The sequence below is a fragment of the Anoplopoma fimbria genome, chromosome 15 (assembly GCF_027596085.1).
Source record: "Anoplopoma fimbria isolate UVic2021 breed Golden Eagle Sablefish chromosome 15, Afim_UVic_2022, whole genome shotgun sequence".
Classification (NCBI taxonomy): Eukaryota; Metazoa; Chordata; class Actinopteri; order Perciformes; family Anoplopomatidae; genus Anoplopoma; species Anoplopoma fimbria.
The window spans coordinates 6,437,046-6,677,146 of record NC_072463.1 but is presented as its reverse complement, the minus strand read 5'-3'; the positions used below and the strand labels follow the sequence as shown (position 1 = coordinate 6,677,146).

At 39.0% G+C, this 240,101-nt stretch overlaps 17 protein-coding genes and 1 non-coding gene across 27 annotated transcripts; 9 read left to right on the top strand and 9 right to left on the bottom strand.

Moving 5' to 3' along the window:
* The first annotated feature begins 1,215 nt into the window (after positions 1-1,215).
* Positions 1,216-5,339, top strand: rmnd1 (required for meiotic nuclear division 1 homolog). Of its 3 annotated transcripts, none has more exons than XM_054614221.1 (12): positions 1,216-1,322; positions 1,736-2,209; positions 2,310-2,415; positions 2,525-2,600; positions 3,045-3,084; positions 3,189-3,289; positions 3,385-3,491; positions 3,579-3,643; positions 3,783-3,859; positions 4,181-4,301; positions 4,391-4,507; positions 4,708-5,339. In XM_054614221.1, exons 2-12 carry the CDS (start codon positions 1,763-1,765, stop codon positions 4,738-4,740), a joined length of 1,290 nt encoding a protein of 429 aa, XP_054470196.1. In that variant the 5' UTR covers positions 1,216-1,322; positions 1,736-1,762; the 3' UTR covers positions 4,741-5,339. The 3 variants fall into 3 exon arrangements, with proteins under 3 accessions (XP_054470196.1, XP_054470197.1, XP_054470198.1); XM_054614222.1 differs by lacking the exon at positions 1,216-1,322 and adding an exon at positions 1,347-1,408; XM_054614223.1 differs by lacking the exon at positions 1,216-1,322 and adding an exon at positions 1,439-1,491.
* Positions 5,340-13,063: 7,724 nt separating this feature from the next.
* akap12a (A kinase (PRKA) anchor protein 12a) lies at positions 13,064-19,525 on the bottom strand. The gene is made up of 4 exons (XM_054614291.1): positions 19,427-19,525; positions 15,819-15,918; positions 13,389-15,658; positions 13,064-13,162 (listed from the first exon to the last, which is right to left on the bottom strand). Exons 1-4 carry the CDS (start codon positions 19,523-19,525, stop codon positions 13,064-13,066), a joined length of 2,568 nt encoding a protein of 855 aa, XP_054470266.1.
* A 4,835-nt stretch (positions 19,526-24,360) lies between these two features.
* On the top strand, positions 24,361-25,230 carry LOC129103704 (syntaxin-11-like). Its single transcript, XM_054614290.1, has one exon. The coding sequence runs from the start codon at positions 24,361-24,363 to the stop codon at positions 25,228-25,230; it is 870 nt and encodes a 289-aa protein (XP_054470265.1).
* A 1,972-nt stretch (positions 25,231-27,202) lies between these two features.
* stx11a (syntaxin 11a) lies at positions 27,203-31,098 on the top strand. 2 transcript variants are annotated; one of them, XM_054614042.1, is made up of 2 exons: positions 27,203-27,366; positions 28,932-31,098. In XM_054614042.1, exon 2 carries the CDS (start codon positions 28,937-28,939, stop codon positions 29,807-29,809), a length of 873 nt encoding a protein of 290 aa, XP_054470017.1. In that variant the 5' UTR covers positions 27,203-27,366; positions 28,932-28,936; the 3' UTR covers positions 29,810-31,098. The 2 variants fall into 2 exon arrangements, with proteins under 2 accessions (XP_054470017.1, XP_054470016.1); XM_054614041.1 differs by having other exon boundaries at positions 28,902-31,098.
* Positions 31,060-31,141, top strand: trnal-uaa (transfer RNA leucine (anticodon UAA)). The gene has a single exon. It is a non-coding gene; the product is annotated as a tRNA-Leu (tRNA).
* Positions 31,142-34,144: 3,003 nt separating this feature from the next.
* fbxo30a (F-box protein 30a) lies at positions 34,145-39,845 on the bottom strand. Of its 2 annotated transcripts, none has more exons than XM_054614337.1 (3): positions 39,665-39,845; positions 36,790-38,859; positions 34,145-36,653 (listed from the first exon to the last, which is right to left on the bottom strand). In XM_054614337.1, the coding sequence occupies exons 2-3, from the start codon at positions 38,800-38,802 to the stop codon at positions 36,450-36,452; spliced, it is 2,217 nt and encodes a 738-aa protein (XP_054470312.1). In that variant the 5' UTR covers positions 38,803-38,859; positions 39,665-39,845; the 3' UTR covers positions 34,145-36,449. The 2 variants fall into 2 exon arrangements, with proteins under 2 accessions (XP_054470312.1, XP_054470313.1); XM_054614338.1 differs by having other exon boundaries at positions 36,790-38,836.
* Positions 39,846-43,899: 4,054 nt separating this feature from the next.
* Positions 43,900-46,197, bottom strand: si:dkeyp-110a12.4 (uromodulin). The gene is made up of 4 exons (XM_054614339.1): positions 46,000-46,197; positions 45,444-45,538; positions 44,559-44,727; positions 43,900-44,332 (listed from the first exon to the last, which is right to left on the bottom strand). Exons 1-4 carry the CDS (start codon positions 46,090-46,092, stop codon positions 44,174-44,176), a joined length of 516 nt encoding a protein of 171 aa, XP_054470314.1. The 5' UTR covers positions 46,093-46,197; the 3' UTR covers positions 43,900-44,173.
* Positions 46,198-51,135: 4,938 nt separating this feature from the next.
* On the bottom strand, positions 51,136-64,661 carry shprh (SNF2 histone linker PHD RING helicase). The gene is made up of 30 exons (XM_054614108.1): positions 64,521-64,661; positions 63,191-63,784; positions 62,866-62,995; positions 62,553-62,771; positions 62,301-62,379; positions 61,704-61,854; positions 61,411-61,513; positions 61,058-61,317; positions 60,307-60,960; positions 59,464-59,715; positions 59,135-59,213; positions 58,857-59,020; positions 58,230-58,486; positions 57,857-57,978; positions 57,531-57,619; positions 57,278-57,370; positions 57,037-57,144; positions 56,359-56,501; positions 56,097-56,270; positions 55,859-55,921; positions 55,548-55,773; positions 54,998-55,135; positions 54,350-54,451; positions 54,157-54,228; positions 53,584-53,772; positions 53,337-53,429; positions 53,150-53,236; positions 52,101-52,279; positions 51,773-51,853; positions 51,136-51,643 (listed from the first exon to the last, which is right to left on the bottom strand). The coding sequence occupies exons 2-30, from the start codon at positions 63,773-63,775 to the stop codon at positions 51,547-51,549; spliced, it is 4,989 nt and encodes a 1,662-aa protein (XP_054470083.1). The 5' UTR covers positions 63,776-63,784; positions 64,521-64,661; the 3' UTR covers positions 51,136-51,546.
* A 2,756-nt stretch (positions 64,662-67,417) lies between these two features.
* Positions 67,418-87,064, top strand: grm1b (glutamate receptor, metabotropic 1b). Its single transcript, XM_054613953.1, has 10 exons — positions 67,418-68,162; positions 70,058-70,307; positions 76,353-76,588; positions 76,854-76,868; positions 77,470-77,481; positions 80,070-80,316; positions 81,744-81,912; positions 82,566-82,692; positions 84,492-85,419; positions 86,218-87,064. The coding sequence occupies exons 1-10, from the start codon at positions 67,463-67,465 to the stop codon at positions 87,062-87,064; spliced, it is 3,531 nt and encodes a 1,176-aa protein (XP_054469928.1). The 5' UTR covers positions 67,418-67,462.
* Positions 87,065-88,890: 1,826 nt separating this feature from the next.
* On the top strand, positions 88,891-91,777 carry rab32b (RAB32b, member RAS oncogene family). The gene is made up of 3 exons (XM_054614514.1): positions 88,891-89,104; positions 89,809-90,086; positions 91,613-91,777. The coding sequence occupies exons 1-3, from the start codon at positions 88,891-88,893 to the stop codon at positions 91,775-91,777; spliced, it is 657 nt and encodes a 218-aa protein (XP_054470489.1).
* Positions 91,778-96,466: 4,689 nt separating this feature from the next.
* On the top strand, positions 96,467-127,985 carry stxbp5b (syntaxin binding protein 5b (tomosyn)). The gene is given in 30 exon segments (XM_054613299.1): positions 96,467-97,036; positions 98,895-98,992; positions 102,971-103,052; positions 103,400-103,500; positions 104,739-104,873; positions 106,944-107,007; positions 109,789-109,872; positions 110,885-111,008; positions 111,234-111,312; positions 112,793-112,947; positions 113,057-113,129; positions 113,893-114,040; positions 114,159-114,226; positions 114,366-114,406; positions 115,088-115,308; positions 115,553-115,737; positions 116,074-116,199; positions 116,428-116,579; positions 117,808-117,870; positions 117,958-118,014; positions 118,111-118,158; positions 119,708-119,758; positions 119,992-120,123; positions 120,874-121,113; positions 122,101-122,458; positions 122,553-122,718; positions 123,859-123,970; positions 124,179-124,238; positions 124,241-124,398; positions 124,499-127,985. Coding segments are annotated over 30 exon segments (3,579 nt in total). The 5' UTR covers positions 96,467-96,880; the 3' UTR covers positions 124,541-127,985.
* A 919-nt stretch (positions 127,986-128,904) lies between these two features.
* sash1b (SAM and SH3 domain containing 1b) lies at positions 128,905-173,135 on the top strand. 4 transcript variants are annotated; one of them, XM_054613945.1, is made up of 19 exons: positions 128,905-129,009; positions 129,407-129,949; positions 159,540-159,668; positions 160,004-160,054; positions 160,561-160,610; positions 161,950-161,990; positions 162,424-162,510; positions 162,661-162,773; positions 163,190-163,291; positions 164,433-164,565; positions 165,396-165,793; positions 166,305-166,379; positions 166,478-166,618; positions 166,717-166,849; positions 167,147-167,316; positions 167,410-167,616; positions 168,132-168,291; positions 170,272-170,400; positions 171,733-173,135. In XM_054613945.1, the coding sequence occupies exons 2-19, from the start codon at positions 129,467-129,469 to the stop codon at positions 172,605-172,607; spliced, it is 3,477 nt and encodes a 1,158-aa protein (XP_054469920.1). In that variant the 5' UTR covers positions 128,905-129,009; positions 129,407-129,466; the 3' UTR covers positions 172,608-173,135. The 4 variants fall into 4 exon arrangements, with proteins under 4 accessions (XP_054469920.1, XP_054469921.1, XP_054469919.1 ...); XM_054613946.1 differs by having other exon boundaries at positions 129,324-129,949; positions 168,132-168,282; XM_054613944.1 differs by having other exon boundaries at positions 129,324-129,949.
* A 59-nt stretch (positions 173,136-173,194) lies between these two features.
* Positions 173,195-176,102, bottom strand: ddo (D-aspartate oxidase). The gene is made up of 4 exons (XM_054613949.1): positions 175,860-176,102; positions 175,546-175,654; positions 175,271-175,447; positions 173,195-174,736 (listed from the first exon to the last, which is right to left on the bottom strand). Exons 1-4 carry the CDS (start codon positions 176,029-176,031, stop codon positions 174,178-174,180), a joined length of 1,017 nt encoding a protein of 338 aa, XP_054469924.1. The 5' UTR covers positions 176,032-176,102; the 3' UTR covers positions 173,195-174,177.
* A 1,937-nt stretch (positions 176,103-178,039) lies between these two features.
* On the top strand, positions 178,040-183,964 carry zbtb24 (zinc finger and BTB domain containing 24). 2 transcript variants are annotated; one of them, XM_054614327.1, is made up of 7 exons: positions 178,040-178,121; positions 179,501-180,354; positions 181,275-181,442; positions 181,762-181,845; positions 181,942-182,025; positions 182,112-182,193; positions 182,836-183,964. In XM_054614327.1, the coding sequence occupies exons 2-7, from the start codon at positions 179,529-179,531 to the stop codon at positions 183,689-183,691; spliced, it is 2,100 nt and encodes a 699-aa protein (XP_054470302.1). In that variant the 5' UTR covers positions 178,040-178,121; positions 179,501-179,528; the 3' UTR covers positions 183,692-183,964. The 2 variants fall into 2 exon arrangements, with proteins under 2 accessions (XP_054470302.1, XP_054470303.1); XM_054614328.1 differs by lacking the exon at positions 178,040-178,121 and adding an exon at positions 178,272-178,440.
* A 7,805-nt stretch (positions 183,965-191,769) lies between these two features.
* LOC129103703 (coiled-coil domain-containing protein 162-like) lies at positions 191,770-199,658 on the bottom strand. Its single transcript, XM_054614289.1, has 16 exons — positions 199,650-199,658; positions 199,360-199,559; positions 198,663-198,801; positions 198,450-198,570; positions 198,242-198,351; positions 197,661-197,810; positions 197,383-197,430; positions 196,659-196,826; positions 196,038-196,190; positions 195,651-195,785; positions 194,657-194,809; positions 193,654-193,863; positions 192,921-193,041; positions 192,752-192,805; positions 192,346-192,503; positions 191,770-191,928 (listed from the first exon to the last, which is right to left on the bottom strand). The coding sequence occupies exons 1-16, from the start codon at positions 199,656-199,658 to the stop codon at positions 191,875-191,877; spliced, it is 1,983 nt and encodes a 660-aa protein (XP_054470264.1). The 3' UTR covers positions 191,770-191,874.
* A 5,359-nt stretch (positions 199,659-205,017) lies between these two features.
* On the bottom strand, positions 205,018-210,216 carry LOC129103702 (uncharacterized; the record flags this gene model as incomplete). Its single annotated transcript, XM_054614288.1, has 10 exons — positions 210,133-210,216; positions 209,100-209,420; positions 208,624-208,824; positions 207,951-208,072; positions 207,613-207,841; positions 207,328-207,530; positions 206,507-206,659; positions 206,233-206,326; positions 206,021-206,155; positions 205,018-205,071 (listed from the first exon to the last, which is right to left on the bottom strand). Coding segments are annotated over exons 1-10 (1,596 nt in total), but the record flags the coding sequence as incomplete, so codon positions are not given.
* Positions 210,217-211,049: 833 nt separating this feature from the next.
* On the bottom strand, positions 211,050-216,351 carry LOC129103701 (putative uncharacterized protein C6orf183). The gene is made up of 9 exons (XM_054614287.1): positions 216,340-216,351; positions 214,951-215,061; positions 214,719-214,832; positions 213,636-213,830; positions 213,121-213,169; positions 212,569-212,711; positions 211,873-212,025; positions 211,468-211,569; positions 211,050-211,241 (listed from the first exon to the last, which is right to left on the bottom strand). Exons 1-9 carry the CDS (start codon positions 216,349-216,351, stop codon positions 211,050-211,052), a joined length of 1,071 nt encoding a protein of 356 aa, XP_054470262.1.
* Positions 216,352-217,087: 736 nt separating this feature from the next.
* LOC129103275 (forkhead box protein O3-like) lies at positions 217,088-237,576 on the bottom strand. Of its 2 annotated transcripts, XM_054613657.1 has the most exons (14): positions 237,442-237,576; positions 237,118-237,329; positions 235,753-235,804; positions 235,563-235,664; positions 234,200-234,330; positions 233,961-234,060; positions 233,286-233,344; positions 233,122-233,204; positions 232,962-233,032; positions 232,736-232,836; positions 231,267-231,407; positions 231,052-231,162; positions 229,980-230,111; positions 217,088-220,393 (listed from the first exon to the last, which is right to left on the bottom strand). In XM_054613657.1, the coding sequence occupies exons 1-14, from the start codon at positions 237,569-237,571 to the stop codon at positions 219,080-219,082; spliced, it is 2,739 nt and encodes a 912-aa protein (XP_054469632.1). In that variant the 5' UTR covers positions 237,572-237,576; the 3' UTR covers positions 217,088-219,079. The 2 variants fall into 2 exon arrangements, with proteins under 2 accessions (XP_054469632.1, XP_054469633.1); XM_054613658.1 differs by lacking the exons at positions 229,980-230,111; positions 231,052-231,162; positions 231,267-231,407.
* Between the last annotated feature and the right edge of the window lie 2,525 nt (positions 237,577-240,101).

Sequence of the window (240,101 nt, the reverse complement as noted above, 5' to 3'; positions counted from 1 at the left end):
ATGTTTCCACGTGGTCAGTACTTTTGGCATGGAAGAAACACTTCAAAATGACTCAAAACATACTATAGTGGACTATCAACAGTTCCTGAACATTTAAAATTAGATAATGTCTCCATCTGACATCTTATCACATTTAATTTTAGCTTTAGTGTGGTGCTTATTTACTGCATATATCCAGTATTTCACAAGAAAATGCTAACAATTTGAGAAAAGTCAGAAAATATGAAAAATGTTGTGTACGATAAATTACCTTGGTCCCAAACTGTAGCCTAGAAACCACTGGCCTGTAAATAGTTTTTAAATATGCTATTTTTGGGGGGAACATTTTGTGCATTTATCAGACAGCCAACAGTAGAGAGATGACAGGAAATAAGGGGAAAGAGAGACGAGGAACAACATGCAACAGACGTCCCTGGTTGAATGTTCACTGAAGATGTTTATTTGAATAAATTCATACCTGGATATTTCAAGGACCTCTTATATTGCAACTTATTCTTGTATATTGAAAGTTAGCTTTGGACATTCTACTGAGCTAATAATTACTCAATAAGTTGATATTTACAAGCAAACACTGAAACACAGCTGTCAAACATTTAAACCAACTTTTAAAACACTTTATTGCATCTTTTATAACACAGCACTCACAGTTAGAGTTCCTGAACTTCATAAATTAGAAGAAACTATCGCATCTTGTCTTCTTTTTCTGCTTCTGGTGTTTCAGACACAAAAATAATGTCACATGTTGAAGTGAGTCCCTGTCCTCCCTTAAAAATGTGTATCTTTCATACTAATTGATTCATAACCTTTTGCAAATATCGTAAATATTAAATGAATGTTTATTAAACACATAACTTCAGCAAACAAAACAAAACAAAAAACATAGTGTGTGGTCAGCTGATCTTAAAGTTTAAAAAGTCCCACTGATGCACTTAGTTTTGTGCCATGATCTTCAGCAAACCGGTATAGAGATGGTTAAAAAAAAAGAAAAGAAAAAGGAATATAAATTGATTGTGTGTTGTTGAATCTTATTATTACATCTTTTATTACACAGCACTCATATTAAATATGATCATTTGCTTCTACAGCCCTGGTTAAGAGCCTTGCAGCAGAGCACAACCTGGCAGTCAGAGATCTGGGCAAAGCGTTTAACACGTTGTGACGTCATTCCAAACAGGAAATGAGCCGATACAAAACTTTATTAGCAAACAACAAAACCCCGCAACAAACACGCCTCCCGGGTCCATCTCTGTCATGTCGTGTTGTGACGTCGCAGCGCTCGTTTTTATCACTCTATGAATCAGTCGACTCTTGCTCATTAACCGGTAAGATAATCAACGGCTAACGGCTACGTTCAGTCAGTTAGCGTCAACGTTCCACGCTGATCTGTGACGTCAGTGACGTATATGACGTAAGCTCCAGGAGCAGAGCTGTGTTTACTGTTCTGTTTTGCTCTCACAGTTGATTTAATGTGTTTATTTTAACAGACTAAAGGTACTAATATGTAAATGTATCTGTAGATAATGTAGTCAAGGTCAGTCAAGCTTGTCTGGGCTCCTTTTTATTATATTTACATTGGATTAAAGATTTCTCAATTTACATATTTAAGTGTATGTATTAAGTGTATGTATTAAGTGTATCTTCATTTGTTAATAGATCCAGGTTGTGGTTCCAGAGTGCTTTGTAATGCATATAAATAAGATAATAATACATCATGATGTAACTTCCTGTTTTGCAGCTCACCTGTACATCTTTAGATGCTAAAATGATTCTCCGGACGTTGTGGTCCAGATTGGGAGCCCAGCGACCAGTACAGACGAAACCAGTCTGCATCTGGGCCTCTGCCGGTCTGTCCCAGTCCGTCCAACCACACAAGCATGGATCCAAACCCAGTACTCGCTCAGACTGGTCTGCACCAAGGACCTATCATTTAAACCATCTTCACCAACAGCTGAAGCATACAAGACATGTTCTGCCTGCTTTAGCTGGATTTCAAAGTAAAAGCACCACTTTGATAACCGACCATGGGATGCTGAATGAATGTGGAGGTGGACAGAAGCGTTTTTATTCTCCTGACCTTGTGAAGTCGGTGTTAAAACCAAGTTTAAAACCAAGTTTGAAACCAGCAGCGGTGCCTGGGAAAAGGGTTCCCAAAGGACCAAGAACTAAACAACCTTCCAGAGCCAATCAGCCTTCTTTGAACGTGGAAAAGGTGATTCAGCCAGACGTCTGATAATGACCGATCTTTTTAAGTGTTGATACATGTCTTGCTAATGTTTTTGTGATTAATTGAACCATGTGTTTCTCTATAGGATATGATGCAATGTATTGCCTTTGCAACAGCAGACCAGTATCATTTGCCAACACTCTGTCACGACTTGATAAACCACGGCTTCCAAGAGATAGATTTACCAAGAGGTAGGATTCAAAAATGATTCATAGATTACAACTTTCCTGGGAAATGAAATGTGATATATGCTGCTTGGAACAACTGCCACATTTTATGACAAACATGTTTTAATTTCAGATGCCTCAAACGTGCTGGTGATAAGCACAGACATGGCTGCAAAACCAGACGACGATGCTCTAATGTTCTTCTTCAGGTAGAAATAAAGTAATCTGTTTTCAAAGTGCTTTGTTTAAGGATATTTCTTGAATATACATTTTCAGATGTTACCTTTTTTTAAACTCAATGCAATTTAAGAAAATGTTTCCCTCGCATCTAGTATCAACAATACAAAGGAAAAAAAACAAAATTTTTCTTTGGTCAAATATTTCCATACCTCCTCTAAGTTTGTATATTAAGATATTTTTTATTTAGGCAATCTGTTGTTGATGCACTGATAGTTTGGTTTGTTGGGTTGTAAAACATTTTTTATTGAAAAAGTTGTAATTACTATCATTAATAGAAATAAATGAATTGTATTAGCACTGGTTTAAAAAAAAAAACTGAAAATATATCCAGATGCAATTACTATTTCATGGCAATTATTTAAATGTATTATTGGGGGTAATTGAAGACTGACTTTCTTTATCTGTAATTTCAGGGAAGGCTCAGTCGTTTTCTGGAATGTTGAAGAGAAAATGGTAAGAAAAAAAAAAGTATAATATTTAATAACTTGTAATCCTTGTTTAATTTGTAATACTTTGTAATACTTCTTTAACAATGTACATTTTTTCTGTCTTTACAGATGAAAAGGGTGATGAGAATACTGGAACATCATGAGATCCAGCCCTATGAAGTAGCATTAGTCCACTGGGAAAATGAGGAGATTAACTACACTGTTGGAGAGTATGTACTCACTCAGTACAAATACGTTGTATTCACTTTAACAGTACTTTCTGTATTGAATTGATTTTAATTAAATTTAAATCTCTCATCTACAGGGGAAACACAAAGCTTGAGAGTGGTGACTTTATCCTGAGTGACCAGATGGATCAACATGAAGCTGTTCTGGAGAAATTTGCATTTTCAAATGCATTATGTTTGTCAGGTGAGAACCGGCGCTTGGACTATAAACCACAAGGATTTAATTTGTTATGTTCTAGCACTGAGTTTAACCTCATTCTTTCTTTTCCAGTGAAGCTGGCGATATGGGAGGTGTCTTTAGACAGCTTTGTAGAGTCAATTCAAACAATTCCAGAGGTACATTGGACACTTAACAGCATGCAGAAAGACATTCTGAATAATTGATTGTCTTTAATGGTTGTTTGTTTGTGTGTGAGGTAGAGCATGCATCAGTGCTCCACTTAATGCTAATGTCCTAATCTCTTTATCTCGTTAGACGCTGAAATCTGGCAAAAGAGTGAAACTGTCCTCTGCAGAGGTTATGAAGAAGATAGGTGAACTTTTCAGCCTAAGGTAAATTCTCTTTTCTTTAAATAATCTTTTGTTCAGAGGGAACTGCGACCTTTCCTTTGTTTTCAAGGTTTTGCAGTAAGCCAAAACTTTCCCGTTGTTTCTGCTTTGAACCTCCGACTGGTCATTTATTTTGTCGATTCAGTTTGTATTTGTCAGGTTATCAGTAGCAGAAATGTATTTGCATCCGTGTGTTTTGTTTTTATTGCCACTTATTGTTGTAATGTAATTCTGCAAGGTATTTTCAGTTGCAAGAACTATTATCAGTCTGCTGGGATGACAGACTCTGTTTAAAACCTTTGTATTCTCCTCATTCTCTGACAGACACTGTATAAACCTGAGGTCGGACCTGCTCATCACACCTGATTTCTACTGGGACCGAGAAAACCTGGAAAAACTCTACGATAAGACGTGCCAGTTCCTCAGCATCAACCGCAGAGTCAATGTAAATGTTGTAATGTAGATTTATTCTGACACTTGTGGTAAAAGGCACTTTGTTTCTGATCTAAGTGAGAAACATTTGTATGTGTTCAGGTTGTGAACGAGAAGCTGGAACATTGTTCACAGTTAACAGATTTGATGAGGAGCCACCTGAGTGAGAAGCACAGCTTGAGGTTGGAGTGGATGATAATCATCCTCATTGCTATCGAGGTAAGGAGATAAAAGAGATCCTTTGTGCCCTTTTGTTTTTTTAACCTTTATTCATCACATCAAACCATTAAAAATCGTCCTCTTTTAAACATTGGTTAGTCGACTTGAGTTGTTAAATTAATTATTCGGTTATATAATTCAATAACTTTCTCAAAATGTTTGTTTCAAGCTTATTTATTTGTTTGTTTGCTTTCTTGTAGGTTATGTTTGAACTTAAAAAAATGATCTTCTAAGCCGGCTCCTCCAGCAATGCACAAATCTATTAAGGACACTGGGAGCTACAAAAGGAGAATGCTGATCTAAACAAAGGTACCATGTCAGTGAACTGTGACAATGTTTTCTGGAAGAAGCTGCAATCGTGAAGCGGACCTGAATATTTTTGATTGTCTTACTTTTCCTGGTTCACAGTACAAACATTTCAACAACACACAATCAATTTATATTCCTTTTTCTTTTTCTTTTTTAACCATCTCTATACCGGTTTGCTGAAGATCATGGCACAAAACTAAGTGCATCAGTGGGACTTTTTAAACTTTAAGATCAGCTGACCACACACTATGTTTTTTGTTTTGTTTTGTTTGCTGAAGTTATGTGTTTAATAAACATTCATTTAATTTTTACGATATTTGCAAAAGGTTATGAATCAATTAGTATGAAAGATACACATTTTTAAGGGAGGACAGGGACTCACTTCAACATGTGACATTATTTTTGTGTCTGAAACACCAGAAGCAGAAAAAGAAGACAAGATGCGATAGTTTCTTCTAATTTATGAAGTTCAGGAACTCTAACTGTGAGTGCTGTGTTATAAAAGATGCAATAAATGTTTTAAATGTTGGTTTAAATGTTTGACAGCTGTGTTTCAGTGTTTGCTTGTAAATATCAACTAATTGAGTAATTATTAGCTCAGTAGAATGTCCAAAGCTAACTTCCAATATATAAGAAGAATTTGCAATATAAGAGGTCCTTGAAATATCCAGGTATGAATTTATTCAAATAAAATTATATTTTATACATAAATCACTGATTAATATACAAACACCTATAAATCAGGTTTATGTTTTGCATTTTGTAATTATCTAACATCACACATCAGCAAGAATGTTCCATTAAAGTCAGTTTATGTGGAAAGAAAACAGCTGACACAGTCTGTCATCACCTTAAGATGATTGAGGTTTACACACAAACTGCTGGCAAATGAAACGGGATGAGTACATCTTTATTTAAGGCTCTGCTGATTACAATTTAATTTTTGATAAATACATATGTGAAGATTAACTTCAAACAAAACAAATGGTAAATTATTACTTTTTAAAAGACAAAGATGTGATGCTCCAATCTTAAAACCTGAGTAAAAAGTCTTGTAGATTAAAAATGAGTATATTTTTTGCCTGTATAAGCGTTAAACCAGTCATTATGTACAAGATAGTATACATAAAATAGTAGTATGTTCCGCGCTGCCTATAGTCTTTACCTGCATAGATCTCATGGGAACATGTTTTTAAGTGAAATGATTAAACAAAAGTAGAATGCCAAAACAATTTATGAACACAGATGATACAGTGAAATATCTGCATATACTAATAGCATCCTTTTGGGTCATAATAAATGAAAATTGAAACATTATGAATCTTTTTTAATACTTAGACAAATGTATTTGAAGCACAAAACTGCTAACAACATTGCTGTATTATACTCTTATATATATTAATCTAAAACAAGATCAAGAAAGATCTTTGCAAAAACATGATTTATAATAGAAAAGCAGTCAAATCATTGGAAGAGTGCTCTATATAGAAACAACTTGTGAGGATTACTGATCGATGCCATTAAATAATTGATGTAGTTCACTGTCAAACATCTAGAACCACACTGCATGCACCCTGAGCCAAGCTTAGCATATATCCTGTTAGTGTTGCTCTTACTAGATCTCTCTCATTAATCACACACATTATGATGATAATAATATACGTTGAACATAATGTAAAAATAAAAGCAATAGAATGCTGTTTCCTGTAAGGTTCTTCTACCACTGTCAGTGCTTCTCTTAAGGCTTTTTGAAACCTTCTTAGAAAATTCAGTGACTCTTTTTGATTGTCCAACCTTGAAAGACAAAAAAAGTAACATCATATTAATTCATTTGGATATTCAAGAAGTTGAATAATGGGACAAATCTTGCATAAATGACAGTACAACAAAAGTAAAGGTATAGACTTACCCGTTAGTGACATGGAAGTTGAGTAGATTAATCTCACTCCATTGTTGTGACACTCACAGTTTCCGTTCCAGGATGCTCAAGAGCAACAGCAAAATCTTCACCTTTACTATCAGTTTCACATTTTTCTTCTGTTTTGTGCATTTCCTGTTGACTTTCTTCTTCCTCAGTCTTGGAATTATGAACCATTTCAACCTCATGTTCGAGTCTTGCCTTTTCTTCTTGCTCACTTTCGGTAGGAGGTTCAAGAGATTCCTTCCCCTCAAGAATGGACACCTCTGTTTCCTCTTGACTGTAGATGTCTTCCTCAGCATCCATCCACACTTTCTGGTCCTCCTCTTTTCGCTTAACCGGCTCTTCTGCTTTTGTTTCTTGCTCACAAGCTTCAGAGAGTCCTGGCTGACTCGGGGACTCTTCTATTTTCTCTGTTTGACTTACTGGTTGTATTGTTTCTGATGTTTGGACCCTGGACGTTACTCTCTCTGATGATTGGATTTGTTCTTCTGGTTCCATGGCTTGGATTACGGGTTGAGTCGTAATCACGACTGTGTCCATTGAATCTAAGTTTGCCGCTAGCTCTGTGGTTTCTGTAGCCTGAACAGCGACCTTCGTTAGATCTATCTGTTTGATTGTCTTTACGGGTTCTACTACCTCTACTGTCTGAACTCCCACCTCGGACACGTCTGTCTTTTTCACAGGTTCAGACCTCTCTGTTGTAGTTGTTGGGGAATCTGGTTCATTTGTTTGCCCAAACTGTATGATAAGTTTGAATTCAATGGAATGACTTGAAGGAGGGGACTCCATGCTACCTTTTGACAAGATGATTCCCGTGTTTTGGGGGGCTACTAATTCAGCGTTAGGAGGTGTTCCAATCGGAGTTTGGATTGTTTGTGATTCTTTGTCAATCATTTGATTTGATTTAACCTCTTCTTCTTCAACACCTTCTTCTGATTTCTCCCGTTCAGCTTTAGTTTCCTCCAAACCGTCTTTTTGATCATGGATAGAGACATCCAAACATGGTGTACTATCAGGTGTGTGCATGAGAGCCTCAGTCACTTGCTGTCCAGTTGCAGCGACATCACTGGTGATCGTAGACATTTCATCTTCTCTTTCCAGGAAAGATGCATTACTATCATCCATCTCTTTTTGTTCCTCTACTACTTTTGATTCACCTTCAACCATCTCACTCACATCTGTCACAGCATCTGGCTGTTTTGTACCTTCTTGTTCCAAGTTGACAACCACCGATTCAGGTGCTGTCTCTGGTAACTTTTCATTTACATGTTGAATAACTTCTTGAATGGTCACCTTGGTTTCCTCATTAGTTAATTCCTCTTCAATCTCTAGAGTTGCGGAGAGATTGTCTACCTTTTTAACCTCTAAATGACAAACATCTATGACTTCTTTCGCCTCTGTTATCTCTACCTCTAGCAATGTGTCCACAATTGTCTCAGCTGATTTAATATCATCATCATTGATCATCTGTGACTCTACTGATGGCACATGCATCATCACACCCACACTGCCTTCCTCTGCTGTCTCAGCCTTATCGTCTCTCACTAATGGTGTGGCAGTCTCGACTTCCTCCTTGAACACTTGCTCACTGGTCAGTCTATCTATCAAGGGTTCAGTACTGGGTGATGTTTTCTCTATCAAAACATCAGGTATTGCAACTGAGATATCTTTTATATCACATATGACTACTTGCGCCACTACGGCACGCTCAGCTGCAGCAGTCTTTACCTCAGTGCCTGGAAACTCACTTTCTTTTTCTCCCTCAAAACCAACTTGCACTGCGCTGAGACGCACTTCATGTTTGGGTTCATTTGTCACTGCAGCGTTGTCTACACATGGAGTTTCTTCGCTTAATACAATCTTTTCTAGGACCTGAACATTACTTGCTTCCTCATTCGCAGATAATTCACAAACTGCTGTTAATGTTTGTAACTCGTCTATGACTTCAGGTATGCAATCTTCCTGCTCACCCTTAACATCTTGTGTAATACTTGCTGTTTTCTGATCCTCTGCTATCTCTAAAGAGAGACCCAGATGTGCCACACCTTCACCCTTAGGCCCATCTGTAACTGAAGCAATGCCACTATCAAAGTTTGGTTTAGGAATGTCATCTAACAATATTTGCTTTTCAAATTCCTGAGCACTACCTCCCTCAACACTTTGTGTGACTACATGCACACACATTGATGTCTTTTCATCAGTGTTTGTTTCCGTTACATGATCTTTTACATCAGATGGTAATACTTCTGGTTCTTGAGCATGTCCTGTTTTGGCAGCTTCTACTGATAGTTTTTCTTCATTTTCCTGTTGGGGCTCATCTGTAACTGTTTCCACTGCTGGAATATCCACTGATATTACTTCTTTTTCAACTGAGAGAAGGCTACCCGCCTTTGGATCTAATGTGGCTGCTTGTTCAGCCTGTTGTACATCTGGTTCTTGAACATGTTCAGTTTTGGAAGCATCCACTGGCTCCAGATTTATTTCAGTGAGACATATTGTTTCCTCCTTCTGTTCATCATTAACAGTTTCTCCTTCTGGGACGTCTTCTGATATCACCTCTTTTTCATGTGATTGAACACTGCCCTCCTCTGAATCTAATGTGGGTGCTGGTACAGATTGAACTACTTCTGGTTCTTGAACCTGTTCAGTTTTGGAATCATCCGCTGACTCAACACTGACTTCAGTGAGATGCTCTGCTGTCTGTTTGGGTTCATCTGTAACTGTTCCTTCCTCTGGAACGTTCTGTGATATCACCTCTTTTTCAAGTGGTTGAACAATGCCTTCCTCTGAATCTAATGTTGGTGCTTGAACAGCTTCGGATGCTTGTAGTTCTTGAACATGTTCAGTTTTATCAGCATCCACTGGCTCAAGATTGTCTTCAGATAGAGGTTTTGTTTCCTCTTTGGGTTCATCTGTTTCTCTTTCTGATATAACTTCATTTTCAAGTGATTGAACACTGCCCTCCTCTGAAACTAATGTTGGTGCTGGAACAGCCTCTGATACTTCTGGTTCTTGAACAGTTTTCATATAATTTGCTGGTAGTTCTTTGTTCTCCAGCTTAACACTGACTTCATTAAGAACCTCTGCTAACTGTTTGGGTTCATCTGTAACTGTTTCTACTGTTGGAATGTCTTCTGATTTTACTTCCTCTTTTGGTGATTGAACACCCCCGTCCTCTGAATCTAATGTTGGTGCTTGAACAACTTCCGATGCTTGTAGTTCTTGAACATGTTCGGTTTTGGCAGCACCCACTGGTACAAGATTGTCTTCAGTGAGAGGTAATGTTTCCTCTTTGGGTTCATCTGTTTCTCTTTCTGGAACGTTCTCTGATATAACCTCTTTTTCAAGTATTTGAACTATACCCTCCTCTGAATCTAATATTGGTGCTTGAACGTCCTCTGATACTTCTGGTTGTTGAAGAGTTTTCATAGGATACACTGGTAGTTCTTGGTTTTCCGGCTCAACACTGACTTCAGTGAGACCCTCTGCTGTCTGGTTGTATTCATCTGTAACTGTTTCGCCTGCAGTTAGAATGTCTCCTGACTTTAATTCCTCTTTTGGTGTTTGAACACCCCCGTCCTCTGAATCTAATGTTGGTGCTTGAACAACTTCCGATGCTTGTAGTTCTTGAACATGTTCGGTTTTGGCAGCACCCACTGGTACAAGATTGTCTTCAGTGAGAGGTAATGTTTCCTCTTTGGGTTCATCTGTTTCTCTTTCTGGAACGTTCTCTGATATAACCTCTTTTTCAAGTATTTGAACTATACCCTCCTCTGAATCTAATATTGGTGCTTGAACGTCCTCTGATACTTCTGGTTGTTGAAGAGTTTTCATAGGATACACTGGTAGTTCTTGGTTTTCCGGCTCAACACTGACTTCAGTGAGACCCTCTGCTGTCTGGTTGTATTCATCTGTAACTGTTTCGCCTGCAGTTAGAATGTCTCCTGACTTTAATTCCTCTTTTGGTGTTTGAACACCCCCGTCCTCTGAATCTAATGTTGGTGCTTGAACAGCTTCTGATGCTTGTGGTTCTTGAACATGTTCGGTTTTGGCAGCACCCACTGGTACAAGATTGTCTTCAGTGAGAGGTAATGTTTCCTCTTTGGGTTCATCTGTTTCTCTTTCTGGAACGTTCTCTGATATAACCTCTTTTTCAAGTATTTGAACTATACCCTCCTCTGAATCTAATATTGGTGCTTGAACGTCCTCTGATACTTCTGGTTGTTGAAGAGTTTTCATAGGATACACTGGTAGTTCTTGGTTTTCCGGCTCAACACTGACTTCAGTGAGACCCTCTGCTGTCTGGTTGTATTCATCTGTAACTGTTTCGCCTGCAGTTAGAATGTCTCCTGACTTTAATTCCTCTTTTGGTGTTTGAACACCCCCGTCCTCTGAATCTAATGTTGGTGCTTGAACAGCTTCTGATGCTTGTAGTTCTTGAACATGTTTAGTTTTATGAGCGTCCACTGGTTCAAGATTGTCTTCAGTGAGAGGTAATGTTTCCTCTTTGGGTTCATCTGTTTCTCTTTCTGGAACGTTCTCTGATATAACCTCTTTTTCAAGTATTTGAACTATACCCTCCTCTGAATCTAATATTGGTGCTTGAACGTCCTCTGATACTTCTGGTTGTTGAAGAGTTTTCATAGGATACACTGGTAGTTCTTGGTTTTCCGGCTCAACACTGACTTCAGTGAGACCCTCTGCTGTCTGGTTGTATTCATCTTTAACTGTTTCGCCTGCAGTTAGAATGTCTCCTGACTTTAATTCCTCTTTTGGTGTTTGAACACCCCCGTCCTCTGAATCTAATGTTGGTGCTTGAACAGCTTCTGATGCTTGTAGTTCTTGAGCATGTTTAGTTTTATGAGCGTCCACTGGTTCAAGATTGTCTTCAGTGAGAGGTAATGTTTCCTCTTTGGGTTCATCTGTTTCTCTTTCTGGAACGTTCTCTGATATAACCTCTTTTTCAAGTATTTGAACTATACCCTCCTCTGAATCTAATATTGGTGCTTGAACGTCCTCTGATACTTCTGGTTGTTGAAGAGTTTTCATAGGATACACTGGTAGTTCTTGGTTTTCCGGCTCAACACTGACTTCAGTGAGACCCTCTGCTGTCTGGTTGTATTCATCTGTAACTGTTTCGCCTGCAGTTAGAATGTCTCCTGACTTTAATTCCTCTTTTGGTGTTTGAACACCCCCGTCCTCTGAATCTAATGTTGGTGCTTGAACAGCTTCTGATGCTTGTAGTTCTTGAACATGTTTAGTTTTATGAGCGTCCACTGGTTCAAGATTGTCTTTAGTGAGAGGTAATGTTTCCTCTTTGGGTTCATCTGTTTCTCTTTCTGGAACAATCTCTGATATCATCTCTTTCTCAAGTGATTGAACACTGCCCTCCTCTGAATCCAATGTTTTCATAACATTCACTGGTAGTTCTTTGTTTTCCGGCTCAACACTGACTTCATTGAGACCCTCTGCTGTCTGGTTGGGTTTATCTGGCATAGTTTCTGCTGGTGGAATGTCTTCCGAATTGACTTCCTCTTTTGGTGATTGAACACTGCCTTCCTGTGAATCTAACGTTGGTGCTTTAACAGCCTGTAATACTTCTGGTTCTTCAACATGTTCAGTTTTTGAAATATCCACTGGCTCAAGATTGGATTTCTGGTTGGGTTCATCTGTAACTGTATCTGCTGGAGGAATGTCTTTTGATTTTACTTCCTCTTTTGGTGATTGAACACTGCCTACCTTTGAATCTAATGAGGAAACTTGCTCAGCTTCTGATGCTTCTTGTTCTTGAACAGGTTCAGGTTTTGCATCATCAGTTTCTAGTTCATCTTCCTTTTCTGGCTCAGCACTTACTTCAGTTAGCAGCACCTCTTTGAGTTCATCTGTAACTGTTTCGCCTTCTGGTATGCCCTCTGGTATTATGTCCTTTTTAAGTGATGAAACACTCCCCTTTTCTGAACCTAATGTGAGAGCTTGTACATCTGCTAATTCTTGTAAATCTTCCACCTCTATTGGTTGTTGATCGTCATCTTCAGCTTTAATCCAATCAGTGATATTGTGCATTATCTGATCTTCCTTATTTGTCAGAGATTGGACCTCCTGCTCCATAGCCTCATCCTTAGTTTCATTTGCAACTGTTGCAGCCGAGTCTGCTTCTTGAGAGTCTAGTTTTGGGGGCTCTGTTTCAGTTTGATGTGCCTCAACTAGATCACCTTTATCTGGGACAATCTCGTCCCCTTCAGGTAATTTATTTGTAGACCCGGCCACATTTACCTCCGATAGGCATTCCACCAGATAATGGCCCTCATCAATACTTTCTAATTCTGTTAAGCTAACTTCTGGATGTGTAACGTCAACCTCTTGTACTTCATCTTCAGCGGTTTCAGCCGTGTCAAACTCCTCAGTAGGAACTTCGGATGTAGTCTCTGTGGAAACAGAGTCATTGCTTTCAAATATGCTCTCTATTTGGGTGGTAGCTGCTAGTTCATTATTTGCGTCCAGTTCTCCAACCTTTAGGCCTGTGTTAATTTTAGTAGCATCAAAACTTCTGTGTAACTCAAGAATCTTTGGCTCTTCCTTAACAAATGTTCCAAGTGTTTTATGCGAGACAGAAACAACTTTTCTTTCTGATCTTAACTCATCCGAACAAACTGGAACTGCCTCTTGGTTCATGGAGATGGTCTCGACAACCTGATACAGAAGCACATCTGTTTCCTCAACAACATATTCTGCTGGAACCGGTGTTGTGTTGCCGGACGTCTTTGAAGACTCTGAAGTTAACTGGGAAACTGCAGAGATCATCTCAGTTTCATCTGCCAGCGTATTGTCTGAAGGTTCTTGAGCTGTAATGGCCTCAGATGTGATCTCTATCAGGTCCTCTGCTATGGTGTCATCTCTAGCTGCCTCCTCGGTGACTGAAGCTGGAGTGGCCTCCTCTGGAATGTCACTGAGTTGTGGTTTACCGATTGATTCTGTAAGATCATCAGGTTTTTCATTCGTAGCAGGGGTTGTAGTTGCCTGATTCTCTAAAGCATCATCATTGCCTTGGACTTTCTTTTCTTCAGTTTGCAGATTGTCACAAGGTAGGACTGGTTCGGCCATCTGATCAAGGAGGTCTTGCTGGAGTTCAAAGTCTGCTTCCTTTGGTATATGACTTTCTACTTCTGCCTGTGTTTGTATCTGAACCTCTGTCTCAACTGTATCAAACTCAGACAACGGAACCACAGCTGGTGTGTCAGAGTCTTCATCGCCCGAAACTGCTTCCTTATCAGCCTCATCTGAAGATACTTGGTCTTGCTTTTCGGCAGACTTCCTCGTTTTTCGTCCTGGTAGGAGTTTCTTTATTGAAAAGGAGGACTCATCTTGAGTAATTTCACTATCAGATTGTACATTTTCTTTGCTTTCATCGTCATCCTTGGCTTTTCTTTTAGGGGTGACAAGTCTTTTCAGTGATTTCCATGTTGACGCTCCATCCCCCTCCGAAGGACTTCCTGCTTGTTTGGGGGAATAGGCTAAAATTTCATCATCCTCATTTTCTTGGGCAGATTCTGTAGCATGTTTAGATCCACCGTCTTGCTTGTTTATATCATTATCAATTTGTGGAGTTTCTTCCTCAGAGTCTGACGTTTTTCGGCTTCTTCTCCTTCCTGATCTACACAAAACAGATTCCCATGAAACAGATGAGTCTTTTCGTTTTTTGCCCTCTTCTGTGCTGTGATCTGATATTTGCCCTCTTTCGCTTGGTTTTGGTTCTTCCACTGAACCTGGGATTTGTGTCTCTTCATTACTTAAGGAGGATTTCTTAATGCGCTTTTTCGGAGTCAATAGTCTTTTGAAGGAAACCCATGCACTATCCTCCTCCTCTGCTGTCTCTGTAGGGGGTTGTGCACGACCTTCTTCTTTCTGATTCTCAACTGACTCAGTAGATGATAGGCGCTGATCTGAAACGTGTTCTCCAGAGTCTGACAACTTTGCATCACTTGATTTCCTGCCTCTTTGCTTTTTGGATAGCTTCTTTAAACTAGACCCCGACAGCAGCCTTTTCAGAGGACTTGCTTGAATTTTGTCCTTCTCTTGAGAACTCAGAACTTCAGGCTCAGTGACAATAATGGTTGATGGATCCGTGGATGCATCCATCGTCTGAGCTGCAGACAGGGTCTCCCCTTTTAGTTCATTTTCCTCATGTTCCGTCTCAACTGCAGCTGCCTCAACACCGAGACTAATGTCCTCTTTATCCTGTTGTTGGTCTTGTACAGTTTGTTCTGTCTTCTCTACGACCTGCTTTTCGCCTATATCTTCTATTTCTTTGTCAGTTATCTCATCCTCTGCAGGCTTCTTTTTCTTCCGTAGTCCAGAAAAGATTCCAGTCGTAAAAAATCTTTTAATTGGAGATACTTCTTCAGGAATAGAAGGAGATGTAGAACATGGTTCTTCTTCAGTTGTGGCATCCTGGTGTGCATCTTCTCCTACAGGTGAAGTCATCGCTGCATCTGCATTATCAGATTCAACCTCTACTTTTGTTTCTGTTGCTTTCTCCTCTGCATTGTCAAGAACGTCCTCCGAGGTAACGTCTGTCAGGGTTGGGCATGTTGTTGAATCATTATCATACGTCTCCTGTGCTATGTTCATATCGGTATTCTGTTCAGCATTCTCACTTGTTGTCTCCTTTGTGGTATCCTCAAGGTCTTCTGGTTTGTCTGGTTCTTCTTTGTTAGTATCATTGGGCACATCTGTTGGGATTTCACCTGAGACCCTCTTTACTGTCAATTTCAAACCAATGTTACTGAAAAATCTCCTAAAACTTTCATTGATGTCATTCTGCTTTGCATCCAGTTCAGTCATTTCTAGGGGTACATCTTCATTAGCTTCAACTTCAATAGGTGAATCTGTTTGTGAAACATCTTCGTCTGGTGAAAGGACAGCTAAACAAGGAAATACATGAATTATTAAATACTTGGATTGCAAGAACTGTAATATAACGATGGCGAAGATGAAACTCAGCTAAATTAAACAAGTTGTGCATCCGTTGAAATTATGCTGACATTGTCCGTCAATAAGCAGTAATAGTTTTAGAGTACCTACCCTCTGCAGTGATCTCATCCTCACAATGACCATTGAATTCTGCTTTAGAGCTGTCTGCTTTTGGATCGATCTCAGAGATCTGCCCATTGTTTTTGAGGGGCTGAAACAAAACACAGAACTTAGAATGTACAACGTAACTTTGCTCTTCTGTCAAAGATTAGCTTGTATGGAAACCAGACAATCGGACAATTTCTCATCCTTTAGAACTCAATTATAAACATTCCCTTTTTTGTAATAGTAATTTCCACAGCACTGGTTTCAGTTCATCAATTGTAGCATCAACAACCTTTTGCTTGTATGCTCAAAGCTGGAGAATTATAAAACAAATACATCAGACTCTGTTCTTATATGAAACAAACAATTTCAATCTTTGATTAACTGGGGCTCCAAAGTCCTAGTTAACATAGTCCAGTCAGTGTTGATGGTAGTCTTACAGTTAAACAACCCTAATTGTCCAAATCTCAAATCCTTGAGCCAGATTAGTTGGGAATGTCTGAGCAGGGGAAAGGGAACAAGAAACGTGTTCTTCACCTTGAGAAACTCAATAATTAAGAAACTATACAAATAGCTGTAGGGTTGTTTGGCACCTGCTAATACCTCCTAAGATTTTGTTTTGACATTTATAAGGTAGATTCATATCCAATGTTTTTTTTACATGTTTTCCCACATCATGATACACACAGAGAAGTGATGCACACTCTTTGTGTGTAATCATTTTGATGAGTCAGGTATAGCTCTTTTTTTTTCAATCGCTATAAAAAAAATTGACGTTTATAATCCAGCCTAAGTAAAATGTTCTGAGGGACATAAGAACCAGCTTACACTCCCTGAAGTGGAGCAATAACAACACAACATACACTCTGAATTAAAAAGTACAGTATGGGAAAAGATAAAGCCCCATAATATGATTATGGATGGATGTGAGCTGATTTTCCAGTTAAGAGTTAAAATTTCACATGCATACACCTACCCCATAATATGTGCTGTACACAGGCATCGCTTTGTTTTCAGTCAGCCATGAACCAGGTTACACTCCCCAAAGTGGAGTAAGCCTGCAAATTTCCCTCCCCAAAGTGGAGTAAGCCTGGGACTAATAAAGGATTATCTTATCTTATCTTATCTTATCTTATCTTATCTTATCTTATCTAACAACATAGCATACACTCTGAATTAAAAAGTAATGTATGGGAAAAGATCAAGCCCCATAATATGATTATGGATGGATGTGAGCTGATTTTCCAGTCAAGAGCTCAAATTTCACATGCATACACCTAATCAGCCATGAACCAGAATGATTAATAGCCTCTAAATGGACCTTGCTTTACATATAGAGCAGTTTAACTTCATGAAATACAACCAAACTTTGGGACTTGACTTTGCAGACAAGAAGCTCATAAAGTTGTTGTTTTTTGTTTGTTTTTTTCAATCTATTTGTAAAAGGAAAATGAATGATTATTGTTCTTTATTCAACAAAATACAACATGGCATTGGGAAAATATGTTTGCTTATTATTTCCTCCTTGGAAACTTGAGTCATTAGACTTTATTCATGATCGCTTGTGACATTGGTATACATACAGCGGGTAAAATAAGTATTGAACACGTCACCATTTTTCTCAGTAAATATATTTCTAAAGGTGCTATTGACATGATATTTTCACCAGATGTTGGTAACAACCCAAGTAACCCATACATACAAAGAAAACAAAACAAATAAGTTCAGAAATTAAGTTATGTGTAATAAAATGGAATGACACAGGGAAAAAGTATTGAACACATGAAGAAAGGGAGGTGCAAAAAGGCATGGAAAGCCAAGACACCAGCTGAAATCTATCAGTAATTAGAAAGCAATCCTGCCCCTTGTCAGTGCAAATTAATATCAGCTGGTTCAGTCCCAACTGATGGCCTATAAAAAGGTGTCTCACTACCAAGGTGTCACACAAGAAACATCTCATGATGGGTAAAAGCAAAGAGCTCTCTCAAGACCTTCGCAACCTTATTGTTGCAAAACATACTGATGGCATTGGTTACAGAAGGATTTCTAAACTTCTGAGTGTTCCAGTGAGCACTGTTGGCCATAATCCGGAAGTGGAAAGAACATCATTTCACCATAAACCGGCCACGACCAGGTGCTCCTCGCAAGATTTCTGACAGAGGAGTGAAAATAATTATCAGAAGAGTTGTCCAAGAGCCAAGGACCACTTGTGCAGAGCTTCAGAAAGACCTGGAATTAGCAGGTACAATTGTTTCAAAGAAAACAATAAGTAATGCACTCAACCGCCGTGGCCTGTATGCACGCTCACCACGCAAGACTCCATTGCTGAAGAAAAAGCATGTTGAAGCTTGTTTAAAGTTTGCTGCACAACATTTAGACAAGCCTGTGAAATACTGGGAGAATATAGTCTGGTCAGATGAGACCAAAATTGAACTCTTTGGATGCCATAATACACACCATGTTTGGAGGTCAAATGGCACTGCACATCACCCCAAAAACACCATACCAACAGTGAAGTTTGGAGGTGGGAACATCATGGTGTGTGGCTGTTCACACCTGAGCAATGCATGTGACTAGTTTCTCCATACAGGAGGCGTCTTGAAGCTGTCATTACAAACAAAGGCTTTTGTATGAAGTATTAAATAAATTTCAGTAAGCGTGTTCAATACTTTTTCCCTGTGTCATTCCATTTTATTACACATAACTTAATTTCTGAACGTATTTGTTTGGTTTTCTTTGTCAATAGCACCTTTAGAAATATATTTACTGAGAAAAATGGTGACGCGTTCAATACTTATTTTACCCGCTGTACATACTTACTCCATCCAAACATGTAATCACCCAAACACAAAGGCTACAGCATGCCATTAAATCAACCCAAACTTCTGATTATAGCTCATAAGACATTCATAGCTATTTTCATTCACACATATAGTGCAGTCTAATTGACTTCCTACTCTGTATGACCAAGTGATGATGTTGTACATTAGTGATCGATGTTGCCTTCTGCTGAGTGCAGCAAAAGAGGAAATTCCATCTCTCTCCCGGGCTTTACTCAGGTTCCTCTAAGAATGAAAGCTCAATATTCCTCCACACTGTTTCCGTTCATCTACGATAAATGCAAACCTTTGCTGCATCAATGAAACAGTGAAAACAGGGTGTTCATAAGGCAACTAACAGCTCCTAGCAGGCTTAACCTGACACTACCAAAGCAAAAGTCAATAACCAACGGGACAGATCCCAACCTCTGACAAAAAAAGACAAAGAGGACACATTTTGAACTCCTTTCTGCACCTTAATTAAGTGAGTTTGACGTGCTCGATGGCATTTGTTCAAACGGGACAAGGACTTTTTCTATTCGTGGGGGTTAATGAATGAGTTGGCAAGCAGCAGCTGCACTGTCCTTCCTGACAACAACAATAAACTCCAGCCTCAGCATTTCAATTTTTTTTTATCACATGAGAAAATGTACAAGTCTTTATACAAAATTGTGTTGCTATGTAAAATGCATATATAAGGAGGAACAATCATTATAGATAACTTCAGAGTCTCTAAACATGACAGGAGTTATGAGCAGTATGTCAACAATCTGGATGTGTGGGATGAGATGATACCTTGTCTTCGGTGTTGTGCTCAGCCTGAGCATCCTCCACCTCTCCGCTCTCCTCCGCCGCCGCTGCATCCTTCAGTACCGCAGACTGAGCGTCTCCCATGATCGGAACTGCAGCGCGTCACTGTCCGGAGTTAGTGATGGAAATATCCCAAAATGCGCACCGGGGAGAAGAAAAAAAATGAAGAAGCAATCCGGTAGCTCCGCGAGAGACGGTCAGCTCTCAAATGCAAGCTGGATGTTTTGAAAAAGTCCTTTTTTAGCCAAGCATGAAAGCCTATGAGCCGAGCCTGGTCCGGCCCGGCTCGGCCCGGCACGCCTCCCGATGCATCAAAAAAGGGAAGAGGGGGGGGAGTCTGCAGGGAGATAACCATCGCGTCGCCAGATCACAGATACAAATACACAGATATGCATGAAGTTACAGGGCTGTGAGATAGTATGTTAAAGGCCTAAAAGGATCAATGCATTGGAAGTGAGCAGCCGCATCACATGAGTTGTTTCTAAGGTTTATGCAAAACAACTTTAAAAGGGGCTTACTTTTCAGTGTAGCGTTTTTATTTTTGACCATTTGTTTTTTTTAGAAAAGACAGTAATTTGCATACACACATTAACATGAAATGCACTGTTGCCTGACAGGGAAAATTGCATCCACAATTTTCAGTTTATGTGATTAGAATTATAAACGAACTGCATAATGAAGTAATGTGAAATAAAACGTCTTGATTATAAATAAAGTCATTTTGTTTCTTTCGTGCACATAATTCATACTATTCTTCAGTATCTAAAACCTTCCAGGTCACTGTGTAACTTGAACTTGGTCTTTTTAGGTGGGAGTTGGAGCTTCACTTGTTTGACAAGTGAGCATGCACTTTTCTTAATGAGGTCTGGCATGTCAGCTCATGACAGGGGAAATTGGTTGCTTATGATGCTGCCGGATCTTTGTCTGTCAGTCATCACCTCTCACATAATTTGTTTATGTAACTGCAACTTGGACAACAGTTGTCCTCAATAAGGTTGTCCAGTTTTTTAGTTTTTTTTATAGACTTATTTTTATGGTGTTGAAATTGATTGAATTGAGACACAAATATAATGTATTGAATCAAATTGCTAATTAGATGGAGATGGTTAATACATTTAAAGCAATACTGAACAAAATGCTTTTTTATTAATTCATTTTATTTTGTCTCAGTCAACTCACTAAAAAAAAACACAAGTTTTCAGTTGTCAGAAAAAGATTTTAAAAAATCTAATTTTACTAACCAATTTTTACTTCATCTTTGTGATAATTTAATCAGAGCAGATATTATTTTCTGTCAAAAATAACACGCACCTTTTAGAGTCTTCTTTCAAGACAATATTGTGAGTCTTAAAGGGTCTAACAGCTAAATGTTTTATGACTTTACACCGTTAAATATCACAGTCCTCCTTGTACTGCAGTAACCAGCAATGGCTTTTTCTTTGACAGGTCAATTTTGAAACAATAGTAACATGTCACCTCAGTTGAACAACGTGAGAGATTGGGAAATGTCAGAGGAGAAAACATTCCCTAAACTCATGACTGACATGTTAATCCGGTCAGATGCTCAGAGACACTGCTGCTTTCATGTGAGTCTCAGTCTGAAGCCAATACTTGAATCAATTGGAGTCACATCTTTATTTAACTGGAAACAGCTGATGTTTTCTCCACTGATTACAGTAACCTGACCACCTGAGGCCTGATGCAATATAATGTAATCATAAAGCATGAAGGGATCAAATGTAGGTGCACAGCTGAAATTCAAATCTGATGAATGAGTCTGTTTTTTATGCTTAGCTTAAGTTTCTTGCTCTGCACTTAAAGTTGGAATAGAAAACATAAAGCTCAGCAGAGTTTTGATATTGTAGTTTTTGTTTCTTCTTTGTTTTTTGCAGTTGTTTGTGTTTGAGAACAAAATCAATTAGTTTCAAAGGTAGAAGAACAAATTACATTAGGCATGGTTTGTTATAAAGATAACCATCTTAAAATCAGAGACGAGATACGGAAACCTTTGATCGCTTTAATTCCTAAAGTGACACAATCGATCATTTATACATATTTCTATTTGTATACTTAATGTTCCACTTAATTTAAAATGATTCCCACAATATGTTTCATTTAGCAGATTCATAAACAGATAATCAAATGACTGTGAAGAGGAGATATCGATCTCTTTAGTGGGAAGCAATTATAGTGGCATATTGACATGGAGGAGGAATGTCAAAGGTAAAACAAACCTAATGACATGTACAGTTCCTGACCGATGAACATCTACATCAATTATAGTGGCATATTGACATGGAGGAGGAATGTCAAAGGCAAAAACAAACCTAATGACGTGTACAGTTCCTGACCGATGAACATCTACATCAGCTAATCGCAGCTCAGTCAGTTGATAAATAACACGCTGCTCAAATCAGAACCACCTGACTGAAAAAAAGAGATAACTAGATTTGAAAGTGAACTTTAAGCTGGTGGTGTTGTTCAGGGTTTGTTTAGTTCTCGGAATCATTAAAGTAAAGCTTTTTTGGAAAATAATAAAAGTTTGTGAGACATAAAAATTGATGAAATTTATGAAAGGTTGACCAAAACAATTCCTGGTTAAGAACAGTGGTATGATTGTTTCTCACATATTTAGTTTTAGTACATAACTGTCTTTGTATTTATAAAAAAAGAAAATAATCAAAACACCAATTCTATATATAGTTTTAAAGCGAATTGCCTTTGGGGGTTATTTTTGGTTCTTCAATTAACAGTTTTTTTTTTCTTATTCTAAATGTTAGTCCATACAACAATCATTTCAATTGAACTGACCTTAAATGGCCTTCAGTTTTGCTTTGATTTGTTGCACAAACACATGTTAATATTGTGCAAACACAAGCAGAGAGTTATTTCTTAATTACCAGCCAGGTGATGAGACATTTCCTCCTGAATAACTCAGGCGTTGTTTAGGTGAACTAATGCATCTAGTTAAGATAAGGTCATGAACTGCATGCGACAGAAGGTACTGTTGTACCACTGACATCTGCTGGACAAAATACATACTCAGTTTTAAAGAAGAATGAACTATAAAAGCATTGTATAATTTGGTGATTTAACAAAATAACTTTAACTAAGTTTAGTGTTGCAGTTCGAGAAGAATATAACAAGAATATATCTATAAAAGCTTTTTCCTCTGTGGAAAAGTAGCAATCAGATAATTCTATCAGGCCATGTCTTGAGTTGATTCCCACAAGAGGGGGACAAATGAAACAGAAGGACTTTACGTTGTGTTTAAAGGGATATTTCAGCCTCATTCATGGAGTATTTTGTTCCCTCAGAACCAAGTTTCAGACGCTGAAAGAGTGAACAACCACAGCTGAGTGATGCGTCAACTTTGCCAAAAACACAAAGCCACAGTGACTCAAACTCATTGGAGGGCCGTTGGAAAGTCCTAATCACATACAAACCACTGCTGGCTGTGGAAATGACACAGCTTCCTACGCATCAACTGAAAAATAGATCTTCTTTAAATACACTTCTTTTTCTCTGGCTGAATGACTTATAGTCACCTGACAGTTGGTGGTTTCACAGCGAGTTGTACAACAACGAGAACTTAGGTGAGATTACATTTCATGAAACCGAAAGCTTGTGCTACTGCAAGACTTCATCACTAGTTATCATATGAACACTTCAGTCCCACCCCCTTTAAAAGATAGCTGATCTGAAATACTTCCTCTTTACTCTTCTTCTGCTTTGAGTGTGACTTCTGTCCTTGATAATATCTCACATATCTGCTTTTATTTGCTTGTTAGAGATATTGAGCTTAACATTCGTCTCTTTTCACGACCCTTCATGGCCTTATTAGACGTGAAAGATAAATAGCAAAAACAAAAAGTTCTCTAAGGTGACAGATGCATTGAGAATATAAAAGAATGTAAACACAAAATATATCAGTCATTATCTTTATAATGTATCCTAAAGAGGCTTGGCTTCACCTTTCTGTACGTCACTGCATGCCTCCATGTGAGACAACAGGAATGCAGAAAGTTTTGTTTCTAAAAACATCTCCTCTCAAACAGGTGTATAAGCGATGATGGATGACATTTATTTTAAATCATTCTCTCTTAACAGTCACGCTGCTTATTGGGCTGCACTATACTTTCTATGATCAGCCTGAAGAGACCGCAAACTGCACAAACTCCCATAAGAGTAAGGTATGTTTATTCTCTTATTATGAGTTCACATATTCAATATTTGAAAGGCTAGCCTGAGATGGCATTTTAAATGTTAGAAAATCGGAACTGAAAATACAGTTCAGATAAGAAAATGTTGAATCGAGGCCTCTTTACACTGACTCTTGTGGAAAAGTGTTTTGAAAATAATGAAAAACATACATTAAATTATTGTACAAATCAACAAACCAGACTTGTGCCGCTGGTTCATGACTGCTTTTTGTTAAAATAATAAGTATCTCCATTACTTAAAAGCAGATTACACACATGCTGAAATACTTTAGTACTTTTCTGCTTTTAAAACTTGTTTGGTAAGTCTTTAAAGGAGATTAAATGTCCTGCCCGATCACATGCAGTCATCTAAGATTGCACGATACTGAAGAAGTAGAAAATGCTCCCAGCTGCTTCACATATTGATTACAAAAGCTTTTGATTGGTTTGTGCCTGACTGAGTCCAAGTCTGTTAAACGTATTCAGTCGTGCTCAGGAAACATTCAACACAAGAACAAGTAGAAGCTTGTTTGTTGTGTCACTCCTTGTTTTTTTATGTCTGTGTTTTAGTTTGTATATTATTTTAGTGTTTTCCTTTTAAACATAAATGATGACCCTGGGAATCACTGCTCTAGTTTACAAAGAAGATGGAGAGATTCTCGCATCCACGTGAATACATCTAAGTCTTTTTGTGTTGTGTCATTTTTCCGTTCAGCCATGAGAGACCAGCTTAGTCACCTCCATCAGGTGCAGACTGACTCTGAGGGTTTCAGCACGGTGGAGCTGGACAATTTGTCAGATCATGAGGCAGCAGCATCATCACATCCTGTCCCGGACCTGGACGAGGTCCTGCAGGAGGCCCAACGGATACGTCTGGAGATCCAGCAGATCCAGAGCGACGTCATGGAGCTGAAAGATGTGAACTACCAGGCCTTAAACAAGACCTCGTACCCTCTGGCAACAAAAAGAGACTCCAATGCAATCGGGGCGGATGTCAAACGCAGAGGAGAGGCGGTGCTGCAGCGGCTGCACATGATGAATGCTCTCAGCAGAGAACTGGAGGCTCAGCGTGGCGGCTCCGACCCGGAAGCCCGCGTTGCTCGAACACAGTACCAGTGTCTCAGCGGCACCCTGCGGGAGGTGATGTGCAGCTACAACGACACCGAGATGAGCCACAGGGAGGCCTGCAAACGGCAGATCCAGAGGCAGATGGAGGTGGTGGACAGGGAGCTCAGCGCGGAGGAGCTGGAGGAGATGATGGAGAGCGGCGAGTGGAGCGTGTTCGGCGCCCAGGTGGAGGGCAAAACGGCTCGCTCGGCCTTCCTGCAGATCGAGAGCCGACGAGAGGAGCTGCTGGAGCTGGAGACGAGGATCCAGGGGATCCAGGAGCTGTTTCTGGACGTGGCTTTGCTCACAGAGGAGCAGGTGGCGATCGTCGACAACATCCAGAAAAACGCACAAAATACGGAAGTGAGCGTTCAGGATGCCGTGGTCCACCTGGACAGAGCGGTGGCTTATGATAGAAACAACCCCTTCAAGAAGATGTTCTGTTGCTGCTTTCCATGTATTAAAAGTTTGATGTCTTGAGGGTCAGTGGCTCCTCTGGTCCATGTGGTGAAAGCTGCACCACAAACTAAAGGAACATTGCTATAAAATGATCTGTTCCTTAAAAAAATCTGTTTTGATATTGACAATCTCACCACTAGCTCCATTTAGTAGCTGTTCTGGAGCTTTTGATCATTGTATCATGAGACTCTTACTGAATAACACTGGTTCCAGGGTGTTAGAAGCTATGGGTGTGATATTACAGCCCAGGATCATGGACGTTCGTCAAATAGGGACGAAATTTAATCTATTGGTTAGTGTCCAGAGACACAAATTGTCTTTTTTTTTTCGTGTCGCTCAGAACAAAAATTAAGCCAACGGAGAGTCAATTAGGAGTGTTATTCGTGGAGGAGACACAAATAACTGTAATAAGTGACTAAGCAACAGTCAATCATTTCCAAAAAACACTAGTCAGGGCGAAGCAACCTGGAGACCGGTGTTCGATATCTTGTTGTGCCTTAACCTAAGAGTTTGTTGATTTCTTGCCTAACCCTAAGCCCAACCATGTTGTTTTTCATTAACTTAACAAAGTGGTTTTGTTGCCTAAACCTAAGTCCTCACGAGAAAAAAGTCATGACAAGTGACTAAAAATAAAAACTGCAATTCATGTCCCTGAACACAAAACTATTTCACAAATAGCAGTGAGACTGGATATTTAAAAATTGCTAAAAAGAAAGTAACCATGACAACTGAGGCTCCATCTGCTGATGAAGGTCATGTGACGGAAGGTCAAAAAACCAGTGGGGGAATATAAACTCACTCAAATAATGTATTTATGTACAAATCTAATGTACTTGGACTCAACTTGTGTTTCCTTTCATGTTACTTTAGTAAAGTTTTCTTTTCTTTGTATATATATATATATGTGTGTATATTATTTTCTTGAGGGTTACTTAATTGATAAGAATGTAGGATAGGGTTATATAAGCATTATGCTTCTGCCTATGCCTTCTACTCATATTGTATACAAGATTGTATAAAGGTTATATTTATTGTATTGTGGATGATGGCTGAATAAAACACTACTGCTACTACTACTTTATACTTTATCCTCCACAACAATTCAGAGGCAAATATTTAGTACTTTTTATTCCAGTACAATTATTTGACAGCTTAAGTTACTTTGTTATTAAAGATTTTTACCTACAAAACATATGATAAACTGATAAAATGTGATGCACTTTTAAATATGAAACCGCCCCACAGTATGTAACTCTGCTCACACGTACAGTACCAGTCAAAAGTTTGGACACACCTTCTCATTCAACTGCTTTGAAGAATCTAAAATATAAAACATATTCTGGTTTGTTGAGCATTTGTTTGTTTACCACATAATTCCATATGTGTTCCTTCATAGTTTGGATGTCTTCAATATTAATCTACAATGTAGGAAAAAATAAAAATAAAAATAAAGAAAAAATCATTGAATGAGAAGGTGTGTCCAAACTTTTGACTGGTACTGTAAATGCATCAGTAGCTATAATATATAATAGTAAAACACTTGCATGGGTCATTTTTCAGCATTATGTTTACTTTTTTAATATTTAAAGTACACTTTGCTGATGATACATCCTTAATATTGTATTATAATGTATTATGTTACTTTTACTTACAGCTATTGAACTTGTGGGGAGACTATTTTGTCCCCTGCGGTTTTATGCTGTTTATGTCAGAATAATAAGGTAAATTGTTCCTCAAACAAGTTTAAAAAGTATTAAAAGGCTCAACGCTTTGATATTCATTATAACCATGAGAAGAAAGCGATGGTCGCCTCCTTCCTGGTGTTAGATGTGTGTGTGTGTGTGTGTGTGTGTGTGTGTGTGTGTGTGTGTGTGTGTGTGTGTGTGTGTGTGTGTGTGTGTGTGTGTGTGTTGTGTGTGTGGTGTGTGTGTGTGTGAGGGCGTAATCTTCCGTGTTGGCACCTGCTGCAGACTGTAAGTGTGTCAGTGAGTAATGTTTGTGTGACTGCGAGGAGCCTGGGGGTTAGTTCATTCCTCTACATGTTGAAATTGAACCATATAACGGAGAGAAAAAAGAGGAAATGAGTGTTTCCGTGGTCGCCTCTTCTGTTTCAGCGAGTTGAAGAAGTGTAGGACCGGTGGAGGATACCGCAACAAGGTATTTGTACTCTGTATTGTATTATTGTTGAGGTATAAACACTCAATTATTCCATTCATAGAGCCATAACTGCTTCAGGCGCATACATATAACCGCTTGCTGTTGTTGTCGAGTTTTTTTTTTCATTGTTATTTTCATCAAAGATGCTTCAAGGTTGTATTAATGTGGTCTATTTGCTTTTTATCAAACATTTATTTTACATTACACTAAAGTAACAGTTTGTCTCGATAAAAGAAATAACTGAGTCTTGAGTCGACGCTGATGGAAGCGTCACAGCTGAGGAAGTAACCATCAGTTTCCTCTTGAGTTTAAACAGATGCTATCATGTGTGTCTTCAGCAATACATCTTAAATAATTATTGATAATAATGCTTGTTGAAATGTAAGAATAACATTGTCTTGATTGATTTTTTTCCTATTTTTATACAAAAAAGTGTCCTAAACAAGTCCACACAACACAAAACAATATGTTTAAAAGATTAAATAATAAACTACAGGAATAACAATTTAAATTCAGATAAATTACTTATTTGAATTGAATTGAATTGAATTGAATTGAATTGAATTGAATTGAATTGAATTGAATTGAATTGAATTGAATTGAATTGAATTGAATTGAATTATAAAAATGATATGAAGGTGTCCAAATGTTCCTAGAATTCTCATCTCTTTCTCTTCTGGTCAATAAGATTTCTCTAAATGCAACATGACATCTTTCAACATCTAGTACGGGAAGGAGGGGTTGAATATTTTCAATTAAAAAGGATAAAGCTAGTGGTGGAGGAAGTATTCAGATATTTTACATAAGTAAAACTACCAGTACAACACTGTAGAAGTACCCCAAGACATTACAAGTAAAAGTCCTGCATGTATAATATCAGTAGAAGTACGGATGTATTTTTTGTAAGCAGACTGTACTTAAAGTATAACGAGTATATGTACTTATTTGCAGAAAAATGGAGACTATGAATGATTACTCTATAATATTGACGCATCATTGTGAAAACAGCATTATAATGTGTAGCTGGCAGAAGATGGAGCTAGTTTATAGCTACTTTACAGTTAGTTTAATCCAGTTTGGTTCCCAAACTGGGGTTCGGGGCCCTCAAATGGGTCAAAAAATTAATTCTGAGGGGTCATGAGAGAAGGTATAGGACAGGAGTAAATACAAAGTTCTACTAGACAAATTTGTATTAATCTTTGTATGAATTATTCTTGTTTTATGGAGGGGTTATGTGCTCCACTGTTGTTGGGACCAGTAACTTGCTGGGGTCTCCACTGGCTGCCTGGCAACACACATGACACCCTGTTTGTTATGTTTACACTTTGTTTTTGTTCAGATTAAACAAATAAGTTATCATATGTTCATTTATGAGCTTTAGGGGAGCTGCTAGGTGGATTGTGTTACCTTTAGACAGAGCCGTTTCTCTCTGTTTACAGTCTTTATGCTAAGCTAACTAGCTGGTTTGTATGTAACGCACAGGTATGAGAATAAACAGATTTACCCAAAATGTCTATTTTATCTCATGTCTAAAGGTCAGTAAAGGCTCCTGACTCCTCTTGCAGGCAAGATGAGGGACCGACTGTGTGAGCTGGTCAAGCCCACAGGAGAGGAGTACAGGCCCGCTGAGAACCCCGACCACAGCGCTGAGGATGAGGAAGTGGAGCAACAGGCCATCGTGTTTGAGGGAGAGGACGTGATGGACAACATCTACAAAGAGGCCCAGGTGATGAGGAAGGAGATGGAGCTGCTCAAACTGGACGTGAAGCGCCTCGGGAAGCAGAACACCAGGTTCCTCACGTCCGTCCGCAGGTTCAGCAGCATCAAACGGGACTCCAACGCCCTCGGCCGGGACATCAAGGCCAGAGGGGAGGCCATCTACGCCCGGCTGGAGAAGCTGAGGAAGCTGAGCAAAGAGCTGGAGGAGGAGCACGGGCCTGCGTCCGCCGTGGCTCGCATGGTGCGTTCACAGTGTGTGTCCTTAACCTCCGCCTTCCACAACGCCATATCCGAGTACAACGAGGCGGAGATGGTGCAGAGGGAGAACTGCAAGACTCGCATCCAGAGGCAGGCGGAGATCATGGGCAAGGAGGTGAGCAGGGAGCAGATCGACGAGATGATCGAGACGGGCAAGTGGAACGTCTTCTCGGATAACCTCCTCCTGGAGGGGAGGACTGCCAGGTCGGCGCTCAACGAGATGGAGACCCGGCACAAGGAGCTGCTGGAGCTGGAGGGCCGCATCAGGGACATTCACGAGCTCTTCTCCCAGATGGCGCAGCTGGTGGAGGAGCAGGGCTGCATGCTGGACAACATAGAAGCGAACGTAGGGGCGACCCAGGACTACGTCGCCAAGGCAACCGTTCATATCAAACAGGCGTTGGTATACAAGAAAAACAATCCATGCAAGAAACTCTTTTGTTGCTGCTGCCCATGCTGCAATTGAGACCACACAACAGTGTTATTTTTACTTCTCGATGTCACAAGACTAATCAAGGTTAGATTCAAATCAGCTTCCTGTGCAACAATGGTTGTAATAAATTGCTTTTTTTTAATTTATTAAACTCAAATGAAGCATTGTTAAGTAGTAGGCCTGTCCAAATTTCACACTCTTGTCGCCAATAGTTTGAGCTCTTCTGAGAAAAGGCCAACATTTCACACCACATAACCGTATGCAAATCTACGATGAGTTATGGGTGTTACATTTCCTCATAGCTACTGAAAATAATGTTTGCATGATTACTGTAAAGACACCCTTAATTTAATGCACAACCCCCAGCTTTGTTCTTCAATTTTCAGCAATTTGCAGAATTTTGTAATTTATATGAGATATTTAAGTAATGTGATTAAATATAAATAGACCAGTTTTCACAGACTAAATGAAGCTACTCTGTTTACTGGAACTGTAAGTAGGTCTATTTCTTATAACAGCCATTGCTTAACGAGCCCTTAAGAAACTCACAGCTTCTGGTTGTGGTTAGCTGTGGATGCAAGATAGATTTGAGTGGATTGTGCAACGACATGTCGGCCACCCCCATGTATAGTTATCACCGCCTTATAGGCCGGGGCGTTGGTTTTCTCAAGATCTGTTGCTTCACATGAAAGACAACTCTATTTGTAATGCCTCCACTTTTTCAGAGATTAAACTGGGTCATCTAACAAGCCCTTGCTTTCCTCAAGCTTCACTGATTTCTTTTTTTTCTCAGTCAATCAGATTTGCAATATGAAGCAGGTTGTTCTCAGATTGACAAAAAGAGCAACAGAATGAATGTGTACATGAGTGTTTGCTCAGGTAGAGCAAACACTAGATAGAGAATGGGAAAGTAATCCGGTCAGGGTACCCTCTGTTTGCACAGCCGGACCTATCTCATTGTTTGAGTGTACTGATAGCACAATTAAAATGTTCCTGCGTGTGGCAGTCCATCATCCACCGGGGGATTCCCAGTTACAAACAGTAAGTAGACTGGAGCTTAGAGGCCATCTTCAGTCTCCGTACTGTGACCTACATGTACTGACACATCAGTGGGTGTTTTCAGAATAACTGCTCATCCTTTGCTCTGTGTTGAATGGCACTTCCTCAGCACCGCTGTGTGGTTAGTGGTGGGCAGCGTGACTTCATAAAATGACTCAGATGAACCTACCTGTTGCTCTGACAACTGTCTTTATTATTTAGGGAGACGTTAGGGATGATTTTGAACCAGGATGGCCGAGTGGTTAAGGCGTTGGACTTAAGATCCAATGGACGTAGTCCTCGTGGGTTCGAACCCCACTCCTGGTAGAAATGAGGTTTTAAACGTATTATAAGTGTAGAAAAAAATAAAGAAATATAAATGTTATGATATCTGGTTGAATCGATTTGTGTTCATCATCTGTATTAAGCACTTACTTCTGTCCGCTATTGGGTCTGTGTTGACATGTTTACCTCAGATGAAAGCTTAGGTTATTCCTCATTTCAGTGTTTTATTTAACATTAAATATCGCTCCCTCCTTACATATAGCACCATAACGTTAACATGGGACTATTTTCCAGGCTCCTTAGTGTTTAAACATTGCGACATGCTAATTATCTTACTGACACACACCTGCAGACAATTAACTAATCAACGGAGGTTCAGAAACCGAGAGGAGACGCACCACGACGCTGATATATCAGGTAAGATTATGACATTTTATTTCCCTTTGCAATTATGATTTTTGGGTAAATAAAGACAGCACACTTCATTCACTTAGTAGCATATCTCGGCGTTAAATCAATATTTGAATGCATAATCTGGTCCAAGTGTAAATAAAACGGTAGTCCAACCACAACTTGAATGCATCCCTCCCGTGTTGACTGACAGGACTTCTAACGCAAGAAAACAGCAACAACGTGTTTATTGATGATTTTCTTAAGCAGTAAATGTTTTTATATAATCTTTGATGGTCTTAATAAGAGGGACATTGGCCTTTAACACTTAAAATCTTTTCTGGTGTCACTCAATTACACGTGAATATATATCTGTATGTTCTGCTTTAAAAACAGATTTTGCCTTTATTTACCATGCACTGTGTTTTTACATAAAAATGAGACAAAACCAAGTCACATGCTGATTTATCACAGTGGAGGGTGTTGACTAACGAGACTGTCTTCACAGAATGTTGCTCCTCCGTTGTTTGGATCTGGCGCCCTCTGGCTGTAAACAGGTAGAACTCATAATACACAGCACAGTTATAATATAAGGGGAACATTAGATTAAAGACTCTAAAACTTCAACTTAAACCGTTTGCAAGAAATTTGCAACTGTTTTCAATTATATTATTATATATCTGGATGGTCTTATTGTTTATGTATTTATGGATGTTTTTATTAACAATTCAATTCAATTCAGTTTATTTTGTATAGCCCAGAATCACAAATTTGCCTCAGAGGGCTTTACAATCTGTGCACATGCGACATCCTCTGTCCTTCCCTCACATCGGCACAGGAAAAACTCCCCTAAAAAACCCCTTTAACAGGGAGAAAAAAGGAAGAAACCTATGGGAGAACGACAGAGGAGGGATCCTTCTCCCAGGATGGACAGAATGCAATAGATGTCATGTGTACAGAATGAACAGCATAACAGAGATACAACACATTCAATGTATATGACATAAATGATTCATATAATAAGACTACTTATAATAACAGCAGCAATTATTACAGTAGAATTATAGTTATGAAAATAGGGATAGTAATGTGATTAATAATAATAATCGAAGTAGCAGTGGGTGTCAGTCGGCTCACAGCAGGAGGCACGACTACGGTCCAGGTACCACACGATTCATGGAAACCTGCAGAACGAGAAAGCAAAAGGGCTTCAGGGTGGAAGTAAAGCTAAAATGCTTAATGGTACAGGTAATAGTAATGTGACTAGTAATAATAATGGTGGTAGCAGTCGGTGTCAGCAGGGCCGTAGCAGGATGCACGACCACGGTCCAGGTACAGCCACGATTTATAGAAGCCTGCGAAGCGAGAAAGCACAAAGACTCCAGGGTACAAGCAAGTCAATAAGCGTAATAGTACAGGCAATAATAATAGTAATGTGACTAATAATGATAGTGGTAGTAGTAGTGGGTGTCAGCAGGGCCTCAGTAGGTGGCACGATGACAGTCCAAATATAACCCCGATTCCTGGGAACCTGCGAGGCGAGAAAGCACAAGAACTCCGGGGAAGAAGCAAAATCAGTAATGTGCATAAATAGGAGATTAATACATAAAGATGGAGGGAGAGAAGAGGAGAGAGGAGCTCAGCGTATCCTAGGTAGTCCCCGGCTGTCTAGGCATATAGCAGCATATCTAGGGGCTGGACCAAGGCGAACCTGAACCAGCCCTAACTATAAGCGCTATCAAAAAGGAAGGTCTTAAGCCTGCTCTTGAAAGTGGTGAGTGTGTCGGCCCCCCGGACTGAAACTGGAACCTGGTTCCACAGAAGAGGAGCCTGATAACTGAAGGCTCTGGCTCCCATCCTACTTTTATATACTCTAGGAACCACAAGTAACCCTGCATTGATTGAGCGCAGCTCTCTAGTTGGGTAATATGGAACTATAAGTTCCTTAAGATAAGACGGTGCCTGGCCAGTTAGAGCTTTGTAGGTAAGTAAAAGAATTTTAAATTCTATTCTTGATTTAACAGGGAGCCAGTGCAGAGAAGCTAATACTGGAGTAATATGATCTCTTTTCTTAGTTTTTGTTAGAACACGTGCTGCAGCATTCTGGATCAACTGTAAAGATCTAAGAGACCTATTAGAGCAGCCTGATAAGGAGTTACAGTAATCTAGTCTAGAGGTAACAAATGCATGAACTAGTTTTTCTGCATTGCTTTGAGACAGGATTTGCCTGATTTTCGCAATGTTACGTAAATGAAAAAAGGCTGTCCTTGAGATCTGTGTTATATAAGAGTTAAAAGACAGATCCTGGTCAAAGATAACTCCAAGGTTCTTAACGGTAGTGCTGGATGCTAGAGCAACAGAATTTGATGACCTCCCATTTGGTCACATTGGCCATTAGCCTGTTGAAGACAGTAGGGTTGATTCATTCCTGTCAAAGTTTTACAAGCTTTAACCCAAATACTCACTGTTCACTTTTTAATAAAATTTCTTATCTTGTACCCGACTTAAATATTTGAAAGTGTGCACAGCTCCCTTTCTACAATTGTCTCTGTTAACACTTTTGTCAGATGTAAAACCTTTTAGGGAGTTAAGTTAAAACAAAGCACTGTGAAGCAGCTGATCTATTTACAAAATAACTCAAACAACATTTAAAAACTGAGATCCTCTTTATTAAAATGCTCCAAAAGTCAAACAAATGAGGCTGGCATATTGTAGTGAAAAACACACTTCAGCAGGAGTGAAAACAAAGTGCCTGCAATGCATTCCTAAAAAAACAACAAAAGCGGTGCTCTGCAGATGAAATGCATTTTTTTTTATTATTGTTGTATGAACCTCAGTAGAACTAAAGATTAATTCAGTTCTCAGGTCATCCATTCAACTCCATCCACTAAACCTGAAGAATGAGGGCATGTGATCAGATCTGGCTGAGGTTCACTATGACACAAGTTTTATAAAGTTATTATGATGTTTAAAACCGATGCACTGTGCCTGAGGAATAATCTGTATGAAAACTGCTTGGAGTTAAACTGATGAAACAATCGTTCAAAGACATTAAACTCACATGCAAAACATGAGGGAGTGAAAATCTGGCTACTTTAGCAAAGACAACCTTTCAGCATTATAATTCAAATTTTACAGTACATGCCTTCATGTGCAAATCAATAATTCAAATACAAATCTAAACATTACAGTGGCAAATAGTTTTTTTTTTTTCTAAATAAAAGTACCAGTACAAGAAAATAAGTAAAAAAACCAAACATGGATCGGGACTTATTAGAATAAAAAGACAGCTTATCTCTGTCGTCACTTGGGCTTTACATCAAACTTCAAAAATATAAAAAACAAAATCACACAAATTCCTTCAAAGGATTATTCATTTTCTTCTTAGCAGTAATCGGTTACATTTTCAAACAATCTCCAATTCACATTGCAAAACATGTTAACATAAGTGAGCAAAATATGTCATGTTCATGTTTTGTTAGAACGCGTTTCTAAATCCAAACAAAAAAAAATATATAAAAGGTGTTCAAGTCTGATCGCTTCATAGAACGTCCACGCAGCATTTCTGGTGACACGCTATTTTCAGTTACTCAGTTATAAACACAACGCTGATGGATGACAAACATGTAAATTTGTTCGTCCATTAATGCAACACACACCGTTATGTTATTAGAATACTGAGCGGTACACCAGTCAGGTCCTCTAAGACCCCCACAACAGTCAAGCAGCTGACAAGTCTCCATGTCGTTCTCAGCTGGTTCTGTTGACTACACATAATGTGCTGCGCGACAAAGCTTCATGCTATAACCCTGAGACGCCAACGACATTAGAACACAGTGGACATGTAGTGAGAAAAACATACAACCATGATAAATAATGACTATGAACACGATTAGTGATGCTCATTTCTGGAGGGAAGCGTGTGCCCGTTTAATTTCTTAACACCTGGCCTGCAGGGTTTTTATGAGGTCTGACGCTGAGGGAGGCAAACCGAGCTGACCGCAGTCACTGATGGAGTACATTCATCATGTTGCTACATTTGTTTTGTTTTGTATAAAACCTACTAACAATTGCTGGTTAAACATAGCTGGTAGAACAGACAAACCACAGGCCAACCACAGCTAAAAATGTTTTGCTGTGGGGCTGTTGAATGGTGTTGCTTCATCGCTCATCTGACTAACACGCCAGCCCATTAGTCAGAGGCAAGATAAGAGAAAAGGGAAGATGGACCGCCTTTTGTTACTGCTATAACGTGCCAAACCACACTACATTTAAACACCAAACATGATGATGGTGAACAAATGATCAACACCCACAGTGAGGACAGTCCGGTAAAGTGGCCTAACACAGATGTTTGGTCAGTCTTTAAAATGTAGAACTCTACGAGCAGTTAGCAGAACACACGTGGTCACTCTAGGTATCAGGATAAGATATAAAAAACCGTGCAGGATACCAGTAAACTGTAAATCTCACTGAGATGTTCAGAACAACCTCATGACTAGAAAATCAAGTGTATCATAAGTTAAGGCTGTACTCTTACCGCCATTGTAGCACAGTACTGACTTCTTGATATAAAAAACAAATCTACATCAAAACATCTGGTTATTTATACAATGTCGGGGTAGATAAGAGTAAAACTTCAGTACACTGCTATTAATAAATCCATAAAAGTGGAAGATACAAGGCGAGCATTTACTTTGCTTGTTTACAGTCCTGATCTGTGACTGGAGCACGACAGCCTCTGCTATCGGACACATCAGCCTGCTACTAGCTCTGCCTTATTTAGGGGAGTGAAGATTATTTCCACTGTGAAGCAAAGGGCAAACAACAGTTTACAATGTTCAACTAGGAAGAGTTTTGTTTTTGAGGCTGGAAGAGACTTATGTCTGTAAACACTGGAGGAAACTACACGTGTATTTGCAGTTGTAATGGTCTCAGAAGTCCAAAAGATGCCTTCATCTTATGCTACTGGTTTGAGAACTGAGCGTAAACACCTTCCCTCTTTCGTGAGCTCCCGTGTGAAGCACATGCAGGGCAGAGGGATCGCCTCTTCCCGCCGAGTAATCTTATTGAACTTGCACTTCTTGAGGTGGTCGGCCATGCTGGCGATGTTGGCAAACTTCCACTCATTCACTGTGCCAAAGGCTGTGCTGAATCGCCACACCTGAATGACAAACAAAAGAGAATGGGTCAATGACTTCTCATGCTGTGACAATGTACAGTTGTACCATAGTTCCTTTAAAGAATCCAAGTGAAAACAGTTATCAAACTTATTTTTAAATTTGCAAATAACTACCAACCTTGTCTGTGATCTGCCATGAAGGAGACCCATCAGCACGCCGTTTCTTCTCCCACAGCAAGACGACCATGCCGCGCATCTGGAGCAGACTAGCGCACACGTCCCTCATGGTGCGGGACACTCTGGACAGTTGGCACAAGCTGAAGCTGTCCAGGAAGCTTGCTACATGTTGCAGTATTTCGAATGGGAGATTGCTGAGTTGATCGCACCGAGAGCCAAAGCGATAGGGTCTACTTGGGAGGTTGTCGCCAGCATTTAAGGGCAAACCCGGTTTCACCCCAAACGAGCCGAGGTGCCTGTCGTGGATGATTCTGAAGCCCTGTACAGACGGGCAAAATCGTCTTTGGGAGAAGGTGCAGCCGTAGTAGGCCAAGGGGCAGCGCTGCTCCATCCAGCCATTGAGTCCGGCGTGAATATCCCCGTGAACATTTTTGAAATGAGACGAAAACTCATCCCGCCGGAACAGCTGCCCACAAACAAACGTGAACATGGAGCGCTGCTTTGTTTGGTATCGGGCCACACACTCGAGCACCAGGTCCAGTCTGAGAGTGTGGAAGGGGCTCGGATTGGAGAGCTGTGGGCTGGCGTGATCGCAGGCTGAGGCCGAAGCGATGTCTCCCACCATTGTGTTGGTCGCAAGAATGGCTGAAGGGAAGGAGAACGTCTGAGTACCGAAGTCGATGTGGTAGCCATCGACAAACCTGCTGTCAGAAATTCCTCTGCCTCCTGGAGAGTCACCGAGGCAAAAGAGCAACGCCGCAGTGATGAGATCGATGCCGTGGAGCCCCATGGGGTCATCTGCTACTTCCAGGTCCGATGTGTCTACGGACTTGTCCTCCATCTTTGCTCGAAACAAGTAAGGGTCTGACAGCAGAGCCCGACGTCCATTAAATGTAAACATACTTATTCCTCTGAGCACTTCTACATTCTGTAGTTTACGCTCTAAACACCTATACCTGAGTTCAGTGGGTAACTGTTGTAAGAAATTATTTCTCACATGTTCGGACAGCAGGAATGGCATCGGACGTGGAACTGGTGCTTGTTGTAGCACCGGAGGCTCCAGTGCGACAACAGGCACGTAATTCTGAGGCACCTCAGGCCAGACGCGGTTGGACTCATTTATTGGCTCCTCGATTATGTTTTCCTTCTCTTCAAAAAACAACTCCACAAAATCGTTTTCTTCCACCCAGCTGATGGCATCTTCCTCTCCATCCGTCCCGACTGCGCAATCCACTCCACCTACGGCTCCAAGCTCGCATTCTGAATCAGAGTCGCTCTCCTGCATATCTACATTCTTCACACCCTCCGCGACATAAACATCACGACTGTCACCATTTTCTCCATTGTGGAGGGCTCCGTTCTTCTCAGTCTTTTCGCCATTTATATTCCCAACAATTACTTCAATATCCTTGGCATTAGCAAGGATGTCCAAGGCCGCTGCTAAACTTCTGCTCGTATCCACTGAGGCTCTGTACACCCCACTATAGGGCTCCTCTTCCATTTCAACTGTTCCATTACCTAACACTGTCTCTGGTAGACTTGATGCAGTGGCCATTTTGTCACTTTCAGCTGCTTCCTTATCTCCATTCCTTGACACGGTGGTCGTGACCTTCAGGGACTCCAACAACATCCTCTGATCCTGCAGAGCCAAGGCCATGTCTAGCTGCTCCACCTCGGCAAAGTCTTTGCTCAAGTTTTCATAGGACTTCTGATCGGAGTAGCTCACGGGCCAGCGATTCCACTCCATAGTACAGCACACTATACTGGCCGGGCACGTCGCAAGGTGCTGTGCCATCCTGATCCTCGCAATGGTGAACGGGCAGCCAAAAACGCTGTTGAGGCACGGCAGCCGTTCATATGGACACAGCAGACGGTGTTCCTCTAGTTTGCACGAGTGAAAAACTGCCCCGCAGACAAGAGGACAGCAGATGAGGTTGCAGCAAACGTCGGCCTCTGGTCTCACCATGCATCTTCTGTTGAAGCATTTGAGGCAGTGGGGGTGCAGGCCCTCCATTATCTTTACTGTGTCGCTCCTTGCCCAACTGGTTCTGGCAGGAAAAAAAGTTCAACCCTGAAAGGTCAAAACAATAAAATACTTATTTCGCAAGTCTTAAACTAAATACAAGCCATAACAACAAAGCCTAAATAGGAAGCAGCCGGCTGTAACAAAGCATGCTGCTGTTACTTGAGCCCATAAACAGTATTGCAACAGACATAACACACGAGGTGCACTGCCTTCTCACTGCTCTGTAACTTAGTCTCATGTTTACTAAACATAAAGTCTGTTCACTAATCTTTCACAACACCCCTCTTAGGTTTCCTGGTAACTTTAGGGCAAACCTGACCCCCTCACCTTTCTGCTCTGAAAACTGCCAGTCAATTTCAGATTTGTGAATTTCAACATCTTCAGCAAACTAAATGTTAAATCAAATCCCTCTGAATCATCAGCCTCTGGTTTATTTGGTAATGTTACTGGTGTGAAGGGATTTGCAGGATGATGAATGCTGGCTAAAGGGCCACCAAACAGTAATTTAAAGCCCTCCACCATAATCCCCCACAAGACACCTCCTGTATTGTTGAAGACTTTGCAGCCATGGTGAGCAACAGCTGGTTAAATTACATAAGCACAGCCAGCAAGTTAGCAAACAGCTAAAAACACAAACAACCGGCTCTAATCATTATAAACTATTATAATCTGTATATCAATAACACCACCATGCTCTAATGTACTGTAATAAACTGTCATCATGATGAGTTCATAAGTCAACAAAACTTTATGAAGTGAAACAAAAGAGCATCAACAACATGGCCAGAGAGTTAGCATTAGCAGCTAAACTTCGTTAGCACACTCGGCTAGCTAGTTAGCTGCTGCTTACCCGAGTCACGTGGTTCTCCGGGTGTCTTTTATCGATCCTTCTGTACTTATACAAGTCCCGTCGTCATCAGCAACGTGACATGAACCTTTTTTAAATGTACTAAATGTGTCCCAACTCTTCTGCTGCTGTGAACTGGCTGCGGCTGGTTCCTCGGCTGTGAGTCCTGCTGCTGCTCTGAGTCGGCGTGTGTTGATCCTGCTGGTGTGCGACGTCGCCGTGCTACGTCATCACGTAAAGGGACGAGTCATTAGGTTTTTTTTTGACCTATTAAAGGGGGCCCTGAAATAGACAGAGGGGGGGAATACCCCGAGGACAGTTTTACATTTAATCACTGGTGAAATGGATCTGTGCTGGTATTTATGGGTGCAGACTCTGCACCCATTCAATTTAGAATGACTTTTATAAAACTATATAAAAGTGTGTGTATATATATATATATATGTATGTATGTATGTGTATATATACAGTGGGTACGGAAAGTATTCAGACCCCTTTAAATTTTTCACTCTTTGTTTCATTACAGCCATTTGCTAAAATCGAAAAAGTTCATTTTTTTTTCCGCATTAATGTACACTCAGCAACCCATCTTGACAGAAAAAAACAGAAATGTAGAAATTTTTGCAAATTTATTAAAAAAGAAAAACTGAAATATCACATGGTCATAAGTATTCAGACCCTTTGCTGTGACACTCATATTTAACTCACATGCTGTCCATTTCTTCTGATCCTCCTTGAGATGGTTCTACTCCTTCATTGGAGTCCAGCTGTGTTTAATTAAACTGATTGGACTTGATTAGGAAAGGCACACACCTGTCTATATAAGACCTTACAGCTCACAGTGCATGTCAGAACAAATGAGAATCATGAGGTCGAAGGAACTGCCCAAGGAGCTCAGAGACAGAATTGTGGCAAGGCACAGATCTGGCCAAGGTTACAAAAGAATTTCTGCAGCACTCAAGGTTCCTAAGAGCACAGTGGCCTCCATAATCCTTAAATGGAAGAAGTATGGGATGACCAGAACTCTTCCTAGACCTGGCCGTCCAGCCAAACTGAGCAATCGTGGGAGAAGAGCCTTGGTGAGAGAGGTAAAGAAGAACCCAAAGATCACTGTGGCTGAGCTCCAGAGATGCAGTAGGGAGATGGGAGAAAGTTCCACAAAGTCAACTATCACTGCAGCCCTCCACCAGTCGGGGCTTTATGGCAGAGTGGCCCGACGGAAGCCTCTCCTCAGTGCAAGACATATGAAAGCCCGCATAGAGTTTGCCAAAAAACACATGGAGGACTCCCAAACTATGAGAAATAAGATTCTCTGGTCTGATGAGACCAAGATTGAACTTTTTGGCGTTAATTCTAAGCGGTATGTGTGGAGAAAACCAGGCACTGCTCATCACCTGCCCAATACAATCCCAACAGTGAAACATGGTGGTGGCAGCATCATGCTATGGGGGTGTTTTTCAGCTGCAGGGACAGGACGACTGGTTGCAATTGAAGGAAAGATGAATGCGGCCAAGTACAGAGATATCCTGGAAGAAAACCTCCTCCAGAGTGCTCAGGACCTCAGACTGGGCCGAAGGTTCACCTTCCAACAAGACAATGACCCGAAGCACACAGCTAAAATAACAAAGGAGTGGCTTCGGAACAAGTCTGTGACCATTCTTGACTGGCCCAGCCAGAGCCCTGACCTAAACCCAATTGAGCATCTCTGGAGAGACCTGAAAATGGCTGTCCACCAACGTTCACCATCCAACCTGACAGAACTGGAGAGGATCTGCAAGGAAGAATGGCAGAGGATCCCCAAATCCAGGTGTGAGAAACTTGTTGCATCATTCCCAAGAAGACTCATGGCTGTACTAGCTCAAAAGGGTGCTTCTACTCAATACTGAGCAAAGGGTCTGAATACTTATGACCATGTGATATTTCAGTTTTTCTTTTTTAATAAATTTGCAAAAATTTCTACATTTCTGTTTTTTTCTGTCAAGATGGGTTGCTGAGTGTACATTAATGCGAAAAAAAAAAAAAATGAACTTTTTCGATTTTAGCAAATGGCTGCAATGAAACAAAGGGTGAAAAATTTAAAGGGGTCTGAATACTTTCCGTACCCACTGTATGTGTGTGTGTGTGTGTGTGTGTGTGTATATATATATATATATATATATATAACTATATTTCGTAGTAATTTGCCTCTGCACTATACTTTTGCTCTGGTTTATGCTTTAAGATGCTTGTTTAAGAAAGGAGATGCACTTATGACTTCTGGTGACTAGTAGTTCTCTTGAATACCTATGTTGAATAAACTTCCTGTAAGTCGCTTTGGATAAAAGCGTCTGCTAAATGACTGTAATGTAATGTAATAAAAGGATAACATAGTGGTTGATGAAGTGCTAAGGAAATGGCCTGTGTAGTCAAAGCATGATAAAGCATATTTACATATTTTCATAATTACAATTCTACTATAATAATTGCTGCTGTTATTATAAGTAGTCTTAATTGTTTTTTTCCTTCGTTACTCTGCTTACTACTGTGATTATATGAATCATTTATGTCATATACATTGAATGTGTTGTATCTCTGTTATGCTGTTCATTCTGTACACATGACATCTATTGCATTCTGTCCATCCTGGGAGAAGGATCCCTCCTCTGTCGCTCTCCCATAGGTTTCTTCCTTTTTTCTCCCTGTTAAAGGGGTTTTTTAGGGGAGTTTTTCCTGTGCCGATGTGAGGGAAGGACAGAGGATGTCGCATGTGCACAGATTGTAAAGCCCTCTGAGGCAAATTTGTAATTTGTGATTCTGGGCTATACAAAATAAACTGAATTGATTTGAATTGAATATTCCTCTGCTATTGTCCAAAAAACTATTAAACATACCACTGTTCACTGGCTGCTTCCTAACCCCCTCCACGATACGGGAGTGGATAGATATAGTAAATTACATTTATGTTATGGAAAGGATTACTTTTTCCCTTCGTCTTCAGAAAACTGTGTTCATTCAATTATGGAACAAGTGGGTGAGATATGTAAAACCCTTAAGACAAGATTTTGTGGAGGTACTGAATGAATGACCCTGTAATGTTGCCTTAATTTAGCAAGCCTCGTCGACCTTTATTTCATTCTCTCTCAAGTCACCCCCTAACATGTTATTATTATTTTTTTCCTTTGACTTTCTCTCTTTTAATCTGTACTTATTGTCTACATGTACACACTATACCTCTCCCAAAATGTACAAAGTTACCCAATTTTGAAAAAGGTTGACAGCAGAAGAAAGAAAATTGCCCTTGGGCTGATGTGTGTTTTTGAATATAACTGTCAAAAAAATAAAGAATATAAAAAAAACATACCACTGTTGCACTGGATTACATGGGCAGTGTATTATTTTTTTTTGATCCCACATTTCTTGTCCTGTTATGTAAATGTTCATTCATGTTCACGTGTAATCAATCTGCTAAAATAATCCACAACAAATTCATTGTTTACTCCCTTTTGAAAAAACAAACAAGTGACGCAGAGACGGTGAGGATATAAAAGTATTGAGACAGACAGTTATTTTTGGTCTTTTTAACAGGATTTTTTGACAGTGAGAAAAGTGAAAATAAAACCAAATACTATTCTCCTGTCATAAGTAAAAGTAATGCAGTTAAAGTATTAAAAACCAAATAACTTCTTAGTTAATACCAGAAAGTACTCACTTTTTCACCCTGTAAAAGTGTATTATATTATTATCTTTATTTTTTTACTATGTATTGTTGTGTAAACAGCAGTTTAATCCTGTTGCTGGCGGAGCTAATTTGAACTATTTCATACTGTTGGGGGGTTTAATATAATGATTCACCTTTTTTTATGGTCATAACAAATGCTTTGCAGATTCAGGTTTTAGTTTAATACATAGTAACTATAGCTGTCTGATAACTGTAGTGGAGTAAAATAACAATATTTCCCTCTGAAATGTAGTTAAGCGGAAGTACAAAGTAGCATGAAATGGAAATACTTGTGAAGTACCTCAAAATGGTGCTTGACTACTTGAGTATAACCTTTTTCACCACTGGAAAAATAACAATCAAGATGACACTTGAGGGAGACCTTTTATTAAGTTGATTTCTTACAATTCATAAAAAAAAAGATTCTATAAAAAGAAACATGCAGGATTTTCATCATTATCATTATTATAAATCACACCTGTACCTGTGTGTCTGTATTTTTTTACATGTTTATGTGTTTGTGTGTGCATTTCTTAGATCAAAAAGGTCCGTGATGCCCTGATTCATGAGGCCACCTCTGAGATGTGGTGGATGTTGGACAGAGTGAGCTGCGCCTCCCTCGCTGGGTAGAAACGTCTGGAGCGAAACCACAGCCTCCCAAACACTCCTGAGATCAGCAGCAAGATGACCAGCAGCCCTCCGAGGACAAAAGTCTCCACGTGAGGGAATCCGCCTGCATCTACAGAGAAAAGGACACAGGTGGAACCACACTTTTTATATGAATTGGATACACTTTTATCTAGAAGATTTAATAGCTAAAGCTCTAAGATCCATATGAGATACAGAGATGAAATAAACCTACTCGGACTGGGCTGTTCACTGTTGAGTAGTCGTCTGATTGGTCCATAAGACACCGTATGGGACAGAGGGATGTCTCTGCGTGTCCTGATGAATTCTTCTTCACTGGAACAGTTCTGTTTGGCAAATATATGAGTAAACCAACAGAGAAACAGGTCCGTATGTCAAGCAGTGCACATAACAAATTAAGACAGCTTAACTACTCAAGATCATATGGCTGAAAAACAATTCTGGGCCAATGGGTCTATATTAAGGACATAAGCTGCACATATAGCAGGCTACTTGTCTCAACGGGCCTCTGACTACCAGTTTGAGGAATGGGTGTTGCACGAGTTCACTCACAGGCTGACACAGCCCCGGGGTGTTGTGGCAGATCTGGATGTTGCAATGGAGGAAGACGTTGGTGTAAGAGCTGCCAACAAACTTGAACATTTGTATCCTGAACGTGGCCTCTGGGCCCTGGCCATTCTTTGGCACACTCAGGGTCTGTTCGTTTGACAACACGGGGCAGCTACGGGGAACGGAGACAAAGAAGTCAGGGAGGCCCGGTGTTAGTGAGAATGAAATACTGTACTTTAAAAATAGAGACAAGGAACATATTTCAAGTAGAAATAATTAAAATACTATCCAAGAGATTCAACACAGTGTGAGATAGAGTTGTATTTTACTTTCCCTCTGGCATTTAAAAAATCATTGTGCATTTCATTGCCCTGCTGTTGCTTACAGTTCCAAATACTGCCTGGTTGTCAAGGACATGCACAGCTGTCGAACTGAAATGCACGTGGCCTCTCAGACAGGCGTCACATGACCAGGCTCTGAGAGTGTCTGGCCAGCTCTCTGAGCAACAAATTCTCTAATTTCAGATTTCAACAGTGTGCCTGTAAGAGGACTTAGAGGTGTGTGTGTGTGTGTGTGTGTGTGTGTGTGTGTGTGTGTGTGTGTGTGTGTGTGTGTGTGTGTGTGTGTGTGTGTGTGTGTGTGTGTGTGTGTGTGTGTGTGTGTGTGTGTGTGTGTGTGTGTGTGTGTGTGTGTGTGTGGAAATAGCACACATGCCGGTTGTAAGCAGGTTTCAACATAACAAATACAAAGTATCTCAACCTATTTTGTTCATATGGAAAAGGACAGTTTATGCAACTGTCTTGCTGCACTATGAGATGTTTCTTTTTTTCCCTATTTGCACAAATTGCATAAGAAATCTGCTTTTATTTGAACTGTTCTAGGGTCTACCTGTCTCGGATGAAGGTGTACTGAATATTGCTGTATGGGTCGCTGGTCGGTGTAGCCCAGCATCTGTCCATACGCAGCATCAGTTGCGCCGGTATCTGTCAGACAAAAAGAGTACAGTCGTTCTTTACATAAGGTTATTGCTCTTCCATGCTTGGCCACAAACTCATGATTCATATTAAGTAAACAACAGCTGTAGCCTGTACCAAGAGGTTATAATGACATAGGAGAGAACAGGAGCAGCACTCAAATTACTATCTGGTCATGGGTCCAGTGTTAGATTTCTACCATTGATAGGAGCATCCATAAAGTACTGCTTAATGTTGTGCAACAACATGCTTAATCTACTCCAAAAATAGCTGTCAATAGTAAGAACACTTAAATGTGTTTTTCAAAGCTCAAAATAAAAAATCTCTGGACTATTATTACATTTTACTACCATTTATCCTTTATGGCATATCATCAAAAACAGAAAATACTGCCCTACATGACTAAATTGTACACAATCATCAGTATGTAATATCTTAATACTCTGTAGTTTCACTCAGGGTGATTTTACCATGAAGACTTTCACAAAGATGTTATCATCCAGCGTCAGTGACGGCACAGTGGTCCATCTGTCCTCAAACGCTGCGTCTTTGTACAGTAACATCGACACGGAAAAGTTCCCATCCTCTGTGTTCAAAGTGATGGTTCTGTAGATAAACAGGATTAAAGACGCCACATGTTAAAAACAAATAATAAAAAAACATTCAGGAGTCGGTTAAATTTAAACTAAACACTTACCTGACGTCAACTCTGATCATGTTTTCACCGTTGGGTTGTTGCACCAGGTAGTTGAGCGGGTAGCGACACACAAATGTTATGTTGATATAGTTCCTCGTTATAACTTCCGAATCGTTGTTGTGTATGGTGTTTATGAACATGATGTGTGTATCATCTGAGGCCTGAGGAGAGAAGATTAAATAAAGTCAAGTTAGACACATTTTATTATCTGAGTGCAAAACATTTCTGCAACAGTATTTTTCTTTGCCAGAACAGGAATAGATTTCCACTCAGCTAATTTGTGTGTGAACAACTGCAGAAGTGTTAAGTGAAAGGGAGCTGGAAGAGAGCAGGTTTCTTGTATCATGAGGGCGTCTCTTCTTGCATTTTTCATTTAATTAAGTCAATCAAAACCTCCGGCAGCTCAACAATCCTGGTGGTGACACACTGACCTACACTCATCTACATGGGCCAAACATTAAACAGCAAAGTCTTTCCACTCTTTTAAATTCCTATAACTGTATGCAACTATAATGAAACATTATTATTGATTAACTTGCTGATTATTGCTTTGTTTAAGTTATTATTCATTTGATTTATGTAAATTGTTAGAGCACTATTTTCCTTTCGTATAATACATAAAATAGCAGCAAAACCTCATATCTGGAGAATGTTTGGTATAATTGCTTGAAAAATGATTTTTAATGACAATTATTCAATTATCAAAAGGACCCCAGGAAGATAAGCTGTTAGAAACTAATCCAAATTATTAAATGAAACATCTGCTGATTAATGTTCTCAACAGACCAAATGATTGATTTGACTAATTGTGTCAGTGCTTCAGCATTCAAAGGCTAAAGAGATGGTTGACTGACAGTACTGACTTGGCACTGTGCAAGGACAGCAGTACATGACCTAACGGCTGCAACTAATAACTATTTTCATTAGTAATTAATCTGCCAGTTATTTTTCTTGATTAATTAATTAGTCTTTGGTCTATAAACCATCAGATAAAAAGTAAAAAAGATAGCCCAAGATAGTATCAATAAATGTCTTGTTTTGTTTAACCAACAGTTCAAAAACCCAAAATATAAAGTTAACCACATTGTAGGACCAAGAAAAGTAGCAAATACTCACTTTTGCAAACCCAGAACCATCAAAAGTTGTGCTTGTAAAACAAGTTAAATGATTGATTATTAAAATAGTTGCTATTATCATCCTTTCACACAATGTAAATGTGAGTGATACTGCTCAATATTAAACTGTTTGCAGCTGACCTAGGTGAAAATGTAAAAAGTGGACGAAGAAAAGATTGTGTCCAAGGTTCGTCTGGTCTCCTGCTGAGTGCAGATGGAGGATGACTTTCCTTGAGCTCTAACATTTGAGACATCTTTTACTACCTCTTTGTAAACACAAGCCCCCCCCTATGAGCACCACTGACGGGTCTCTGCAGCGAGCAACAGGTCTTCAATACGCCACAACAGATCCCCACTGGCACCTGCACTTATAACTGGGCAACATGAAGGCCCTCTGTCTCACAAATGTTGAAACCTGACCGAGGACGCTGTCATGTTTCCATAAAAATGGCTGACCTTTAAACCAAACAATTCCATCATTTCTTCTGTTGACGGCAGGTTTCAAAAGTTTTCAAGGTGAAAGCATGATTGACAGCTATGGCATTCTTCTCCTCTAGCAACAGCCATCTAATCCAGAGCCGGCTTACTTTTCTCAGCGGCGTATGCAAAAAAAACTTGTAAAACTGCTGAGGTGGAGCACTGGGAGATTTCCTCCCTGTTGAAAGCTGTGTTAACCTTTTGCTTGCTTTAAAAGAAAAAACGTCATGCATTCCAGACGAGCAACTCAAGGCCACTCGTGTGCTGGAGTAGGGATTTACACGTTTCCCAAAATCCACGAGTGGCTGGATTGAAATAATCAGGAGTCTAGTTGGCCAATAATGTATGGCCTTCCTATTCAGTAAACATCAACAAATAATCATCATTTCCATGTAAATCCTGATAATTTAGAACCACAGGGCCATTCAGGGTTTCCTTGCTGCTTTGAATAAGGTCCTGCGTTGTTGTAGGGAAAAGGAACAACGCCGCCCTTCTTTCTTGACATACACGCCACCCCCCCTTCTTTTCACTTCACTCCTTTCTGTCTGGGCTCAGAGTATGTGCCTCTTTTCTCTGTCCATCTTATTGTACTTGCTATGAGCTAATTCCATAGTACCCGTCTGAACACAGTCCACATTTACGTCACAGCAGAAAAAAAATCGTCTGGTCTTATTCAAGTTATCTTTTACTGTTATGTAAAGTGCAATAAATCGGCTGAAGTAGCTCCGTTTTTTTGGCAGTGAAAAAGATCCTGATTGGGGGGCCCAGTTCCCACGGCAACCGTAGACATCGTAAAATAGTTGATTTATTATGATGGGGATCTTATGTCGTCAATAATGGAGATACCAAGTGTAATTTGTCTTCATCCTTTGTTAAGGGTTGTTCTAAATGTCTGAGTTCACGTGCAGTATTTGATTAGTTAGACTCTTTGACTAGTGCAGACATGGCCGGACTAAAGTTGGCAAAGACTTTAATGCAAAAGAAGGTGAATACCATTATTGTTCCACAGTCAGAGAGATTTGTCTTAATGCTGAAAACGTAGTCATCTCCGACCTCAACGCCACGGCACTCCGGATCATTTAAATGCAAATCCCAAACCTAAACAAACACAACAAAAAAATGAATAAATAATTGATCAAAATCACACTGCACATAATTTAGGACATCAGTGAAATAAAAAAAGAGAAAATAGTTTTTTTGGTGCTCACTTACATAAACTGGAGGCACTTTGTTGAGGAAAAAAGCACTGGGAATAACAACCTCCATATGGTCGTTGGTACAAATCACAGTGTCATTGAGCTCTAACAGAAAGAAGATAAAAACAGATTAAATCCCACACAAAACAAACATTAGTTTTTCCCTGTTTTTCCCATTTTCCCTCCAAAGTAAAGATATTTATATTCACTTTGTGTATTATCACATATTTTAAGTCTCATAGAAAATCTGTATGTTTTACACACAAAGGCCAGCCACTGATATCTAAATATCAGTGGTGAAACGTTACTAAGTACATTTAGTCAAGTACTGTAGTATTTCCATGTTCTGCAACTTTATACTTCCACTCCACTACATTTCAGAAGGCAATATTGCAGCTAAATATACTTTTCAAATAAGATTTTACAAACAAATAATATGATTTATTCTTAGAATATAATGTATTTTTTAGATTAAACTACCCGAATAGTATACATAGTAGGTAAAATTAGCTTCACTTCAACCATCTCCAAAATTAAAATACTGCTCACCCGTTAATGCATCAAAAATAATGATCAAATATTATGTCTAGTAAGATTTAGTCAGATGAATCTTTCTGCTGCATAATGATTACTTTTATTCTTGATACTTATGTACTTGTACTTTAGTTTTTTTAAAGCATGACTTTTATTTTCGATTTATATTGTATTTTGCTACTTTGACCTAAGAACAATATCTGAATACTTGTTTCACTCCTGCTAAATGTTTAATTCCAAATTATACTGGTGCTGTTATGAAATAAGATAGATAGAGCATTTTTACTTCACTTGAAGAATTCAATTATCACTTTTTGAAAGAACACTTTAAAGCCAGGGAGGCCCATGTTAAACCAATAATCGTTAATATGAAAAACTACTCTCTGACTTATTGAAGGAATTATTTCCCCCCCCACATAAAGCAGTTTGTTTGACCCTTGACACTTCATTCCCGGTTGTATGTGATGCGAGGTGTGAGCTCACCCTCCTCCTCCGGCTCCAGATACACTGCCGAGGTGACCATCCTCACGGTGAACAGTAACCAGGCAAAAACCAAACTGGCAGGTGCCATCTTCCAAGGACTCTCCCTCTGGTTTCTCTCAGCTCAGCCACTCCACTACCTTTTGGCCCTCTCCCCGAAAACTCTCTGTAAAATCCCCCGGGGACTTTTCACCACAGCTCGCTGTCACCACAAGACGTAGTGCCCCTGTCTTACTCCAACCCTCCAAACACAGCTCTAATGAACTGGGAGCCTCCCTCTGGCCTTAAAACACCAGCTTGAATGATGTCCCCACCAACAATGAGATTCCACACATGAATAGGGGGAGCTGAGGGGAGTCCAAGGTAACACGTATGTTACCGCCTACCACGTAGATGTCCTATTAGTAAACATCTTACAACCGTTTCTTACCACAGGGAGCAACAACGCGTCCGGTAACCATGTAAAGAGGAACAACAGTACAGGGCCAGCACTTCTTTGTTGTCTGCATCCTTTGTCTCTGCATTTTAAAATCTTTACTGGTGCGGGAATCCCAGTCAGTCAGGCGAGAAGAAAGTCATTACGAGTCAAGGGCAATTCAGTCACGATGCCAAAGACCCGTGAGTGTACGTGTGGTGGAAGAGACCATAAAACACTTGAGCAAGCAAACACAAGAAGGAAAACATCATTTTCATCCCTTTACCAAAAAAGCTTTGAAACAGAAGAATAGTAATTAAACAGCCATATATCTGTTAAAGATGTGCAGACAATTTGTAAGTGGTGATATAAGAAATACATGAGATAATGTGGCAGAAAAAGCCTCACACTCTCTGCTTTTAATGAGTTTAATTTACAAGATTAGTTTCAAAGACACTGAATCTTGTGCTTTTTTTTGTTTTGCAAATAAGACTGGTGCAAGTGTTCGGCTGAACCGCTTGGCATTGTTTTGGCAGACAAATAGCTTTAAGAAGATTGTCTGGCAGAAGAAAATCCTGCTATAATCTCACTGCCATTGTAAAAGAGAGTTAAGATCAATGGCTTCCTTCCTGCCTCCATTTTTACTGCACAGAATAAACCACAATAAAAGCACCAGACAAAAAGAGTTGGTCACAACAGGTTGACATCCTGCCGTCAACAGATGTTTATTTCCTGATAGTTGTGAGGAAACCTCAATCACTGCATGAGTTCCTCCATTTTAACTTAGAGTGAAGTTGTATATAAATGCATAATACATAATATTAGATTAAAACAAGCAACAAAACTGTTCAGTGTGAATCAGTAAATTACAACTGTGACAATGATCCAAATACACAAATACTCCAAAGAGATTAAAAACTTCAATACAATTAAGAGACATGTTGTAATCAGCTGTCAGTGATCTGATAAAATATCTTTTTTGGGAATGTATTCGATAAATTCATGCTTTTATAAAAAGGTTGAATGTGCAAAAATCAGAGTACTTCTATCGCCACTGTGTATCTTCAGCAGGTGATCCTCCACGGTTATCCAGATGTTCAGATTCACTCCAGATGTTCTGTGTCTTCAGTGAACAGATCAGCCAGGTCGGCTACTGTCAGCACGGCAGCCTCCGAGTGCTTCATGGTTGTGCTGGTGTGACTGGAATTAAAATAAAAACTATTATCAGTTCCCTCAGTCAGCTGTTACCTGTGAACAACTCTGAATTTATGGGTTTTAAATATAAAGATGTCTAAAGTACTATTGACTTTATTCTGTTAGTATTCTTACCTTTTGTCTGCAGTTTTCATCATTGCCTGCATTCTTTCTTCAATGGTGGATTTGATGAGGAATCTGTGAACAAATGTTGGCCTGGCAGACAGAGACAACAACTGGAATTACACAAAATGTACAAAATAATGGAGGTACATGTCATTAAGTATAATATTAAAGTATTGATTAAAGCATTAAAACCTCTGAAACTTCAACGAATATGAAAAACTTTAACTGCATGTAGGTCTAAATACCGTCCCATCTATGTTTGCAGGTCTAAACTGCTGGAAAAGTTCCTTATTAAAATACCGTTGTCTCCTGACAGACTGAACTCCCAGCATCTTACTTGGTTTGGCCGATCCGGTGCACTCTGCCGATGGCCTGGAGCTCGTGAGCGGGGTTGAGGATCGGCTCCACCAGCAACACGTGAGTCGCCTCGATGATGTTCAGGCCGTTGGAGCCGGTGTGGAGGGGAAGGAGGAGGATGTTGATATTTTCGTCGTACTTGAAGGAGCACAGATTTTCCTGGAAAATGTAAGTCAGTACACTCATTACAAACAATGAAGTTATTTCCGTCTTGCGCTTAATTTGAGCTCAAGTTTTATTACAGCAATCTCTAATGTAGATATAAGCGTTTTTAATTTGCGTCTTAATAAATATGAAATGTGCTGATAAACATTTTGTTACACTATTCATTATTAATTTAATTTTTTAATGCTGAAGCTACAAGTATTCAGTGTTAACCCCCCAAATTTTACAAAATAAGTTCCTCTGAAACCAAATCAAGATCACAAGGTGCCATAATGTAGCGGGGCTGAATCTTCTAAACTCTAGAAAATTCTTCTTTGATCAACCATTTAAAGAAAGTAAAAGAAGAATTGGTGATGGAGGTTTTTTAGAATTTTTACAAATTAGTTTCAGAGAGAAACATCCAATATAATAAGCTAAGGTCTTGTCTGTAAGGATATCTCACAAACTTTGGAATGGATTTCCATCAAGTGAAGACAAGATGGCCTTGGTCCAAATAACTAATTAGAAGATATTGGTCGTAGGCTGGACCTTTGTTTTCCATCCTTATGGGATTAGTGCTAGTTTTTTTATCCAGAGGGTATGTTTGCAGGTCAAAAAAATCTATTTAACCTAAAAATAGAGTCGTAGGAATGATGTGTTTGGGTGTAGTGGCAAATTGGAGAATTACTATGTTGGTGGAGGACATACTTCAGCATCAACCTTAAAGGTATGTGAATGTATTTAGAGAAGTTTTCCGTGACGAGTGAATTGTCCTAAAGTGGTAAACTCCACCTGGTGAAGTTGTGCAGCTCACTGAAGAGAAAAGCAACTATGTGGTTAAGTGTGATATGCATTTTTAGAAACGGTGACAATGAAAATTAAAACCTGAAATTTGTGAATCCCGTTGATTTGAGAAAACTCCATGTTGTTGTCAAACAAGGCCTTAGCGATAATGTCCAGGACACTCAGCCACTGTTCAGAAGAGAAACAAGAAACAACCTGGGGTCAGATCCAAACTCCATATCATCAGAGTAAATCACCATCTTCCAGAGCGAGGCTAGTTTACAGTTACCGTGGAGAAGACCAGACACTTGGCCCCGGGGTCGGTCAATTGAATCTTCTTCAGTGTTCTCACCACAGCCTCCACTTTGGTAGAGTGACTTCCCTGACAAACACAGGAGGAGGAAAATGAGGCTTTAATGTTAATGCGCCCTGACCAAAGCTGTGTTAAATCACATTTAGTTACATAACAAGGCATGAATCGAAGTATAATCCCATAATAAGTGCAACTTATGGACAATTAAGCAACTTTTACTGACCTTGACTGGTATGTCCTGGTCCTGACTGGATGACTGTGTGGTGAACACGTAGGAGATCTCTGCGTGAGACGTGGTCTGCCTACAGATGGCACATTTGATAGCACGCCGCCTCGAGCCCACGCTGTACTGCTCCACGATGATGGCAATGCACTCGTTGCAGAAGCAGTGGCCGCAGGTCAGCACTGCCCACTGGAGAAGAAAAGAAAATCAAACTGTTAAATATAGAACCTGATAAGTGAAATAAAATGATCCAGGATATTTTAAGTTGTTTTTTTTGCTGAGTTTTATCTAGTTCTATCGACTTCAGTGTGCGCCCCTGAGGGCTTTATAGGACCAAAATATAGCTATATCAATTTAACGCCTTTTAAATAGTTTTTTTCTTATGTATTTGAAGCAATGGTAAGCCAAAAAAGGGAAATCTCCTTGATGCACCAGGAACATTATGACCATCAATTGATTGTTTTGTACACAAACCTGACAGTACACTAAATATCAACCAATGTTGCATAAACACAGATACAAGTAGAATATGTGATACATTTAATATCGCCCTCACATCTAATCAACGCTCACCTCTTGTCCCAGAGGCCGAGCACAGATGGGACATGGCTCTGGGTTCAGCCCTCCAGTGGATTTGTCCTGGGACTTAAACAGAGGAATGTAGGTCATTTGAAGTGAGATAATACCACAAAGTTTAAGATAAAACCTTCTGATTTACATGGGAAAGAATTTATGTACTTTGTAGTTACAATCAAATGTGAATTACCTTCTCCAGATTTGTGAGATACAGAAACTGGCCAAGCTTCTTTTGGAGTTGAGACTTGGCCACCGCCTGGTCGTTTAAAAGCTTGACTCTGTTCTGCTCCACCTGGAAAGCAAAACAGCCGAGGGCGGAGGTCAGGAATGCATTAAAAATAGTTAAGGCAGAATAATACATCCCTGGAAACAATCAGCGACAAAATGTCTGATACTGGGTCAGCGGCTAGACTTCATCTTTTAATTTCTCCATGAACAGCTTAATATTTAGGACTGAAAAAACGTGTGCTCATATGAGTGGCAAATTGCTGAAGAAAGTTAAGTTTTAGATGATTAGTCCTTTTGTGTCTACTGATTAAGAAACACTGCTGGACATCACATTAAACAAGCAACTCTGCAAATCAAGTTTTGGAGTGGAAATTAAATACGTAAATACATATAATTTCAGTTATTTTAAAGCTCTTATAACACGATATTCCTGATTTTAAGACATGGATCTACCTCTGTTGCCGTTTCTTTTCAATGTTTTTTCGTCATTTTTGTGATACAGGGCTATAAAAATCAAATTGACCAGTTTTTAGTTCCTAAACAGGATAAACTCGCTTTAGCATGTTGTTTTAATGTATAATAATAAGATGTTTCATTGTCTTTAACTCACCTCATGTGGCTCTATGATGTGCAGCAGTTTGGGCTTCGGTTCATCGGGCAGACGCACACGTAGTCTCTCTGTGGCCATCCCCAGCTCATCGATGGCCGACACGTGGTTCCTCAGCACCATCCAGTACTCATGCAGCACCTGAGAAGGCACAGAGGTATCGGTCACAACAGTGCTATCTTTCTCTTCACTATTAGCACTTTAAAGGGGCAATATGTATATTTATTTTACAGCCAACAAAATCACATTGTGCATGATGGAAATTGTTGGTAAATACCAATCTTTCATTGATTAATACACCCGCTGTTTATTGCCTTTCCTAAGTCACTCAACAATTTTCTGGTTCGGACTGACAGCTTATGATCTATTTTCACATTTACAAACTGCCTCATGATACTATTTACAATTTATAACAGATAACAAACAGGAAATGGACAATACATTTGCTGTCATGTGTTTGTAAACCTCTCTTGACATTTCATCTCAAAAAATGAGACATCATTTTTTTTTAACAGCTGTAATTTTAATGCAAACTTATAGGTTGTGCTTGTACCTTGTACTCTTTCTTCCAGTTCTCAAACAGCTCCATGAAGGTGTTGCCCTCCTCCACCAGCTCCGGGTCCATGCGTTTAACTTTGGCAAAGGACAGGATGGCTTTCAGAGAGCGCTCCGTCTCACTGGCTGCCCAGAGACCTCGGCTGGTGGTCGGGAGGCGGTCGTCCATCAGCCCGTCTTCATCTTCAATCATTTCTTCAAAGATGGCCGTCTGACCCTTCACCCTGTTGGGTAATTTATTTTTTATTAAATCAGCAATTAAATTTGTCATGCAATTTGACAGATATTTTAAAATACTGCTGTACTTACGTGTGAGAAAACAACTTGGACTCATAATCGATGAAAAGTACATCCGCTTTGCAAAAAACACAACTAAAATATGACAAAAGAGATATGAGTTATAATTTAAAAAACAAACACAGGTACTGCCAAAATTTAAAAAACAGGGTTTCATGTATTTGAGCTTATAAACATTCAAAAGGTGTATTGAAATATTACATGGTGTGTATTTTCAGTCAAAACAAGGCTAAAAATGCTGATGTCTCACTTATTGAGTGGCAGTCTCATCGGCCTGAGGTGACAGATGGTGACCTCATCAATCACTTTCTTTGAAGCCGGGCCTTCGAGACTCTTCACCGCGTCTTGCACGGTCTTTTGGGATTTCATCAGATCTTGCATTTGAGTGGTGAGTATGAACTGCAGACCACAAGCGTCACGGAACCTGCAGCACACCACATTTTGCTTTCATCACAATACTGTAAAGACAACTATTAACCATCATCCTGTTTTTAAATAAATCCACGGTTTACTTTTCTGCCATGGTGAGCTTGTTGGCTTGTTGTTTGTAGCTGGACGTCAGCTCATTCTTGATGCGCGACACCAGATCGTCGTCGTTGGAGCACCGGATCGCCTTCTCAATAACATCTAGCCACCAGGGAGTATTCAGGTTGACCTTGAGAGAGAAAGTCAATCACATATGCAGAAAATATGTTAATTCAGTTATACTACAAATACAGATCAATCTGACTTCAGTGTGTCTAAATATCAAACCATTTCTCAAAACAATGCTATTAAATATTCTCATTTATTGAATCAGAAACTAAACTCAAAGTAGAGCTAATGTACCTTAAGTCTTGGAGATACGGTAGGGAATAAAACAATACAATGAACATCAACAATATAAAACAACTTCATAAAACATAATTTGCTTCCATTTGAACAAGGAATCTTTTATGAATGACTAAGGTGTGAAACAAAAGTATCTTAGTATATTTTCTGAGTTTCCCTAAATCCCCTTAAATCAGGTTTAATTGCAGGTTAATGGCCGATGCTTTTATTAGAAATGTTATTATCACTAATATATTTATCCACATACATTGACTTGGCACAAAAAAGTATTATAAGTCATTCTGTATATGTATTTGAGAAATGATCGGTTATAATACGAAGCAGAATTTGCTTCAGTGTCGATGTAAAGAGGTTCTCACTTTGCGTTTCAGCTCTTTGATGTTCTGTAGCACCGGCTGCAGAGCCTGATGGGCGTCTGCGACCTCAGAGTCGTATTTGGTCATGTAGTGCTGTCGCAGTTGCTCCCCCTGCAGAGACACGGAACGTTAAAGCAGAGGCCATTCATACATTTTTTTATAAATGGATACGTTTGTTACTGAAATTAACACATTTCTAATTGGAATAAATGTTTTCTGCGTGAGATAAATATTCATGCATTACCTCCTCACTCAGTCGGTGATCTCTCAGCGTGGGAGGTATCCCAGGATGCTTTGCACTGAGCAGCTCCATCAAATTGTGGGTAGCATGAAGTCTCTATTTTACCACAAATGCAAAAAAGACCTTTTAATATAAGCTTGCAAGGATCATATAGGCTCCTTTCTCTTGTCAGATGGTGTCTGATTTCAGAATTGAAACCCTTCATATGTTAATCACAGACATGAGAAAAAGACATGAATGGGATGAGGCCATGTACCTGTAATGAATCTGTTTTCAGTCGGCCTTTGTGCTCCTCTGATGAACGAAGCACTTCTCTATACATCTCTGTCGCCTCGAGGAACTCATCTGCGGGGTTGTCAAAGGAGGCGGTCATTATTAGCGACACTCAACATGTTCCCGTCACATGTGCAGTTAATGAGACGTGCTACACAAACCAACCCAGTGCACTAAGCCACATTATACATATCGCCTAACAGAGACAAAAAATCTCGATACACAAAGACGAGATCATGTCTTGTGTTCTGTTCGAACTGATTCCCATGGGAAACTGGGAGCGCAGGGAGCACAAGTGGGGTTTCTTACTTCTGATGATGTGGATTCCAGCCAGGCCATTGAGCGCGCACACCAATTGTCTGTGTGCTTCTTCACACTCCACTCGACATTTCTTCTGCAGAGACTTCAGCAGCTCCTCCATCGTCATGGTGCTGTGAGAGGGGGGAGACAAATCCATTCAACGGACCCTCCAATGCAAATTACACAGAATGGGTCAACATTAAATAAACACAGCTACACATTGTATGAGGTTAAAGAGGTTGCTGCGGTCTATTACCGTTACTAATGATGTGATACTCTAATTAGTCTAGCTTGATTGTTAATTAACCGTTGCAGCTGCTCACAGATAAGACCTTTCTTGTCGCCTGTGAGCGCCCTATAAACATATTCAAGTGTGGTCTACCTTTTCTGCAGAGGCAGGAACTCCCCCCTCACTGCCTGCGGATGGCAGCAGGCCTGACGTAGCCTCAGCAGCGGGCACAGGATGGTGTGGACGGTGCGGCGGTCCAGGCTGCCAAGTTTCAGGCTCCAGTCGGAGATCTTCCTGATTTTGACCAGAGCATCCTGGGAGCAGACCTCATGCTGACGGTGGTAGAAGTGACCCTCGACGGGGGAGAAACGAAGCCAGTGCACCTCCTCTGTCTGAGGGGGAATCTGGATCTGGAAGAACAGAGAACAGATAAGATGGAACTTAATTAATCCTGAAGGGAATTCTGATGAGATTGATCAAGGACTAAAACAGAAGAATAAGAAAAAACAATCTAGTAAGAATATAAACGTATTTAAACAATAGAACAATAAATATTGAGTGTATGACAAGTACTACTGATACCAGTGCAAAGGTAAATTTAGTCAAAGAGGTAAACTAAAATAGATATAGTGAATAAAAACAACAGTAAACTGAACTACATATTCTGAAGAAGAAACATTGCCATTCGTCATTATTCAAATCTTTCTGACTACATGAGATTCTTTAAATAAGTAAAAATGATGTTGAAATGTTGGTGATACAGAACTTTCGTTGTCCTACCTGATCAATGACGTCTTTTTTAGCTGATCGCCACAATAATTGAGCAATGACGTTGTACAGCGGCTCTGTGTTCCCACGTCGATAAGGGCGATAAAGGAGCTGGTCCCACCAGTGTTTCACCCAGTACGGGTCAACTCCAAGGAAAAGCATCAGGCCGTACAGATCTGTGCAGAAAACATCAGTTTACAGAGTCAGTTTTGATGTCTTAATCAGGTTTTTAATGATTTTTAAACAATAATTGGGGTATCATTCCTACGTCATGATTTTTTTGTTTTTACCTTCTAAGCCTCTCTGGACAGGAGTACCACTGACACACCAGCGGTTGACGGATGCGAGGCGTAGAGCCATTTCTGCAGCCTGAGAGCAAAATAAAAGGAAGCATAAACAAAGTTCCAATAGATAAACTGAAACAAAACATTGTATTAAACACATAGACTAACATCTCACATACAAACTATGAATATTTAAGATTCTATTCACAACTTTGATCAGGATAAATACAGTATTCTGATATAGAAGTAAGGTTTTTAAACACTTAAAATCCTAATGCTTCCTCCTGTAACTAACCAAACCACAGGTTCTGATTTCTGGATTCCCTTCCACTCACCTTGGCAGTGGGACATTCAACCATCTGAGCTTCGTCCAGACAGATGCGCCACCACTCCACCGCCACCAGAGGACTGGGTATGGCCATGTAGCGCTTCTGGTTGCGGAAGCGGCGTCCGTCCTTGCTGTTGGTGTGGGGAATGTCGACGTAGTTGAGCTCCGACCGCAGCACGTCGTAGGTGGTGATGACCACATCCTGCTCAGCGAGCATGTGTGGCTGGATGAATCCATGCTTCTTCACACCCTGATACACCTGAGATTAAAGAGGAATATAAATTAGCAAAGTACTTCAAACTGTTTTGTGCTTTTCCTGAAGTGCAAGAGAATGCATGTTATAATGTGAAAGAGACGAGAAGTGTACATACTTTAACAAATGATAAAAATAAATGCAGGTGAGACAACAAATTAAACATTGTGTACTGAAGTGTGTGTAGAAGGATAGCTGTAACATTCAGAATGTCAAAAATGTATCTGTTGCAGAGAACAAAGACCCTACTTATCTCACTAATTTTATCAAACTAACACTTAAGATAAAGGGCTGATTATACTATATACATTTTACTTGTGCATGTCAACTAATGACGTTTCCTAAACTTGGTGCTTGTTCGCAAAGGAATTCTGATAACTGTGTCAGGGTTAGCGAGATGACTCTTCTAGTGCCTCGATCAATGATATTTATAATAAATATATGTTGTTCTGATATTTTAAGACAGTGGTAAGGGAGAAAAGCAACATCCAGACATCTGCAACTAACTTTGTATTGCCGATATGTTAATGTGTGATTTCTACCCTGCAGTTGAATCAGCTAGCCAAAGACTCATATATATCCATTCTACTTCCTCACCAGCACTCGCAGTGAGGACGACCTGATGTGCCGGTTGATCTCCTCCACCCACTGGTGGCAGATGGAGCTGGGGGAGATGATGAGGGTGGCACCGGTGGAGACGGGTTTCATGGCGACGAGGCAGTGAGGGCAGTAGAAAGGTGTCGTCTCAAGGCTCTCCTCTTTATAGTTCACACAGTCTGCATGCTGCCACAGCTGGCAGTTCATACACTGGACCCGAGCCTTGTAGTCAAGGATTCCCAGCTCACCACAGATGCACTCAAAGCGGTAGTCCGGAGTGTTGAACGGGATGACAGACACTCGGGTGGGGGTTTCTACCTCCTGTGATTCAAGCTGAGGAACTTCTCCGCTTTCCTCATGTAGATCATCCATTCTGGGTGAGCCCTGTGTATCGGACTCCCTTTTATCCTGAGACATCTGTAAGGCTGCGGTGGACGTATCCAGCACGTCATCTGACTGATCTGCTTTCTTGTCCAGACTTTCATCCCATTCCTTGGTTGTGTCTGTCTCATCTGGTGCTAGACAGTCCGATGCAGGCGAGTACTGATCTCTTTGATCTTCTGTTAGAAGAGAGTTTTGCAGAGCGGCTTCTGCTTTCTCTTTTGCTCGCCTCTGAAACATTTTCCTGGGCGTGCTCTCTGTGTTTTTGGAGTTCTACCAAAAAGAAAAAAAAGTGAACAAAAGTTCACTAATACAACCAAATAAATATTTGCAGCATAAAACATTTATATTTGGAGCGCTTTATTCTTACAGACTTGGCTGCTCCTACTGATGTCTTCTTGGTTTCTTTGTAGTTCTTTCCCAGTTTAAATGACCCTGCCAAGCCACGACCTTTGACCCGGTGGACCAGGCCTTCATCTATCAGCTTCACCAGCGTCTTCTTCATGTGGTTGCGGTTTTTTAGGAGGTCGTAGCCGTAAGTGGCCCGGATGTAGGTGAAGATGGCGTTGACGGAGGCTCCTTTTCCAGATCTCATCTCCTTGATGGCAGTGAGGAGCATGACACGCACAGCTGCACAAAAATAAAGAGGTTTGTTTAAAATATCTAAATCAAATTGCATGGAAGTAAAAGCTGTGATGTGTGAGAGGATGGTGAGTGACATACTTGGGTAGGATATTTTCATTTTAGGCTGAACTTCAGACTTGCAGCGGATAACTTTCTTTCTCTCCAGAGGAGGAGGAGGTACAAAATAATTTACAGATTTTCCCTGCAAGACCAAAAGTGATAAACTATTAAATATTTTCAGAACGATGCCGTCTATACAGAGCACATTAGAATGAATAGAACAGTAGACACAAATCCTACATTGTATGACTGTTAATAATCATCCATGGCAATAATATGGTGAAGGTTAAGAGAGAGAAATTCTGTATTTTTAGCTGTAGGTGTCTCCTCACCACAGGCAGGGTTAGGGCCTCCTGCTTGAGGTCCTGTCGGGTGTGATACAGGATGAGAGCCAGAACTTCCACCGTCTTTCCCAGCCCCATTTCATCAGCCAAGATCCCACCGGGCCACTCCACACCCGCCAGGGGAAACTCTCGGATTAGGCTGAAAAATAAAAAGATACAAAACTGCTGAAAAAATACTTAAATGTATCACTAAAAAACTCCTTGAAATCACATCCAAAGGAAGATTACTGTGCTTCCACAAAAAGACATTACAGGGTCAGTTTTTCCAAATTCAAAAATACATATTTTCCAAATTACCTTTTAATTGTATCTATCCATGCAGATCTGTTTTGGTTTTATGTGCTGAGCTTTTGAGATATCAGTTCATGACAGCTTTGCTGCTGACCCAACACAATAGGGATGAAAGGAATTTAACTTGTGCTCCTCAAAGCATTAAAAAAATGCATATAAAGATGTCTGAGTTGTGTCCAATCCTCAGCACATAAAACTTAAAACAATGTGCATGGGCAGACGGTTCTGGTGGTAACATAGAAAATATGTTTTTGTGATTCAAGTGAACTGACCTGTTAACATTCAAGTTCTTACCAGCCGGTAAAAGGGTTGTAGAACATCTTCTTTCCGCACAAAGTGATCAACTCCCTCCAGAGGAAATGCAGAATTTGTTCTGCAAAGAAATGGAAAGTATTGATGCAGCTATCAAAGTCCTATCGTAGGCCTTTTTCACTAAAGGAACTTAACTTTTTTATCGTTTCCACTTTACTCTGCACACTTTGGTGGTGAGTTCCTGAACCTTGATTTCGGGTATTTCTGGTATTGTACCAGACAAGAAGTGAGTACCTTTAGGTGACGTGTTCCTGTATTTCTCTCTCTTCAGCATCCAGTTGACGGCCTGGCTCTGATAGGGTCTGAGAACAGGGATGAGAGCTTTGTGCTGCACATCATAGGTCACCTCCCGGTTCTCTCTCTGGTGCAGATGCCTGATGTAATCATAGAGCTCCTCCACATTTTGCCTCTCCAGGTCAGTGTCGCATTCCTCCTCCTCATTCTCTACAACTTCTGCGTGGAAATAACAGCAGAGAAATCGGTTTGTGTTTTAGGAGAACTTGTGACACACAGGAAGCCTTAAACCAGACCAGGATCAGACCCTTACCGGGGATAATGAAATCGTAGAAATACTCCATTAACTTCTGCATTAGTTGGTTTGCTTTCTTCATCCGAGCGTTTCCTTCACTGAGGAACTCCAGCTTCCCGAGCCCAGTTTCCAGCAAGTAAATCCCAACCTGCCAGATGCAAACAGATGTAAGAAACGTCTGCCTCTTTTTCATTACTGCTGTGGAAACATCTTTCACACACATTTATTATTACCATAACCACATATGCAGTTAATCTTAAGGTTTATCTGGCTATCTGATGATGAAGAAAGTGAAGTAATTGGTCATAGTTTTCATTCCATCCTCTCTGAAATACCTCCATACCTTGACTGACCCCTCTGTGGTCTGGTGGCAGAGCTGCACCACCCTCCTCTTCTGCATCCAGTCGAGGTCCTCCAGCGAGATCACACGGAGGCTGCACTCCGCTGTGCAAGTGTCCTCATCAGGCCTCCACTGTACTCCCGAGCTCTCATCGCAGCTGCTGTAACTGAGGCAGAGCCGCTCAAGCGTCCTGTGGAGCACGAAAGCTCTCTGTTCACAGTCCGACGGGGTCCGAGCCGGCCGGACGCTGAACTCCCCAATGAGCGCCTTCCAGATGTGGCCGAGCTTCAAAACTGGCTCCACGGTGAGGGCCAGGGAGGCCGAGGTGGAGGTGCTGTCTGACGACGTGCTGGGGAGTTCCTCTGTAAACCGCACAGAGCTGCTACAGGCAGCCTCCACCACGTCCTCGCTGGTGGAGGGAAAGGAGCTGCCAGAAGGAGGGTTGACAGGAAGAACGGAGCAGGTCGGCGTCTGGTCGTCCTCCCGGATCTCCTCGTTCTTGCGGTCGTCCAGCATGTTCCAGTTCAACCTCTTCTTGGCGTCTTCATCCACCCTCACAGGAGGAGCCCTCTTTCTTCGGCTGCTCATGGTTACGCTCTACACAGAAAGCAAATAAATAGTTAATAACAAAAGTAATTCTAATTTAAATGTGTTTATTACAATATCAGTGGCATAATGTGTGACACATTCATATTTGGTCGACAAAGTGAGCTTCTTTTTAACACCAAAATGATGATTGCTGGTACTATACTCTTATGACACCAATACTTCCTACATAAAGATTAAGATAATTAAACCTTTCCCACTTACATTTGGTTTAGGTTTGTTGGTTTTCAGTTTTTTCCTCCCTCCTAAAATGTTTACATATTTTCTACATGCACTTTAATATGCAGACATGAGTTGTGAGCAGTTCAACTAAAGAGTTGTTTTTTATTCTCAGATTATTTGATTGGGTTTTAGGATTCTTTGAATTAGTATTCAGTACTTCACAAGTAAACAGAAAAAGAAACGTTTCTTTCTTAGTGTTTATGTATGTTTTCAATACAGATAATGTTAGAATTTTCAAAATAAGAGGTGAAAAATTATTTGGTTAATTGCTATTTACCACCTTTTGTCATCTTGTGTACATGGTGCTGGTAATCAGATTACTAACTAACATGTATATTTACATGCAGGCTGACTGATTACAGTTTTAGCTATTTTAGGTGAGAAGAAAGCAGGGATTGTATGAACACTGATGGCGTTACACAATGAAAACACTTTCTATCTGAGTGCTGGCTGCGAATTTTATCGTTTGGCTGCAAAAATGCGAATAAAAAACGAGCAGATTTACTTCCAGAGCCTTCCTCAAACGGGTCCTGTTTCTATCGCTGCATCAGAAGTCGTTTCAGGTCCCGACAGCTCCAGATATTCAGGCTGAAACGCACCAAAACACACATTTACCGACTCCAATGCTGCTGTTCGCCATTTTTAAATACAGGAAGTGACGTCAGAGCAGAGTGTTGGCTTCAAGTGGTACTGCAAATGTACTACTTTTATTATTATACTATTTTATTATCAGTAATTATGAAATGTACTACTTTATTATCAGTAATTATGAAATGTACTACTTTTATTTGTTTACTATTTTATTATCAGTAATTATGAAATGTACTATTTTATTATCAGTAATTATGAAATGTACTACTTTTATTATTATACTATTTTATTATCAGTAATTATGAAATGTACTACTTTTATTTGTATACTATTTTATTCAGTCAGTAATTATGAAATGTACTACTTTTATTATTATACTATTTTATTATCAGTAATTATGAAATGTACTACTTTTATTATTATACTATTTTATTATCAGTAATTAATGAAATGTACTACTTTTATTATTATACTATTTTATTATCAGTAATTATGAAATGTACTACTTTTATTTGTATACTATTTTATTATCAGTAATTATGAAATGTACTACTTTTATTTGTTTACTATTTTATTATCAGTAATTATGAAATGTACTACTTTTATTTGTATACTATTTTATTATCAGTAATTATGAGTAAATGCAAGTCGTGAATCTATATTTTCACATATTTTATTTTTTATTTAATTTTCTGGGCACATTTTGTTCTGCTTTCGACCTATTTTTAGCCCTTTTGATGAGATAAAAAGCCCTGATTTAATAAATTATTAGAAATTAGAAAAAATAATAATAAATTTACAACATTTTTAACAGTGTATTGAATTAATAATTTCATTAACATTCAATGGTTTTTCTTTATTTTTTATTTTTTTTCTACATTGTAGATTATTAAATCCAAACTATGAAGGAACACATATGGAATTATGTGGTAACAAACAAATGCTCAACAAACCAGAATATGTTTTATATTTTAGATTCTTCAAAGTAGTTGAATGAGAAGGTGTGTCCAAACTTTTGACCGGTACTGTATATATTTACATCTCTTATTTTTTCTCCTTTCTCTATCTTCTTTTACGTTTTTTTTAAATTATGAATACGATATAATTTACATAAAAATAATACATTTATTATTGAGCATTATTGTCATTACATCTTATGTTGTGACCAAACAACAGTATTGATTTCTATTTATGAATAAAGTTTTATTTAAAGATCATGGTGCAGGACGCAGTTCCTGTTACCAGCCACAAGGTGGCAGCAGAGCACCAGATCTTCACAGCTGCAGCGGCGGACTGCAAGCGCATCACATCTGTCACTGACAGGCACGACGCAGCGGTGCTCATTATTTGAAGTTTGACCAGTCTCTTGACACTTTGCATGAGGAGAATAAACAACCTTCCACCTCATAAAGATGTGGTATAGATATATTTGTTTTCCAGGTTACCAGCTCTCCTTAAACAGCCTCCTCCTCCCCTTCATGTGCACTTGCACAAAAAAATGTAATTAATCGGTGTTGCATTGTCTGACACATCCTCCTGACGTGCAAGGACTGTGGCTCCAAATCAGGGGCACTGCAGCGAGTGTGACCCGCTTACAAGATGCAGGGAGGAAGAGGAGAATAAGGGGGCACCTCATGATACAGAGAGAGAGAGAGAGAGAGAAAGGAAGAGAGAGAGAGAGAGGGGGTGTCAGTCCCACAGTGTTTTTTCTGCAGAAGAGTCCAGTCCGGCTGCTTCAGAGGAGACACAGACCCGTGATGTCCCGTATTGCCTGCTGCAGGTAGGTAAAGTGATGCCGGTTATTAGGTGCTTTGCAGACACAGACAGTTTACTTAACACTGCTGCGTTTTCTTAGTCTGCTCTATTAATTAAGCTCCACCCTGTAATTGGGATGCATGTGCAGAGAGGTAGGTGACGATGTTGAGAATTGTGACACAGGATTTAGAGCTGCGACTGAAGAGCCATTGATGGAGTCAAGCTGTCAGACGGGGGGACAATATCAATCAAATAAAGCCCATCACTGTGTCCTTGTGTGATGCTTTCAGGGGCAAAAGTTGAAGAAACAGTCGCAGGTTGAAATGGATTGATTTGCATGAAGGAATTCAGCTGGGAGATGCAGGCAGCTGTCTGTGGTGCTGAAACTCAAAACGTTTCTCCAGTTACAGAGATAACTTTTTATCTCTCAGATCTACAACTTGGTGTCATTAAAGCTTGTCATGTATGATCCCTGCTTATATCAGTTGTTTCAGGTTCCACCCTGTTGATAACAGTATACTTGAATGCAACAGGAATCCAATAACTTTGCCTTTTTTTCATTTATTTGATGCAACTTTAATGTATGATTTCATGTATTATTTGTGACAGATGAGGGAGGTGTTATGAATTTTCAATTTTTAGATGTATGTCTGTGTGTGGTGGCCCAGTGAAACATTGGTTATTTGAGTCACATTAATGGATCATTTTAATTACCAATTCATTTAAATGATCTTTACTTCACCCATAATCTTTTTACGAGTAGAAAAAAAAAAAAAGAAAGCTGAATGTGACATATTCAAATGACCTGTTTTGTCCGACCAACAGTTAAAACACAAAAATAGACAGTTTACTGTCGTAGATAACAAAGAAAATAATTCAATCTAGTTCAAATTTGAGAATCTGGAATCAGACAATGTTTGATATGAAGGCTTATCGACTTTATTGTGGTGAAAATCAATAATTAATGCTCCACATCTCTCATACAGGTTTGCAATCTGAAGGAGAAGCAGCTGAGTTCATTTCCATTTTATCTAAACGTGGATTGATGGACCTCCATTATGGCAAAGTGGACATGATTCTGCATTCAGGACCTGTGGCACAATGTCGAATATGATTAACCTGACTGCCATTAGCATTCTACTGTTCGGGGCGTTTGTGTTGTCTAGAGCCAAGTATGAGAGGTCAGCGGTGCCGAGCTCTGCCTCCCGCCTGGTGGCCAGGATGGACGGGGATATTATAATCGGTGCCCTCTTCTCTGTTCACCACCAACCATCGGCTGAGAAGGTGGCAGAGAGGAAATGTGGAGAGGTCCGTGAGCAGTACGGCATCCAGAGAGTGGAGGCCATGTTCCACGCCTTGGACCGGATTAACTCGGACCCGAACCTGTTACCCAACATCACCCTGGGCTGTGAGATCAGGGACTCCTGCTGGCATTCCTCGGTGGCCCTGGAGCAGAGCATCGAGTTCATACGGGACTCTCTCATCTCCATCCGGGACGACAAGGACGGCTCCAGGTGGTGCATCGAGGGGGTGCCCTCCAGTCAGCCTCCGTCGACCAAGAAGCCCATCGCGGGGGTCATCGGGCCCGGATCCAGCTCGGTTGCAATTCAAGTGCAAAACCTCCTGCAGCTGTTCAACATCCCACAGATCGCCTATTCTGCTACCAGCATCGACCTCAGTGACAAGACGTTGTTTAAGTACTTCCTCAGGGTGGTGCCCTCAGACACCCTTCAGGCCAGGGCCCTGCTGGATATCGTCAAACGGTACAACTGGACCTATGTGTCTGCAGTGCACACAGAGGGTAAGTTCATTTGATTTAGTACGGCACTGACATAAAGTTGGAGGACTCACAAGGGTCATATTAAAAAGAGAATTGCCAAAATTGAAGTAGCAAAAAGGGTCCTAACTTTAAGTGTCAAGCTCCAAAAAAATGGTTCCGACATCTCCCATGATGCAACTCTATTGCCCCTTTCTTTGACCCTCGCTGACACACACATCTAGTTTTGAACACAAGCTTTCTCCTCAGGTAAACCCTGTTAGCTCAGTCAGCACTTTCACAATAGTTTGCACTGTTAGCGCTGTTTGCACTGTTAGCGCTCTTAGCACCGTTAGCTGTTAGCCCCTGGCCCGCTGCAGACATGTTGAGACTCAAAACAAAATGCTCTCAGTCTTGGATCTTTCACCTCTAATGAATCAACAGTCCTGTCTTTTGGGCGTTATTTCCTGCAAACAGGAAATTAAAGACAAGGTGGTCCATCTTAGAAAGACATGCCGCTCAGAGGCAGGAGCTCATAACCGCCTCTGCTAGCTCAGCACTGATTTAATCAATGTTTTGTTTTGTTGTGTGAATGACGTTTGTAGACAAATGTTTTCACAGCAGGTGGCTGCAGACAGTTGTGAACTCCTTTGTGAGGCTCATTATGATATTTGTATGAATGGATGTTCAATTTTAGGAGGATGAAAGAGAAAATGGTTCTCTGTGCTCTTTTGTTTGGACTGTAGACGTCCTTTTTATGCATCGAAGTCCAGGAAGCCGCATTGCATATAGACACAAAATAATGTTTTTGCTCTTTTCTCTTCATCTTCAGTTTTTCCAGAAGGAGTTTAACTTTGTTGCTCCTGCAGGTATCACCTACTGTTGCAACTATAGCTTAAAAAATACCAGCAATTATTCAATCACCCGATTTACAGTGTGAGTGGTTTTTCATGCAATTGTGTCAAACATTCTCTGTTTCAGGATCTAAAATGTTAGAATATGAGGCTTTACTCTGTTTTATCTCAAAGTAAACTAACAATTTTGGGGTTTTGGATTGTTGGTCAATTAAAATCAACGATTTTTAAGCTTTTACTTTGGGGACCATGTGATGGAAATCTTTCAGTATTTTATGACATTGTATAGACAAAAACAATGAATACATTAAAAGATTAAGAAAATAATTAAGATTTTCAGCCTTTGTTGCAACCTGCATTTAATTTGCATAAAAATCTGTTTTTCTATTTGTATTTAATTATCAGTTCAGGCTAATTTACAATAGGTCATCTTTCTACACATTGTTGTTTCTCGTTTGAAAAATCTAATTTACATTCTATACAACACATTTTAAATAGCATTAACAATTAATATTCTGCAAAATACATTTCAAAAGCACATCAATTCTAAAATTAAGATTCCACCCACAGTGTTGAACAAGAACACAAAGTGAGATGCATAACAGCTGATAAAAATCCTGGCAAGCCTTCTTTGTTTACTGTGATAAACATCTCTGTGTGCTTTAGGCAATTCAATTGATAAATGCTCTCTCTCTATATATATATATATATCAGACAGAATTCAGCCTAAATACTGAAGCTTTTTAAATCACTTCTTGAGGTAAATTATTGATGGTTTATCTTATCAGTGAAGAGTGCTCCACTCATATTCAGTTATGGCTGTAGAGGTCACTTTAACCCCGTTTGTTCTAGTTGAAATGCTCTTGATTCAATTGAAAGAAGTCTGGGGACACATTGGGCCTCTTGAAAAGGAAGAGATGTTTTGTCCAAGTCGACCGTCCTTAAATAATTGTGGTTTAAAAAAAAAAGACCATGTTTGATGTCTAAACAACTGGGATGCTGAATACAGCAGAACCTGTGAATCACAAACCCCATTGATTCTCTCCTGAATGAACCCCACCTAACAGCTCCTCTGCTCTCTCTCAGGTAACTACGGCGAGAGCGGGATGGAGGTGTTCAAAGAGCTCGCCTCGCAGGACGGCCTGTGCATCGCCCACTCTGACAAGATCTACAGCAACGCCGGGGAGAAGCACTTTGACAGGCTGCTGAGGAAGCTGCGTGAGCGTCTGCCTAAAGCCAGAGTGGTTGTCTGCTTCTGTGAAGGCATGACGGTCCGAGGGCTGCTGGCGGCCATGAGGCGGCTCGGAGTAGCCGGAGAGTTCGTCCTAATTGGCAGGTTTGTTAGCGGTTCTTTCCCCCACGGGAGTTCCTGTTTTTGTCCGTCAGGTTGTTTTTCTTTATTAAATTATTTGGGATGAAAAGTTTTCAAACAAGAATGATGAAAATCATTGTTGTTTATTTTTTTAAGTCTACAGTGTCTTTTGAGAAGATTTTAATTGTCAGGAAACTCCTCCAACACAATAATCATCAGGAGAAGTAAACAGAAAGATTAAAATAAACAGAAAGAGCTATGTGTGCCACATGGATAAATACCATCTGTGTCAATAATTAATATAATTATATTTGACAATCTCAATATCGTTAGTTTTCCAAGCACTTTGAGGATTTTTAAAACATTTATGACATTGAAAGTTTATTCTTGACCTTGGAAATAGCAGTTGACCAAACAATTTGATCAAAAGGTCCATTTAAAAGCTGTTCTGGAGTGTTAGACTGTCTTGTATAATTGTACCTTATAATTATTATATCCAGAAAAATGATTCTGAGGGAAAAGCAGACGTTGAATCTCCTGTTTTGATGTCCATTACCTGTGCACAGACTGATGCTAATAAAGTAAAGCAGAGCAGTGCCATTTGAATTTTCTCAAGTAAATGAAGAAAGCTCATTTAATTTAGATGTCACTATAGGTATTAATCCCATTTTTGGGAAAATTTGTCAAACATGTTCCCATTAAAAAGAACAACGTAACCCATTGGTCTATTTGGACCGCTCCATGCAGTATTGACTGGCAATGCCTTTACGATGTGTGCAGTACAATGATTCATCCACCAGTTAGAGACATACGATCTGTTATCCCATGGAAGGATGAGGAAAGGTCACTCGATGCTGGAGGCAGAGTCAAATTGCTCCTCCATGTCATGCAAATAAATACAGATGGCTATAATCCCCTTAAAAACTATCACGAAACATCGTAGTAGACATTAGAAGCGTTGATTTGCTTTTATCGTAAAACAGCTCATTTTATGGTTATGGCTGTTTCAAGTGATGTTTATTTTTTCTCTGCTTCAGCTGTTGGCTCAGTGAGTTTTGGTCGATGTCTCAGCTTTCAGAATTATATCGTTTTTGCAGGTAGCATGAAGTGGACAAATCGCTAACGTTATCACCCCTATGTGTGCATGCACTGTTAGCCTGTTTTTGCTGTGTGCTCTTTTATTTGCTTTGTGTTAGAATTTAATTTATTTTTAGTAAAAATGGTTATCATGAGCTTATAGCCAAGTTTGTTGTCATGTTCCGGCTACACAGGATGAATATGTTGCTACATGTTTAACCGCATGTCCTTATTTGGTGTTTGTTGCGATGTGCGCAAGTGGGGCACTCGTGTTTGAGAGGTTTTAAGGGAATTAAAACTCAGTCAGCACAATAATGAACAGGCAAACTGAAAGATTAAGTAAGAAACTCTCACGGGATTTGTGAATGTCTCTGTGGACTTTCGTTTTTCTTGTTTGTGAGTACAGTGAGCACTCCACGCCCCCTCAGTGGGAAGGCTGAAAGGGAAACAAAGTCAGAGGTTTCTGCAGGATTCAGTGTGAGGCTTGTTAGTGAGGCTGCTTGTAGCTTCAAACACAACACCGTCACAGACTTCTGGAGCTTCACCTGCATCATAAAACAACAGTTTTCCTTTTTGCCAGATGCAGACTGCTGTTTGTTACTTGTTAAACAATGTCTACAATTCATTTGCAGCCAAAGGATTCATATTATTTGACTTCAAAAGAGATAAGAGATTCAACTTTATTTATCTTAAGTGAAATTGTTGTGCAACAGTTGCAGTACAAATAAGGGAAGTGTGCAAATATAAAGAGGGTAAATTAAATTGTGAATAAACCAATACACATGATCCTTAACGTTACCCTTGTTTATATTTTTGGCATAAGTTGCTCATATCTCAATAGCTGTGAGAGCCAGTTTTTTAGTTTTTGTTTGTTTCATCATTGAAAATCCATGATGAACCAAAATCTTGTAGACCTGTTATCCTTCAGTTTCAAGATCACAGTTTGTGCCTCTCCCATTACATTTGAGACATAGAGCTAGAAGGTTTTACCAAAATATAAATACTCGGTGTTCTCTGAAAAATTCAGCAGGTTGTTTTACATTTACCGCTGTTTTAAAAGTATTTTTCAAGATCCTCGTATACGAAAATAATTGATTCCATGCTCGATTAAAAAAAAAAGATTGTGACTTTCCCATCCAGGAAGGTGGAAGAAACAAGAACAAGAAGAGATGGCGTCTGTCCGTGTTTTCTTACAAAAAAATATATTTTTGACCTTGGAAGGTGCATTAAGCAGCTGTTTTGATCTTTCTTTCGTACTATATGAGTGTATAATTATTGTATCCCCGTAACTTAAAATGATACCTTTTCTTGTCATAACTTCAGCTATTTGTGCCTCGTTTTTTGACATGATATTTGTGGAGATAATGAAGATAAATGTAGTTTACGAGACAATCTTATCACAGGGTCCTTTTAGCTGCTGTTTGGAGCTTTCAGTAGTATCACATGATCTTCCCCAGCAGATGGAGTTGAGATATCTGAGCATTTAAAGGACTTTCCCTCCAGAATTGCTCTTAAGTTGAGATGTCCTTTGTCCTTGGAAACAAAAGTTGACAAAACATTCTTACTTCAAAGTCCATTAAGTATCTGTTCTGGAGCTTTTGAATGTACCAATTCATAAAAAAAATTATACATTATATTCGTTAAGGTTACGTAATTTGTTTATATACAAAAAATATTACAATTTACAAGATAGATTAATACAATAATAATAATAATAATAATAATAATAATAATAATAATAATAATAATAATAATATGACATTATTAACAATAATTTAAACACACTAAAACGTGTAATAGAACATTTTTCCAGTAAAATTACGCCATTATCCTGTCAGGAAAATACGGATGCTATTATATTTTCCGCCGCTCAGGATGGATGGTATACACAAAGTTCATATGGAACTATATGGAAATATTCCTTTTTCCTTCTGGGAGTAGAGTTCCTCTGAAAGCAGAAGATGCTTTGAGTCAGGCTCAGTAATGAATAATGCATCCATGCAGCGAGCTCTCCCTCTCCCTGTCAGATCACAGGCGGGATGGGCTAATATGGGACAGCACCTCCAGCATAAGCTGGGGAATGAGGAGCCGTGAACATCAAAGCTCATATCAGCACTTATACCAGACATTCCCTCTTTGTGGAGTCTCAGCTCACCTCGGGTCCTGTTAGGAGAAGCTGCAGTACCTGAAATAGGCTTTTATAAAAGCTACGGTTCATTTACTGAGAGCGGTTCATTAATTCGTGGCTACTTTATTCTCAAAGGCTGATGAGAAGAGTCAAAAAAACCTTCCTTTCAGCCCAAATTATGAAATGCACGTATGAAAAGAGTTTAAACTCGCTCTCACCCCTTCCACTTGAATTTGCACTCATGCTAAAGTCTCCACGGAAAAATAAGGAGGGCGTGTGTTTTTTTTCTGGGTCAAGGAGACTACTGAAAAAGAAAAATGTTTTTTTAGAGCGATGCAGTAAGTGAACACATGCAGCCCTGTGCAGTGGGCCAGTTGAGGGAAATGCCTGAGGTGCTGGTCATCAGCCATCCGTCTTCTGCTGTGAGCACGATGAAAGAAATGGCTGTTCTCACACAAAACAGATCCCACACATCTCAAACAACAGACGACTCATTTGATCGATTCTCGGGTGAAAAGATCAAAGAATATATCAGTTTTATGATCCTTTGCTTGACAAACAGTTCATCTGTTTTGCTTTTAACTTATCTTCTTCTTTGTTCATTTCATAAAACACAATTCAGTTGAGATAAATACTCTGCTACTACTTTCAATAATGTCTTGCGACAACATCTCCCTTCCCACAAATTAAATTATTAATGAATATGATGATGTACAGTATGCGCGTGTGTTGACGTCAGGGCTGTAGATTTTTGGCGCTCAGAGTGTTGGACTGCAGGGAGTGTGATGCTGAGAAGCAGATGGCCAGGTACTGTTGATACTGTCACACTGGACGGCCATTGTCAGTTTATTCTTGAAGTGCCAGCCAAGCCAAACGTGCAGTTGGCTTTGGATTTATTTTGCCAAATGTTGGTTTTTGAAGGCTGGTGACTGATATTTTTTGCTCTACGGATGAAGTGTATTTTGTGCAGTATTCAGTGTCTCAGAGTGATTCTGTTTTGAATACAAAGATTTGTTGTTTTGCCAGAAATGTATTTGTGTCTTTGCAGGATGAAAAAGCATGTGAGGCAGCATTTGAGATAAATATACCTTAATAGCTGGATAATGCTACATTGTCAGTATTCTAACATACTCAGTGTTACAATGCTAACATGCTGAGGTGCCAATTAGCATTGGGTCATGTTATATACGTGTTGCTTTACAAATAAACATAAAATAAATACAATCACACACAATAATGAGTAGACGTTATATTCACCATCAGGGGATAAACGAAGATATCATCACCGTTTTCTAGAGACTGTTAATGTACGTGCTAAATTTAATGTAAATAAATCAAATAGTTGTTAAGATATATTTCAGTCAAAACCACAGCGTTACCATAGCAATGCTACAGTCCTAAAACTAGATGCAAATGATTCATTTATATGTGAAGTAACGAAGATTGCATTGCAAGATTGACAGCCTTTTTCATGTTAGAAGTTTATTCATTTTGTCAGGCTTTTTCATACTGAATTGAACTGTCAATCTGCGAATATCTATATAAGTGAGGATTCAAGTTGAGTGGACAGAAAAAAGTATGTGTATTGTTTTATTATATTCAGTGCGTTGCCGCATTCTAGGGAATTGTTTTCAGGCCAAATCATCTTTGAAATGCTATTCATCTCTCCTGTTCTCCTCCTTCATTTCTCCCTCATGCAAGTTCAGTTTTTAAATATATGCATCATGGATTTTCATCCCACACTGCTGAGATAAACACTCAAGATGCGTTTTGCAACTCAAATGAAGGGATTTTTTTATTTTTATTGATGTCAAACAAAGCATTTGTCTCATCAGCCTGTTCTTTTGTGAGAGGATTCAATGCAGTATTGATATTCAAAAAGACAAGCATACACACTATAAATACAAATTATGAACATCGGAGAGAAAAGAACCACACTGAGGAGTCTGTGTGGAGGGTGGGAACTCGTTTCTCTCTTGGGCAGATTGTGCCGCTACAGTACTAAGCTGTGAATTCTCATCAGACTTGTGATTGTGTCTGTGGAGTGGGGAGGCTTTTTTTTTCTTTTTTCTTGGTTCGGCAAGTACATTGAACACTCCACGCCCCTCAGCGGGAAGGCTGAAAGGGAAACAAAGTCAGAGGTTTCTGCAGGATTCAGTGTGAGGCTTGTTAGTGAGGCTCCATGTAGCTTCAAACACAACACCGTCACAGACTTCTGGAGCTTCACCTGCATCATAAAACAACAGTTCTCCTTTTGTCAGATGCAGACTGCTGTTTGTTACTTGTTATATAATTTTAAGAACGTGTTTGCAGCCAAAGGATTCATATTATTTGACTTTAAATAAGATAGCTGTATCTTTATTTGTCTTGAGTGAAATTGTTGTGCAGCAGTTGCAAGGAAAGAGTGGAAATGTAAAGAGTGGAAATAAAAATATCAATAAACAGATATCCAGAATACAAATAAATGCCAAAAATGTAAACAAGGTCAACAGCAAGGATCATAAATTGTTCATATCTAAAGTTGCTAATAGCTGTTAGAGCTTCAGTCTCTCGTTTCTCAAAACTTCTAACTTTTCAGAACGTGTTAATCTTGACAATTATGCAGTTCTATGCATTATTTCTATTTATTTAACTGGTTTAGAAAATCCATGTAAAACCAAAATCTTTGACAGTTCTCCAATTTTTTTCCTTCAAAAAGAAAATTCACTGTGAATGACCTTCTAGGTTCCTCAAAGGTCATCAGTTTGTTTTCAGAAAACAGAAGTTTAGCCCTGGTGCTCAAATGGAAATTGTAATGCATGAGAGACAAACTGGTGCTAGTTCCATGCAGTAGTACTATTTGCAGTGTGTTGCTCTCCCTGCAGTGACGGCTGGGCCGACCGGGTCGAGGTGGTGGAGGGATACGAACAGGAGGCCGTGGGCGGCATCACAGTGAAGCTGCAGTCTGACGAGGTCTCCTCCTTCGATGACTACTTCCTGAAGCTCAAGCTCAGCACCAACACCCGCAACCCGTGGTTCCCCGAGTTCTGGCAGTACCGCTTCCAGTGCCGCCTTCCCGGTCACCCGCTGGAGAACCTGAATTATGCACGAAACTGCTCAGGTAGCTAAACAATTCGTCAGGCAATTATGATGTTCCCTGCAGTTTTTTCTGGTTTACATTTGTACGCCAGCGTGCACATCTGCTTGTCTTTTTGAACTGTTCTGATGTGTGCAAGGTCCAGAGGACGAAGCCAAAAGGCCCTGTAAACTAGAACACATTCTTAAATTATGAATTAGACTGCCAGAGGGTAGATTTCTCTCTAAGTCAATCCAATAACACATATTTTTTTTCACATTGTTCATTTCTGGGACACTTTCCTTTACAGAGGATGATGATCTAGGTAAATTAAATCCTTTTATTTTACAAAGGATAAGAATTAAAGCATTTAACTTAAGTACTTGTTTTTTCTCGAAACAATGCTCAACAAGCATGTTTCCAAAATATATTTTTTGCATTCTTTTACAAATATATCTATAGATATATTTACGTTTTCAATCTTAATGTACCAGGTTAATGCTGTTCAATTCAGTATTTATAAAATCCTTTTTTTAAGTTATTTCAAATTCATCATATTGATAAACGTAAATATAAAAATGATGCATGCAGCGAAAAACACAAAACATTTGATTTCTTTTTCAGTAGACAGCTCTCAGGGTTCTTCAAGTGAATTTGTTTTTGCCATTGCACTTCACTTTCTGCAGTTGTTTTAATCATTTATTCCTTTGCAGCGTTTGCACATTATTTACGAGAATAGAGCCTGTCTTCTTTATTATGCACATACCCAAAGCTTGTATTCATTCCTACGACGCATCATATTTTGATAGCAGTTATTAGAATACCTATTTGTGCCTCATTAGTGGAAATAGTTATTGTTTGCTTCCTTGTTCCTTCTATTGTTTTAATTTTATTACTGATATTTTTTATTTATTTTATTGGTGTAGAACTCCAAGACGGTGAGTGAATCCCTCTGAATGGAATCATAATGCTCCTCACTTTGGCAATATACGTAGAGGTTGACTGATATTAAGGTTTTATCACATGATGTGACCTTTTTGGTAGACAGTTTATATTCTTCCTTCTCTCTAAACATACTATTAATCTCAGTAAACCTCTAATATATGAAGCTATTGGGATGTTTTTATTTGTTGTTTACACTGCAATGAGAGCCCAATTTTGATTTACTCTCACTTTGTGCCCTCACACCCCTTTTTTTTTAAACAGCCCAATAACATTTGAGTGAGATGGTAACTGGCTGATCCGGCTTGAGTTGCATGTAGCCACAGAACTAGAAGCCATATTCCTAACAGATAACATGTATTTTAGAGCCATTGTATTGCAGTTTTAATCATATTTGGACATAAAAGGTTCCGTTGTCTTTACTGAACTTAAAAAGCTGACTGGAATTGCTTGCATGCTGACATGGTGACATCACTGCATCATGACTGAGGCTCACGCAGCTCAGCGAGTGAGGCGAGTGTCAAAGCCAAGGAGCTGTTAAACTAGGTCATCACCAGCAGCTCCCATCGGACGCTCACCCAGCTGCTACCCGATTGAATTTACTGTTTATGTGTTTGTCTGCTCAGGCAGTCGTTTTCCCAGCAGTCCGTTTTTAACGATCATCACTTGATTTAGAACGAGTGGTGAGAAAAACACACAGGTAATGGATGATTCTCATAAAGCCTGTCGGCCGGGTCTATCACACAGTTAAATGTTGATTTGTGCAGTGTGTGAATGCTCACACGGAGTTCAGAGAAAAACGACAAATGTAGCAGCTGACACTGTAAATGACAAATTATGCTACTAGAAATGAGAATATCTTTCTGCCCTGCCTGAGCAATCCTTTAAACACGTTATTTAATATGTAATAGAAAACATTATTTGTTTTTTATATCTGGATCTGCATCAACTAAAACATTACAACTTTATTGTCCACATAGGTGGAAAATTGGCCATCTGGCTGTTTGTTAAAACACAAACACACACACACACAAACACACAAACACAAGGCATAAAAAAATAACACTGTTTACTTGTGTTATTTGAAAATAAAATCCTCTGTACAATTTAAGAATAAAAACATTAAGATACTTGTGCCTCAACTCATAACAACAAGTAAATAATGAGATAATGATAATAATATCAATACAATTTCTTGTATTAAAAAAATATTATTATAACTATATATATAATAATTTAACAACAATTAATTTACTCCTATTATTCCAAAAGAATATCCCCAAAAAATCATAGAAGGGCAAACAAAGGGTAATTCAAACTAATCTGAGTTGCCGAGAAACAAAAATACTTTTTGAATACACAGGCTTTGAAGACTGCTGACAGTGTAACAATAATCTTGCTCATTGAGTTTCACTTACTTGAATCACATTTTGGGTTTGTAGTAAAGTATTCTTGCATCATCAATTAAATATATTAAACCGTAGTCAGACCGAACACTTAATCTCATATATTCCCTTGTAGGAAAAAATTCAAGGGAATATATGAAACAGGGAGTTTGGGTTTCGGGGGAAAGAGACTGTCGGGTGAAGCCAACAAGAGCATCATTTTACTTTTATAGATGTAAATTCATAGGCGCTGGATATTTAGTATAAAGTGCTGATGTGAAAATATGCTTCCTAGTGTGATCCTTTTGTAAAAAAATAAATGCTCTAAATGTACAAGTGAGGATTATTCTAAATTAAACAAGGGTTTAAAGGTAATTATTTAGCAGAAAGAAATATTTAAATAGTTGTTGCATTCCTACCAAGTGCTGATTCTCCAAGACTTGATGTTTTCACATCAAACAAAGGTTAAAAAAAACCCCAGCATCTCCAGCTTCAGGAGCTGCTAAACCTACGTACCTGTTCCTCTGTTTCACCAAAACATATTAAATGCATGATGCAGCTCTTTGAAAAGAACACGAAGTTGACATGTTACTTTTAACACAAAGCAACAAAAAAAACCCTGCTTCCTCTGCTTCTAGCTTGCATTACACTGAACTGATAGGGTGTGCTTGAACCTCACACACTGTTTGTCTCATTCCCTCATCGTGTTTGTCCAAGGAGAAACAATACGAACAGAGGACAACGGATCCTAAACACTAAACACTAAACAAGTGAGAACAGTTGGTTTGTTTTTCTGCTTGACGACACACGATGTCAGTGGCTCGGTATTTCAGACCAACTCTAATTGAAGCCTATACTCCTGAATGCAGAAATGAAAAGTCTTGCCATGGTAACAAGGTTTCTTTGAAGCCATTTTCTGAGGCTTCCAGTTCTTTTAAAGCAGTCTCCCACTGAGGCGAAGAGTCGTGTAGCTCGCTGCCTGTGTTCAGAGAATAATAACAAGAATGTGTCTGTGAGCACCCTATCACTGCTTTGTAATATGTTGCATCACGCTAGACACACCTGAAATTTAGACACTATTCTGATAGTATAACGCATAATATGCTACCGCTTGCAGCAATGAAGCCCCTCCTGTAAGGCTTTCCCTTTGAAGAACTGTCCTTGAGAAGAACCCTTACAGTTGCTTTATGTTTGGGCAGGTTACGAAAGTCTGGAGGACAACTATGTTCAAGACAGCAAGATGGGCTTCGTCATCAACGCCATCTACGCCATGGCCCACGGGCTGCATGACATGCATACGGTTCTCTGCCCCGGTCATGTGGGGCTCTGTGAGAACATGAAGCCCGTTGATGGCAGCCACTTGCTGGACTTCCTGCTCAAGACGTCCTTCACGGGTGTTTCTGGAAAGGATATATGGTTTGACGAGAACGGCGACTCACCTGGGAGGTAAAAACGAGCTTCCTATACGTAACTCTAGATACTATAAGTTGTGGAAGACGTAGAGATTGTTAGATACTGTAGATATAAAAGTAAAAGTCAGGCATTTAAAGGACCAGTTTGTACTATTTAGGGGGATCTTTTTGGCAGAAATTGAATATTATATTAAGTGTGTTTTCTTTTGTGTTTAATCACCTGAAAATAAGAATTGTTTTCTCGTTAACTTAGAATGAGCCATTTATATCTACATATGGAGCGAGTCCACTTCACAGAGCCGCTATGTTTCTGCAGTAGCCCAGAACAGACAAATTAAACACCGGCTCTAGATAGGGCCATTCCCATTTTTTAAGTTTTCATGTTGGCCACTGTAGTTCTCCTACATCTTTCACATGGTTGCAATCTGCAACTTAACACCTGGATGGCGCCCGATCCTACACACTAGTCCTTTAAACTTTAAAGGGCCAGCGCCCTTTTACTTTTTTTACTTTAAACTTTAAATCACAAAAAATAAAAGTGCCTCTTTTGCAGAATAGCACATTTCAGAATAGTGTAAATTATATGAAAATTGTGTTTCATTTGATTTATCAAACACTGTTGAGAATCAGATGAAAAATCAACAATAAAAAAAACTATTTTAGAAGCCAATAATAAGTGTAATTTGAATTGCTATGTTTATAGTTTTGTTCTATCTACTTGGCTGACCTGAAGCGTAATAAACATCATATTGTACGCTCTGAATTGAGTGTTTTATTAAGTCAATTTAGTGTCTTATATCTTTGGTCTAGATTGAATTAGCAGTGTTTTCTTGTTGCAAGAAATAGATTAATTCTTGGCAAATTGGAACACTAAAACTGATAAAACTGATTTTCTTTTCTAAAATGACACACAATATATAAGCCAAATCTGAATATACAGCACCCCAAATTTATTATACAGCATCCAAAATAACCTTCACAGCAGTCAGTGCAAATATGATGTGCACAAAGTTCATATAGAGAACAATTTTTATTAAATCATTTTAAAGGTTGCTCTTGTCCGGCCACCTCTATAATACATACGCTTAAACCTCCGGTTAATAATCCTGCTTGTTTTGAACATACATAGCAATAGTTTCAGTAGCTTGTATCCAGCTACGTTCACCAGTTAGCAACTGCAATTGCATCGTCAAGTGAGTCTGGGAGTGCTTTGAAATTCCAGCAGGGTTTTTTTATTGCAATCCAGAGAGCAAGAGATGAAAGACATATCAGCAGCTGGCAAAATAATCCCTTAATCCCAAGTATTGATCAAGAGCCTGACAGGCCCCCTGCTGATACAATATGCTGTCTTTGTGCTAAGTGGCAGTAAAACTTCCTTTATTTCCCTGTTAAGACTTGATTCAGCATCAGTGTTACAGTGTTAACTCACGTCTTCCTCTAATTCTTTCTATCCACCATCAGGTACGAGATTATGAACTTCCAGCATGTGGAGCCAGGTGTTTTTGACTACATCAACATCGGCTCCTGGCATGAGGACGCGCTCAGTCTGGATGATGAAATGATGCATATGAACCGCAGTGACATGGTCCGCTCCGTCTGCAGTGAGCCCTGCTCCAAAGGAGAGATCAAGGTGAGGGACAAATCCTTTAGATACGGTCCTGCTTCAGACAAATTGTCACTACACGTTACCTCTGAACATCTGTATTGTAGCCTCAATCATTGCATTGGAGTTACTGTATATGAGGACTACAATTATTTTGTTTTAACTAATGGCTTTATTAATGGATATACATTTTACATTTACATTTACTAATTCAATACTTAGTCGATCAGTATTAAGCCAATTATAAGAACAAATGCTGGGTTGCCAGGTTGTAAACAAACAAATTGGCTAATGTTTATCCTTTTGGTTATGATTAGGTTAGAAATGTTCCATTAATAACTAATAACCCATTAAACACGTTCACTTTCTAATTTCAAGTCTGCAGCTTTAAGTATTAATGAGATATTAATTAATGTTTTTTTGTCCAGATCATCTGCAGCCCTTTTGCTAGAAATAGAAATGCTCAAATGATTTAACTACTCAAAGGGAGTTTATTACAACCTGGCAACTCAACAGTCATTATGAATGCTTTATAACTATATCTATCTTTAGTTTTGTGTTGCAAACAATTATTTAAATATTCACAAACAGTGGGACTCCCTACACTGAAACCAACTCAGGGTAGAGATAAGTACCTGAAGAAAGTTATTTAAAATGTTTCTACCTTCTTTGTCGACCAGGTGATCAGGAAGGGAGAAGTGAGCTGCTGCTGGATCTGCACCGCCTGTAAGGACAACGAGGTCGTCCAGGACGAGTTCACGTGCAAGGCCTGTGACCTGGGCTGGTGGCCAGACGAAGAACTGGAAGGTAGGCTGGTACTCATTACTCTCCCTTTACGTAACGCCGTAGACTCTCACCTGCTTGGAGCACTGTAACTGTAAGAGGTTTTCTTTTAAAGAATGAGTTTGACATTGAGGAAAAAATGCACATGTGTTTTTCCCCAGGAGTAAGATGAGAAGATTGATACCACCATAATGGTTTGTTAAATATAAGGCTGCAGCCAGCTGTCAGTTAGCATAGCTTAACATAAACACTGGAATCAGAGGGAATCGGCTAGCCTGGCTCTGCCCAACAATGACCCCCTACCAGCATCTCTAACTCTCACTAATTAACATGTTATACTTGTCTGTTTAATCTGTACAATAACCAGAGTGTAAAATTGATAATTTGTGGTTTTAAGTCTGTTATGTGCAACTTCCTGGAGGCTTCACTGGTTACCAACCTCACAATGGAAACAAGACTTCACCCGCCAGCCAAGAATCAGTTTGGCACATAACACCCCAATAAAATCACATTTTTTTGTTCCTTTTTTGTACAAATTAAACAAATAACATTTTGCATGTTACTTAGTGAACTTAAGAGGTGCTGGAAAGCAGATAAATGTGGGACAGAGCCCAGCTAGTGTTTTCCCGCTTGTTTCTTTATGCTAAGCTAAGCTAATCGGCTGAAGCTTCATTTCTACCATACAGATACGAGAGTGGATTCAATCTTTTTAATGCGCAGCATCAAAGTAAATAAACATATTTCCCAACATGTCTAACTGTTGCTTTAAATATCCAAAATGTAATTTTTCTGCAACATTCATCCTTCACAATGAGCCTCATCTGATTAGAACAGACGATTTTGCTGCGGTGCAATTTTCGCATATACATTTAGATGAATTTAGGTAACTTCAGTGGCCACAGGCTGAGTTCCTGTTGCATGATTGATGTTTTCAGAGACAAGAGGAGATTCTTATTAGAGGCTCTGTAGAAAGTTAAGTTCCTCCAAGCTTTTTCTCCCCTCCTCCCCCCACCGTACAGTTTGTCCTGCTAAGATTTTTTGCAGCACTATTTCACAAACCTGTTCTGTCCTATTTTCATTGCTTTCCCATGACACCTGAGAGCCATTCATCATCTTCACCATTTTATCCGACAGCAGCCCTACTTCACTTACCACTCTTCTTCTGGCCCACTTTCAAAGGCCTTCTGTGCTGTTCAAAGACAAGACACTTTCTTAATAGGATCATCCAGCCTCCATGCTGTTTTGAATATATATATATATATATATATTATTTTTACTACAAGACCTTTAGGTACACATATAAACGAGAAAATGTGGCGCACAGGGATGACATGAAAATTATTCTTGTGCTGTATTCCAACCCCAGCCCTCCTGCCGCCCTACAATAAATAAATAAAACAACATAAAGTAGATATTGAAAGTGTGCCCTAGACATGAAGCAGAAAGAAGGTCTTATTTGGATCCTTGAAAAATGCAATGATTTACTTTGTCCTGCTGCATTGGCCCCCTCCTCTGCTGGCTGCAGCCCAGCCCGGCCATGGCAGAGAAGAAAAAGGATTTATTTATAGTTGAGCTAAAAACCTACTTTGAGACTTACTGTATGTTCTCAGGCTAAAATGTATTTGATTCATTTTGAATGTCCCTACAATAACACCTTATTAAACTATTAATATCATTCTTCTCAAAATTACCTTTCATTCAGGCATTTTTCTCTAGATAATCAGAAATCTAACCACAAAGCTGATGCTGAAATTATTAAAGTTTTATGAGCTGCTTTTAGTGTATTTGGGCAGTTTATATTGTCATGTTTTTATCCTTTTCAGGCTGTGAGACGATTCCCCTGCGCTACCTGGAGTGGAGCAACCCAGAGTCCATTATCCAGGTGGTTTTCTCCTGCCTGGGCATCCTGGTAACCTCATTTGTTGCCTTCATCTTCGTCCTATACCGGGACACGCCAGTGGTCAAATCCTCCAGCCGGGAGCTCTGCTACATCATCCTCGCAGGGATCTTCCTGGGCTATCTGTGTCCCTTCACCCTCATCGCCCGTCCCACCGTGTTCTCCTGCTACCTCCAGAGGCTGCTAGTCGGACTCTCAGCTGCCATGTGCTACTCCGCCCTGGTAACCAAAACCAACCGCATCGCCCGTATTCTGGCGGGCAGCAAGAAGAAGATCTGCACCAGGAAACCAAGGTTCATGAGTGCTTGGGCTCAACTGGTCATTGCCTCCATCCTGATCGGTGCCCAGCTCACCTTGGAGGTCACCCTCATCATCATGGAGCCCCCTGAACCCATCAAGTCCTACCCGAGCATCAGAGAGGTCTTCCTCATCTGCAACACCAGCAACGTGGGTGTCGTGGCCCCTCTGGGCTACAACGGCTTGCTTATCATGAGCTGCACTTACTATGCCTTCAAGACCCGCAACGTCCCTGCCAATTTCAATGAGGCCAAATACATCGCCTTCACCATGTACACCACGTGTATAATATGGCTGGCGTTTGTGCCAATCTACTTCGGCAGCAACTACAAGATCATCACCACATCTTTCTCTGTGAGCCTCAGTGTGACCGTAGCTTTGGGCTGCATGTTCACCCCAAAGATGTACATCATCATCGCCAAACCTGAGCGGAATGTGCGCAGCGCCTTCACCACCTCTGATGCAGTGCGCATGCACGTCGGCGACGGCAAAATTGCCTACCGAAGCAACAGCCTGCTCAACATGTTCAAGAGGAAGAAGAACACTGGAAACGGCAGGTACGTTCTTTAATTGAGTCTGTGAGTCCTGCTCCTGAGGCACCTCAGGGATGCTGGTTTTACTGTACTTCCCTCTCAAAAGGGAACCTGATGTCTTACTGTACTTACTTTCATAGGGACACCTGTTGTAAAGTGTGACGGATATAGGTCAGTGCTCAATTCACACAGCCATTTTAACCTTTGAACTGTTGGTAAAATTAAAACAAGCATCTCTGTGTGCTAAGGGATGACAAGTTAGATCACTAATATAGATTACAGGGTTTCTGCAGGGTTCACCAAATTAAATGTAGGACCTTTTTTAAGGTATTTTTGATATCACATAGGCTTAAATTCAAACGCCTGTTTTTACATTCATGACAGCCGAAGCATGAAAGAAAACACTTGGCATAGAATAATATATATTCTCTTTTTTAAGTTATTTCCAGCAATATATAGCAATAATTCCCAATGAGATAATTAATTAAATAATGCAACCTGATGCCTGATGAGCAGCATTTGGCTGATTAGATGAAAAATAATTAATTCATGAATTAATTCATGTGTCTGTATACATATCGTGTATTTACACACTTTCGTTTAAGACGTTGCTAAAATCAACACTTGCCCATTATGGGTCAATGTTCTTCCTAGCTTTTTAAAGCTTCTATGACCTGCAGATACCCTGGAATATTACGCACAACATGATTCATATATTTCACATTTTTAAAACTAGATAATTATTTGAACCAAAATTGCTTTTTGTGCCTCCACTTTTTGTGGGTTCCGGTGAAGTAACAGCCATCTTTATTTTGTTCATAGTTCTAATGGAAAGTCTGTGTCATGGTCTGAACCAGGTGCAAGACATCCTCCAAAGGGGGATCACACGTGGCACAGACTGTCAGTGCATGTGAGAAGACAGGAAGCAGGTTCCAATCAGATGGCTGTCATCAAACCCTTAACTAATACCTTCCAAAGCAGGGCCCTGGACTTCTCAGACCTCAGCACTAAGACCTTGTACAATGTGGCCGAGGAGGACGAGAGTGACCTTATCAGATACAACCCCCCAATCACTCCGCCCATGATGCCCCATGGACAAATTCCTGCCTTTGGACTGATGAAAGCCGTGGAGGAGGTGGAGCTCTATGCACCTCAGCATCTGCGGCCAAACTGCATTATCCCCCAACACGTCATCATGGACCACCTGCAGGAGAAGATGGTTGTTGATAGATTCAGCATACCTGAACTTAATGATATGATTAGCATGCCTGAGGCTGTGAGCGGTGGCATGCCTGTGTACCACCAGGCCCACCTCATCCAGCACGACCCGGTCCTGCCTCTGCACATGGACCTGTTCGATGAGGAGCCCAACTCCCCTTTAGAGGAGGAGGAGGAGGAGGAGATGGAGAGCGAGCAGTTTGGCCTTCTCCACGGCTACATGTACAACAACGCCCAGATTCACGACGAGGAGAACTTGGTCGAGGTCAAATTAGCGTTGGAGGACTCTCTGGCTCTGATGCCCCCGTCACCTTTCCGAGATTGCGCTGCTCCTCCAGTGAGCCCTTTTCCCAATTCGCCGGTGTCTGAGTCGATTTTGTGCAGTCCAACAAATGTGACATATGCCTCTGTCATCCTCAGAGACTTCAAGCAAAGCTCCTCAACTCTGTGAGGGTGCGCACTAGGTATTACCAGTTGTACTATATTTTCAAGTTTCTAATGATATTTGTTGATATAGTATAAGAGAAAAAGTCATTATGTGGTCTGCCAAGTCATTTCTCACTCTATAATTGATAGCTGTTACATGATAAGGATGAACAACAGGGCGCCACATTTAAAAATAATCCTTTAGATGTTGTTTACAAGAGCGGAAGAATTTGCCTATTACAAACATATATTTAGCTTTTAGGATAAAATAGATTTTGTGCTTATGAGACAAACAACCAAGATTGTCTGTATGTACACTCTATTAATATAAATAGATTTATTGGAGAAATATAGGTGACATAACAAGCATATGAGTTTGCTGATTTTAAGCAGGGTAACTTATTTGTGAATATACGTTGTATGTAAGGAAAAACAATGTTATTTGTCAACATAATTTTTTGGAATATATTTTGTGTTGCATATTGAGTGTTTTGTGCTTCATCAGGGATGGAAATGGAGTGGTTTAAAGGAATATTTTGACATTTAGGAAAATATACTTATTTGCTTTCTTAAAGAGAGTTCAATGAGATCAATTCCAGCTAGCAGCCATTAGCTTAATTTAGCATAAAGGGGAAACAGCTAGCTTACCTCTTTTCAAGGATGACAATTCATGATAATTTTTACACTTTTTGTATGGATTAAACAAACATGGAATTAATGAATGAGCTTTGTGCTTGCGGGCAGATTTCGTGACCTTAAAACAGAGCGAGGCTAGCTTTGTCCCCCCCTGTTTCCAGTCTTTATGCTAAGCTATGCTAACTGCTAGTGGAAGCTTCATATTAAGTGTACAGACGTGTGGCTGGTATCAATCCTCTTTTCTAACTTTGTGCAAGAAAGAAACTAAGTGCGTTTCCCAAAATGTTGAACTTTTGTTTTGACCTAGGAGAGCAGAACAAAAATGTTGAGGTATAAAAGTCGACATGTTAACGTGATTTCTTGTTGGAAGAAACGCAATTATCTGTGAATTTTTGATTGATACAGTACAGCCAGGCAAGTGCACTGACTGTGTCACGAATGTAGCAGAGGACAAGTTCAAGTGCCACATTTTCAGTAAGATTTTGTCTTTCTTTTGTACATTTATCTCATTTCTATGGTCTCGAAATGCAAGTTAACCAGTTTCGAATTTGTATCTTTTATAATTAGACGTCTGATTTCATAATTGTATAGATTTATGCATAAGATAAATGAACAAACGTTATCATATGTTTTGTGAATGTATGAATTGTGCATCATATTTTGATATTCAGATATCTATATCCGTGTCAGTATTAGAAATAATTAACTAGCTCTATCTGATTCTGTTGTGTGATTGGTTGTGTACACCAATCAATTTCCTGAATATTTAAGAGCTTATTAAATATGTATTATGTGATGAAGTTCTACTGTAACAATTAGTAATATTTGGAATAAGCTTCTTGCGGCCTGATATATACACATATTTAATATCTAATAGGACACATGTTTAATTGGGGTAAATTAAATATTTTTTATGCTTTTGTCTCGTGTTTTCATGGTTAAACATCAGCTGGCTCTGTGGTCTTGGCCTTGCCTACTGCAATAACTGTTTCGTATCAAAGGTCAACGATTTATGGCTTTGGTTTGAAGGAAGAATTTCAATAAGTTATCGCAAAGAGGACGGGTAGGGTTGAGACACCTGCAGTAAATGCTGATTATTTGAAACCTTGGCAGTATTCTTGTGGGCTCATGTTTATAAAGCTGAAGCAGACCAAGTTTCTGCGATGGTTTAAGAAATAGATTATTTCAGCTGCTTTCATTCAGGTCGACCACAACATGGCACGGAGTTCAGTTACATTTTGTGAAGACAAGCTGCTTAAAGTTTTAGTCATTGGTGATGTAGGCGTTGGGAAAAGCAGCATTATCTCGCGTTATGTAAACCAACGCTTTAATGAAACATACAAAGCAACTATTGGAGTTGACTTTGCTCTGAAGACTATTGAATGGGATGCCAAGACTGTGGTGAGACTGCATCTTTGGGATATTGGAGGTGAGTGTGTCAAGATTATAAAGTATGTTACTGTGTTTGCCTTTTAAAGCCAAAATGTAGGCTGATAATAGACCTGATGACAATGATGACAGTGCCCTAGAAATGTACAATTTCGGTGAAAACAGATTTAAAAAACTGCAGTTATATATGATATTTAAATCTATTAATTTGAAAATTAGTGTTTTATATTGATTTCAATTTTAATAGTTGTAGACTGACAGCTGAGAGAGATATTTAATCCCTAAAATCTACTGTAAATAACCACAACACATTTTGTTAGTAGATAATACCCAATAAAGGCCTTTTAAGGTAAGCAACACCTGCCATCTAGTCTCTATTGTTGTCTATATGACTTTAACAAAAATCCAGTATACTTCCAATCTGCTAAATTACAGTTTTCAGTGATTGGAAACTTGCTGCCATTTTATGCAATCTTTTCTAAAAACTAAAATGATTGTCGTCGGTCACGTAACATGACATTAAGGCTATAGTTCAATTTTATATGATAATTCAAATCACAGACTGATAAACAAGCACTAGCATTACCGACAGTGTACATGGGCCAACTTAAAATAAAAAAAACAGTAAGCCTTTTGCCAAATAACAAAGCTATGAAAAATGAAATAATTGTCCTTGGAGTCAGATTTGAGCACAAGCTGTGGTGAAGCATAAATCACACGGATTTATTTTCTCTTCCTCTGAAGGCCAGGAGAGGTTTAGGAAGATGTCCAGAGTGTACTACAAAGGGGCAATGGGAGCAGTCGTGGTCTTTGACATTACAAACAGCTCAACCTTGGAAGCCGTCTCAGAGTGGAAGCGGGACCTGGACAGCAAAGTCTGTCTCGACAGCGGACGTCCAGTCCCTGCTGTCCTGCTGGCAAACAAATGTGACATGAAAGGACGGGACAGAGACCTGGTGTCCGTTCTGGACAGCTTCTGTAAAGACAACTGCTTCGTGGGCTGGTTTGAGAGCTCTGCAAAGGTGTGTGTTGTATTTCAGTAATTATGGGAGAAGATCATCTATCTAAATTGGCAGTCAGGGATATGAACCATTTCTCAGTCTTTATTTGTATTGATAAGCATGAATAGGATAAGAGGGACCAACTATTCTCGGTTTTTGTCCTTTTTTGAGTTTAGAAAACATTTCAACATAGATTTAAGATTGGATTAGCAACAACAACATGTGAAACTGCCTGATGCCCCATACCCATATGGGCCCCTTAAAAACCTCAGATTTACAACGTATTGCTTGGCTTTTGGTAATGTGATTAATTGTAAATTTATCCGAGAATTTGAACCAATATTAACCAAGACAGGTCATGTGTTATCACATAATCTTAAAATCTCATTTTGAACACCTTAACCTTATGGATTTTTCTCAACAAATGTATATGAGGCAACCTAACAGGCAAGTCTTTAAACACTAACACAGTAAGATGAGTAACAAATAATAATACCCACTAAAAATATCAGAACTAGACAAAATATATATATGAAAAGTATAAGTACATGATTCAGATAAATTAAAAGAGATATGTTCCATTAGGTTAACTTCATAAGTCTGTTGTTTGAGTCATTGGCATGATTTCCCGTCATTATTCTTATTTATTTAAAGTGAACCTTGTAACTTGAAAAGATTAAATAACACATAATTTTTTTAGCTAATGAGAAGTTAAATTCATAAGAAACAATACGCACTCTTGCTCAATTAAATACCCTCAGTGGTCTTTCCTCCACAGTTTTATTTGGTCTGGTATGACCAGTAGCTCATGACAGATAACATAAATAAGCTTTCGGTTCATACTGCTGACACTGCTGAGTCATTTCTCTGACTTTGTGGCCCTTCTCTACCTGCACTGTTCCACAATGTTTTAGCATGTTAGTTTGCTTTGGAGAAACTATGTATCTCCATAAATGTCAGCTTTACAGTAGCAAAAAAACTACACTTTGTTGCCATGTATTAATTAGATGAATTAATGTGTTTTTAATGGTTAGCCTGAAAAGGAAGTAACACTTGACCCTTCACCTAGTCTAAAGAATCATCAGGTTCGTAGAAGCATAGTTTTGAGGACAGAGACAGATTTTTTACTTGTGTCCACAGTATCTGCTGTTCATTAATAGTAACATATTACTGCAGTAACATGTGTAATGACTTTATTTTACAGTAGACATCTGTAAATATGTGAGAGTTTTCTTAGGAAAAGGGCTCAGTTGAATAATATTAACTTCATATTGACTGACTTGTTTGACAAATGTCATTTTTCATTGCCGAGGCTATACTCTGAGCAAAGCTAATTGTGCCTCACAATTAGAAATGCATGAGGTTACACTATACTGTATGTGTGACGTGAACTTTAACACTGCAGCTATATAGCCCTGCTCATAAAAACGTGTTCAAATATTAACACGCGCACAACTTGCAGCCAAGGTTCGACCATCGAGCCAAACACTTAACTCAACGGATGCATACACGATGTTCTAAATCATATTCCCCCACACCGTTTATAGGACAATATAAATATTGATGAGGCAGGTGCTTTCCTTGTCAAACAAATGATGCTCTGCGACGATGGCCTGTTCAATGAAGAGCACCACTGGGACGGGATCAAAGTGAGCCTGGCACCTGGGGAGAGTCAGAGCCAGTCATTGTGCTGCTGGAGACCACGGCTCTGAGGCAGGGAGCCAAACAACGGCAGCTACTGGCTAAACGCTCTAACAGGACCTGTTTTTGACACCACAGCCACTGCATAGAAGCAATTTGAGCCTGTGTTTATATAGTCAGTAACTTTATATGCATATTTCTGCCCTGCCAGGTTTATCAATAATGTGTGCCGTGTGTGGGCTGCCTCATAAATCTTCCGTGGAGACAACTGAGCTCATTTCTCTGATAATCCACTGATACAGTCAGGCTAATCAAAAGATCAGCATGACACACAGCCTGCTGGGAAAAGTCTGTGACACTCATCGAGCAACCAAGACTTGCTGATGATTGACCTACTTGAATGAGTGGCCAGAAACTGTGAACCGGTCATAACTGCCCTTTTCCAAAGCGACAAACACAACAAGAGAGAGAGAGAGAGAGAGAAAAAAAATGTCTTCAAACATTTTTTTTTGTTTTCGAAGCTGTTACACATTCCTCATTAAATGTCAACCTATTCAATCTCAGCTCCCGAGTGTTACTTGTCTGTTATTCAACTCATGCATGTAAATATCTGTTAATCACTTCACAGTGAGATGAACTAAGACCCATGCGAAAGCATCGTAGCCCGGCTCGATATGGCCAGTAGCAGAAAAAATAAGCTATCAGCATGACCTGATTTTGGTGGAGGGAGGAAAATATGCTCCATACCGCCCAGAGAGCTGGAGGGAGCAGAGCACTTATGCTCTATCTAATCTTACATCGACAACAAATGTTTATTTTTTCTATAATGGGAACCCAACCATGACCACATTTTCAGATAGATGTATTTGTAAGTTATAGATTTGTTACGGCAGAGAAAAACAGCAAACATAATGGAGATGGAGGGCACTGTCAGCAATGAGTCCTGATAATGATTTCATATTTCCATTTTATATTATGGACCACCAGTAGTGGTGAAAGGAGTATTTGCATCCTTAACTTAAAGTAGCAGTACAGCAATAAAAACATACAAAACTATTTCACTTACCCAAAACTGCAATATTGCACACAAACTGTACTCATCATGGGTAAGTTTGATCAATTATATGTTAACACTGGATCCTCATAGGTTAAGTAACTGGACGCTAAACTGTTTTATTCATTGAGTTATAGATGGTGCAACAATGGAGCTCGCCAAATTCTTACATGCATGGCAGCACATAAGGGTTTTAGAAACACAGATGTCGGAAAACTGAGCTCGTAGGGGGCTTCTTGGCTTTGCTCCCCCGAAAAACGTTTTGATTTAACTGATGTAAATATGTGCATGTTAAGATGTACAGAGCGCAAAAATTGGCAGACAGTAGTTTTAAAACCATGTCAGTGGACAGTAGCATAAATAATCTGTCAGGCAGTAATAAATGAGAATCAGGTTGAATGTTACAATGAATGATCAACACTACAATGTGAAAATACAGAAGAAGCTGAAATGATTACCAGAAAACATGAAAATGAATGTTGACTATGTTTAATTTAAGCGTTTATCCTCACTTGTCTCTCCTGTCAACGTGTATTAAAAATAATTTATTAAAATGATATGCACCTTCTGTAATTCATTTTGTGTATGCAACATTTTGGATTTGAATTATATAAATGTGTCTTAAACAGTACAAAAATGTAAGATAAATGTGTGTTTTATACTAATATATATTTATACAATAAGACTATATTATTGCACCATAATCATGCTTGGTGTTTGTTGTTAAATTGAGCCTAAATGTTGAGCATTGATTGACAGGCGTTTCATTTTTGTTTGTCTCAGCGAAGTCAGTAAACACATGAAGGCTACGTAAGGGTGAAAGTGAAACTAACCAGCCGGCAGCAATGGCATGTTTGTCTGGAGATGAATGACATCGAACTACAAGTAGTCCATTCGTAAATCTAGTATCTGGATCAGGCTCTGCATGGATTCAGCTGCCTGTCATGTTTCTTCAAGTTGTTCACATAATAATAATAATAATTCTGTGCCAGTAAAGGCTTTTAAACTTGCTGTACTTCATTGAAGCAACATCCCCTAAATGTTTAAGTGGATCGATTGCGACTGGAATTCATTTCCTTGTTGTGAGTCAGGGTCCAATTAATCTTCATTCTGAAACAATTGGATGCTTTTAATGCAATTATTTTACCTATTTTATTACAAGGCAGTGCTTTGATTCAGGGCATTGTCTTGCAGATATTTGGGGAGAGTGAAACCTTTATGCTCACTGGGGTTATTTTTGCTCACCAATCTGTTCTTTGCTGTCCTGTAGCTTTACTTTTCAGTGTCCTTGCTGTGCATCTAGGGATCTGTTCCACATCCTGCTGCTTGGAACCCAAACATGGGAGCTTTTGTCCCAATCCAGGCTATCCAGGTACGTCATGTGCATGCTTTTATTTAACCTTGCAAAAAATAAATATGCTGTATTGCAGCTACATTTATTTGCTGATCAAGTCTGTTACAGCATAAAAGGAAGGAAGTTTACCTTAAGTGTCAATTGTGCCGGAGGGAAAGTGAGGGAAGAAGTTAAACACAACTGCTAATTATGGATTTATGTCCCAGATACCAGAGACCTAAATTCAGGAGTCAAACAGGGAAGCTGGCCCCAATACTTTTTCACATCGGACACAAAAGCTCAACCTCTTAACTTGTTGTTTATGAATATGACAGTGTGAATGGGAGACTCACACTCTCTGCATCCGATCCCATTACTTGTGCATTATTGATATTGCCCTATTTTATCTGCCCTCCAGTGAGCATTTTCTCTGGCAGCTTCCTTCATATATTCATGATTGCATGAAAATTTCAATTTAGTCAAACTTGTGAATAGGTTGGTAAAGTGTTTGTATCCCTGCTATGCCTCTGTCTGCCTCTCATTGTATCTTGTCTGAGCCATTTTATAATGGCCTATGTTAATTAAGATTCACTGTCTGTGGAAAGCAGACTGCTATAGATATGCTGTATGTTAATTAAACCCGACACTTAGACGTCACTCTTGCATGAAAATGACAATTTGTTAGTGTGTGCAAAAAGGCCAGAATGTGAATGAAACTGTCTGTTAAAAGCAGCTCGATTCCTGAACCAACAAGAGGACAGGAATCCATATGTTGCTGTCCATGGTGCTGAATTTTGGCTAAAAGAAGAGCCCTCTACCACAGCAAAATATACTGTCAGATTGCAAGGTGGCAGAAGGTTGGTAGACTACGCCATCTAGTGTACAAAACATGTGTGTGCAAAAACAATTAAAGGGCTTCAGGAAAGCTTTATGGTGCAACTGTTTAGAAAGATATGAAGCTTATGGAATTTACAACAGGAAATCCTCTGATGTGTTTATTAGCATTGTAGGAAAAATAGTACACAGACTACTTTTTACTTTTCAGGTATGTTTCTGGCCCGAGAACAGTCCAATATGTGAAATTTGCATGAAATTGTGTATTACAAATTCCCTTTTAGGATGTTAAATTCCTCCTATTCGCTGAAACAATAATAAGGATATGACATTGGTGTACTCTGAGGATCTGGAATTTAAAATGACCTACAATATGTATGTCTATTTAAAAAAAAAGATCAGGAAATAAATCCCAGCCAATAAAAAAGATATAGGTCTCTTAAATGACAGATCATGAAGGTGATAATTTAACCAGGTTTTCTGGTGTTCATCAAACCAGATTATCAAGTTTCTATTTCTCTCAGGAGGTAAAATAACCTGGTTTTTTCTCCTTGGGGAAAAAGGAGGAAGTAGCCTATTTTTCATGCACACACAATAGATTGGATCGTGAATTGGGACCTTAACCGTTTTCAAAAGGATATCAGATTTCTGTGGGGAAGATCTTCATTGAAGAGGATTATGTTCACGAAGATTAAATGCAGAATGTTAGTGGTTCCAAACAACAACTAAGGCATTAATGTTGCTTAGGACTCCTCAGCCAGCAGGGGGCCACAAAACACACACAAAATGTTTTTAGAGTTTGTAGTAAAATATTTAGTGAAATAGATTTGCTACAACAAAATAAATTGTATTATGACATGGTTTTGATTTAAATAACTATATATATATAATGACACTATTTACAGCACCAGTCAAAAGTTTGGACACACCTTCTCATTCAACTACTTTGAAGAATCTAAAATATAAAACATATTCTGGTTTGTTGAGCATTTGTTTGTTTACCACATAATTCCATATGTGTTCCTTCATAGTTTGGATGTCTTCAATATGAATCTACAATGTAGAAAAAAATAAAAATAAAAATAAAGAAAAACCTTTGAATGAGAAGGTGTGTCCAAACTTTTGACTGGTACTGTACATTATTGATTCTCTTTATTTATTTATTTGAGTAGGATCCTGCCACATTTTTTGTTGTTGTGATTTATGCCTTTCCATCAAAATACCAAACTGCAACTGTAAAGGAACTTAAAATAGAGATAAAATAAGATTAAAAAAGATTATCAGAGCATTCATATTACAATAAAACCCATTTCCCCTTTGACAGAATGAGATTGCTCAATTAAATGCTCTTATTGAATAATGATTTATATCAAAAATATGAAGTCAAAACGTCTAATTAACAGCTATATAATTATGTTTAAAACGTTTGTTAGTTTAAAAAAATAAAAAAATAAAAAAATAATCCCATCCAGGTCACAGAATCTGACAGGTCGCAGAAAACACCGTAACACCGGCCTCCAGCATCCGGGTGACAGCGGAGCGCAGACTCAATCCCCGCTGCAGCTCACTGCGTTTCCGTAGCACAGCGTCGCTACCCGCTGAGCCCTGACCGGGGAAGCAGCTCAGGAAACGATTGATCCCCCGATCGAATAACGCCAAAGAAAGCTGGCGAGAAAATAAAAAAAAAAACACCCCCCCCCCCAAACCAACCAAATGACGGATTAACACCGATACATCTGAGAGGACAAGCCGAATCGATGCTCGGGACTCGGGTGCTTTTCGGAGAGCGAGTGCTGGCAGCATGTGAGATGTACACGGACATATTAACTGTGCGTTATTCCGGCTAACTAGCTAGCAGCTACCCTCCCTCCCTCCTCTCCCTTCTCTCTCTATACGACTCATGGTAGCTCGCTTGACCTGTTTTCTCCACCGTCGCGTCCATACCGGAGTAAAATGAAGAAGTTTAACATTAGGAAGGTGCTGGACGGCTTGACAGCGGCTTCTTCTTCCTCCTCCTCCTCCTCCTCAGCTGCTGCCCAGTCGGGAGCTCCCCGGGAGAACGACGCCGTCCAGGAGACCCTCCAGTCGGACCATTTCCAGCTGTGCAAGGTGGGTTCTTTTTTTTTTGAATTTTTTTTGAATTTTTAGCCGTTAATAGCTGTTAGTCGCAGTTAGTAGCAGTTAGTAGCCGTTAACATTAACGGCTACTAACTGCTACAGTCAGATGACAGCATGTGACCACACACACACTAACGTTGTTCATTTCTATCAGCACAGTTTATGGGTATGGTGTACACATATTTATACATATATATATATAAATGTATATATATAAAAAAATAATATATATATATATATAAATGTTGGTATTAAAGTACAAGTACAAACTGAGAGGTCATTAATGAGGAATCTATCCCCAGTATTGACCGTCTTGCTCGGCTGTCTGTCTGCCAGAGCACCGTGTTTGCGTTGCACTGAATCGTCGCCTGAAGTCACTGTTTCAACGTGATTATCTCTCTGCAGTTTGTGTAGCAAAGGGAAAGACTCTTTTGATTTAAAGAATAGGTTGACATTTTTAAATGGCTACTCTCTTGTGCCCCTTGTGTACATTGGAAGTGGATAACTCCTGACCCATCCCACTGGCTGTGGAGGGATCCTCTTATAAGATGATCCACACAGTCCTGTGCAAAAAATGAATTTATCTGAGTTCAAGCCTGAGTGTGTCAAGTTAAATTCTGCTGTCTTTTTAGCATGGCATTTCCTCTTTTTGTGCTTTGTGTTGCTGATTGAAGAGGGTCTACGCACTAAAAAGACAGTAACTTTAGTGGATATATATATATATCTACCTGATCTAATAATAATAATAATTGATTGTACTTGTATAGCGCTTTTCTGGTCTTCCGACCTCTCAAAGCGCTTTGACATTACCAATCAATCACCCATTCACACCCATTCATACACTGATGACAGGAGCCACCATGCAAGGTGCCACCTGCACATCAGAACCCTAACTAACATTCATACACATACATACACACACCACAGGAACAGCCTGCGGGAGCAATTTGGGGTTAAGTGTCTTGCCCAAGGACACACCGGCATGGACTGCCGGAGCCAGGGATCGAACCGCCTCTGATTGGAGGACGACCCTGCTCTCCACTGAGCCACAGCCGCCCATCTGTCTGTTAGTTCAGCTTAACTCTGCACAGGGTTGTCAATTTGTCCCCCTATGGCTTGCATGTCGTGCGGGGCCGATGTGACGACAAAGAATGATTAAAGCAACCAACCCTTTATCTGTGGAAATGCATCGTTTTAAAAAAAAAAAAAACAATCCTTTAAAACCTATCCTTTTAAATCCCAGCGTCAATGGTGAGCACGCACAATTTCCCCAAATACATTTTTAATATGACTTGTTTAATAATCTAGGCCTTTAGGTCTGATTGGAAAGGTTTTTGCCTGCGTTAAATAAATGTGTTAAACAGCTTGGAGCCCACCAGCTCCCTTATCCCAGCTGGGAGCAGACAGGTCAGGTCCCCAGGTTACAGGGCCACGGCTGGATGGGCAAGGTTTTCCAACCCGAAGCAATTGAGTTATAGATGCCTGATGATGATAACATTTTGGTGGCTGGGGGACTGCAAGATGCCGGCAATGGAGTGCACTCCAAGGCTGAAAATGTGAGCCTTAAGATGGATATAATCAATTTATTACTGATGTTTTTAAGCAGGATTGAGCTTGCAAACATGTCCAGCAGATATCAGAAAAATATTCCAGTCCAGTCAATGTTTTTACTTTATCTAATTTATTTTGATTATAAAACTAATTTTCAACATTGATGGATTACATTTCTAGAGAGATTATGATAATGTTTTTTTTTTATTTTCTTTCTCCAGTAAAGTCAGCATGACTGTGTAGCAGATGATTGATTAGCTGGCTGGAGGTCTAATATAAATTCTGCTCTTTCCTGCAGACTGTGCGTCATGGCTTCCCATATCAACCATCCTCGATGGCTTTTGACCCCGTGCAGAAAATCTTGGCCGTCGGGACTCAGACTGGAGCTTTGAGGCTGTATCCTTTCTTTTCTTTTTTATCACGGGAGAAATGAAAAATGACGAGAGCCACACAAGGAAAGTAAAGCTAGTATGATTTCAGTGATTCTTTTTTTTTTCTTTCAACATTCTCTACTTCCTCGTTCACACACTGACTCATACAAACGCAACACACTCACACACACACACACACACACACCAGAGCCACGTCTTAACTTCCTGTCATCCTTTCCTGCAAACGTCATGTGACCAAGTCGCCTTTCAACATTCCACAAAGTCTCAGGAGTGTAAACTGTGAGTGACCTGTCTTTGCCTCCTGTCATCCAACACAACAAGAAAATAGAAATGCAGACAGCACAAAGGGAGGCTGCATGGCTCAGAGGGTACACACTAGCTAGGATGAGTTTCTGTGCAGCCTGCAGCCTCCTTCTCCTGGAGCACCCAGGCTCATTAGTGGTATCTCTGCAGTAGCATGAACAGCTCCTCTGCCATATGCCGAGGAGCCAACCTCATCAACTGTGCTGCCCAGTCGGTGCCAGGATGCCACTTCATATGTGCTGTAAACATCACTGGACTCACACACACACACACACACACACAAAATCAAGCTGCTACAGTGCTGTATGACCCCTCGGGCAGTTAGGAGTTAGTGTTTTGTTTGTTTGTATTCAAGGATAAAATTGAGTTTTTATAGCTAACCAAGCAACTTCCATGAGTCGCAGCAGCAGCAGCAACAACAACAAAAACTGAATTACAGACTATTCAACGCTGCATGTGATAGTCTGGTCATATCCAGGTTTTTCTGTTTACAACGTGTCTTCACGGTTGGCCTACTTGTGTATAAACACAGGGTTTCCCTTGTGCTCTGGTGTCTTGCTTTAAAGGCCCATCTGCTTTATTTGGGTTTTCATTAGAAGTGGCTCCGTCCTTGTCTTCATCCACTCTCCAGATTAAGAGAGCGTTGCGTTTTTACAGGGTAACTCCGGGAGAACACACACTGCTTCCATGTTGTCCTAATGTGCAATGTTGAGCTGATGGGATTACTGTCATTCAAGCAATAGGTCCATTTATCAAAAGACAGGCTGTATTGATCCGCCTCATTGCCCCCGGAGTTTGGAAACGCTGCCGCAGCTCAGTAGACATAAGCTCAATGAGGTGTCTACAAGCAATAAATGTCTGCTTTTACAAGATCTGTCTCTGCTACAGTGTTTTAATCATTGTGTTACTGTAGTCAGTCGCCAGCTCCCTCTAATATATGTGCTCTTAAGTTTTGGCCTCTAGAAAACACAGACCTGCTCTCCTTTTGTAGTTACAGCCAAAGCAAAACAGCAGATAGTATTCATTTGACCCACATGAGAATAGAGTCCGGTGGTGGCAGAAAATGTTTTGAAAACTAAAAAAAGGAAATAGGGAAATTTTAAGTTTGTGCAAGATGGATCACATTGCATTTTTAGTTTAATATACTCTTGACAGGTCATGTGAGAGGTCAAAAGTCTGTTTTGATGAGTTTCCCTTGCAGAAACACTGTAAAAACGATCAGCCCTCTGGCCTGTAGCTTCCTCTTCTTTTGGCCTCAGCGATGCTTTCACCCCAGACTTCAAGAAATGCTGCAGAGAGAAGCTTCTCTGTTTTTTCATTTGTCAGCTCACATGATTAAGTTAACTTCCTGTCCTGATGATTATCAGTTGACTAAAGAAGGAAACCTGCTGATGCTGAAATGCTGTGGTTAACCATGTTGGTTTACCGAATGGGGAAGTGTTGATGTTGAGGGGGGGGGGTCTTTAGTGTGTGATGTCTTAAACTCGTGGCTGAGAGAGCAACATGTTCAATATCTGCTTATGAAATGTCTGAAAATTATGATTTTTCTCTGATGTAAATAACTTAATAGACAGTAAATAGTCAAATTAGTTGGATAATAAATAATGCATGTGACAAATGGAATGTATTGCAGTTTGATAAATCTACAGATTATTTTTCGGATAAATAGTTTGATCTAAAATATTCACATAAAAAAGAAAAAAAATGCCCAATTCAATTTTTCACAAGGTAACTTAGACAAGTTTACATTGACAAGTTTAATTTTCTTGTCCAACCTACAATCCACAATCCTAAAATATTGATTTAGCGATCAGTTCTAGCTCTATATGAATATTTTATGATTTTAAAAAAAAGTTGACTCTCATCACATGACCAAACGATGATGGCAGGATCTATTATTTGAACATGTTGTGTCCCTCACAGCAAGATATTTTGTTACATGCGGAGTCACAGTTGACTTGTGTGACTCAGCTTCCTGTGCTCTCACAATCCTCGAAGCATATGTTCTACGAATGAACTAAAGTCATGAAGGCAAACGAGGTGTGTAGTGTAAAACAGCCTCAGACTGACAGATGTATAGTTTGTATTTGTGGCCCACATGATCATAGTACAGGTTTTGATCATGAAGTGTAACAGGAAGTGGCAACAGAAGGTTCTTCTTGCCCACCAAAGTGATAAAATCTTAGTAATTTCCTGCTAGTCTAGGAAAAAAAGCTTGGCTCAGCAGCACCATTAACCTACATCCTACATCAGAACCAGGTCAGATTCTAGACACTTATACATTAACATACACAGATAAGTTAAAGCACACAGAAAAATAAACAATAACAGCTCCCTGTGTTAACAGTGATACAGCTGTTGATGTGATTCTACTTGATGTGAGCAATATGAATGCACCACAGTGTTACATATTAACAATTGTGCTCTTTAGACTATTGCTCTGCTCTTCTTTATGCATGACCAGAGGCTATGAAACAGACTTAATGACTCTTCCTCCTCCGTTGTGGACCTGTGGACATTAATAATTTTGACAAATGTTGTACAGAACTTGCGGGGCCATGAGCTTAAGCTGGACAGAAAGGTCACGGGTGAATGTGAGTTCAGTTGCCAACTGCCCTCCACTGGCGCCGACTTGGTAGTCTGAAAGTCTGAAGAAGCGATGCCCACCTCTGAGCTGTCCTTAAAACGCTCTCCTGCAACCCCACCTTAGTTTGTTTAAGGCACTGAGGGATTGTTTGATCACAGCTCTGTTAATCCTGTTCACACACATTATGCTGTGTCGGCTCGAAAAAACGGACCCAGATAGCGAACACAACTGTCTTTCTTACAAGCTTTTCTCTCCGGAATGATTGCATTAGGAGTGTTGGAGACCGTGCACTCCTTTGTCTTATTGTGGCCCTTTTTCGTGTGTCTTGAGATTCTCTCTATGATTAGATCTCACGCTGCTTCCTTCTCCTTTTGTGCTGCCCTGCAGGATCGGTGCAGATACTACGTTTCTACGAAAGTGATTACAGGCTGTTGGAAAGAGACAAGCTTCTCCTCATTGTGCAGCTCATTGCTGTGCTGCTTTGTGAAAGTATCTGGAGGTTTATTGTGGGGATGCATTACAGTCCTGTGGCAAACCTGGCCGGTTCTCCTCTTTGGCTACACTCTCCCTTTTTTGCCATACATGTAATCATTTGGGTTCCTCTTTTAGCTCACATACACAGTTCAAATTGAGTCCTGACTGTTGCCTGACTGGCTGGCCCGGCTGTTTTTTGAATGGATGGATTTAGCAGGCAGGAATTCTCTGACTTGAACTTTACAGTCCTATAGAGAGAGGTGGGAGTTAAGTTTATCGTGCTGTCGTCATTCTGGCTGACGCATGTGAATAAATAAGGCAGACTGGGCCCACTGGTTTTATTTATAACTCGCTATTTTGATAGTTTCATGATGAATGCAAATGCCAACTTATATTAAATTCTAAAAACAAAGAGTCTGGGAACCCTTTAGTTTGTTTCGTTATAATAAAAACACCTACAGTAGGCCGGAAATTAATTTGTAAGTGATCTGTAAGTACTTATTCAAACACACTGTTCAGCATTATTGTATTAAATAATCTGCATTATGTTTGACAGTTGTTTTTTTTCACATTTCTACATACAACTGTCCAGTTTTCCTTAACTTAGCTGACTTTTAGCTTTGGCCATGCGGGTGTGGAGTGCTACTGTCAGCATGAGAGCGGTGCGGCTGTCATCCAGCTCCAGTTCCTGATCAACGAGGTCTGTTGCCATTACCTGTTCCTTGTTTTGTTTTTTATCTCCTCACTACTCCACTACAAGTCTGTCCAGTGTCACGTATCTGTCCATCCTTGTTCTTAATAGCAGGCACCATAAACACAGGTGCTTGTTTAATGGTTGTAGAACATGAATCACCTCTAGTTGTGTAAACTGTGCTTCAAGTGAACACATTGATTAAACAGGAATGTTAGTTTTGTCAACCGCATGTCTCTGTAATGCCATCACAGTAGTGTGCTCATGATACAACCCCATGAAACGGCGAGCACCAAGCCACAGAATGTGTTTGTGCATTATGACAACCACCCTCTGTCTGTGACCCCTCACCACAGGGGGCGCTGGTGAGTGCCTTAGCTGATGACAGCATCCACCTGTGGAACCTGAGGCAAAAAATCCCTGCGATCCTGCATTCTCTGAAGTTCAACAGGGAGAGGTACAGTAGCGTCTCTCTGCTTCTCTGTTTGCAGTGACGCCGTCACTTTGTGAGGCGTGAACACGATTATGAAACAGCAGTCTGCACAGCTGGCCACCTGCTTCTCTGTGTATTTAATTGGGAGGATTGTTGACATTATGTTTTTGAACATAACGCATCAGTGTCGTCTCGTGGTTCTGTAGAAACTTGGATTTTTCTCTTTGACCAAACAGGCAAAGTGAGTCCATGAGGTCAAGATAAAATATTGAAGAATACAATATTAGAATGCAGAATAAATTACTGGGAATTTTACATGTGGATGGGGAGGTTTTTCTACTCATCCATCCATCGACCATCTTCCTTTCAGGGTTTACAATTTTAAACTCTTAAGCAGAACCAATCTATATTTCTTTATATTGATAATGTATCAAATGACATGTGTGCAAAGTGACTCACTTGTCATGGCGAACCCACAAAGAATTATTACCCAACTCTGCATCAGCTTTTAGCTCATTGATTCTCTGAGCCTGCAAATTCTGCTGTTGTCATCTTTTTTTCCAGGAGCAGCAGTAATAATTATACATTTTATTTATGTAAAATGTATCAACCCAAAAGCAATGATTGGTGGGATAAGGACTTTAAGAATAAAGAAAAATTTGAACAAATAAATGCCAATATACAGACTTATAAATACCAATATAAATGGATATAAAACTACTGTATGCTACTTTCTTCAGCATCAAACTGCCCACAAAGTTAGCATCTAGCTCCCACTTTTTCAGGAGTTGGTAGAGACCAAAACAGAGCTAAAATAACAATAAATATTGGACTTAAATCCATCAGGTTGCTGTAAATATGACCTTAATTGAATACATATGTTGCCTGTGTCCTTTGCCGTAAAAACTTTGTAAGCTTATAATAATATGTCAGATGTTATGTTTGTTAAAATTAGTTTTTTATTGCCACCATGTGGTCGACAAAATCATTTGACACTGTAAATGTGCTGTATGACCGAATGTTTCTTTTCCTAGCGGTTGAGAAAAGACAGCAGTGTTTACTCTGCCATTCCTCCCCACTGTTCTAAATATAGTCCGGCTTCATTAGTGTGACACAGAGCAAGGCCTTTGTAATTAAATCTCAGTCACTCGCTACTCCTTCCGGTTGGAGCAGCCTGATTAGACACAAGGGTGACTCTTAGCGGGGATTGAGTCAGGAGATAATCAAAAGCCTGGTTGTGACGGATCCCCATCTCCTTGCAGAATCACATACTGCCACCTGCCCTTCCAGAGCAAATGGCTTTACATTGGCACAGAAAGAGGAAACATCCACATCGTCAACGTGGAGTCCTTCACTCTCTCAGGCTACGTCATCATGTGGAACAAAGCCATCGAACTGTGAGTCTGCATTGCATGATTGTCTTGTTGTTGTTTTTTCCTTCACTTTCTGTCCGCTTGCATGTCTTCTTTGTGCACTTATGGGAGTTGACACTGAACCGGGAAAACTCTGAAATTCAAAGGAATGTGCTTGAAGAGACGGTGTGTCCTGTGAGCAGAGACAACTGCAGCTCTGATCAGTGTGAGGGCGGGACGGAGGTGGTGATCAAAGCATGCCAGAACTTTGACTAGACTTCTGGAGGTGTTTGCTGCCTGATTTAACAAAACGTCTGTGAAACGAAGTGCCCACTTAATAAACCCAGTGACCTTTCCTCTGTCACCCACTCCCCCGTGTAAACACCCACTATACGAATCACAAGGAATTTTACATCACATCCTGTGAATCGCTTAATGTTGTGCTGCAATTTCCTGTAACTTGGCAGGGCGCACACATGGAGATCGAATTAGATTTCAGCGGATAAAATCTGCGTCACCATACACACTGACGAGTAACGCTTACTTATTGCACTGCCTGATTCTGTGCGTTATAACACAGAAAATTATGAGAAAAACTAAGTTGAACTGAAGTTGCTCTTTCCAGGTAATTTTTCTAGCTCACCCACCAGTAAAATTAATTTGACTGGCAGCTAAAATTGGAAGTAGAGTATTAAGGTGTGTGTGTGTGTGTGTGTGTGTGTGTGTGTGTGTGTGTGTGTGTGTGCGTGAGTGTGAGTGAGAGGCTGCTCCTGAAATCTGATAAATTGGTGCTCTGACACTTTCAACTCCTCTAAAACGGCAAACTATGCCATCAGCTCAGATGAATATCTCCGGACAGCGGAAACGGGAAATTATTTTTGTCTGTGCGACTGTGAAAATGATTTCAAGAAAAAGAGCTGTTGGCTTTAGCGTGACATTTTAAAACATAATATTCAATAATCATTTCCTTGTAGAAAAGTTGTCCGATCTCTGTTAGTTATGTCTTTTCAACACACACCTGCAGTTGCCATAACGACCTATGTTCTTAATCATTATATTTAGTGTTGTAGTGGAGAGTGAGCCTTCTAAAACCCATTATTGATTCTTTAAAATGTTGTTTCCCTTTCAGTCAGTTTAAATTTACGTGAGAGAAATGACTGTAAAACATACTGTATACATTAATTTATTATGCTCTTCATATCTTAAGAGAGTCCTTTATATTGACGGTGTATAATACAGCAATTACAGACTGGACTTCATATTCCACTCCGTCCCTTCCTTTTATTCGCTGCCACATCTCGGACTGTATCGACTCATCAGCAGCAATGAGATCATTAACCACTGGAGCCAGACCACATTCAGAGGCAGCAACACTTTTCTTTAGGCCAGACCATCACTCCCTCCGTGCCCCTTACTCTGTTGCTACGGTGATGCTGTCTCCACACACTATAATCTCTCATAGACCCTCATGTGACCCTGCTCCCTCCCTCGCTCACTCTCTCGTATGTCATGTCTCTCTCCCTGCTGCACTTATGCACATTTCCATCTTATATTCTTGCTTCTTTATTTGTGCACAAACAAAGATTCTGGCTTCTTTTCTTTTTTTCCCCCTTTTGCATGTCTTCTCTTATTGCCTCCCTCTCCGTCTCTCCCTCTAAAAGCTACACAGCATGTTTCAGACAACTTTTATCAGATACATTTTACTGGTCAAGTATATCATATCAATCTGAATATTATATATATCTACTGGGTGTTGAATGATACACATACGTCATTTAACACCCAATACACATCACTCCATATCTGTCGTACTGCACCTTTGCTGGACTTTTGTTGATGTTTTGCACACATACTGTATATATATTTCTTATAGTTTTGTACTTATATATTATATATATATTGTTTTTGCTGACATTTATACATCTTATTTCATTCGTGCCTTATTTTAGTCCCTATAAATATGTTTAAAGTCCTAATACGAAGCACCATTTTAGGCTGACGAAACTGTTCCGTTGTGCTTTTATAAAGACAATTTAGTTCTTGATTGATTGATTGATTTTTCTTAACCTTACGCACACACTCTGTGTTTCTTTTCTGTCCCTAAAACTTTCACAGATCCACCAAGACACACCCAGGGCCTGTCGTGCACATCAGTGATAACCCCATGGATGAAGGAAAGGTAACTGATAGTTGACCACCACATAGCCTGTGGAACAGAGACACATTTCTACCCTAAATCCTAAAAACTAAACTGCACCGCTTTTTGTGGTGGTGTACTTTTCTTTCTTTTTTTCCCCTGTGGATATCTGCTCCAGTGCAGACGACACAATGTCAATACGGCTTGTGCAGCTACAATGGAGAATGATAGCAGAACATTTTCAGCTAATTAAAATGTCAATGGTAAACATCAGGTTTTGGTGTAAAATCCAGGAGAGAAGGTTTCTTCTGAGACTAATCGTTCACAGAAACTTTCCATAATGTTACACAACAAAATCATAGCAGAAGAGATACTGAGAGATGCAGCTGCCTCAACAGTCCTCTTATTGTGTGTGTGTGTGTGTGTGTGTGTGTGTGTGTGTGTGTGTGTGTGTGTGTGTGTGTGTGTGTGTGTGTGTGTGTGTGTGTGTGTGTGTGTGTGTGTGTGTGTGTACAGTGTGTGTACAGTGGGTACGGAAAGTATTCAGACCCCTTTAAATTTTTCACTCTTTGTTTCATTGCAGCCATTTGCTAAAATCGAAAAAGTTTTTTTTTTTTTGCGCATTAATGTACACTCAGCAACCCATCTTGACAGAAAAAAACAGAAATGTAGAAATTTTTGCAAATTTATTAAAAAAGAAAAACTGAAATATCACAAGGTCATAAGTATTCAGACCCTTTGCTGTGACACTCATATTTAACTCACATGCTGTCCATTTCTTCTGATCCTCCTTGAGATGGTTCTACTCCTTCATTGGAGTCCAGCTGTGTTTAATTAAACTGATTGGACTTGATTAGGAAAGGCACACACCTGTCTATATAAGACCTTACAGCTCACAGTGCATGTCAGAACAAATGAGAATCATGAGGTCGAAGGAACTGCCCAAGGAGCTCAGAGACAGAATTGTGGCAAGGCACAGATCTGGCCAAGGTTACAAAAGAATTTCTGCAGCACTCAAGGTTCCTAAGAGCACAGTGGCCTCCATAATCCTTAAATGGAAGAAGTATGGGATGACCAGAACTCTTCCTAGACCTGGCCGTCCAGCCAAACTGAGCAATCGTGGGAGAAGAGCCTTGGTGAGAGAGGTAAAGAAGAACCCAAAGATCACTGTGGCTGAGCTCCAGAGATGCAGTAGGGAGATGGGAGAAAGTTCCACAAAGTCAACTATCACTGCAGCCCTCCACCAGTCGGGGCTTTATGGCAGAGTGGCCCGACGGAAGCCTCTCCTCAGTGCAAGACATATGAAAGCCCGCATAGAGTTTGCCAAAAAACACATGGAGGACTCCCAAACTATGAGAAATAAGATTCTCTGGTCTGATGAGACCAAGATTGAACTTTTGGCGTTAATTCTAAGCGGTATGTGTGGAGAAAACCAGGCACTGCTCATCACCTGCCCAATACAATCCCAACAGTGAAACATGGTGGTGGCAGCATCATGCTATGGGGGTGTTTTTCAGCTGCAGGGACAGGACGACTGGTTGCAATTGAAGGAAAGATGAATGCGGCCAAGTACAGAGATATCCTGGAAGAAAACCTCCTCCAGAGTGCTCAGGACCTCAGACTGGGCCGAAGGTTCACCTTCCAACAAGACAATGACCCGAAGCACACAGCTAAAATAACAAAGGAGTGGCTTCGGAACAAGTCTGTGACCATTCTTGACTGGCCCAGCCAGAGCCCTGACCTAAACCCAATTGAGCATCTCTGGAGAGACCTGAAAATGGCTGTCCACCAACGTTCACCATCCAACCTGACAGAACTGGAGAGGATCTGCAAGGAAGAATGGCAGAGGATCCCCAAATCCAGGTGTGAGAAACTTGTTGCATCATTCCCAAGAAGACTCATGGCTGTACTAGCTCAAAAGGGTGCTTCTACTCAATACTGAGCAAAGGGTCTGAATACTTATGACCATGTGATATTTCAGTTGTTTTTTTTTATAAATTTGCAGAAAAATTTCTGTTTTTTTCTGTCAAGATGGGTTGCTGAGTGTACATTAATGAGAAAAAAAAATGAACTTTTTCGATTTTAGCAAATGACTGCAATGAAACAAAGGGTCTGAATACTTTCCGTACCCACTGTATGTGTATGTAGGTATATGTATATATGTGTGTTTTGGTCTTATTTATCCTTTTTATTTTATTGACACAAACTTTGGCATTTAATTTTGCAAAGTATAATAATCTAAAATTCCACACAAATAATCTAAAAATAATAATCCAAGTTTAAGAGTGTTTTTGGTTCTTGTATTGACAATGTATTGGATAACACTTTCATTTAGCACCCCCTGGTTTCCTAATAACCTACAAAAAAACATATATGTTGATGTTATCTAAAGAATTTTAAATTATTATTTTATTTATAGAAAATAATGTAAAAAATTGGTATACCATAGGAAAGCATACAATTCAACAACGTGGAAAATAGTGGTAATTGATTTAATTATTGTTTACTTGGGTTTCAATAGATCTCACTTGACTCATTTGGAATTATTAAGATTTAAGAAGTTATTTAAAGGAAATTCCCCTAAAAATCAACTATTGCATATTTTCTATGTGTTAGGACTTATTACCAAATTACATAATTCTTCCATGAAATGATCCTAGGAAATGATTGAGAAACATCAGTGAAATAAAGTAGTCTTACAGATGACCGATCCTTTAAACATTACAGACAGTGATGGTATCTCCATGCGAGTTATATGTGCAGAATGTGGTTTCACAGTAATCATCTGACCTCTGCTTCACTTCTCTATCTCTCTTCTTTCAGCTTCTGATTGGATATGAGTGTGGGGTAGTGGTGTTGTGGGATTTGAAGTCCAAAAAAGCTGACTGCCGTTACAATTATGATGAGGTAAGGCCTTACTTTGACGTTGATGTTTTTTCTCACTGTTGTCCCAGCAACATGTTTGGTCTTGTTAGGTTTTGCATAATGTATCACTGAACAGTCACATGTGAAACCTGAAACAGCTGCTCATTGGGGCCTATTGAGATGATATCTCTGGGGCTAAGTTGCTTTTCTGTTCCATGAAGCAATTTTTATCAACTCATCAATACTTGAGCACTTTAAAGTCATACTATGCAGCAATTGTTGCTTACTGCTTGTAAAACAACATCCAAAGGTGACCCCTCCTCCCTCGGGTTTAACGACCTTTTTACGAGTCTATACATTTTGGGGGGGGAAACTTTACCTTTTTTAAAGGATAGGTCTGGTGATATTTGAAGTTTTTCTTATTGTCATCCCATAAATATATAAACATGAAAAGTCCTAAACTATCAATGAACGGATCCAACAAAAAAGCAAAGCCTGATATATATTATTCCTCAGTGCCTTATTCCTGCCTAAAAACGATTAAAGACACATCAAGGAGTCACGCGTTGCACTGCGTAACATATCCTTTATTTGATTAACACATGCACTGTAGTTTATTTTTAACTGACACCACACACACACACCATCCTGCTGCCAAACACACTTGCACATGCACCAAATGTGTATAAATCAACATCTGAACAGTCGTACTCCTGTTGAATCCCTTTTGCTAAAAACAGCATTGCTCATCTGTGTTAGAAAAATATTAACCCTTTTTTAAAGTTGAAATTATATAAACGTGATTTACTTTCAAAGACTTGTGTCTTCAGTAGGAAGGGATGTGCGTGGGGCTGAGAGCCACAGACAGGTTAGCAAGCCAGGAAGTTTTGAGAGACCGATGTGTTGACGATAAGAAAAGCAGCCTTATGCTTTAAATTGGTTCCACACAGATCCTCTACTAACCTTCTAATCTATTGTAGCACAGCTGTAAAAAAAGGTGCATGTGATACTTCACGTATCCCAGTCTAACGATGTGCTGCTGTGTGTCTTTCAGGCGATCCACTCAGTAGCCTGGCACCATGAGGGTAAACAGTTTGTCTGCAGCCACTCTGATGGCACTCTGACCACATGGAATATACGAGTCCCAGCCAAGTCTGCACAGATCATCACACCACATGGTACGAACTGTTGTATACACAGTTGTATTGTTTATATGTTACACACACGCACAGACATATTTAATAGAAGCAACATATGTCTTTAAAACGTATTTTAGCTCCAAACTTAGAGGTGTGACTTGCACAAATAGCAGATGGATGGGGAATGATGTCCGTATGTGTACAGTAGCATAATGTTCATTATATGTATTGTTATTCTACAAATTACTCTTTGACCCCCACTAGGAAAGCAACCTAAGGATGGAAAAAAGCCAGAACCATGCAAGCCTATCCTGAAGGTGGAATACAAAACAACAAGGGCTGGGTAAGTGTGACGGTGGCGAATCCCCACCCATCCTGTGTCTTAACCGGCTCCAGTTTGAATCCATATCCTGCACTGAAAGTGGCCTTTCCTGTTATTCAACAGGACAGTCTTGTTTACAGAATCCTACTGCTGGTGGAAACTGGGTGGAAATCTGGGAAGGCCCTTTGAAATGATTTTAATGTTCTTACACGCTTTGTTTTGTTATGGTCATTAAATAAATCATGACAAATGATTAGTTGTTCCATTGAGGTCACATGTTAATTGTGGTGTGATTATTCTCATTATCTGAAGAGGACAAGCTTGTTGCGTCAAGGTCACCAAGTACAAAGACAAAACTTTCTTAATACATGTCATAAAAAATTAAATATTTCACTGAAGCTGATCTAATTATCGCCTACTTTTTTTTTGTCAGGACAGGGATTAATATAGTTGTCATTATAATTAAAAAAGTAGGCTCCTCCCATCATTAATGCTTTTGAAATGGGGGCAAAGCATCTCAAGAGAAATAGGGATGGGTATCTTTAGGATTTTATCGATACGTTTATAGGTTCTTTTTCATTCCTACATAATTGCTTTTTAATATATATAAAAAAAAAAAGAATGAATTCAGAACAGAATTGGAATTTAATTATATTGATAAACATAAATATAACTAAGTTCTAGAGCAGCAACAACAAAGTCACTATATAAACTAAATAATATTTCACTGAAAACAAATCTAAGATAATAAAATAAACAATATTCCTAAGTGTAGAGAGAATGAAGAACACAGGCATCAGTCATAATCAGTCATTCCTCCTGATCTCTGTCCTCCTCCCTCTGCTGATGTGATTCATTGCCTGCAGGTACCGCTGGTAGAGGGAGGAGGGGCCGCTTTGTCTCAGCCAGCAGATAAGATTTACAAGAATATGCCAAATTTAAGATGCGTGGCAAACTAAGATAAACAGATTACTTACAGACAGCTTTTGTTTTAGAGTCTTTGTAGCAATTCACTATTAGCCGCCCTAATGCACTGTGCTTGTTTAAAACAGTAGCGCTGTATGAGAAACTGCAGACAGGGAAGATTGAAATATCACTTTTCTACATGTTAATGCTTGTTGAACAGGTGTAATTATAAACTATTGGCTTTTCACTTGTGAATGTTTTATTGCACTTACGGTGACTAATGTAGTTTGAGGAGCTCAGCCCCGACACAGAGAGCAGAGGAGATGCTGCAGCATGATATTAAATCACATCAAAAACGTTAAGAAGTACAGATAAAAGAACCGGTAATGACGGAGCTTATCAACACTACGGCCGTTAATAATTTAGCCCCGGGCCCGTTTATTACCGGACTTCAGCTCTCATCCCTACAGTGAAAGCAGAACAGTAATACGTTGGTGTCCCTCTTCACCTGAAACACTGATTGGACCAACACACTAAAAATGTATTGAATAAACAAATAAAATGTTTTCTGTGTGTGTGTTTCTCCTGAACTCAGGGACCCGTTCATGGTCCTGTCTGGAGGTCTGTCTTACGACACAGTGGGGAGGAGAGCCTGTCTGACTGTGATGCACGGAAAGAGCACTGCCGTCCTGGAGATGGACTACCCCATCGTAGATTTCCTAACGCTGTGTGAAACTCCATATCCAAATGGTGAGCTGCAGTGCTAGACAGGTTTCGTTCATTTGTCTTAGAATCTGAAGTAGCTCATCTGAAATGACGTCGTAGTTAATCTTTTGTCCTGTTTTGGTTCTTTCTCCAGACTTTCAGGAGCCTTATGCTGTGGTGGTCCTCCTCGAGAAGGATTTAGTTCTAATAGACCTCGGACAGATTGGGTAATTATTCCGCTTTCTAAATATAGTTTAGTCAGAATATTTTTGGAATGCATCAAAGATTATGGGTATTATAGATCTAGCACATTACATTAAAACACAGTTTACGAGAGATACTGATTATATCAGTCAGAAATGTGCCATACAAACCTTTAATTTGAGTAATAAATGAACAGAAGAGAAAGTTCTGATCCATCTATACATTTATAATAATGAATTTATTATGTATTATAAGTATAATGACTTTATAGAATACACAAGAGCTGTCCAAGACATGTCAGTTTTTGACCGACTCCATTCTATAAAGGTCCCATGAAAAAAAACTTTAATAATCAAAAGTTATTTTTTTGCAGTCGAACATTCTTTTAACTATAGTCTTAATGTTAATGACTGTTACCCCTCTGGTAACTATTTAATGCTGATTAAATGGTAAAAAAAAAAAGGAACAAAAAGTACTATATATAAGTTTTTTTAATATTGTACAAGTGTACTGTGTATTTTGGTGTAAATATGGCAGTTGTTGCAGCTGAGGTGGCCATTGTTTTTAAGTTTTTAAGTGACATTTTGGTTTGAGCATTAAATTAAATTTTACAATATCAAAGTCATTTCATGGGACATTTAAACTGGTTGTACAGTCAGAGTATTCAACAGCATTGATCAGCAGCAAGCAAGTTGTCATTTGCATCTCAAGTTGATAGACAAGCGCAGATATAATGAAGATGGATTAAGTTTTCATATCTATCCTAACGGTACGTTGTCTTGACAGGTACCCGATATTCGAGAATCCATATCCTCTGACTATCCATGAGTCACCAGTGACCTGCTGTGAATACTTTGTCGACTGCCCTGCTGAACTTATTCCTGCACTTTACTCTGTCGGAAGCCGGCAAAAGAGACAAGGTTACAGCAAGAAGGTAAATTAGATTCTGGAGACACATATATATATAAGCTATTAACCTGTTAACACAACTGAAAGAAGCCTACAATAATCAAACTAAATGTAACATGTTTTTTTGTTTGTTTGTTTAACAGGAATGGCCCATTAGTGGAGGAAACTGGGGCCAAGGCACTCAGAGTTACCCAGAGATCATAATCACTGGGTTAGTAACTAATTATGAATGAATGAACGAAACAAAATGATTTATGTTTTAATTCACATGCAAACGTGGCATTGTTACAGTGGACACATTATTTATAATGTCATTTTATTTTATTTCCCTTTTTTCCCAATGTTTTCAGACATGCTGATGGTTCGATCAAATTTTGGGATGCTTCTGCATGTAAGTATTTTTTATTTGCTTTATTCAATTCAGTTGTGGGGAGCTATGAATAGCAGAGCAAGCTATGTTATATGACCAATGAAAGCGTAATTGTTTTACAAGTCGCAAGTCTTTGCACTCGTTTTTCAGGTCAAGTTTCAGGTCCTAATCTTTGAGTTTTGCGTCCTAAACAATTCATATTGTGCTCTTCACCAAATGTAATACCATTTTAGCAACAAAGATAACTATAATATATAAGTAATATAGTAAATTTACAAAATTCATGAATGTTTTCTAGAATTTGTATTTATATGTTAAAACAAGTGCGGCTGAAAACTTAAACATAAAAGAGCAAATCGGGAGAATTGCTGGGAATGAATGGTGTTAACATTAGTTGATTAAGGAAAGGAAACAAAATTCATTGATTTCCGGCATCAAATTCAGAGAGACACATTGACATAGTTTTGCTGACATTTCTGTTGAGACCATATAAATCAAGCTTACTATTACCATCTCCATAGTAAGCCTTGAGGCAGCTTTCTATGCTGATTAAGCACGTGTAAACACAACAGTGTCATCTGCATAAATAAGCAAGTTAATGACACTGTTTTTAGTGGCACTACCAGTGTGTACTATCGAGCTCATGTACTCATGATGTATATCAACATATCTTTCTAATGTCTTTTTGCTCTCCTCTCAAAGTGATGCTTCAAGTTCTGTACAAGCTGAAGACTGCCAAGGTTTTTGAGAGGGCTCGCAGTAAGGAGGATAAGGCAAATACAGATATAGTAGAGGAGGACCCGTTTGCCATCCAGACCTTGTCCTGGTGTCCTGAGAGCAGGATGCTCTGTGTGGCCGGGGTGTCTGCCCACATTATCATCTATCGGTTCAGCAAACAGGAAGTCACCACTGAAGTCGTGCAGGTTGGTGAACAATCAGTCAAAAACATGCATAATTATAGTTCAAATATGAATCATTATTTAGATCTTGAAACTTGTATCTGACAGCTATCTGTTATAGTTTGATTTAATTTCTGGGACAGTTAGAAAATTCAGTTCATGACAGATTTGGGAAAAGATGGTTCCAATGCTGAATTTCTGAGCAGAGACAGTCAAAAACCATCCAAGAACGAGCCTTTTTGTGACATATCATCTCTCTCGTGTTTAGCTTCTGGAGGTGCGGATGCAGTGTGAGTTTAACTGCGGGGACTCCCCCGATCCAGGAGGGCCGCAGACCCCCACCCTGCCCACGCCGGGAGCTTCCTCCAGCCCTCAGGAGAGCGAGCCTCCCACTCAGCCCTCCACAGGCAACACCTCCTCCGACGGACCCCGGGACAACATACCATGCCTGCAGTACGGACAATTTGCGTGTTCTTGTTCCGTTTTGCAAAAAAGGTTGAATTGTGTGAAGCAGGTTGTCACTGAACAGACCAATTTAAACGAGTGATGTAGTCATCTATTCACACCTTCCAGCCAGCTGCTCAATACTTCATGAAATTTCCACATCAGTACACCAAGGGGAAATAATCCTTCTTATAAACATTTTTAAAAATGAGGAACATGTTTTGACAGTTGAGGGTAGAAGGGGGAATAACGGTAATAAAAAATGATCATACTGTCAGTGTGGCTTACCCAAAGGGTGATAATTCATTCCAGTGTAAAGTGCGGCCTGCTGTGTTTTTGATGCAGGGTGCGGAGCTCCCCGCTGAAGCAGTCTCCGGGCTACCAGGTGGAGCTGGTGATCCAGCTGGTGTGGGTGAGCGGGGAGCCTCCTCAGCCGATCACCAGCCTGGCTATCAACTCCTCCTACGGCCTGTAAGTCTACGCAGCCTGCACACTTGATATATTGATATGGGATCACGTCATTCTATGCCTACAGTTGTCTTGATAGGTGGTTATCCATCTCCTTTAGCATCACACACAGAAAAGGCAGTAAATATTTAGATTTAAATAAAGATTCCCTGTGTCATAGCTAGGAGTTCATGGCAAAAACAGCATCTGACTGCTAATTCCACCGTGTCCCTCGTCCCTCCTGTGTCTCAGCGTGGTGTTTGGAAACAGTAACGGTCTGGCTGTGGTCGACTACCTCCAGAAAACTCTGCTCCTCAACATGGGCACGTCGGAGCTGTACAGCCCGTCCGACCCGTACCAGAGGCAGCCTCGCTCCCCACGCAAAGTGCGACAGCCCTCTGGAGGTGAGCTGCACTTTGGACATTTCTATATCTATGTCATGTTTTTCTGTTGGTCACTCTCCATAGCTAAGGCAGCCCTGACTAACATTATTAACCATGGAATACATGCTTTATAAATTTGTTACTCACTTTGTGTTTCTTTGTGTTGCTAAAAGCAGCCTTAACATTTAGCTGACTGGCTCTCGCTCAGGCTGTTAGAGGTGGGTTAGTGAGGCAGGGCTGACACTTGGCAGCAGCCTTGACTTCTCACCATGAGCTCCGCCCCCTGCAGTAGCTCCTGTCCCTCAACAGGGGGCATCACTGACAGATTCTCCATCTGTTCAGTTGGACAGACCAAAGACAGTGAATGCTGCATCAGTGCTGCAGTAGCATTTTCCTTTTGATTCGGTTTTGAAATTATAAAACGATTCGTAGTTCATGTTTATTTGCTTGTTTTCTGTCTTGACTTTTACTGTGTTTTTGTACTTCACTGTTTGAATTCATTCTTTTCAGTCTCAGTGGCCTGGTGATAGATTCAAGTCTCTTATATTAGTTTTTTTTCCATGAATAACACATTTTAATGTATGCAGATAAAGAAATCCTGCAGCAAGCCACTGAGACTATTTTCTTTTCTTTTTGCACTTACTATGTCCAGTCTTTTTTCTGTTTCACTGTTTTTACTGTTGGTCTCTCTCTGTGATTTCGGTAAAGACATTCCACCTGTGACGTCTTGCATGTCCAGACTTTCTAACTTGTATTCTGAGTCTGTGAAAAAACTACGTTCATCCCACCTCAGTAAGTCCTGTTGTGTCTGAATTTCTTTTCACCCCCCTACAGTATTATTTCTCTCCTCTAAGCCTTCCCTATTTCCTATAAAGATACACTCCCTGATTTTGATTTAGCACCCCCCGAGAAGCTCACTTCTCAAAACCACCAGCAGTGAGCCGGGAGGACATCTGAGACTTGAGGGCACTAAAACAAAATCTTGTAGTGTATCTCTTTAAACCCTGTCACGTATTTAACCAGACAAACAACAGCTACACCCTGAGTCAACAGATTTGTACTAGGCTTGTGAAGTGAACTCAAGTGTGGCTTACTCTGTATGGTTCCCTGCCTTTTGCTCAAATATGACCCTTTATTACTTTCAGTGTTTGGACTGTAGGAATTGGCATAGCTTAAATAAGCCTTTCTGAGATTATTCCAGGAGGACTTATTCTACAATGTTTAATTACAACCTCTGTGGCTCCCACAGCAACCTGTGATTCAATCGATGGGTCCAACACCTCAGAGGACCGCTGCAAATCACCTACTTCAGGTAAGCCGGAGAGCTTCATAAAAAAAAAAAAGATCCTTTTATTATTATGAAATATATCTTTTTCAAATGCGGACCTTTGTCGTGTAGGATCTACCTCACCTTGCAATTCTGATGATGAACGAAAACAGAAGTTCATAGAGAAGGGTACTGTATTGTTAAACGCTGCATGTCCCCCTTAAATTTAAGCATTTCCAAAATGGCAGCAGATATCTGATTTGTCTTTTTGAACCTTATTTCCAGTGAAGTTCAAAAGCAGACGCTTTTCCAAGACGGTTGCCAATGACTTTGGTACTGTATCATCCAGATGTGTTCTTTCTGATTGCTCACTCTTTCTCTGTGAATGACAGCGCTCTAACCACACTGTGCCTTAATCCTACGTCAATCTGTGCATCTTGTGCCAATGAACGACAGAAGTGAATTCAAGAAATGTATGTTCTACTAATCAAACGGTTTGGGGATTTCTGAGTTGATTTAGGAAATGAATCAGGATTCTTCATTAAATGCATGAGAGGACGTCTTTTGAATTTCAGGCTTCAGATTTTCTATGCAGATTTTTTGACAATACTATAGGCTTTTGCTACTATGGCTTGTAAATATATTAAATAATTGGCAAATGTTGCTTTTTTACTAAACTCGAAAGCATAGAAAATCTGCTTCATGCCTTCTTCTTTAAATAACTAATGTCTAACCTTGTCACTTTAATGTCTAAGTGAATTTTTTACCCTGTTTCTAGACCTTTGCTGTGTGTTTTTCTGATTCCAGGGCTTCAGTTCAAAGCTCCTCCTACTGTCTCTCCATAACTATGTTCACTGAAGTGCAATTACCTTATTTCTTGACTGCCTCTTGCTTTGTTTGACATTGCAGGCCCTTTGGTCGTCTGTGATTCCTCGCAGCCTCATTTGTATTCTCAGGGTTTCTCTAAGTGTGGTTATAGACTGCAACAGGCAACTCTTATACTTAAATTTGGCAACACTCCTGGCAGCAAGCAACAAAGTTGAAAGTACAAACTCAAAGCAATTGAAATGAGAATATTTCTCTTTAAGCAATGCAGTCTTGTTGTACACAGTAAGAGTTGTCCAATGTAGCGCAAATGTACTGCATTTAAAGGCCTGTCACGACTTTTGTTGGACGATATATTTTGTCCTAGAAATAATTGCAATAAACAGTGTTTTGTCATTTTAAGACCAAGTTATGCCACTGATAATGCTATTAAGATACAATAATAATGCAAGTACACCCTTCAAGGAGCTTTGAACTTTTAATTTTTAAGAAGATTCGGACATTGAAATTGAAATCTGAAAAAAAAAATCTTAAATATCCTAAATAAATAAAACATCAATAAATTAAAACCACACAACCAAAACAATAAATAGAATAAAATGTCATGTTCTGTTAACAATAATGTCTTTATAGACTTAAAATGGGAGGTAAAACCCTGCTAGTTATTCTGGCATCATGTTTGCTTAAATGTTGGTGACATTCTTATGTAAACACACATGTAAACGGGAAATATTGCTATCAGAGAAATGATGTAGGTCATGTCCATATATCGAACCATAAGTCAATAACCTAGTTAACGTGACAGGACTATGTATGCACTTTATGTACAGAAGTTGTCCCTCAGTGTATCACCACTCTTAAGAATGAATCAACATCATCATTTCTGATTACGCACTGATTTGCACAATACAAACAATGTCACAGATTGCTGAAATGATGGTTACGGAATCTTTGATTGTAATTTATTTCAAATACCTTTTGATTTTTCACCAAAAACATTTCCATTTTTGGCCATCAGTCTTTCCTCATACAATATGAGTATTTGTTTCTGTTACAGCCAAGATGTCACGGAAAATTAGCTCGTCTAGCGAGCAAAGGCCAGACCTGGGTAAGCCAAAACTACTGAATTTTAGCTTCCAAGAACTTTGACATTTTCTCTACAGGTTTACATTTGTCTTTTGAATCCTCTTTCTTTGTATTAAGTTCACAGCTGCAAAATACTTATGTGAGAGTACGTTTATCTGTATGACTGCATTTTTGTTGTGAATGTGAGCCTCGTGTTGTCTTGGGTTCTTATACTGTAAATTGAGACAACCACTCTGTCTCTGTTTGCACTGTAAGCAAAGGAGAGGTCCCAAAAATGGCGCTCTATCACGTGTAAGAAGCGCATTTGTTGTGTGAACGAAGGCAAAGCTGCAGCCAGGATGACCCAGAAGGGGGCCGTCTATAGAACTGAATCAACCCCCAACTTCTGTGAGTGGACCAGCCGTGGTCTGACTTTGGCTGAAGTGGGATAACTGGTACTAACCCCCACCACTGCTGGGGCTTTTGTCTCTGAATTGGTTAACATGACACTAACCCTCTCACAGTGATTGTTTCGTTCTCTCTGAGGATGCTCCGCTGACTTGACTGCACTCGGTGTTCAAAACCTGGCTTTTCTTGTTTACAGTTTTTCCTTGTGAAGAACACACATGACGGGCGGTGTGTTTAGCCTTCCCCTCTGTTTCACAGATCTTTTTGTGTTTGTGTTGGGATCCCTCATTAGCTTTTTAACGAGGGTAAAAGCTTGGGTCTCAGCTGCCGTCAGCACAGTAATGAGGCATGAAAAAATCTTGCTCCTTAAATACCAGTTCTTCCTTGGGAGTCCCTGTAGTACAACATGCATATCGTGTGCCTTCTTATTCACATTGAGAATGTTGTTATCAATTTAATTGCAAAAAAATTACATTGTGGGAAGCATTTAAAGAAAATGCATCCTTGGATGTAAACTATGCAACAGCATCTCAATGTCAAAAAGCTTTTCAGTGATGTACTGTCTGTACTGTGTCGTGTCTATAAAGAGGGGAATTGTTGATGTGCTTCACTTTACATAAAGAAGAGATTTTAACTAACATTTTAACCCAATGGATGTTATGCCCTAACATCTCCAAGTCTTGTTTAAACTTTTTACCTCTTTCATTTCCTCATTATCTGTTTTTTTTTGTGCTCACTCCTGCTGTCCAGATGCCAAGGATAACTCATTCACCCGCTCACGCAGTTCAAGTGTAACCAGCATAGACCGAGAATCTCGAGAGGCCATCTCCTCCTTTCACTTCTGTGAGAGTTTCCCCAGAAAGACGGACAGCGTGCTCGGCCCCTGTCTGCTGGTGGGAACCACGCAGGGCACTGTGATGACGGTGGCCATCAGCCTGCCGCCCGGTGCGGACCAGAGGCTGCTGCAACCAGTTGGCATCTCCTCTTGTGGTAAGAAGATGTGCTGTTCTTTAAGTTATTAACCAGGTGGGGATCTGCATGTGAGTGGGGAAACATCATTACCTCTTCAATGACCTCTATTGACAAGAAGTAGGAAGTGAAACATCAGTACTAGGACTTATCTCACTGCAGAGTTGTCACTGCAAGCCACTTAAAACACACTTTACTGACACATGAGAAAGCTGACTATGTGCAGCAGGGAGTCAACATTTTGGGTGGAGATATAATATAGAATTAAGTAAAGTAGTATATATTTAAAGCTCAGAATAACCCTTTCTGGCTTTTGTTGTTAAAATGTCTTGATGGTCTCTTGCACTGTCATTACTTTTGATTTGGGAAGGAAGTGGTGGAGGAGAAGGACGGAGGGAAATTGCGGTCACTTTACAACTCTGTGTAAGGAGTTTTCCTTCCAAAAGCTTGGATCAGATTCAGACAAAAGATTCAGTTTCGAGAAGCAAGTATCAACAGTATCAAATCCCCAAAGACACAGTTTGTGCTGTGGAGCAGTATACAGTATATCACATTTCAAGCAGAATTTAAAAGGTCAGTACAATATCAGTGAGACACATTGCACATTAGATAGAATAGAAAACATTAATGAAGTAAGACATTTAATAAAAACAGAATTTAAAATTACCCAACCAGTAATTTTGTATTCCATAAAGTAATAATTCATGCCAATTTCAGAATAATTTAAAACTTTTAACCTCTTAAATTTTACATTGGAAAAAAACTAACAAAAATCCATTACAGTCAGCAAAGGACGAGGTTGGGTGGCTGGTGAAAGTGTTTTTTATTTATTTCCCATTACATTTATTGTTCAGATGTTTCTAAATAATGAAATCCAGCTTCCCACGGTTCTCTTGGTTGACCTTGATTTAAGGATTGCAGCACTGAGTTAAAATGTGCTTGATCTTCAGTGGTAATCCGAAGGCTGATGCAAATTAAAACAATACCTTTGTAATCCTCATTCTTCAGGCAGTATGGTCACCCTCAAAGGAGGCATTCTGACGATGGCCCTGTTGGACGCCACTGGAGCTCTGCTGCCCCCTTCCTACGAGCCGTGGTACGACCCGAACGCCTCGGATGAGGAGAAGGAGAAGAGCCGGAGGCGCAGGCCAGCCTCCCCTCCCTCGTCTCAGGACGGTCCGGATGCCCAGTTCGCTGTGCTGTGTTCGGAGAAACAGGCCAAGGTGGTGGCCATGCCGTCCCAGACCCGCATCTACAAACACAACATCACAGAGAGCTCCTTCGTGCTGAGGGCCGATGTTGTGCAGATGGCCGGAGCTTACTGCATCGCCTGTTTCTGTGCTAACGGACATATCATGACTCTGAGGTTTGACTTCCTGTAGCTTCACTACATTTGTATAGAAGAATTCTTAAAGTTACAATGTGGTCTTAGATTATGTCTGTTCTTTGCATCATCACAGTTTACCCAGTCTACGGCCTCTGCTGGATGTGAACTACCTTCCGCTGACAGACATGCGGATAGCCAGAACGTTCTGCTTCTCCAACCTGGGTCAGGCCCTGTACCTCACCTCCCCCACTGAGATCCAGAGGATCACATATAGCCAGGAGACCTGCGACAATCGACAGGTCAGATGAATGAATCATGCTTTTAAAAATTTCATTATTAGATCCAATAATTCAAAGTGTGTAGAAAAGGCTTTTCATTTAGGCTTTGAGGAAACAAACTTAGGTACAGTATGTGAGTATGGAGAACATTTTTAACAATGTTTAATATTGCACTTGCAAATACATTGTAATATTATGATTATTCATCAAGCTTCTAATGAATCTTTGGGCTTCCCGACACAACACCAATTATCTCTTCACTAAGCGTCCTCCGAGGACAGTTTTAGGATCAGTTGTTAAGATTTAACATCAAATGAATTACAGAGGAAACAGGGACATTTAAGTAAGAATATTGCTATTCAATGCACCTATTAAAGGATTACTTTGTTATTTTTTTTAAACTGAACCATTTTTTTGTGACTTTTGTGATATTTTTTTAATGGTCCGGCATTGAGGGAGAACGCTGCAGTCGGCAGCCGCAAAACGAGCTGCAATGTAATCATATCGGCCAACTCTGCTCCGTCTATGTACGTCCACTATAAGGGATTGTTTTTGCTGCTGACAGGCTCAGATTGTTATGTACAGGACCTTAAAGAGAAATATAATGTTTTTCTTTATCATCTGCATGATCTAGTCTGTTCGTTATTGTGTCATGTGACTTGTTGCCGGAAGACAATGGTGGAAACATGAGTGAGAGTTGGAGAGAGGAGTGCCGGTGTTGTCAGAGTTTGTTGTGTTGGAGTACAGATAGCTTATTGTTATCTAAGAGAATTTCAACGTCATGGCTGAATAGTTAGCAGATCTCAGAAATTTGGATGCGACGCAAGACTCCTCCGAGCAAGACATGGTTAGACACAATAACAAACAGACCTGATCAAGCAGAGATAAAGAGAAACTGTTCAATACTGGACCAATTAAAAAAATCTATTAGTCACTTTGCAAAATTGGGTCCAGGCTGATGTCATCCTATGACTGAGGTCAAGTATTAAATGGTAGTTTAAAAAGAAAAAAAAAAATGTTCTTTTCATGTGAATTAACATCATTTCATGCCCACTATTAGCACCTGAAATGGTATGGTACATACTTTATAGGTCAGACTGTATTTCTATAGGGAATATATATATTGAAATAGACATGTGTGGATGTTTATGTCTTCCTCAGGAGATGCTCAGTGAGTTATTTACCCCTGTGGAGACACCAGAGGCTCCTAACAGAGGGTTCTTCAAAGGCCTGTTTGGGGGAGGAGCTCAGTCTCTGGACAGGGAGGACCTCTGTGAGTAAAGAATGGCTTAGTATCAAAATCCAGATTTCTTTTTCATCATATATATTCTGTATAATTATTTTTTTTATTTTTTTTGTCACTGGCTGACCAAAGCACACCAGTTTGGGAGACTTTTCAGTTACAGGACAATCAACCATCAACATGTCATTTGATCTGAACATGGATGTTTGAATTCATTAACACATTTTGTCTTTGGTAGTTGGGGAAACGGGTGCTGGCAAGGCCTCCCGCAGCCTGGCCCAGCACATCCCTGGCCCGGGGGCATGGAGGGCATGAAGGGTGCAGCGTCTGGGGTTGTTGGAGATCTGGCCCGCGCACGGATAGCTCTGGACGAGAGAGGGCAGAAACTGGGAGAGCTGGAGGACAGAACGGCCGCCATGATGTCCAGCGCGGATTCATTTTCCAAACACGCTCATGATGTACGCACTTCTCATTTCTTTACACACTTTAAGTGTAATATTGTTATCAGGTTATCTTCTCTTATTCTTACTCTCATTATTTGCTCTTTTCTCCCTCCAGATGATGCTGAAGTACAAAGATAAGAAGTGGTACCAGCTCTGATGGCAGCGTGTGGAGCATCAGACTCTGTATTCACGCACAACAGTATCTCCTCTTCTCTTCTCGATTCCTCTCCACACGGGGGGGTTCTGCTCAACAGACTTCATGCTTTTATTCTCAGCACAATATCATACACTCTGCATTACCTCAGCCACCGGAGGACCGCCGCGGAGGAGACACCGGCCGACCCCGACTTAATGACAACGGAAAGAAATGGAAGAAGAGAAGCTGTCAGGAATCTCTCTTTCCATTTCACCTGAGAGCGATGATGTTCATGTAACATCGTTTCGCAGAACAGGAGAGAGGTGACCTTTCATATCCATCAGTCATGCACATATATATCTCCTATATATATCTATATATATATAGATATATATGTATATACACACACCCTGATGTTTTGTTCTGAAAAAGGAAAGACAATTGTGCAAAACACGTGCTTTGGTGGCCTGATTGCAATTGTACTTTTTTTGCTTTCTCTGCCCTTTATGATGTCTGCCAAACACAGTGGACTAAAATGAGGAGAAAAGTCTGATTACCCCCTTGTCCTTCAAGTCTAATCAAGTCAATGAAGATGTCCGTTTCTATAGGAACGATCGGATCAATGAAGGACTTGTGTCTGCTTGTTTTATTGTAAATTATTTTTATAGTTTGTCCTCTGTCGTTTCGCCAGTCCGTCCAGAAAGGGCCTCTCTAGTACTTAGAACCGTAAAAACTAGACAGGGAGATGATGAATCTATTGCCTCTCACTGAATAAGGGCTGGTAGTACACTAGTTCATCACCGACCATTCCTTTATACAGCATTTTCCAACAAATTTGTTTTAGGTGAGAAAGAATATTTTCTGAGAATCACTTTGGTTTTTATTTTAAATTAGTTTATTTATTGGAACAGTGTAATAGATAAGAAGTAAAAGAAGTTTGTATGTTGGGCATTGAATTTAATTTTTATTTCCTTTTGATGAATTAAATGCGCAAAAAAAAAGTGCTGAAAATGTTTACCCCTGATGAAGAGTTTACACTGATCTATCGGAAAAATGAAGAGTTGATACACTGGAAAACCCCTGAAGGTCTTCTGTTCTTCTGTCTATCACGGGGCTGTAGCTGATTCTTGTATAAGAAGAGATGTGTATTTAAGGGCAAGACAAAGATTGTCCTTATTATGATTAGCATAAATGTATATTTTGGTTACAATTTCTTTGTGTGATAAAGATTCTATCTATACACGATTATTCACATTTATTTTTTCGCATTCTGTCGCAGCTGATTTTGGTCTCGTTTCTCAATGTGTGGGGAAAAAGCATGTGTCTCTTACAGCACAATGGAAATTGTAACGCTGTCTTGGTATTGATAGCTGCCAGCAGAAAAGACCAAGCACCAGAGTGTAACACGCAGTGCCACTGGTCATCTCTCTCTGAACCATTCACTTCAAAACTGTTTCTCTTCTGCCTTTGCCTCATGACGCGTATAACCTAACCTCTACCTATGTGTATGTCTGTGTGTGTGTGTGCGTGTGTGTGTGACATACATATATTCAGGAATATGTGTATGGGCGCCAATATTTATAATACTACATAGATACAGTGTATTACAATAGGTCTTTTGAGGGTTTTTTTTCTTTTGCTTGACTGTGTTTTTTCAATGTGGTTAACTAGAATTCTATTGTACATAGATTTCTTTTTCATGAGGTGCAAGGATATGCTGCTATTTGTGTCAATGTAGGAGCATTATCTGTCGGTCTTTTATTTTGAAAAACAGGCAATTCTTTGTCAGTCCAGATTGCTGCCAAATGTTATAAATAACGGGACAGCTGGACACAAATCTGACAGTGCAGGTTCAGGCAACGTGACATACTGTACGCTTTGCGGCCATGTTCTTTTCCAACACCAAAGAGTTGCTTAATTTCACAGAGTTGTCTTGATTTTTCCCCAAATGGTGAGAGTCAGTCTGGATACAATGGAGGACACTCTTAAGTCAAGAAGTCTGCTGAGTGGAGGGGAGGATAGATCGGCTCTAGTTTCTTCTTACGGACATGCCACGCTCATAACCCAAACTGCTGTTTAATATGTTCGGAATACAGGCAACGTGAATTTGAAGAGTTTAATTCCATAATGAGATCATCTGACTCGTGGAAAATGGTTGCACGCATTAAGTTTAAAGTTTCAACCATTTTGTTAGACATTAGAGTATTAAATCATGTATACTAAAGAGGTGTTGAGTTATCAATCACAACAAAAATGTTTGATCTAAAATGGATTAATACATTTTGGAATATAATCCTTCATTTTTGGCTGGCTGATTTTAATCTGCTCTACTGTGTACCGCTGAGATAAACCCATCTGAAAGAGAAGTTTCCTGGGTTTTGCACTATATTTTGTACTTAAAATAATTTTGTTAATATTGTTTTTAAATATGTTTATTTTTCTCCGTCCCATTTTTTCTTATTTTTGAAAGGACCAAAACATGACAGTACCTATGCTTATCTATGTCATTTGCCAATTATGCTGATTGCTTCACTCTCAGATTTGTTTTCAATGTCAGTTTAATGATACTATGATATATTTATATATTTGAGAAACAAATATATATATACTTTTCATTTCAATAATCTATTAAAAATGAATACCTTTAATGTAATTTTTTGGGATAGAATAACTCATTAATATACAAACAATGGTTGTGCATAATTATCCATCATCCATACATGACAATAAACATTTTCTGGTTCTATATTGAACATGCTCATCTCAGATTCAAGCTTTGCTACTGCAGGAGGGTCACCTCCTCTCGGTGGGGCCGCTGAGTCTTTCTACAAAGTGTGGCCTCGACTTTAAAGTGCTTCAGTTTGCAACATATATGGTCTAAATGGTCTCTTATTGCACATTGAAGGATGCATGATATTAAGTGTTTACAAACTTGAAACAACCATGTATTATCCCTCTTAGAGATTGTCCGTCTGTTCTGGCATTTGTATTTACCACCACGTTGAACAAAACTGAAGTTCTCATCACACGTCTGAAGGTGTCCCATTTTCATTTGATCATGCCAATTGTGTAAGTGTGAGAGATTATATTTATTTTATTGGTACATCCGTTCATGTTACTGTTTGCTTCATGAAAACTCTTGCTTTCCCCTGCACTGTAGAAATGCATAGAAAACAAAGCTGACTCACAGCGCCGTGCAGGAGAGCTCAAGGGGTTTTCTCAGTCGCCATACTTCCATCCATCTGTCTGTCTTCTGGGATGAATATCTGTGGAGCTGCAGTATTTTCTCATAGTAGGCAATTTTTGTACAGTTTTATTAAAATAAATTTCACATGGATGTCTGACTTAATCTGCTGCCACAAACAATTTAGACTGTAGATACAGTATATATAGATATTATTGTGCAATGGAAAAATAAATGTAAAACCAATCATAACATGTTTTGTCTTGTGTTTTCTGTTCCATGTTGTACTGTTTGTTCACTGAATTCATTTCAAAATAAATGCTTTACTTATTCTTATATGGAAAGGATTTGTCCCTCAACAGGGCAGAGGTGCTTCTGGGATTTATACCACAAATTGTGTGCACAATAAGAATTATATATGTAGGATTTCAGAGTAAAGAGAACATGCATCTCACCGAAGTGGAGAGATTATTTTATGTCATTAATCCATCATTTTCAGACAATTTCTTTTCAGACAAAACTCAAATTCTGGAAGATGAAAAAATAATACTATTCATGTGGCGTCTTCATCCTGTATTGTAGCTTTTAGTGTTATGGTATTTTTCTAGTGTTTTCTTTTTACTTGTTTTTCATTAAAGATGCACCTATACATTGTAAAATCATATGCTTTAAAAAGCAATATTGCTGTCAGTCCACTGTTAATATAGTACCAATATTTGACCACTTGTTCCTAATGTATGTCACAGTTATGTTTTGCAACTAGTGGTAAGAATAGTTCCAACACACATAACATAATGTTTAAATTCTTGTAAAGATCTAACATTTAAAAAAAAAACCAAATGTATTTCAAGCTTAATTTCGTGGATAAATGTGTCCTTTTTGATTGAAACATATTGCTAGAACAAACATGGCACCTTAGGTTTGAGTATCTCACCCAATTTAAGCACCATTTAATTGCTGTAAAAAGCAGATACTGTTTGTAAACGGTGTGTAAAAAAAATAATCCCCTCAAAATCTTAATGTATTTTTAATCTGTGGTTTAATTATTTTATGTATCTTTTAATTTGTATTTCATTATATTCATGACTCCTACATTTCCCAGAAGCCCCTGCAGGTGGCAGTAATGCTCCCTGAACTCCCGTCGTCCAGCGGGGTAAAAAACCTCCAGCAGTGAGTGAAGCCGAGGCTGAGCATCCTCCTCCTCACACACCGCCTGAACCGGCGGACGGAGCGGAGGGACGGAGGAGTTGAATGCGGTGCAAGCTACGGGCACAAAGTGAGCCCCAACTAGTGCACCGTGGAGCAGGTAGAGAGCATGTTTTATGTTTCATTCACTACTAGGGGTTTGCAGTAGTTAGGTGTTGCACCGTCAACCTTTGGAATGTTTTGCTCCGGGTGAATGTTGGACCCTGTAAGACTTTTTTTCCACTTGAAGCTTCAATGCAAACTTACACGCCTCCAAGAGAGGTCAAAGGTCAACAAGAGATTCTGAACCTGTCTTATCTGTTTTTTTGCTCAAGAGAACTTCATCAGGTTTCAGAAAGCCAGGGTTTGAAATGTTAAAAGTGCTTCTGATAGTAAGAGGTGTTTCCTAACACACAGTCTCTGCTGTCTCTCCAGTTATGCATTCAACCAATAGATGCTTTCATTTGGATAAGTGAACTCTTTTGAACAGAGTTGTGGATTGGCTCCCTGTGCTGTAGCGGTGTGAATGGAGAGGATGATGTGCACCTAAGGCAGTCCTCCTTGAAACCAGCTTTAAGATGAGCCAAGGGCCAAACCTCGTCCTGGAGTGGCTGTCCAAGCTCCATCTGGCCCAGTATGTGGAGGCGTTCATTGACAATGGGTATGATGATTTGGAAGTTTGCAAACAGATCGGGGAGCCAGACCTGGACGCCATAGGGGTCCAGATCCAGTACCACAGACACAGGCTGCTCACAGCAGTGCACAGGCTAAAATATGAGGACGAAAGGAAAGCGCCCGGCTACTATTTCACCTTAGAGCCCCTGGATCCCTCTACCCGCAACCACACTTTACACTCGGACAGAGAAGATGACTTCAGGACTTTGAAGTCACAGTCACGGACCACAGGAATGCACGAGGCCTCCTGTCCTGGAAACCATAACCTGAGATTCACAGACTGTAATGACTTTGTGACTTATCCCAAGCTGAAGCTGAAGGTGCTGTTAAGGGATAAACTTGCAAAAGATGGAATCAACCTGGGCGAAGCACCTTACACTCATAAGGTAGGCAATTTGCTTCCTTTTTATTTCTTTTTTTAAATCAATATGATGATCTTAAACGCTGGCTCTTCACGCGCTGTCTCATGGAATTTAATACAGCTACTCTGTTATGTTTGTGATGGAGAGTGTGACAAATGTCTTTGATGGTGCTGACGTCCTGTGATTCTTTTCGTATTGCTCCAAGGATGCTTTGGTGTCTGTGAAAAAGATCTACTGAGGTTCAGTGTAGAGTGACCTCTAATACATTTTGAGTTTTTAATTGGCACATTTTTTGCTGAGTGGAACACGATTTATAGTATATTCCGATCTTTACTGCTCATTAAAAATGATAGCAAAAGGTAATTTGGTTAAAAGCATTCACTACGTTTTATTTACACAAATCTTTAATACTGTAGTTTCATCATTTTATGACATTCACTGCATTCAAACAGTTTTATCGAAGTGTTGGGCCTTTTATATAATTCCCAGAATGCATTTCAACTTTCAGAGAATGGACATGAACTTGTTGCATTCCACTGTGGGTTCACACCTTTTGCTTAAAGACAGTATGCTGCTGCCATCATCCTGTACTATAGCAGTATTCACAATTCCAAAGTGGCATTTAATGTAAGCATATAAAATACAAAATATGTTGTTTAAATCAATAGCGCCATCATTCTTAGGAATTTTCAGGAGACCACTGGTTTTGGATGTTTACATGATGAGCTCAGAGAGATAAACATCAATTGTTCCTGATAGTGAGACCTGTGTGTTGCATGTTAGCATGTTGGATTATCGTGTTCGTGTGATTGAATGGGTGATGAGAGGCACAGCTTTTAACATGGTAGTGCAAAACATAAGCCTTATGCTTTACAGTTGGTTAACACCAGTGAGAGGTCAGTAGGACAATGGATCAGTTTGCCCTCATGACAGATGTTACATTTCATGACAGCATGACATTTTATTCCTGGGGATCTTCTCTGTTCTGCCAACTGTCTGTGTGGACTGGACAGGCTGTTAGTTAATGTAATTGCAGAGGATGTTTATCCTCGTATTGCCTCGACCAAATCCATTCAGTCCATAAAACACTCCGGCCAGATGAAAAGCTGAGTGGCACATTTGGCTTATTTTCAACAATCTGTCTCTATCAGCGGAAGGCGTGATTGATGGATTCTGGATTTGACGATACTGGACAAGACGATACAAACTGGTGAATCTGTTTCAGCTGTTTATGTTGTCTGTCAGAATAAATCCCTGCTGAGCAGCACTATTGGACACCGCCCCAGAATATCTTTACACTTTAAGACCTGAGGCACAGTTTTTATTCTCAGCAAGGGTGCTAAAACCAAGAGGGACATTCTTTTAATGCACATTTCTACTCTCCTTGGTTTTGTCCTCCATCAGCAGATGCAAACTTTAAAATGCTGCTCATCAACAATGAATGAGTGTGGTCTGACAGACTGGCGGTCCAGGTGCAGCTTTCAAGTTTGTTTGAGCTCATCCAAATCATAGAGGAAATTGAATCTGCTTTACTAGAGGGGCTTTACATACGCCTTCCTATTGTGCAGTCTTTTAAACCTATGTGGGACATCGCACAGTGTTTGATACATTTCCATTTAATCTAATAAAGGCAGTCTAATTGGCAAAGTGTATTTTACCTCTCTGTGGTGCCATTAGCTTTAAAATAGTTGCACTGTACCAGCAGGATTCTGTGGTTCTGGACAGTTTCACAGCTACTTCATGAAAGATTCAGAGGCTGTAAACTCCTAAGTGCAAAGTCACTTTGTGATTCACGTCCGACCTCTTTGTGTGTTACAGCCAATCCTTGCACAGTTAGATTCATCTAGAAAAGTTTGCTGAATTCTTCTGACTTACAAGCATCCCCAGCTCAGTAGTCATACTGAGGTTTAAAGTTCATTCACAGGGCAAAACCTATGAAATCTGTGACTTACTGAGGTTTTACAGTAGTGGATGGGATAGCAGCTACCCTCATGCTCTGCTAGTTACAGTGATGGAGCCTCTGCAAAGTACAAATGACCGGCATTTACAAATGGTTTATGTTTAACTTCGGTTTCCAGCCCTCTGTGGTTAACGTTTGGAGTATTATGTCTTCCTGCTACATTTCACTAGGAAATAGGCCAACCTCTTTGGCTCATTAAAATTTGCCCAGAGGAACCTCTTCCGTACGGATTATAGCGACGTGCATGATCATTCAAATGGTTAACTGTTTCAATATCAGTTTGAGGTGGAGCAGCTCATCGGCAAAGAGTTGATTTATAACACTCAGGTGAAACTGGTTGGCTCTGTGCGGTAGAAGCATTTTGGAGCAGTTTGGCCTTTCAGGTTCATCAGAGTCAGTCCATTAAACAGTTGCAGAATGCAGGTATGTAGGCCAGGACGGCCCAGTTTCTAACCAGAAATAGCATACAGCAGCTTCAGGCTCAGTCTGGCTCTGCCAGCCATACTTCTTTGCTTAAGTTTGTGCACAGCTGGAATATCAGGTACAATATGATAAGAATATGATATAATTCTTGAGATTTGCAAATGGATATTGTCTTGGATTTTGGTTATTTTAATATAATTTACAATACAACTCGTTGTATTTTTCTGTTCTTATCGGCAGGAATACCATAAAGTGTAACACAGATGTAAGTGGGGATACATTTGAAATTCTCTTTTGTGTTAGCACACACACATAAATTCTGTAGCGCAAACACACAGCTATCTAAGTATAATAAAACAATTTTAACAAGTCTTGTTTTCATGTGTAGCCCTGTTTGTGTTTAACTTGGGTGATATCAAACAGCAGCATGTTGCGTCCACAGGCAGTATTCTGTCTGCAGTTCAGGAATTGCAGTGGTTTGGATCTGTAATCCCACAATGCCTCTGCCCCTCAGTATGGGTTCGGTAGTGCAATCAATGAGCAATGTGCTTTTCTAACTATTCTGCATGCATGACCAGTTCACACAGGCCCGGAGGACCTATTAGTGACGTTGAGAGAGAAAAAAGTTATTCGATTAAAGCTGGTTGAACTCGTAGCTTGCATGAACACAAATAGTGTAATATTGTAAAATGCACAGCAGATGCTCATGTTGATCAACCTGATTTATATATTTATATATATTGAATTTAGAATTCAGTTGTTAACTTCAGCAAGAGCCCATCAACATGATTAACAAGCTTTGTAGATAGCGTCAAATGATTAGCCTTTTCATTTGACAGCAACGCATACATTTCATTGTCCATCACACACAGACCCTGTTGGGAAGGATTCCTTTTATAGCCGTCTTAACAATGGGCCTCAAATCCCCAGAAGGCCTCATTGCAGTGCCGGGCCTGAAAAAACTTCCTCAGAATGGGGCACAAATCTTAGTTGTTCAGAAGATTTCCCTGTGTCCCTCTGTCAGAGGATCGGAGGACAAGCAAAACCAGCAGGCCGCTTTTGACCGAAGAAAAGCCAGTCTGAATAGGTCCTGGCAAAATACGAGCTGTGCAGCAGCTGACAGCTGTCCCTCTGCCTTTGTCACCAAAACATGGAGACTGAATAGAACGTTTTTTTTTTCTGAACAAAGTTGTTTTTTTAAAACACCTGCACCACTTTTACTTTAAGGACTTTTGCAGCATTATGGAGGAGCTTTCAATAAATGACAGAAGTTGTTTTGTTGCTTAATGGTTGATAAAGTGTTCAGATCTCTTGTGCAAATCACTCTTAAAACAAGGCTTGAAAACCTGCTCCTTGGGTGAGCATTTAGTTAGCATTGTTGCCTCACAGCAACAAGTTCCTGGGTTTGAGGTCAGCTGGGACTTCTCTGTGTGGAGTTGTTTCCCCTGTCCCTACATCGGTCTCTTTCAGTGGTCATTCAGTTTCTTCCCACAGTCCAAGGACAAAACTTTCACTCATCAGCATTATCACTGATCCGATCCACTGATATGGGTGCTGTTGGACCTTTTATAGCAATCTGGTAATGGCCACAGTCACGGCCGTCTTCATGCTGCCCATATTCTTTTTCTTTTTAACGTGGCTTTTGAACAAATGCAAGACACATTTACTGGATGTCTAAGGGGTTGCTCTTGAAAACCCTTTGTAGAAAGGTGTTGTTTACTAAGAGCTTTTGCCAAAATGCCAACGTGAGGAAACATAGGTCAATTGGTGACTCCTAATGTCGGTGTTGCTAGATTTTCAGGTTATCACCGACATTCTGGGATTGTGAAGTGAGTGAGTGAACGCAGAGATTATGCCCTTTATAGCTTTATGATCTAGAAGGAACACTGATTGTAAAACACAGTACTGTGTATTGGCTAAGTGCATAAATCTTATATTCACATTAGGTTGTGTTACAGCGTGATCTATCCTTTGCCTCTGTCCTCTTTCATATCATGCAGTGTGCTGTATGGGATGCCTACTCATGGACTTTATTCATGTTGTGTCAGTATAGATTAAGGCAAACCACTGGACCATTACAGGAATATTGCTGGATTATAGCATTGATGGTGCTGAGGGGGGGTTGTAAGTATTGCACAGAGCACTCAAAAGCTTAACATGCCATGAATATGCTTGTCACTTATAGTTTGAGATTCGATAAATTCCTGTCCGGCTTGTTACTCATGCAGTAGTCTGTTCCTCTCCTCAGCAAAGCAGGACAAGGACAGTTGTTGTTGTACCAGCACATGTTGAGCCACTGCGCATTACACCACTGCTGAGGGATATCAGAGATTTATGTGTTGTTCACATAAGAAATACTTTGCTATGTATAATGTAAACCCATATGTTAAACAGAGCATAACTCACTGACCTATATTTGTGAATTTAAGATTAGATTTGTCCAGTCTCAGTGGACTGGATGTAGCTAGTAGCTCATTGTTCTGTGTTTATTCTTCTTTCCAGTTAATTTTCCTTTTGAAATGGCTTCTCTCCTTATGTTACCTTCAAGTAGAAATTAATCTGAGAGCATCTGGAGGGGCTTTGCCCAAAAAAAACAAGAGAAGTGCACCACACACTTAGTTTATGTCCAGCAACACACCATTGTCATGCTTAGTTCGGATTTAACAATATGTAAGCTCAAGAACAGAGGTTTTTTTTCTTTTTTTCCTCTTTTCTTTGATTGTAAAGTGTTTTGTGTAAACCTTTCCCTTGAGCACCCCTAGCTATTGAAACAGCCTCTACCTCTCTGTTGCTTCAGCTATTGTATTACAATGCTAAGTAGGTCTTTGAAACTATGCGGCGCTCTCTGAATATAAATCACTGTGCGGTAGTCTTTTGTTTTGTGGCAGACACACGCCAGAGGCAGTTGAATTGAGTGAGGAAGTTTGATTTAAGTCTGTATTCGAGCAAACCACTGACACCGGCACTGGACGCTTTAGACTGTTGCTGGTAATTTGAGAATAATGCATTTTGGGACACATGAGAGTTTTCAGGTGTGCAGTTTCATTTGTTTTGTACGCGTTAAAATACAAACTCCTGAATGTCGGCCTTCTGTTATCAGTTATTACATTGACATTTCATGCACTCAATAACCACAACTAGACTACTTAAGTAAATCTACCTCATGTAAACACTGTTTCCTTTGTTGTTTTTACACCGTTTTGTGACATCTATCCATGTTTTGTTCCATCACGCTTTGGAGACTTTTTATGCTTCCAAGCAGCAGCTTTGCCTTTAACCTGTGATGGATTTGTGTTATAAAAAGGTTTTTGAGAGTCTCCTTGGCCTTAACCCTTCTCTCTCTCTCTCTCTGAGTGTTGTGTCACCACCAGGCTCTTGGAGGTCGTTGAGCCACACTACATTGACCTTGATCACATTCCATTACAAGGGGATAACCATCCTCCCTGGGCTATTTTTACTGCATGTGCAAGAGGGGCCGTTTCAGCAGGGTTAGCAAGTATTTTCAGTCAGTCAAGCAGACTGAACTTTAGTTCCTGGAGGTAGATTCTCTTTGAAAGAGAGGCACCATTACTCTAATGCAGTTATGTTTCTTTTGTTATTTATTTATTCATGATTGGATACAATATATTGGTACATTGTAAAGGATTTATGTAATTCTTCTCAAAGTTTAGGACCCAAGGGTTTTAGTTACAGTAAATAGCTTTTTATTTCATAAAAGCCAATTCATTCATAAACTGTATAGTAGTTCAAAAAAAATTATGGTAAAAAAAAGTTGAAATTGAAATGTGAATGTCATTTCTTTTGGGATTCAGTTTGTTGGTAAATGTCTATATTACTGAGAGGACTTGTACAACATTAACAGACAAAATTGAGTAGCATCATTTCTTTATAGTACATCTATCAGACTATAAAGACTCTGTTAGCATATGCTTCTACTTAGTAAAGGTTTTGTAAAAATCAATAAAACAAACACAGCGACCAACCCAAGCCTAACTAAACTGTCTAGATGCCCTCAGGATAACTACAGTAATCCATTGTGTCTGAAACACTAAAACACATTTTATCTGCATGTCTAATGATGAATTTTTCATTCATCATTAGACATGCAATCTATTAGTTCAGTATCTCTTTTCAAATATAGGTCATGAATGGATTGCAGCTTGTAGTTTGTTCCCTTGCTCAGACTCCGAACATCAGTGCTTCCACTTGGCACGTTTTAATAATGTGACTCGCTGCAATTCAATGCATTAAGCAAGGGGCATTATGGGAAAGATGGAGTGATGGTCTATTCTGCATGACCAATACCATAAGAAGACAGAAGGACATTCTTGGCAGGATCATGCAGCTTAAGTTGACTTTGTTCTCTGTAACCGGTCCATTGGTATTATTATTATCTGGGCTATACAAAATAAACTGAATTGAATTGAATTGAATTACATGTTGGTGTCATTATGTTCATCTCCAGTGCAGTACTGTCTTTTAATACAGTGTCCAGCTGTTGAGATATTGAATTTTGTACGCCACTATACTGCCCCAGATTGCCCTAAAGAGAGCATCAATTTTGTTCAACACAGTATTGATTTTGCCTGGTAATTAAGAGATTTCCATTACTACGCTTTCAGTGTTTCCCGCAGGATTTTTTTCCTGGTGTGGCCCCCGAACCCTCTAGGGGGTCCGGGGCATGCCCCCCGACCGAATTTTTTTGTACCCTTTACATTGGAATGCATGAATCTGGTGCACTTTGAGAGGAGAATATGCACTTAAATCCTATTCAAACAGTCCTGTGTATTACTGTAGATGGGATTATTGGTGTTGTAACTTTGCCTTTTGTGTCTTCATTTACAGATTTTTATATTTTTGTATAGTAATATTTAAACAAAAAATGCAAATATAATTTGCACAATTTATTTACAGATTTTGCATGGACATGGACTCATCTAGCTGCGTTGGCGCGTTGACGCGTTGAACCACCACACAATGATCAAGCGTCAGGTTTGGCGCGTGAATCCAACGCGAGTAAACGCGTTGGATAACGCGGATAACACCAACCGACCACAAACCGCATGGTGCCCCTTTCACATCGCCGCAAGATCGGAGCCGGTGATCCCAAAAAGAGCGACAACACGCACACACACATTCACACACACAATACTAGAGGAAAAACGGCACGGAGGTTGCGATTTATAGATACAATAAAATGATTGGGCTCAGAGGGTTTTTAACACTGGTGGTCATGAAGCGACACATTTTAGCAAGTCTGTCTCTCTTTCCTTCTTTCTTCGATCTTCCGCTTCACTCGCTACTGCTAGAATGAATGTATTTTTCTTCTTTGATGTTGGTTACGTGACGATGTGCCATGTGCTGCGCAATTGACGTTACGCGCTGTATATTTTCTAAAAGGAGCTACGTAAAAAAAATAAAAAAAATTAGGAGAAGGATTTTTATTGCAGCGGCGGAGAAAATTCAGCAGCGGCGCGTGAACGTGGGGGAAACACTGGCTTTGTGTTCTACCTCTGATCAGAGGTGTGTAATGTCAGAAATATAGCTGCCCTACCAGGTTTGATTAGTCAGAAGAATACCACTGTTGGAGACTTTGCATGTGATGAATGGATGAGCAAATTCGAGGAAGTTCACTAATCCACATTTGAAATCTAGTGAATTTAAGGTTCTTTTGCTTCATCTATAATTTGTCTTTTTTTCCATGTCTGCCACACAAAACCGTAGAAGTTGCACACAGCGCATTGAAAATGCAAAAGAATTAAAGGTTTAATGAAAACTACACAAAGTAGTGTTTTGAGGTCGGCTTTCACTGCCAAGTACTCAACATCCCGTAACCCCAAAGCACTTTTCTGAATCATGTCTGTCAGGTTGCTGTGAGCCCACTTCTCTTGGTTGTCTGGCACTAGTGGTTGAACTATTCCCTGGTTAAAGAAGTAGCTTTTAGTTTTGTTAGCTACTGTGGTGTCCTTTCAGATTACCAATGAGACGAAGCTCCCAGGAATTCAGATTTGCTTTGAAGAAGATTGAGCCGAAACATGGAAAGAAGTGCCAACTTTTCACAACTCTACTTTCCGTTATATTTGATGTTACATATTGTGCAGCATCTCTCTTGGAGGCATTCATAAATGAAACGGGATGTTTTCGTCTTCTGACTCATTCGGGGAAGAGTTAAGCATTTGAGCCTGGCAGTAACAGTGGAGAGTACACCAACCAGCGAACTAGGGCAGGCCTACCCAGTAACCACCAAATCAATCTCGCACTGTACCCACTGACGATGTCACGTCAGGCTACAGTTAGAAAAGTATAAAGCACACAAAAAGTGCAGCTTCTCACTGAAGCCTTGTGTGTAATCGTAATGATGGACCAATCTCAGTTGTTCATCATACTTTATCAACATTTTTTACTTCACTTCTTGGCTTTGTGCACATTTATTGTTATTAACTTAATTGAGCATAAAGTTACATTGTTAAAATGTATATACTACTAAACTAGTCTCAAAAAGAGACATAGGGAGAGACATTAAGAGAAAGGGTCCATGTGACGGCACTCTCATGAATGTATTCAAGTGCTGGTTTATACTTTTATTGCATTACATATCATTATTATATTGTTTACAGCTTATCCTTAACGTTTTTACTTATTTATAAAAATCTTATATATTACTTTACTGTACAACAATACGCACATCTGCAAATTGTCACTCTGGGAAAAATAAAGTGTATTGTATGGAATGTATTTTCAGTAGAAGCATTAGGTTTATTATAAAGCTTTGAGTTTATTTATACTAATGCTACTGAACATGTTGTGCAAGTTTATCTGATATGGTCAGTATGACACTTTTTGACTTTAGTGGCTTAGAATAAATCTCTGGCTTCCAATCAATCTGTTTGATGTTTTCGCCCATTAGTGATTTTGCCCTTAAGGGCCAAAGGATTAGATTTATATGTACGTCACTGTTACATCTTGCGTAATGTGACATGACATGACATCTATCCATCCAAGTCAGGAAGTCAGGCCTGAACCTTTTTCTGATATCTGCATGTGTACGCTGGGATGTAAAGGTATCCAGTGATAAATGAATAGAATACAAACCTAGAACAAATCAAATTAAAGTGCATTGGAAGTGAAGAAAAAGACTTAAGACTGAATGTGAACGGGTGTCTTCTGTCGATGCCTTTGCCCACACAGCCTTAAGAGCTTATCAAGACTCAGTCAGCAGTTCATGATTCTTATTATGAAATGAAAAAAACTTAGTATTATATATTGCATTTGTTATTTTGTTCTAGTTTTACTTCATAAATATGTAATGCAGTGGAGGTGGATTGTATCTTTGCCCGGTCTCCCATTGAGAACAGTATCACAGACGTGATATTTCAGAAGGATACGCAAATTGACAACTGCGTTTTAGCCTTTCAAGTGTAAATCCTACTGTGCAGAGGACAGCGGGCATAAACCATAGATACAGTGGGGGGAGCAATCATACATCAGTTCTAGTTTACGTGTTTGTCATCCTCCTCACAGTGTCTTCTGCTGCTGCCACTCACCGGTAGTCCAGGGGTTCATGGCTTGGTCTCCATCCAGCTGTGTAGCATTGGTTGGCTCAGAGCAATCTGGGTCTGCCCATGCAAGTGAGCTTTCATAGGGTAAATACAGCATTGTACCTGACCTTTCATGGATGCGTTGGTAGTCTATATAGGAGGAAAGCCAAGGGTCACACTCCTGCAGTGCTGTGAATACTGTATCTTCAGTTTATGACCCACTTTCCACCCACTCCTCTTTCTCTCCACAGCCGTTTAGACCCTCCCCCCTTATACATTTCATATGGCAAGTCAACTGACACTATTAAACCACAACAAACTGTAAACTGAGAAGCGTCCCTGGTGATTTTGCATTGAATATGTCTTTTATGCCATGTGAAATTAAGACGACGCAATTTCTATTTCCATCCCCGTTATCCTGCATTTTTATTTCCTGAGCTTATTTAATGTGCTTGATGTCACCCTGTTTGCATACATTATGTATTCACTCCAAGAAAACCAAGTTAAATGAAGCAGAGCATTTCTGTTTGTTTTGCCTCTGGTTCACATAAGCCTTCTTTTTTCAGTCTCACTGGATTATTGTAATTTTATAGTAATTCTCACTCATGTGAAAGCTATATAGGGAATGTTGTGGCTGCTAGATAATTGTCAATGTCAAGTCAATTAAATGTTTTTAAAGATTAGGCTAGTTTTATTACTTTGAATTTATTTTAACATGGTTTAACATGAAAAAAAGAAGACACCTGCCCCAAAATAAGTGTGCAGAATCTTTAGATAATGTATGTGTTTGCAGCCATTATTTTGCATTGAAAAATTGTGTGCTTAATCCTGATGCTATATGGATTCTCTTGTGAAGATTGTCTTTTTTATTTTTTTGCTTAAATGTTGTAAATGGGAGTAGAGCAAAGATCACTTTGTGCAACAAATGTTATCCAACCCTCTTCTCTGTCTAGACCTATGTTGGAAACCTGAGCCTGCTAAAAATCTTTAACAACCCAGTAATATTCTGAAACTAGGAAATGTAAGTGATATCTACTAAACTTATTGCATTAATGCTTATGCACATCAGCTCTCACAGAAAGCATCAGAAATCATGGACTGCCTTAGTTGCGGCTTTCAGGGAACAACTGATCCACTTCAGGTTGCAGGATCACACAACCATTAAATAAATCAAACAGACCACTCAGACCAACTCAGTTTTAAGTTGGTCTACATTTCAAACCTGTGAAATTATAACATAAGCTGAATACACCTCAATTGCTTCAAGGAACCGCTGCATGGGTCTGAAATATGGGTTTGAATGACATCTCCACGGTGTCAAACTGATTTAAGCAGCAAAAACAAGTGAAAAAGGTAAAGATGGAAGATAAAGCCTACAGGTCACAGTTTACCACTATATCACCTGGCAATCCAGAAGAAGACAATGCAATGTCTGTTCCTGTAATGATTTACAATCGTTCCCTGACTAGCACTCTTATGATTTTATCGACTAATCAATTAGTTGAGTTTCTCCAGAAAGAATCATGCAAAAGCACCACTTTATATCTTGTGTTTACAATGTGCGCATAAGTTTCTTCGAAATAACTAATTCAGCATAAAAAACTAGACTATAGATATTTTAGTAGACTAAGACTCAAACAACCAATTTGTTAAGTTATCAATTAAGAGGGGATAGTCCTAGTTTATGTCACATTTTTAAAGGCAAAGAAGTTTCCATACCTGAGAAGAGAATTAAGGCAACCAAACAAAGATATTGAATACTTTTTTACAATTGGTCACGATTATGTCAGGTTATGTGTATTGATAAAGTGACAGATATGTACTTCTCATCTTTTGACCATATTTGGACCACCATGAAAGGTTTGGAGCCAGCTTTGAATCGCTTTTGTCTTGCTTCTTATCATTCTCATCAGGCGCTTCCACGCTGCATATCTTTTACATCTTATCTGAATACATGTGGCATCTCTTTGAATAATTGATAGCCATGTTTTTCCTGCCTCAGTAACGGCGTAGATGCCTGTTCCTCTCAAAAAGCTTCTGAGGAGCAGGCCGTGCCTCCTGGGAATGTAGTTGGCAGTGAGCAGAGATCTTTGGCGTAGTCGTTGATGTGTACTGTACTACTATGACGTATCCCTGAGGTGAACACTGGAAGAAGAGAGAGTGATAGAGCTATGAGAGTATGTTTCTGAAACCATTAGGTTTGCTGTTTTGTTATCATCTGAGAGAATCGGGGCAAACAAAATTGTTGCACTCTGTGAGGCTACGCAAAGCCGCATAACAAGTAATGCCTGTTGTGAAATATTGATTGTCACTTTGTACATCTGTACAGGACGCTGCTGCAGTTTGGGTCTGAAGGCTTTGGTCAGTTTCCTCCATGTTTTTGTTGAGATCCAGCAAATATGTTGGTGGTTAAGTTTCTCTTCTTCGTTGCCTGTTTGATGGTGTAGTCGTGACGGTGCTGGAAGGGTTCACGGTGCTATTCCCTTTTGCTTACATTACAAGTCCACTGTTTATTGTAGAGTCTTTGCTTAGGAGGGTTTAGTGAAAGAGTTGTTGCTGTTGGAATGCTTAGACTTTAATCGTACAGTGGGACACTGTACCGTGTGTAAGGGGTTACCAACTGTCAATGCTGTGTAAAAGATTAAAATATTGAAGGCTGAAAAGGTCACTGGCATGGCTTAGTTCAGATATAAATGCAAGCAGACATCAGTGACTTTGAATTTGATTGGAATAGATTGAAATCGCAATTAGCTGTTTTTATCTTATTCATATAAACCGCAACAAGGACAGAGCCTTCAGCCCTACGGGTATGACAGTACTGAGCTAGAGACCAACCATAGACATGACATTAGATTGAGCATGTTTACAAAACTGAAGCTTTGACATGAAAGTTCTTCCCATGAACTCATTCAGGTAAGGTCTCCTAATCCTTGATTTTAGATATGGCCCTTGAGATGTAGATGTTTCTTACAGTTGATATTACTTGCTAAATATGCATTTGGACTTGTGAAAACAAATTTGGCCCATGTACCACGTTGTAATCCAGACCACCATAGTTCCCTACTAGTCAATTACCAGACTATGCCCAATTGTGTTAGAGTTGAGGCCAAAGTAGGTCTCGGACCAAGCCAAGATAGACCAAAGTACAGCTCACCGTATTCCAGCCCGAGACCAAATAAACAATGAACAGTACACATATATTCCCAAATGCAAAACCTATGATTTAAGGAGGTTTAAAAAGTTCTAATCTGCATGAGCTGTATACTCTAACACTGAACATCCAAACTACTACACCAAAGAAGTCCAGTTCCAAGTCGAAATATATGGAATGCCATTTCATTCAATATTAATAAATGCATCAATATATAAATGAGTAAATATGCCCAGCGCAGTTTGTGTACACTACAGTTTATTTGTCGGTGAATAAATGCGACAACTCCTAAAGACCTAAGCCAAGTTCCCCTGTCTAGCTTTCCACCTGCATATTAAAGTAAAGGAGGTATGCCCTGAAATAAGCAACAACTCAGGCTCAGACTTTTAAGGTGGACCAGCTATTGTAATTTAAGTGACAAGCCGCTACTTTTGCTCAGCTTTTTAAAAATGTGTCATATTTTTTTAAGCTGTAAGCATTAAGCGGTCAGAATTGTTTGTCAGTTGACAGTTAATTATTGAAATCCCTAGCTAGGCAGAGAGTCCAAAAAGCCAGACAGGCTATGGATGTTACATACATCCTCTGGCGTTTGTGCCAAGTGGCTTAGTGAAATGTTAAGTAACATGTATTATGATAGAATCAACCAATACTGCTTAGCACTCACAAGTGGGATCAAACATGATGGCTTGGGTAAATCCCAATTCCCCCGACTGCCAACACGGTGATATTATACAGCTTATGTCTACATAGCATGCTCTTTACGCTAGCAGAAGAACCAATGACTTCCAGAAGACTAGGTTACTTAATCAGTTGATGAGGGTTGACTTGTGTCTCGATGAATTAATGCTAATTCAAATTTTGTCAAAAATTGGAGGCAGGGGAAAACTGAAGGTGAACATGTGTTGTCTATTTTGAAAACTGCAGCGATGTTCAAGCCAGGTTGGTATTAATTGGCTCGATTAATTTGACTACAATTTGTTTAGGGATTTTCCTGTCGAACAGATATATCAATCTCTGTTGGATTGTCTTATTGTAGCTCAGTTTTCTGGTTATGTGCTAAAAGTCTTTTGTTTGGCCTTTTTAAGAATATTTTGCTAAGAAAAGAAAGGACAGGAATTTGAGTTTACATTTTCTGTAACGTCGAGCGCTTCCTCTGTCACACATTGAGATGCTTCCCCCAAACAACATTTTTTGATCATCAAAATGTGTCTGAATTCACAAGTGCGTATTTATGCCTCTTGTTGACAGTACCCATGGCCTCTGCGCTCAGTGTAGACAGAGTCTCCCTCTAAACGGTGGTGTTTTGAGACTGCTGTCTCCGCACATCACGCCACCTCTTTGGCAAAGCCTGGCTGCGAGTCAGAGCGCAATGCAGCCTGCGGAGGCCTCCGCTCGGCCCTTTTGGCCCGAGCCCCCCATGGGTGCATCAGAGAACGCGCCCACAAAAGGTTGTGAGGGCTCTGGCTCGACTCGTCTACATGACATGACAGTATTGTTTGTATCAGAGACCTTTGGTGTGTTTTGCAAACGGAGCAAATAGAGCTAACCGAGCTAAACACACAGCAGGTCTGAGAGTTTCTGTCCCAGAGGAACATTAATCGTTAAAAACAGTGAACCGCAGTTAAATGTGACAACACAACAAGTTTACAGTAAATAAATGTACTACCAAAACTGTCAGAGATGCAAGTAACCAGATACATTTACTCCTGTTCTGTACTGAAGCACACTGCTAAAGGTACTCGCACAGCTTGCCTTGCACTCCCTGTTCCCCACCGACATGCCCCCAGACACACCTAGCTGAGATGTGCACTCTACTCAGTGCACTTTTCTAGTTGAATTATATGCCTATTTTGGTCAGAAATATTGTGTCCATTAGTAAATGTGTTCGCAGTCATATGTCACAGAGAATAGGTAATGGATAGAATGACCTTGACGTGTGATCTGATAATGTTAAATAGAACCAGGGGACGAGGTGCTGCAGTCTTCCCATCCATATAGTGTCTGGCTTGTTTTATGCTCTAGTGTGTAGGGCATAAGGTGCATTACCATGGCAGTGTAGCATCAGGAATCAATGCGCAGAGTGTGTCTTACTGTGTGAAATCATGATATCATCAATGGAACTTTATTTGTGTTATTAAGCTTGATAATATGTTTTGGAAAAAACTGAGAGCATCGAGTCTTTCCAACAACAATGTGCAGGTTACACAGGATAATCCACAGACCTCGCAGTGAACCGTTTTCATTGTGAAAACACCTTCATCTGAGAAATAAAAATGGAAATCCTTTTAAGGACGATAACAAAACCAATTCTATCAAAGCACTTTAAATCCATGCTAACCTTTTCCCAACCTCTTATTTATGCAAAGGCACGGGGATTTACATAAGCCCTGTTAGAAGGTATTTGGAATCATGCAGCTATTTAGGTCAGGAATGCTTGATATAGTCTAAACACGTATAGTTTAATGTCAAAAATACACAATCAACAATGTAGAATACAGTTTTTTATTTTTATTTAAAATGTTTAATAATTGCATTGAATTTCTCAGCTACCAGTTTCACTACCATTTACCCGCCTCTGAGCAATGCATTTTGGGTAGTCATTAGCTCAATGACACCCTGTGGGTATAGTTGGTAAGTGTTGGTTTGTGTACTTTGGAGTCTGATGTAATAAACTGACATGATGCCCATTACCCATTGCATTCATGACTATCCTTGGCCTGTCTGGCTGCCCACTCTGCTGCAGGCTCCCATAGTCATCCAGCCAGACATGACAGCTGTGGTGGATAGAGTTCACCTTTGCACTAACAGGTCTCAGAAGTTTGCATGCCTGCTGGCGTACGCTTGGCTTTCACTGGGTTTAGTGCAGACAAGCTAAAAAAAAAAATCCATATGGCATAATGAGTTCAACGTACCACCGCACCAGGACCTCTGGTCCTACGTCTGGTGGGTTCTAGTCAGGGTGACTCACTAGTGAGAGTGGTTGTGCCTCCAGTCACGCATGTAATGAATATTAAAATAATACATTGGGAAATGAGGGGGGATCTGACTCATTAAGGTCTTGATTTTCAGCTTCCTGCATAACTCTTCTTGACTATTATCCAAGCAGACAGTTTACATCTTGCAGACAGTTTCTTAAATGTCACATAGTTATGATGTCGCTGTTATGAACCATGCCAAGCTTTTGTTGGCATTTACATTGTAAGTTCAGTGAAAAGGTTATGGATGGTGGCATGGTTTGGAGGTGAACATATGTTGGTGAAATGTCACTTTGCTTTGGAGAACATACTGTACAACATTCAATAATATCTGAGTGAGGATCGCTGCTAAATGATGAGAAGTAAACAACTCAATTTGATTAAACAATTTGGGAATAACATCAGCTTGGGGGCGGTTGGACCTGGGTCAAGTATTGTTGGCAAATAGTTAGCATTTATTTTAATCTCCTTGGTGCAGCAGATGGATGAGGTTTATCCACTGGGCAAGGAAGGGGTTGTGCCTTTCAGATGGTGGGGTTCTTGGAATTGGTTGCCTTTGTCAAAATACAGGAAGGCAAATCAAGCCAATTGACCAGGTGACAGAGTCAAAATACTTCTTTGTAATGAATTCATTTTAGTCTTTTTTTTGCATTTTGCCAACTAGTTTATTAAGATTTAGAACTGAAAGCTTTCAACTAAGAACATTTTTTTCATCTGAAATGATGAACATTACAGCACATGAAAACATCATCCACATGCAATTCATGTAGACAGACTGTGACTTGTCAAACTATTTTGATTTATTTTTGAAATCATAAAACATTTTTGACAGCACACATCGACAGTAAGCTTAATGTTCAGATCAATGCCTCGGAGTTGTCATTGCTACATTGTTTGTGATTCCTCGGATGCGTCGCATGACATGAGTTTGCAGTGATTCCAGGAAGAAGTCTTCTTTGTGCTCCGAGAGCCAGAGTCTGACTGTGTGAAGGCTGCATCTATTTGTGGCTCAAATCCACTGTGCTGAATATATTTATCCCTCAGACGTGTTTTCCCGTTTTTATTTTAATGTGCTTAAGTGTCTGAATATATTACTCAGCTGACTGTGGATCCTTATAACTCAGTCACCTTGTTAAAACTTGGATGACTTGAACTTTAAAAATGTTGTACTTCAATGTCATAATGAAACCGTAAAGTAAACAAGGGAGAGGTCAGAGTCACTGACATTTAGCTCTCAGCTTTTTAAGGTTTCTCTCTAGAGTCATACTTGCAGAAAAATTGATTCATAGTGCAACGCATTTTACATGGATGACATGATGCACAGACCCACACAGGTTCATCCATGGATGTAAATCAGTGGAGTAAATGATGGCCGCTTCTTGGATTTTTTGGCTTGGCTCTTCACTGCTTGGATTAATCCTACAGATAATAAACAAGTTGTTATTTAAGGTGCTTACTGGTCAGGGGTAATGCACAACATGTTTCTTAGAGATGTTAATATTCCTTTAATAGGTGTTTGTGAGCATTTTTGAGAGCAAATTGGTATTTCAAGGCTCAGTTGTCGAAAAATAATAATTTTCTTTGAGTTACATGGAAGTTCAGTTTTCCAAGTGGGGATTTATTAGTGCCTTTTAGGGAGTATCCGTAGTGTGCACTTTGTGCCTTATACTGATAGCCTTGTCTTAATATCATTGTCAAGGTTATGTTCAGATCTGATGCACTGTATCTATTATTCACACAGTGTCTTCTGAGACCTATTAGACATTATAACATAATTGCTTCCATGGTGGCCAATAAAGTCTACATGAGAAACGTGACTGTGTTCATCTATTATCTCATTAGCTCTCTGAAATGACATATTTATGGCTTGTCGCCATATAAGTTTTACATATTGGATAACCGTGTCAAGCGTTTTTTATTCAGCTATAAAATGCATTGTTCTTTAATTGGCTCCCTTTGTTCTTTGGAGAAGACAAAGTAACCCCCTGCACTTACAATTAACTTCATGTATGATTTACGGTATGTGGATGCTTTCATGCAGCAGCTTACTGTTGATAACACCGTTCCACAGTGCGTCTTAAGAAAGTTTCATCAGATCTGTTGTGGGAGGTGTTTTTATATCTATTTAATTTGTATATATTTATCATTATACATCATGTAAATAAAAATAAAAGCATAAAAAAGATATATATATATTCAAATTTAAAGGACATGTCAAGGAAATATTAACAATAATATTGGCATTATTCACTTGTGAAAATCTTGTGTTTGATGTATAACAATCTTTGAAAGGCAGATATCTCTATCTTGGATTTTTTGAAGGGCTGTTTTAGCATTAGTTAAAGTTTACTTTTAGTGAGGAATAACTAACAAACTGAGTGTGTTTGTAGAGAGAAGAAATTACTTTTATAAAACTAGATTTTAACACTGCATTACTAAACTGACTTGATAAGAAATCAACAGTATAGTCAGTACATGAAGTGTTTGTAGTGCTTTAGTTTAGGCATTTATTTACCTTTTACCCAGCACGCCTCAAAACACTTGGGCGGAAATAATGTAGCAACCACAGTTGTTTTCCAGACATTTTCCTTTTTGTGATCATCAGACCGGATCCAAATTTTTCTCCCCAGATTTTACCAAAGGCCAGTGTTTGAACCATTGCCACAAATGAAAACTTTCCCAGTGGATGTTCATTTACAATTTTCATACAGCTCTGTGATTGTGATTGACTTTCATTGTGTCCATCAATATGTAATTACACTCAAACTGCTGTTCTAGCAAAGACGGCTTGGCTTACATCTGAAAACCATCTTAAATGCAGCACAGTGACTCAGAATCTTGGCTCCCTATGAGGTGATCACTGTCAGTTCAGATGATAAAATCAGTAACCCTCTACATGACCTTGATGTTAACATCTGAACAACCACAAATGTGACTTACCTTCAGCGTATGAGCTAATGATTCCCAGTGGACAGCGTGCACTGCGAAGTACAGTGTTATTTTCAGCTTCACTGGCTAATCTGGCATCTGTGTCGTACATGGGTTGCCAGAAATCAAACATCTGTAGAAATCCTTTCAGAGCCCCATAGAAAGGAGTTGTTTTTGACAATTTGCCATATCTTTCATGTCTTTTTTTTTTGTTTTTTTTCTCTGTATCCTCCCTCTGAAAACAGCAGAGTGAATTAGGGTTTATTTTAAACTTGCCTTTGTTTTCTGACCAATAAATCATATGTCATTGATTGCAACGATAACAACTGTACATTGCCAATAGACAAATAGAGCCTGTCTGGAGTGACTCTGTTTTTTGTTTTGTTTTAATCTGAGAACATAATTTACTGCAACAATGACAGTGTGCCATATAAACAGCTGCTCACTCATACCAGTAACAGCAACAGTCAGTTGTGTCAGTGCTGCGGCTACAGTCATTTTTTGCCTCTTTTTTTTTAGTTTCACTCCCTTCTTTCGCTTGAATCAATTCAATAATAATCCAGCCTCTCCACATAGCCTCAGCTGCTTAAGTAAAATAAAATGGATGAACAAAAATAAAATAGAATGAGCAAAGCTGGGTTCCAAGTTAATAAAAAAAAACAGACTTGTTTTTCATAACAATAAAATACCGATATATAACCACGACAGTAATGTTTTAACCTCAAAGTATTTTCCACTTTGCTCATGGAAAATGTTTTGTGTCTGATAAACGAGCTCTGCAGACCTTCTGATGGCTGTAGCTTTATATCAACTGTCTACCTGTTTGTACAAAAGGAACATTAGAGAGAGGATGTCAGGGTTCTGGTCATCGCTGTGAGGGAAGCCGCAAAGAAATGCAGAATGTTCATTTCTGTGAGGAATGACAGGAAGCTGTCTGACAGGTATTGTATCTGCTTGGCCTGCAGGATGGACTGAGCAAATAAAAATGACCTTTGCTGTAACCAAAAATGGCAGGTGACCTTCCTTTAGGGTTTTATGATTTAAATGTTACACAGTAAAACAAATAAACACATGATTTAAAACACAATAGTTTTTCCTTATACATATTTTAAAACTCACTCCCCACTTATTTCAATTCATTTATTTACATTGCGATGGTGTATTCCAGAATATGACATGCCATGTCCTAACTGTATGTCAATACTGAATAATTTAGAAAATAAAATGTCATATGTGGGCTAGTTCTATCTCTGTGTGGCGTATGACAGCAGCATGCATGGCCAATTTAAGAAGTAATCTAACTGACTCCACCACCAGGGTCATTTAGATCTCTACACACATAATTACTCTGGCAATCACAGCTGAAGCAGAAATGATATAGAAAACAAATTGGCCGTTTTAGTCATTTGTGAACTTCTGCTGGTTCCAGGTAAAGTAATTCAGTTGGTTAAGGTTAAGAAAATTGATTCACCTAAACGCCATACATTCTTTTTCTTTTTTCAAGACCTATAGAGGTATTTCCTGATCTGCTGCTCATATCCATAGGTGAAATAACATGGGAAAATAAACTACTAAAGCTCTATTCGCGCTGGACTAGTTTACTCAACTGACTAATATTATAACGTGATCTCTGTGTTTGTTGAATTACGGTTCTCTTACTCATCTTGTCGTGGCCTTTAGTTCACCTCTGGAGTAGAAATGCTTTTAACTAAAACAGCAGTGTTCCTGTATATGAATCATCTATTTTTATCATCCACATCCAATATCCAAATGTCATAATTTAGAACCTCTACGGATGAGCTTTTTGACATAATACGGTATAATGAGTGTTAGTCGACTTTGTGAATATATACCGAAAAAATAATGGGGAACATACATTAAGCCTAAAGGGAGAGACAAATAAAGGAGAGGAAAGCCGGACAAATTAGATTTAAAAAAAGACTCAGGGTTGTGGTTAAGGAGAGCGAAGGACACAGACAGTGAGGAGGCGGAGATTTAAGAGCTCGGCTGAGAGATTTTCAGTCAAGAAAACGATCTATGTGCCATTGAAGCCTGACATTCCTCTCAGAGCGGAGGTCTAGATTTGAATTAGCTTTCGACCAGAACCTGCCAGCACCACAGTGATGTAATGATGAAATGGATCAATAAAGTTAAGATGAAGTTCTCCTGATGATCAATGTCTGGTTAGTAGAACAACTAACGCACTGTAACACCACAGTATATTCAGTTATTTGTTCTTTTAATCCTTTCTTTAATTATTTCAAAGATATTGATCCTGAAAATTGGAGCACTTTTCATTAGTTTGTTTGTTAGTCATGGGGCAAGACTCATTCCTTGAATCAATTAAATTGAATTGCATTTGGAGCCACAGTATGTATTGTGGGAATTGTATAGGCTAGTACTGCAGTGACATGATTTATAATGCATGAATTTAATCATTTAATGTTTTATTCGAGAGTGCTTATGCCTGACTTAATTCGATTTAAGCATTCTGCATTATTAAAGTTTGTATGATATTTTTACAACAGGGCCACTCATTTCTAAATGCACCTCGGAAAAAAACAGCTCCGCTTTCTCTGTCAAAGCTCAGCTTTCACAGTAATCTAATTCTCTGATAAAGGTATTTGTGCAGCGATGACTGGGAGAATATACTATAAATTAAAAGAAGAGATGCCACAATAAAAATAGAGGCAATTGGGCCTTTTATCTGATGCTAAATTGTAATGAAACCTTCGCCAAGTAAAAGTTATAGCCCTTCATTTTCCTACATTTATGAACACTTTTCATGTTATCTCATGCTTATAGGTCAGAGTAAGAACATGAGTGAGGATGTTGGCCTCAAAAAAGGCCAGATATTGAGTAAGAGATTGATTCCAGTGATCATACATATTTAATCACCATGTCAGTCATATTGACTTTTTAAGCTGTTTTTTAAATAAATTATCTTTTTCCAAGTGAAATTAATTTTAGAGTGAAACATAAGTGTAAAAAGTATCAAGTATAAAAGAAGATCAAGTATCTCAAAAGTCACAGAAGAGATGCCAAACACTGAAAGTGAGACCTCTCTTGGATGTTAAGCTATTTTCCAACGGAAATTCAGGTTCAGTATAGATCCTCATGCAATTCTTATGATGTCAGCGCATGCTTGGCTAGCTGCGGTTAGCATCCATTAATGGATGTAGCGGCTGTAAGGTGGATGTCCTTGGAATGACAGAAGAGGTGAGGGAACATCTTAGAGTGCAGCGCAGGAGGCAGATTGAGTTGGACAGGAGACGTTGTCACCAGCCCTGTTGGGATGTCTGCGGTTGTCAAAAGGGGCAATGTGCAAACAGCGAGCAAGGTCTTCTCAGTGTTCAAAGTACATCGTTGCAGTGTTGAGATGGCGCTCACTGAGAAACAGATCCCCGAGGGGAGAGCCAACTGGCAAGTTTGGCAGAGATAATGGCTCATACTAGATAACAGTGTTGTCAGACACCTCTTAGTAAGGTCTCAGTAATTCCCAAAGTAAGATTGCAGTTTCGTTTGAGCAGGGTGTAGTTCAAATGTCTGCCAGTGTCTTTGGAACAACATGTGTTATTCACCATACTGTCTGAAGGAAGTTTAAATACTGAAAGAAAAAGACAACAGTCCTCCTGATTTAAATCAATTCATGTGACACCATTGTGAAGCATTTCACTTTGTCAGGTCTCAGATCAGAGGTCCAGTCCTTCTCTTTTCTTCTTCTAACTTATTGCTGTGCAAAGTGTCGAGCTGTTTTTCACGTCAGTGTCTCCTCTGCATGGTTTTTTTCTCACGGTAAGTTTCAAAGGACAAAAAGCCCATAGGGTATTTTTTTCCCCTGATTGGACCAATTCACTTGTTTTTCACACTATGTGGAATTACCTCATTCTGGGGGCCCCATGGTCTTACGTTGCATCATTGACAGCTGCCATTGAAGCCTGCGTTGTGTCTCACAAGGATCAGTGGGTGTTGTGGTCTTGTGAGGGGAGCTGCAGCACTGATGATGTAGCCGGAGACGGTGCGAGCAGGCAGTCGGGTCTTCGGGGATCACGGCACACAGTCACACAAGGATAATTACCCAAAGCACCGGGGTGAAGGGCGCATGAAATGATTTTAGCACCTCTGAATTAAACATGGTCCAAGGAAGACGAACAATCCACAGGCTGCTTCACTGCAAACCCAGAACCATTCAGAGCCTTTTTTATAGTGGAGGAGCACAGATGGTCTTTCTAGGTGTCATTTGGGTTGAATTATAAAGGGAGGTCCATATTTGTTTTCAGCACCACTAAATTAAGCATGCTCTAAGGAACGGGAACATTCTACAGGCTGACCCACTTCAAAGACACACCGCCATGCAGAAGGGATTTAATACACATAGAATTTCCATGCAACTAATTTAACTGAAATTTAAAGGGGGTGACTCTCTATTTGTTCTCTGCTCTGCTGAATTAAACATGCTCAAAGGAACAGGAACAATCCAGAAGCTGCTTCAAAACAAGCCAAACGCAATCCGCAGGATGCTTTTGCAGTAATATATTCTACATACTTTCGAATATGAATTGTGCTGCATTTTATTTATTTTTTTATAGCTGAGGGATTTTTGGAGTCTATAGTCAACTCCATCTGAATATGGCTTTTCAGATAATGTTTCAAATCCCAATCAGATTTGCAAGATTTAGCTCGGTAGACAAAAGGTTTGTTCTTCCCCCCGTCTGCCCTCTTAATCTTCTTTGGAGTTTCGTTCGCGTCCTCTTTAATCTGCACCTCTGGCTGTTTTTTTTCCCTTGAACCTGTATTTATTACTGCACACCAGAGGACAACAATGTAGTTTTTAATTCACTTTTTTTTTATCTCCATTTTTGTATCTTTTACAATTATCCCAATCCACTAATCCTGGTTCAGAATGTGTGATATCTCTGTACCTTCTTCGGTACAGGTCTACCTGCCATTCAGAATGAGGGCATGATAAATCTCCTATGCAGTCTTTTGTCTCTGTCAACAGTGAGAGATATTTGCTCAGTGACTGACAGGGTGAGAGCAGAGCTGTGTACTGCAGACCTCGCTAATGCAGTTCAAACAAGTCCAGGTGCTCTATATGCAGTGTGTGTATCTGTGACTGACAGCGTGCATGTCACAGTGGAACCCTCCCCATCAACGCTTCATGTGGGACTTGTCAGAATCCACTTACCTCTCAGACATGAATGGTTAAGCTCTCCCACTGATCCTTTTTTTCTCTTCAGGGGGTCCAGGGGCTGTCAGTCTGGACTGGGCCCTTGGGTGCTGTGGAACAGCAGTTATTCTCACACATATACACGCACACATTTCAGAGATCTGTTACATATCACAGCTGGCAGATGAAATGCCATTGAGCTGATTTTTGTGTTTTCACTTAGATCGAAGGATTTCATTACGTAGACCATTTCTGGAGCACCTCATCTTACGAAAACATTTCGGAATCAATTTGAAGAATATCAAATATATGTTATCAACAAGCTTAAAAATAGGCATACTATTCATGATATGTTTAGGTCTCTTAACACTCAACCCACAATACATTATTACATTTTTTTCAACTGTAGCTGTGAAAATTGAGGCCGGTTTGATTCTACTCTAGTCCCAAGGGCAGAGCATGAGAAAAACTTCAGGTATTTAAATGATTAAACTTCAGTTGAATGATTTCCTGGCTTTCCGTAATTGGTAAAATGACCTATAGTAACCCATAAAGAAACCTAAAACCTCACTGGATAATCTGTAACATACAGTCACTAAACAAAGATCAGTGTCCTGATGTGTTTTGCCTCAGATCTGGGTTTGTGTTATTGCCATCACAAATCTTCCGTGCGATGTGGTACATATGCCCTAGTCTTTCCACAGACACACATATTGTGATTCTCACTCCGTTAAGCACAGACTGATCTCCCCAGGGATCAAAGCTCAGATGAGTGCTCAGGCGTTCCAGGTCGGCACCGACAAAATCAGAAGCCTTGACGATGATAGGAACGAAGCTGGCTGTCAGAGAGGAATGGCATCCATCTCCGGCTCCCCCTGTGCTCTGAGGTGACGAGCGGCCCGCCGCTGTGCAGCCAGGCGGAAAAATTCCCCTTTCTGGCGTGAGGCGCCTTTGCCCATTGGCACCGCGCGCAGAACGTAGCCCTCCACCATCTCCACCATCTCCACCATCCATCTGCAGCTCAGCATAATCTGCCGCCTCCTGCCGCTGATCTGACACTGGTATTGTTACCTCCTGCTGCTGCTGCTCACTGGCCTGGAGTCAGTGGTCAGTTACCAAAGATGAAGATCAGAGGCAGTAGGGTCACGATTAGACAAACATGCTGAGAGTTATTTCTCCACACATAATCTCACAGACTAATACTACAATCAAAACGAGGTCACCACCCTGATGCTTAAAGCCTTAAGCATATGTAAAGCTACCTTTGTTGATATGTAGACGCACTACAACCTAAGCAGAGGAGGAAAATCACATCATGCCTCTTCTGGATTTGCTCACACTTCTAAACAATCAGTTACAAATTGACTTTAATATTTAGTGGTTTATTAGGGCACAGAGAACGTTTTGGCATCACTGCGCTTTCTTTATTGCCTGATATCAGACAGAATTGTCAACTCCTTTCACTCCATTTCCATCTTCGGTCAACTTTGTTGAAATATCTTGACCCAGGCAAAAAAAATTAAGGTTGAGAAGAAATATTTAGTTTCCACTTTAATAGGTCTAATTTCGACTTGCTATCATTTCCCTCAGCTCTTTATCAATGGCACATAGTGAGTCAGTGAAAGATGTTGATCTAGAGTTAATATTTGCTGCCACCTGCTGGTGGACAGACTGCTAGTGTTAAAAGAAAGATTGTAAGGGACCCAAAGCCGGATTAACATTTAGACACGTTTGTTTCTATGATGCAGAATAGACCTGCTTGTTGGTTACATTATATATTTGACTTTATATTACATTGTTTTTATGACAGATGGGGACAAGAAAGATTAAGCAAGTAAGCCTGACATGTTAAAGTGCAATTTAGCTTGTTGTCAGTGTTAAGTATTTACTTTAGCTTATTTCTGCCAGGATTCCTTACTTTTTGTATTTTTGTTTGTGTCACACATGCAATGTACATAAACACTTTCATGGTATCCTTTATCAATTATTGTTTGATTGATAGATCAACTTGATTGAAAAAGTATGACGAGCTGATGTAAATATGCTAGAATAGTGGAACACAATTGTTCCCAAAAGGTGTTAGAAGAAGTTGGTCCCCGTTTGGTTTGTGTCATACAAACACAAGGACACACATGTGCTCAATAACCCAGGTCAGACAATACACATCTTTGCTTTGGTAGCTGTGTTCCTCTGATCGACAGTTGGTGGCGATAACGCATGATGAAACAGTGCTGCAAGTCTGCAGGCTAGCAAACAGGGATGAAAAAAGGAAGGAAGGGTGGAAGGAAGGAAGAAAGAAGACCGTTTACATGTAACAAAACCTTTAGTTGTTTAAAAGAAAACTTCACTGTGTATATTTTCAAATAAATAATTTGTGAAAACAACAATTTAATAATATACAAGTAAATGAATTGTGTGATGACAAAAAAATGTCATCCCACGTTTACAGACTATCAGTCTGAGGTCAGACAGCCTTCATATCAGCAGAGGGAGACATATCTGTCCAATATTCAACATTTCATCTAACAACCACACACACATCAGTGTAAAGCAGCTGCAGACATCAACATGCAGTCAAACTCTCACACAGTAAGAGGTGGTGGTTTATTTGAACACGTGAGTCAGCCAGTCTCTGTGGGCCGCAGCTGGAGAGAGGAGAGCGCCCCACCCAGCAGCACCAACGTCATATGTGGTTTGCAACTCCCCCCAACCTCCCCTCAACCAAACTCCCTCTGATTTATGCGTGCCGGACACCCCTCCCCTTCTCTTCAGGATGTATTGTCCTCCACTCACTGAACGGAGTTAACTTTCAAAACGGTGCCTTTCACTTACAGCAGTGTGGTGGAACTGAAGAGCAGCTAGTGCTGTATAGCTACTGTCGGCAGCCAGATGCCTGTTTGTGGTGAGTGTATTTATAATGTTTGCACTGGAATGTCCTATGGTTAGAGGCTGGTAGCTTATTGTAGATTCACAGGGGAACACTTTTCAATTTATATCTTGTTTCAAATGACAACGTGGTGTTGTGTCTCTTTTCCTGTTCGGTTATTTGCTTTTTGCGGTTAATGAGACTTTCATCTTATAGAAAAGCATAAACAGGTCTGTGCTTGTTCTTTTGATCTTTAGAAACATCCCTGAATACACTGTTTAAGACAACTACAATAGTGTATTGTAGTCAGTGATGTTTAGAATATGAAAACATCTGGTCAAGTAGGATCCCACTGTGACATTAAATAAGAATTAAGTTGTTAGATTGAACAGATGAATAACAAGTAAATGTGTTTGTTAAGGATTTCTAAGGTTATTTATTCAATGTGGAAAAAACCTTTTCAAAATAACCACCTCAAATGGGATGTAAACATACATACTTTTAGTTGATTTCTTTTTTTGCTAAGTCCTTTTTAGCACAATGTTGCTCTGGTACATCAGCCAGATGTGGTCTTCTGTGGAATACAGTTTCTTACAAACCTAATACTTACTTAAGTTTACAATCAGGACATTTATTATCAGAGAAATAGTTGGTCATGGTCTCATCTGAATGCTCTATACTCTTAATATTAACTTTTCTAAGTGATACAAATCATTTCCTGATACTCTATTATCCAGGTCTGGTTTCCTAAAACGGTGAGACCAGACAGAGGAACTGTAAAAACACTCATTAGACACTCAGGGCCCTGGGGGCACGTGGATCTTTTGTCTGCCTATGAGATGCTCAGCGCCTCAGAAATGTGACACCACACTCTCCTTTTCAAGCCTCTGTGGTTGCTGTCTCATGCTGCAGTTTTTGGCTTGGAGACCCATTAATTAGGAGACAGAGGGAAATATAAAGCACGCAGGAATATTTTCCCCAATCGCCCATTTTGTAAAGAATCGTCGGCCTGAGAATTGTTCATTAGTTTACATTAATGTGTGACGGCGATGTAAACGTGCAGCGTGTCTAATAAGCACTCAGGGCGATGCTATATCATGTGGCCTGGTCACAATAGGCTGTTTATGTGTATCAGTGGCAGTCTGAGGCGAGAGAGCGACTGCAGCCAGGCACAGTTCAGAACTCCTCGGTTGGCCTCGTCTCTTGACTGTATGAACAGCAGCCAGATTTTCAGGCCTTTTTTCGACCCGGGGGCATGTCATTTACCAAATGAATGGCCCTCTTTTCTGGACAGTTGAGCCAGTCACAGTCTATCATGCCACGAGACAAGTGAGCCCACAGTATTACTTTTCACTGCAGAGGACTGTTTTCAGCGGGCACATTTGCATACCTTCAGGGTAAAGCATGAATGAAGCATAATAATAATTGTAATAATCATGTGTGAAACAGTTTTTGGACAGAGTGGATGGCTGTTATCAGACACAGCTTGTATTCGTCTGTTCAGTCTTAGCTGGTGACTTCTTGTATGTTGTCTTTCATTATTGTCATTGTCATGAATGATTCACGCCACCTCACTGCTCTGCACTTACTGTATGATAGAAGTTTTTATTCATTCACACAGTGGGAGAAAATGGTAATACAATAAGTTTAAGCATACTCTAATCATTACAGATATTGATATGTTTTTTCAAGATGAAAATATTTGGTCCTAACATATAACATCAGCTGAAAACATGAACATTTTGGATATGAATCTGAACTATTTGTTTGCTATGCTGATATCAAACAAAATCTAGGCCGCATTTTGTTTTCTCAAAAATATTGCAAATGAAAATGTGTTTATTACGAATGTGACACTTGGAGCGACGTGACTGCAGGCTTCTCTACTTTATTTAGACAGTCAACAGAATTTGATCAGCAAATGTAGCATTATTGAGGGTTGCTCCTGCACCAAATAATCCAATGTGTTTTACAGTTATCGGGTTCAAAACTAGGGCTAACCCGCTGAGAAGGAAACCATCCCCATGTGTTGATTGTGGTCCAAAAGGTCACTAGGTCATCAAACTCAGCAAAAATTCTCTCAAATGATTTATTCTTCCTGAATGGCAGAACGCACATAATTCCAGGTAACACAATTGTAGGAAACTTAAAAAAGGGGTTACATCCAGGAGGACAAAGAATCATCTGACTGAGTGACTCTCCTTCTTGGGATTTATGGTAGACTGAACCGTGGCCTCTTGAGTCGACTCTTGGTGACTGTTGTAGAGCCGAGTGAGAGTCGTAGCTGCGTCACACGGTGCTTCCTCCGGTCAGGGGGTCAGACATGAGGAGGGCTGAGGAGGTGGAGGGGGTTGCTGGGCAGGAAGACAACCAACTGAAGACAGGAGCAATATCACAGCTGGATGTCTCTGATACATTTGCTCTGCTGGTGCTTTATCTCAGTGTTTCCTGGCTGTCTGTTTTGCTGGTGACCGTACTAAAAGCTTGAAACAATAGATTTAATCGTCAAAGCTGTCGGTGTTTACAGTGTTTGCCTGCTGTCCTTTTCCTGGTCTGTGGTCATATCTGTGTGAGTGTTTTAAATGCCTCTTTATCTCCTTCAGGATGGCTCAGGGGGGAACTTTGATGACCTGGCTCAGGAGTATTCTCAGTACTACGGCACCTCCCTCAGCGACGTGTGTGAAAGGATGGAGGAGATACGGAAACGCAAAGTAGTGCAAGATGCAGAGATGGTAAACAATTCTATTAATCTATTCTCTTATCAGTTTAAACCTTAGGTCATCAAAAAATGTAATATTTCAGCATTACATTTTTTTTTTTTCTGCTTTTATCAGCCGTTAGATTGCAGATGAAAACATTGATGCTGTACATAAATATTTTGAAATTCAGATATGTTCAAGCACCTGTTGGTAGTGAAGTAACTGTAAAGGTCTGTGACACATAACTGTTTACCGGTGTTATTCCGTAATGTGGGAAGGCCGATTCAGTCAGATGAATATTATTTCTATTTCTGTGTTATGATGACACTATAATTTACTTTTCCGTTTCCCCTGCCTGTGTGTTTCAGGGAACAGTTGACTCAGCGGCCACATCATTGCAGCTTCGCTCTCAGATCCAGGTGAGTGTCCAGTTCAGAGTGTGTCAGACCCCAGGAGAAGGGAACTTCCTCTATGTGCATTAGCACACGGGCTGATGAGAGGCAATGGAATTATCATCCTCAGCAAAAAAGTATTGTAATAAAAAGTATAATTTGACTGAGTGGGATGCAGAGAGCTGGTCTTGAAACTGTCTTTTTATGCTCCGGAATACTTCTTAAACAATGTGAATAGTGGTATACGCGGGTTTGTTACTACCAAATTACAACTTTTGTATTGCAAAAGTGCAACAAATTACAAAGAAATACCTGAAATTCCTCTTTTGTTAACTTTCAATTCAGTCTGTATAAGCTATTTTGTCTGCCAAATGTTTTTAATGCTTTCCTTGAAGGAAAATGCTATAATTTTAATGTACTTGTTCCTACGAAAATATAACTATATCAAAACATGTGCCTTTCTAAACCAGTTGTTAATTGAAACACTACGGCTGTACTGTATTGAAAGTGACGCTTTCTTTCATCTCCATAAGGAATCCCTTGGACTCAGCAGTACGACGTCCACACCAGAGACTGAAAGAAGGTAAGAAAAATCCCAATAATAACTTTTTTTTCCAAAATGAAAGCTGTAAATTCACAACTTTAGTATTTTAATGTTAATTAGGCAAAAGAAATGCTCGGAATCCTTTAATATCTGGGGTGAAGCAGCCGTAAGAACAGAGACAGATGGGATTCAAGGGACAATTAATAGATTAATTAAACATTTTAAAAGATATTAATAAATATGGCTGGGACTATTATTTTGCCCAGATAGTGTGTAGTGTTGTGGTGTTACAGACTACACTACGATTCATTTAATGTAAGTCATATTAACAGACTACACAAATAACATTTAATATAAATCATTTCACTTTTGGAAGCTGAACTGGGATCACTCCGCCTGTTTTATCTCTGTGTCACTCTGAGGACACAAATCTTTCCTCTGCTTCCTGCTGCCCTCCAGTCACATTTATGAAGCATTAGTCTGTCACCTATAAACTTCCTTCCTTCTCTCCATTGTTTCTTTTGAGGGATTTCATAGATTAGTCATAGTTGGTCATGAATAGATGTTGATGACTAATGATAAAGCAACAAATTGATTTGATTAAGATGGTTGAAATTGAGCAATCGACATATTTTTATGGATTTTGTTGTAGTAAGAATTAGGCATGTATTAATAAAGAACCTAAGCACAGGATTCATTGGAAACATACACTGCCCCCTAGTGGGACAAGTAACTAATAATGCTGGAGGAAACTGATGACCACCAACATCAGAAATGCATTTTAATGACTTAACAGTATTATTTTTACTCCAAAGTAAAAAGTACAGGTCTGATCTGCAAACTCATACGCTGATTCACCAGCAACAAGTGTCAACTGAGAGAGAGACAGTTATAGAAAACAAACAGCCCAGAGAGATGAAGAGTGAGAGGCAGACAGACAGAGAGAGAGAGGTAGAGAGAGAGAGAGAGAGAGAGAGGGAGGGTGAAAGTGTGCAGGGAATGCAGAGGCCGCGTTAGTGCTGCTGCTGCTGCAAAACCCTGACTGGACATGAAAAAGGATCCATTGTTCCTGCGATGGCCGTAGAGCACTGACCTCTGTTCATCAGCCAAGAGCAGCCAGCCTCTCTCCTCTGTTTTGACTACTTTGATTTCCCTTCACTAAGATGCTAGTGTCATGAGGAATAGTGCGCTTTTGTGAACTTTTTTTTTTTTTTAATCTGACGCAAGTGGAGAGGATAAAAAGGACATGTTAAGGGAGATGGTGGGATAGAAGGGAAGATGAAGAAAATAACTTTGACAAACAGGTACTGTTCTGTTCAGGGCTTTTACTCCACGTTTGAACTCTTCAAATTAAGGTAATATTTTGTTTTGTTTTCAGGTTTCCTGTGCACAAATCTAGCTCTGATGATGGATCAGGGGGTAGGTTGAAGCTTTATATGATTGTTTTATTACATGCATTTTACACTTAACTCTTCATTGTAAATACATTCAGATTGTTGTATATTTGCACAGCCCTTTAACATCAAAAATTTGCATACTCTCAAAGCAGAAAAAATACTTTTAAATAATAATTGTATGTGTGGTAGGAGGTGATTTTAATCGAGCACATTTCTTCTTTGTTGGTAGTACTTTGAGTGACTCTCTTTAAACAAAAAAAAATCTCCTTTATGTTTGTATTATGAGTATATTGTAACCCAGAGCATAACCTAATATTTAGTTTGTTAATTTAGTGCAAGTGCTGGAGTTATTAATTGTTTGCCTATAATTTGGATTTTACTGTTTATTTTTGTGGGGATGCTGTTTATATTTTTTTACCCTGCACTAAATTAAAAGGAATCGTTGTACTTTATAGGAAAATGGGATGGAAAGAGAAAGAGCAAGTCTTTTTGGCAGAGTTTTCGAAAGTCACAGAAAGGAGTGGTGCGTCAGATTTCAAAAGGTATGTTCAGTCAATAACACTAAAGAAGGAAATGATGTATGTAGGATTGATCATCAAGTTAAAGTTAATTTTTTTTTTTATTAAATGCCTTATTAAAGCAGTCCGTTGTGTTTAGTCCTGTCAGCTGACATCCCTTCTTTTACTTGACAGGTGATGACGTTGGTTTTGTGGCCAGTGAAATCACCATGAGTGATGAAGAGCGTATCCAGCTGATGATGATGGTGAAGGAGAATATGATCTCTATAGAGGAAGCCTTGGCACGGGTATGATGTCATGCATCCCAAAACTCTCCTCACCTCAGAGATGCTGTGTTTTCTTCTTTTCATCAACTTTAACAGTAAATGTTGCAGATGAAATTGATCAAGACTTTGACATCTGACCTTTTGAAGCCAAAATTTATTTTAAAAAATGTAGTTGGGTTCATGTAATAAAATATATATATTTTGCTAAATGTTAATGCATAAAAAAAGGGACTGATGATGTATCCAACAGTTTGCTGCTTGGCAAAGTTTACAGAATGTTTAGCCTAGTGAAAGAAACGACATTCTAATGTAGGCATATGGTAAAAACATTGTTTTATCTCCATGAAGAAAATACATTCCTTTTTGTGGTCCAGCTGTTCAAGGATAAATAACACATCAGCTAACTAAATAATGAACGTGTTCATCTTTTTCTGCAGCTGAAGGAGTTTGAAGTACAAAACAGACAGACGTGCAGGTCCGATCCCACAGAATGGACCGATCCCTCCAGTCCCACCACAAATGAGTCATTCAACTGCAACGTAAGTCTCTAAGCTCCCGGTCTGAGGCATCTTGGTCGCTTTTTAACGTTGAATCACAACTTGAGGCAGTGTGTTGTGCATGAGGGCCTCCGATCTACCCGTGCCAAGGCTGCTGAGCTGTTGACAGCGACTCTCTCTTTGCTTCTGTCCCTGTCCTGACGATGAACCGGGGGCCCTCTAAAGCCCTTCAGCTCAGGGCCCTCTCCCAACTGCAGGGCACTGGGCAGACTTCTATTCATCCCTGTCAAAGCGCTAACCCCCTATTGTGCTGCAGTGAGCGGCTGGATTCAGCACAGGGCCCGGTTATGCAGGCCACAGCTCTTTTATGCATGCGCGAGGTGATTAGGGGCTCAGATTCAGGGCACATTTTTCAGATTGGTCTGGATGGCCTGACTATTTTTCTTTGGTGTGTGTGTGTGTGTGTGTGTGTGTGTGTGTGTGTGTGTGTGTGTGTGTGTGTGTGTGTGTGTGTGTGTGTGTGTGTGTGTGTGTGTGTGTGTGTGTGTGTGTGTGTGTGTGTGTGTGTGTGTGTGTGTGTGTGTGTGTGTGTGTGTGTGTGTGTGTGTGTAATCTGCTTTCATTTTGTCTTTGCACGTCTATTCTGGTATGTTCATACCACTCATGTTTTGGTCAGCACACTAAAAAACCTCAACATCTGTGACCAGACTCTTAAAGCGTACCACCGACTTTTATCACTACCCATCATTTCATGTGAAGGTTTAGGTGATTTCCAAGTATCTAGTTTTTTGTTTTACGATGAATAGAGAAAGCCTTTTCTAGTGTGTTGCGATGCAGAGCATATGAGAGAGCTATTTACAAGAGCATTGGTGTCATCACTGTGGTTTCCAACCACATGTTTATATTAAGCTACAAGTCGCTTCTACAGAATGCTCAGCAGGTAGCATCTGCACGCACACAGCTCACAAACCTTATTGTTTGATACAAGCAGAGAACAATTATTTAAAAAGGTCTTGCAATGTCCGAGCTCATGTACTACATCTAAGTAAAAAAAGATATCTCCTTTATAATCCAAAATAGTTGGCCTTATAGTCGACTGCGTACAGACCTGTTGTGTTAATTTATCATTTCTCTTGTGTAAATGTTTTCTGTGATTAAGATTCTCTCTGGTCTCTCCTATCAGCCTTGTGACCTGTCAGACAATGAACAAGAGGAATCTGTGACGTTCAGGAGACTCCATAAACTGGTCAACTCAACCCGGAAGGTGAAGAAGAAGCTGATCAGAATTGACGAGTCTAAGAGGCCTGGAGCGGAGGGTACTGAAACCATCTGACTTTATCTCATGAAGCCCAAGACGATGTGGCAGCCTTCGTTGTTGTCTTTGTAGAAATTCCTGAATTGTGCACCTTTTCACTGTCCTATGTGATGCTACTTGATCAAAAGTGCAAGAGAAGTTGCAGTTTTTATGCAGGTGAAAGTTATGAGTTAGTATCTTTAAGTGCAGCCAAGATGTAAAAACTAGCAGGTGTTCACAGTGTAAACATACTTTGTTTATAAAGAGGAACACCACAATGCTGAATGTGACGCAGAGTCTGGAGAAAATATCAGTAATTGTGCTCGATCTAATTACTGTTTGACTAAGAATGTGTGCTGCAATAACAGTATTTACTGTGTGTTTTCACTAGTTGTGTAGTCTATGTGAATATATGTTTTGAAGAATATGCCTTTTTCTTTGCTCTGAAATAGCTTGTAGACTATGGGACACTGCAACACAACATAAAACACATTCAAATTGGGGACAATACAGACTTTTGGTTGGATCTGGAGCTCATGCATCTATATGATCCAATGATCTGTGAAAGCTCTAAGATAATTTTCACCTTCATAAGAAGAAGAATTGAACAGAAAGAAATCAGCAATCAAGTTAATGCATCGAAATTGAAAAAAAAAGACAATTTAATTGGATATTTTACTAGACTGATCTGCAGTTGATATGATGACAAGCTGAAACCTGATATTTAATTAAAAGTCCAACCTTATTCTTAATCAAATCTTAAACTTGAGTGTTTCTTTACATTTTACTTTATTATATTGACATTGTAATGAGTTTTTAACTTTCCTCCTTTCTCCTCTTTCTACCCTCCAGAGAGCTTAATGATAGATGGTCTTGATTTTGGAGATGCCAGCGCCTCCCTGTACTCGGGTGTGCAGAAGAAGCTTTCTGTTTGCCCCGTGGACTCCCTGGCTTCAGCTCTGCGGGACCAGCTCACCTATGACAGGGACTCCGACAGCCTGACCACCTCCCCCTCCTCCAGCAGCCTGGACACCTGCAGCAGCCAGAAGATCTTCCAGGCCTTAAGCAAGTGTGGAAGCCCTGTTCATCAGGAGACAAGTGTAGCAGTGGAGGTGAGGGAGGCAGGTGAAGGCAGTGGCTCTTCCTTTTCTGAAATGGAGGGTAGCAATAATGAGGAACCCAAACTTGCTCGCTCAGTGACCGATGGAGAGCTCCGTCACCGGATCCTCAGCCCGCTCAGCCAACATGGGGTGAGTAGTGAGGACATAGCAGCCTGTGTGGGAGATTTCGGAGATTGTTATTTGGCAAATGGTGCATGTCTAAAACTGGTGCATGTTTAAAACTGCTGAATAAATATATTCTGCAAACGCACTCCAGTCGTCCCATCAACTCCAAACCAAACTGATATCAATCAGCATTATGCAACCATGCACTGTTTATAGTCCAAACCAGGTTTAGAGTCAGTAATAGGTGACTTCTTCAGGGAATAATAGAGGCCATCCTGTTCTTTTTGTATAATACTGTCAGCTGTTTTATTTGTCGGTGGTTCTGAGAAATTGTTTGTATTTTCCCCTCGTGGTATCTGTAGCAACCTAACCTGCTGCAGGAACTCACATGCCACCTCTTTAATCTTAAAAATAACTCAAATGGTAGCTGCAATAGGTGGCTGGATGTCTGACCTCATTGTACTCAGCAAGGAAACCCCCAACTTCACTTACATCTCTGCTTATGAGTGTCCTGGTTTTTGTTTATTTGATACAGAGGGCTTGTAGCTTTGGAGGTTTTGACCTGACCAACCGCTCACTGCATGGGGTCACCTCTAACAGCGACAACATCGTAAGTAGCCGTCTTTCTTCCTGAATTTTCATACACTGGATCAAAATATATAGTTTGTTTATTTGCCTATTTTCTTCCTTTTTTTGTTTGTACATTAGAATAAAGATGGAGATGGTGTGAGAGATCCCGTTAAGTCTCCAACAACATCTCGTATCTCCCTCGGCAAAAAAGTAAAGTCTGTGAGAGAAACTATGAGAAAACACATGTCGAAGAGATACCACTGTTCTCTCTCCGAACAGGTATTTACAGTCAGTAAAATGCATTATATCTGTCAGCGGTACTAGTTAATGTTTGTGAAGCATAAGTAATATTTTTTTTTTCCTTCTCTGTGTTGTAGTCAAGCCCCGACCGCATATCCAGCTGCCCTCACTCACCTCCGACGGACTCTGACTCTTTGGAGAAACCCAAACTGAAGCCAGGAGGGTCTGTGGAAAGCCTAAGGAGTTCCCTCAGCGGACAAAGTTCCATGAGTAAGTCTCTTTACAATGTGTATGAGCCGGATCTGGGTGTAGTGCAAATAATTCTCAGTGTTTGTTTTAAGATGACCTTGGAACACCAGATGTGTGGTGTTTATCAGAAAAGTGCTTCATGGTCATCATTCAGCTTTAGAGATAGTCTAAACCTCCTGGTCTTATTGTATCTTTCAGTGTGGATAAATGTGTAACATCTGGCGCTTCGGTCAGACATTAAAAATATTTTTCAAATACTAAGAGTCTTGTGGTGTTGAAATGGCTCAGCTGTTTAGTTTTTTTGGGTGGTTTGTGTAGGTGGTCAAACTGTTGGCACAACTGACTCCTCCAACAGCAACAGAGAGAGTGTGAAGTCTGAGGACGGGGAGGAGGATGAGCTGCCTTACCGCGGACCCTTTTGTGGACGCGCTCTAGTTCATACTGACTTCACCCCCAGTCCCTACGACACAGACTCGCTCAAACTTAAGGTATGACCACGTTATTATTAAACCAGTAAATTATAAGTCATGTAGGGATCGTATCTTACAAGAAACTGAAGCTCCGCTGGTCTTGTCTTGCAGAGCGGAGACGTCATCGATGTCATTAGTAAGCCTCCGATGGGTACATGGATGGGGATGCTCAACGGTAAAGTCGGAACCTTCAAGTTCATTTATGTGGATGTCCTGAATGAAGAGGAGGTGAAGCCCAAAAAGACACGCAGGAGGAGGAAGGCTCGGCAACCCAAACCCACCTCTGTAGAGGAGCTCCTTGATCGCATCAACCTCAAAGTAATAATCTAACTACATTATCAAAATCTGGAGGTGGAGGAATTTTACATGACTCAAACAAGGCATAACTTTGCCTTTTGTCATCAAAACAACTACGGATGTTTTTAATAAACAGATGACATTGTCAGGCATTAATTAAATCGGTCCTAGCTGTGTTTAAAGTACTGCTTGCCAAGATTTGGATGAGAACATTGAAAACACTCATGTCTGTGTGCTATATATAAACCTAAAAACAGGCGACGGTTAGCTTAGCTTACAGTAGCATGAAGACTGAAAAAAAGCTTGCCTTGCTCTATAAAATAATTTAAAACTATTCCTTCAAAAATAGAGTAAAGATAAAAAAACATTTGAAAAATAAAATAAAGATGCTGATTACTGATTATTTGAGTTACAAGGTTTGGAAATATGAGAAACCACTTTTTTGCAGTTCTGAAATTGTGCATGGTCGAATTAATACATTCTTCTAGGTTTTGTATTAACCTGTTTGTGCATAATCCACCCTCCCCTCTCCACAGGAGCATCTTCCCACATTCCTTTTTAACGGCTATGAGGATCTGGACACATTCAAGTTGTTGGAGGAGGAGGACCTGGATGAGCTGAACATCAGAGACCCCCAACACAGAGCTGTGCTGCTCACCGCTGTGGAGCTGCTGCAGGAGTATGATGGTGGGTCAGGTAGCTAACACAGTGTTATAACTCACCTGAGCACTACATAAGACTCAAGACACATCAATATTATCTACCATGTAGAGACACATTTAATAATATTCATACAAGATTAAAAATGTTTATACAAAACGTTTAATTCTTCTTAACAAAGTAACAATCACTTATTAGTAAAAGTATGGAATACAGAAAACCCTGCAAAGGTAGCCACATTAGGTTACTATTAATTACTATGTACAGTGGGTACGGAAAGTATTCAGACCCCTTTAAATTTTTCACCCATTGTTTCATTGCAGCCATTTGCTAAAATCGAAAAAGTTCATTTTTTTTCGCATTAATGTACACTCAGCAACCCATCTTGACAGAAAAAAACAGAAATGTAGAAATTTTTGCAAATTTATTAAAAAAGAAAAACTGCTGACCCTATGCTCAGTATTGAGTAGAAGCACCCTTTTGAGCTAGTACAGCCATGAGTCTTCTTGGGAATGATGCAACAAGTGTCTCACACCTGGATTTGGGGATCCTCTGCCATTCTTCCTTGCAGATCCTCTCCAGTTCTGTCAGGTTGGATGGTGAACGTTGGTGGACAGCCATTTTCAGGTCTCTCCAGAGATGCTCAATTGGGTTTAGGTCAGGGCTCTGGCTGGGCCAGTCAAGAATGGTCACAGACTTGTTCCGAAGCCACTCCTTTGTTATTTTAGCTGTGTGCTTCGGGTCATTGTCTTGTTGGAAGGTGAACCTTCGGCCCAGTCTGAGGTTCTGAGCACTCTGGAGGAGGTTTTCTTCCAGGATATCTCTGTACTTGGCCGCATTCATCTTTCCTTCAATTGCAACCAGTCGTCCTGTCCCTGCAGCTGAAAAACACCCCCATAGCATGATGCTGCCACCACCATGTTTCACTGTTGGGATTGTATTGGGCAGGTGATGAGCAGTGCCTGGTTTTCTCCACACATACCGCTTAGAATTAACGCCAAAAAGTTCAATCTTGGTCTCATCAGACCAGAGAATCTTATTTCTCATAGTTTGGGAGTCCTCCATGTGTTTTTTGGCAAACTCTATGCAGGCTTTCATATGTCTTGCACTGAGGAGAGGCTTCCGTCGGGCCACTCTGCCATAAAGCCCCGACTGGTGGAGGGCTGCAGTGATAGTTGACTTTGTGGAACTTTCTCCCATCTCCCTACTGCATCTCTGGAGCTCAGCCACAGTGATCTTTGGGTTCTTCTTTACCTCTCTCACCAAGGCTCTTCTCCCACGATTGCTCAGTTTGGCTGGACGGCCAGGTCTAGGAAGAGTTCTGGTCATCCCATACTTCTTCCATTTAAGGATTATGGAGGCCACTGTGCTCTTAGGAACCTTGAGTGCTGCAGAAATTCTTTTGTAACCTTGGCCAGATCTGTGCCTTGCCACAATTCTGTCTCTGAGCTCCTTGGGCAGTTCCTTCGACCTCATGATTCTCATTTGTTCTGACATGCACTGTGAGCTGTAAGGTCTTATATAGACAGGTGTGTGCCTTTCCTAATCAAGTCCAATCAGTTTAATTAAACACAGCTGGACTCCAATGAAGGAGTAGAACCATCTCAAGGAGGATCAGAAGAAATGGACAGCATGTGAGTTAAATATGAGTGTCACAGCAAAGGGTCTGAATACTTATGACCATGTGATATTTCAGTTTTTCTTTTTTAATAAATTTGCAAAAATTTCTACATTTTTTTCTGTCAAGATGGGTTGCTGAGTGTACATTAATGCGAAAAAAAATGAACTTTTTCGATTTTAGCAAATGGCTGCAATGAAACAAAGAGTGAAAAATTTAAAGGGGTCTGAATACTTTCCGTACCCACTGTATACTGAATATATTTGTGATATATCTGTGAAGGTTAGTTTCAAATAGCGACTGCTGTCTGTCCCAGAGCAAAGTTCCCCAGCAGCTTTCACTTGAGATCAGAAGATGTGACTTTCTGCCCCTGTTGGTGGTGATGTTGTGCATTGCAGGAAGCAGCGACCCGGAGCGAGGCAGTCAGTCTGGCTCACAGGAGAAGCTGCTCCTGGACAGGCGTGGCCTCTCGGGAGACTCCCCACGGGACTCCGGCTGCTACGAGAGCAACGAGAACCTGGAGAACGGTAATGACAGCCTGAGTCGCCCATGAACACTGTCCACCTCCTCTTCTGCCCTCTTCTGCCTCATCCTTCACTAGAAAGACTCGTGCTGTCTTCAGTCCTTCTTGACGCTCCAGCATTCAAAGCCACCAAACTAGCTTTCATGCTCTTCTGGAAAAACTCTGCTATTGTCTGATTTACTTCTGGTGCTCTGTTGTTTTTTTTCCAAAATATCTTCTTCTTCAAGTCATACTCTCTTCTGTTCCTGCATCATTGAATGCAACTGTTTTGCGATCACCTTTTTGTCTTTTAAGGGCTTTTTGAGAACTGACATATGTTGCCTTTCTTCATCATTCTCAATACAATATTCCAAAGGGGATAACACAAGGTTCTCTGTCATTATGGGACGAGAAAGTTCACTTACATCATATTGAACTGAGCAGTGACCGAAAGACATTTTTCACACCCTTGAACAAACTATATGTGGAGCAGCTTGTAGGTCTACTCACAAATAGATCTGCAGTCGAGTGGTGAGTTAGTTGTGTGGTGGTTATTGCATTTGCTGAAAATGGTGACTGTTGAACCGACGTGTGAGAAGATTTACATAGTGTTAAAAAAAGACTTTATCAGTAATTGCAGTAAATATTTACTGTGAACGCTTGCTTCATTCATAGCTATATCATTCCTAACGTGGTTATTTGGTTTGGCTTAAGTCTTAAAATTGTCAAATGAGAAAAGTTGTGCTTATTGTAAATGAGGGTTCTTGTGAATGTCAAAATGTCGTGTGGTTTTGAGAACTGTGTTAGATCAGCCACGCTTGTACAGTGTATTTCTCTCAAGATTTTGCTGTTTGTGTGTATATTTTTTTAGCCATAATGTTGCGCAATATTTTATCATGTGCCTGAAAACTGCATAATGCAGAAGAATTAAAATATTTACTAAATAGTATAATTATACTTGTTAAAATATGGCATTTTGTATAATTGTAAATGCACTAAAATGTGGACTTAAAGGAACCTTTAAAATGGTTTAACACAGTTTAAGGTCAAAGTTAAACTAACACTTCTAACAGAAGTGTGGCAGGTCTGAAGTCTCAGCATTTTCTGAAGTGTGCTTCTGTCGTGGTTGAGCGTGAGGAATAAATTGCTCCATGCTTTACCAGACCTGACTGCTTGCTTCTTTTCTTTTATTCGTTATTCATTTTCATCACATTGAGATTTTGTTTTGTTCTTTTCTTGGGCAACCGCCCCTCTTTTCCAACACTAAGCGCTCTGCTGTTTTTCTCTTTAAGTCAAATACATGTCACTACTGACCAGCACCTGCATGATCGGCACACACTTCACTTGTTTATTTCAGGAAGGGACAAAAAGACGTCTTCATCCATGAGCAGGTCCTCCTCCGGTTTTGAGTCAAGCCACCTCCCGTCCCCAGAGTACCCTGCCCCCCCACAGACCCAGACCTCCACCAGCGATAGTAACACTTCACTTCAAAGTAAACCAGGATACCTGCTCTGTATCTTACCACCACTAAGCCCCCCGAAGATTAACTTAAGTCTCCCAAGCCCATCAGAAGGTCATCCTTCCAGAAGAGCCACAGCTTTGAGTCTGAGCTGCACGGAGCTAAGAAGAAACCCAGAACCAGATCTGCTGAGGCGGAGCGTCTCTCTGACTGTCCTCCACAGAGCGCAGGAGAGAAAACTCATCGACCCTAAAAACTGGAATCTGACCCCCATCGTCAAGACTGAGCAGAGCAGACAGCACACAGTAAATTCTGAAATACATTGTGAGGTCATGTTTCCGTCCTCCCAATCTTCGACCACAGTATATAATGCTGTGCCCAGCACTTTGAGCACAGACACGGCAAATGTGTTTCCCCCTAAACAAGCAGAAACAACACAGAGCACAAACTTCCAGCTGCCACCCACAATTCCAGCAGAAAGATCCAATGATCCTTTAACTACACCTTCCTTACCAAACCCCCACCCTCAGCCTGTACTAACAGAGACTGCCTGCATGCTCGATTACACAAATCACATTTCGTCAGAGGACAAGAGGAGTCGTTCAGTTTCAGCTACTTCTGAAGCCCGCCGGCTGAAAATGAAAAGAAATAAGACGACGTCCGTAAACTCAGTGAATCCGGGTTCCCTGAAAGAAGAAAGACTCCAGGTCCACAGTGTTGATCTGAAAATGGAGCCACTTTCTGACACAGGATTGGCCTCAAAAGCACAGTGAACTGTTACTTTACAGATGTTAATTGCAGCTGTCGGACGCTGACCTTCTTAAAACCATGGGTTCTTTTCCATAATGTTTTAAAGGAGCAGTGTGTAGGATTTAGTGGCCTCTAGCTGTGAGGTTGAAGATTGCAGCTAACTGAATACCCCTCTGCTCTCTCCTCATATTGCAAGCGTTTCGGAGAACTAACTTAAAAATGTGAAAGGCCCTCTCTAAAGCAAGTGTTTGGATTTTCCGTTTTGGACTACTGTAGAAAACGTGGCGGTACAACATGGCGGACTGCATGAAGAGGACCTGCTCCCTAACGGGATAATTCTAAGTTTAAAAAACACAATGACAATTCTTATTTTCAGGTGATTATACACCATAGAAAATAAAGTATTTAATACAATATTCCATTTCTGCCAGTAGGTGGCCCCAAAATCCAACACACTGGTCTTTTAAATTTTTTCCAAATAACCAAGGATTTCTGAAAATTCAACCATGGATTAGTAATGTGCCATGACACATGTTCATTTGAGGTGAAAATGCAAGCGGAGATTTGCATCCTTACAACATTTTCGCACAATAATTGCAAAACAATAACCAGACGGCATAATACAATAGCTATAAAGCTTTTTTTAAAGGTTGACTTGGATTACACCCAACACAAATTTCCTTTAAATTTCTTTCAAAATCATATTTTCAGTCTAGTAGAATGAATCCTCCCTCGATAACATACCTAAAGTTTAGACAGTGTTAAGTTATTTTCATATTACTAACGTTTCTCCACCTTAGTCTGGTTACAGTCTGGTCGACACCCCTGTCTCGATTTCAGATGTTCTACATTCAGCTGAATCCAGTTTGTAGAGGAGACTGAAACTGAGTCCAGCAGTTACACAAACATCACCACCCCGAGTCAGTAAGTGGCCATTTTTAGTTCATCAAACAAAGCCTTTATTAATAAATTATTCATTGCTTGATTTACTGTAACATCAAGATTGTGTGTATATATATATATATATTACATGTATGGAACAATAGTTTCTATCCAAGTAAAATCTAAATGCAAGTAGTGATGGCAAATAATGATTTAAACAGTTAAATAATTACATTCAACTCAGCAAGCATCTGTCTTTTATGTTAACAAGAGCTGTTTATTTCACGTCAATAAATGACATACAGTGTATTCCTGTTCATTCATTTAAGTAATAAAGTTTTCTTTCATATATTCTTTGTAAATTGCTAAAAAGGCTGTAAATTCCTGTTCTAATTTCACATCAATAAATGTTTGTTTATTCTATTTAAGTTAATTAACGTTGATCTCTGTACTTAAAGGTAACTGTATTTAAAAATTGAAGAAGCAGTAATTACATTCTCTCATAACCAGTCCCGATACAAATGTTCACCAAATTGTATTATTTTACATACTTTTTTCCCTCACATCTTCACACTATAAAATGTAAAACCTACTGCAAAACCACAAGATTTAAGTTTTGATTAGTTTTCTATCTTACTGACAGGATGTCTTATTATTTCAAGGTGAGTGTTACTGGCACAGATTAAATCAGGATTTAGTGGCAGACCTGGTTCATAGTTTAGCTTGTAGCGGCATTTCATGAAGGCACTGCCTCACCAGCCCCAGAGCGTCCAGGGCGGTTCCCCAGGCCAGCGTGACCCCCCAGCTTCCGTGGCCGTAGTTGTGGACCACAGGAACCCTGCGACCCTGCAGCTGCACCACCTCCCTCTCCACCCTCGGATTCCTCCTGCTCGGCCTCAGACCGACCCACTCGCTGAGGACTTTGGCTTTGCTGATGGACGGCTCCAGCGCGCTGCAGCGCTCCAGGATGCCCCTCGTGTCGCCTCCGTCCACTTGTAGTCTCCAGTCCCCCTCCTGCCTCGTGCCGCCTATAGTGACGCAGCGGATCCCCGGGTAGATGTAGGTCTTTCCATCTCCATCTCTGATGAAGTGGTGCAGCCAGGGGGCCTCCACCTTGAGGACCTGCCCTCTGACGGGGTGCACCTGGTTGTCACCCGCCAGCAGTTTGGAGCCCAGACCAGAGCAGTTGACAATGATGTCATAGCTGCTGCTTAATTCCTGAAGACTGTTGACCTTCCTCTGTTCCACTTGACCTCCAGCTTTTCTGAACCTTTACAAAACATTATAATTATCGGCTGAAAGAGTCAACAGCATTTCCATCAAAAGATGCACTTCATGGTTCCCTCTATAAATAAATACCTTGTAAACAAGCTAAGTAGTGTTTTATGTAAATCAAACCAGATTTGTTTTTAGTTTAGAGGGTATAATTTAATTTTTGTTTCATATTTATTGTCATTATCTACCCAAGATCTTCCTTGTTGCCAGTGTTTTGGTACATTTTGTAATAAGAAAACAAGTGTAATGAAATCTTAAGTAAAGAGGTAGAAATGAAACACCAAATTATGGTTTACTTTTTTATACTAACGTGTCATTTGAAAGTGCCTTCATCATTTCAAGTGTTGATTGTTAAAAAAAAATTTAATTATATAGAGTGTCTTCAACTATCCATCTCAGTGGAATCAAAATGTTAAATGAACTGCAATTATCTGTAATCTATTTGGGTTTGTTTGAATTTAAAACTTTTTGGAAAAATACTTATGACCTAACACCGTTTTGCATTGCAAGTTTAACATAGAAGACGAACCTCTTCTCGAGCCACGGCAGGTAGCTGGAACATTCACATTTTACGGTGGTGAACGCCTGTCCGAACTTATGATCCGGAAACCTTTTCAGTTCACTGTCGGTCATGTATCGAAAGCCAATCACCAACTCCGACCAGTAGGGCTTCTTCTCATCTGGAACGTCCTTGAAAACTTGCCAGCTGGCAAAGAATCAAAACAAAAAACAATGGATGCAAAACAATCTATTTTAAAAGTGAGTATTCATCCCTTTTTTATAGACCTGTATAACAGTTGATACCCTGAGCTCAGCATTACTCCAGCTTCAGGTGAGTGTTGGGATTGAGCAATGGCCAACAGGTGATCAAAGCTGTTCTTGAACCAGCGTTTTTGTCTTTCCAAGGGAATATCTGATAGAGAAATAGTTAAATCAGTCATTTTCAACATGCAAATCTGTGTCCTGTGTATGTACATGTAAATATGAGGTTAGATTATGCATTTCTTATGAACATTAGACATTATTATCACCCTGGTATATTTATTCTGAATGAGTAACATAATAAAATATTACAAAGTTGGTGAAATGCATTTTCTAAGACGGAGATTGTTGCATACCAGGAAACTTTGCAGCAACCACGATCCCAGCAGCTCCGTCACTGGTGGTGTCTGGACTGAACCTCTCAGCCAGCAGAGTCACGGAGCAGAAAGGTAGAGCCTCAGCGATGCAGACGGCAGTGGAGAAGCCAACCACACCCGCTCCCACCACCACAACACGGACCCTTTTCATCCTGGACAGGCCTGCGTCTCAAACTGCAGGTAGAGAATCGTGTCAAATGCTGCTTGTTTGCTGCAGGACGACCTTTGTTATCTCGAGGCTAATCTACAACTACTAGCATTTACCTTAACTGGCTGCACAGTCCAAGGATCATTTACACAAAGACTTTCTTTATTGTAATAATGCGTTACATAACAGGCATTGTAAACTCTGCCCCACACACCTGCAGATTGGTCCAGCATTTTCTAATCTTGTTTGATTTGACTTTTATTTGATGTAAGATTGGGTCATTTTGTTGATGTTGCCATTCAACAAGTTTCCACAAGCATAAAGACAACGTTGGCTGATTTTTATTATTTTTCTTCTTCCTCACTGTTACAAAAGAAAATCAAGCATTTAAAACGTAAAAAGTAAAAGTATTGTCTGCAAAATGTAATAAAAATATAAAAAGTACAAATTTTACAGCAGTATGGCCCTTGTTTTATTATATACAATATAAATAAATGAGTCTTACTGATACATTAACGTGTAAACAAACATCTTAATGTTATAGCTGGTGGTGGAGCAGTTTTTTTAATTTACTGTTGAACAGTCCAATTTGTACCAATGCATCATATTTTATAAAGTAATCCTTTCTAATTTGTAGTATCTTAATCTGCATTAAATATAGTGGAGTGAAAAGTACTAAATTACCCTGATAATTTATGATCAATTTTAAAAAACAAAAATGGAAATGCTCATAAAGTAGAAATAATGTGTAAGTGCAGACAGCACTTTTTTTAACGTTTTTTATCATCCCAACACAACTCCTTGCACCTGATTCATGGGACATAAAATACAATAATGGGATTAAAAGTGTAATAACAAGGATATAATCCAGACTTTCTGTATTAACCAAGTACTCTTACAAAAAAAACAAATCTGATGTGGTACATATGCAACCACACTGAGACTGATCACTTCCTATCATTATGGTCCATACTGTTAATCGGATTTTATAATAATAATAATATTTTATATTTAAAGCACATTTTTGCAGACTATGTAGCTCAAAGTGCTGTACATTTAAAGAATAAATAAAAACAGAAAACCTTACTTTTATAGAGCATGCTTTTTGCGCTTACATTTGCAGTGCAATCAAAAAATGTCAACAGATGAATAAAGAATGGAAAACATTTTACATTTAAAAAGGGTAAATTAATTAATAAATAAATATAATAAATAATTAAATAAATTATAAGAACGTTTGGACATTAAAATGTTTAAATACATAAAAGGTAATTTGAAAGACAAATGTGGGACTCTGTGGAGCACACATAAAGCATGGCGAAATGAAAATGTCAACAGAGGCTGCCTTTCTGATGTTTTTGGGGAGGCTGTTATACATATACATATATATAGATACAATTTTGACATTGTATATATAGTTTTGGAATTAAACCTTGTAATGGAGTAGGCTGGCCTAATATCATTAGATTTAAGCAGGAAAAATTAACCTTAGACATGCAGGGATATTATCTTAGACTTTTATATCTGCACTCTTCCCACGTTGTATTGCAAGTGCTGCACAATCATTTCCCCCAGAATATATAAAGGTAGGTCTTTTCATAACAAGTGTTCCGTATTCAAGCACAGCTTTTGAGAATTGTGCAGCTCACAGTCTCTTAAACTGAAGAGAAACACAGTCAATGTCAAAATAAACCTGTAGGCTATGTTATTACCTGTAACGACAAACACGATCTCCAGCTTTCGATGCACACTTGTCAGTATAATGTTTATTTCTTCTGTCTGTAAAAGACGTGCAGGTCCTAAAGAAAAGTCTGCTCAGCAACAACAACGAATAGTTATATAAACAACATTACCCTGAATAACAATTGTTTGCTCCCAGACTTTATTCTAACTAGCTGCATTTAAATGTAAAATTTACACAAATATACAAAAAAAGAAAAGGATCTTTGAATGCATGTTTTAATGATTTGCACAACAGGTGATCTCTGAAACATTTGCGGTCAGTTTTCATGCAGCAGTTGCGGGATTCTCGTCAGCGTCGCACTTCTCGCGATAACTCAGGTCACATTCACCCTCGCCGGCTAAAGTAGAAGGTAAGGTCCTAAAAGCTCACTACTCTTTTGAGTTACGCCGCGTTTTGTGAGCGTCAGATGTTTGGAAACTGTGTCACACATTATTTACTCATTATTTAAGGAGAAAACGTTGCTTTTTCTGCCAGCTTTGGCCTCTTTATGCCCGGCAGCGGATGCATTGAGATGGTGGAAGTTAGCTTGCCTGCTAACCCTCAAGTTGTTCACATCCCTGCAGGGTTTATCTGCAGCTTCAGACCAAGAACCAGCTGGTCAACTATGTATGCATGTGGTAACCTGAGTGCACAATACGTGTAGAATAGCATGCACTAAGATGAGAAAGGTATAGTCATGAGAATAATATGTTCATGTTTGCAAGCCTTATTGATTGATCAGCCATTGGCAATTTTGGAAATCAAATTTATGTCATTTATGATGATAATAACTGTATGATGACATTTATAGACATACAGTACCAGTCAAAAGTTTGGACACACCTTCTCATTCAACTACTTTGAAGAATCTAAAATATAAAACATATATGTATACATATAAGTATTATAAATAAGCAATAAAAACAGTAAAGAATCCACAATAACTGAAATGTTATATATACAGACAGAAAACTATTAGAACTACAATTGTAGGCTATGATTGAAAATGTGTGGTGTTTATTTTGCATTTAGCCATTTATGATGTAATGGATATACAGCACCAGTCAAAAGTTTGGACACACCTTCTCATTCAACTACTTTGAAGAATCTAAAATATAAAACATATTCTGGTTTGTTGAGCATTTGTTTGTTTACCACATAATTCCATATGTGTTCCTTCATAGTTTGGATGTCTTCAATATTAATCTACAATGTAGAAAAAAATAAAAATAAAGAAAAACCATTGAATGAGAAGGTGTGTCCAAACTTTTGACTGGTACTGTATGTGATTTCATTATCAATTTATCTGTTGATAATTTTTTACATTGTGAAAAATGTCCAACATAATTTTCCTATCTCTAGTATTCTACAACCAACAGTCTGAAACCGAAATATATTCACTGTACAATGAAAAGCAGATAATCTTTCATATAAATTACTTAAAGATAATCAGATTTGTATATAAATAAAGATATAGATACATTTTCTGTTGATCAACCAACCAATTCAACTTAATATTGCAGCATTAAACTACAGCAATAATTATTAGATCCAGCCCTAAAACAAGATGATCTACTTTATGTTTCCGCAACTTTTCTTTTATATGAGAGTTCATTGATTAGGTAGTAAAAGTTGTTAATTGAAATGCACACTTGTGGATAAAAAAAGAGTTTATTGCATTGTTTCTTTCTCTCAGTCATATGCACTTTAACCCTGTTTTAATAGAGAGTTTCCTTTCATTGCCTACAGGAACAAAAGTGACTGTTTGGAGGAGAAAATGTCCCAGGATGCAACAGACAGTACCTCAAAACACATGGCCCTTCATTCAGATTCACATAAGCAGAGCATCCTGAGCAAATTTGACAAGCTCAGGAAAAGCGACCTGCTGTGTGACATCACTCTAGTTGTGGAAGACGTGCACTACAAGGCCCACAAAGCCCTGCTGGCAGCAAGCAGCGAGTACTTTTCCCTCATGTTCACGGCAGAAGATCAGATCGGTCAGTCGACCTACCAGCTGAATGGCATGGCGGCTAAGATGTTTGCAGCGGTGCTTGATTTCATCTACAGCGCCCAGGTGTCGGTGGAGCAGAGCGCCACAGAGCAGCTTCTGGCCACGGCTCGTCTCATGGAGGTCAACGACCTTGTCAAGGTGCTCACTCAACTCTCACACTCTACTGCAGCGAGTAGAAGTGAGGAGGTAAAGGTTGACAGTGCTGTTGTGCCAGATCTGTTGAAATGCAAAAGAGGACGGCCAAAGAAAAATGTGCATGGAGCAGAGTTGGATGGGGGAAGTGTGACATGTGACAGCTCAGAGGAGGGGTTGGCTGGAAATATGGACCATGATGATATAGTGAAGGAGTCACATACTAAAAAGGATGCAGATTGCAATTTAGGAACCAACCAGAGCAGGAAGAGCAAACGCAAAATCAGGCCACCAGTGAAATACAAGAGCTACAAGGTGGGCATCGACCCAGCGGGGGGTGAAGAGCCTGTGAAGAGAGGCAGGAAGAGGAAATACCCAAACACTGAGCCCCGATGTGAGGACTGTGGCAAGGTGTTCAAAAACCACCTCTTTTTAAAGATCCACCAGAGGACTCATACAGGTAAACTGACTTGTGAGTTATGATCTGTGGCACAGTCACTCAGAAACATCTTGTGCAGCCTCCATCCCCGAACAAAGATAAAATGAATGCATTATATTTGAACCACCACTATCCGTCTCAACTTTAACTTCAATAGTTTACAGTTAATACACCCTAACAGGTAAAAAATGACAACTTGTAGAAAGCTATATCATGTGAAAAAAAAGAATTAAAAAGCAATAGTATAGTATGTCATGGCCAAAAATGTTGTAGTATATCATTGTAAAAAAAGTGAAAATGTCCTACATTTTTTACAGAGTTATAATATAGTTACATATGCCATACAAATATCATATTAATGTCGTAGTTTAGTATGACACAGTATAGTATGCCATAATAAATGTAATGTACTTACGTCACTTTATTTGATCAATTTTGGGTTATTAGATTTATCCAAAATTATATTAAATAATATCTTTAATTACTTTTAAACGTCCAAAGGGCATGACCCCTTCTATCAAATATAAAATAATGATGGCAGGTTAACTGATCCAGTCTGATTAAAGGTAAGCCCTATATGTTGATATTTTTCTGGAGGTCAACGGTAAAAGAAAGCTGGTTTGAATCACAGCTCATTTGCTTTTTTGTTTCTAACAATGTGGTCTAATATTCATACTAATACTTAAGTTTCATCCCTAATTCCTAAATATCTTGAATTTCTCTTTAACACACACGATGAAGACTTAGAAGAAAGATGCTTCCAACTGCAAACATTTCTGTGGACTTTTATATTATATTATAGATCCGTGCTCAAATAGAACTGACTACAGTTTCATTAACACACACAGCGATCAAATTAACCTCAGTGTTGCTACTCTGTAGGCGATACCGCACTTACTACCTGTATAAACACCTTCACTGTTTCATGATTGTTTCCACAGGAGAGAAGCCTTTTCGGTGCCTGGTTTGTGCAAAGAGTTTTACCCAGAAGCACACTCTGCTGGTTCACCAGCGCATGCACACCGGAGAAAAGCCGTTCGTGTGTACCGTGTGCTCCAAAGCGCTGTCCACCAAACACGCTCTGCAGGAGCACATGAACCTCCATGAAGGTAAAGTTAGTTCTTCTTTTGATATTTTTGGGATTTCACCATATGTATGGTATATTATTTTTCAGGATTATCTTTTCCCCATCTCGAATGTATCTAAAATGTATTTTTGTTATAATTTCTTGTTTTAAGCTAGAAAATGACAGTACATTTGTGATTTAGTGAAATACATATCCTTTATATCTGAAAAAAACAGCATTTTCACAAATCAAATTAATATTGATGACTATGAATTCATTCCCATGAAACACCTAATACAATAGTCAGTGCCTTGTTCTCTACTGCTCTGCTATGAATAATTTCTGTTTACCTGCATTCTTAGGAGGCAAATCTTTTAGCTGTGAGAATTGTGGGAAGACCTTCACTCAGAAGAGGCAACTTAAAAGCCATTACCGAGTTCATACAGGTGAGAATCTCATCACTTCAACAGCAGCAGGTTCATTTAAAAATCATCACTCTAAAAGCTGAATAATGTTTTCTTTGTTTTTGTTTTTTATTAAAGGCCAATCTTTACCAGAATGTGCTCAGTGTCATCACAAGTTCATGGACACGGCTCAGCTGAAAAAGCACCTGAGAACTCATACAGGTAAAGACAGACGAGCTTTTGAAACTATACAGTTCTGTGAAACTAATATGTGAAAGCCCTTAATGACATTAGTGACATCTTTACAGGTGAGAAGCCGTTCACCTGTGAGATCTGTGGGAAGTGTTTTACAGCCAAGAGCACTCTGCAGACTCATATCAGAATTCACAGGTGAGTCATAACATTTTTCACCAGAGGGTCCTAAAAGTTATCATAATAAAAACAATAATAATGAGTTTTCATTAAAAAGCTTTAATTAATTTGTAGTGTGACCAATCAAAGATGAACATTCAGTCCACAACAGAAGAGGTAGAAGTATTCAGATCCTTTATTTAAGTAAAATCACCATAACACGGTGTAAAACTTCTCCATTACAAGTAAAAATACTGCGTTCAAATTCCTAATTCGGCTGTGGCGTAGTGGAGAGCAAGGTAGTTCTCCAATCAGAGGATCGGTGGTTCGATACCCGTTGTCTGTCTGAGTAGTTTGGAAGAAAAGGTTTTTCTAAGTTTGGACTTCTAGCAACTCATAGACATCTGAAACGTGACGAGGTACAACTTGACCCTTTTTTTGAAAGTGGTATCAAACTGAAAAATGTGTGTTAAAATTGTATTCATTGTTTTTCAATGTAAATCTTCAACTTTAAAGTAACTCGAAACCAAAGCTGTCAAGTAAATGAAGTGGAGTAAAAAGTACAATATTTAATAATGTGCAAAATAGTTATTTGATCAATTGTTTAATAAAAAGAAGTTGACTAAAGCAGCTTTAACATTCAGAACAAATTTGATTAAAATCAAAAATGTCCTTTTTCAGAGGAGACAAGCCGTACGACTGCAACATCTGCAACAAATCATTCTCGGACCCCAGCGCGAGACGACGACACGTCGCCTCTCACTCGGGGAATAAACCGTTCACGTGCTCCTTCTGCAGCCTCTCGTTTACGCGCCTGGACAATCTGAAAACACACACCAAATCACACAACAAGGAAAGAGGCGCCACAACCGAAGCATCATCGGATGCGGCAGTAGAGGTAGCGGACGCCGCGGCTCCACCAGAGGAAGTACGTAGCATCCTGCAGCTGCAGCAGTACCAGCTGCCCCCCAGCTCTGAGCAGGAGATCCAGCTGGTGGTGACGGGAGACGTGGACGACATCGACTTTGTGCCGGGTCAGAACCAGGAGATCAGCATCATCACCACAGAGGGGGAGACGGCGGACTCGGCCCACTCCAGACTCACCCTCCTCACCCAGTCATCGCACCAGAACGTGGCTCTGGTCACTCAGGGCGGCGTGGTGGAGCAGAGCCCCCACATCCAGACACTCAGTGTGCTGGAGGGCCAGATGACCCACCAGCCTGAGCAGATGCATGTCATCACTCTGAGTAAAGAGGCGATGGAGCACCTGCAGGCCCATCACGGCCCCCCGCAGCCGCTTCAGATGGCGCAGCGACCCGTCCAGCAGCTGCAGGTGATGCACCAGCCGATCCAGGGTCAGCTGAGCAGGGAGCAGCACAGCCAGGCCATCCACATCAGCAGCCAGAGCAGCCAGCCCATCTCCATCAGCCAGACCAGTGAGCAGATCTCCAGCCACCACATCCAGGGACAGACGTTCCAGATCCAGGCAGGGACCGTCTCCTACCTGTACACCACCGGGCTGCAGCAGGAGAGCTGAGACTGATACCGCTGCTACCGTTCATTATCAATGGACGAATACATTATTACTGCAAATTATAGATGTTTAAATTTTTCTCCAATCATTTCCCAAAGAACACCAATGATTTGTCTTCTTGTCAGTACACAGTGAGTATATGACTGTGGTGAATGATATCTTAACATATAATGGATAATAAAATGCTTTTTTGAATGACAAATGATTTTAGTTATTATATATTAGCTCTGAAAACTGCAGAACATACTATCTCCTGAGATTCAATAGTGAATCAACATTCATACCATACTTTTATGATATTTTCTATAAAATAAAAAACAATAACTTTTTTTATGGCATGTTTATGGCATTGCATGTTTCCAGCTTACCTCACAATTACTTTTTTAACATACTATACTATGACTTTTTTATGACTTATCTCGACATACTATACTATGACTTTTTTATGACTGTTTCCACTACTTCACTATGACTTTTTTAACATGCTATACTATGACTTTTTTTTATGACTTTTTTCGGCATACTACACTGACTTTTTTCAACATTTAACATGCTATACTGTGACTTTTTTTTTCGACATACTATACAATGACTTTTTTATGATTTTTTCCACATACTACACGATGACTTTTTCAACATGTTATACTATGACTTTTTATGATTTTTTTCATCTTACTATGCTATGACTTTTTTATGATTTATTTCGACATACTATACTATGACTTTTTTATGACATTTTTCAACATACTATACTTTTTTTATGATTTATTTATGCTATACTATGACTTTTTTCATGCTATACTATGACTTTTTTATGACTTTTTCAACATGTTATACTATGACTTTTTTCAACATGATATACTATGACTTTTTTATGACTTTTTTTTAGACATACTTCAAAATGACTTTTTTTTAACATACTATACTATGACTTTTTTATGACTTTTTTCAGCATACTATACTATGACTTTTTTAACAAGCTATTATGACTTTTCCATGCTCACTTCACAATTACTTTTTTAACATACTATACTATGACTTTTTTATGACTTTCTCGACATACTATACTATGACTTTTTTCAACATGCTATACTATGACTTTTTATGATTTTTTTCTGCTATACTATGACTATGACTTTTTTAATTGTAGTATACTATGCTGTTGAAGTGACTTTTTCTTGCTGGTATAATAAAGACAAACAAGCAACACATTTTTTCGTCTAGATCGCATACTATACCCTACCTGACTCTTTTTTATGACTGTTTCACATTTGGCAAGATAAAGTACTTCATTACTTTTTTAACATACTATATCTCCATGACTTTTTTATGACAAAAACACTTTTTTATTGTGCAAGACCTGCTATACTATGACTTTTTTTTCATGACTTTTCCGACATACTATACTTTCTTTTTACTGATTTTTTTAAGCACGCTATACTATGATTTTTTTCAACATACTACACTATGACTTTATTTTATCCTGCTATACTATTACTTTTTATGATTTTTTAAGCATACTATACTATGACTTTTTTTTATAACTTTTCCGACAAACTATACTATGACTTTTTTATGATTTTCTTCAGCATACTATACTATAACTTTTTTTAACATGCTATACTATGACTTTTTTATGATTTTTTTAACATACTAAGCTATGACTTATTTTAACATACCATACTATGACGTTTTATGATTTTTTTCAACATACTATACTATGACTCTTTTATGATTTCTTTGCTGCATTCTATACCATGACTTTTTTATGACTTTTTTCAACATACTATACTATGACTTTTTTATGATTTTTTAAGCATACTATACTATGACTTTTTTCAACATGCTATACTATGACTCTTTTATGATTTTTTTGCTGCATTCTATACCATGACTTTTTTATGACTTTTTTCGACATACTATACTATGACTTTTTTTTCATGACTTTTCCGACATACTATACTATGACCTTTTATGATTTTTTTCTACATAGTATACTATGACTTTTTTATGACTGTTTCCAACTTACTTCACAATTACTTTTTTAACATACTATACTCTGACTTTTTTATGACTTTCTCGACATACTATACTATTACTTTTTTATGACTATTCTATGACTTTTTATGATTTTTTTATGCATTTTTTTTTTTCAACATGCTATACTATGACTCTTTTATGATTTTTTTGCTGCATTCTATACCATGACTTTTAATGACTTTTTTCGACATACTATACTATGACTTTTTAATGATTTTTTTCAGCATACTATACTATGACTTTTTTATGATACTATGACTTTTTTTGCTTATACTATGACTTTTTTGACTTTTTTTAACATACTATACTATGACTATGACTTTTTTCAACATTATACTATGACTCTTTTATGATTTTTTTGCTGCATACTATACTATGACTTTTTATGACTTTTTTTGCACATACTATACTATGACTTTTTTATGACTTTTTCGACTTACTATACTATGACTTTTTTATGATTTTTTACTATACTATTACTTTTTTAACATACTATACTATGACTTTTTTATGACTTTTTTTAACATACTATACTATGACTTTTTTATGACTTTCTCGACATACTATACTATTACTTTTTTTCATGACTTTTCCGACATACTATACTATGACTTTTTATGACTTTTTTAACATACTTCACAATTACTTTTTTTTATGACTTTTTCGATACTATACTATGACTTTTTTATGACTTTTTACTATACTATACTATGACTATGACTTTTTTCAACATGCTATACTATGACTTTTTTATGATTTTTTTGCATACTATACCATGACTTTTTATGACTTTTACTATACTATGACTTTTTTTTTATGACTTTTTTCTACATACTATACTATGACTTTTTTCATGATACTTTTTTTATGAGCATATATAAATGACTTTTTTCATGACTTTTTCGACATACTATACTATGACTTTTTTATGACTTTATTTGACATACTATACTCTTACTTTTTTATGACTTTTTCCATACTATACTATTACTTTTTTATACTAACATGATTTTTTTCATACTATGACTTTTTATGACTTTTTTGAATTTCTTCGACATACTATACTATGACTTTTTTATGACTTTTCCTACTATACTATGACTTTTTTATGATTTTTTAAGCATACTATACTATGACTTTTTAAAAATGACTATACTATCCTATGACTTTTTCATGATTTTCTTCAGCATACTATGACTTTTTTACTATACTATGACTTTTTCATGATTTTCTTCAGCATACTATACTATGACTTTTTAAAAAACTATACTATGACTTTTTTATAACTTTTTTTATTGCCTTTTTTCAACATGGTATAATGTGATTTTTTTAAAACTTTTTTCCACATAATATCCCATGACTTTTTTTTCGACATGCTATATTATGACACTTTTCAACATGCTATACTATGTAAATAAATTATAAGCCTATTTTGCACAGATATAACAACTTATTTTTATGAAGTCATATACTGATAGGATTCATGTTTATATATATGAATGGAAAGTGGACACCATTTTGCTTTATTGTGATCGTAATTATTTACTATTAACATGTAACAATTAGGTCAAAACAAAACAAGAATAACAAATACAAGGAACAGTAAACATAGCAATATGTCAATAACCAAATATAACATAGATTAATAAATATAACATGTCCGAAAAGGATGAAGAAGAAATACACATATATGCCACCTCTCCATAATTCAAACAATTGACTCAGTATTTATCATGTAAACCTTTGTGACTTGTAGCCTGAATTCCTTTTTTAATTTAAATTCCAACCTTGGCAATAAAGTCATATTTTTCCCCAGGGTGTCCACTTTAAGATGACATGATACTTTTTCAACAGCGGTGATATTTGCAGTGTTACAGATAAAAAAGGGGACGGTGCAATAACAAGAAGCATCAGTAAAAAAAGACAAGATATGTCTATAAACAGTAATCAAACAGTAAAAAGCTAAATATAACTAACAGTTGAATTCACATTATGCCCATAGGAAATATTGATATAGAAAAGATATTGAAAAGTTTAATAAATATTGCACACAAATGAACTGTCAGTTTCTGTATGTGCACCTCACTTAAAGACATGTTTATTGTAAAGTGTCACTGCAGCGGGAAGGAAGGACCTGTGACATCTCTCCTTAACGCATCGAGAATGAAGCAGCCTGTCACTGGAGGAGTTGTTGATTAAGCCTGCAAAATGATTTTAATCAGAATGCATGGGCGAAGTGTCAGATGCTCTTTTAGTAGTCCATCTTCTACGTAGTTTCACCATGCCAGCTCCGGTACAGTACGTTTGCGGTCCCATCATCATTAAGTAACATAGTAAAAGTGTAGTCAGATTATTGCTACTACACTATGACCTTTTTATGAATTTTTCAGCATACTATACTATGACTTTTTTATGACTTTTTTCGACATACTATACTATGACTTTTTTATGATTTTTTTAACATACTATTTATGACTTTTTGAACATACTATACTATGACTTATTTCAACATACTATACTATGACTTTTTTATGATTTTTTTCAGCATACTATACTATGACTTTTTTAACATACTATGCTATGACTTTTTTATGACTTTTTCTTTTTATCATGACTTTTTCACATATATACTTTTTTTTTTTAACATACATATACTATGACTTTTTTATGACTGTTTCCAGCTCACTTCACAATTACTTTTTTAACATACTATACTATGACTTTTTTCAACATACTATACTATGACTTTTTTTATGACTTTCTCGACATACTATACTATGACTTTTTTATTACTTTTTTCAACATGCTATACTATGACTCTTTTATGATTTTTTTGCTGCATTCTATACCATGACTTTTTTATGACTTTTTTTCGGCATACTATACTATGACTTTTTTTTTTTTAATGACATTTCCGACATACTATCCTTATACTTTTTTTATTACTTTTTTCAACATGCTATACTATGACTTTTTTTTTCATGACTTTTTTGCGACATACTATACTATGACTTTTTTTATGACTTTTTTATGACATACTATACTATGACTTTTTTTTTTGCAACATACTATACTATGACTCTTTTATGATTTTTTTGCTGCATTCTATACCATGACTTTTTTATGACTTTTTTTCGACATACTATACTATGACTTTTTCAACATACTATACTATGACTTTTTTATGATTTTTTTGCTGCATTCTATACCATGACTTTTTTATGACTTTTTTCAACATGCTATACTATGACTTTTTTATGATTTTTTCTGCATACTATACTATGACTTTTTTTTCATGACTTTTCCGACATACTATACTATGACTTTTTTATGATTTTTTTAAGCATACTATACTATGACTTTTTTCAACACGCTTTATATGACTCTTTTATGATTTTTTTGCTGCATTCTATACAATGACTTTTTTATGACTTTTCCATACATACTATTTTATGACTTTTTTTTTTTTATGACTTTTCCGACATACTATACTATGACTTTTTTATGATTTTTTTCAGCATACTATACTATGACTTTTTTATGAATGTTTCCAGCTTACTTCACAATTACTTTTTTCGACATACTATACTATGACTCTTTTATGATTTTTTTGCTGCATTCTATACCATGACTTTTTTATGACTTTTTTCGACATACTATACTATTTGACTTTTATGATTTTTTTCAGCATGCTATACTATGACTTTTTTTTAACATACTATACTATGACTTTTTTATGACTTTCTCGACATACTATACTATTACTTTTTTCAACATACTATACTATGACTCTTTTATGATTTTTTTGCTGCATTCTATACCATGACTTTTTTATGACTTTTTTTGGACATACTATACTATGACTTTTTTTTCATGACTTTTCCGACATACTATACTATGACTTTTTTATGATTTTTTTCAACATACTATACTATGACTTTTTTATGACTGTTTCCAGCTTACTTCACAATTACTTTTTTCAACATGCTATACTATGACTCTTTTATGATTTTTTTGCTGCATTCTATACTATGACTTTTTTATGACTTTTCCGACATACTATACTATGACTTTTTTATGACTTTTTTCAGCATACTACACTATGACTTATTTTTAACATGCAATACTATGACTTTTTTATGACTTTTTCGACATACTATACTATGACTTTTTTTATTTTTTCCGATACTATACTATGACTCTTTTATGATTTATTTGCTGCATTCTATAAAATGACTTTTTTATGACTTTTTTGCTGCATACTATACTTTTTTATGACTTTTTTATACTATGACTTTTTTCAACATACTATACCATGACTTTTTTATGACTTTTTTATGACTTTTTTCGACATACTATACTATGACTTTTTTTTCATGACATACTATACTATGACTTTTTTATGATTTTTTTCAGCATACTATACTATGACTTTTTTCAACATGCTATACTATGACTTTTTTATGACTGTTTCCAGCTCACTTCACAATTACTTTTTTAACATACCATACTATGACTTTTTTATGACTTTTTTTTTATCAACATACTATACTATGACTTTTTTCAACATGCTATACTATGACTCTTTTATGATTTTTTTGCTGCATTCTATACCATGACTTTTTTATGACTTTTTTCGACATACTATACTATGACTTTTTTTCATGACTTTTCCGACATACTATACTATGACTTTTTTATGACATACTACTATGACTTTTTTACTATGACTTTTTTATGATTTTTTTAAGCATACTATACTATGACTTTTTTCAACATGCTATACTATGACTCTTTTATGATTTTTTTGCTGCATTCTATACAATGACTTTTTTATGACTTTTTTCGACATACTATACTATGACATTTTTTTTCATGACTTTTTCAGCTTACTATACTATGACTTTTTTCATACTATACTATGACTTTTTATGACTTTTTATACTATGACATACTATACTATGACTTTTTATGATTTTTTTAATTCTATACATGCTATACTATACTACTTTTTTTTTTTCAACATACTATACTATGACTTTTTTATGACTTTTTTGCTGCACTTCTACAATTTTTTATGACTTTTTTAACAAGCTATGCTATGACTTTTTCATGACTTTTCCGGCATACTATACTATGACTTTTTTATGATTTTATTTCAGCATACTATACTATGACCTTTTCGACATACTATACTATGACTTTTTTATGATTTATTTCAGCATACTAAACTATGACCTATTTTAAATACTATTCTGACGTTTTATGTTTTTTTCAGCATACTATACTATGACTGTTTTATGACTTTTGTCGACATACTATACTATGACTTTTTTCAACATGCTATAATATGACTTTTTTATGATTTTTTTTTCAGCACACTATACTATGACTTTTTTATGACTTTTTTTCACATACTATACTGACTTTTTCAACATGGTATCCTATGACTGTTTTATGATTTATTTCAGCATACTATATTATGACTTTTTTCTGACTTTTTTAACATACTATACAATGACTTTTTTAGGACTTTCAACATACTATACTATGACTTTTTTATGATTTTTTTTTCAGCATACTATACTATGACTTTTTTCATGACTTATTTCAACATGCTATACTATGACTTTTTTATAGTATTTTTTGAGAAACTATTGTTTGAATTTGTTCTTGGCATTTTTTTTGACATACTATATATATATTATAATTTATTTTTGGCAACTTTTCTGACTCATGCTATGACAATTTACTGGACATAAATTTTTTGAGAGAAATGCATTCATTATTCTGAAGACCTAAAGGCTTTAAGAAATGGTCAGCAGTAAAATCAAATTAAAGCTCTTTGTAGAAAAAAAAAAGTACAATCCAAATAATGGACTGACACAATACCTTGTTTTATGTGACATTTTATTTTCTATTGATATAAATTATGTATCATTACTCATTACTTTATTAATATCCTAGCTTTTAAAATAACAAATATGTTAACAAATATGACTTGTTAACTCACAACTGCAGAACTTACAGTAACTCCTGAGATTTAAGTGAATCAAAATTCAAATGAGAAACCACAGGGAACGTCAAACAGCAGCTAACTTGGTAAACAAGTTGGTGTTGATTTACAAAACAACCACGGATGAATCTCACAGGTCTGGTAACATCGTCTCAGCAGTCATGACACGCAGACGAGAGCCTTCCTGAAAGAACAACAAAGGATTGTTATCAACAAAGATATTATACAATGATTTTAGAAATTCTTTTGCTATTTACTACAACATGCTGTACTGTGACTTTTTTTATATTATGGGAGACAAACTATGACTTCTTATGTAATTTAGAATGACAAGCTTTACTATGACTTTTTGTGGGGAATTTTTATGACATACTATACTATGACATTTAAAAAAGTTAAAGCATACTATGCTTTGACCATTAGGAATTATTTATGACATACTAAACTGACTGTTTATGGTATTTTTTAAATAATACTATCATTATTTTTTATTACATACTATACTATGACTTTTATGGTATTTTAATGACATTTGTTATGGCATACTATGCTTTTAATGACATACTTATTAAAATACACTGTATTTCTCAGGCTAACTCACTGATTTAGGTCTTTCTATTCCTGTGTTAGAGTGGCTCTTGGCTGTTTCTGCTCTCTGTTGTCGTGGCTCTGTAGCAGAGCCTGAAAGTATGGCGTAGTTTGTGAGACTGCCAAGCTGCAGGGTGGACTGCTGCTGCTGCTGAGTGGCCCTGTGCAGACCTGAGACAGAAATAGAGCAGAGACTGATTCTTACTGCTCCAAACACTGCTTGGTGAACATACAATGATTGGATTCAAAATGTCATCATAAAATGTATGAGTATCTGGATGACATGATGGTCTTAATTTTACTCCTGAACTGCATGAGCAGCTAGAAATCAAGGTATAACTCACAAGATTTATTGCAAATGATCTGCTTCACTGCTCTGAGATGAAGGTAAGACTAAGATACTGTGGTTGGTACATTACCTGCTGAGGAACTCAATCTACTGACTGACAGCTTATAATAAGTTCTGCTTTGCCCTAAGATAGAATAAGGAGAGAAATGTCAAAATATTTAAAGCAAATAGAGTAACTTTAGTGAAACAGAAACTAGCCAGTGTGGAGAGGCAAATCGTCTTCCTCTGTTGATGTGTACCTGTTGTAGAAGTGCACCTGGAGAAAGCTGCTTCCATGTCAGTCACCTGGTTCTGCAGTCTGTCCACTTGCTGAAAGGCTTCTTGTTTGATGCTGAGCTCCTGTTGTAGCTGTCCCCTCACCTAGATCCGCAAAACAACAGGTGCAGCAGAAAATATTAAGTTAGAGGTATATTTTTTTTATTATTTGACCAGTTGATCTGCAACTTTGTTCCAGACAAAAATGTCTCAACAACTATTTGATGCATTGCTATGATTTTTTTTTTACGGAGATTCGTCAATAATAATTAACAAATGACAAGAGCATCTTCTCTGCCTCTGTGTTTCAGTGACTGTAGAAAACAATCATTTATATTAAAAAAATGTAAATCAAATTAGATTTTATGGTATTTGAAGTCCTTTTTTTCCTTCATAATTTTTTTGCATAACCAACTAAATGTTTCAGATAAACAGGGTTGAGAAATGTCTCCTACTTCTTAAGATACATAACAATTGGATTATTCGAAAGGTGCATTGTCGGAAAAAAGCCTTTTTAGTATCTACTTATTCACTATTTCCGAAGCTTATTATGGAGGAAAGTTTGTGTCTTCAAATGATCAAATTATTATTTTTTTTTTTCACAGAACAATTTTAATGTTATTATTTGCCTGACAACAAAAAACACTCTTCTTCTCAGTCTGTAACAATTTGTGCACACATTATTCTGTCACAGTAAAAATAATATTATTTACAAACCTGTCGAATCTCTTTGGCACTGCGTTGTCGGTGTAACTGGTTCATCCTGCTGCCTCTGTCCAGCTGCTCGCTGAGCTCCCTGAGCCGTCTCTCTCTGTCCTCCATGGCCGCTCTCATTTGTTCCAGGCCCTGCACTCGATAGCCGTCCAGCTCCTGCCTGCTGCGGGCCTCCTGTGCAGACTGATGTCTGGCCACCTGGAGCTCCTCGGTCTGTGTATCGGGGGGTATTTAGTGAATACATAAAGGCTGCACTTACCAGCTTCAGAGTTCCTTTGCTTCATGAAAACCTCAACCGAGGTGAAAAGTCAAGCCAATGCTAAAGTGCCTTAAACCTTAAAAAGTGCCTAATGGTCATCAGTGGACGATTCCTCTGGCTGCAAAAATAAGTGGTTGTATACAAGTCTGAGAAAATGACCATACTTCTCAGTTGATTTTTCACCTCAGTAAACATTGTTTCAAGTCTTTTTCAATACAGCATGATGTTTTAATTGTAAGTTATGCTCCCATTGTGAGTAAATTTAAAACATTTCTGACATTTTACAGAGCAGCAATTAATCTATAAATTGCTTAAAGTAGTAGATTAATTGATAATGAAAATAATTATTTGTTGCAGACGTAAGATCTGACAGCACAGCACATTTTCTATTTAATAATCTTTCTAGGTTCATTTTAAAGATACCATTCCTGCACCCAAAAGTGCCCTAAATCCACAAGTTTCCTTTGAGCTGTTAATGTTAAAAAACTTTAGATAGTTCCCCATCAAGATGCAAAAGAGAGCAGGATAGTACCTATTAAATCAGGATAATTTGAAGACACAAACTTTCCTCCATAATAAGCTTCAGAAATAGTGAATAAGTAGATACTAAACCTTGTGGTTTTAAATAAATTGTCATGTCATAAACATGTTAACAGTTAACATCTTTCTAAAACTACATTATAGAAATCTAACTGCATGTAGGTTTGCTCTACAGTTGATGTTCGTGTTTGGGCAGCAGTGAGGTACCTTCCTGCTGAGCAGCTTCTTGGTGCTGCTGCACTCGGCTTGACAGCAGGTCAACACCTTCCTCGCCTCCTCCAGCTCCTCCTGCAGGATTAATACCTCTTCCTCTGACGTCATCTTCACTCTGAGGGTCTCGCTGCGACAGCTAATCTCCCTCTGGACAAGATAAAAAATGTTATAACCATTAAAAATAGTATGTCAAATATTTGGCAGTAAGATAAATAGAAAAATGCTCAGACACAATTAGGATAAAGATTATTTGAAAAGTTTATATTTTTGTGAGGGACAAATATGGAGTGAGAATTATCACAAATAAGATATCTGAAGAGTCAAAAGTATAATTTAATGCATACATAAAAAATAAATCTCTAAGCAACATTTTTTAAATGTTGCAGAAAAAGACGATGCTTTATGTATGGTCCTTCACTTCAAATTAGTTAGTTTAATCAATAATAATTTGAAGAACAAGTATTTTAGACTCACTTTTCATATCAACAAGAACAAAAAATGTCTTGAGGTATAAAACCATATAATAGTATGCCATAAAAAATGTCCAAAAATGAATAGTAAAGTATCTCATAAAAAGTTGAAAAAGAAAATCTCAAGTAATTGTACAGTATGTCATAAAATAATGCCAAAATCTGTTATGGAAAAAAAAGAATTAAAAAAGGCCTTGTATAGTATGTCATAGAAATGTAAAAAAAAATCTAAGCATAAAATGTGAATTACATAATGGAAAAAGTGTCACTTTCTCAACGGATTGCATAGGGTTAAGGGGAAAGTTAAAACTTATTTTAAGCAGTTAGGCATATTAACCTTTTGACCATATATTAAATTATCGTTGTGACATTATCAGATATTACAAAAATAAAATGGATCAAAGCTAACTTCATAAGAGCGTGTACACAGACAGCAGACACAAGCTTTCAATTCCAGATGTTCACACATTGTCGGCTCTGTTGAAGTTGATTTCTGACTATTGAATATTCCTGCTGACCTGCTGAGTTTGAAGCAGCTGGCGGTGAAGTTTCTCCTGGTCGGCCGCCTGCCGCCAGCAGCTCACAGCCTTCTGTTTACAGAGCAGAGCAGTCAGCCGGCTGTTCTCCAGGCTCAACTCATGGACTTCTTCTTTCTGACAAAAACAGGGTCGACACACTGGTGAGTTTAGAACGGTCATGAGATGGAAGTTAAAAATGGTTTTGAACATCTCAAACACTGACAGTCTTAACACATGAACGACTTTGTGAGTTAAACGGTATTTTTTAAAGTAAAATGAATCACATTCAATTCTTGCATGAAAAAAATGCTTTGTTTTTATAAGCTACTGTACACTATATTTCCATTTGTAAATCCAGATTATTTCACTATTTTAGCCTTACTGTACCTTCAATTGTGTGAGTGTGAGTCCATCATTGTCTTTGGTGCAGCCGTACTTCTTCTTGAGTTTGATGAATCGGTCGACTCCTTCGCGTCTTACTCTGCTCACAATCTCACCCACATCCTGCTCCATCTGACGGTGGTACTCGTCAAGCTTGGCCTGAGATACAGTGAGGACAAACAAAAGTTTTAACGAGCTCAAAGAATGCATACGAATAAAAAATAAGATGCAACCTGGGAACTGGATGCAGTCTACACACAACCATCATTTAATAGAACAAACTTACTTTTGCACATGACAGCTTTAACACAGGTCTTACATGAAGGAAAGCTTTTTAAAAAAGTATTGTTTTATAGTATTAACAATGTAAAAAAATACTTTAAACATAGAATGAGTCTTAACTAATTGAGTCATATGCACCGTAAACCAGTAAACAGTTAGAGATAATAATAATAATAATAATAATAATCAATCCTTTATTAGTATGATATGTCTGTCATTGCTGCAGTATGATATGTCTGTCATTGCTGCAGATTTATATGAATTAGTTTGCAAAAAATATTTGTAATACTATATTTACGTTATTTGAATATTTTTTAGTTAAATGTTTAAGATCCAATTTCTCACCTTTAGCTGGATGCAGGTGGAGAAAAGGTGTCGGACCAAAGGGTCGTAGCGTTCTTTAAATTTGAGACTGAGCTGCTCCTCTAGATTTCTCCTCTCTTCTTCCAGGTGAGCGACTTGAGCCTGCAGCGCTGAGATCTCCAGCATCATCCCACGACACACAACGTCCACCTGTGGAACAACCACAATGTTTATATTTAGGGAACATACTTGTTTGCCTGATTTCAGATGGGACTTGTTGATACAGTGAGTTTAAGAGGGTTTTCTGTCATGAAAAGCTGGACGAGGGGAAAAACCAAAGCCATTAGGATTCATCCTCTGGATACCATGAATATCTGTAATGTTTGGGAACAATACAATATAAAAGCTACCAATATAAACTATATTATTTTTAATGAAAAGGCAATAATTGGCAAGATACACACACTTCTTTTTACTGTGTTTGTCACCCAGATTAATTTCCCTTCACCGTCGACATTTCTTGAGCCATGCTGCTATTGTGGCTAAGTTCCTTTAAGTAAAACACTTAATTTCCCAGCTGCCTCTGTTGAGCTGCTTTCTGGCTAAATACAGCAGAAAACACACATGTGTGAGCACAAAGCAGCTCAGCACAAATCCACAAAGTGAGAACAAACATCAGATGGGGATTTTAATCACTTCATCTCACATCATTTTTCCTGTTTCCCACATATGAGCCACAAAAGTAATTTGCAATTACAGTAGTTACCTCTTTGTGTGAGTCGCTTGTCTGAGACTCCTTAAGATTCTTTATATCCTGAGGTAAAAATACAAAAGAATTATACAACGCATTACAGAATAATAAAGTTGTGATTCTATGAGTCATAAACCTGTAGAAAATTATCACATATGCAAATAAATCACCAAGCAAAAACAAATCTACTTCAACTAAAAGTTAGTTATAAAATATTAAATAAGAAGATGTCTCCATAAGCAGCTAATAAAATACACTTTATTATGGGATGGGGTGATATTCCACACATGTACCTGTTCTCGCTCATACAGGAGCTGAGTCTCCTGCTGCAGGATCTGTTCATAAAACTGCGAGTAAAGCAGAAAGCTGCGACGCTCTCGCTCCGTCAGAGAACAGCCGAGGTGAGTGAGACACTGCTGGAGGTGATGCTGAGAAACCCTGAGCTGAAGCATAGAAACACACAGGAGTGTTATGAACCAGCATGGAAACATCTGTACAGTGAACGTAACGATATTTGTAAAGGAGCAAATGTAAGAGTAGAGGAGTTATAGCTTCTAGTTACCTCAACAAAACTGCAATTAGTTATTGAATCTAAGAGATTATCTTTCATCACAATACTTTTTAACATTCATAAAGATAAGAAAAGGAGGTGAAAATAAAGGAAATGTTTCTTTTTTTAACAATTTTATGTTTCTCACTTTCACAAAATCATCTTCAGACGTAAAACAGTAATTTCTTAACTTATTTTCACAAATATCTGTATTAGGAAAACATATTCTCCATCTAAGATAATTCAGTTTAGCATGTTATTAGTAGGTATTTGCATTAAGATATATTGTGGTTATCGTGCATCATTATATGGCCGACAGGTTACCTCTCCCTCCGCCTCTTCAGCTCCCTCCATCAGCTGCTGGATGAATGTTTCAACAATCTGCGGCCGCTCGGGGGTCAAACTGTACTTCAGGGGTGTTTTCTTCCACAGCTCTGACCACACACAGAATATTTAATTGTAACTGCAATTTCATGATTTTCTCCTCATATTTATTCAGTTATTAAAGGTACATTTGATTTTTTTGGTGTACCTGTAGGGAGTCCTGTGTCCTGCCGAGTTCGCTCTGAAACCACCAGCGTCAGCTCTCTGCTGATCCTCCTCTGAACCGCTCGGATCATGTCACACTCGATGCTCTCCAGCAGTATGTGAAGCTGAGAGGATGACGGTATTTTTTACAAGGTAATGAGGGTTTATTACAAATACACAAGGCAATAGTTTATGCAGTGACGTAGTTGTACTCTACCTGATAGGCTTTTAAATCAACCTCTGAAGCTCCAGGTGGAGGCAGGAGAGCCTGGCTGCCAGATATTAGGACCTCATAGTCCCGCTCATTACCCATTTGTTGAGCCAGAGCTCTCATACTGGGGTAAAAGATTTCAGCTCTGTAAAAGAAGCACAGACAATTTAAATAAGGGATTAAATAGTGTATTTAAAACAAATGGGCACCAGATGTTAAGAAGTAGAGATTCATTGTTCAGTACGACAAGGTTCTTAAAGTAGCTGTTCTGTCGCTTTTGATCATATCACATGAGCTTCATCAGAAGATGGAGTTTAAAGAACAGAACAGAACAGACATTAAATTGAAGTCCTCAGAAAAAAAACGAGATTTCCAAAAGTCCATGACAAATGGAAAGAGATTTCCAAAAGTCCATGACAAATGGAGACATAATGAAGAAACTGTGATACGATTGAAATCTTCCAGAAGAGCCACTAAATTAAACTTGTTGTTAAACTGTTTTGTAACAATATTTAGTGAGATTTTAAAATTTTCATTACAAAAAATAAAGTATGAAAGGAACCATTATTATTGAAGCAGACACTGAAAAAGATTAATAAATAAAGCAAATATAATGCCTTTTTATTATATTGGTGGCTGCTATCTGGTGTAAGGTAAGCAAAGCTACACAAAGTTGTCTGAATGTTATAAAATCCCACAGTACCTGTAGAGTTTCACAAACTGCTGATACAGACTGGGCGTCCTGAACGTCTGAACACCCAAACGTCTTTGAGTCCAGATCTCCTTGAACACCTGAAGCTGCTTCGTCAGCAGGAGGAAACCTCTCAGCACAGACTGGACTCTGACTGGATCCTGAAGAAGAGGAACAGACGCACAAGTCTCCCTCTTCTCTTCTTCAGCTTCCTAAAACAAACACAAAACATAGTTACATAACATGACAGACAATAATAGAGTTATGTGGATTCAAAGCCATAAGCAGAATTGTAAACCCACTAACATCATTATTTACATTATTCATTTACAGAATGTCTTGTTTGGCTGCTTTCCCATAAATTGCAATTCATAAACAGTCTTTTACTTCATCAGGTTTTCCATTGTGCTGAAGGTCATCCTCGTTGCCATGGATACGAACAGGCTCCGCCTCTCTTTCACTGTTCAGGACGTCCTCCATGAGCAGAGACACACCGAGGATTGCTGCGTTGGCCTGCAGTCTGCTGCGATCGCTCAGACCACTCAGACACAGCTGCACACAAACACAACTCATCTGTGTTCATTTTCTGTAGTATAACTTGTTTGTTTGTTTATTTAGGTCTCTATAAAGAGACACCCAATAAATAAGAGTTGTTTTACATCCTTCTAATTCAGCTTCTAATAGATGTAGCTCAATATTTCAGGCAACACTTAACAATAATTTGAAGTAAAATCAAGTGTTATGTATTTTGGGGGAAAATAGAGTGAGTATAGGTACAAACTAGAGTTACCACCTTGCCGTTTATTGCCTACAACAACCAGTCAAGTCTTAGTTTACTTCCATGTCTGTACAAATATCATCACTTCTTCATTTTATCCTATTAGACGTTGTGTGAACTTGTCATAATTGGCATATCAATCAATGAAGTGTGGCCAAAAATGTGTTTTCCAAAAAAAATCTTTCTTTTTTAAAGAGATTTTCTGGGGCATTTCTGCCATATTTGACAGTGAGTATGACAGACGGGATGGCAGTGAAGAAATAGGGGATGACATGCACGAAAAAAAACTGTGGTAAAGACCTAGCTTTTATAGAAAGTGCTCAATACGGTAAGCTAGCAGAGTGCCCAATGACAAAATTCTAACCAGTTCATCCTTGAGTCCAAGTGCATGTTTGTGCAAAATTTAAAGAAATTCTGTTTAGGTGTTTCTGAGATATCGCGTTCACAAGAATGGGACACACACATCCCTTTGAACCTGTAATCATTCTTGCATCCCAAAATACTAAAATCTAAAACATAACTTGCAATGGGTCTGAATGGGCTCAGCATGTTTCATCATAATATTTCTGTTAAATAATGAGATATCTTGTGTACAACGTTGACACTTAGTAACTTCCGCTAATAGCAAACCTTCATCACGTAGTGAACATGATTGTGTGTTTATTTAGAAGCAACCTCTGTGCTAGAAATGATATAATTGATGCAAATAAGGGGTCATTTTGTCCTGATGATATTTCAAGAGGAAACAAAGTAATTAGGATATTTCCCTCAAGTTTCATTGCCATGTGGCCCATGGAGAAACCTTACATTGCCATCTTTAGGTAAATACCATGAACAGGTAAAAACATATGAACCTGCATGCAGTACTCGATGGGAGGAACGTCCCAAACATCCACAGGCAATAATCCATGACAGGCTATGAAACTCCTCCATGGAAACATCCTCTGTGCCTGCAGATGAAACAACACCAACACAATAAAATAGATTTCCCATCAACATAACATGTAGTATTTTACACTTTAAACTGATATATGATATTATGAACCTGACAGCCTTGAGCCTCTAGAGGTGGAGGAACAGGCAGCGTGAGACTGAACATGTGAGTCTGGACGCCGTCACTCAGCAGGGGGAGGGCGGTCGCCATGTTGTCACTCACACTCCGGTAAGAGGCAACATCACCAGAGGAGAGGAACTCCTCCCTGAAACATGACGGAGAGGGAAAAGTCTGACCATTCATTTATTTATTTAAAAGATGGAGTTATTAAAGAAAGGAAAGGAAATGTGATGTTGAGGTTTATTGTCAGCTCCTTAACCTCTAGGCCATCCCAACAGTATAACATCTCATGCAATATTAGGTGTTAAAAAAACGACCTGTTTACATCAACCAACTGTTTTATAATAATGTTTACCACTACTTTGTTACTACCAGGTTTGTATAAAGATCAATCTGGAAATTGTAGCTCGCCCTTAAGCAAAAAGGAAATGGGACGATACGAAGCTTATTTAGGATTTTGTAAAGATCTTACTCATTTTGAGTTGTATTCAAGACTGTTGTATTGTGGCATGGCATCAAGAGATATGTCTTTTTGTGAAGGATTAGTGGGAAAAATTGCAAATCCATTAATGCTCCAAAAGGTCGTAAGAAGCACATCTAAATGGAGACAGTAGACATGAGGACATACCAAATAAAGAAGCAAGAAAAGAAATAACATCTGCACAAGTGCCTTTATGTAATTTTTGATGGAAACTGAGTGAGGGCAGAGAGAGATGGAATTGATCCACATGGATAACCTCCACGATGAAGAGTCTTCACTCCTCACTGACCTGATGAGGTGTCTCACAGCGGAATCAAACTGCAGGAGGACGACCTGCCGGCGCAGCTGCAGCAGACGGCCGACAGACTCCGGGCTGCTGGGATCAGCCAGACGGTCGACCTGACGCTGGAGCTCCAGCAGCTCCGCTCCTGTGCAGCATAGAGGAGGACACATACATGTAATGGGATAACTGGGATTGATTGTCAATATACTGGGTAAATTGGTCTTTTGTTACATAGTGAATATTACCTGGTCAGTGAACTGAAGCTGAGATTCATTTGATGTTCTTAACTGACTATGAAAGTTAAGTTATTTTATGTATTTATGCCAAAAGAGGTTTTCACTTACAAGGAATTTGCTTTGCTGCTTTGATGCATAGACAAGACACGTAAATATAGAATAGAAAAAATGACAATAAAGAATTAAAAATATATATATTTTAAAAGAAATATGTACATTGGAACTATTTCAAATGAAAGAGCTAGGCCGGAATGGGCAAAAATATGATCCAGAGGATGTGCAAAGGTTTACAGTATTAAGACTAACTAGAATTACCAAAAAGATTCAAAGATTCAAAGATTTCATCACTTCATCATATTATCATATTAGACATTTGTTTGAATTTGTCACTTTTAGCAAATTCATTCTTAAGTTATGGCCCAAAAAGTTTTGTAAGGTCACAGAGACATTGACCTTTGACCTTTCTCTACCAAATTCTAATCAGTTCATCTATGAGTCCAAGTTGATGTTTCGTTTCGGGACAGATGGACGGACAACCCAAAAATGAAAAAGGTAAAAAGAAATTGCAAAATATTTTACTATAAGTGTTATATATTTCTATATATGAACAGGTTTGAAGGTTTGTGTAGAAGATCCACGTACCGATGCCTTCAGTGCCTCCCCAGTCAGCTACAAGTGATCCCGTTGCGTCCCGTCCTCTCCTGCAGCTACAGGACTCTTCTGTGTTTCCCAGTCTGGAGAAACTAACCAGGTAACAAACGATGTCATGAAGAGCTGAAACGATGTGCAGAGTGAGATGGAGAGCTTCACCACACGCCTGCTGAAATCAGAGCAACAGAGGGGCAAAATATTTTTTACAAAAAAGTACAAATAAATTCTAAAAGTTCAGACCCTGAAGATTATGTGAGAAGTGAATTAAAGACACGTGTGATGTTTACTACGTGTGACTACAAAAGAAAGCACTAAAATGCTACAAACAAAACACACTATGAATTCAAAATGATTAATGGTCTTGAGAGAAGCATGAAAGAGAAAGCAGCTAAATTCATAATGTGTTGTGTTGCTGTATTAAGAGTCTCAATGATGAGTTTAAGAATCTCACCGAAAAATTTCTGAACATGTGAAGCACCTCAGAGAAATGGGGGATGTACCACAAGTTGAGGAGGGTTGTGCCGTCTGCAGACAACAACTGTTCCGGCCGACGCTGAAAGGTCCTAATTGGGGAGAAAAATGGCTTTGCATGTTAGTAATGCCTGCACACTGACTCTAAGCCGCCACGTATTCATGTCCCCCAAATATTCAACACACCTACTCTTTACTCTTTAAAGCCAGAGGCATTCAATTTCAAATAAAACATTGAAAAAATGTTTGTACATTTAGATGTTTTTATGGCTTTCCATAGTCTTGAGCAGAAAATATATGTATCGTGAGTGTACATTAAGAGACAATTGTTATTATTTTTTTATAGAATCTACCATATTTACATGATTATCCCATAAACCTCTGCTCTGTATGTTATACATGCTTGACGATTGCACTGCATCTTTCAATTATTATACTATATTATCCTGGTTTTGCACACTAAGACACCACTAACTTTTCCACTACCCAAATTCCCACTATAACCAAAGTTTATTTTTGCACTATAAGTCATATTAAGCATATGACATCAACATTACATATGTGTGTGTATACATGTATATGTTTATATATGTACATGTTACTGTATATCTTTCTTGAAAAAAACATTTCCTTTTTATTTATTCCTTCAGTGCTACTTTTATATACTTTGCTCTATTTTATTCTATTCCATTTCAAATATTTGAATATTTGTTTATTTATGTGAAAAGTAGAGGGAGATACAAATTAGTTAATCGTGCAGTCCTGTATGTAATAATGACAATAAAGCTGAACCTTGTTGACACAGACTAATAGTTAGTGTATGTTTACAGACAAATATTCTGAATATGTGTGGAGATTTTCTGGTGTAGTACCGTTTGGGTTACATATGTATTTAATAGGATTCTTTTTTTTGTGTTCATCATAGAAGCTTTCAGGCTGCGGGTATATTTATGAATGTGGGAGCCTTTTTAAAACTTCTAACTTACAACTTAATAACACATTATATTCAAGCTGGTTGTACCTTGGATCAGGGCGAGGGTTGACTCTTGAATCCAAAATGACTTTGGGATCGTTGGGTTGCCCAATCGTGAAGTGGGACTGACGGACGGAGGGGATTTCATCCAACAGGACTGTTAGACTGTGATAATATGCCACAATCTGCGCTCTCACACAATACTGAGATATCTGTGTGCTGAATCTGTGGAAATAAAAATCAAACACAGAATTTACCTCCAACATGTTCTTATCTAGCGTGACATACAAGGAAAGACTTGTAACAGAGGGAATGTTTTTCATGGACATACTTCTTGAGAAAGTCGACTATGAGGCTCCTCTTGATCTTTGCTGCTTCCTCCTGGGGTGTGAATACACTTTATTTTCATTTTACTTCACAGGCAGCCAATCACATTCATCATTGCGCTCAGTCACTCTGTTAAACTCACCGGGGTTTTTATAAGACCCCCCACGGCCTGTTTCTTCTTCACGAATGAATTCAGCATCTCATCACGCAGACCCACTTTTTCCAGCTGGATGGACACAAAAGCTTCCATAAGCCTGGAGTAACAAACGAGACTCTGTTTATTAAAGAGCCAGCACTAAAGCGCTGTTATTCATCACCAGTGGGGACAATCACCTCTCCTTGGTGGTGTTGGGAGTTCTTGCGGAGCCTTTGGAAAGTGAAGAGTTTGATTTTTCCTGCAGGTTGTTGATGTTACTTTCAGGTTTGGAGTCCAACTTCACATCTTTATCAGAATGAGGAGCGACTTTACTCTGGGAATAAATTGGAAAACAAAACTGAAATGACCTGAATTATTTGAACAGCAGTTTATTTATGTTTAAGCATTAACAATACCAGTGATGGAAGTAGTATTCAGATCCTGTACTTAAGTAAATAAGTAAATACATTCATGTAAAATATCTCCATTATAAGTAAAAGTCTATGTAGTATGCAGTATATTAGTATGTGATTTGAAACACTGCCTTTGAGTTGTTTTAATGTACTATTTATATTGTTTCTCGGACAAAATCTTTTATCTAGTTGTAGTAAAAATAACTTGGCAGTGAGATGAGACTTTTACTCTTAATATAACACTGAGAATCAAATGCACAAATCACTTTGAAAATTCAATTTTTCCCATTTTACTAATAAGTAAAAGAACAGAAGTATTATCATCAAAATATACTTAAAGTATCAAAGGTAAAAGTACTCGTTTTGCAGAAAAAAGTCCTATGTGACATGTATAAGATCATATAGATATTATAAGGTTGTGATGCATCAATGTGTTATCAAGGAGCTATTTTAATTACTTTATACACAGTTTGGCATTTAAATCCATTATTGTCTGGTTCACAGAGTCACAAGATGAATCTGAGGTGTCCTGAGATGATTAATGGGGAATGATTATATATTGATGATTATATTTTGGATTTTTTTTTGTGAAATATTGAATTGAGTTAAACTTCTCTGTGTGGTTATTGAATTGAATGGCTACTTAAATAAAACCAAGTGAGAAATTTTAAAGGAGAAATATATCTCTTGTGGAACTGCTAACAACTCCGAATCTGAAATGTGTAATAAACACACCGTTTTTTTTAAGTGGCCACAAGTCAAAAAGTTTGGAAACCAGTTGTTTAAAGTACAATATTTGAAATATGGTGAAGAAGAGGTACTTGTACTTCAGTAAAAGGTACTTCTCTCCATCACTGAACAAATACACACCTGAGCTGAAGACATCACACTCTCTGCTGCTTGACAAAGACAAACCAGCTTCACGGCACTTATCAAGGCGTTCTTCTGCGTCACCTGACAGGCCAGAGTCACCTGGAGGTTTTCTATACTCTGTTTGTTCATAAGCTATGAAGCAATAATAAATTCAGTCAGTAATAGGTTTATCGTTGGCTAACAAACCACAGCATTTCATTTCAACGTACATGAATGACTGCCTCCTCTGAGCTGAAGCTAAACCTCCCGATCTGGTTCTGGTCCAGTTCCTGGATGCTCAGAGGCAGCTGGGACGGCGTGAACCTGCAGCAGACGGAGCACTTTCATTCCCATTTAAACATACAAAAAATACAAATAACAGAGCACACAAGGAGAGGCAGGGCATGCATATTGTAAATCTGGTATGTCTGATTAACTGCAGGACAAATCCTAAAAAGTTGTAGTTAGAGTTTCTTTTTTAATTGGCCTCGTGTATTTATTTACCGGTCTACAGAGCTGTCATCTTCCAGTATCGCTGTGATAAAAACAGGCCTCTGCTCTGCTCTGTCTTTCTGCTCAGCGACCTCAAACTGCACCGGCCTCAGGTAGAGGTGGAACTCATCGAAGCCGAGCTCTGACGCCGCGTTTCTGTACAACCTGTGAAGAATTGTTGGATGTTACAGTCTGACATGATACTGAACCTCATGAATTACAATTTTGATTTCTGTATGAACTGAAATATTATCAGACCTTTGCAAACAAGGCAAATAATGCTTGGAGTTAACTTCAACATATAACTTACTGTAATGGAAGTTGTGAGTATGCCGGTGAAACATGTCTAGGGTTGTTTTCTGCTGTTATTTTTTACTAATATTTGGAATTAAATTACTCCATCCATGCACATTTTTCAGTTTTCTGCACCATATTGTGTTAGATCTAATTGGGTCTCATCAAGTATTCCATGTGTTTTTAAATAACTGTAAACTGTGGACAAAATGGAGACTGTACACATAAAAGAGGAAACTAAATGAGAAAAAGTAAAAAGTAAGAACCTTTTCATAAATTAATTTACATACGTGCTGAATTTATTCAACATTTAAAGATACTACTAGACAAGATGAATGTTAATGAATGTCATAATATACGTGAATAAACAAGAATACTATATTTGTATACTTGATCCATGTCCAGTAATACAGATGTATGTGAGAGCTGATGGTTTGCTTTTATGCTCAATCTAACCTAAAATCAAATCAAATGCACAGATCACATTGAAATTCCTGTTTTCCCCGGTGTGTTTGTGTGTGAGTGTGTGTTATCTTAACTGAGCCAGATGTGCGGTCTCTGAGGCCGACTCAAGCAGACGATGGCGGATGGTGACGAGCTCCAACAGCTTGGAGAAAGTTTCCACAGCATACAGCTGTTTCTCTCTTCCCAGCATCATATCCTTCTCCTCTGCAGAGCTTACCAACGACAGCCCCACCTTTGGGACCAGAACCGGGTCCTCAAAAAACACACCTGAGAACAACTGACGGTGGATAAAAAGAAGTTGAGACTTATTACCTTAAATTGATTTCAATTGGATTTCTGAGTGAATTAGAAAAACCTACATCCTTCTGTATCTGAGAGCTGTAGGCGGCTCCGAGTGAAGCCAGGTGGTTCCAGCGCTGCAGGGCCCTCTGCAGGAGCTTCTGTTGCAGGATGAGTGTCTCAGTGATGCCCGTGGCTCCGTGCAGCCGACAGAGCTCCGTGTGAGCCTGAACTAAACTGTGATAGACTGCAGAAGAGAGGCAGAGGGACGGATGAACCTCCAGCAGGAATGTGTTCATCAGTGCAGGGCTGCAAACACGACACAAGAAGGGGAACAAAGAGGTATTAAGACAACAAAATATGAATGAATAAATAAAAATACCAAATCCAGGGTAGTTAGACTACTGTGTTTACTTACCTGCTGCCTCCAAGTGAGACCAGATGTTTGGGAATGTATTTTGGCGGGAGACCAAAGTTGTGAGTGGAGCCTTTGCGGTCGTCACTCCAGATGCGTTGGAGGTATTGGCGCTGTTTTTCAATCTGACGAGACAAGACAAACGAGAAAAATCTGTCACAAGATGTAGGCTAAAGATTGCACTGAAAGGCAGGACTAAATTAAATGAGTCGTTTTAGTATCCAAGAGGAAATTTACAAGATTTGTTTAAAAAAATATATAATTTTTTCCAGAAAACACCAGTTATACGTTTGCCTGCAACTCACAAGTATTTTCATGATTGATTAATCTGCTGATTAGTTTCTTAATTAATATGTTAATAGTTTAAGTCATAAATTAGTCAAAAATGTAAATCAGATCTTCACGAGCCCAAAGTGAAGTCTTTAAATCTCTTGTTTTGTTCAAACAAAATTTTGAAACTGGAAGATATTTGATTGACGGTAATATAAGATATAAGAAACTGCAAATTTGTGAAGCTGGAACCAGCTAATATCTGACTGAAACGATGAATCATTTTAAAATGGTGGCAAATATATTTTTGTTCAATCCTCGAATCGATCAATTTACCAATTCAATACGTTTGCATTCTGCACATTCACACGTGAATACAATCTATTGCAAACTTTGTGTTTTTTACCTGATTGTCCAAAATGTCTCTGATCAGCTGCTGGTGGCTTTGCAGGCAGCCTATGTGAGCCCTGTAGACCTGAACAAAGTAATCCTGGTTCAGGTCCAGATGTGGTCTACTGTGCATGATGTCAGTAATAACTCGGGCCAGCGCAAACCTCTCCTCGGTCCCTGCTGCATGCTGGTAGGCCTCGTAGTAACAGTTCAAGAGCTGGAGGACGAGGAGAAAACTATTTACCTCACTTATAAACCTGATATATAAAAATGAAAAATTAAACAGACATATTTATGGTTAAGAGATGTGAAGAAAAAGATAAAAACTCATCCTATAAAATGTGATGAAAAGTGCTAAAAGTGCTTTTAAAACAGATATACTGTACATTCAGTGACTGATCATACAAAGCGAACAGTAAATGAGAAGACAGCCAACGCAGAGACGTGAAAAGCAACTAAACACATCCATAGTCTTCATCTTCATCACTGTACCTGCACTTTGCTCTCCAAAAACTCTGTCTCACACGTCCACAAGTCGAGCAGCACTGCCACACGGTCCACCTCGGCACCGGCCTGAGAGTGAATGTCTTCTGACGAGGTGGCGCTTCCCATTTTCTTCATCCTGTCTCTCTGGATGAAGCGTGAGCCGACTAGAAGAAGCTCGTCCTCCAGCTGCTGCAGGTCCTTCAGAGCGACGTTGTACACGATGTAGAAGCCCTTCTGGTCCTGAGTGTGGACCAACCGCTCCTCTGAGCTGTAGAAATCATGAAGGTTCTCCACCTCGGCAAACTCCATGAACTCTGAGCAACGGACCTGTGATAACAAGGAAAGTCATGATAGCACTTTCTTTGACGCCCATGTCTATAATGCTTAATAAACATACTTAGAATGTTTTATAATCTGCTTATAGCACTGTAAGATCATAGTTATAATCAATCATGAATATTCATAATAATTTATGACAACAATCAATACAATAATGACATAATGATTGTATTCTTATAAAGTTCAAGTATCATAATATTTTGTAATTGCTTGTCATGCCGACAATTTTCTGTATTATAGTTCCCATAGTTATTTTACATAGTGATTGTTTTATAATGCATTAGAATCAGTTATAAAGCTTTATAGTCTGATTATGAGTTACTCAAAGAGATCATTGTTTGCTTTAAATAAAGTGGAAAATATTATTATATCTAGAACAAAAACAACACACTTTTTTTTTTTAACTTTTCCTAAATCAAACAATGACCACTTAGAGTAAATAAGACCTTTTAATGCTATATAACAGTGAAAAGTATAATTACGCGGTATTATGAGCAGATTATAATGTATATATATGTATATATATATATATATATTTACATATATAATAATTATATTATCAATAAAACCATTGATAAAACCATCATAAAACTATATTCTGTAAAATAAACTTTGAAATGCTGTTTCTGCTCCCATAAATGCACAGCAGATAAAGACACCAGTCAAACATGTTGTCATGAGAACTGTCACATGTTCTTACCTTACAGTCAACGGGAGTGTTGTGGCCGTGCTGCTGCGAGCCGAGACCTCCTGCCTCCCCTCTTCCTCCTCTGGCTGCGTTCATCCAGCCGGTTTCCTCCGCTGTGCTGCACAGATCTCCCTCCTCCAGCTGCAGACCTGCCAGGTCAAAGGTCAAAGTCCTCTCCACAGAGCGCAGGTAGTTCAGCAGCCCAAGAGAGATGCGCTGTGGACAGGAGAATTTAAGAGAAATGTTTCTGATTTTTTCACTTTTTATTCTGCTGATTTATTAACATCATACCGTGATACCGTTTGCCTCACCTGCAGCTGTCTGAGTTTGAGATGACGCAGGTGAATCAGAGACAGGTAAGCACCTCTGGTTACGATGGGATCTGAGCTTCCTTCCTCCAAACTATCATCCAGACCCAGGAGCTGCAGGCTGTCCTCCAGAGAGCAGCTGTGTTTTGTAGAAGAAGCAAAGGCATAGGGAACTCGAGCTGAGTGAAAAGGATTTTCATTTTGAATGCTTATCACAAATTTCCAAAGACCAAGGTTACGTCTTCGGAATGCTTGTTTGTCTAACGGACAGTTATATATATAAAAAAAAGTTACATTTTCAATGATATAAAGCAGAAAAAGCAGTGCTAAAAATCCCACATTTTTGGGGCTTTTTATTTGTTAAGTGATCAAAATCAGTAGATTGATTATCAAATTATTTCAGCACTTCTCCAAACATCTTGAAAATGAAACCTCATAAAGTTGCAGTGTTCTCCGCTCAAGCAGTACACACCTTTCATTTGCTGTGTTTGATGTTTGACTCTTCTTATTGTGGGCTGTTCTGCCTCTAGATCTGGTTAACTGATCAGGTGTTTCCTAAAAAGAAAATGTAATATTATGTCCTCCAAAAGAGATGTTTTTTCTTTTTCCCCTTGTACCTCTTTAAGCAGAACAGTGGATGATACATGCCTGAGTGAGAGAGACAGTGCTGTAAATACTCGTCCAGATCTCTGAGATCTTTTGTCGTTTCGTCTCACTGCTCCGTGAGACGGATGAGGTCGGTGATGATTTTAAGTCGTCAACATGAGCGGCGTGATCTTTTAAAGCCGTGGCCACACGGAGCAGATCAGGGACCTGATGAGATACACGGAAAAGACAAAACTCTACATATGATACACAAACATACAATGTATTATAAAATATGTGGGCTCAATCTAGAACTTCAGGAGATGAACGGACTAACTAACTTTTCTGATCAACATAATAAACGTACAGTATCTTGATAAATTATAATTCAGATGTAATCAAAAACGAATTATATGGAGACTTACAGTAGATTCAGAGCTGAACTTGCTGTTACCTTAAGAAACCTGCTGTGCATCTTCAGCAGCTCGTCAACGGATTTCTTCTCCTTGAGCTTTGTGATTTGCTTCTGCTGCCACGGATCCCGTCTGGGCTTCACCTACAGGATAGAATCTAAACAGTCAGGGTCCACTGTCCCCCAAAACCCCCACAAATATCCCTTTAAATACATAACAAAACACACAAACAAAGTGATGCTTTTAAAACCTGGAGCACACAAGAGAGAGTAGCTGAAACTGTGGTGGATTAAAAGATAGAAGATGGATAAAAACGAATAGAAATAAAAAAGTTGTTCCACATACTTAGTAATTATTGCATTATAAACTGTTGAATGAACCATCTGGTAGCCCAGGAAAACAGTTTTTGTTGACACTCTTTTCCCATTCCCTTTATTTACTCTCACCTGAATGAAGGGGATCCAGTCGGCCTCCTTCCTCAAAGCCGTCCTCCCACTCTTCCTCCCCCACTGGCTCCGTCTGACCTCTGAACCTTCGTACTGAGGAAACGTCCTCATCTGCTCCTGCTCTCCAAAAATCATTCTGAACTCCCTCCACACCTGGTGAGACGCATTCAGATCGACATGTTGTTGACCAACTTGACTGATGCCATTTCATAAATATCGCAAGGCCTTTGTTTTCATGTTGTATCAGCTGTCTGCTGGCAGTGGTGGAAGAAGTATTTATATCCTTTACTTGAGTAAAAGTACTAATACCACACTGTGAAAATAATCTACAAGTAAAAGTCCTGCATTAAAAACTAAAAGTATGTTAGTATTATCAGCACAATGTCCAAGTAGAATATTGATTGTGCAGTAAAATAGTAGCAGAATTTCAAATGATAGAAAAAAGAAAATAAAGGAAGTCTCCATCCTTCAGTTTATCACAAACATTCAAAATGATCAAATCTGGAGACACTCAGTTCTCACTGGACAGGAGAAGAGTATATTGTGTCTGAAAAGTAACCAAAGCTGTCAAACAAATGTATTTGAGTAAAAGTATAAACTTACATTAAATGGATGAAGTAAGAAAGAGATGAAGTAGAAGTTCATTGAATTTGTGCTAAAGTACAGTTCTTGACTACATGCAAATGTCAACATTACCTCGCTAAATAGTTCCATCTCGTCTGCGGTGGTCCGGAGTTTACGAGTGTCGTAAGACAGGTGGAAGTGAGCGATCAAAGACTGCAGCTCAGGTAGAAACTCCTCCAGGTGAACAGTGTGCAGAGCAACAGTATCAGCCAGTCCTGAAACATTGAAGGTATTCAGTGATTATTTTACTCCTGATGTCTGAACATCTTTCCTTGCCATTTTACCCCTTTTTCAGCATCCTGTGTAGATGCTCTATTTTAGTCACAGCTTTTAAATTACTTTGTCACTATTATTATGTTGTTTTACAATTTTTTTTCACGGCTAAAATAAAGACGAAGTTGTTCCAGAGACTTATAAAATATAAATCACAATTTTGAGCTTCAAAGTTCCTACAGGGGTTGAAAGAATAATCGCACCACAAGGTCTATTTCGTAGCTGTCTGTTGCTTTTGATCTTTTCACACAATCATTAGCAGATTGAGTTTGCCTAGTTGTCAAAAAATTGTTGATTTAAACTCAAATTTCAACCGGGGGTAAGATTATTTTGTTAATAAATCCTACTGACCCTTGTGACCCCCCTGACCTTTTCCTCTTGTGTCATCATCACCCAAAAACTTCCACAAGTAGACAAGAGATATCAAATGGACAGATTTACATAAAATTGGTTCAGAAGCAAACCCTGTCCATTTCATACTGAGCTTTTCCTTTTGCATAGCTTATCATTTTGTCACCCACTTGACAAATTTTACATTTTAAGAACAGATACTATTTTTATTTTATTTTTTAAAACAAGGAAGGAAAAATGGAAATAATTGCAAAATATTCAGCATGTTTCTGTTAAATAATATCATATATCTTATGACAGTGGAAAATTGTTATTTGAATCTAGTCTGTAAATGAAAGCTTTACCGTCAACATGTTGAGTCTCATGTGAAGTTTCCTCGTGAAGCTTTGGTTTTGGTTCTTCATCTTTTCTTTCACAAGCTGGTACGTAGTGCAGCACCTGTTTAATTTATTTATTATTTGAATGTACATGACAGAATTCAAATTCAGAATTCACGTATGAATTAAGAGATTTACCCTGAGGAAGTTGTGAATGGTCTGAACAGAGTGTAGATGGCAGATCAGCCACCGAAGGTAAATGGCCACATCGTCCTCCGTCAGCAGGTTGTTGAGGTTTCCTCGGCCGGTGAGGATCTTCTCTCTGCTCGCTGACAGTCTGCGAGCTCTCTGAACGGCGTCCTCGTACTCACTCGTCAAACATGACATCTGATCCTAAAGGAACAACAAGTCTGATGTGATCTGGTGAAGACGGATCAGTGGGAAAGTCGTGCACACTAATAAAAACATAATGATTTTTTAAACTCTTAATTTTCCCAGGAAGCCATCAGTGTTCCTTTATTTTAATAAGACTGTTTTTTTGTCTTCACTGATTCTTTGCAAGAAAATAAAGAGGAAGAGAAGAGATTCTCCTGCAAATATTTACTTTATGTCTTAATGTATTTTTCATACGTTTACATATTCACAGAAGAGAGAAAGCTTTTGTTTAAATATACTATGTTAGCAGTGATTTCCTCATTTCAAAAAGGTTTAAACTCATCTGTTGTTCTGTAGGCAATCTTATGTTTATTATAGTAAAAGGTATACTTAGAGAAGCTATAATACAAAGAAAAACATCCCTTTGAGTGTTTATCAAGAATTAGAATTAATTGGATTTCTACAAATGTTAAGATTATTAAGGCCTTCCTTGAATATTTGTAATGTACGTATACTATGTTTGTATACTAGGTCTGTACAGTATAGCCTCTTTGTATAGTCTCTATGCAGAGTAAATACACTAAAATAGTCATGTACTTCTATTTCAGATTTTATTTCATGGAGCTGAAATAATTAATTGATTTGTTGACAAAAAACATAAATTAAACTGAACATTTTGGGGTTTTGACCTCTGTCCCAAATTAAATTTTAAATTAAAATAAATGATTATAGAAGCACCAATATTGAGTGGGATTTGCTGACTGCCTTTGTCATATTTCCTCTCTCACGCCTGTGTAGTAGCAGAAAATGAGCTCTAAGGAGGATGAGCCACCAGAATAAAATCTCCTGACATAATGAGTCTTATTGTGTTATTTTTTAAGTGCTGGCAAAATGAGACATTGCCACCTTGTAATGAGGATAAAGCTTCTCAATGACGCTGGTGTGGCGGCAGAATCTCCTCCATCTCAGCATGAGCAGATATTTAATCTGAGCCAGATGATACGATCTGTCGGTGTAGAACTGTGGAGAAATATACAAAAAGGAAATTGGTTTAAATGAAATTACTCACGTTTACATTCTTCCATATTGGCACTTTTTTATGATCTTTTGTTTTCTGGAGTGTTTGTAACATCCTTACCTGGTGGAGAAGTGGAGGCAGACTGTCAGGAGTGTACTCTAAACTCAAGCAGCTATCCAACTCCCTCTGCATGACGTCGGCCTGAGACTGAACCGGCAAAGCTTCAGCCACCTGCATCCAGGAGGAAAGTAATTAAGCAAAAACCCAAAATCAAGTACATGTTGATCTTTGAAGTGAGAGTTAAATATCTAAGTATATAAGAGGTTGTAAAGCCTCTAACGACTTAGAATTTGACAAAATGATTTCAATTAAAAGACGAATTTTCTGTCTGACCTGAAGCCCTCTCCTCAGTGCATGTTCTCTCTCCACACGGAAGAAGGAAACATCTTTTGGAGGTTGAACAGAACTGAAACAAAGCTATGAATTTATTACAAACAAAAAAAGCTCTTGGCCAAACAGCATTGAAAGCAAGCCTATGAAGAGAGAAGACATCATAAAATCTTTATACAAATTAAAAGTTGAATGAATTTAGCAATAAAATGCATCATTGGTCAATTAAACACACCTTCATTTTTTATTACTGCCTTCTGACTTTACGTGATATGTTTTATCTTTTAGCAAGTTAGCATGCTAACATTTGCAAATTAGTAGTAAATACAAAGTACAGCTGAGACTGATGGTATTGTTATTTGTTTTTTTAGGTATTTGGTAATAAAACAAGTATTGGACATATAACAATTTTGACCTGATTCTTGCGTTAGATGAAAAGTTAAGGAATCAACAACACAATCATTTTTTGGGTGAATATGTGCAGCATATTTCATCCAATAGTTGTCCTGATGATATTATAGTCAACGGTACAAATGTCACCACAGGAAAATTCACAGGATAACCAAAGTCATTAGGATTCTTTTTTCTGGGGACGATTAATGTCTGAACTTTATTTCATGGCAATCCAATAAGTAGCTGTTAAGATAATTGGAATTGGCAGCTACTAATAACAAACGGTGCTTAAGCAATTTTGAAAATCAGTTTTACATATTTAAATGTAATTATTGTTTGCTTATCATGTTGTCACTGAGAATGAATCTGAAAAAGTTCAAATTTCCTGGCAATCTAGACATATTTTCAAACATATAAAAAATTATCTGTTTAGAATATTAATTTGCCTGATGGTTTTACAACAAAAAAAAAAGAGCATGAGTGTTAGTTGCCAACTGGATCACATTTGGCTTCCAAACTAGTTGAGAAGTCATTAAATATTTCTAGACATCTTTCAAAATTAGTTTTAAGATGAACACAGAACTTTACCTCTTCAGCAGATGCATTTTTAAACATCATTTTAGTGTCAAACTCTACACAAAGATTGTCCTGCACAGTGAAGCTCAAACATCCATCTACCAAGAAAATGACATTTTTGAGTGGAAGGGGGCTTTAAATTCAACGTACCTGACAACCCATATAGCAAAACAAAGTCACACATCTGACAGATAACAATCATCAATCAACATCTGCACCTGTAACATCTGGACGGCACTGATCTTTGAGGAAATCCATTCTCCTCAATTTCCGCCCTGAGTGCTGAGAGTTGACGTGACAGATCTGCCTCCATCTGCTCCACTTTGACAGAGGAGGAAACTCTGTACACGTCACACATGGCTCCGGATCAACACGTCTAGGAACTGGGGAGTCCAAACAATAAAAAATAATAATAAACTGTCCTAAGTCCTGCCAAATCTCTGCCTCCTCATGCTGACATGTTGTGGTGTATCCATGGAGACAAACGTTTTCCTGTGCTTCAGCTGGACTCAGTGACTGCATTTGATCTGTAGAGGGCTCTAACGTTACACTAGAGTCCTTTTTGTGGCTCATGATGTCAATGCTGTTTGGCTTTGTTGATACTTACCAATTAAAATGCCATTTTTAATATATAGCTCATGATGCAAATATATGATTATGCACCAGTTGTTGAGCAGCGCCTACCTCAGCAATCATGCCTTCAAAACCTTGACTTAATCTCAGCGGGTCCTTTCCTCTTGGATACAGTGTGTGATTGGCTCATAGCTCATGATGTGATTACCCAATAGCAAATCGCCTCCTCGGAGCCTGCAGAGTCAAATCTGCAGCTGTGCAATTCCTCTAGAGACAGAAATAAAACAAAAAGGTGGATCAAATAAACTCCAGATTTTCAGTGGTTCTTTAAGCTTTATTTACATGCACCATCTCTGATACAGCCAAGATAGGAATTGGAATTACAACTGGCAATGTCAACGTGGTGTCTCTTTTGTTCTTTGTAGGAGCAATAGGAATAAATGGAGTTTGAATATTATTGGCAGTGAGAGTCACTCAAGGTTAATGTAGAAAAAAAATGGAGCTTCAAGTTGGTCGTGAAATCATCCATGTGAAGCTAGAAAAATGATATTTGGAAGCATACTTGTGCAGAACTTGTGTAAAAATCAAACAAAAAAAGGCAAATGGGATTCAATATTTCTGTGACATTAATGTCAGTTAAACTCAACAGGGCGTTACATTGTTGTTTTTTTTCAACAACTCTAAAGGAGGACACCATTTCAGGCATGACTTGCCGTTTGTGGTGGTCAAAATGTTGGAGAGCATTAAAACAAAAGTGCTTTTGCACAGCTCAACCACACGTCAGATGGAAATAAGCACAAAATATGTACATGTGGAAAATAAAATAAATAAATCATTTAACAAGAATACAAATTCAGTGAAAATTGACAGTTTCCAGCTGATAAAAAAAAATGTAAAATAAAAAAGTTCATCCTGTCGTTCCTACAAAAATTATGCTGATGTCGATTTTTTTTTTTTGCCCTTACTGGTTCCTAACATCTATACACTGTACGTCTTCTTATTTCCACTTAATAAATGCAGAAATATTTTGGCAATATTTAAATAATGTAGTTGTTTCTTTCTCAAATGGCAAAATTGCTCTAAGATACTACACAACCTCCTGTCACAGGGTTGGAAACACTATTTGACCCCAGCACCTGCTGTAGTGCTGATAACAAAGGGGAGGCCACTGATGCTGCTCCATCTGCAGCCACTCCCTGCTATCTTCTTATTTATAGCACCAAGAACTCCTTCAATTTACCAACTCAAAAATATTGTAGCCGAGTGCTGTCGAGTCTCTTAAGTGTGGTTATTTTCAATCCAAATAGTCCTACGTGTTGGATAGTGTAAAGGGTGTCAACTAGAGCTACATCATGTTTCCTACTAAACACGGTCCTTAATTCTGTCCTAAACTATGTTTACTGAGCAGTACTTCCAATATTGCATTTAATGGAAGAGGAGGAAGAGGGGGGAGGGAAGATGGTGGAAAGGGTTCTGCAGCAGAAACACCATATGATCAAGACTTCAGTAATGCACCTCTTCAGAAGGAACGGAATTCACAGTTATGTCACTAAAATCACAGGGTAAAATTTGCTAAGTAAAAATAAAACATTACGTACAAAAACCACACAATGTAGATCGGTTCACATCTTGAAAACATATTAACCTCTACAGATTGATATTTGGTGACTTTGTGCATCGATGGGGGGGGGCTTTTCATTAACACTTGTTTTTTATCTTTTAGTCCATTTAGCCTCTTAAAAAAAAGTTAAAAATGAAATAAAAACTAGTCAAGTATCCTCCACTGGAACGTAATCATGTAACATTCTCTGCAGCTTTTTTTCTGTAAACAGGCTGTCACTCACAACGGGCTGACAGCTGGTTTGGCAAAAATGTTTCAGGTTCAGGTATGAAAGGGTGTGAAAGATGAGAGAAAGCAGGGTTGAAGACGTAATTCATCTTCAGTTTCATGTATCACTTTGTGATACTGCACGAGTGATTCCCTGAGACTAACACGAGTGGATGCGTTTCATATAGTTTTTAACAAAATGTCCTGTACTTCCCGTCAACACTGTTGTTCACACCGCCCAGGCATTGATCTTTTTTTAAAGATTATTTTTTTCCTCCTCTGTGAAGACACCATTGTGTGTCTCGTACGCTTAAAATACAGTACTAAACTTAATGCCTCACATTCAAAAAAATGGGGAAAAAAATACTACATGAGTACACTTTTACATACTTTCTTTCCTCTAGTTGCACGACGCAGGACAATGAACCCAAATTTACATATGTCCCCCACTTTGTTTTTTATCCCCATGCTCAGCTCTGACTGAACCCCTCAGCTTTGGACCCAGCTTTGAGGGGAGGTCTGATTGGAGCTGGAGAAGCTTCCTGAATTCCTGTTGGCGTTCTGGGCGGCGGTGAGGCGAGAGTCAAAGCTGAGGTCCAGGCAGTCTGCGTCCATCAGTTCATTGCGGATGATGGAGTCCATGTCGCACTCGAGACTGCTGTTGTACACGTCGAGGTCCAGATCGGCGGGAAAGCGGTCCTGGCCGGACAAACCGGAGCCGAGCTGCATAGAGGTGTTCTTGCTGGGGGACTTCAGGTTCGGCTGCTTGGCGTCAGCGGGACCGGCGTCTTTGTCCGAGGTTGACAAGCCAGCTTGCCAACCGGGCACCGAAGAGCTTTGGGCCTCAGAAGCGCCGGCGTGGTTCACCAACGCGTGGTCTTTGCGCAGCAGCAGGGCGTTTCGGCGGGAGTTCTGCAGGGCGATGGCGGTGCTGGCCTGCGACATCAGCGGGTCGGACTGGGTGAGCATGACGTTGCTGGGGCTGTGGGAGTCCAGGTTGAGCAGGTCCTGCAGGGTCTGGTGGTCGCTGAAGTGCGAGAGGCAGGAGAAGGTGGTCTGCTTGTTCTCCTGGATGGTCTGCATGGGCGACTGCCGCAGGCTTGTGATGGACGGCGGGCTAAAAAGAGGGTTCGGCCCGTAGCTGCCGGCGGGGCTAACCAGACTGCTTCCTGAGCAGCTGAAGGTAAACACTGAGCTCCCGTGCTCGGTGGAGCCGTTTTCTTCCTCTCCAGGAGGAGGCTGCTGGGCTGCTGTCAGGCTGATATTGTCTAAAAGGTCGTCCATCAGGTTGTCAGAGAGCCCGTCGTTAAGGTTCATGGTACCTGCCAGGTCGGAGAGCCCCGTGGGCCCCGTGGACGGGGACATGCTGCTGGGGCTGGAGTACAGCATCGGGGAGAGGGGGGAGTCGTCGTCGGGCACCTCGTCCAGCTCCAGGTTGGCCAGGATCGGGGACAGACGGCCGCTGAGTGTGCTGGCGTTGGAATTGGTCCGGGAGCGGAAGTCCGTCCAGGCGTCCAGCTCGTCGCTGCTGCGGGAGGTGGGACTCCCTGTCCACTTGGAGAGGCTGGAGGAACTCTCTGTGCTGCCTTCTTGAGCTGCCTGCAGCGAGGCTTTCTTCTTGGTGGCCCGTCCTCGGGCTCCTTTGATGTATTTACTGTTATCCATAGATACGGCCCGTCGCCGGGGAGCTTTGCCTCCTTTCCCACCTTCTGGGTTGACCATCCACCAGGAGCTCTTTCCTGTTCCTTCATTCTGGACTTTCACAAAGCGACTATGGAGGGACAGATTGTGTCGGATGGAATTCTGCAATTAAAAACAAATGAAAACAATTAAATGCATGTTTAATTAATGGTCTTCCTACAGAGCTAGTCAGAGCTAATGAAAACTAGAGTGAAATTCCATGTGCGCCTAAACATACTTTGTCACTAAAGGTGATTCAGATATAATAATAATAATAATAATAATGGATTTTATTTATATAGCACACTTTAAAATACAAAGAAATCTCAAGGTGCTGCACAGGGTAGAACAATCACAATAATCAAATATAATAATAAAACACTAAAAACAAACAAAAAATAAAATAAGAATTTAAATTAATTAATTAATTTAATCATAATGAAATCTAAGAATATCTATTAAAACTGAACAACCACCCAAACACAAGAAATCTAAATTACCAAGACCTTAGGGGAAGGCAGAGAGGAACAGGTGAGTTTTAAGATTTGATTTAAAAGCGGTGAGGGAGTCTAAGGCCCTGATCTTCTATTGAATTATACATCCCGACAATACAATTCCGAGGTGACAGCTGAATGATAAGAGTTTTTAAACAAGTCAACAGTTTTAGACACATTTTACTTGGAGGTAAAACAGAGTGAATCTGAAATAATAATCCCTCACGTTACAGAAAAACTTTTTATGCTCACAACTACAGCAAGTACAGTAGAGGAAGTTGGTCTGTGAACTGTGATGGACGTTTACAACAGACAGTTTGGATACTTTGGATTGAAAGTTAATTTCATGACATTGGAAACAGTAGCTGTCAAAACAATCTTATCACAATATCCATTTAGTTTCTGTTATGGAGTTCCGATCAAACCACACAAGCTTCCTCAGCAGCATTGTGGATGTTCAAATTTAAATACATTTTGAACTCAAATTAACTTTCAATCCAATCTTTATGACAACATAAAATGAATTACTACAATTCCATAAAAACTGAGCATCTGCTGAGGAAGGTTTTGTGACACCCTTGAAAGCTCCAGAGCAGCTACTGTAGGACCTTGAGGTGTTTAGACATTAGTCATTTTTGCTACCTTTTGTTGCAATGTCAACATGTTCCCAGAATTCAACAAATAACTTTGTGAGTATAATTATACAAATGACAGACAGGATGAAAAAAAACTTTGAAAATGAAATCAACAGATGTAATAAACAAGAATTTGCCTTCGAGACATAACTGGCCTCTCTGTGGGTTTTTTAAGAAAATTTATAAGAAATCTTCTAAAAAATCTTAAAAAGAATAATTGAGGGGTCGCTAGATGTTTCTGAGACACAAAATCAAGTATGATGACGGGGAATTTTTCTCGACCCTTTGTATCTTGTGAAATACTGGATATTTTCAACTCCTCAGGCCTCTAAAAATCCTTCAAATGAAACAGTCAGCCAAGGAAAATCCCTCTTTGGTTGAATTACTCACAACAAAACTACTTGATCGGTCACAAACCAAAAAAGGTTTTTGATACTAACTATTACAACCAAGTACTGTGAACAATGCTGCAGTGACTTATTCTTTGCACCTCACACTGTGACCCATTTCTAGCTCTAAAACGTCTACAGGATTTCCCCAGAGATGTTTCCTAACCATGTTCAAAATTAAACAGCTGGAGCCTGCTGACGACCGCCGGCGCTCCAAGTCACACTGACGAAGGAGTCAAAAATCTCTGCAGTCCAAAGGCCAAGTTCACTGGGAGAGGGTCCAGCATAATTCTCTTAAACTTGAATTAACTTGAGTAAACCGAGGTCTTATTTAAATCCATCTCTCAGAAGATTAAACTAATCAAACATTAAAGAAGCTCAACGCACACAAACTGCAGCCACACCAGGCTGACCTTTACCTTCACCATATGGTTCCTATAAAAAGCAGCTGTTTGGAAAGTTTCTCTCCAGCTTTGTGATGACTGAGAGATCACAAAGGAGTGTTTGCCACCGTTTTCCTCTAAATGCAATGAGTCAATGACCCACTGACATCAAACGTACAGCAAAGCTCGCTCTCAAGCCAATTAAAGGATCAAGTCAACTGGCAAACACTTTCATCACCTACAACAACAAAGCACATGGGACTCAGAAATAAAACTTCTGGTACTCGTTACTCTTTCTTATTTCCACCCACCATCAGTTAGCGGGAAGGGATGGGGACTTTTGCTGACCACTCAGAATGAACCAAAGATCTCCTAATTCACTTAAAGTGCTGACATTAAAGAATAAGGTAGTCCGTTTATGTATTTTTCTTCCGGTTAACAAATTATGGAAAAAAAAAGAAAAAAAGGCGCGCTAGTCCATCTCGTAATACTTTACCGACTTCCCTCTACTAAGGCACTCAGCCCCAAGAACAATTGTTCCTACAGAAGATTTATATCTTTAAAAGAATTGTTCAACATTCTGGGAAATACTTTTTGTTGAGAGTTATACGAGTAGATCGATACTACTCTCTTGTCTCTACTGCAAATATGAAGCTACAGCCAATTAGCTTAGCACAAAGACTACAAACAGCTATCCTTTCTCTGTCCAGCACTTATAAAGCTCACGTAACATCATGTTGTATCTTGTGTCTTTAATCTGTGCAAAAAAAAGTGTGAAAATTTCCCCCACATTTCCAGTTTTTTAGCTAGCTAGTCTAAACAAACCGGCTACAGGTAGTTTTCCACTAAAAAATATCAAACTATTCCTTTAACACACTGTAGTTTCTAGCAAATGTTCCTCAAACACAAGTAAACACTTTTGTGGAGATTGTTTCCAACCATGAAAGAATACTCTCTACTGAGTATTTACAGCAGCTGGATGGTGTATTGAGGAGAAACTCAAAATAAATGTAATACGTTTATAACCTGAAGGCTGGTTGATAATTAAAAGAAGATAAATCTTTGATTGTTTGATGAAGACTGCCAAGAAGATGAAGAGAGTGCAGGTGTTAATAAAACAGACTGAGGGAGAAACTCAAGAGTGGGCAGACTTTGTTTTTCGATTTTCTTCATGTTTTCTTCACCTGCAGAAAACACAAAATAATTGCCTCCCCGGTACTGAAGAGATAATCAGAGAAAAATATGGTTTGTCAGAGAATATAGATTGAAACTATAAGAATCCTATTTTCAGTTTGGTATATCACAGATCTCTTCCCAATACAGATTGATTAAAGATACCTAAACTCAGGGTGTCTGCCAATTAAGAGCCAAAACAAATAAATGATAAATTGATTAGTCGTACGACATACATGGCGATTAACTTCATAACTGGTTGTTTCTATTCATTTTACATAAAAAAATTAAATACTTTATTTTAACTTTACAATGGTGGATATTTGCTGCTTTTTTAATTTATTTAAATTTTGGGGGTTTTGAACCGTTTGTCACCTTTGACAACTGGGATCGACAATTTTCACTATTTTCCGAAACTTAATAGACTAAACAATTATTCTTTTAACTGAAACCATAGTAGTGTGATGATTTATTGATAGTGAAAATGATCGATCGAGAAGATTGGAGAGATGCATCCCTATTTTCAGCAGGATTTGAGTGGCGATAAATTACTAACTAATTTAAATAAAAAAGGGTATGTTTGTTTATGGATGTTTTCCTGAAGAACTGCCTTGTATGATACCTCATATCACATGTGTCACCTGAGCCTGAACAGAGTAAGTCTGTAAATAATCAAATTGACAGACTTTATCTTTTAGAACTAAGTCATTAGCAGCACAGTTGACGCAATAAAAGCTCTACCTGTCCTGTTCAGCCTAATAAAATCCAACACACCAGCCCTGCAATAAACAAATAAACCTTTGTGACACTTTGATTGATTCTGGTTGAGCTTGTCAAGATGGTTTTCATTTATCTCTGTGGTCTTAAATTTTAAATATTGCTGTATTAGATAGTCTTAAATTACAGCCGGTGGATGAAATAGCAGTTACACTTTGCAAAACAATAAAGTACAGAACAATTACACATAATTTATAACCTAAAAAATATCTAAAGACCTCAATCAACTCTTTGATGCAAAATGTTATAAACTGCACAAAGGCTGTTATTTATTACAGGAATGCTGAGGACATTTGCAGTGGACATCACAACAGTCCTGCTCTATTCTGGATAGTAAAACAGTCTGTTTGTACCAGGCCTGCTCCTGAAAAGAAAGATCTAGTGGATGTTATTGCATCTTTAAAGCTCCAGCGACATGATGCATTTTCTGAATGCTGCACAGGTAGATACAGTAGGAGCCATGCAGCGTTTAAAAGATAAATCACAAAGAGCAACTCCTGCCCGCCCCTCCCCCACGCAGCCACAGCAGCTCTGCAGCACCCTTTGAGCAGAGCCTCGTTCTGAGCGGGGGGACTGGAGCAACGCCAGTTTAGCCAGAGCCAGATCCAAAGAGAAACACTGAGCTTCTCTCACACTGCTACACATTGACCTACATAATTTATAGTCAGCTGATTGATTCTTGTGCCCGGGCCACGTGAAAAAGACAGTGTGGCACACAGCGGAGGGTCGAGCCCCTGGCCGCTCGGCTGTATATTATGTTTGGATTCACAACAGCGAAGGGGATTTAACCTCGTGTTGGGAGCTGCACACAAAGGTTGTCATTGAATCTGGTGTGGAGGAGTGTGACAGGTCCGGATTTACGACCTTTTCAGTTCCACCCTCAACACGCTGAGGAACTTTTTTTTTTTTTGCACACAGCCCCTTGTGCAGATGACCACCCTTTTAGGCTGATTGCTGAATGTCACAGCTACAAATCATCTCCCAGGAAAATGCTGATGTCAGCACTTCTTCTGAAACCCTAACATTAACCCTTTCCTCTGGGAGAACAATATCTGCCCCTGAACGCATCTGGTGTCAAAACAAGAACAGAACACAAACAGCTTTAAAATAAAAAAAAAAAAGTCTTAAGATTTAGTTTCTGCACAAAATAACACAGATTCCACTAAATTAAATACCACGAACTGTCTGTCGCTTCCAATAACACCTTTTTTGTTTGTACAGCTGATAAACTTTGAAGATTTTCTCACTTTCACGTCCCACACTGTGTCTTTGTTTCTGTAAAATGTTGTGTTTTTCTGAGAGTTTAAATAAAGAAAAGACTGTAAAACGACAAACAGTTACACCTTAACCAACTCCAACACTTGAAATGTTGTGTGCTTAATTTATGAAGGTGTATACATAAAATAGTGCCCTGGAAGTACTATGTTCACTAAAACTCTTCCTGTGATGCACCAAATAACTATGCTGATAACAAGAGTCAAATATAACAAGCACCTAAAACATGAATGAAAACTGACCGCCACTAATCTGGCGTATTAACTAACCAGCTGATTCTGTGCAGATTAATAAATTATTAGCATCAATGCACTGCTTGTACTTCATTCTCTGATTCCCATCAACATGTCAAATCATCACGTTGACCTTTGAAGCACTATCTTGACCGTTAATGTGATTTCTCCATTAAGAAACTCCCTGGAAATCGGCCCGCATCCCACATCCTACAGTTGTGCAGGATTACAAACCTATTTCCAGAGTTTTGCAACCCCCACTCCCACCCCCCAACCCATTTAAATCCTGCAAAGCCCAAAGCTTTCATCAGACTTGATTCCATGACAGATGAATTGGTTTTCCAGGCCAAACTAATCCTTAAAATCAAACAGAAGCTGGGCCTCACTGGAGCTTGTAAGAGGGCCCCTGTGCTTCAGTGTGTCTGAAAGTGAAATCAACTTTGCATCGCTTGTTTTGAGTCTGGACTTTCATACCCACCGCATTCGTAGTGTGCACTCTGATATTTGTTTGAGTGCACAGAACTAATGGTGTGTGTGTGTGTGTGTGTGTAGTTTGATGCACACACCATTACAACTGTACCCCTACATTTTGACAGCAAACTGGGTCATTTTTACACCATGTGCTTGTCAGGCTGTCACATTCAAGAAGCACTACCCTGAGCCTTCCTCGTAGCACTTATTGCATTCGTACTAGTTGTTGCACTCACTGTATTCGTATCAGTTCGCTGCACTTATTGAATTCGTATTCGTTTACTGCACTTATCCTATTCGTAGTAGTTTGTAGCACTTATTATATTCGTATTAGTCTGTTGCAATTATTGTTTTCGTAGTAATTTGCCTCTGCACTGTACTTTTGCTCTGGTTTATGCTTTAAGATGCTTGTTTAAGAAAGGAGATGCACTTATGACTCCTGGTGACTAGTAGTTCTCTTGAATACCTATGTTGAATACACTGATTATAAGTCGCTTTGGATAAAAGCGTCTGCTAAATGACTGTAATGTAAAATGTAATGTAATTCCCCATTTTCCCTGCTGCCCATTTACACTGACATCCAAATACAACTTATAATAAATCCCTTAAATCATCCTTGGTGTCTGCAAATAACCTGTTTACACCCCCCTCCTCCTCCTCCTCCTCCACCTCCACCTCCACAATAACCCCGGCTGTGTGCCTTGTGTGTCTTCACATGACCACAGAGTGCTCTTTGTTATGATGACAGCACCAGCGCGTCACCGCCGCTCACCTTCCAGCCAGCAGAGCTATTGCTGTCGCCTTTGTCCTTGAAATATGGCACAGACCTCACCATCCAGTCATAGATTTGGGACAAGGTCAGCCTCTTCTCCGGGGAGCTCTCGATGGCTTGCGTAATGAGGTCTGCATAGGAGTAGTTGCCCCAGGCGTTCCTGCGGGCGGAGGACTTCCTCAGCTGCTGGGAGGCTGAGCCGCCCAGAGCCGCGTTGGGGGTCTGCGCCGAGGAAGGAGAGCCATCGGCGGCCTCCTCCCTGCTGTAGGGGCCGCGCTGGACCGCCACAGGCTGGGACACGGAGGACTTCACACCACCACCACCACCACCACCACCACCACCTCTCTGCGCACCGCCATCCTCCACCTCGTCATCCTCCTCTTCGGGGATTACGTCAGTGTCATTCGTTCCGGGCTTGTCCGCAGCGGACTCCGGACGAGGCAGCGGCCAAGTGCAGGACCGCGGCCGCTTCTGGGGCTCGAAATCCGGATCTATCTCGACGTTGGAGGGGGAGTCGTTGCGGTTGCGCGTCGCAGCCGTCGCCGCCGCCTCGGCCATGTTAATCTCAATATCTCGCTCTCTGCACAAAGGGTTAGAAAATCACTCGGGTCGCATGCCATCAATGATGCTTCTGATACAGTTTATTTACTGTGTGCGTAATGCAAAAATGTCCCAAGCCTGCAGCCCCAACACGTGTCCGTCTCTGCGTCCTCCTGCAGGGCGTCTGTCCGCGATCTAGGCTGGACCAGCATTAACAAAACATTGCCTTTATTTCTCATGCACAGCCGACACCCTGGCCGACGTGCATTGCAATATTTTTTTCCAGGGTTTAAAAGATGGAAAGAGGCTTCCTTCATGAGCGCCACGCGTAAAATGCGCTGCGATCCCCCGCAAACGTGCCAAAGAAAAACCCGAGTAAACCCTCAGTGGCACCGCATCGGCGTTATGGCTCCGCACACAGCTGCCATCTTGACCGTTTCCCCAAGTTATGGATCATCCGTGCAGAGAGCTGCTGTCCACACACCATCAAGGCGATTGCTTTCTCAAGGCCCTGCAGCTTTCTTTAAAAAAAAAAAAAAAAAGGAGGAGGAGGAGGAGGAAGGGGCTAGTGGAGAAATGTGGCGAGGCTGAAATCCGTCCTATCTACAACAAACATAACGATGCATTCTCTCTGTGCATGTCTGCACATCTTGAACAGACCTGCACGGTCCTCCAGCAGCCTGCAAACACACTTCATTCAATCTGCTGCTGCTGCTGCTGCTGCAAACGAGTCCGAGAGGAAAGGAAAACCTCACAGCCCTCTCTCTCTTCTCCCCCCCCTCCTCCTGGACGGCACTGGAGTTAAAGTGACAGTATGGAGATGTCCGCAGGCCAGTGACATCACTCTGTGTGTGTCTGTGTGTGTGTGTGTGTGTGTGTGGTTACTTTACAAGACCAGGGGGATTTAAGAAGACAGTAAAGCTGAAGTAATCTACTGTCATTTAACTTAAATAATAAATGAATGAAGTGGAAGAAAAATACCATCACCTGTCCGTCTTTGTTGAAAATGACTTGAGAGCAAGAACCTTGCACCTTGAGATTTCTTTGTATTTTAAAGTGTGCTATATAAATAAAATAAAATAAATAAGAAGATTTTGTGCAACATTTGCTCTAAAGTCTGGAATATGAATGTTGCTGCAAGATGAAAGTTGCAATCAAGACCATAACCAGGACATTCAATGTATATAATAAAACCTCTAAAACGTTTTTGGGTTTTTTTTTTTTTTTTTTTTTTTTTTTAAATCAAATTTATCTCCCACAGCTTGTTTCAAAGGACCACATTACTAAGAGTAAAATTATGGTGGATAAATACTGAATATACATATATATATATATATATAAATATGCATCTATATAAACATATATATATATATAAACATACATGTATAAATATATAAACATATATGTATAAATACATATATACATATAAACATATATGTATAAATACATATATATATAAACATATATATATATATATATACACAACACATATACATACAAACATATATATAGATATATATACATACACACACACACACACACAAACATATATACATAAATATTTATGTATCCATTTAAATCTTTAAAATAATAATTTACCCAAAATGAAATCTTCCTGTAAAATTATCAATCTTGAATTCATCTCCTCCAACACTAACAGCTTGTTTTTAAAAAATGTAAAACATTTTTTGGCAAAAAATAACTCGGATTCCACTTAATTAAATACCATCAACCGTCAGTTTGGTCCAATAACACTTTCTTTGTCGGTACAGCAGATAAAATTTGAAGATTTTTCTCACTTTCACATCCCACACTGCTTCTTTGTTTCTGTAAGACGGTGTGTATTACTGAGAGTTTAAATAAAGAAAAGACTTGCGTAAAAAGGCAAACAGTTAAACCTCAACCAACACTTGAACCGTTTTTAGTTTCATTTATGAAGATGGATACATAATATAGTGCCCTGGAAGTAACATTTTAACAAAACGCTTCCTGTGATACATGTTCTGTTTCCTTTTTACCCACCAAATGAAAATGCTGTTAACTGGAGTCAAACGTTATTTTAACACTTCACAAGCACCGTTCACATAAATCACCAGAAATAAAACACAGTTTTAAATCTCTCAATTAATCTGCTGCCAATGTATTCAGGCTTGCATTAGAATCATAAACAACTCATTGAGATGCATTATATTTTCAAAAGACAAGATTAAAATGTCCCATAAATCTTCATAAAAGTCCTTTGGGAATCCATTTCCAAAAGCCGTCCAGCTCTTTCCCACAGATTAATACAGTTGGACCACTATATTATACGGAGTTAAAAGCAATATGACACCTTAAAGTTTATCTTAAAAATGATCCGGAAAGTGCAATGTCACAATAAAGTCATAAAATGCCTTAAGATTTCAATAAATATTCCCTGTACTTCATTTGTACACATGCTGTTGATCAGTCCCACCGGGTTTGTGCGTGATAAGATGAGTGGGAGTAGTGTTCACTGTTTTTGGCAGAGAGGAGTACAGTTTATGGAGGTGGTGTAACACGGTCCACTTTTTAAAAAAATGTTACACCTGTGATTTAACGCTTCTGTCTCCTTCCAACCAATATTCTTCTGTCTGCATCTCTGTGAGGCGAGACACTGTCCTCTGGAAGGCAAACATCTCCTCTTCTCCACTGAAGATGGACAGACTGCTGGCTTCGTCCTGTTAAACAACAGGACGATCAAATAAACAGTTTAGTGAAACTCCGGATGCTAAGTTATTATGGTAACGTGCACTTAAGGGCATCAGTCAAATGGCTTTACATTAGATAACATTGGACAGAAAAATCACCTTGTAATGCAGTCACTACACAAATATTTACTCTTTATCTTTACATTTAAAAGCTTTGGTGTGTTAAGATCATTTTAAACCTTAAGGCTTTACAAGAGATTTATTTTAATAATGTTTTAGGATTTTGTCTAAATGCTTTTCATGTTTTTTTCAGGCAGTCAATTTTGTACTCTGATCCTGGATAAACTTAATTTCATTTAAAAAATATATTTTTATGGGACATTTTATGCAAACATTACATTTTTTTATTGTATTATTTACAGCTGAAATAAAAAAAATTGAAAACCTAAGAAACGTACCAGCATCATGAAACAAATCAATATAAGGCAATTGGTGAACTACAGTAACAACAAAATGGTGTAAAGGAAAATCTTTGTCAATGTTTATGAAACCATAAAAAAACAGACAACATTTTGGAACATTTCTCTTTTTTTTTTTTTTTTAAAGGAACTAATATTCACTTTGAATAATCTGAACCTTACTATTGTTCCATCACTACGTTTACTGTAATGCATAACCAAAATTAGATGCAGTATAAAAATGACAAGGATAAGATATGGATTTCCATTATTAAAGTGGTACATTTAGAGGAGGGCTTACTTGATTTAATAAAAACATACGTAAAGGCTGAAGTAGTGGTTAATACGATTTTTTTCACCGACTGACTAACTAACTTCCAGCTGTGTGTCTAAAGCTTCATTCACTGACGGCTGACGGCGTCATCCAGCTTAATCATCAACTTTACGACCAAGTAGTCCACACCCAACATGAAAAACAGGTTTAGCTTAGAAACCAGAGTCGGAGCTCTCACCCTTTTCAGCCCTAGATCGTCCATCAGGATGTGGCTCTCGTCGTGACCGTGCCCTCCATTGTGCACAAAAATATCATCCAGTGGATGATTTGCAAGAATCACCACCCGCACCTGAAACGAGAGACACTTGTTATAAAACTCCCAAACAAACAAACAGCTCAGGTTTGGTGTTTTTTAGTGAAGGTCAAGTGTGGATGTAAATAACAGATGTTTACCTTGTGGTCGTAGAGGGCATCCACCAGCGTTATGAGCCGCCTGGCTTGAGTTTTCTTGTTTAGCGTCAGCAGAGGAATGTGTCGGATAAATACGGTGTCAAACAGCCGGGATATCTCCAGGTAGTCGCTGGCCCCTAAAGGCTGAAACATTTACATTCAAAGTGTAGAAGGCGCGATTATATTAATCCTAAAAAAAAAGAATAATGCTACACTGGTTTAAGTTGCTTAACGACTTTTGTATTTCCTATTTTTTTTTTATAAAACCACGCTTTGTCTTAAAAGGCTTGTTTATTAAAAACCTGTAGCTTTATGACTTTGTGTTTATTTGTCCTTTTCTTTAGATTGCTTCAGGCGCCACAGAGCAACGTGTGAGTCAATCATTTAAAAAAGACAAACAGGAACTGTTCAAACATGTTTAAGTTTTAAATTCAGGTTGAGTAACCAGCATTTCAAAAGACACCAAACAGGTTGAAATACAAGAAACGGTGTATAAAGTAATACACCATAAATCTGTATTTTTCTATTTTATGTAACAAGCAGCAGTTAGGTTGTTTCTGTTATTACACGTCATACAATGCTATCATGATATAGCTTCATAATACAGTATGTGACGCTATCATACTGTGTGGATTTTTGAGTAAAACATCTTTTAAGGCATTAACGCCTCTTTAAAGGCATTAAAGCTGGATTATGTCGCAGAATGTAGTAGCAATCTAGTTTTGATGCAAAAAAGACAAACATTTGTAAGTTTTCACCATCAATCTGAAAAACTGAAGAAAAACATGCATTCGAAATAGTGTGTGCGACATGCAGAATCATCTTTCACACTTTATGGAGGCACATGTAAATGTATAAGGGCATTACAGCTGGATTGTGTCACATCCAGTTATACTGCAAACCTAACACATTTGAACGTTTTCACCATTGATCTGAAATTCCTGGGAAAACCTAAATGGTTTGTCCATTAGGAACGCTGCTTTAATCCTCATGTTCACATGCTTTTTTTTATTTTTTAAGATGGGGCATTTCATGCATTTAATTGATAATGATAGTGGAGAGAGACATGAAATGTGGGGAATGACATGCAGCAAACGGTCCGGCCAGCAGAGAATCAAAACAGACATTCACTGCTCATTTGCTCCCCTGTGACATGCCTCCTAACCACTCAGCTATCAGGTCGCCCCGCATATAACTCAATTTTAATAATGGACATTCAATGCAACAATAACATGCAGGCAATTGAGTGCAATTGTTCACTAACAACAATGTGAGCAAAAACTTGATTAGTGTGATAAAGAATGCAAAACCAAGCAAAACATTGTGATAAACAAACATCATTTTAGCATTTATCCACTGAAAGACTTCAAAAGAAGTCAAAACTGAGGCACATTAAGAGTTTTGCCACAATTGTGTCATCGTATCTATTGAATAATGTGTATATAAAAAACATAGAAGTCTGAGAGACTTACTCTATCGCACAGCTCCTCAAACGTGCAGTCTGCAATGGTCCCACATGCTTTGTTCAGACGGACTTTCCTGTTGTTCACATTCAGAACTCTTGGTCGTGTTACTGTGGAGAAAAACAGTGTGTAAGTACACCATGTGGTATTAAAAAGGGTAATTTCTGTAGTAATACATATAGAGTGACAACCACATTACATTTCAGCTGTAGAATTAAGTCAAGCGTCCACTTACTGTCGTTTTGCTTAAAAGCCAGCTCATCAAACATCTTGTCTAGCGTTGCTTCTACATCAGGCTCACTGGAGCTGCAGTAAATGTAGCATTAAAAACACTCGTACAACGGATCAAAATACAGCTCGCAATGACTGACTGTTTTACTTCATGGGTTTCTCACAGGAAGTAGAGTTTTCCAGCAGACGGTCTGTTCCTTCTGCGGTAATCTATCCCAGAATCCAGGCGGAGAGTTTGGCAATATCTCTGTGTGTGAGAGACAAACAATTAACAAAAGGTGCATTTAAAATAACAAGAAGAAATCTGATTCATGTCGTCTTTCTTTACCTGCAACACAGCAATAAATGGCACGAAGTTGACTCTCTGCAGACCGTTTTTATACAAGTCTGAAGGGAAAGAGTGGGTCATCAGTTTTTTTTTTACAATTTCAGGCACAAAAAATGTCTGTAGTCATGCCGTCTCATTAAACAAAAATAATTAAACAATCTTGAACACCTATAAAAAGGTATGGGGATTTTATTTATTAAGTTACTAAAACAAATGCATTGAAAATGGTAAATAGAAAGGCACACTGTACTGTATATTAGACAAATCCTTCTTTGACACGGTAAGTTAATAGGATGTAGATCAAACGCATGAAACATTGGGATCAGTCGTGAGTTTTACATGTTTTCAACTAAATTTAACGCATATATGCAGGTATTTTAACACAGGAAACCTGTTTGAAATAGGCAATGGATGCCTTTCCCATTGCCAGTAGACAAGTATGCCATTCTGTTCATTTCTGGTGTTTCATGTTCAGCGGCACAAACACACTAGAATAAAGGATTAGTAAACATTGAAAATGTAACAAGGGTTACTTCTTTTTTTCTTATTCGGTCTCTCTTCCAAACTTTCAAAGCACTTTTATCCAGTGGGAAAGTGGCTAAAGTCAAGTAGCAAGAACTGTTTCCGAAGGTATTTGGAAAGACAGAAAACATGACAGGATGTGTTGTAACTTACCTACAGGGGGACGATTAGAAGTGGCCACAACAACAACACCTTTCAGAAACAGATTCTCAAAGAGCTGCTTGAGAATCATGGCATCAGCGATATCAGTCACCTGAAACGTTTGTTACAAATACATTTACTTTGGGTGAAACACTGGAACGACACTGTTTAGGTAAAAGGTTAATTTCACAACAAATACTGTCAGACTTTAAATGCCTTTGTGGTTTGTAGAAACATTAAAAGACAATTACCTGAAACTCATCAAAGCACAGAAGACAAGCCTCCTCACTGATCTCCTCTGCAACTGGAGCAATGGGGTCATAGGATTTGGCCATTTTACCTGCCTTCCTCTTTGGCATGCTCTGTTTCAGTCGATGGATCCCTAAAGAGAAATAAATTTAGTCTTGACTCTGTCGGGCAAGTACAAGAACAAACCAATACACATGAATACTAGAAACTGCTGAGCTAAATCTGACAAAAACAGGAAAACACCAACAACTACTTTTGATAAATGTAACATCTCTGTTCCCTAGTTTGGAGTGCAACTGTTCACAAATGGAAACAGAATAAGTGAAAGAGGTGTAATGAATGTATATCTGTTTAATACAATAACATTATAGAGTGAGAGTTATTAGCTATACATTTTTTAAGTTACATCTGACTTTATAAAACAATGACACTCAATGACACTTTTACTCAACCCATTTAATGTGCTCTGTCAGCAGCATGCATATATATATAGCAACATATAAACAGCGCTTTAAATGTTACAAAACCAACATGTGGTGGCAAAAACAGGAAATATAAGCTTTGTTCAGCAACCACAGCGCCGCCTCGTTTTGCAGGCTTTGAATACAGCATGTTGAGAAGAATTCATCTCACACCGGTAAAGACATTTAACCGACTAAAACATGTTTAGATTCTCTCAGAATAAAATGCAGACAGTGCAAAGGACAGTATGGAGGCTTCATTTTAAGGTTAAATATGACGTTCACTTAAAGCCGATGATAAAAACACTAAAATCATTCTAAACATTTGGCTTCAAACACAAACATTTTAACAAGAAAGCAAAGTGTCACAGCTGCAAATCAACCTGCACAGAGCTGCTGATTTAGTCAGACGCCTGTAACCGCTGACATGTGATTTGATTCATAAATTATTGATGAATAAATAGGAGCGGGCCAGAAAACAGTGTCACCCTTTGGTGGCAGCAATTTATGACGCAGGATGTCAGTTGGATTTAAATAAACTTTAAAAAAATTGATTAATGTCATGCTTGAAAAGCTGCTCAATGGTGACAGGAATTAAGAAAATGTAACAGAGTGTGGGTTGATATTTTCTCTCCTCATAAGAACAAAAGCCATCATTGCCACATGTTTACAAAGATACAAGACATGTGTTTATGTAAAGCTGGTTCACTGACAATGTGAGAAAATGTACATTCTGGCAGACACCTCACCCATCTTGAACTTATTCCTTCATACATTCATTTGTGGCTTCACTCAAAGCTTGAAGAATAATTTGCCCCCTTGTGGTTGAGAGGAGCAAATAAAGTAAACTATGACAGTGATGAACATTATTCACACGTGTGTTAGAAACATGAAGAGTACTCACTTTTATGCACGTCCAACATGAAGCCGTGGAAATGAACCCTCTTTTTCTTTTCAGTCTCAACGTAAGAATAAAACATGTCCATCACCATAGTTTTTCCTGTGCCTGAAACAAAAAGAAGAGCATGTGACTTAAGGGATTTTTATTTTTAAACATTTAATTTGTTTGTAACTCTGGGGACCAGCTCTCTTACCAACATCACCGTAGATATAGTAACCTTGAGGAGCCTTCGGTTTTGTGAAAAACTGAAAGAAGAAAACAACAGGCAGGTTCTGGTGTTACAAATAGACCCATAAATAAATAAATAAGTCCAAATCAGAATAGAAAACACCACTGAATTATCTCGAAATAATAAAGTTAATTAAATAAATATTTGCAAGATTCATATCTAAGTAAATAAGTTTAGTAAATCAAGTTCTTAATTGAACATATGCGCAACAGTTTCAGAGAAGCAGTCGTCAGCACTCAATATGTACAAATATGTATGAAAACAATAGCATGCAAGAACATTTTTTGAATCTAAGACACAAAATAGTTAAAATATAGAAATGAAATAGAATATTATGAATCCAATAACGTGTAAACTATAGTACTGTGATAGACTGATACTGTTACTGTAATGTAGAAGGTTGTGCAGTTCTGTAATAAATAAAGACAGGTAATACACACATAAATATACTGCTGTGATGGTTTAACATTTTGTTAACAGGCAGTAGATAGATAGATAGATAGATAGATAGATAGATAGATAGATAGATAGATAGATAGATAGATAGATAGATAGATAGAGCGATAAGTCAATAGATCGATAGATAAACTATAGTAGTGTGATAGACTGGTGTAGAGTAGTGAAAGAATGAATAAACTTTAATGTAGACAGGTTGTGCAGTAATTTAGTAAATGTATTTGTCTAATGAAAACAGGTGATGCACATACACATATATGCTATTGTGATTATATAGGCTTATCGACGGGTAGTAAAATAAAGATGAAGATGTATAATTTACAGTACCAGTCAAAAGTTTGGACACACCTTCTCATTCAACTACTTTGAAGAATCTAAAATATAAAACATATTCTGGTTTGTTGAGCATTTGTTTGTTTACCACATAATTCCATATGTGTTCCTTCATAGTTTGGATGTCTTCAATATTAAAAAAATAATAAAGAAAAACCATTGAATGAGAAAGTGTGTCCAAACTTTTGACTGGTACTGTATAATATAGAGAAATAAGTAGCATTAAGGTTACAAAAGAAACCAAGAGATACTGAGGTTGAACTTTCGAGGTCCACTTTTCCAAATTCAGAGGCATTAGATACAAGTAAATAAAACTATTTTTATGTGTCTTGAGCAGTGTGTTTTATTTTTTTTAGCTTCAATGCTCCTTGTCATACATAGATGTGCATGTCTTTATAACTCTAATCTATTATGCAATCTCAAACACTCTCTGACACGCTGGTGTAGCAATAAACTAACACCTTCATCAGCATTAAAGACACTTTAAATAAGAAAAAGAATGGAAACATCAGTCATCATTTGGGGAGCTTCTTTCTCTACCTTAGAGAAGAAAGACACCGGTGTGTTGCTGTATCCTCGGAGCGTTTTGTGGAGCTGATCCAGGGTCTGCATCACCGCTCTCTGGTGCTCATCCTCCCGCAGAGACCCGTCTCTGAGCAGCCCGTTGTAGTGATCCAGGGGCCCGAGGAACCCTGCGGGTCTTGCACCCTTCTCCTCCACCTCCTGCTGCTGCTGGGCTTCCACGGAGTAACCTTTATACAAGGTTCATTTTAAGAGAATGCATCACATAAGAGAAACTAGTCCACCGGGCAAACTCTTCTAACTCTTCTATTATCGACAAAACTCACCAAAAACTCGTCTCACCTCTTCTGCAGACCTCTGTCAAAGATGTCAGCAGCTTTCTGGAAGAATATTGTTCTTTTAAAACCCACCTAAAGCCCAGTAAAGCTGACGGTGACATCTTCAGAGACAGCGGTATAAAGGACGCCGCCATCTTGGTTTTGCTTCAACATAACTTTATTAACAAGCACATAACAAACAGACGCGTGTATCCCCGTCGGCCAGCAGGGGGCGACATTTCATTCAGTAAAGAGACTAGGAGCCTAGATTTGATGAGGATATTTATGATAATAACAATAATCTTTTGTATTATCAAGCAGATATGAAAACTATTCTCTGGTTCAAATTTTTGAGGATTTACTGCTTATTCAGTTTTATATGATTTATCTTTTGCATAAACATTTGAGCACCTCGAACTTTGGGAATTGTTACTGGCATCTTTTTGTTTACTATTTCTTAGTAAAAAACAAGAAATAGAAAAAGTAACCTATAAAAATAATATTTTTTTTGCTGTCTTAATCCCAATCTTGCGTGACACACACACACTAAACCTGATTTGGCATTATAAAGCTATATAACTATACCAACTAGTGAGGCAGCATCTACTGAAAATACTAAAATGCATGAAGAGGAAAATTAATGTCCCATTGGTGTAAATGTAGGCTAAATATGCAACACCTGAGTCCAAGTCATGAAACACCTAAAATGACCTATTGTGTTTCGAGTGGCAGTAACAGGAACTGCAGAGAAACTGCACATGTTCAAATCACTGAAATATAAATACAATGTTAATATAACATTGTAATGTCATATATATATTTTTAATGTTTGATTAATCTGCAGATTATTTTCTTGATTAATAGTTTTGTTAAAAAACAAAACAATAGTGATTAATGCCTGTTACATTTCCCAAAGCCTTAAAATGTCTTGTTTTGTTCTACCAACAGCACAAAACCAAAATATACTTAGTTTTATTCTTTGTATGAGATAGAAAAGTATCAAATCCTCACATCTGAGGAGCAAATATTGGGCAATTTATGCTTGAAAAAATGACTTTATCATTTTTGCTGATGAATGTTTTCATCAATAATGAATAATGAATGAATCAACAAATTGTTTCAGCTCTAATATTGTTATCTTCTGTTATATTAGATAACCGTAGTTTGATTATATATATAGGGGATGCTGATTTTTTTCTTGATGAGTCGTTTTGCCTATAAAATTGTTAGGGTAGCTGAGGGTTCATGTCCTCAGATGTCTTGTTTTGTCGGAGCAACAGTCGAAAATCCTAATATATTTAGTTACCTATCATATATGAAAAAGATTAGCATCAACTCCTTGCATTTGTGAGTCAAATATTTGGCATTTATGCTTAAATTTTTTTTTATAATTCAGTCATAAAAACAGTTGCAGATTATTTTTGTCTTGATTGATTACTCGTCTAACCGTTGATGCTCTAAATAAAAAAGCCTCACTCATATTTGACAAATGGAAACCCACTGCAGACATGGAGAAAAATATCATTAGAATATTCTCATTAAAAATAAAAAAAACAACAGCAGAAACTCTGTCCTCAGTCTAATTATACTTCCACAGCACTGAGCAGACAAAAAAAAAAAAAAATATGGCAGACAACCGACAGGGTGTTACAGGGGCTTATAGGCTTGTTGCCATGACAACAGAGGAACCCTTCTCTCTCTGTTTCTCTCCATCTCACTCTCTCTCTCTCTCTCTCTCTCTCTCTCTCTCTTTAATGCATGCACACACACACACACACACAAACACACACATACACTGTCACTCTCTGTCTGTCTGTCTCTGTTGTACACACACACACACACACACACACACACACACACACACACACACACACACACACACACACACACACACACACACACACACATACACTATATATACAGTATTACAGTGGATTCTGCCTTGCTTTGAGACCTGTGCTCTGGGAAAAGAAATATAGGAAACAAGGAGCTTAGGGACACTCCACATCTGTTCTGGATGGTGAGTGCCTGCTGACCGGTTATTGTTTGTTTACATACTGTATCCTTTTGAAAGATCTGCTTAAAATAATCTGACATTTCAGATTATTTGTTCATTCTTGCTGCATGGGAGATGTGCCACATGTTTATTTTATTTAGCTGCTTCTTCTTCTTCTTCTTTTTTTTAAAGATTAGGGTGGAAGCTGTCATCGTAATGGTAATTCATGGCTGGGTAGCCATGGTGAAGTCAATTTCCCCCTCCCTCTGCCACTGCTGAATGCATTAGTCTAATGAGATGTCTGCAGCCTGTGTGCCGAGCAGCAGCAGCAGCAGCAGCAGTAGCAGTGGTGTGTTAACCAAAAGGGAGACAAGGAAAAAAGCCACATACAGCAAGAGCAGGATGGCTTTCCATTCATTGTTAGGGATTTAGCTTTAAAGTCACCTTTAGGCTTCTGGGATTTAAGACAAAAAGGGCTTGGCTCTTGGGCTTTCACAATAGAAGACAGCAGGTAATAGACAACCCCCCTCCTCTCTCGGATTTATGAGTGTGTTATCAGTGCAGGATGGAGGTGCTGTTTCCTCCACAGCTCATGCATGGCTGCCTTTTGTGTTGTTTGCTTATTATGGTGCTCTGCTAAATGCTGCTCCTCCAACCGCATTGCACAGCTGAGTATCCTGCAGTCTCTC

Excerpts from the sequence above, each read along its gene's own strand:
- rmnd1 (XM_054614221.1), top strand. The coding sequence starts at position 1,763 with ATGATTCTCCGGACGTTGTGGTCCAGATTGGGAGCCCAGCGACCAGTA. Across the intron at positions 2,210-2,309 it reads CTTCTTTGAACGTGGAAAAG|GATATGATGCAATGTATTGC; the intron begins GTGATTCAGCCA and ends GTTTCTCTATAG. Across the intron at positions 3,085-3,188 it reads GGAATGTTGAAGAGAAAATG|ATGAAAAGGGTGATGAGAAT; the intron begins GTAAGAAAAAAA and ends CTGTCTTTACAG.
- akap12a (XM_054614291.1), bottom strand. The coding sequence starts at position 19,525 with ATGGGAGACGCTCAGTCTGCGGTACTGAAGGATGCAGCGGCGGCGGAG. Across the intron at positions 15,919-19,426 it reads AGCACAACACCGAAGACAAG|CCCCTCAAAAACAATGGGCA; the intron begins GTATCATCTCAT and ends GTTTTGTTTCAG. Across the intron at positions 13,163-13,388 it reads TGAACCAAGAGGCAGTTCCA|AGACTACATCCGAAGTTCCT; the intron begins GTTTGTTCGGAT and ends CTGTTTCCACAG.
- LOC129103704 (XM_054614290.1), top strand. The coding sequence starts at position 24,361 with ATGAGAGACCAGCTTAGTCACCTCCATCAGGTGCAGACTGACTCTGAG.
- stx11a (XM_054614042.1), top strand. The coding sequence starts at position 28,937 with ATGAGGGACCGACTGTGTGAGCTGGTCAAGCCCACAGGAGAGGAGTAC.
- fbxo30a (XM_054614337.1), bottom strand. The coding sequence starts at position 38,802 with ATGGAGGGCCTGCACCCCCACTGCCTCAAATGCTTCAACAGAAGATGC. Across the intron at positions 36,654-36,789 it reads CATGGCAGATCACAGACAAG|GTGTGGCGATTCAGCACAGC; the intron begins GTTGGTAGTTAT and ends TTTGTCATTCAG.
- si:dkeyp-110a12.4 (XM_054614339.1), bottom strand. The coding sequence starts at position 46,092 with ATGTTACTGTACAAAGACGCAGCGTTTGAGGACAGATGGACCACTGTG. Across the intron at positions 44,728-45,443 it reads TACACCTTCATCCGAGACAG|CTGCCCCGTGTTGTCAAACG; the intron begins GTAGACCCTAGA and ends CGTTCCCCGTAG. Across the intron at positions 44,333-44,558 it reads CCCCGGGGCTGTGTCAGCCT|AACTGTTCCAGTGAAGAAGA; the intron begins GTGAGTGAACTC and ends TTTGCCAAACAG.
- shprh (XM_054614108.1), bottom strand. The coding sequence starts at position 63,775 with ATGAGCAGCCGAAGAAAGAGGGCTCCTCCTGTGAGGGTGGATGAAGAC. Across the intron at positions 61,514-61,703 it reads AGGCCCTAACCCTGCCTGTG|GGAAAATCTGTAAATTATTT; the intron begins GTGAGGAGACAC and ends TTGGTCTTGCAG. Across the intron at positions 57,145-57,277 it reads ATCACCGACTGAGTGAGGAG|GGGGAGCAACTGCGACAGCA; the intron begins GTAATGCATGAA and ends GTGTCTCTGCAG.
- grm1b (XM_054613953.1), top strand. The coding sequence starts at position 67,463 with ATGTCGAATATGATTAACCTGACTGCCATTAGCATTCTACTGTTCGGG. Across the intron at positions 81,913-82,565 it reads GCTCCAAAGGAGAGATCAAG|GTGATCAGGAAGGGAGAAGT; the intron begins GTGAGGGACAAA and ends TTTGTCGACCAG. Across the intron at positions 85,420-86,217 it reads AAGAACACTGGAAACGGCAG|TTCTAATGGAAAGTCTGTGT; the intron begins GTACGTTCTTTA and ends TTTTGTTCATAG.
- rab32b (XM_054614514.1), top strand. The coding sequence starts at position 88,891 with ATGGCACGGAGTTCAGTTACATTTTGTGAAGACAAGCTGCTTAAAGTT. Across the intron at positions 89,105-89,808 it reads GCATCTTTGGGATATTGGAG|GCCAGGAGAGGTTTAGGAAG; the intron begins GTGAGTGTGTCA and ends CTTCCTCTGAAG. Across the intron at positions 90,087-91,612 it reads GGTTTGAGAGCTCTGCAAAG|GACAATATAAATATTGATGA; the intron begins GTGTGTGTTGTA and ends CACCGTTTATAG.
- sash1b (XM_054613945.1), top strand. The coding sequence starts at position 129,467 with ATGAGCCAAGGGCCAAACCTCGTCCTGGAGTGGCTGTCCAAGCTCCAT. Across the intron at positions 129,950-159,539 it reads AAGCACCTTACACTCATAAG|GATGGCTCAGGGGGGAACTT; the intron begins GTAGGCAATTTG and ends TATCTCCTTCAG. Across the intron at positions 167,617-168,131 it reads TTGATCGCATCAACCTCAAA|GAGCATCTTCCCACATTCCT; the intron begins GTAATAATCTAA and ends CCCTCTCCACAG.
- ddo (XM_054613949.1), bottom strand. The coding sequence starts at position 176,031 with ATGAAAAGGGTCCGTGTTGTGGTGGTGGGAGCGGGTGTGGTTGGCTTC. Across the intron at positions 175,448-175,545 it reads GGAGTAATGCTGAGCTCAGG|CTGGCAAGTTTTCAAGGACG; the intron begins GTATCAACTGTT and ends ATTCTTTGCCAG. Across the intron at positions 174,737-175,270 it reads CTGCCGTGGCTCGAGAAGAG|GTTCAGAAAAGCTGGAGGTC; the intron begins GTTCGTCTTCTA and ends TGTTTTGTAAAG.
- zbtb24 (XM_054614327.1), top strand. The coding sequence starts at position 179,529 with ATGTCCCAGGATGCAACAGACAGTACCTCAAAACACATGGCCCTTCAT. Across the intron at positions 180,355-181,274 it reads CCACCAGAGGACTCATACAG|GAGAGAAGCCTTTTCGGTGC; the intron begins GTAAACTGACTT and ends TTGTTTCCACAG. Across the intron at positions 182,194-182,835 it reads ACTCATATCAGAATTCACAG|AGGAGACAAGCCGTACGACT; the intron begins GTGAGTCATAAC and ends GTCCTTTTTCAG.
- LOC129103703 (XM_054614289.1), bottom strand. Across the intron at positions 197,811-198,241 it reads CTGAAGAGGCGGAGGGAGAG|CTCAGGGTTTCTCAGCATCA; the intron begins GTAACCTGTCGG and ends TCTATGCTTCAG. Across the intron at positions 196,827-197,382 it reads CAAGCGACTCACACAAAGAG|GTGGACGTTGTGTGTCGTGG; the intron begins GTAACTACTGTA and ends GTTGTTCCACAG.
- LOC129103701 (XM_054614287.1), bottom strand. Across the intron at positions 213,170-213,635 it reads CCATTCACAACTTCCTCAGG|TTTTTGGGTGATGATGACAC; the intron begins GTAAATCTCTTA and ends TACTTGTGGAAG. Across the intron at positions 211,242-211,467 it reads TGCACAGCAGGTTTCTTAAG|GTCCCTGATCTGCTCCGTGT; the intron begins GTAACAGCAAGT and ends GTATCTCATCAG.
- LOC129103275 (XM_054613657.1), bottom strand. The coding sequence starts at position 237,571 with ATGGCGGCGTCCTTTATACCGCTGTCTCTGAAGATGTCACCGTCAGCT. Across the intron at positions 233,033-233,121 it reads GCTGGAAAACTCTACTTCCT|CTCCAGTGAGCCTGATGTAG; the intron begins GTGAGAAACCCA and ends CATTTACTGCAG. Across the intron at positions 231,408-232,735 it reads TTGAGGAGCTGTGCGATAGA|CCTTTAGGGGCCAGCGACTA; the intron begins GTAAGTCTCTCA and ends TAAATGTTTCAG.